The sequence below is a fragment of the Schistocerca gregaria genome, chromosome 1, assembly GCF_023897955.1.
Source record: "Schistocerca gregaria isolate iqSchGreg1 chromosome 1, iqSchGreg1.2, whole genome shotgun sequence".
In the NCBI taxonomy this organism is placed as follows: Eukaryota; Metazoa; Arthropoda; class Insecta; order Orthoptera; family Acrididae; genus Schistocerca; species Schistocerca gregaria.
In genome coordinates, this window is record NC_064920.1 from 785,943,975 (window position 1) to 786,232,332 (window position 288,358).

At 42.7% G+C, this 288,358-nt stretch overlaps 1 protein-coding gene across 1 annotated transcript; it reads left to right on the forward strand.

The window, feature by feature from the left end:
* Nucleotides 1–22,426: 22,426 nt before the first annotated feature.
* LOC126269368 (glutamate-gated chloride channel-like) lies at nucleotides 22,427–240,186 on the forward strand. Its single transcript, XM_049973989.1, has 11 exons — nucleotides 22,427–22,471; nucleotides 94,592–94,705; nucleotides 113,387–113,478; nucleotides 159,752–159,819; nucleotides 172,677–172,746; nucleotides 179,665–179,821; nucleotides 193,864–193,946; nucleotides 203,772–203,909; nucleotides 213,342–213,622; nucleotides 226,590–226,742; nucleotides 235,117–240,186. The coding sequence occupies exons 2-11, from the start codon at nucleotides 94,626–94,628 to the stop codon at nucleotides 235,333–235,335; spliced, it is 1,341 nt and encodes a 446-aa protein (XP_049829946.1). The 5' UTR covers nucleotides 22,427–22,471; nucleotides 94,592–94,625; the 3' UTR covers nucleotides 235,336–240,186.
* Nucleotides 240,187–288,358: the final 48,172 nt, after the last annotated feature.

Below are 288,358 nucleotides of genomic sequence, written 5' to 3' on the forward strand. Positions count from 1 at the left end.
AGGCAGAGATTATTAGAACATCCAGAATAGATTCAGGCCACACGTTTTAAGTGTACTTGACCACACACAGTTAAACACTTCAAGGTGAGAAACAACTTATTTCTGATTTGATGGGGATGCAATTAAAAAGAAAATCGCTTTGTAGAAGGGACACATACTGACAAACAAAGTCCATATCGCTAAGCTCACTGTCGTTAAAGAAAATGTGAGGTCTGAAAAATGCATTCTAGCCTTGAAAATATTACAAGGACAGTTTTCTAAACGTTTTGAGGTCACTGTCAATCATTTTTACATCTGTTTTTGAGCTGCTTCCGATACCGTTTGCCGTTTCAGCGGAAAGAGTCACTGCGCATGTATACATGTAACTTGCTGACCTGCAAGGTAATTCCTGTTTTAGATACAAATCCCTTAAACACTAAAACTGTCTAGTATGTTTATATTGTCTTTCTCGGGTAGCGTTTCCACGCCTCCATAATGAGGTGAAGTGCATCGCAGAGAATGGTTCCCACTACACCATTTATTACGGCTTATTCTCATTCCATTCAAGTATGTACAGCGGGAAGGATTCTCTTTTAAACGCCCCTGTGCGCGCAGTAATTATCTTTATCATGTGATAAGGAAGTCTTTCTCGATGGCATTGTTGTATAAAACATTCTCGGACTTCTTGTCGCGTCAGTTCAGGGTAATACCTCGAGCTTTCGATGATTACCTCCACTGTCTTCGTTGGGAGAAACTGATGTCAAATCTCCTGCTGTTGTGACCTCATGTAGCCTTTACTTTCCCACTTCCTGATCGGCCTATTGGAGTGCGATTTTATCGACAGTGATCACTTGTACCTAATGAAATTTTACAATGAGTAAGGCTATCGTTATCGAAGTAGGGGGAATGTGTTCAACAGACCCTTCTGAAGGAAGAATCTATTTGCAATGGGTGAAATTTAGTTCAATCGATCACGAACCACTCATGGGGAAAAAGGGTACCACGTAATATTTAACACAAAAAATACTGATTAGCAAAAGAAGGATAATTAAACGGTCGTCAGCCTTCTAGAGCAATGAATAGCAGAATCCTTAGAAAGGTAATGACAAAGAAAATGAAGTAAATAATCACTGGCTTGGCAACAGAAGGTTTTTCCACAACACAAGAGTTCACAGAAAAATAAATAAATCAGAAAACACTGAGCTTGCCGTTACTTAAATTGAAATACTATTTTTTGATAGTAAAGTTAAATGAAGTTGCTGGTTAAATAAATGACTGTAACAAAGTTTATTAAGTAATAAAATGACTTTCTGTAACCTCAGTATAACGTAATGCAAAATTTGGGAAAAGGCAAGCAAATTACTTTCAATTGCTCAAAGACTGAACTGAAATTACTTTAAGCGAATGAACAACTGATTTGCTTTTAACAGAAGAACAATGAGATACGTACCAAGTGTGGCGATACCTGTAAGACACCGCTAGCCCACGCCTCTCGCGGTGTGCGTTTAACCCCATTTAAATGACGCGCCAAACGCGCGCCCAGCGGCTGTACGATTAATTAAATAATCGGCGTGCTAATCACAGTTGAAATCTCTGGTCCAGAGGGACGTGAAGAGGCTGTGGTCCAGAGAGAGAGTAGAGTCAGTCGAGTCTTGTTCAGTCTTAAGAGTCAGTCGAGCTAGAAAGTGTCTTGTGAAACGATCATTCTGTGGATAATATTAGTGTGATGATTTCTTTTATATGTGTTGTGTTGTCTTCTTCGATGAGTAAAAAAAAAAATATAGGTAAAATAAATTTTTGTGATGTCCATCAATAAGTTGATTCCAGTAAAAATAGAACCACTTCCCTTCACCTTTATTCACCCTTTTTTCTTTCTTTCCTTTCAACAACAAAACAAAAAAACAAAAAATTACCACCCTCCCCCTTTTTTTTTTAATTCCAGACATCACACTGGCGACCGTTTACAGGACGCCAATCTTCGGATTTTACTGGAATGAACTTAACAAGGGCAAATTAAAGTAAAATCATACGTGTAGTAATATTTATTGTCTTGTACATTGGCTAAAAAACTGTAATTTTCTCTTTCATGCCCAATATGAAAACGAGAGCTAACGTTGTTTCAAGATTAACAAGATTTCTGCAAGCTTCAAAAGAGCGCGGTGAGTAGTGCAAAAGCATTTGTTCTGCTATGCCATTGTCCAGCGTGCGCCTCCCGCCTATGCTAACTTTTACTCCCATTTCCCATGCCTTTCCCTAAACAAGAATCATACCCTTTGTCAATGGAATTTCTATTATTGTAACATTGAAATTCAACAGTAAGATATGCAGAAGTCATTGTTATGAGTCAATCCTGTTTGTTACGTCATGTCACCACTTTCAGATTAGCTACGCGAATACGGTTACAACCACAATAATAATTCAGACATTTTTGGAAATTCTATCAAGTAATAGTTATTACCGTCTAACTATTTAAATTTTATTTATCTTTTGTACTTTGCAAGCCATCGCCATTCTGGGTGTACTATTTGTATATTTCACGTTTGTTAATTATTGGCAAAAATGGAACAACAGCAACAGCAAACTGATAACGGTGATGCTACTGTATCATCAGCATCCCCTTTCCTAGGCTTTTCCAGCCCAGAATCTATAGAATTTACTGCAGGTGTATCACATCAAATAATACTAAGTAACGAAAGTAATTCATCAGGTGACACACCCAATAAACGATAGTAGACGTGTCCAACTAGGGATTTCCCACTCCGATCCTAATTTGCACAACTCTAGTGAAAGGAACAATGATCCAAACATTGATCCGAATCAGTACGGAATTTTAATACAACTTCTTACGCGAAGTATGGATAGCATCCTTAATGAAAGGTCTGATAAACTAGACACTAGATTTGATAAACAGGAGCAGAGTACAAAAGAATTAAACAGCAAAATCGATCAATTGTCTTCTGAGGTAACATCTACTCTGGAAAAACAGGCTAACCAAATCTCAGAACTTAATTCAAAAACGACACAATTGACCGAAAGTTTCAACGAATTGTCATGTCGTGTAAACACTCACGAAAATTCCTTTGTTAAATATCAAACAGTGACAAATTCCGAAATGCAGTCATGTAAAACCAAGTTGGATCAGGTCACGAACGCTCAGGCTCAGGTCAATGATCTAGTTCAGAATTTCGTGCAAAATCAAACCACCTCACAAAATAAAATTTCGATGGATATCGAAGGTATTACTCAACAAGTTAGCGTAGTATGCTTACAACAATTAGAAATGAAAGAAAAAATTTCCCATTTGGAGGAAAAAACAGAATCGCTTTCTTTAGAGTGTAACGCAAACATTGCAGAAAAATTAGTGCACGAATGTGGTATTTGCAACAAGCTCATTGAGCAAAGGGTAGAAAGCGCTACAAAAGAGATTTTACACCAGGCCATGTCGCAGGTGCAAACCGAGACCAACACTTTAAAAAACCAAATTTCTCAGTTATTAACTCCCGATTCTAACGTAGTTACTGTTCCGCCTACAACCCCACTCACAACGAGTTCACCGCCTAATTTCACTGTGCAGTTTGTTCCACAGTCTAACAGCGAATCACTTGCGAGCGAAAAACATCAAACAGAGCCGCTCTCAGTGATCGCACAAAACAGTAATTCTCAACCACCCTTGTGCCATGAAGTTTCACCAGGGAACAATAGTTCAAGCCCTATAGTGCCTGCCGGTATTGTTGACGGTAACATGATTAAACATGCCTATTTTCCAACGTTCAGCTCCGATGATACCCAAGCGGTGCACCCGATTGTTTTTATTAGGTCTTTTGACGGAATGTTTCCGCACAACTGGTCAGATACGGAAAAGATTTTTTTTTGTAAGTAATCTGTTGAGGGGGCGAGCATCCAGATGGGGAGCTGAAATAAAAAGGCAAAATTTAACTTTCAAGCAATTTGAAGAGGCTTTTCTGCAGGAATTCTGGTCAGAACATGAGCAAAAACAACTTCGACGTGAAGTTCACAATCCCGAACCATACAACCCTCGTAAAGAAACTTTGCGTCAATATTTTGAAAGATACCTGGACAAAACACTTTATTGGTCAAAACCGGCCGATCTTGCCGATGTGATTAACACCTTAAAAAGTCATTTACCCCTGCATTACCGGACACAATTAATTGGTGTTCCGGAAACTAACATCAAGAAATTTCTAGATTATTTGAATGAAGTAGACCTTGTGTTTAGAGGAGATTCAGGGAACACTCCACATATTTATAATGCTAATTCCAACTCTCGCCAAAACAATTTCCATAATTTCAATCAAAATAACAACAGCGGTAACATGTGGAATGCAAACCCGCTTCCTCAAAATCAGGGGCAAAAATCACAACAGCCCAACTTCACACAATATTCGCAGCAATCTTGCGATCCCCGATTCCAAAATTCCAACAATTACAACAGTTTTGGTAATGGTCAATTTTACCGAAAAAGTAATAGTAATGGCAACAGACGCAATGGTAGTTTCAACAACAATCAGTACTCCAGAGGCAACAACAACCGTAACCGAAACAACAACAATCAAAACAGACGTCAGGATGGAAGATACAACCCTGGTTATTTTGAGAGAAATTCGCCATATCAGCAGAATAATTCAAATTGTCAAAATTCTAGAGTCAGTTATCCACCCCCGCAGTGGGGAAACCCGAACTATACACCACACAACTACAATTGTATGTTTCCGAATGCACGACACTTTGTACCAACAAACAATGCTAATAATCAGGACTGCGGTAATCAAACTCCACCGAATACCAAACATGTCCATGAACAAAGGATAAATATTATTGAGGTAAGTGATGACCAAAATGAGTCGCCTAATAACGCGGCGGAAATCATGAGCAGACCGGCGTAAGCGCCCAACCCCCAGTCGAGAACGTGAGCACGGGCGCAAATAATCTTGCAAATTGTTTTTTGAGATTCCAAGACGGACACGCTATGGAACATGACCTTCTTGCCGAGAATAATAAGTCTAGTAATAACGACAAAGTAAAGGTAACGGTTCAGGCAACTGCTGTTTTATCGTTAGAGAAATCCATTGTAGAAGTGTTATTCGACACTGGAGCGTCAGCAAGCGTGATTTCTAGTTCCCTGTACTTGGATCTAGATAAAGGTTCTAAACTTCCGACGTTTCCAGTGCAGAACTGCCGAATCATCGGTGCCACTGGAAACAAATCAAAAAATGTCAAATTACAAGCTCTTCTAACTTTTGTTGTTTCCAACGTGCATGTTCGTTATCATTTCCTTGTTGTGGATAATTTAACAGTTCCATGTCTTTTCGGCATCGATTTCTTAAATCAGTATTGAGCAGTGATTGACTTAGGGAATGGTATCTGTCAATTGACGGTTGAAAAGCAAAGAATTTTGATACCTTTATCTAAAACAATTAATAACAACAATTCTTATCGGGACGTACGTCACTTGAAAGTACAATCTGTGCCCATCACTAATTTTTCTATGACAAACAATTGCAATTCTTCTTACAATGCTGATAGTAAAACTCTGTGGGAAAAGTGTGCCGAAGCCTACCATCTAACTGATTTGCAAAAACAGAATCTGTTTCACCTTCTTCAACAATTTTCAGTAGTCTTTCAAGATAAACCTGGTATCATACGTGGGTATGTGTACAAGATGGATGTCAAACCCCACCTAACATTTTGTCGTACACACTACAATATACCGTGGTCTAAAAAACCAGCGGTTATGCAGGAAATTAACAGAATGCTACGTTGGAAAATCATAGAAAATTCGCACTCGCCGTATTGCAACCCTTTGTTGTCAGTTTCGAATCCCGATGGAAGCGTGCGTCTTGTTCTCGATGCACGCGAAATCAACAAAATTATTATACCGGTAAATACTCGCCCTGTAAATCTGGACGAACAACTCCTGAAATTTCACAACGCCAAATTTCTGACTAATATCGACCTACGATCGTCCTACTACCAGGTTCTTCTACATCCTGAATCACGTAAATATACCGCATTTTTGTGCGAAGGACGATCATACCAATTCCGTGTTTTGCCATTCGGGTTACGAATAAGTGCAGGAATCTTTATCGAGGCGCTTGACGACGTCCTCGGGCCAGATTTACTTTCACAAATCACTCCCTATGTGGATGATTTAGTTGTGGCGACTGCCACCTGGGAAGAACATGTCGATCTTCTAAGACAAATTTTGATTAAATTCGCCGATGCAGGCGTGACAATCAATTTGGAAAAATCAAGGTTCGCCCGACAACAGATTAAGTTCCTTGGCCACATCATCACGCCGGAAGGCATCAGGCCGGACTCTAAAAAGACTGAAGCAATTCGCAACTTTCCTGCACCCCGAACCAAAAAACAACTTAAAGCATTTTTGGGTCTTTCGTCATTTTTCAGAAAGTTCGTGACACAGCAAGCTCTTAACAGCCCACATCTTCTAAATCTTCAAAAGAAAAATTCCCTTTGGCGATGGACTACAGAATGTCAAGCCGATTTTGAAAAAATTAAACAATCATTAATCCACGCACCACTCCTCTGTCATCCGGACATGTCAAAAGACTTCTGCCTATCGACCGATGCGTCATCTTATGGACTTGGGGCCTTTTTGTTTCAACTGTCTGTTGAACATGATCGAACAATAGTAAAACCTATCAGTTTTGCCAGTCGCACCTTAACTGAATGCGAGAGATCGTATTCAGTTACGGAACGCGAGACCCTTTCAATTATTTGGTCTATGCGAAAATTTCAATATTTTCTCTGGGGAAAACATACACGCATCTATACAGACCACCAAGCTTTATCATTTTTACTGTCTTGCAAATTACTTCATTCCCGGCTCACTCGTTGGTGTTTGTCGTTACAAGAATACGATTTCGAAATTATTTACATCTCCGGCGAAACCAATATTGTTGCGGACGCTCTTTCTCGTCTTCCGCACGATGCGAAAAATCTTTCAGATTTGCATGAGCAAACTTCCGACTTTCAGGTCATGTTAATGTATGACGAATCCTACAACCGCTACTATCACCGAATCTGCAGGGATTTTGCACAGTTACAAGATTCCGATCCTAGGTGGTCTACAGTAAAAACAAAATTATGTCAGAATTCAAATTCTAATCTTCAAAATTACTACAAGATCAACAATGGTGTACTGTTTCATCGTTCCCATCTCGTGTCAGAGCGTTGGTTGGTATGTTTACCGGAAGCTTATGTTGACGACTTCATTTTGTTCACCCACAAAACCTGGGGACATTATGGCATTAATAAATGTGCCGCCAAGATCCTACGCTTCTGCTATTTTCCTAACATGCGACGTAGAGTCCTGCAGGTCATTCGCAAATGTATCATTTGCCAGAAGGCAAAATATTTGAACAAACATGCATCAATTGAATTGCATCCCATTCTTCCAAAGCAACCGCTTGATTTGATTTCCGTAGACATTGGCGGACCCTATCCACAATCCCGCGGTGGTGCTAAATACATTTTGGCTATATTGGACTTTTTACTAAGTATGTAAAATTGTACGCCTTGCGCACAGCCACTGTTGCGGCTATCATTCGACGCTTTTCGGCCGACTACCTAGCCCGCGTCGGAAAACCTGTCGCTGTCCTAACGGACAATGCATCGTACTTTACGAGTGCAAAGTGCAAATCATTTCTGCAAGATTCCGATATTAAACATGTTCTTACTTCCCGATTTCACCCACAGGGTAACCCCGTTGAGCGAATTTTTAAAGAATTTAATCAATTTATGCGCATTCATTCTTCTACAAAACATTCCAAATGGATAGAATACCTCGCTCCGTTCGAGTACATTGTGAACAATTTGCCACATAGTTCAACCGGATTCTCACCTGCCGAGTTATTATCAGACGAACCAGAAAAAAACTCATGGTCAAGTCCCCTGCCTAAGTTGTCTTCGAACGATATTTCTTTGCAGGAAAAGGTAAGGCAAGCTGCCATTACCCTGGCACACACTGCGGAGCTCCGGAAGAAAAAATTTGATAAACGGGTCAGACCGACACGTGTGTTCGAAATTGATGATTTGGTATTGCTCACAACCCATCCCAAATCTACGAGGCTAAAACGTTTGCTTAAGAAATGGCAATTAGTTTACTCAGGTCCATACCGGATCGTCGATATTCCTCACCCTGGATGTTATTTATTAGCATACCCTACAACACAGAAAGTTAAAGGACTTTACGCCCACCACCACTTAAAGCAGTATGTAAAGTAAGAGAAAGAGAAAGGATGTGCTAGTTACAGCTAAAATGTTAGTGTTAATTGTTAGTCAATGCAAAGAATCATAACGCATTAAACTATAGCAAATCTACGTTAAACATAACATGCAATCCAAGAACTATTTAATCTACGTTATATTTACTATGCTACGAATAATTTGACTACTAGCCAAGGACAACGAAGTTAGCGACCAAACTTACTCCTTAAACAGGCATTTTCTAGAACAGGAAACTATGTACAAGAAAAAGGATTTTATTATGTTAATAACTGTGATGAATTTGAGAGCCACCAGAATGCTATACTATACGCCAGCATGAGTGAATGATTGTGCTGAAATGAGTGTGAAAGAATGAATGTGAATTTTAGTTTATAAGGTAGTTTTTATGATGATGATGAGGATTTCGTTGTGTGTGAGCCAATGATGCCACCACGTAGTATTATTTGATGATTTGCGATTTATATTGAAGCTGTTCTATGAGAAGAAAGGTGAATATTAATTATATGAAGCTGTATGAATGAAAACGATACGTGTGTATGAATACTGATAGATGTTAATGAGAAATGATTCGCCGTGTAGGCAATAAAAAAGGAGAAAGAAAAACTTATTTGGTATGTGCCCTATTTAAAAAACCATTATCTCACGCTTGGCATAAAGAGTTTGTGTGCTCTCCATCGTGTTGTTGTTGTTGTGGTCTTCAGTCCTGAGACTGGTTTGATGCAGCTCTCCATGCTACTCTATCCTGTGCAAGCTTCTTCATCTCCCAGTACCTACTGCAACCTACATCCTTCTGAATCTGCTTAGTGTACTCATCTCTCGGTCTCCCTCTGCGATTTTTACCCTCCACACTGCCCTCCAATGCTAAATTTGTGATCCCTTGATGCCTCAAAACATGTCCTACCAACCGATCCCTTCTTCTAGTCAAGTTGTGCCACAAACTTCTCTTCTCCCCAATCCTATTCAATACCTCCTCATTAGTTACGTGATCTATCCACCTTATCTTCAGTATTCTTCTGTAGCACCACATTTCGAAAGCTTCTATTCTCTTCTTGTCCAAACTAGTTATCGTCCATGTTTCACTTCCATACATGGCTACAATCCAAACAAATATTTTCAGAAATGACTTCCTGACACTTAAATCTATATTCGATGTTAACAAATTTCTCTTCTTCAGAAACGCTTTCCTTGCCATTGCCAGTCTACATTTTATATCCTCTCTACTTCGACCATCATCAGTTATTTTACTTCCTAAATAGCAAAACTCCTTTACTACTTTAAGTGTCTCATTTCCTAATCTAATTCCCTCAGCATCACCCGATTTAATTGGACTACATTCCATTATCCTCGTTTTGCTTATGTTGATGTTCATCTTATATCCTCCTTTCAAGACACTGTCCATTCCGTTCAACTGCTCTTCCAAGTCCTTTGCCGTCTCTGACAGAATTACGATGTCATCGGCGAACCTCAAAGTTTTTACTTCGTCTCCATGAATTTTAATACCTACTCCAAATTTTTCTTTTGTTTCCTTTACTGCTTGCTCAATATACAGATTGAATAACATCGGGGAGAGGCTACAACCCTGTCTCACTCCTTTCCCAACCACTGCTTCCCTTTCATGCCCCTCGACTCTTATGACTGTCATCTGGTTTCTGTACAAATTGTAAATAGCCTTTCGCTCCCTGTATTTTACTCCCGCCACCTTTAGAATTTGAAAAAGAGTATTCCAGTCAACATTGTCAAAAGCTTTCTCTAAGTCTACAAATGCTAGAAACGTAGGTTTGCCTTTTCTTAATCTTTCTTCTAAGATAAGTCGTAAGGTCAGTATTGCCTCACGCGTTCCAACATTTCGACGGAATCCAAACTGATCCTCCCCGAGGTCCGCATCTACCAGTTTTTCCATTCGTCTGTAAAGAATTCGCGTTAGTATTTTGCAGCTGTGACTTATTAAACTGATAGTTCGGTAATTTTCACATCTGTCAGCACCTGCTTTCTTTGGGATTGGAATTATTATATTCTTCTTGAAGTCTGAGGGTATTTCGCCTGTCTCATACATCTTGCTCACCACCTGGTAGAGTTTTGTCATGACTGGCTCTCCCAAGGCCGTCAGTAGTTCTAATGGAATGTTGTCTACTCCGGGGGCCTTGTTTCGACTCAGGTCTTTCAGTGCTCTGTCAAACTCTTCACGCAGTATCGTATCACCCATTTCGTCTTCATCTACATCCTCTTCCATTTCCATAATATTGTCCTCAAGTACATCGCCCTTGTATAAACCTTCTATATACTCCTTCCACCTTTCTGCCTTCCCTTCTTTGCTTAGAACTGGGCTGCCATCTGAGCTCTTGATATTCATACACGTGGTTCTCTTCTCTCCAAAGGTCTCTTTAATTTTCCTGTAGGCAGTATCTATCTTACCCCTAGTGAGATAAGCTTCTACATCCTTACATTTGTCCTCTAGCCATCCCTGTTTAGCCATTTTGCACTTCCTGTCGATCTCATTTTTGAGACGTTTGTATTCCTTTTTGCCTGCTTCATTTACTGCATTTTTATATTTTCTCCTTTCATCAATTAAATTCAATATTTCTTCTGTTACCCAAGGACAAACGTAAATTTTGTACATAGGTCATTGTGGAGGAAAAATGTTTATCAGCCACAGCGAAATAAATAATCTGCTTACGTAGCGAATAAAAATTGCTGTCGTTATAGAATCTCATTCTTTACACAGGCTAATAGTGTAGTACCATGCATGCAGGCTGCCTTCGTAAGATTCGTATTCTACATTTACGAAGGTCGTGTTTAATGGTTACGAACTTATGAACTCACTAACATTAACACTATTTAAAAAAAAATGTTTTTATCCTGTGAAGTAATTTAGGTGAAATCTAGCACTCATTACTTGATACTGTGAGGACATGGACATATGTATTTGTGTAAGTGGGATAGTATATAAGTTATGCAATTTTATGTCGTTCTGTCTGGACCAGAGTTAAGAAAATGCGACTCTCATAAAACAATTGCTAGGATACGAAGTCTCCCGCTCTCTGCTCATGTTCTCGACCAGGAAACAAAAACTACACGACTACCGGTACGACGTACAATTCACGATTACAAGAAAACATACTTTAGTGTATGAGATTTTTCTTTCTCTTTCAGCAAAGTGGATAAGTTTTTGAAGATTTGTGTGTGAAGCAGTACGACGCAGCTGTCTTCGTGGACACAGCGATTTTCTTGTCTTTATGGAAACTAAAGCGCATTCATTTTCCTTTACCTACAGGAAATTCATATATTTATTTTACTACGTGATACTCACTAAAGTACACCTCTTATGGAAGGATCCTATAGTCATTTATTAGTACGTTTACTGACCGAATTTTTTTCAGGAATATAAACTACCGTGTCATTAAGCGCGTATTTACCTAAACATGACTGATTCAACGAGTGAATTAAACCATATACGGTACTCACATTGATTTTTACAAAAATCTTTGACTGATTTACAGGAAGTGATTGACAATGATCATTGAATTTCTTTTTGCTTAAACAGCAATTCGGATCAACTTTAAAGGATGAAACTGAATACAACATGAATTGGCTTAAAGTCAGTGACACTTGCGCAATGGCAAAGTTTATGATGCATACGTTACGCAAACAGATACACTATTCGTCGCACACATGTGTGAAAACACTACTGTATTGATGAAGATTTTGTAAATATGAATATAACCCAATCCTTCTATCTTGATCCTACTCCTACCTCCTTGCCCACTGCTGGACGATGGATAGTGGGTTAGTGAGGTATTTGCACTATTCTTTTGTATATTTTGTCCATTCATAATTTGCAGCACTTAGGGTCTCTCGTCGAGTTTTGCAGAATTCTTGATGGCAGATGCCATAGATTTCAATATTCTGTAAAGAAGGAGATAGTACTCCGTTAGTGCACATGCACAGCAAGAAATAGATGGCACAACCTGAATTTCGTGTACATAAATATGTCATATCATGTCTAATTGTAAAATTTTGTAAATGTAAACAACTAGCAATCTCAATATAAATCTGAATTTTGTAAAGTTTCACAGGACACGACTAGCAAAGCATGTCTAATTGTAAGTTTTTGAAGATGTAAACAACTAGTATTCTCTATATAAATATGAATTTTGGGAGAGTTTCACAGGTCACGACTAGCAAAGTATTTCAATGGCTATGTAGCAACTTAGCTACGAAGAAGTTCATTTGTATTATGTATATTGAATTTCATGTCTATAGTAGGTAATCATTTTATGTATATGTACATGTCCATTTTTTCTATGTAATTTTGAACTTGCCTATTCAAAACTTAAATGTCCTCTTGTGAAGGCTACACACAAAACAGTCTTACTATGTGCATCTAATATAAAAGGAGAAAAGATGCAAAGTGTAATTTTGCTCAAAAGTGAAGTGTCTGTGAAAATGTGTTCTCAGAAGGAATAGGACGTCGAACCTCCCTTCTGAACAGTGTAAAAAAAAAATCAAATAGTGTTGATAAAGAGAAATCAACCAGTCAAGAGTAAAAATATAATAGAAAAGTGTTTTCCGTACAAAGTGATAAGTTTAATCTCAAATTCTACGATAAAGTGCAATGATGCGTATCACAGTGATCCCTACCTTGGAAAGTGCTTGGAAGTCTCCGTTGTACGGTCTTCGGATGCGGCTACCAGTACTGTCGCGTCCGTCGTAAGGGGTGGCGCCGCCAGACGTGTCACCGCCTATTATACCTCAACAGCGGACCCAAGCGAGGCTGTACGCAGTGCCGCGGTGCGTGGTGGATGGACCACTTTATCAAAATTACTGCACTCGTGCACGCACAGCCACTCTTCAACACCAACAATACTGACATGAACTTTGTTGTCATCGACAACTTAAAACCAAATTGTATGACCTTTTGTATTCTTTTGTCGTAAGCAGATTCATTACCTATTGTCCTGATGTGCAAACTGTAAAGTAAACAAAGTTGTGGTGCTGTGACTATTACTGTGCTTCGCACGACGCACCACACTGAACTGAGGCAAAGCATAGTGCTCACTGGTCGACACAATAAGAACTGTGAATACAGGGTAGCAGCTATTGTTTTAATAACAGGACTGCCAACGGTGCAGGCATCTCTCTAAAAAAAAAATTAATCATCCATTGATCAATTTCAAAGTGGCTATTTTGTAATGTGCAACAATTTATGTATATTTACTTAAACTTTGTACTTTAGGCTATAATTCTTTATATATGTATGTACTTGTCATATGTTTGAAAATGTTGTATAATGCTGGTGCAAACACTGCACAACCTTGTTCGTCAACTCAAATCTGGTACTGCCGCGAAGTTTGAAAAACTTACGCACCAGTAGAGGGGGCCGTGTGGCGATACCTGTAAGACACCGCTAGCCCACGCCTCTCGCGGTGTGCGTTTAACCCCATTTAAATGACGCGCCAAACGCGCGCCCAGCGGCTGTACGATTAATTAAATAATCGGCGTGCTAATCACAGTTGAAATCTCTGGTCCAGAGGGACGTGAAGAGGCTGTGGTCCAGAGAGAGAGTAGAGTCAGTCGAGTCTTGTTCAGTCTTAAGAGTCAGTCGAGCTAGAAAGTGTCTTGTGAAACGATCATTCTGTGGATAATATTAGTGTGATGATTTCTTTTATATGTGTTGTGTTGTCTTCTTCGATGAGTAAAAAAAAATATAGGTAAAATAAATTTTTGAGATTTCCATCAATAAGTTCATTCCAGTAAAAATAGAACCACGTCCCTTCACCTTTATTCACCCTTTTTTCTTTCTTTCCTTTCAACAACAAAACAAAAAAACAAAAAATTACCACCCTCCCCTTTTTTTTTTAATTCCGGACATCACACAAGCCAGCAAAAGTCACTCGCTAAGCTAAATATACACTCCTGGAAATTGAAATAAGAACACCGTGAATTCATTGTCCCAGGAAGGGGAAACTTTATTGACACATTCCTGGGGTCAGATACATCACATGATCACACTGACAGAACCACAGGCACATAGACACAGGCAACAGAGCATGAACAATGTCGGCACTAGTACAGTGTATATCCACCTTTCGCAGCAATGCAGACTGCTATTCTCCCATGGAGACGATCGTAGAGATGCTGGATGTAGTCCTGTGGAACGGCTTGCCATGCCATTTCCACCTGGCACCTCAGTTGGACCAGCGTTCGTGCTGGAAGTGCAGACCGCGTGAGACGACGCTTCATCCAATCCCAAACATGCTCAATGGGGGCAGATCCGGAGATCTTGCTGGCCAGGGTAGTTGACTTACACCTTCTAGAGCACGTTGGGTCGCACGGGATACATGCGGACGTGCATTGTCCTGTTGGAACAGCAAGTTCCCTTGCCGGTCTAGGAATGGTAGAACGATGGGTTCGATGACGGTTTGGATGTACCGTACACTATTCAGTGTCCCCTCGACGATCACCAGAGGTGTACGGCCAGTGTAGGAGATCGCTCCCCACACCATGATGCCGGGTGTTGGCCCTGTGTGCCTCGGTCGTATGCAGTCCTGATTGTGGCGCTCACCTGCACGGCGCCAAACACGCATACGACCATCATTGGCACCAAGGCAGAAGCGACTCCCATCACTGAAGACGACACGTCCTCCATTCGTCCCTCCATTCACGCCTGTCGCGACACCACTGGAGGCGGGCTGCACGATGTTGGGGCGTGAGCGGAAGACGGCCTAACAGTGTGCGGGACCGTAGCCCAGCTTCATGGAGACGGTTGCGAATGGTCCTCGCCGATACCCCAGGAGCAACAGTGTCCCTAATTTGCTGGGAAGTGGCGGTGCGGTCCCCTACGGCACTGCGTAGGATCCTACGGTCTTGGCGTGCATCCGTGCGTCGCTGCGGTCCGGTCCCAGGTCGACGGGCACGTGCACCTTCCGCCGACCACTGGCGACAACATCGATGTACTGTGGAGACCTCACGCCCCACGTGTTGAGCAATTCGGCGGTACGTCCACCCGGCCTCCCGCATGCCCACTATACGCCCTCGCTCAAAGTCCGTCAACTGCACATACGGTTCACGTCCACGCTGTCGCGGCATGCTACCAGTGTTAAAGACTGCGATGGAGCTCCGTATGCCACGGCAAACTGGCTTACACTGACGGCGGCGGTGCACAAATGCTGCGCAGCTAGCGCCATTCGACGGCCAACACCGCGGTTCCTGGTGTGTCCGCTGTGCCGTGCGTGTGATCATTGCTTGTACAGTCCTCTCGCAGTGTCCGGAGCAAGTATGGTGGGTCTGACACACCGGTGTCAATGTGTTCTTTTTTCCATTTCCAGGAGTGTAGAATAACTAAAATTTTGAACCCTTAATTTGTGCTGTATCTTTAGTTATTAGTTTTACCAATCAACTCTTACGTTGCTTTAAGTGATTGAAGTTAATACCCAAAATTAAAAATTTGTTAAGCCTCTGTTACGTAATACAAGAATGAACGGTTACTGAGGCAGCAAAGTTTAGACTGAAGCTGGTCATTAACAAACAAACAAAACTGGCAGCAAATAACTAACCAATTTCCATATTTTTACGGCACTCAGTGATTGCAACGAAAGGAAAAGGGAGCCTACTTGGTAGTAATGTCTGAGGACAATGACAATACAGGTGCCCTACAATTTTTAACCATTGCAGGTTATTATTCAAGAAAAATATTAAGGTTTGTGAATAATGTTTGTACAATGTTAGTTACACTCTGCCAGTTAAGTCTTATGATGTAGACAGCGAAGAACGTAGACGACGACAATGCTGAGTTTGTGCTGCTGCTGCTGGAGGTTGAGAACCTCGAGTCGTCTCCAGAGCTACGGATAATTATGGGACAGGCAACAGTTAGAACTGCAGCTTCCCCTGTCTGTCCGCTTCTACCGTGTTCTCGATACTCACGAGTTAACGAAGTAGGTGCGTCTACACTGGCGCGATCATAGCAGCACACCGTGCCTGTGGAAGAGCCCAACCAACTTCGGCATTCTTTTATGACTCAGCTGCTCTGCTTCCTCTCTGCTCGCAGCGCGACAGGAGCTCTCCATACTAAAGATAATCAACAGCACAGTTACTGCCACTTCGTCTTTGCTATCGATACGTTTAAATATTTACCTTGGCGAATACCCTTTAAATAAAGTTCCCTTGACTATTATCCAGCAATATACAATATTTTAATTATAATTATAATCAATTATATACAGGCAGAAGTGAAAACACTGTTACATCCATTGCATATTAAATATATTTTCTGTAGTAAAGCTTGCAGAATTAGAATTAGCAATGCAGTGCAAATTATTAACGAATATTAAATGGTAACAATTTTGTATGGTGCAGAAGGTACTTTAGCCGTATTTTTGGTAGTAAAAGCCCATAGACGGCTTCTGATTGGTCGGTAATTACGTAATACTGTCGCAGATCGTGTCAACGTCTGCACTAGTGGTTCCACCGCTCCCGCCGTAACGTAAACGTTGGGATGAATATCTCTGACTCCTCTCTGCACTGAGGTATCGCTTCCAAGCACCACTAGGATTATATCCGCCCTCATGATTGGAGATCGTCTAACATATTTTTATTTCCTGCAGCCTCTTTAGTTATGGAATGCCATTACGCAGGGGCATTTCGTCAAGCGGTATTTTATGAGGCTGTGCACAGAAACCAAGGATTTCTCCAGTTCTCGATTTTTCTATACCGTTGATGTTCTGCATAGCGATCCTCTAAGCGAATGATACATAGGAGGCTGCAGTATACTCGTATCTCTAGATTCATCATATAAAGCAGTTTCTTGGAACTGTGTAAGTAGTTTTTTCCGGGATATCTTGCATCTGTCTTCAAGCACCCACCAGTTCAACTTCTTCAGCATCTACGTAACACTTTCCCACTAGTCAACGAAGTGTTCACCGTTCAGAATATGTTCTACGATTCCACAACAAATGGATGTCTAGGATACTGGACTGTACTTTTGTCGATCTATTCTCAAATCCTTCTTGTAGACGGATGCGATCTGTGTTTTCTTATAACTATTGAGCACATTTTTTATTCGAGGAATCAACGGTAGATTATGATCGAAAGAACCCTTGAAGTCGGTATAGAATATGACAGGGATTGGAAAGGATACTGGAGCTTTGTCCTACTTTAGTGATTTCAATTATTTACCAGCTGTACTGGCACTAATACCTTTATCCTTCATGTCTAGGTGGGTGAAAGAATTTTACCAGGACAATACAACTGGACTTTCCTTTGTTATGGAAAGTTTGAAACTGAGTTCACAATGTCTGCTTTAGCTTCTCTAGCCTCAGTTTCACTTTCTCTTTTCTCCATGTGTGTTTAGACATTGAAAAAGTGGTTCAAAGGGCTCTGAGCACCATGGGACTTAACAACTTAGGTCATCAGTCCCCTAGAACTTAAAACTACTTAAACCTAACTAACCTAAGGACAACACACATATCCATGCCCCAGGCAGGATTCGAACCTGCGACCGTAGCAGTCCCGCGGTTCCGGACACAAGCGCCTAGAACCGCTCGACCACCGCGGCCGGCTTTAGACATTGAATTTCGCACCCGAACAGCCTTTCCAAATGACCAGAATTTCTTTGGGTTTTGTGAGAAATATTTTAATAATATTCTGCTGCTTGAATGCCTTATGTATTGCACTCTTGACACTCAAACGCGCTTCATTCGGCATATATATATATATATATATATATATATATATATATATATATATATTCCTTTGTTTTTCACCTATTATGCTATAGTCCCTTCTTCTTTTAAAGTTTCCTTAGAGTGACTGTACACCATGGAAAGTCCCTCCCATCATTACTAGGTAAGATCTATCAAGTGGACGGCCAACTGCTCTTTTAAACGTGAGCTATAGCTCTTGTGCATGCTCCTCTCCATAGCTAAATGTTTATAAAATGCCAGAAGTAGTGCAACATCATCAAAGACATGTTCTTTTTATTGACTACTGAGGTGATAGGTAGTTCACCATTGCAGAAGTATATGATAACAAATTTAACCTAAATGAAACATACATGTCACAGTAAACGGTGCCCAAACAGTTGCATCAACACACAGTGCGCCCCTCTGACGCTAAATCCTGCAAACGATGGTAAAGCTGCCGAATGGGATCCTGCGATAGCCTCTGTTGCAGTTCGACTGTGGTTCCTCCAAATCCTGGAGAACGAGTACGTTACCGTTTCATCATGTCCCGTAGTGTTCAACTGGCGAAAGATCTGGTGATCTTGCTGTCCAAGACAGTGGTTACCACCTGCGTGTAGAAGAAATGGCAGTAGGCGGGTGTAACAGCCTGTGCAATGTAGCGGGTATGGATTTCTTTGCTCTGCAGAAACACCAGATGTGACCATTGAAGGTCATGGTCCCCACACCAAGAAGCCTTGGATGGAACCTACGGGCGAGTGCAATCTGGAGTAGATAGCTCACCACGTTTATGCCATATTTGTGTATGTCCACCACTTGCATACAGACAGATCCCATTCCCATCATTGAAGACAACGGGGAACCATTCCACTCTCAACAACCATTTCATGATACCAGAGTAGTCACGCCTAGCGGTGTCGTGCTGTCAGGGTAGCCTGACCAGACAGATACATGATCTTAATTCTGGTGCAAGCAGACGGTTCCCAATGATCTCCGAGAACACAGGACGTGCAAAACGTGCTCGGTTTTCGTCCCTGGATGAAGCTCGGTCTGCCACTGCCGCTCGCAAAAGGCTCCGATCTTTACGTGCGTTTGTACTACGTGCGTGTCCAGAACTTGACCTGCAATTGTAGGAATGTTGCACAGACCACTGTTGAAATCAGCGATACAGCAACGATGCATTGTGCCCAACATATGTAGCAATCCGTTGATACGTCCATGCAGTTTCCCGCAGGCCCATAATGGATGAGGCTGTTCAACAGGAGTACGTATTGGTCGCTGGGACATAATTATACATAAAATGAATGTTGCAAACAGTTTTCACCTCTAAATTCAGAGCAGTTACTACCAGCAGCGTCGAAACAGAAGGTACACAGACAAAGCTCCTTAGCTTCATGGCCGCGCGGAGTGGCCACGCGGTTTGAGGCGTCATGTCACGGACTGCGCGACTCCTCCCGCCGGAGGTTCGAGTTCTCCCTAGAGGATGGGTGTGTGTTTTGTTCTAGCATAAGTTAGTTTAAGTAGTGTGTAAGTCTTGGGACCTATGACCTCAGCAGTTTGGTCCCTTAGGAATTCACACGCATTTGAACATTTGAGCAGCATGTGAACGCCAATGACCGTTACAAATAAATCGCTAACACTACACTCCTCAGTGCGCACATATTGCACCCTGCTGCCAATGAACGCCGTCCTTGAGGGCGTAGCATTTTTGTTTGCATTAGTGTAGTTCCTTATTGAGGTACGAAAGTATTGCCTATTTATCGAGTTTGCTTCACAAATAAATCCTTCTGTTTGTTTTATTTGCGCTTTGGTTGTTATTGAACATGATTCCTTTCACAAGTTGGTTATCATTGTTGCTACAACTGTTTCATGGTCACTGATACCAGTTTCGGTATGAACATCCTCAAAGGGGTCAGGTCTAATTGTTGCGATTAGATCGAATATACAATATCTCCATCACGAGTGGTTTTCCGAAATGTTCTTGATAGGTTCTCAAAGAAAGCCTTTAGTAATGTGTCATAGGACATTTCTTCACGCCCACCACTTACAAAACGGTAATGTTCCCAATTGGCTGGTGGATGACTGAAGTCTCCAATAATGACAGTAGACTATGATTGGGGAACTTAACGTACTAGTGAACCGAGGTTTTCTCTTCGACCACTCATATTTCCACAACCCGACAGCCACCACCACACGACTTCTGTCGTGCACAAAGGGTGAACCAAGGTGGAACCAGACACAGAAGGGCGGTTCTGGAAGCACCATCACGAGTAGACACTTTAATTTTCATATTAGTATAAAAATCATAGACGTCTGTGGCACATTAAAAGCGGTGGTCACGGTAGCTTACACTGAGGTGACAAAAGTAGTGGCACAGCGATATGCAATATACAGATGGTGGTAGTATTGCTTACATTAGGTGCATTGACAGAGCTCCCATTGCGCTCAGGTGATTCGTCTGAAAACGTGTCCGACGTGATTGTGGCCGCACATCGTGAATTAACTCTTTGAACACTGAATGGTAACTGGATCCAGATGCGTGGGACATTCCATTTCGGAAATCGTTAGGGAATTCAATACCCCGAGATCCACAGATTCAAGAGTGTGCCAAGAATACCAGATTTCATGCATTACCAGACTACGCAGTGGCCGACGGCTTCCGCTTAACGACCGAGAGCAGTGGCGTTTTGCGTCGAGTTGTCACAGCTAATAGACAAGCAGATCTGCGTGAAACAACAGCAGAAATCAATATTGGACATACGACGAACGTATCTGTTAGGACAGTTTGGCGAAATATGGCATTAACGGGTCATGGCAGCAGAAGACCGAAGCGAGAGTCTTTGTTAACAACACGATATCACTTGCAGAGCCTCGTTTAGGATCGTGACCATAGCGGTTGGATCCTAGACTACTGGAAAAACGCAGCCTGGTCAGATGACTCCCGGTTTCAGCTCGTAAGAGCTGATGGTAGGGTTCGAGTGTGGCGCAAAGCCCACGAAGCCATAGAACCAAGTCGTCAGCAAGGCACTGTGCAAGCTGGGGGTGGTTCCATAATGGTGTAGGCTGTGTTTAGGTGGAGTGGTCTGAATCTCCTGGCTCAACTGAACCGATCTCGACTATCTACAGCCATTCGTGGACTTCATGTTCCCAAACAACAATGAACTTTTTATGGATGATAATGCGCCATGTCACCAGGCCACAATTGTTCGCGATTTGTTTGGAGAACATTTTGGACAATTTTAACGAATGATTTGGCCAACCAGATCGCCCAACATGAATCCCATGGAATATTTATGTGGCGTAATGGAGAGGTCAGTTCGTGCACAAAATCCTGCATCCGCAACCCTCGCGCACTTATGGGCGTCTACAGAGGTAACACGGATTGAAACTTCAGCAGGGTACTTCCAATGGCTTGTTGAATCCATGCCACGTCGAGTTGGATTTATGTCATGAAATTACAATTAAATCAATACCATTAGTTGTGGACAGCCCTTGATATACATCAACGAAGACAGTTCAAAATGTGTGCCCCGACTAGGACTCGAACCCAGGATGTCCTGCTTACATGTCAGACGCTCTATCCATCTGAGCCCCCGAGGGCACAGAGGATAGTGCTACTGCAGGGACGTATCACCGGTACGGTCCCCGTGAGACTCGCATTCTCAACTTGTGGTTCACACTACATGCCTAGTGCCCCTGCCATTACACCCATTACTCGCAGCAAACAATCCACCGAGTCCCGTAAGAGTTTAGGCAAATCGTGTGCATCCGCACTGAAGGAGGTCATCAGCCTGTTAGCCTTAACGATATGATCATGCCATCTTCATATTCGTATCTCATGACTTTAGTCACCTCAGTGTATTTTTGAGGTGAGGAGAGGGTAAATTGCGGAGGTGTAACAAGAGTCTAAAGAACTGCCATTAGGCGGCTACACCTACGCATTCTGGTCAACCTGCCACAAGTTGATGCCATCTGAAGAATGATCTCCTACAAAAGTGAACTCTATCTCAGCGCCAGTTTGGGGGTATGGCTAAAACTGCTTCCTTGAAATATCACGGCCGGAGATTAAAGAGAGACAGAAACACGTGCAGTAAGAGGACTGACCAAGAAAGGATTATTTACTGGAGCTGAAGAGGCTGAACGGAGTGGTATGTGATCATACAAGATCGGAATAAGTTTAAAATCTTCCCAACCATATGGCTATGAGAACAGCATTAAGATGATGCTAGCTTATGAGACGGCAGTCTCAATGGCAGTGGCCACTAGCACCCACGTAGGCCCTCGGCAGCGAGAGAGCAACGACTGGACGTGAGGGCCATCGTAAGCCCGTACGGAGGACAAGATCAGCGCAAAGTGGTTAATGGCGGCGGCAGATTGCAGCTGTATGGAGGAGAGTAGGAGTACAGCAGACGGCGGCGCGGGGCGTGGGACGTCGCCGGCCGCCATGATGGGCCGCATCCGGTGGTCAGCGCGGCGCCGGCAGCGGCCGCAGAAGCCGGCTGGGCTGCAGTGCGAGCTGCGCGCCGCCGCCACCACCCACAGCGGATACGGTACGTACTGGAAGCACGTGGCCCGACCAGCGTCTCAGCCTTCCACTTCTACGTTCACACGGGAATACAATTTATAACTTAAAGCTGTCATATAAACTGCTTTCTACCAGCTGTCCAGTAGCGTATCATTGGCTATGGTGTGCGGAGAACACATTTACGTCTCTCAGCGTTATGAATGTTCCATAGATCCACTAAATTTGTGCTCGCGCCTGTGTATGTGTGCGTATGTAAGTGTATGTTTTGTGTCTGTGGGTGGGAGAGAGAGAGAGAGAGAATGAGAATACGTACTTTCAACATTGCAGCACAGTCAGAAATCTTGATAATCTAAGAAACTATCAGCCTCGATTACGGTAATGAAACCAGCCTTTACCTAGGTTTCAGCCCAATTGCTTGAGCCTTCTTCAGAAGATATACCTGAATCTATAATTTGTCTAAGAGGCTGTGCGGCTGGTCCCGGCGGAGGTTCGAGTCCTCCCTCGTGCATGGGTGCGTGTGTTAGTCCTTAGGATAATTTAGATTAAGTTGTGTGTAAGCTTAGGGTCTGATGACCTTAGCGATTAAGTCCCATAAGGTTTCACAGACATTTTTTTGTCTAAGAGGGCATGGTCTAGAAATAAAACTACAACAGCCTGAATAGGCACAGTCACATTTTAAAAATGCGGTACATAAGTTCCAAATCAACACCAAGACTTAAGACCTGCCGTGCGCCTCGTCTCCTTGGATTTGCTGCGCGTTATCTAGTCCTGCTTACTTTCACGTGAGCTCCCGAGGACCACTGCACGGCGTCCATGGAGACGAGGCCCACGCCAGAGCTTAAGTCTTCATGTTGACTTAGTACTTGTGTACCGCATTTTTAAAATGTGTCTACGCCTCTTCAGGCTGTTGCAATTTCATTTCTAGACCACGCCCTCTTACACAAACGATAGATTCAGGTATATTTTCTGAAGAAGGCTCAATTAATAGGGGTGAAACATAGATACAGGGTGGTTTCATTAACGCAATCGAGGCTGGTAGTTTCGTATATAAATGAGAATGCGGTTTGGTGTAGCATTAAATAACGCTCGAATACACACTTGCGATAGCCACTTGATATACTCTTAGAAATAATGACTGTTTCTTGAAGTACCACACCTCTTAATTTCATTAATTGACGATGTGCAGCTCTCGCATCCTGATTAAAACATTTTGTTATAAAACGATCATATATAAATCACCTACAGTGCTCCTCATTAAAATTGCAACACTATGTACATGGCACGTAACAGTCGTCAACATCTATATCTACGTAAGTACTTTGCAATTTACACTTAAATGCTTCACCGAGGATTCATCGAAGCGCCGTTTCTTTGTCGTTCCACTCTCGAAATCGCACGGGTAAGCTAATACTTAAATCTTCCCGTGCGAGCTCTGGTTTCTATTATTTTATTAAACTGATAATGTCTCTCTATGTAAGTGGTTTTCAACAAAATAGTTTTCTCTTTCGGAGGAGAACGTTGGAGATTGAAATTTCAAGAATAGTTCTCGCCTCAACGAGGAACGCCTTTGTTTTAACAACTGCCATCTCCACTCGCGTATCACTCCGTCAGTTGCTTCCCTATTTCGCGATACCATAAAAGTGTTCCCCTTGTCTGAACTCTTTCGGTGTCCTCCACCAACCCTATCTGGTCAGAATCCCGTATCGCAAAGCAATGCTCTAGCAGAGGAAGGACAAGCGTAGTATAGGCAGCCTCTTTAGTGGGTCTGTTGCTTCTTCTCAGTGTTCTGTCAATGAAATGGACTCTTCGGTCCGCCTTACCCACAACATTACTCATGTCATCGTTCAATTTAAGCTGTCTGTAATTGTAATCCTTGGAATTCAGTTCTATTGACAGCTTTAGATCTGTGCGGTTAATTACGGAATGGAAATTCAACGGATTCCTATTAGTGTTGTTTGGAAGAATTCAAACTTCTCATTACCACTGGTAAATTGCCCCATTTCGCACCATAAAAATATCAAAATAATTTTACGATTGTTTTTGATATTCTGATGCCTGTATTATAGGTAAATGACAGCATCTGCCAACAATACAATCATTAATATAGGTTAGGAACAGTAGAGTACCTAGAACAGTTCCTTGGGGAAGGACAAAAAATGGTTCAAATGGCTCTGAGCACTATGGGACTTAGCATCTGAGGTCATCAGTCCCCTAGAACTTAGAACTACTTAAACTTAACTGACCTAAGGTCGTCACACACATCCGTGCCACTTTTTGCACCATAAAAACATCAAAATCATTTTGCGATTGCTTTTCATATTCTGATCCCTGTACTATATGTTAAACGACAGCATCAGTTGTGCTACACGGAAGTTATCTACTTCTAAGTTACTCATGTTGGTAGTACTTCTTGATTAGACTCGCATTCGGGAGGACGACGGTTGAACCCCGCGTCTGGCCACCCTGATTCAGGTTTTCCGTGATTTCCCTCAATCGTTTCAGCCAAATACCGGGATGGTTCCTTTGAAAGGGCGCGGCCGACTTCCTTCCCCATCCTTCCCTAATTCGATGAGACCGATGACCTCGCAGTTTGGTTTCCTCCCCCAAATCAACCCAACCCCAACATCTTGATTAGACATCTAGAATATTTATTTCGTCTTCTTTGGCGAAAGAATTACGAAAAACTGTGTCTAGTAACTCATTACGTGGAGTGTGCTACATGAAATGATTAGTATTTCGGCACAACCACACAAATTAGACGGTAATAACACCATCTACAGTCAGTAAGTAAGAGATAGTTACGCAGAGGGTTTTTCATCAGCTATCGCATTTGAGTGTTGAATGCTTTGTGGGAATATCGTGTTATGTATCGTTCGTGTAAGAGCAGCACACGTCTACCAGCACGTGGTCCAGCACACACTGGGATGACAGAAGTCATAGGATACCTCCTAACATCGTGTCTATGTGGCATGGACCCAACAAGTCGTTGCCCCCAGCAAACATTTTGAGCCATGCTGTCATTACAGCAGTCCACAACAGCGAAAGCGTTGCCGCTGCAGGGTTTCGTGCACGAGCTGACTTCTCGATTATGTCACATAAATGTTAGATGGGATTCATTTCGGGCGATCTGGGTGGCCCAGACATTCGCTAGAACTGTCCAGAATGTTCTTCAAACAAATCGCGAACAGTTGTGGCCCTGTGGCATGGCGTATTGACATCCATAATGATTTCATTGTGGTTTGGAAACATGAAGTCTATGAATGCCTGCAAATTTTCTCCAAGTAGCCGAAGAGAACTACTTCGTGAACGATCGGTTCAGTTTGATCAAGAGACCCAGCCCATTCCATGTAAATGCAGCCCACATTATTATGGAGTCACCACCAGTTTGCACAATGTCTTGTTACAACTTAGTTCCATGGCTTCATGGGGTCTGCACCACACTCTAACACTACCATTACCTCTCAGCAACTGAAATCGGGAGTCATCTGATCAGGTCACAGTTTTCCAGTCATGTAGGGTCGAATCTATGTGGTCACAAGCCCAGGAGATGTAATGCAGGCGATGTAGTGCTGTCAGCAAAAGCGCTGTCAGTCGACAGCTGCTGTAGGCTATTAACGGAAAATTTCGCCGCACTTTCCTAACGGATACGTTTGTCTTTCGTTCCGTATTGACTTCTGGAGTTATTTCATGCAGTGCTGCTTGTCTGTTAGCACTGACAACTCTACACAAACGCCGCTTCTCTTAGTCGGTAAGCGAAGGCCGCCGGCCACTGTGTTGCCCGTAGTGAGAGGTAATGCTTGAAATTCGGCATTGTCGGCACATTTCTGACGCCGTGGATATCGAAACATTGAATTCCCAAACGATTTCGGAGATGGAATGTTCCACGCATCTATGTGCAACTACTATTCAGTGTTCGAAGTCTGTTTTACCGTTTGCGGCTATAATCACACCGAAATTTTTTTCACGTGAATCACCTGACTACAAATGACATATACGCCAATGCACTGCTCTTTTATACCTCGTGTACGCGATACTGCCGTCATCTGTATATGCATTCCTCTTCATCGCTATCTCATGTCTTTTGTCACCCCAGCGTATATGGCAAAGGTAGCCTTTTCTGACAGCGCTTTATCGTTTCGCTATACTGCTGATGGCGTTGTTAGGAGTCTCACGGCTGTTACGCGAATAGGGAATCGAAGGGTTGCAGAGGGCCGCCATACTCAACGCCATGCAAGATCTCAACGAACCCAAGTGACTAGCGTCCCACAGATCAGACACATAGATCGCACAACAGTGTCACGTCAGAAGAGTGACTTGTCTGCGACAAAGTAAATATTCACACAAACAGTGAAACATAGTTTATCACAGGAACGACCATTGTGTGCTGTGCCATTGCGTGCGCAATACGATCGTCTCTGGTTATCATAGTCATTAATTTGGACAGAAGCCGTAAAGGTTTTGACGCGTATAGGACGATGTCTTTGCCCTATTTCGAAGCTCACTTCAACGCTTTGCCCGCTGCATTGAAAGCATTGTTACCGTCGGGGATGGAACAGTACAGTGTAACAAATTTCGTACCCGGTACTCTCCCAGAGCACCTAAAAAGTTACTACTTTACTGAATGTTCACAACTTCGTTCCCTGGTATCCTTACTGATGTTGCAGCCTTAATGACCAGCTGTGTATATTCGAGAAGTGTTCCCTCTTAAACTGCACAAGCGAATACCTCGCAATATAAGCCATATTCTAGTCGAATCGACAGCCGAATGCTGGAATGCTTGTTTCAACAAGATCACAGCAGATATCCTGCACAGTGATCGCCCAACTGAGACTGTGTTCTATATTTAACGACCTCGTTTGTTACGTGACGTTAACTCTTAACATTCTTCCTTATCCTCCCACTCAGTTCTCCAGATAAATAGCAGACGGTTAACTTAATTGTCCATTACAGAGTTTAGGTACTCTTTACATATTGTGACGTAAGTGATGTAACCCGTCTACAGCCGGTGGTGTACATTAGTTCGCCGGTAGACTGCTACATTGTCACTATTATACAGACCACATCTACGGTCTGCAGTAAACCCGTAGAGTGGTTACCCAAAGACATCACACACTTACAGATACTTGTAACTTTAAGATTCAGCCCACTATTCGCTGTTGAATGCCCTCAAACTATCTGTCAACTATACTGTTACGACGACGGCAAGGAGAAGCCGCAAAAACACATGACTCAAATAATTCATATTCTTCTACGTTAAAGTTCAGCACAATGCCGTTTCTTTCATTACATAAAATAAATTCCATTAAAATCTTGCTGACGAGGAGAACACGACAAGTCCCATAACCCTATTCCCCAGAAACTTTGCTGAGTGGATGAGGAGCCAAAATAAGCGCGCACTTGCCTCGGCTTATCCGTAGATACTCGACCGTTTCTGACAAAACCGTCAACGTTTTGAATGTAATGTGGATGTCTTTTCGCGTGCATTGTACTCAGCCTGACTGGTAGCACGTGGCTAGTGCCATGGAGTGTGTTTTTACGTCCCCTATTCAAAACCAGATTATGGCCTTTTCCAGTTATCCATCCACCTCACGAGTGTTCCTTATCAAGTTAGGGGATTCAAAGGCGTTATTTTAATTGCAAAATTACAGTGAGTTTTCACAGTAAGTGTCATATATTTAATACACGTATAATAAATATGCGAATGGTATTTTCAGTGGCTACAACCTTTTTAAATTTTCAGTTATTGTATTTCATTCTTCTTAATTCTTATATTTTATTTTTATGTTTATTCTTGAGGAAGATATTATGCATTTCGCTGTATGATACCGATTCCAAACACAGAAACTGTGAACACCACAAGCGTCACGCGAAGTCAGGATTATCATAGCGACATTTCTTCTTTCATGAATCTCACTCGGGAAAGAAACATCGTTGCCACTGCTGAAGGTTTCACACGCCGCCAATAATTTTGCGGCAAACACTGCATGACGGTTCACGTTTCCCAAAACCGATGCCTGCAACTGATTGTGAATCGAAATACATCACTGAAATTTCACGGAATACGATTTCAAATTATGTTTCCACTCGTTCACCTTTTTCTTTTAATTTATTCACCAAATACACAATCAGTATAAGGGCAACGTTATTTCAATATACACTGGAAAACATGCGTGTAGTATTCTTCTACGGACTTGTGTAGATAAATAAAAAATAAAGGTAAAAATAATACTCAGATTTCGAACGCGGGACACAAAATAGTGAAACTCCGACGCTAGTCGCAGTGCCACCGGTTCAGTGAGTTCCTTGCTAAAAACCACCACGTAACCTACATCAAAAACCTGTCCACCATTTTCTCAGAAACAGTCAAGTATCTACGGATAAGCTGAGACAAGTGTTTGCTTATTTTGACTCCTCTTCCTCCGAGCGAAGTTTGTGGGTAATCGGGTTATGGCACTTGTCTTGTTCTCCTCGCGGAGATCTGTTTATCAGACTTAGCATTGATCACCACGCCACGCCCTTCGTTTATGAAGAAATTTATAGCATGCATTACAGTGTTTCAGCGTAGTTGGGAACCTACGATGGAAGAAAGGATCACGTTAGAAGTTTCATAACGAGAGGCAAAAGTTCCGAACATGTGACCCGTGCAGTACATGCTTAGCTAATGAGCGGCAAAGTCTCACCCCTCATGTGTTAGTGGAAGACGTCACCCTGAATTACTATAAACTAACAATTCATGTTTTTATCGGTCGAGATGATACCTGAAAGTCAGTGAGAAATTTGTTTAGATCAACACCCAAAACCACTTATGATGAAAAGCGAGCTAGTGTCACGTCGTGCAGTAGTCGTCTCGGTGTCAAGGTCCTCAGGAGTGTAGGTTGCTGTGCTCAATCCTAATAGCGAGCGTGTGGTGTTATCAGAATGTACTGTATTGTCGTAGGATTACGTCAGCGGTTACTGGAGAGCAACTTTTCGCATGTGAAAAGCAGTAGTAGGAGGACTGAATAAAAAGAAGGCCCCTGTGTGCTTTATTTAGAATTCCTTACCTTTTTTCAACTTTAAATATCAGTCATATGAGAAACCTGTCTGACTGAATGTTTCCGTGTGGAGCTACTGATAGCGAAAACAGGGGAAACGAAACCGTCGTGGTAAATAAATAAATAAAATAACCACACAGACGTCTGAATCTATTTTCCTGACTTCTGATTATTTCACATAACTCATTGTATTTGTTCACAGCCGTAGTAAAACGTTTCCTTTGTATAAGGGCTCTATCGGTGATTCATTACTAACCTTCTGATAGTGGCAGTTATAAAGCAGCTGTTTTGTTTAAATTCTCTCGTCGCTGAACTTGGCACAGTTCTATGCTAAAACACCTTACGAGTCAAATTTGAAAGTAAGTCAGTGAAGTGTATACACATACCTCATGAGGGTCCCGCACGTCTGAGAGGTCAGTGACTTGAGGTAATGCGCCACGTATTTCACATACCTAGAAATTGATTTGATGACTTCATCGATACTCGCCCCACTCTGGTTAAGATGAGCTGATACAGGTGACTGTCAGACGACTGTAGATACACATAAAAAAAAGCCGGACAAGTGCGAGTAGGGCTTCAGCTCCAAGGGGTTTCGTACAAATTTAATTATGCATATAGATAGTTCATCTATAGGTTTTGATGAGTGAGTTTGCGAGTATCGTATTTTTGACGGTATTGACTTAGAATCTTACATTTTTACGCCCTCATTGGACTCTAGATCTTAATATTTGATATAAATTTCAACTTGATTCCTTTATATTTTTGTGAGAAAAGGTCTCGAGAGACAGACACCTCAGTGATCCTATAAGTACTCCGTTTTTACCGACTGAGATGCGGAATCTTAGAAAGGTGCCTAATATTAATTCCTAGGAGAGCTTGTAATTCTGCTTCCATTGGGGTGCAAGAAAAACATACACTCCTGGAAATTGAAATAAGAACACCGTGAATTCATTGTCCCAGGAAGGGGAAACTTATTTGACACATTCCTGGGGTCAGATACATCACATGATCACACTAACAGAACCACAGGCACATAGACACAGGCAACAGAGCATGCACAATGTCGGCACTAGTATAGTGTATATCCACCTTTCGCAGCAATGCAGGCTGCTATTCTCCCATGGAGACGATCGTAGAGATGCTGGATGTAGTCCTGTGGAACGGCTTGCCATGCCATTTCCACCTGGCGCCTCAGTTGGACCAGCGTTCGTGCTGGACGTGCAGACCGCGTGAGACGACGCTTCATCCAGTCCCAAACATGCTCAATGGGGGACAGATCCGGAGATCTTGCTGGCCAGGGTAGTTGACTTACACCTTCTAGAGCACGTTGGGTGGCACGGGATACATGCGGACGTGCATTGTCCTGTTGGAACAGCAAGTTCCCTTGCCGGTCTAGGAATGGTAGAACGATGGGTTCGATGACGGTTTGGATGTACCGTGCACTATTCAGTGTCCCCTCGACGATCACCAGAGGTGTACGGCCAGTGTAGGAGATCGCTCCCCACACCATGATGCCGGGTGTTGGCCCTGTGTGCCTCGGTCGTATGCAGTCCTGATTGTGGCGCTCACCTGCACGGCGCCAAACACGCATACGACCATCATTGGCACCAAGGCAGAAGCGACTCTCATCGCTCAAGACGACACGTCTCCATTCGTCCCTCCATTCACGCCTGTCGCGACACCACTGGAGGCGGACTGCACGATGTTGGGGCGTGAGCGGAAGACGGCCTAACGGTGTGCGGGACCGTAGCGCAGCTTCATGGAGACGGTTGCGAATGGTCCTCGCCGATACCTCAGGAGCAACAGTGTCCCTAATTTGCTGGGAAGTGGCGGTGCGGTCCCCTACGGCACTGCGTAAGATCCTACGGTCTTGGCGTGCATCTGTGCGTCGCTGCGGTCCGGTCCCAGGTCGACGGGCACGTGCACCTTCCGCCGACCACTGGCGACAACATCGATGTACTGTGGAGACCTCACGCCCCCCGTGTTGAGCAATTCGGCGGTACGTCCACCCGGCCTCCCGCATGCCCACTATACGCCCTCGCTCAAAGTCCGTCAACTGCACATACGGTTCACGTCCACGCTGTCGCGGCATGCTACCAGTGTTAAAGACTGCGATGGAACTGCGTATGCCACGGCAAACTGGCTGACACTGACGGCGGCGGTGCACAAATGCTGCGCAGCTAGCGCCATTCGACGGCCAACACCGCGGTTCCTGGTGTGTCCGCTGTGCCGTGCGTGTGATCATTGCTTGTACAGCCCTCTCGCAGTGTCCGGAGCAAGTATGGTGGGTCTGACACACCGGTGTCAATGTGTTCTTTTTTCCATTCCCAGGAGTGTATCTCTTTGCACATTTTGTAGGTCAGTAGTTAGTAAAAGTGATCAGTCAACAAATTTGCGCTATTAGTGTGGTATTTTGTACCTAATCAAAAGATTATCACTGTCAAACGGAAAAACTGGCTGCGTCATAACAGCTCTTCGCAACCTAAGATAATCATCCACGAGACGAACCCGGTATGGTCGGTCGCTGTTGTCTTGTAGGACTGTCATACCATATTGCACTGAAATAATGCCGCACATACGCAAAAACAAATTCTCAGGTTTGCTAAAAAAATCACACGAAAGAAATTTAACAAAGAAACATAAGTCAAAAGATATACGTGGAAATTAATTTTACGTAGTTGCCGGAAGTGTGTGTTATGTTACATCAGAACCAATGTTACAACGTAGAATGGTAGATTATAATGTTGAAAGTAGTCTCCATTGAAAGCAGGAATATATCGAGTGGTCGCAGTCGGTCTCGGAATTTTTAAAAGAGCGGTGAATTCAAACAGCGGCGTTCGCTCGCGCGGACGATTCCGTACCACGTGACGTCTCAAAGAAACACAAGCAGCTTTCGCACACAATATGGAGTTAATCGTGGTACTTGTTGAATGGTAAGCGACACCGAAGTGTGAAAAATGGTTCAAATGGCTCTGAGCACTATGGGACTTAACTTCTTAAGGTCATCAGTCCCTTAGAATTTAGAACTACTTAAACCTAACCAACCTAAGGACATCACACACACCCATGCCCGAGGTAGGATTCGAACCTGCGACCGTAGCGGTCGCGCGGTTCCGAAGTGTGAACACGCTTGTACTAACCTACCTATTTATTGCCACGTCATGGGTATCGAATCGTCAATCCCTTTTATTGGGTGAGTCAGGAGGACATGTACATGCTTTGATAGGTGATAGCATTAGTGATTCTGAAGAAAAATCGTCATATGAATGTGTGTCCTGTTCTTGACAGTTTCCGAGGAAACTAATGAAAGCAATTGGGAACAGGACAAATGTAGGTGATAGTAAACGAAACATTGTGGTCTAATGTTCTATTTACTTGTGTACATAACATCAAAAAATGTGTTCAAAAAGTCTACTATGAACTCTAATGCATTGCGCAGCTCTTGCAGACAACTGGTGTGTTGCTGATCTGAACTCATTCGTGCGGTCTTTTGCTTAAGCACACACGTGTCTTAGTGCTTTGTGTCTAATCTGCGCCGGTAGACTTCACTCTTAAGCCAATCACACAAACAGTAATCTAATGGTGTAAGATGGCGTGGCCAAGAAATGACTCCATGGCGACCGTTCCAACGCCCAGGATGTGTGTCCGTGAGACATTGTACGAAGTGCGCACTGAAATGATCAGTAAAGACAAAACTACGTAGTCTTATGTCACTTCGGTTCTATTCGCTCGCCAGTGCTGGTGCATCAATACTATCACCTCTCAAAGCATGTATCTTTCCTTCTGACTCGCACTGTATTTGTGCTGCCCAGTGGTCCGAAGTAGAGATCTGCAAATTGGGAGTTTCGTTCTATCGTACTCACTCGCTGCTCTCGGCGAAGGAGTGCGCGAGTATGAAAGCTCGGAGCGAGCAAGCTGTGGTCGAACGAGGCGCCCTGGTGCCCTGGGCGCCTTATTGCTATGAAGATTATAGTAGCTCTGTGTGTCTGTAGGGTGGTGTTACTCGCCTCAACTGGTGGTAATATCCTAAGATCAATTTAGTTACGCCTAGACGTATATTCCTGCATGTTAGCGCCTAATCGCGACATCATTATTACCCATTAGAGAGAGGAAAATTTGCTTTAGACAACAAAAATACTTGGAAACAGTTAAAAATTTCAAAGCAAAACTAAGAAACTACCAGCTTTTGTAATGTTGACCGCTCTTGAAGTGAAAAAAATACAGTGTGGTTTTTTTCTAACATCATCCGCTTTATTGGTTCAGATTTACATATGTGAATTTTATTACCTAAAAACTCAGAAATATAAAATAAAAGTATCTCCTAACTGCAATGAATTGTTAGAATATCGTCGACTCGTTACGGAAAAAGTCTGCTTCGTCCGTCTGAGATAAGGTTCATTGCAGCACTGGAATTTCTTTCAATACAATCCGCTCTACGGACAATGGCGCAGTCCGAGAAACAAACGGGACTTGCGTTGTTGCCGGTTCCAAGCGACAGTTGAGATACGAACTTAGTATAAGTTAGTTTAAGTTAGTGTAAGTAGTTCGTGAATCTTGGGACCGATGACCTCAGCAGTTTGGTTCCTTAGGATTTCATAAACATTGGAAAATTTGAATACGCTTACATCAAGCCCAAACACGAGTATACGTGTTTACTTGTATACCTGTTTTGCGCTTGATGTAAGCGTGTTCAAATGTTCAGATGTTTGTGAATTCCTAAGGCACCAAACTGCTGAGGTCATTGGTTCCAAAACTCACACACTACTTACACTAGGTTAAACTAACTTATGCTAAGAACAATGGACATACGCCTATGCCCGAGGGAGGACCCGAACCTCCGGCGGGAGGGGCCGCGCAATCCGTGACATAGCGCCTCAAACCACGGGGCTGTAAGCATGTATCCTGCAAATAATGTCTCTCACCTGCTTGTGTAGAATTTGTCGATTAGTACCACCATGACAGCTCGAAACAAATAGCATAAGAATCTACTAAATATCTCATTACGATCATGTTTAATGCTCGCACTGAGTACTGCATTCACAGCAGAGCGCTCAAAACACCAATTAACACTCATTTTGCTGTCGGAGAATACGTGACGTAGGTGCGCGAAACAGTTCTAAACTCGCCCGCCATTATTTTTGACTCGAAGTATAGCTGCATTTGAGGCAGGTACACAGAACACTCTTTTAGATGCAATAGAAAGACTGCTGTTACGTTTCCACCACTCAAGTAGATCGTCATCATCACCATACATTCGCGATAAATACTGGTAAATCTCATCAGTGGATTGAGCATTGGGTCGCCGACAGCCAAGCCACTCAAAAAGCATGAACTTTCTAGTGCACGACTTGTTACACAACGGTAAGGTAAGGCACGCTACCGAGTGGTGTGGTACTGACGTTGGAAAGCTGAACCGGTGCAGAAATGATTAGCGAACAGGTTAACAAGCAGAAGATATGCTTAACTTGTATTTCCTCAAGCTTACGAAAACATCACAAACACTGTAGCAGGAAATAGTGCAGCTATCACAATGTAAACAAGGAAAAATGTCGTTGTCCTAAGCACTAACGAAGGTGTCGTAGCGTAATGGCTCCACCCGCTAGGGGTGGGTTGCTGCCGCTGGCCATTCTACGGTGAAGAGTCAAAGAAACTGGTACACCTGCCTAATATTGTGTAGGGCCGCCGCCAGCAGGCAGAAGTGCCGCAGCACGTCGTGGCATTTACTCGACTAATGTCTGAAGTAGTGCTGGAAGTAATTGACATCATGAATTCTGCAGGGCTGTCCATAATTCCGTAAGATTACAAAGGGGTGGAGATCTCTTTTCCACAGCACGCTGCAAGGCATCCTGGATATTTTCAATAAAGTTCATGTCTGGGAAGTTTGGTGGCCAACGACAGTAATTAAACTCAGACGGGTGTTCCTGGAGCTTCTCTGCAGCCGTTCTGGACGTGTGGGATATCGCATTGTCCTGCTGGAAGTGCCTAAGTCGGTCAGAAGGCACAATGCACATGACTGGATGTAGGTAATTAGACATGATGCTTAAGTATGTGTCACCCGTCAGAGTCGTATCTAGAAGTATCAGGGATCCCATACAACTCCAACTGTTCACGCCCCACACCATTACAGAGCATCCACCAGCTCGAACAGTCCCCTGCTGACATGCAGGGTCCATGGATTCATGAGGTTGTCTCCATATCTTTAACGTCCATCCGCTGGATACTATTTGAACGAGACTCGTCCGAGTAGGGTGCATGTTTCCAGTCTTAGCACACTGGACTCGCATTCGGGAGGACGACGGTTCAATCCCGTCTCCAGCCATCCTGATTTAGGTTTTCCGTGATTTCCCTAAATTGTTTCAGGCAAATGCCGGGATGGTTCCTTTGAAAGGGCACGGCCGATTTCCTTCTCAATCCTTCCCTAACCCGAGCTTGCGCTCCGTCTCTAATGACCTCGTTGTCGACGGGACGTTAAACACTGACCACCACCACCACCACCACCATGTTTCCAGTCATCAACAGTCCAATGTCGGGCTAAGGAGAGGCTTAAAGCTTTGTGTCGTGCAATCAGCAAGTGTACATGAGTGTGTCTTCGGCTCCAAAACCCGTGTTGATGATGTTTCGTTGAATGGATCGCACAATGACACTTGTTGATGGCCCATCACTGAAATCTGCAGCAATTTGCGGAAGGAGTCCACTTCTGTCACATTGAACCATTCTCTTCAGTCGTCGTTGGTCCCGTTCTTACAGCGTCTTTTTCCGACCGCAGCGATGTCGGAGATATGATTTTTTCCAGATTCCTGGTATTCACGGTATACTCGTAAAATGATCTTACAGGAAAATCCCCATTTTATCGCTACCTTGGAAACCCTGTGTCCATCGCTCGTGTGGCGACTACAGCATAACACTACGTTGAAACTCACTTAAATTTTGATAACCTGCCATTGTGGTAGCAGTAACCGGTCTAACAACTGCGCCACACACTTGTTGTCTTATATAGGCATTGCCGACCGCAGCGCCGTGTTCTGCTTGTTTACATATCTCTGCATTTGAATACGTATTTCTATGCCAGTTTCTTTGGCGCTTCAGTGTATATTGTGACAGCAGATGGCGGACATACTACAGAGCTGCGGGAGGTGTGGCCAACAGACATGTTTCATTGGGTCCACCAGATTCGCACGGTGTCAGACGCAAACTTACCATCCAGTTACCAGCCTTGATAAGTTCTGGGATGGCGATATGTCACAGACTTCAATTTTACGGCTAGTGAGTGCAGCTGACATTTTCTAGTTGACTCTAAATGAATATATCGCCGGTATCACAAAAACAGATGGAGTAGGGCAATAATATCTTACAGTTGGGTCATGATGAATGAAAACACCGCTGACATCTAGTAAAATTTGGTTTTAATTAACCACATTACCGGTTTCAAAGCTTACAGCCACATCTTCATGTGCAACAAAAATTGTTGCATTAATCCTTCATAGGTGAACCCAACGTTCTTAGTCAAGGTATAACCATTCAGAAAATATTCCTGATTTACTGGTGGGCGTTTTAGGCATAGCCTACTCTTGCAATCTTCTCCCATGTAGCCTTCGTTCATCTAGTTTTATTTTTTTTATAAATACAATATTCTCTGAATAACTAGGAACTCTTCGTTCACCTATGATGGGTTAATGTAATAATTTTTATTGCACCTGAAGATGTGGCTATAAGCAGTGAAACCATTAGCGTGGCCAATTTAAACCAAGTTTTACCAGCGGATTTTTCATTCATCATGCCCTGCATTTAAAATTGTTTGTTACAGATGGATAAATGAAAGAATTGTAACAGGCAAATTTAAAAAAAGCTAGAGGATTTATAAGCTATGTAGAAGGTTGGGAAATTCCCGTTACAAACTTCTAGGACTTGTAGAGCGGAATGAGTACATAATGTTCTGAAGGGGGACCTATGAGCAGAACCGTCATCCAGTGACACTACGAAGTGGCATAGAATAGGCCCTGGCGGCTGCAAATGTATGTCCATATAAGGTGATTCCGTGAAAACGTTACATGCTTTCTAGGATGATAGAGAAGGAAATTTGGAAATTTGTGGTAAGGTCTTATGGGACCAAACTGCAGAGGTCATAGGTCCCTAAGCTTATACACTACTTAAGATAACGTAAACTAACTTACGCTAAGGGCAACACACACACCCATGCCCGAGGGAGGATTCAAACCTCCGACGGGGGGAACTGCGCCACAGACCGAGTAGCGATGGAGAAGGATAAATGTACCAGTCTGAGATAAAAGTCCCTGTACCGCAAACGAAAGAGTTGAAGGTTTTAAGCGAAAACCGTTCTGATACCCTTGACAGTGGTTCAAAAGGTTCAAATAGCTCTGAGCACTGCTGAGATCATCAGTCCCCTAGAACTTAGAACTACTTAAACCTAAATAACCTAAGGACATCACACACATCCATGCCTGAGGCAGGATTCGAACCTACGGTCGCGCGTTTCCAAACTGTAGCGCCTAGAACCGCTCGGCCACCCATGCCGGCCCTGACAGTGGACAACATGTACTGGTGCTGTTGCTGCTACGATTGTAGGAATGAAACTTTCAGAGGTGGTACTATGGACCAAAACAAGGGAAAATATCCAGTAAACATGCACTCTAAAATGCATACCTGAGGAGCTATGAGCATTTGTTAACCTTCGCTACTGTGAAAGACATCTCCTTATTGAACAAGTACTTATAGGTCTTAAGACATGTATTTTAGAGTCAATTTTTACAAGACTTTTTTTTTTGTTTTGGCCAATACTACCACCTCTGAAAGTTGTCTTACCTACAACCTTAGCAACATCAGTAGCAGGACATATTTTCACACAGGAATCAGAACGGTTTTCGCTTATAACTCCCAAATTGTTCCTTTCCGGTAGATGAATCCTCATCTCGAATTGATACATTTATCCTTCTTCATCATCCTAGGAAGCATGTAACATCATGACGGAATCATTCTGCATGTACGTACACTCGACAGCAAAAAAAGTTGATCACACCTGAATTCCAACGTGTAGCCTGCACCTGAATGTATGCAAACAACATAGCACATCTGTGTTGCACATCGTCGCAACCCTCCACAGTACAGTCGTTGTAAGATACACAATGGGTACCGCTAGAGACTACTAGAGAACACCGGTCTGTATGACAGTCCATCCAAATGTAAAGTAACACCACGATAGTACAGAAGAGATCACACAGTCCTTAACGTTTGTAAACTAAACTTAATTACACTAAGTGACATTTCAAACGTTATGGGACAACTAAATTTGTCACATAAATATTTCAGTAATCTTTAGGTACAATTAAATATTTGAGACAGTATATGAATTTATAAAGTTGTATGGCAATTGGGAACAAATTCTTTGCTGTCTAAAAGGTTTACCCAACACATGCTGAAAGTCATTCAGCGTTCAACAGGGAGCGGTTCCGCAACAACTTTATGTAATACTAAGCAGTTAAAAGAAAATGCGATTAACGGCAGCAAGCACTCTACGGAAATCCCAACATTAACAGCGAATCACAAGTAATATCATTGTTCACATTACTCATCAACAGTTACTTGTACACAAAGTTATACTTTAAATGACACGACCAACTTCTTCGTTCTGGATCCGAATGCAAACCCAGAACGTAAATCCACTGTTGACCAAGCAAAGCTTTGTGCCTTATCGAGACTCGATCACTAGGCAGAAAGAGACGTCAAATATTGACGTTTGGAACAGTATCAGTTACCAATTCTCAGCCTGAATGCAAATGACTATAATGTTTGTACGTAACCAGGAACCCTAACATGACAATTACCTTCTTGGTAATTAACCTCGAAAGGCGTTTTATATTGTTGCATTGTCAAGGAACAAAGATGCACATGTTTAAAATTTAAATGCAATCATGTAACGCTGGTGACAAGGATGCGAACCCAACACCTAATCGGATTGTTGAATAACTACGTAAAATCAGAATGTAGATATCACAGTTTGTCACCAGTAGTGATGTTGGAACTTTAAATGACGACTGAATTTGTATCGCCTGATCGGGATTCGAACCCGGCACCTACCGCTGTCGTTGTCTAACCAGGAACAGACGATAAATGTCCAATGTTAGTCCACCATTAGCGAGATGTGCGCACGTTTAACTAGAACTAGGGCGACGAAAACGTCTATGCTGACTGAGGGTCGAACGCCGCACACATGGCTATGAAGACACGTTAATAATCAAAATCTTATTTAGTAGAAGCTAGGAGTAGCATGTTTAGTTGCAAACCTTTAGGCCTTTCTCATCCCTAGTAACGTGTTGCCTAATATCTGCCATATCATGGTGTTAATTTACAAGTGGATTGACTGCCGTAAAGAGCAATGTTGTCTAGTAGTCGTGTATCAAAAATGTGTATGAAATCTTATGGGACTTAACTTCTAAGGTCATCAGTCCCTAAGCTTATACGATACTTAACCTAAAGTATCCTAGGACAAACACACACACCCATGCCCGTGGGAGGACTCGAACCTCCGCCAGGACGAGGCGCACAGTCCATGACTGCAGCACCTGAGACCGCTTTTTTTATTTTTTTATTTTCCATAAAGATCACTCTGTTAAAAGGAACATGTAGATCATTTCATGGCACAGTATGTGCATTACATATTGAGCGGTGAGAGAAGCGTGAGGTTCATTATCAGCTGTCAAATGTGCACACCGACTGCACCCGGTACATCCCAACTGCGTGGGAGGTCGTGGAAGACTGCCTGAAGATAGTTGGCAAAGGTTTCCCGATAGTGTGACCATCTATGAACCTCATTGTGGGATTGCTGCAAGAAATACCAAAAGTCAAGTCGCGACGTGGCAGCATCCCCATAGAGGTACGCGATCGTCCAACCTTTGACCCAGATGATCGACTGTGATTTAGTCGCCGGAAAGTTGTCACTCTCCGGATGTAAGAAGGCAGCAGGTGTAATATGTTGCGGGGTCACACGGAGGTTGCAAGCCACCATCTGTCGTCCTAGGAGCCATATGTCCTCCACCGCGATACAAGTTAAGCGGTGATGGTCGTCATCCACTTGGCGACATTTCGTGCATAGTGGAGTGTCCACTAGTCCAATTTCATGGATCCGTTGGTTGGTGTTGAACTTGCCACAGGCAACAGAGAACCACAGTGCCCGAACGAAAGTAGGAAGGAATTTTTTGTGCACATGTCTCCAAATCTTCGGCCAATGCAACTTGGGGTGTTTGAGTTCAATGACATTACGACTTATCCGTCGTAGCAGACAAACATAAAAATCCTTCGCGCATGGCGGTCTCGTGCGCGGAAGCTCGTCTCTGATATAACTAAGTTCCACGATAAATGTTGATACATGGGCAAAATGTGGCGTATTGTTGCCCACCGCCACTGGAGGTGTAAGGGACGCTGGAACTAGGAGATCCAGTAGGCGGGATGTAAGGGAATCACGCCCGCGGCGCCATTGCTTGTACATCGTGGCTAGAAGGAGCGCCGTCGCTCGGCGGTGAACATTCGTAAGTCCGAGTCCCCCCTTGTCCGTAGGGAGCGTGAGCGTTGCGTATCGCACCTTGAGGGGCGACCCAATCATCACAAACTAGCCTAGTGCTGATTGAAGTCGACGTCCGAGCGTGAGTGGTAGGGGCAGGATCTGCGAAATATGCACCATTCAAGAAACCACATAAGTGTTCAGATATTCGACTCGCTGCAAAGGCGCCTTAGGAGATGTTGTCGGACCATGGTACGTGTTGTCTGTAAAATACGTCGGTAGTTAACTGCCGAAGTATGTTTTACAGATGAGGTAAAGTCTATGCCGAGATAGCGGGATCGTTGCACATAAGGAAACGGACTGATTTCTTCCGGCGTAAGGCCCCTTCCAACCGGCATTGCTGCCGATTTGTTCATGTTCACTGCACTACCCGCCGTCACACTGTGGTCCAACAACAGTTCAAGGACCGTCTTCACCGCTTCCTCAGAACGAACGAGCAGCAAGAGGTCGTCCGCATAAGCACGACATTTGAAGGTGTAGCCCCGCAGTTCCATCCCAGAAAGAGAATTTGTTAGCCTCCCAATTAATGGTTCCAACGCTATCGCGAACAGCAGCATCGAAAGAGGGCAGCCCTGGCGAATGGATCGTCGAATTTGGATGGGCACTGCTAAACGCCCATTAATCTGTACCAAGGATTGTGCGCCCCCCATAAATCCTTCTAATGACACCAGTAAAACGGTCTGGAAATCCCATTTATTCCATTACAGTGTATAGATAGTTGTGGTGCACCTTATCAAAAGCACTGTCAAAATCAACCGCCACCATCGCCGCTTTAAGCCGGCACTCCTCCGCCAGCGCCATCACATCACGGCATTCGCCAGTAGCTGTTTGCACATTCACCGATCCACCCGGTGTCGTCTGTTCGGGAGAGAGAACGCTACGAATTAACATACGACATCGGGACGCTAGCAACCGTGCAAAGATCTTATAGTCGGCATTAAGCAGGGTGATGGGGCGATAATGTGTGACCGTAATTCCTGGCTTCGGTTTACGTACTGGCACCAAGAGGCCTTCCATAAAAGCCGGTGGAATAGGCGCATCGGAATTTAACATCTCGTTGTACATTTCCGTCCATCGCGGTGACATTTCGTTGCGAAATTCTCGATAAAATTCAGCAGGAACTCCATCAATGCCTGGGGACCGATTCAACGATCGCATCATGTACTTCCTCACAGCTAATGGCTTCCAGTAAGGTTCCCGCGGCTTCCACCGTCAGTGTACGGAAGATGTACGTGGCTATACGTTCGAGGTCATCGACAGGGGCTGTTTCTGCCCGATAGATGTGTTGGTAATGGTCGACGAATGCAGAGACAATGTCCGCTTCACGCGTCACTCTTCGGTCTTCGCGGGTAATTAATTCCCGTACCAAAGCGCGACGTCAGTGCTTTCGTTCATTCACGACGTGGTGCATGGAAGGAATCTCGTGCCTTATCGTATCGTGACATCTGACGCGCACCATGGTTACCTGAAGATGTTTACGAGCTAAAGCCACAAGTTTAGCTTTTATCCTTTTGCGTTCGATCCAGATGTCCTGTCCCGGCGAACCATCATCCAGGTCGCGCAGCGCTGCAAAATAAAAGTCGGTCGTACGGCGGCGCCATTCTGCCATCTCCCTGTTATATGAGATGAACGTGCGGCGAAGCGCCGGTTTAGCATAAGTCAGCCACCAATCAAGTTTCGTCGCATACCTTCCAACCCTTCGCTCGCACATCGTCCATGTCTCAATGATCCGTTGACGGCATTCAGGATCTTGTAGATGTTGAATGTTTAATTTGCACGGGGCCTTGCTGTTCCACACCTCTCTACGGGGAAGAAGCACCGTACAGATGTAAGCGCTGTGATCGGAAGATGCCAATGGCCAGCGTTCCGCGTCCTGGACATCATTTGCATGAGCCCGTGAGATATAAACGCGATCTAACCTGCTCGCCGAATGACTTGTCACATAGGTGTATCCCGGTGCATCTCCATGTCGTAATTCCCACGTGTCACTAAGTACAAGGTCGTTGACTACGATTCGCAACTCCTGGCTGATGTTTGCTTGCGGCCATTGTTCTTTCTGGCTGAGAACACAGTTGAAATCTCCACCAATTATTACACATTCATAACGTCCATGGAATAGTGGGGCAATGTTTTCTGCATAAAATCGCGCCGTTTCCCGCCGCCGATTGTTTCCCGACGGTGCATGAAGATTGGAGATGCGTGTTCCAAACGTCGTGAAAGCCATTCCCCTGGCCGACGGAAGGTAACACACGTTTTCCACGGGGTAGCCATCTCGCACGTAAACTGCTACCCCACTCCCATTGTGATCTCCATGTGACGAATAGGATTGGTAGCCTGTATGGGAGTGTATGGGAGTGCAGCTATGTGGACTTCCTGCAGCAAAGCAATATCCACATCAGATGCCCAAACGTTTCCTTCAGTAGGTGTATTTTGGCCGGTGAACGCACGTCATTTATATTTAATGTCGCAATACGGTTCGCATGGCGTTGAATTCCACTCTGTCGAGGCGCAACAACATCTCCCTGCATCGGCGCTGGGGGTTAAGTTAGAAGATGTTCTCTCGCACCTCTCCCTTCACCTTCAGCTATTATTAGGCCATCTTCGTGAGCGGCGGCTGCCTCTGTATGACGTCCGGCGCCTCGTCAATATCCTCATACCACATCTTTGCAGGTAGTGATACATTCGTGTCCATAGCCACAGCATCTGCGTCTGGAGAGCCAACTGGTTGAGTTTCCTCTTCAGCATCACCACGTCCCGGTACCGTCAATGTGACAGATCGCTGGGGGTCTGATCGAACAGATTATATTGCCTCATCCTGTTTCGTAGAGGCTGTTGTGTCGTCTTGGTCCACAGGCACATCGTCGTCGGGGCAAGGGGAGTCATCCCTAGGATATGTTGTGCGACGATGCCGTTTCCTCCTTTTCGGGGAACGTTGTTTGCGTGATTGTAGGGAATCACGGCTGTCCGACAGGAAAGCATCCGTAGGAACTGTAAGTGTTTCGAGTCCCATCGTTGTACCTGGCGGGAGTTCGGTCGAAACTGATGTTGTCGTCACAGAGAGCGTTCCAGACGGAACAGCATCCGTAGTCGCTGGAACTGCTTCGTGTACTATCGGTGTGCTTGGTGCTAGTTCGGTCTCATCTGATGTTGTCGCCCTAGATTGTATGCTATCATCCCGACGTCTGCTACAAGGTTTCGGAGAGTGCCATCTTGATCTTCCACCGGGGCTGTGTCCTTTCGGTCATCAGCGGACGCAGTGAGGGCTTTGGCATAGGTGATCGGTAGTACTGTCATCGCCGGCGACGGCTCCCGCACATCTGAAGGCAGTTGCGTAATCCGCCGTTGCATACAGTTCGACCTGAGGTGTCCCTCCTGGCCACATCCAGAACATGTACGTGGTTGACCATCCTAAATCACCACCACCCGACAACCACCAGTTGTCAGATAGGGCGGTACATGCTTCTGGAGATCAATAGTGATCTGTCGCACTCCGTTAAGAACGGAGTACGTGGCGAATTGCGTCCAGCGTTCTGCTGTGTGACCATGTACCGTGGCGTATGGCTTAAAAGCCTCGATAACTTCGTCAGCCGGGAGCTCAAATGGCAGCTCAAAAACACGTATTGTCCGTACACCCAGACCAGCATGTTCTACAGTTACCGTGCCGACATTCCCGTCACTATGGCAAAATCGGAGACCTGCTTTTGTCGCCTGTAGAATTCTCTCACACGCCGCGTCATTTACCATCTTAACATACACCGTGGGACTAACGATGGACAGGTGAATTCCGACAATATCGTTTGGCGATATCTTGACGTCCTCTCGAATGAATCGTTCCACAGCTAAAGACTTTGGTCGTTCGTAGTCTTTGCACAAATTGAATCGTAATGTAGTTTTCCTGTACTTGGTCGCCATGATCGTTGTTACTAGCCCGCGCGCAGACTAAGTCCACAAGTAAACAAACACTGGCACACGCCGCACAGGCGGAAGTATCGGACCTCCGCTTCGCACGACCGCTAGTGCCGAACTGTCCGCTCGGCTAATCCCACGCGGCAGTCGTGTATCATTGAGATGTAAATGAAGTGCCTCAGCAGAAAGTAATTTCTGTCGTGCAGCACGTATTGTTTCAGAGACACTGAGTACATGTTATAAGTGCACAAAACGTGTATTATATACTACGTATATACTATTATTTGGAGAAGCTGTCGTCAAATCTGTTCACTTATACATTCCGCTTAGTTGTTGTCGTTGAATACACGTTTTCTTAAGGCTACATATAATGCAGAGCGCTTACAAGAAAGAATAGTTTCCTGCGTCATGCTATTGCTAGCTAGGTGAAATATTTTGTTTTAGTTATGTTGAAAATGAATGTATTTTTGAACGTATTGTTCGTCAAATATTTGAATGAATCGTTAACTGAAGGTGTGCCTGCACATGTTATAGCATAATAGTTGTAGCTGCGTTAGTTTATACTACAGACTTGGGTACGTTAGGGGTAACTTTTGATCCTTCAAGGGGCGATCGTGGCCTTGCGGCCCGGGTCTGTACTAGCCGCGGCTCGCGAGCTATGGGCCAGCCAGCCTGGCTACGGCGAGACGGAAGTGAGTGAGCTGGCGGTGGCGTTGGTGGGCCAACAGCCCGGGACGAGCCAGCACTGCTGCTCCGCAAGCCTCTGCCTCTGCCGCTCCGTTTGACGTAAATATGTTTACCTCCTCTCCTGTCATCAGTAAAAGAGCGGCAAGCAGATGTACACATCAGGCTCAGTGGGAGAGGTCTATTCGAGATAGAGTCGTCGCTCTCATTGAATAAGAACGATGTTCCATCAGAGAAGCTGGCAGACGGTATGGCGTACCACATACCACTGCAACGACATGGTGGAGGATCTGCCTTGAAAGAGGCACCACCAACAGGGCTCCTGGCTCAGGCAGAAGACAGGGACCTAGTGTCTAGGAGCAGAGAAAATCCCTTTCTGAACGCGAAGCAGTTGCGGCGGGAGACCCACTTCCCCGACTCCAGTGACACGATTCGCCGAAGGCTGACGGACGCTGGACTGCATGCACGACGATCCGCTGTGAAACAGGGCTCAGCGAAGACATCGTTTTATACCGGCTAGCATTTGTGGAGCTCTATCTGAGGGCGTCGTGGGACAACGTCATTTTCACTGATGAAAAGGTGTTTTCCACCAGTAACGACGGTCCACGAATCGTTTACAGGCCGCAAGGGACTCTCCATCGACGCGAATATGTAACAACGACGAGAAGAAGTGGCCGGCTATCTGTTACGTGCTGGGATTTGATTTCTTGGAGAGGAGCGGGAACTCTTCATAGGATAGAAGGAACTCTGAACAGCGTGCAGTATGCCCACATTTTGGAAAATGTGATGCTTCCGTCAGTGCGAATGCTGTACGCAGAAGGGGACGTCACATTGCAAGAGGACCATTCTTCCATTCACATGTCTGCATTCGTTCATCAGCGGCTCTCCACGATTGGCGTCAACGTCATGGACTGGCCGCCACGGGTGGCTGATATGAACCCCCATGGAAAACATGCGGGCTTAGGTCGCCAGAACATTAACAGAGAACTGGCCAAGAAACCAACCAACTACTGCGGAAGCTCTTTGCGACTGCGTCGTGGGAGCCTGGGAGGAAGTTGCTTCTTCAGGCTGTTACGTCCGACGGCTTATACATTCTATGCCAAGACGCATGATAGTACAAAATAATGAAGGATTCTGGATAAAATATTAGAGTCCTTAAAATGTTTTGTTATGTCTTCTTTTTCGTCATTTTTCCTCATTGGGAGCTGGTGGAAGATCGCGTGGCAACAGAAAGGATACAATATGGGTTAGTTTTCTTTGAGTTGCCTTTTTAATTCAAGTGGGATTCTTTTGAATTATCTATTTTGATTTCATTTATACCCTGTCTAGATACTTACAAACTAATCAGTGTATATGGACTCTGTCACAGAAGTGTTTTTTATTTCAAATACATCTCTCTCTTCCCTTCCATCCATGAATACATCGTCCTCCACATAATACGCAAACGATTTCATATTATGTTTACTCGTTGTTAATATCTCCTCTATTCTCTCTCACACTCTCCGTCTCTGACACTATCTCCGCAAGTTCTCTTCTATTCCACTCCCCCAAAGCTTTATAAACAAATCTAGCGGTTTCCATTGACGCTACATTTTCTCTTTTAATTGCTGCTATCTTTACTCTCTATCATTCCTCTCAACACCTATGAAACCGTATTCTTTGATTTCCCATTCCCTATAACCCATCCTTCGTTCTGAAAACAGTCCTTCCTTATCTCTCGGTGCTAAGATAAAACGAAGTGTGGCACAAATCTAAGCAAGCAACACTTTGCAAGCATTTCACGCTTATATTTTGCACTTCTGCACTTTTATCCATTCCCAGATCCCACCTCCTACTTGTTACCCGTCCTTTGACATCTGCATCTACATCTAAATGAATACGCTGCAATTCATAATTATGTGACTGGCAGGGGGTTCTGTGGTCTGCCGGCGGCTGTGGTCTCGCGGTTCTAGGCGCGCAGTCCGTAACTTTGCGACTGCTACGGTCGCAGGTTCGAATCCTGCCTCGGGCATGGATGTGTGTGATGTCCTTAGGTTAGTTAGGTTTAAGTAGTTCTAAGTTATAGGGGACTAATGACCACAGCAGTTGAGTCCCATAGTGCTCAGAGCCATTTGAACCATTTCTGTGGTTCAAAAAATGGTTCAAATGGCTCTGAGCATGGCTCTATGGGACTCAATTGCTGTGGTCATCAGTCCCCTAGAACTTAGAACTACTTAAACCTAACTAACCTAAGGACAACACACACATCCATGCCCGAGGCAGGATTCGAACCTGCAACCGTAGCATTTCTGTGGTCTGGTGGGTTAATCTTGTATTGATGTGTAAGACGTGTAGGTTCACATCTCACACCAGGCGTAGATTTTTAACACACGCAAGTAACTTTCCTTCACCCCTAGTAACGCCAAGTGCAGAACGCCGGTAAGCTCCATAGTTCAATATCCGCAGAAAATATAACATCCCTTCACTGCCGACTGGGGCAGAGCGGCATTCGTTTGAGCTGTGACAGATGGAAAAACCTCGAAAGGCAGAGACTCTGTCACCAGCAAACCGTCGTAAACTAGAAAACGTATTTCATTTAATGAACCAATGGCCATGCAAGTTCATAAGGCTCTTACTTTATTTGAAATTGAGGCGTTGAAAATTGTGGTGGTGGACTGGGATTTCGATTTCACTGTGTTCCCCAAGATTGCAAACTCTTCGAGGCCTCCTAGAAAGGCACCTGTCTGCTTTAGAATCCTGATCAGCACAAAATATTCATAATTTAATTTCAAGCCCTAGCATTGCACTCCAAACTACCAGTGAAAAATTGTTGCATTTTCAACGTCTCTTCGTGCGTTGTCAGCTGTAACGTGTTCGTTTTAACTCACAGCCACGTGATGAACTTTTTATCACAACATTACAAGATTAAACGCTTCCTTACATCTTTTCAAGTTCAAACATTCCTCTCCATCTTACTGGCAAAAACGGATTTGGGTTTGACGTTGTGTTCGTTGTGATCACCAACAACGATATGTTGTGGATTCAACTTCTAGTCAGCAGAGTATTTTCCATCACATCATGAAAGTACAAACATGCCACTCCTAGCTATTATTGGAAAAGAATTAGATAGTTAGTATCTTCATGACCACGTGGGCGGCGTTTAAATTCCGTTCAGCACAGAACTTTTCGTCGCCTGATGTCTAGCTAAACATGGGCACCTCTCGCTACTGGTGACTCAACAATAGCTATTTATCGTCTGTTCCTGCCTAGAAAACGACGACGCTAGATGCTGGGTCCGAATCCCAGTCAGGCAAAAACAATTCTGTCGTCATTTAAGGTTCCAACATCTCGCTATTGGTGAAAACATTTGATATTTAACTTCTGATTTTACGTACTTGGTTAACAATCCGACTAGGTGCTGGGTTCGCATCCCTGTCACAAGCTTTAAATAACAGCATTTCAATTTTAAACATGTGCATACCTTGTTCCTTGTGACTAACACCATATTAAACGTCGTTGGGGGTAGTTCCCAGGAAGGTAACTGTTATGACAAGATTCCCAGTTCAGTACAAACATTTTCGTCATTTATTTTCAAGATCTGTATTGGTAACTGATCCTGGTGCAAACGTCTATACTTCACGTCTCTTGATGCCTAGTGATAGGATCTCAATAAGGCACAAACAAAGATTAGCTCAGTAGCAATGGCTATAGGTGCTGCGTTTGAATCCAGTTCCAGAACGACGACTTTGGTCATGTCATTTAAAGTTCAAATTTGTGTACACGTAGCTGTCGATGTTTTACAAGAACAATGATATTACTGGTGAGTCGCTGTTAATGTTGAGACTTCCGTGGTATGCTTGTTGCCGTTAGTCGTGTTTTTTATGGTTCGTCCAATATCCAGTTTCCAGAGCCACTCGCCGTTGAGCGACGTTCAGCACTTGGATGGAAAACCTTTTCGAGAGCGAAAAGTTTTTTCCAATTGCGGTATAGCTTTGTAAGTCCATATCTTGCCTCAAGTATTTAATTTTGAATAAATAATTGGTTTCCTCCGAACTTTTGGAATGTCATTTGTTGTAATTAAGGTTAGTTTACGAGTGTTATGTGGTGTCTCATCGCTAAGAACGTGTTTTCTAATATGTTTTGTATGACAATATTAGTTGACGCTTAGACTGCCTGCCCTAAAGACCTTTGGTCTGTAGTAGTCTCTTGCGGTACCCGGCGTGTGTAGTTCAAACGATTGTACCCCACAGGGTTTTGGTGTTTAGAGGACCTGCAACACAGCTACATTATGTTGGTTGTATTCGGCAGAGACCCACGTTTTTTGCTGTCAAGTGTACATTTACAGGCGCCGGCACCTGTAACTTTGGATGAAGTTTCCGAACATGGTTTCCTATTCAAAATATTATTTACTCATTTCCCTCTAAAAGACCTAGAAGTCTGTAAAGAGAATTTCCGAACGCCCTGTGTATGAGCATATCCCCTGGAAGAAGGGAGAAAGAGTATCTGCTAAGTTTTACGCAATCTTGTAAAGTGTCCTTGATTCCGTAAACGAGAAGGACTGTATTGTCATACGAGACATGAATTCTATAATAGAAAAACAGCCCAGTAAGGACAAAATGGAGAATCAGCAGTTAAGCAGAATGAATAATTGTTCCCAGACTTCGTGAACTGAAATTCATTGCGAATAGAAAACAAGTTTTTCAAGCACAGAAAGATTCACAAAGTTATCTCGTCTGGTGTAGATCAGTTATTTAATACTAAATAAAAAACTGTTGTGTAAAAGAAGATGAGAATGAGGAACTTGAAGAAATCGACTGATGTCACCCGGAAATATCTAAAACTGATTTGAAGAAAATTTAAGAGGCCTTACAGACAGCTGTAAGATCCGAAGAGCTCCTGGAAAGGACAATCTAGATATAGAAGTTTTAAATACCTATCAGAAGAAGCTAGATGGAGGCTTTAGATTTTGTATATCAACGCTGGCAGCAAAGAAAATTATCAATGGAATGGAAGAAAGCAATAGGAATACCCTTTTTCAAAAGAGGATCAATAACCAACTGTGTAAATTAGGAAGTATAAGTCCTCTAAATATACTATTCACAGTAAATGCAACGATTAGCAATAAAGAGAATATGAAACATTGTAGAAAGCATGTTACTCGAAGGAGAAACTACTTTTCAGAAAGGAAGACCCTGTTATGATAATGTTTTCTCGTCAAAATAAATATTACAAAAAAGAGAGATAATACCCCTTTGTACTGCATAGTCTTAACACACTATATGGAAACTTTTGCAGTGTACGCAGAGGAAGTCTGTGGAATATCATGCAAAAAGAGGTATTTCTGACAGAAGTTATCCGAAGTACTTATATACACAGACAGAAAAAAATCTCTGCGCTAAGAAGGAGTTGTTTGACATAAGCAAAGCTGGTAGGCTCGTTTCTACATCTGAAAGATTATGTCTATCAAAATTTCGCGCCAGAGACATAAAGCTGGCGCTAGTAGTGCCACTAAGAGGATGCAAATCAGGTTTGCCTTAAATACACGCTGTAACGGTCATGAGCATCAGGTACCTTTGAGATTGGACGTGGTGAGTTCGTATTAGTCAAGAATGTCTTTAAGGTGACAAAGACGTCATCATCAACAATTCATTGAGTTTTAATGAAGCCGTGCAACAGGGCTACGAGAAGCCTGTGTTCCTGTTTTGATATTGCAGAAAGACTTGGCAGGAGCGTAGCCACTGTACATGACTGCTGACAGCAGTCACGGGAGTGTACGGTCGCAAGAGTACAGAGCTCCGGGCACTACAGTGGAGGAAAACAGTGGTGTGACAGGCAGTGGTGTTCGGCGTATGGCTCTGTCGCATCGCACAGCAATTTGAGAAGCAGCTGGCACTACAGTGACACAGTGAACTGTTATAAATCTGTTACTTCAAGGACATATCCGAGACAGACGCCCTGTATCGTGCATTCCACTGACCCGAAACCACGACCATTTAGGACTTCAGTGATGGTTATGCCTGGTGCCAGTTCGTTAGAAGAAAGCCAGTTGTGGGCCTGCAACCAGTCTGTGTGCTAGATACACTTGGATCTATACCTGGAGTTAGGGTTTGAGGGCGATTTCGTATGACAACAGAAGCACTCTCGCGGTTATTCCTCGCACCCTTGCTGCAAAATTATACGTCAGTTTGTTGATCCGACTTGTTGTGCTGCCATACATCAATAGCATTCCATGGGGGTCTTTTCCAACAGGATAATGCGCGCCCACATACAGCTATTGAAACCCAACATGGTCTTAGCGTGCCGACATGTTGCCTTGGCTTCCTCGACCTCCAGATCTGTCTCCAATCGAGCACATAGAGGACATCATCGGAGGATAACTCCAGCGTCATCCACAGCATTAACCCTCCCTGTATTGACCGACGAAGCGCAATAGACATGAAACTCCATCACGCAAACTAACATCTGGTACCTGTGCGACAAAATGCATGCACATTAGCTTGCCTCCATCAACACTCTTACGGCTACCCCGGTTATTTATGTACAAGCATTTCACTTTTGCAGTAGCTTATCTGCGCTTTATTAACCTGTGCTCTCGCAGTGTTAATCACTTTAATATGTTACGTAGATAAATATATTTCCAAAATTTCATTAGTCTGCATTAATTACTTTTTGGTGTTGCGATTTTTTTCACCATTGTATATACAGGAATACAGATAAATTTAAAGCTAGAGCCTCGAAATACCGCCCAAGGAAATACTAATAAAGCGTCGGAACTATAGTGTATTCCACCGATACATTTTAATTTAAGTTTCTATGACGTTGTGGAGGAATGGAAATAGAGGATTATGAAACTCAATATAGAGAGCAGCTTCAAAGAAAGAAACTGTATGAAAACTTTTCGTGTTCGCCGACAACCAGATTGTAGTTTCCGATAACGAAGATAACCTACAGAGAGCGTTATACAAACTATACAAAATAGCAAAGCAATAAAACAGAAAGTAATAATTGAAGTAATTCGATAAATAAAATCAATCCAATGGCTTACCAAGGTACACAACCCCTAAAATATACAGCCGGGCCAAATATCTCACTAAATAAGTATCAAACGAAAAACCTACAAAGAACGAAACTTGTCTAGCTTGAAGGGGGAAACAAGATGACGCTATGGTTGGCCCACTAGATGGCGATGCCATAGGTCAAACGGATATCAGCTGCGTTTTTAAAAATAGGAAACCCCATTTTTATTACATATTCGCCCATTTTTATTACATATTCGTGTACTACGTAAAGAAATATGAATGTTTTAGTTGGAGCACTTTTTTCGCTTTGTGATAGATGACGCCATAATAGTTAAACATATGGCTCACAATTTTAGATAAACAGTTGGTAACAAGTAGGTTTTTTAAATTAAAATACAGAACGTAGGTATGTTTGAACATTTTATTTCGGTTGTTCCAATGTGATACATGTACCTTTGTAAACTTATCATTTCTGAGAACGCATGCTGTTACAGCGTGATTACCTGTAAATACCACATTAATGCAATAAATGCTCAAAATGATGTCCGTCAACCTCAATGCATTTGGCTATACGTGTAACGACATTCCTCTCGACAGCGAGTAGTTCGCCTTCCGTAATGTTCGCACATGCACTGACAATGCGTTGTGGTTGGATCACGGTAGCAAATATCCTTCAACTTTCCCCATAGAAACAAATGCGGGGACGTCAGATCCGGTGAACGTGCTTCGACGATCAATCCATCTGTAATGAAATAGGCTATTCAATACCGCTTCAACCGCACGCGAGCTATGTGCCGTACATCCATCTTGTTGGGAGTCAATCGCAATTCTGTCATGCAGTGCAACATCTTGTAGTAACATCGGTAGCACATTACGTAGGAAATCAACATACAGTGCACCATTTATATTGCCATCGATAAAATGGGGGACAATTATCCTTCCTCCCATAATGTCGCACCATACATTAACACGTCAAGGTCGCTGATGTTCCACTTGTCGCAGCCATCGTGGATTTTCCGTTGCCCAGTAGTGCATATTATGCCGGTTTACGTTACCGCTGTTGGTGAATGACGCTTCGTCGCTAAATAGAACGCGTGCAAAAAATCTGTCATCGTCCAGTAATTTCTCTTATGCCTAGTGGCAGAACTGTACACGACGTTCAAAGTCGTCGCCATGCAATTCCTGGTGCATAGAAATATGGTACGGGTGCAATCGATGTTAATGTAGCATTCTCAACACCGACGTTTTTGAGATTCCCGATTCTCGTGCAATTTGTCTGCTACTGATGAGTGGATTAGCCGCGACAGCAGCTAAAACACCTCCTTGGGCATCATCATTTGTTTCAGGTCGTGTTTGACGATTCACATGTGGCTGAACACTTCCTGTTTCCTTAAATAACGTAACTATCCGGCGAACAGTCCGGACACTTGGTTGATGTCGTCCAGGATACCCAGCAGCACACATAGCACACGCCCATTGGGCATTTTGATCACACTAGCCGTACGTCGACACGATATCGACCTTTTCCGCAATTGGTAAACGGTCCATTTTAACAAGGGTAATGTATCGAGAAGCAAATACCGTCCGCACTGGCGGAATGTTACGTGATACCACGTACTTATACGTTTGTGTTTATTACACCGCCATCTATCACAAAGCGTTAAAAGTGGTCGAACTAAGTCATTCATATTTCTTTACGTACTTCACGAATATGTAATAAAAAATGGGGGTTCTTATTTAAAAAACAAGAAACAGTTGATATCCGTTTGACCTATGGCACCGCCATCTAGCGGGCCAACCATTACGTCATCTGGTTTACACCTTCAAGCTAGACGAGTTTCGTTCTTTGTAGTTTTTTCGTTTGATGCTTATTTCGTGAGATAGTTGGATCGGTCACTATCAATGAACCACTCTGTATATTCATATTAGAAAACAAAACTACTGAATCATTTAACTCCTTCAGTTACTTGGGTTATGACATACCATATTTCAGCGAAGTGGATACTGAAAAAAGATTGAGAGATTCAGTATGATATGTGGCACCATCAAACGAATTCTCAGGAGAAAAGTACGAATCGACTTATGCTATAATTTTATAAAATTAGGACAGTTCCCTGTGGGCTATATGGAAGTGAAAAATGGACTATGTATTCTAGCACTCATAGTAGACTACAGGGACCCGAGGTGAGATTTTTGGGAACAGTCCAGGGCCTTACAATAAGCGATTGGTTAAAAAATGAGAATATGCGGAATAATGTAAGGAATTTGCAACTTTTACGAAAGTGTTAAGGAATTCAGAAAAACTGAAAGCACGCGAAGAAAGAAAAAACGATGGACGTATTTCAGAAGAAATGCTAATTACCTCCTTAATGGAAGAAGGAACATAGATATACCCAAGAGAAGGTGGGCTGATCAAGAAGTCGCAATTATCAACTGATGTCATGCTTGAAGGAGATGAAGAAGAAGAGAAAAACAGAATCGCATATTACTATCATGTTATAATTTTATTCTTGCTCATCTGGGACTGATATTTCGGCACAGATTTTATGCACATCACTTAATTGTCTCGTCTCTGTCAGCAATGTACGTTATTTCCAGAAGTCGGAAGGGTGGCCACAGAACTTTTGCTATGCTGTGCAGCGCCCAAATATCTACTTTCTCTTTCGTGAGACGGAGAAACCGCTCTTTCAGCGCACGTAGAACCTACAGTTAAATTAAAATGTGAAATCTGTAATGTATAGCCAAATATCAGAGACATTGAAACAGGTGTTTTGCAACTAAATACAGTTTTATTTGTTGGACACGCAGTGCATATTAAATAGTAAAGTGGAGTTACGGTAATTTAAAGAAACGTTCCTCTGTATCGTTGGCCCTTGCGTTGCAACGACTTTGCAGTTTATGAACCCATAATAAAACAAATTGAGCTATAGGATATTTCTCGCCTTCGAGCGTTCTGTTGCATCTTTGAACTGTCCCAAAAATGGCACGAGTTGTTTTGTAGGTTCGTATTTGTAAGCATTAAGTTTTTCAGGGACACCCTTCTCCACATGTACCTCCGAGACTTTGTCTCACTCCCTGACTACAGACTGTAGCATTTTACTTGTACATAAGCTGTTCCACCTCGTCTTCGTTTCTTGCTTGAAGCTTGTCTGTAATGAATTCATCTGTTTTTCTCCGTAAAACGGACAGTGTATATGGCGGCACAAATCATGAAATATGCCACTGCAATCTCATTTTTCAAAAAATCGCCATTGAGAACATCTGTTAGGACTGTATTCAAAACATAAGCAATACGTGGGTAATCCGGAAAGGATCACAGTGCCCTGTGTATTTTAGCGCCTTTCCTCAGTACCTCTTTACGGTTCTTAATAAATTCTCCAGATTTTTACTCTCAGAGAATACCATGTTTTTGAGTGTCCAATCTTGAAAAACAAAGTGTACAGCTACCGTTAGGCAACACCTTTTCCGATGTAGAACTGTCCACAAATCCACTGTACATGCACACGCATTCGCAGCTAAGGCCTGAACAATGCATGGCATCATGTTCGTCCGTATTTCATTGGCTTGTCTTTCAATATTTGATGCCACCGTCGTAGAATGAGCCAGAATGCTGGAAACATCCACCTGTCAAAGCACGGAACCGACATTTACAAGCTGCCGACATAAAGAGCGAAATCCTCCAACAGATATTAAACTAAGTGAACGAAGGTTCCTAACATACACACACACCTCTCTAATCGCTTTTCACTCATCCCCCCGTCCATATCAGCTGGGTGTGTACTGTCAGACGATACAATTTCCTGCCCTTCAGTCAAATGACAGTAAAATTTTAAAAACATAATGCGCTGAAGCGCTAAAGAAACTGACATACGGATGCGTATTCAAATACAAAGATATGTAAACAGGCGCTACGGTCGGCAACACCTACATAAGACAACAAGTGCCTGACGCAATTGTTAGCTCGATTACTGCTGCTACAACAGCAGGTTATCAAGATTTAAGTGGTGTTATAGTCGGCGCACGAGCATAGGACACAGCATCTCCGAGGTAGCGATGAAATGGAGATTTTCCGTACGACCATTTCACCAATGTACCGTGAATATCAGGAATCCGGTAAAATACCAAAATCTCCGACATCGCTGCGGCTGGAAAAATATCCTGCAAGAACGGGATCAACAACGAATGAAGAGAATCATTCAACGTGACAGAAGTGCGACCCTTCCGCAGATTGCTGCAGATTTCAATGCTGGGCCATTAACAAGTGTCAGCGTGCTGACCATTCAACGAAACATCATCGATATGGGTTTTCGGAGCCGAAGGTCCACTCGTGTACACTTGATGACTGCACGACATAAAACTTTCGCCCCACCTGGACTCGTCAACACTGGCATTGGGCTGTTGATGGCTGGGAAGATGTTGCCTGGTCGGACGAGTCTCGTTTCAAATTGTATCTAGTAGATGAACGTTTACGGGTATGGAGACAACCTCATCGAACCGCAGATCCTGCATTTCAGCAGGCTATTGTTCAAGCTGGTCGAGGCTCTGTAATGGTGTGGTGAATGTACAGTTGGATCGATATGGGATCCCTGATACGTTTAGATACGGCTGTGACAGGTAACACATAAATAAGTTTCCTGTCTGGATCCATTCATGTCCATTGTGCATTCCGACGGACTTGAGCAATTACAGCACAACAATGCAACACCCTACACGTCCAGAATTTCTACAGAGTGGCTCCAGGAACACTCTTCTGAATTTAAACACTTCTGCGATCTAAACACTCCACAGATATGAACATTTTTGAGCGTATCTGGGATGCCTTGAAACGTGATGTTCAGAAGAAATCTCCATCCGCTCGTACTCTTACGGATTTCTAGACAGCCCTGCAGGATTCATGGTGTCAGTTCCCTCCAACACTACCTCAGGCACTAATCGTGTCCATGCCGCGTCTGTTGCGGTACTTCTGAGTTCTCACATGAGGCATACACAATATTAGGCAGGTGTATCACTTTCTTTGGCTGTTCACTGTACAAAAGCTAGACATGGCCGCTGACAAAAACAAAAGTTTTTTACAATAAGAAGACGGATCATCAGTGGTATAACTTAAAATATAAAATGTTGATTTGGAAATTTATTAAAATATAGACACAGATGAATGGAAAATGACTGTCACATACGAATATATAAAAACAGATAGACAGATGCGTAAGTTAAAATATAAAGGCCGAAGTGTAGACAATAAAATAGATTCAGTGACGAGTGTAGCGGTGAGTGGATGTAGAGTGCCAGTAATAAGGGTACCATGGAATGCAGCATTTAAAGGTCATACATAGGTGAGGTTTGTGTAGTTGGATGTTTAGAAAAGGGATGGGGAATGAGTGGAGAGGGATGCGGTTACAAACCATGACTTAGGAAGTGGGTGGAGAGGGTTGGACGGGAAGGGAGCCCTGACATGCGGAGGGTCTTAGTGACCTCATAGATCTGATAGGATGGGTATATCTGCTGGCGAATTTCATGGTCGGGCAAGGGAAGGTAATTAAAGTTTCATTGGGAGAAGATGTGGAGAGTGTGAAGGTGTAGTGTTGGGGGAATGTGGTGGTAGAATGGCAGAAGCGTGCAAAGTGCCAAGATCAGTGAACAGTGGGGAAACTAGAGGAGTGGTTACCGTCGAGTTTATAGATAACAGGATATTTGGAGGTGTTGTAAAGGATGTGTGTGTGTGGGGGGGGGGGGGGGGGGGAGTAAGCGGATCCGAAAGACTAGGTGGAATCCATGGCGTTCGAAGGTCTGTAGCACAGGATAAAACGAGGGAGGAGAGGAAGTCCATATCACATTGGCATAGCAGAGGATGTGTATGATGAGGGCTTCATAGGTATGGAGGATGTGGAAGGGTGCAAATCCCCCTGTTCGGGTGGTTAATAGTTTTAGTAATTTTAGTCTACTGTGGACTTTCTTGTTCGGGTGGTTAATAGTTTTAGTAATTTTAGTCTACTGTGGACTTTCTGTTGAATGGTTAGTAGATGCGACTTCCATGTTAGTCAGCCATCAATTGTTAGTTCGCCGGCCGGTGTGGCCGAGCGGTACTAGGCGCTGCAGTCTGGAACAGCGCGACCGCTACGGTCACAGGTTCGAATCCTGCCTCGGGCATGGATGTGTATGGTGTCCTTAGGTTAGTTAGGTTTAAGTAGTTCTAGGTTCTAGGGGACTGATGATCTTAGAAGTTAAGTCCCATAGTGCTCAAAGCCATTTGAACCAATTGTTAGTTCAAGGTACTTTAGTATGGAAGCTTTAGGTGGTTCGGCTGTAATTATTGCCTGGGTTTTGCAGCGTTGATTTTGAGGAACCACTGGTTGCACCAGGGGGCGAACTAGTTGGGATGGAGCCGCGCGGGATTAGCCGAGCGGTTTGAGGCGCTGCAGTCATGGACTGTACGACTGGTCCCGGCGGATATTCGAATCCTCCCTTGGGCATGGGTGTGTGTGTTTGTCCTTAGGATAATTCAGGTTAAGTAGGGTGTAAGCTTAGGGACTGATGACCTTAGCAGTTAAGTCCCATAATATTTCACACACATTTGAATATTTTTGATTTGGGATGGAGCAGGAGGGATCGTTGGGCTTTCTGAAGGGCAGCGTAGAGGACGATAGCGTCACCGGTATAGCAGACGAAATGGACAGAAGGCGGGGTCTTTGACTTATCGACTGTCTAGAGGACATCAGGAAAGATGGCACACCTGCTGTGGGATTGAAGATACGGTAGTTGGTATTGTTGATGGTCTCATAAGATGGGTGTTTAGCGAGAACACGTAGCCATTTCCATCCTCATCAGTGACTAACGAAAATCTCTGCTAGACATTGCTACGACCGCTTACTATCGCACCCAAGCACTTCGAATTAAGCTTTCCTCTCATAGTCGCCTTCGTCTTACATTCACGCGACACGGTCCTGCACCGAAAGCCGCGCGGGGTAACCACTCAGTCTGAGGCTCCTTGTCACGGTCTACGCAGCTTCCCCCCACCCTCGGAGGTTCGAGTCCTCAATAGGGCATGGATGTGTGAATTGTCCTTAGCTTATGTAAGTTTAAGTTAGATTGAATAGTGCGTAAGCTTAGTGACCGATGACCTCAGCAGTTTGGCCCCATAAAACCTTAGCACAAATTACCAAATTTCCTGCAGCAAAGACTGAGTGGCGATCGGGTAAGAGTACACGGTCGAGACATTCGAAAGTGGCAAGCTCAAACGATCATGGAGGAATCTGAATGCAGTCGATCCCCGCATCGAAAGCAGCTACAGCTACAATGACATCTGCCGAACTTTCCTGTTACTACATGCACGGCGCAGCTCGAACGGGCACAAACGGCAGATGCAGACCTCTAATTCGGCCTGCGGTGAGAGGCGTCGACACAGTACGGCTGTGACGTCACTGCGAGGTTTGAGGCGGGGCGGGAGGGCTGCGCCATTCGGACACAGGCAGAGCCGCAGCCAGAACCACAGTCGGCCGAGGCTCTCGAATGGGCTTCCGGCCGCCCTCGTGCACGCAGCCCAAGGTAATCAATAACTCCGCTCCTCTGGCCGCTCCTGACGCAAGCTCCGGCATCTTCATTTGCAGCGCGTCTTTACACTCATCACGTTCCAACTCATTCAACATAAATCCCAAGTCTACGAATTCATAAAGCAATAGTAAAGCCTGTAAGGAAATACAATTTTCTTTTTGGTTCTAGATGAAAAAAAACTGTATTGCTTTCCAGCGAATTGTACAGGGTGTATCATTATTGATAGTGAGAACTGACATGGGTGAAAGTATACGGAAGCATACTGAGGTGACAAGAATTATGGGATAGCGATACGCACATATACAGATGGCGATAGTGTAGCGTACACAAGTTATAAAGGGGAGGTGCATTAGCGGAACTGTCTTTTGTACTCAGGCGGTTCATGTGAAAAGGTTCCCGAAGTAATTATGGCCGCACCACGGGAAATAGACTATGAGCGCAGAATGACTGATGCAGCTAGAAGCATGGAGAATTCCATTTCGGAAAACTCTGTGGAATTCAATATTCGGAGATCCACAGTGTCAAGAGTGAGCTGAGAATACCAAATTTCAGGCATTACCTTTCGGCATGGTCAGCTTAAAGACCGAGAGTATCAGCGTTTCCGTAGAGTTGTCAGTACTAACAGACAAGCAACACTGCGTCAATGATCGCAGAAATGAATGTAAGACGTACGATGAACGTATCCCTTCGAACAGTGCGGTGAAATTTCGTGTTAATGGGCTATAGCAGCAGTCGATCGACGAGACTGCCTTTACTAACATCACGACATCGATTGCAGTGCGTCTCCTGGGCTCGTCACCATATCGGTTGGACCCTAAACTAATAACTAAACTCCACCCGCACAGGCCATGAAGGCCCAAAGGTACCGACTTGCCGCCGTGTCATCCTCAGCCCACAGGTGTCACTGGATGCGGATACGTAGGGGCATATGGTCAGCACACCGCTCTCCCGGCCGTATGTCACTTTCTGAGACCGGAGCCGTTACTTCTCTATCAAGTATCTTCTCAGTTTGCCTCACAAAGGCTGAATGCACCCCGCTTGCCAACAGCGCTCGGCAGACCGGATGGTCACCCATCCAAGTGGTAGTCCAGCCCCACAGCGCTTAACTTCAGTGATCTGACGGGGACGGGTGTTACCACTGCGAGAAGACCGTTGGCGGGTTGGGCCCTAGGCTACTGGAAAACCGTGGCCTTGTCAGGTCAGTCGCGATTTCAGTTGGTAGCAGCTAATGTCAGGGTTCGAGTGTGGCACAGAACCCACGAAGCCATCGATCCAAGTTTTCAACAAGGCACTGTGCAAGCTGCTGGTAGCTACATAGTGATGTGGGCTGTGTTTACACAGAATCATCTGGATCTTTTGGCCCAGCTGAACCGATCATTGACTAAAAATGATTATGTTCGGCTTCTTGGAGGCCATTTGCAACAGTTCTTGAACTTTATGTTACCATAATACGATGCCCCATGTCACATGGGCACATCTGTTCGCAACTGGTTTGAAGAACGTCCTGGATAATTCCAGCGAATGGTTTGGCCACCGGAATCTGTATACACATACGGACAGATATTTACAAAAAAAAATTCTAATCATCATCCACAACAAAAAAGGGGTGTCATAAAAAGTCTTGTTGATCGAGCAAAACGGATATGTACACCTGAACATTTGGATGCTGAAGTGAAACATCTGAAGCAGGCTTTTGAGAAAAACGGCTACTCAAGAAAATAGATAAATAGAATTTTGCGTCCAACGAACAGAAGACCAAAAGATAAGAATGAACCACAACGACAGAAAAATACAGTAGTTCTCCCTTTTATTAAAAAAGTAACAGATCGGATCGGTAAGATTTTACGAAACATGACATAAAACCGGTCTTTAAACCAACAAAGAAAATAAGTCAAGTACTACGATCTGTGAAGGATAAACGCCCTCTCCTCTCGACATGTGGTGTGTATAAAATTCCATGTACCTGTGGTAAAGTTTATATTAGTACTACCAAAAGAAGCGTAAATACGCGACTGAAAGAGCATAAAACTCTTTGTCGACTTGGAAAAATAGAAAAATCAGCTGTAGCGGAACATGCTCTTCAACCAGGCAACCACCAAGTGAAGTTTTCGGATACCGAAGTTTTATCTACAACGTTAAATTACTATCCACGGCTATATAGAGAAGCTATTGAAATTTATAAACATCAAGATAATTTTAATAGGAAAGAGGGGGCTATGAAACTTAGCGATATATGGACAGTGGCTCTACGAAATTGCTAACAATTTTTATCTTTGACAAGGTGGTAATCGATGGTCAACCTTATCTTTGCTATGGATTATCACTGCTCATCACGTGTCACCTGAAGCACGCCCCCCTTTCTCACAATATATAAGTCGCTCTCAGACACCCGACCAGTCAGTCGGCAAGACTCAGCGGAGCAGCGCCTCTGAGGAAGTCCAGCGCAGTCCTGGACGAAACGTAAGGAGCAGAAAAGTTCTTGGACCACGACCTCACATCCCAGAAAGTATATCTACAGCCAATATTTTCGCAGTTATGGACGACTATAGAGGCGGCATGGTTCAATATTGCTGCAGGGGACTCCCAATGAGCCATGTTGAGTTACTGCACTATGCTGAGCAAAAGGAGGTTCGACACGATTTTAGGAGATATTCCACGAATTTTAAGCAAACACGTTCAAGTAAACACAAGTCCACAAAGGAGCCAGCAAGGCTACAGTATGAAGTCTTGTCTTAGTTAGTACAAATGTATTTGAAATGTAAACTTTTAAATTAAATGCACATCCACGCTACCTGATCAAACGTAAAGGCACACCGCTACGTTACGTCACCTGAGGAACAAACCGATCAGCGACGTTTCAGTTGTCCAAGTCGACTTTTGGTGATGAAAGGTCGAACAATCAATCACAGCTAAAGCAAGACGAGGCACATCTTACGTACTGACGGACAGGGAGCGTCAAGCATTACACAGAGTGGCTTTAAGGATTCGCGTGAAATCGGTGGGAGGGATCTCTCGTTTTTCCATAGTGCTACCAGCAGTCCGGCTCGCACAGTGACCGTGTATAGGAAGTTAAAAAAAATGGGATACATTGGCCGAGCAGCTCATGATAAGCCACGCATAACAGCTGTCGTTGCTGCACGGCACTTGAGGTGGTGTAAAGAGCGATGAGGATTCATAGAGGACGACTGGAAACGTGTGATTTGGAGTGATGAATCACGCGACACCTGCCACATGTGTACTGCTAAAAGAGGAGTACAGAGGAGGTATGGGGGTGTTTTGATGGGTATGAAAGTGGAGCCCTTATTGAGCTTAAGAAAACTCTTAAGTGCAGAAGGTGTGACCTCCCCTCTCCCCTTTTGTTGTCGCTGTTGGTGTTGAGCCGCTATTGCCACAGATCGGTCGGTTGAATGGAGACGCGACCCGCAGTGATGGTTGTCTCCGTCGGGTAACGTGGAACAGCACATGAATATCTCTAAAGAAAACTGTTCCTCGCGTTATGTATGAAAGACCGTTTGCGAGTCTGCACAGTCTTCTCAGCCGTGCGAACTGCTGATTTTAATTGTTTGTTATGGTTTTATGATGATTTGCTATGCCCGGTTATTTCTTTATCGCAGTATGCGTCGTTTCACACCACTGAAGCGAGGAAAAATTCTTTTGCGGTTCAGTATCATTCTTAGCAGTTAGTTTATAATCATCACACCACACTCCCACCGATGGATCAGAAGAATTACGATTCTTTTCAGTTCGGTGATCGTGACAATAACGACAACTTTTACAATTGACGTATTTGTATTATCTTCGTGTGGTCGTATTAATGTGTCCCACGCAAGGCTAATCAGGTATTGCAGTCTTCGATACTATGTCCATTCTTCGTTGTAACTGTTCACTTTGATGAAGGTTGAGTCCAACAATAATATCTCCAATACTTAAAGTTCATTAACTCGTCATACACTATCATAATATCACTTCACTTCAAGTCATAATAACTGAGAACAAAGTCTGCGCATCTCTATCACGCAATATTATTATTATTTTTTTTGTAATAGAAACAATGTCGTAGCATTCCGTTTGTAGTACTATAACAAACGGTGCTCTCTCACGACTTGACAGCAAGCAAGCTAGCAAGCGACTAACATTTCTATGATCGAGCATTGTAGACGCATTGAATTTCCTTTTCACCGCGTTTACAAATCTTTCACAATAAATGTTATCTCTGACAGACATATTATTTTGTACTTAACTTTCGTCGTACTGATTTGCAGTTATTACTAAGATTTTTGATAGCTAATTTAAAAAAAAAAACTTTCTTCCTTTCTACCTTCATATCATGGCATACTCAGTAATTATTGAAATTGGTGTTCATCAAAACTTTAAGGTGTTATATTATTGTCAAAGTTGTCGTATATGTAAGGTTAACACTGTTCCCTACTTTGAATTATCATGACATTCCTATTTGGGTTTTCGGGGTTTCTTGCAGTGTTACAAAGGACATCATAACCTTTTACAGCGCTGTGTACAACATACAGCAGAGGAACAGTTCGGATAGAGTGAAAGTTTGTATCAGCAAAACAATGCATCGTGTCATAAAGCAGCGCCTGTGAAGCGATATTTGTAGACAGTAAAAGTAGTAGCGCGAGGGGAGTTCTCACAAAAAACGTTAACTAGTTATCTATTAGCAATGTTTTATCTGTGGTGTCGTATGACAGCTGAGACAATTGTGCATATAATATTTCAATGTTGTCAACAACAGCGCTTCCTGGTCTCCAGGGCAGACTAGGAATCCTGAAATTCTTCCACGTGCCAAGGTCAAGGAGGGGTAGGCCTTCCCAGTAGGCGTCCCCACCCTAACTGCAGCTCTGCAAATTTTTCATGAAGCAACACCCACCCCAAGTGTCCCCTTGGCTCCCTGAATTTGTAAGAGCGAGACCCAGCTGCAGTTCAGAAGAATGTGATACTTTATTTATGTCAGGATCCCCTCCCCCTGCACTTCTGCTAATTTTGCACCTCCACCCCACGTCCAGGATCACGCCCATGATACCACATGCATCGCACCTCGTGCATTGTGCCTCGCGCCTCTGCTCCGCAGTTATATTGCATTACTGACTTACAAAAATGGCCTTAAGCACTGGATCAACAGTCCTCACTCTGATTGTTTTGAAGCTACATAATTCACCACAGAAAACTTCAAAGAGCAGGTATCACATTCTTCTATAATCAATTAAGAATCAACATTTGCACATAAAGTATAAATAACGAAATAGAAATTCTTGTTAATTGACAATCCGTTTCTTACCAAAACCACTTTTCCACTAGTTCTGAAAACTTCGATGAGGGCAAGTCCATTTTCGCATCCTACTTGCTCCTATCACTAGCAGATGACTGCATTCCTCTATAAATAATTAAAACCCAACATTTGCTTGTTGTTGTGGTCTCCAGTCCAAAGACAGGTCTGATGCAGCTCTCAATACTATTCTATCCTGCACAAGCCTCTTCATCTGCAGGCAACTACAGCAACCTACATCCTTCTGAATCTGCTTACTGTATTCATTTCTTGGTCTCCCTCCACTATTTTTACCCCTCACACTGCCCTCCAGTACTAAATTGGTGATCTCTTGATGCCTCAGAATGTGTCCTGCCAACCGATCCCTTCTTCTAGTCAGATTGTGACGCAAATTTACCTTCTCCCCAGTTCTATTCAGTACCTCCTCATTAGTATGTGATCTACCCATCTAATCTTCAGAATTCATCTATTGCTCCTCATTTTAAGACCTTGTATTCCCTTCTTGTCTAAATTGTTTTTTGTCCATGTTTCACTTCCATACGTGACTACACTCCATGCAAATACTTTGAGAAAGGATTTAATGACACTTAAATTTATTCTCTATGTTAAAAAATTTCTGATCTTCAGAAACGCTTTTCTTGTCATTGTCTACATTTTATATCCTCCCTACTTCAACCATCATCAGTTATTTTACTTCCCAGGTAGCAAAACTCATCTTCTACTTTCACTTTCTCATTTCCTAATCTAATACCGTCAGCATTACCTGATTTAATTCGACTGCATTCCATTATCCTCGTTTTGCTTTTTTTTATGTTCATCTCATGTCCTCATTTCAAGCTACTGTCCATTCCATTCCAGTGCTCTTCCAACTCCTTTGCTGTCTCTGGCAAAATTACAATGTCATTGGCAAACCTCAACGCTTTTATTTCTTCTCCCTGGACTTTAATTCCTACTCCAAACTTTTTCTTTGTTTCCTTTAGTACTTGCTCAATATACAGATTGAGTAAGATTTGGGACAGGCTACAACCCTATTTCACTCCCTTCTCAACCGCTGCTTCCCCTTTGTGCCCCTCGACTCTTATAACTGCCATCTCGTTTCAGTACAAATTGTAAATAACCTTTCGCTCCCTGTGTCTTAGACATGCCACCTTTAGAATTTCAAAGAGAGTATTCCAGTCAACGTTGTCAAAAACTTTCTCTAAGTCTACAAATGCTAGAAACGTAGGTTTGTCTTTCCCTAACTTACATTCTATGAGAAGTCGAAGGGTCGGTATTGGCTCCTGTGTTCCTACATTTCTCTGGAATACACACTGATCTTCCCTGAGATCGGCTTCTACCAGTTTTTCCATCCTTCTGTGAAGGATCTGTGTTATTATTTTGCAGCCGTGATTTATTAATCTGATAGTTCAGTAATTTTCTCCGCTGCCAGCACCTTCCTTCTTTATAAATCGGGTTATTATATTCGTCTTGAAGTCTGAGAGTATTTTCCCTGTATTTGCTCACTAGATGGAAGAGTTTTGTCATGGCTGGTTCTCCCAAGGCTATCAGCAACACTAATGGCACTTTGTCTACTCCTGAGGCCTTAGGCCTTGTTTCGAGTTAAGTCTTTCAGCGCTTTGTCAAATTCTTCACGCAGTATCACATCTCCCTTCTCATCGTCCTCTACGCCTTCTTCCATTTTCATAATATTGCCCTCATGTACATCTCCCTTGCGTTGACTCTTTATGTACTCCTTCCACCTGTCTGCTTTCCCTTCTTTACTCAGGAGGTTTTCGACCCGAGCTCTTGATATTCTCACAGATGGTTATCTTTTCTCAAAAAGTCTCTTTAATTTCCCTGCAGGCATTGTCTGTCTTTCTCCTAGTGACACATACTTCTACATCCTTAGATTTTTCCTCTATCCATTCCTGTTTAACCATTTTGCACTTCCTGTCGATCTCATTTTTTTGACATTTGTATTCCCTTTCGCCTGCATCACTTATTGTATTTTTATATTTCTTCCTCTCATCAATTAAATTCAACATCTCTTGTGTTACCCAAGGATTTATAGTAGCTCTCGCCTTTTTACCTACACGGTCCTCTGTTGCCTTCACTATTTCATCTCTCAAAGCTATCCATTCTTCTTATATCAATACGGTACCCCTGTTCTTGTTAGTAGTGCCTTGATGCTTGGCGAAATCCCTCTACAACCTCTAGTTCTTTCAGTTTATCCAGTTCCCATCTTAAATTTCTGCCTTTTTGCAATTTCTTCAATTTTCATCTCCAGTTCATAGCCACTAAATTGTGGTCAGAGTCCTCATCTGCCACTAAAAATGTCTTACAGTTTAAAATCTGGTACTGAAATCTCTGTCTGACCATTGATCGTTCAAGAGTCTCGACATCTCTTCCACATATACAACATACGCTCGTGACTCTTAAACCAAGTGTTAGTTAAGATTAACTTATGTTCTCTACAAAATTCTACCTGGTGGCTGCCTCTTTCAAACCTGTACCCATTCCATATTCACCTACTACTTTTCCTTCTCTTGCTTTTCCTGCTATTGAATTCCAGTCCCCCATGACTACTAATTTGCAGCTCCCTTAACAATCTGAATAATTTCTTTTATCTTTAAATGTATTTCTTCAATCTCCTCCTCACCTGCAGAACTAGTTGGCTTATAAACTTGTATTACTATGGTGGGTGTTGGCTTCGTGTCTATCTTGGTTGCAATAATGCTGTGCTGTACTGTTCATAGTAGTTTATCAGTGTTCCTATTTTTTATTCATTATTAAACCTACTCCTGCATTACCCCTATTTGGTTTTGTATTTACAACCCCGTATTCACCTCACTAGAAGTCCTGTTCCTCCTGCCACCGAACTTCACTTATTCCCACTGTACCTAAATTTAACCTATCCATTTCCCTTTTTAAAACTTGTAACCTACCTGTCCGATTAAGGGTTCACACATTCCAAGCTCCAATCCATAGAATGTCAGATTCGTTTCTCATGATAACGATATCCTCCTGAGCAGTTCCCGCCCAGAGATCCGAATGGGGGACCAATTTACCCATGAGGATGCCATCACCATTTAACCATACAGTAGAGCTGCATGCTGTCGCGAAAAATTAGGGCTGTAGTTTCCCTTTGCTTTCAACTGTTCGCTGTACCAGCACAGTAAGGCTGTTTTGGTTGATGTTACAAGGCCAGATCAGTCGAACATCCAGACTGTTGCCCGTGCAACTACTGAAAAGCCTGCTGTCCCTCTTCAGGAACGACACGATTGTCTGGCCTCTCAACAGATACCCCTCTATTATAGATGCACCTATGGTTGGCTACCTGTATCGCCGAGGCACACAAGCCTTCACACTAATGGCAAGGTCCATGGTTCATGGGGGAACATTTGCTTGGAAAATATAAGTGGATAAAGCATTAAAATTTGTTGAACATGAGTTTTACCTTAAATACCATCCCAAAAACTCATAAAACGCGAAATAATAACAAATCCCAGTTCTTTGTCACCAGCACATAGCTGCACTGTAAAATCGCGACCATAGTTCGATATTTGTATCATACCAATAGGTTCTCCAACAGCACTTTAAACAGCTAAAAATCGAAAAATTAATTAATTTCTGCAACTAAGATATTTAAAATATTCTAAAATGGCCACAAAATACAGCAGCTTACGATAAAGGGCAATGTTTAAGTTGCTAGTCGAGGTTAATACATGATAAACGTTGTTTTATGTCACAGTATTGAAAAAAAGGTCTGCAGTGCAAAAAGAAGCAGGAATTAATTTCCAGATACGCACATACTCGCGAAATTAGTGTCCAAAATTCTATATTACCGAATGGTAGATTTCAACAAATGATATTCTGGAAATTAGGTCTAAAAATCTATGTCATAAAACTAGCCTGAACAGGCCGATAACTGCAGAAAATAAATGCTAGCTAAGCAAGCAAACATAAAGACCAAAAGTAACTACTCATAACACACGCGAAAATAAAATTTTTCTGAGGCAATGATAAAGTACGATGTTTACATCGCTTGTTGAAGCTAATACATGAAAAACGCTTCTGATTTTACAGTGTTGCGAAAAAAGTCTGTAAAGAATGAGTTAATTTCCACATAGGCACTTATTTGCCAAATCAGTACCGAAAATAGCGAAGTACGTACCCCAGTGGTAGATTTCAACAGCTGACGTGTGAGAAGTAGGTCTAAAAATTCGATGTTCTAAAACTACACTGACCAGGGTTATAACAGCAGGAAAATTATTGTTAGCTAAGCAGACAAATAGACAGTCTAAATATGACTACATAGGCACAGCCTCAAATAACATATTTCTGAGGCAGCACATTGCCTGTTGAGGCAATATTTCAGCATTTTTAAATAGTTCTCAAGCACGAGTTTAGGAGGTACGAAGATGTGCATTCTGTTACTAGAAACTTTACAAAAGAAGCTATTCATCGTCAATTATTGCTATTATTATGAATAACTCGGGCCTACTACAGTTTGTAGTCAAAAGGCCTAGAAGCTATATAGTGACACTTAGGGTTATACTATACACACACTTCAAAAAAAGTTTTGAATCTCCTCGGTTCCGAGAGTTCCGGAACCTGTACAGAAAATTGAAATAGAGATCAACATAAACATCATTTCTGTCCTTTTTATTGCTCGTGAAACCACGCATTGCATGTTGTACCACCATACAGCGTGACCTTCAGAGATGGTGGTCTAGGTTGCTGTACACACCAGTACCTCTAATACCCAGTAGCACGTCCTCCGGCATTGATGCATGGCTGTATTCGTCGTTGCATACTATTCACAAGTTCATCAAGGCACTGTTGGTCCAGACTGTCCCATTCCTCAACGGCGATTCGGCGTAGACCTTTCAGAGTGGTTGGTGGGACACGTCGTCCATAAACAGCCTTTTTCAATCTATCCCAGGTGGGTTCAGTAGGGTTCATGTCTGGAAAAGATGCTGGTGATTCTAGTCGGGCGATGTCCTTATCCTGAAGGAAGTCATTCACAAGATGAGCACGATGGGAGCGCGAATCGTCGTCCAAGAAGACGAATGCATCGCCATTATGCTGGCGATATGGTTGCGCTATCGGTCGAAGGATGGCATTCACATACCGTACAGTTGTTACGGCGCCTTCCGTGACCACCAGTGGCGTACGTCGGCCGCACATAATGCCACTGCAAAACAGCAGGGAACCTCCACCTTGCTTCACTCGCTGGACAGTATGTCCAATGCGTTCAGCTTGACCGGGTTGCCTCCAAACACGTCTCCAACGATTGTCTGATTGAAGGCATATGCGACACTCATCGGTGAAGAGAACGTAATGCCAATCCCGAGCGGTCCATTTGGCACGTTTTTGAGCTCATCTGCGAGCTGCATGGTGTCATGGTTGCAAAGATGGACCTCGCCATGGACGTCGGGAGTGAAGGTGCGCATCATGCTGTTGCACACAGTTTGAGTCGTAACACGACGCCCTGTGGCTTCACGAAAAGCATTATTCAACATGGTGGCGTTGCTGTCAGGGTTCCTCCGAGCCATAATCCGTAGGTAGTGTTCATCCACTGCAGTAGTAGCATTTGGGCGGCCTGAGCGAGACATTTCATCGACAGTTCCTGTTTCTCTGTATCTACTCCATGTCTGAACAACATCGCTTTGGTTAACTCCGAGACGTCTGGACACTTCCCGTGTTGAGAGCTCTTCCTGGCACAAAGCAACAATGCGGACGAGATCTAAACAAGGTACTGACCGTGTAGGCATGGTTGAACTACAGACAACAGATGCTGTGAACCTTCATCCTGGTGGAATGAATGGAACTGACCGTCTGCCGGACCCCTCCGTCTAATAGGCGCTGGTTTGCTTACGTCTTTGAGCGGATTTAGTGACATCTCTTAACAGTCAGAGGAGACTGTGTTTTTGATACAATATCCACATTCAACGTCGATCTTCAGGAGTTTTGGGAACAGGGGTGGTGCAAAACTTTTTTGATGTGTGTAGTATAAACAATGTGATCAAAAGTATCCGGGCATCCCCAAAAACACACCTTTTTCATATTAGGTACATTATGCTGCCACCTACTGCCATGTACTCCAATCAGTGACCTCATTAGTCATAAGACATCGTGAGAGAGCAGAATGGGGCGCTCTGTAGAACTTACGGACTTCGAACGTGATCAGGTGATTGGGTGTCTCATGTATCATACGTCTGTAAGCGATATTTCCACACTCCTAAACATCCCTAGGTGCAATGTTTCCGAAGTGATAGTGAAGTAGAAACGTGAAGGGACACGTACGGAACAAAAGCGTACAGACCGACCCCGTCTGTTGACTGACAGAGACCACCGACAGTTGAAGAGGGTCGTAATGTATAATAGGCAGACATCTATTCCAAACTGCATCAGGATCCACTGCAACTACTACGACAGTTAGGCGGAAGTTGTGAAAGCTCGGATTTCATGGTCGATCGGCTGGTCATAAGTTACAAATCACGCAGGTAAATGCCAAACGACACCTCGCTTGGTGTAAGGAGCGTAAACATTGGACGACTGAACAGTGGGAAAACGTTGTGTAGAGTGACGAATCACGGTACCCAATGTGGCGATCCGAAAGCAGGGTGTGGGTATGGCGAATGTCTGGTGAACGCCATCTGCCAGCGTGTGAAGTAGCAACAGTAAAATTCCGAGGCGGTGGTGTCATGGTGTGATCGTGTTTTTCATGGAGGGGGCTTGTACTCCTTGTTGTTCTGCATGGCACTATCACAGCACAGGCCTACATCGATTTTTTAAGAACCTTGCTTCCCACTGCTGGAGAAAAATTCGGGGATGACGATTGCATCTTTCAACCTGTCCATAATCCAAGGCCTGTGGCAGATTGGTTACATGACAATAACATCCCTGTAATGGACTGGCCTGCAAAGAGTCCTCACCTGAATCCTATAGAACATCTTTGGGTTATTTTGGAACGCCGACTTCGTGCCAGGCCTCACCGAGTGACAACGATATCTCTCCTCAGTGCAGCACTTCGTGAAGAATGGCAGCCATTCCCCAAGAAACCCCAGCACCTAACGGAACGTTTGCCTGCGAGAGTGAAAGCTGTCATCAAGGCTAAGGGTGGCCCAACACCGTATTGCATTGCAATATTGCCGATGGATGGCGCCACGAACTTGTAAGTCAATTTCAGTCAGGTGCCCAGATACTTTTGATCGTATAATATACATGTGTCAGTTTCTTGCAGGGCTGTCAGCATCACGCATCAGGCACCAGGCGTCAGGAACCAGGCATCAGGTGTCACACATCAGATGCCTAGCATCAGATGTCGAATGAATGTTAGGTGCTTGCGTCAGGCAACCAGTACACCTGTTCATATCTGTGTCCAGTTAGCAGAGGATAGTAAGACAGCACTTCATTCTGACGTTAGCAACACAGGATAAGCAGTTGTCTTACCGAACAAAGATTTAAATGAGTGTGCCAGCTGCCAGATGTCTAACACATCATAACCAATGGTGGAACAACCTAGGTGTGGAACAACCCAGGTGTAAAGTGGACAGAGAAGATGGCATCTGATGTCACTCACAGGTAAGCAGAACCACTTAGGGAATTTGAAGTTAATGATCTCATGAGCAGTGCAGCAGTATACACATTGCAGTATGTGAGACTCGAGATACATATGTAGGCAACTATCTGAACATACGTTTATATCACAACAGCCATGAGGTCAGTAGCTTCCTTAATAAGTATGGAGGTGGTATGATTAAGGCATCATCAGAAGCAGTCGTGATGGTGGTGTTGGTGGCTGGTTTGGCAATGAGGGTGACGATGACTGGAACATAAGATCTAATACAGGAATTTACACCTTCTACCACACATCACACAAGAGTGTATCCACACTGAACATTATCCAGAAATTACTGTATAGACTGATCCACCTCAAGCATAATCCCAGGCTTGGCACAGGTGGATCTGCAACACAAAACATCCCTAGACGTACCATGTGCTGGATTCAATCTGAACGGTATTTCATGATGTACCATGTGATGGATCTGCCCAATCAAAATTCCTAGGAGTAGCACAGATGGATCCACACTTCAGATGATACCTTAGATCATACATTGGTGGATACATACAGAATATCATCCAAAAATTGTTTTATATATGGATTTATCTAACCATTATCCCAACCTTTGTGCTGGTGGACCTGCCCTAAACAATATTTCAGATGTGGTGAATGCAGGTTCCATCCCAGACAATATTCTCTGATGTGCTGACAGAATGCTAGAGCCAGTCTGAGCAATATTCCCAAACGTTGTGCTCGTGATACACCTATCAGATACAGCTCCAAATACGTCAAGAGATGTTGCAACCACCACCGTCCCCACTGCTGCCCTGGCCACTGCGGCCTCTGCTTCCCAAAACGCCTCCAGCATCAGTGAATGGAGTATCAAAGCGACAAGTACAAGCAAACTGAGAAGGAATAGCCGGCCGGAGTGGCCGAGCGGTTCTGGGCACTACAGTCTGGATCTGCCCGACCGCTACGGTCGCAGGTTCGAATCCTGCCTCGGGCATGGATGTGTGTGATGCCCTTAGGTTAGTTTTAAGTTCTAGGGGACTGATGACCTCAGCAGTTAAGTCCCATAGTGCTCAGAGCCATTTAAACCATTTTTTTGAGAAGGAATATCACGTGATCAGAAGTGCCCCCATCTTTGATTTATGAGTGTGAAAGGTGGCTTCCGTGATAGTGAAACGAAGTAACGTATCTTCCTCCAATGTGCTAAATATCCCTTGGCTATTAGGGAGGAAGAAGAGATCAATGTACGAACGCTAACACTTTAGTTTATGGTTTACTACTGGAGAATGTGGACGATCTTGTTACTGATATTATTATAAATTACGCCAGAGATGGTACACTTCTTAGCAGGAAGAATTTCTGTTTGCTTATAGCACTTACAGAATCATTTTGCGATAACAGTTTTCTTGTTAAAATATATGATAAAGTGAACTGTCAGATGCAGTTACATAAGGGGTAGTTTGTAATGTTAAAGAATATGTGTCAATCCTTTAAGTAATATCCACATAGCAAATGTAGGCGACCATTACATTTTGCTTTTGGGCATAACGCAAGATTTTGCTGGTATTTTTAACATCTCGGAGAGGTATGACTACAGTGAAACAGTTAAACAGACATCATGCTGTATAGCTGTTGCTGCTAAGTGGGAGACCTGACTGTTCTCTAGTTACACCTGCAGGCCGCAACAGGCACAAAGCCAGGTCATTGGTTCTCAGACTGTCAGCCTTGGCTGATACCAGGAAGAGCCTTGCAGACCTAACCTGTCTCTCAGGTTGCCCCAGCAGGTCGCAGCAGGCATGTGTCTCTCCGATTCCACTGCAGCTGCACATAGTGCAGCAGCGTGCATTGCATGACAGCTGCAGAACAATGGCTACCAGAGTCACAGTCGCAGGAGAGAGTGAAGGGGGAGAGGAAGGGCTATATGCATACATATAAACCCACCAGCTCTCCTAGTTCTTAGTGCACTGTTGCTGTGTACGAGAATATTTTATTTGGGCGACTGCAGTTAGCAACATGTAAGTATTGGCATCTCTCCTGACATTGGATTATGGCATGAGGTGTTTGAAATTGAGGACGTGGTACGTCGTAGGTAGGTACAGATCACGTGTATAAAGTGGTATCGCTTCTGCGATAGACTATTGTACATTGAGAGCCAATTGACCAACGAATTCAGGCCAGACAACGTTAACATCGATGCTAACGTCCTCTCCAGCAGTGAGCGTCTTAGCATCGCAGTAGCAAGTGTTTCCAGTGGCACTGCACTTAAGCTATTAGATTGTATGACAGCTTACCATGTATTATATAAAAAAATGTAATGTTGCAAACATCTGAGTGCCATATGAGGCGATATGTTTTGGTGCTGGCTGAATATATTCATCAAGTGATGATGTGAAAGATATGTTTGATGCTATTGTGCATGATATTATCCAACACTGCCTATGTTTGGTTATGAGTTGAGCGACTTCGTAGCAGCCTATGAGCAAGACAATTCACCTAGTGGGCTTAGAGTGCATAAAAGAGAACTGTTTGACAATTATTGCTGCTTGGTGTGTGGTTTTGACAGATAAGAAAAACGCCTACATACATGGAGAAAAATGTAATAAATTTTTACTTTCTTAAAGAATTATAACGTAAAAATTTAAAAAAAACTGTAAAATTTGCTGATAGGCACGGGGGAGGGAGGGGGGGGCAAAGGTTCAATCCATGTGTAAACATTAGTAAGTGTGTTAAACGTACACTCTCTGTTTTCTCACGTTTTACTTGTTGGGAGCCAATAGCATCTACAGCATTTATTGAATGTAGTTAAGACAGTGTCAGCAAATAGTTTAATTTGTTTGCGATTCCAACATGTTAAGCTCCTCAGGTCACAAATTTATATGTTTATGATCTCAAGCACAATAAGTGTCTTTTTTTTGTTAGCAAGTTCACACATCCAATTCATAACCCTATCCAAGAACTTTGTTATGTGTTTCATATATCTATTACAAAGTGCCATACTGAGTGCCTGAATCAAATAAACCAGCGTTCTGACTGTGAAGTAGAGAACGCATTTGGAAATTCGCACTAGCCTACAGTATTTACAGTGTCACCAGCGTATGCTACTACTGTGATATAAGCTGGTAGGCTTGCTAAAGTGCCATATATGTTAGCTTTGTGATGTTTAATACACAGAATCACACAGTTTGAGAGCACTGTGGCACCAGTGTCAGCTTGTTGTTGATCTCTAACACCGCTGCATCTCCACCTTCCTGCAGCAGTCAAATCGTTTACAGCACTTTGAGAGCTGGCTCATGATTTCTGCAGGCGGCTTCCAACAGCTTGTTGAATCCACGCCACGTTGAGTTGTGGCACCAATCCGGGTAAAAGGAGGTCCGACACGATATTAGGAGGTGTCCGATAACTTTTGTCACCTCATTGTATAATTACACGAAAGATGGTGTTGATGCTAAGGTCTAGATGATAAGTGTTACAAGAGTTCAACAGCACAACGTTCCCAGTGATGGCCAATCGCATTGTTTTCCCACATGACGGACATAAGGGGGATGAATATGTTAGTCCTTCACAACTCCTACAAAGACAGTACTCAAGTCAATCGCTTTAATTTTTTGAAGAGGCTTGCAAATTCGTTGGTGTCACGACGAATGGAGAAGCGAGTCAACAACTGTCACATACCCCCGTGAACTTAGTGCACCAATTCGCTCTTGTAGTGGTTAATAAAAAAGAAAAAGAGAAGAAAAGAAAAGGTTGAAATTGTGGGAAGAAATGGTGAATAAAAAAGGGGGTTTTAAAATCGTCAATGACCTTGAAAAAGGGAAAGAATGAAATGCAAATCGGACTTCCTATTACGGAAAAGCTTATCGGACTTCGTGATTCGGAAAAGCTATTGTTGGGGTGGTACTTGTGGCGTTTTTGAGCAAAATTTAAACCAATTTTCACTACAAAAAGTATTTGAAAAAAGACAGAGAATAACAAATGTAACTAACAGGGAGAAATGGCGTAGATAGGAGTTCATCCTTTACCAGGTCAACATGTCTTCTTTCGTGCGGCGTCCAGGTCTTCAAAAATCTCTTACTTCATTTCTGCGTGAAAAGTATGCTCCGAAATCTTACAATAAGTTTCATCGTCCAGGAATTTCTAATGTATACAAAACCGGCTTGATATTAAATGCAATTTATTTTACGTTGCTTCCCTCCTCCAAATGTCATAACAACTTCCACAATATGTCTACACATTAATAATTTTTTTCGTCTTCATCAGATCACGTCTGCATTAAGCTTCCGCTCTCGAGAGACAATAGACGGATAGAAAACAAAACAAAGAGTTACAATTTTAGTATTTTCTCTGCCGTCGAGCGCAAATACCGCTGCGACGGTATAATTTATATCTGAGGGGACGAGTGTAGCGCGGCGAAATTCAAAGTCCCGCTACATCGCCCCCTCGACTGTCACGCTAAAACATTTAGCGTGGCAGGCTAGCAAACAATATAATAGATATACCTAAATGTCAATATATACATACTCATAGGAAAGGCCACATGCATTCATAGGGGATATTCTTTGTCAATACTTACTTTCTAAACCTATATACTAAATACAATTGTTACAGTTTTGATCCCTTTTACAAAATTAATATACATATATTTACACAGAGTTTGTTAGAGCAAGCTGCTCGCCAGCGCAGTTCATGTTGTTTGCTTCCAGCGTTGGTTTCCCAATGCATATCTGGGAGCATGTAGTCTTTGCGCATGCGCAGTAGCATCACTGAATTTCGCGTGCGGCAGTTTCAAAATCGCTTTGTTATGACAGTCTTGAACAGTATTCACTTTCACATAGTCTTCATGACAAGTTGTTATTCCAGCATAAATGGCGTGTTAAGTCCGGAGAGACCATAAGATTGAGCGTGTGCGTGATCTGAAGCAATGTCCATGTCTTCTGTTACGACACAACACTCCAGGTCCTTGTACGTTTTCATGACTATTGTTCGCGGGGCATATTTGGTCGATGTAGTTTTTAGCCTCCACATCGCATACGACAGGTGCTGAGTTTATTGTCTCCAAAGTATCTGAAGGCCGGCCAGGAACAACGGCGTCGATGTTCGCAAAGGTAGGTGTTTCATCACTTTGTTTACGCTTTCCAACAAACGTTCATTTGCAGTGTGAAAATCCTCATTATCGTCGAAGTAAATTCCAGTTTATATCGGTCTACAAACAGTTATTTGGTTTATGCACCACAAGTTTCACAAATTTCGTCGTTTATAACGTATACAGTTTAACACAGCTTGCAACACTTGTTTGCCATATTTACATTTTAACAAAGTTTACTGTGTCCCAGCATGTTTACATAGTTAATTATGAAAGCTTACAGTTCGTGGTCACATTTCAAAATATGTTGACAATATGCAAAGTTTTAACACATATGCAAATACATATAAATTTACAAGAATATGCATGTGAAATATTTACACTAAAAATTGTACAAGTCCCATTGGCTTTCTTTTATTGGGGTATTAATTTTTTTTATTCAGAAGGGATATCAGACTTAATATTTAAAGCACGGTCTTTCCTTCATTTATAATTTCTTTCTTTCTTTTGATTCCATATCTTGGCTAGTGGTTGACCAGGCTCGTAATGCCATTAATATTCATGTCTTTTTATTCATACCTGAAAGTTCACTATCACACAATATAGTCTTACATTTGATAAACAAACAATACCCAGCTGCAGGAGGTGGTAGGATAATGGAGAAAGAAAAAAAGATAGAATGGAAGAAACTATTCACTACCTATAAACTACCAAATCCTACAGCTACTACATAAAAAGGGAACATAATACATTATAACATTTGCATCACCTTGAAGGGGTGTGAGAAAGGAGATGCTTACCATTTACCAAATCATGGCTAAATGTAAGTGTCCTTACGTCAAATCTCTGTAGTGCAACATCATAACAGATTGTCTGTTTGTGTTCTGACTGTTCATATGACTAAGTGTATTATACCTTAACAAATCCTTGCATGAGTAAATCACATAGCTGCTCAGTGCTTCCTCGATATCTCCACTTCTTGTGGATACCGTCTATACAAATGGAAAATATATCTCACAGAGATTGTCTCTCTCATAATGTGTATTATATAATAACTTACCATATTTCCTCTCAAGAGTTCAACCATGAATTTTCTTCTACTTTGGTGAAGGTTAAACATCATGTATGTGGTATATATATATATATATATATATATATATATATATATATATATATATATATATATATATATATATATAATTTCTTTCTATAAAACATAAATAAAGAACATAGTATTATAATTGACAGTAAAATGTCTCTTTCTCCGCATCCGTTGCTCGATGTTGGTTGCAAGGATGGTCACTGCTCCTTTGCACTTACCATGCATTACCTGAAAATTCAAATGTTGTCTTCAAAGTAGATGTAATTTTGTAATCTGTTCGCTAAAGTGTAGGTGTTGTACGAGTCGAAAAAACGGCTTTAATAACTCCCCTATATTTTGCTTCCTCAGGGTTTTCTGTCATGTGTAAGTATAATAAAGGCTAACATGGCACTAAATTTCACTTTCGTATACACAAATGTATTCACATGAGGGCTGTGTAAAAACTATATTTCAACTTAAGTTCCTTAAAATATCATTCTCCTGTCTGAACACGAACTATAAATGCTCTCTTCCACACAATGGCTTAAGAAAACTTAACGAAAGTTTACTAAGTTACACTTCTGAAATAAATTAAAGCTAATGTGTTTCCAAGTTACATTCTTATTACACTTCTTTCAACAGCTGTAATCATCATTATGTTCACTCTGCTTTTCTTGCATTCGTTCATTTTCAAGGGCACAGAAAATAGATTCACATTTAACGTCTTGTACTCACATGTTCTAACTCATCACAAATGTTTTCTTTCAAACTGAAATTCTTATGTAATCTTAAAGACGCAGACTGTTTACTCACTTCTCTATGTAGCACAATATTACCAAAACATTCTCACTCGTTCCTTACTCACATATTCATCATAATATATATATATCCTTATACATTAAACATATTCCTCATCAAACATTAATATATCACATATGTGGGGCCATTTACCACTTCCATTCTCATAAAACTCAAATAACATTTTCCTCAAACAATCGTCTCCATCAACTACTTCACAGTAATTTACCTTCTTATATTAACGTAAATATTAACTCATTCATACTGATCATTCATTCTTACATCCTCATTCATTCTGCTACATACCTATGTCATTATTGATCTCAATAGCTATTATCTCCTGTCATAAGAGTGCCTTGAAATAACTAACTAGTTGTTGATTCACCTTATAATTTACAATTAACAACAAATGTAATCTGTGTAGATCTCATTCCTATATGAATATCTTTTCTCATTCAGTAAGTGTACTCACCTGGGTTTACATTCTCCTCATAATTATGTGTACAAGTGTAACTGCAGTATATAATTTCCATAAATTAACGTTGTGTTCTTTGGCTGTGTAACTTAATGTTCGTGTATTCAATACAAATATTTACGATCTCGTCTACACAGTGACTTGCTCATGTTCAAATTAATTGTCACTATATTATGTTGTTTTAGTGCACAAAGGGTTTCAAATGTCTGTGGGGATGCAGCCCCCTCGGCTTGTGAGATAACGGGTATTCTAGGGAGTAACAACCTGGGTGAGGTATGCTTGCCATTCTGAAAGGACCTGAATAGAATAAATCCTACTCAATCTCCTGATAGTCTGAATCTTCAAGTGTTAAATTACATACACTAACTATGGTAGGATATACCAAGTGAAATTGAGTTACTTCGTAATGTTTTTGTCGTGGTTCAATCGTCTTGTTAAGTTCAACATTAATTAGTTGTTCTCCTACAGATAACTGACATATGCCATTACTTAAAACTATGATTGCTTTGTGTTCATTCAAGAAATCCATCCCTAGGATGCATTGTACGATGAGCTTGTCTACAATCAGAAAATTACCCTTGAACTGTGTATTGGAAAATGTGAAGTTAACAAGGGCTTGCATGCGTATGTTCTTAGATTTAGTACCTGTGGCACTAACCACGTAGCAATTCTGTACAGGTAATGTAGGCATGTTTATAATTTGTTTCAATTCATTATAGAATGCGGTTGACATCACACTTGCAGCAGCACCAGTATCGAATACAATTTGTACATCACAATCGTTAAACTTAACCCATGCCGTAGTATGTATGAATTCTTTAACACAACTGGGTGATTTAATGTTTTTCTCGTCGGTTAATTCCTGTTCTGCTGTCATTTTGTCATCGTACCTGAGGAAACAAACCGTCTCAGCCGTTGCGCTCTTACAACACCCCACGACCGAAGCACGAGCGTTTAGCTCGGTCGTCTACTGTTTTCGGTCGTCTACTGTTTTCGGTCGTCTGCTGTGTTTGGCCGGGTTCACTGACCAGCTCCACTATGTTTACATTCCGGCCGGTTGGCGCCCACGCGTCAGCTGATGGCGCGCCGCAATTGTTATTGCTACTTCGTGGCGGGGAGTGCGTAACTGTACTGGGGAACGGCGGCGGATTCCGTGGAGGGTTATGATTTGTCATGCGTGAATTTTGTGTGTTCCACATGTTCTGTCGGTAGATTATTATTGTTTTGGTGGTAATTATGTCTGTTATATGGCATGTTCCTGTCAAAGTAGCCCGGGTTGTACCGGATATTCTCACGTCTCCTATTGCTGTTGTTGTACTGTCTGTGATTTTCATTTTGCTTGTAGTTACCATTTTGATATTGGTGATAATTATTGTTGTTATTATTATTCCACGAATTTCTGCGGTTGTTCCTACCGTCACACACGTTTCCATTTGAATATGTTTCGCGCGCAGGCATCGTATTGTGTCGCGGCGCGGACGGATGGTTCCACCAACCACCGTCCCTGCAGTTCCTTTGGGGTGGGTGCTGATTTTGGTTATTAATATGAGTAAAATTTGAGTAGCGTGAATCGCCTCTGTAAACTACGTCCATTTGATCTAAGAAGTTTAAGAAAGTCTTAACGTCATTCTCCGGTACTCCTATTAATCTGTCTCGGTATGGAAAGGGTAAGTGGCTCTTTAAAGTGTCAATTATCGCTGGCAAGTCGGCTGGTTTGGACCAGTACGGTGTCTTGTCTAGGTACCTCTCAAAGTATTGTCTTAATGTTTCTTTTTTAGGGTCATAGGTCTCGGGGTTGCACACTTCTCTCCTTAGACTCTGTTGCTCATTCTCGTACCAGAATTCGTCCAAGAAGGCTTGTTCGAACTGTTCAAACGTAAGGCACCGCCGTTTCATAGCGGCACCCCACTTAGCCGCTCGTCCTCTCATGAAATTGGTGACGTATCTGATTTTACCGACTTCTGGCCAACTACGTGGAAAAACACCGTCAAATGATCTAATAAACATTCCTCACTGGAAAATGTCTGGAAATACCCATGCCTTACAAACGTGTCATACGCCATGCCGGTTGGTATAACTCTATTGACGTGGTTTGTGTCACATGGTGCTCTAGGTGTCGTGCCGTAATATTGCTCGTTTGGTGGAGAACAAAGCGGCACATTGTAATTTTGACTTGAAATAAGTGATTCGAGAATAGGTGTTCTGTCTGTGTCATTAGTCGTGCTTTTAGCTGTTTTGCCGTTCCCTGACGATGCGTTTGCACCAATCGCCAAACACGGGACAACATTGTCTCGTAATTGTGTCACTTCGTCTTCTATGTGTTTTGTCTCGTCTTTAACATGTGTCTTTGTTTTTGAAAGTATGTCCTGTGTAATTGTTTCAAGCTTTTTGTCCAGATAGTCGTCACAAAATTTACATTCACGTACAATTCTTTCGGCCATGTTGGTGTCTTTGTTTAGTGACGCGAGGTCCGCTCGATATTCTAATTTTTCTATCTTTTCTTTGAGGTGGGTTTGTTCAAGAACTACCATTGTGAGCTGTTGGGTAATATTTCCCACTTCTTCAGTCAGCTTTTCTTGGGTGGAGCTAGCTGAAGTGTGGGCCTGAGCTTAACTCTTCCACACGGGTGTCCACTTCCTGCTGCACTTTAACTATTTGAGTCAACTAATTCTCACATCGGGTGATATTGTTTTTTGTTTCATGTGTGAATGTAACCAAAGTTTCTTCCTGTTTAGTGACTCGGTCGGACAATGTCTCAAATCGCTGGCTGAGCTGTTGAGTGGTGTTATTTAATTCTGTCATCTGTTTTGTCGTTCGTTCAAAATTTTCGGTCATAGTGTGGTTTAATATGTCAATTTTCTGACTAACGTCTCGTTTCATGTCTGCAAATAACTCTAATACTCGGTCCAGTTTGTCAGTCTCCTGTGTCCGATTTGTGTCACATTGCTGAATTTGTCTCATATTCGGTTCTGACATTGATGTTAACAATGGCGCTGGCGGTCTAGTCTCGCGTCCATTCCACATTTCGTCATTTAAAGTCGCCATCTGTGTATTATCACAAATGTTGCGAGTTTGAGGCAAAATCATTGCATTGATATGTGAACTCGTCCATGGAGGGAAACACGGACTTTCTTGTTGGTTGAACGATGAATCTACTTCACTTATCGCATTCGGGAGGACGACGGTTCAATCCCGTCTCCGGCCATCCTGATTTAGGTTTTCCGTGATTTCCCTAAATCGCTTCAGGCAAATCCCGGGATGGTTCCTTTGAAAGGACACGGCCGATTTCCTTCCCAATCCTTCCCTAACCCGAGCTTGCGCTCCGTCTCTAATGACCTCGTTGTCGACGGGACGTTAAACACAAACCACCACCTCCACCACCACCACCACCACCACTACTTCACTTAACTCATCTGCCGAAACTATCTCTACCTTACCGCGTTCCATTGTAATAGGATGTATAATCGTAAGTCAAAAAGGGAGTAATACAAGTCTGATTAATAAAGATTTGACTCAAATTTAGGTTGAAATATTTTCTCGTCAGTGTAAATGATTGCTCTATTGCGAACAATGCTTGAGAAAGATGCAGCAGGGCGGACAAAATTTTTCGTAAGAAATGACTGTTTGGGGGGTCAAATTCATGATCTTCATATGCTACAACAATACTATAATTACCACAAACTACAATAGAGATAGATAATTTTGGAAAAATATAGAAGAAAACTAAAGGATGTGTGGAAAGGGAAAAATGGATTCTGCAGTAGGCTATTGAATGCTTGAATGAAACATAACTGTGTGACTCACCATTAAATTTTTTGTCCTACAACGGCTGGCCAATCACTTCTGCGTAAATCGTAATTCGTCAAAATATGGATTTTCTTAATACATCTCCATCGGATAATCACCAAAAGGTTCCAAAATAAAGTTTTGCATCAATATATGCCATGCAAAGAAAAACAGATTGAATTAGTTACAAAAATTCATTACAATATTTTTGTATAATCATTTGCGTAGGTACAATAAAGTTGGTCTTTTAGTTCCCATTTCAAATTCAGGATTTTTGGTTACTCTCTGTTGGAAAAAAATAGAAATTAAAGTTTTACATTTGCTCAAAAACGACACATCCGAAGATTGAATCCTGTTGCGGGAGCTAGTTGTAGTGGTTAATAAAAAAGAAGAAAAGAGAAGAAAAGAAAAGAAAAGAAAAGAAAAGAAAAGAAAAGAAAAGAAAAGAAAAGAAAAGAAAAGAAAAGAAAAGAAAAGAAAAGAAAAGAAAAGAAAAAAATTGAAAATGTGCGAAGAAATGGTGCATGAAAAAGCGGGTTTTTAAATCGTTAATGACCGTGAAAAAGGGAAAGAATTAAATGCAAATGGGACTTCGTATTACAGAAAAGCTTATCGGACTTCGTGATTCGGAAAAGCTATTGTTGGGGTGGTCCTTGTGACGTTTTTGAGCAAAAGTTAAACCAATTTCGACTACAAAAATTATTTGAAAAAAGACAGAGAATAATAAATGTAACTAACAGCGGGAAATGGCGTAGATAAGAGTTCATCCTTTACCAGGTTAACATGTCTTCTTTCGTGCGGCGTCCAGGTCTTCAAAAATCTCCTACTTCTTTTCTGCGTGAAAAGTATGCTCCGAAATCTTGCAATAAGTGTCATCGTCGAGGAATTTCTAATGTATACAAAACCGTCTTTGATATTAAATGCAATTTATTTTACGTTGCTTCCCTCCTCCAAATGTCATAACAACTTCCACAATATGTCTATACATTATTAATTTTTTTCGTCTTCATCAGATCACGTCTGCATTAAGCTTCCGCTCTCGAGAGACAATAGACGGATAGAAAACAAAAAAAAAAGTTACAATTTTAGTTTTTTCTCTGCCGTCGAGCGCTCATACCGCTGCGACGATATAATTTATATCTGAGGGGACGAGTGTAGCGCGGCGAAATTCAAAGTCCCGCTACACAGTGTTTTGAATGTAGCTGTACCAAGAGCAGGAGTCGTTGTAGAACAACTGGAGAAACGGAAAATATGCTTCACTTGTGACCCACAAAAGAAAAATAAGACGTCTAGTGTTTGCCATTTTGCAAGAAGCTGATCTCCTTGAATGCTAAGAAAACCTTTGCAGCGAGTGCAAGGCAAACTTCTAAGAAGCAAACTAATAACCTGAATAGGACTAGTGTAATTTTCATTCTTTTAATACTTTGTTTCAGTTTCTTGTGTTTTTATTATTGCATGCATAATGAAGAATAAAAATATAGCAAAAAGGGAAATTTAGAAAGCAATGTATTTTACATTTTACAGCGTTAACCCTATCACGTATTATTATGTTCATTTTTTGCAGCTTCTGTTTAACCGGGGTTTTTCATAAAAATGAAGTTTAAAATTAATTTTAATATATTTTTGGTGGTACTGATGAAACCTTTTACGTTAAAAACTGAATTGTTTCACTGAAATTAAAGAGTGAAATTTTTTGGCCATCTAAATACAGCTATTATTAGACCACATCTGGAATAGTGTGACAAAAAATGACATAGGAAGCTAAGGGTTAAGGTTTTCCTTAGCACAAAAAGGGGTACACAGCGTTGCAAAAAATTTTTTGATACTTTACCCAGAGATATAAAATACCTGATAGATAACAGAGTAAAATTTGTAAACAAACTAAAAAACTTTCTCCTTGACAACTCCTTCTATTCAATAGAAGAATTTCTATTATTTTAATGTGTAGAAGGTAGTGGGTAGTAATTACTAACTCACATCTTAAAAAACCTTTATAAATATTGAGCATTTAGCCATATTTAAGAATTAATTTGTGATGTGTATGTAAAATGATTGGCTCCACATCATTACGATTTATCGTGCAAATGATACATGGAGCATGAAACTAACTACCTAAACTAACACTCATTGCTCCACATCATTACGATTTATCGTGCAAATGATACATGGAGCATGAAACTAACTACCTAAACTAACACTCATTGTCCTTCGTTTAACGTGTTTCTTCCCTCAGCTTCGGTCTTATGATGCGCATCGAACTTCTTATTTGCTCATCGAATTTTTTATTTAGATCATCGAATTTCTGCAACAATAACACAAACATTATGTTAGCGAGGGACTCTCTGCAGCCACTGAAATAGCGCCAGGCGACATTATCTGTTCGAACTCCCCTTCCATGCTGACAAACGTCTCCATTTTTTTTCCTCGTTTGCTCATATCCCCTACTGTATCGAGTCTGGCTGGTGTCTTCGCTAGCGCCTTGATATGTGGTCCTGCCTTGGATTAAAGGTTCTTCTACTATGCTTGGGCCGGACGCTGTGGCCGAGCGGTTCTAGGCGCCTCAGTCTGGAACCGCGCGACCACTACAGTCGCAGGTTCGAATCCTACCTTGGGCATGGATGTGTGTGATGTCCTTATGTTAGTTAGGTTTAAGTAGTTCTAAGTTCTAGGGGACTGATGACCTCAGATGTTAAGTCCCATAGTGCTCAGAGCCATTATAACCATTTGAACTATGCTTGCCTTGCTCTATCTATGTTCGTCATATTGTCACCTTCGACCTCGCAGAACGAAAGGCATCCCTCGATCATTTCTTCATTTACAAAGTCCTATCCTTTGACCTCGTAGGAACGTACGTTTCCGCTATGCTCTAGTAGCAACTTTCCATCAGTTGTCAACCACAACAAGAGAGTGAAAAAAAAGACGATTACTATTAGCAATCAACATGAACATGCTATTTTCGGACATTAAATCTCCATCTCCCAGAAGGAAAATGTTAACAACGCTGTTCCACAACACCATGTTCTTGGACATAAGCATAACTGTGTCGAGTCCTGAAAGAGATCGGGTTTTATGCATTTGCATGTTGCATACGCATTTGCATATGTGGCTACTTTTCACCGCTTATTGCATATTTTAACTGAAACCAGTGACGATTCATATTTTCGCTCTATGTTTACAATAAATTAAAAATTTAGACAGGCGGCGTCTAGCTCGATTTAGTTTTGATGTCTCTCAGATTGATGGTTTCCTAGAACCGCATGCAATCGCTAACCGAGAGCTACTGCCTAGCGAAATTATTACAGAAGAGGAACGGCAACAGGCAGACAGAGTCAATGCTGCTGCTCCCGCGCCCCCGGTTTATCCGCTCCGCTGTCATGCCGTACGCGTCGGCAACAATAAAATTAGATTACACAAGCTTTTAGTCGCACGTCCACTGTTTGTTTAGCTTTCTGCTTACTTGTACACAGCTGAACGTGTTTACGACGAGTAGTGGGTAACGTGTTGTGTGCCATGTCGCCCGAAAAAAGAAACGTCGTTTCGTGGATAGCTGACCACCGTGGAACATTTACATATGACAGAATTGTTTTATATTGTCGAGTTTGCGAGAAAAACATTTCATGAAAAAAAGTTTCAAATAGACCAGCATGTCAAGACAAGTTTTTATATCGCAGGAATACAGAAGAAAGGACCATGGCAACAACTTCAGACAAAAGCAAGTTGCAGTAGCAGGCATTTGTCCAAAGGTAACCAAAGAAGTCGGTTTAACATGGACCTGTGTGAAGAATTCATTGCAAGCAATATTGCTCTTCACAAACTTACAAACCCTATCCTCAAAGGCTTACTGTGCAAATATTGCTTAAATCAAAATATACCAGATAAATCAATATTGCGTAAAAATTACATACCGACGATTTACGTAAATGTTCTGGAAGAAATACACAATGATCTCAAGGACAGAATTATCTAGATTTCAGTTCACGAAACTACAGACACTTGCGGCCGTTAGATTGCAAATTAAAGTTTTGGTTCTTCGAAAAAAGAGTCTTCTTCTTCCTATTTAGCGGCCGGCAAGGAACTTGAAAAAGTAAATCATTCTACTATCACCTGACTTGTGAATGACGGTATTAGAAAAATATTTACAGAATCTTCTGCAGATGAAAGGGTGTTTGTGTTCGTTCATTTCAGATGCTGCACCCCATAAACCCTCCGAGTATTTTATCTCAATTTGATTCATGTGACGTGCTTTGCTCATGGAGTACATCGCCTTGCTGAAGTAGTTTCCACGTTTTTGAATGTAAATAAACTGATTTCACCCACAAAGAAAGTCTTTTTGAAGGCTCATGCTCGCATCAGTATCTACAAAGTAAAAATACCAAATGTGCCTTTACCTCCTGAACCAATGGTAACTCGTTGGGGTACGTGAGTCGAAGCTGTGTTGTTTAACAATAAACATTTCGAGGCCATTAGAGGGGTAGAAAACGATTTCGATAGTGCAGAGACTTTGGCGTTTTGTCAGTGCAAGGAAGCTTTTAACGATTCCAGTATTGAAAAGGGCATTGTTGTGATTAGCATTCATTTTTCCCTATATACCTGCAGTATTAAAAACCTTGAAACTCAAGATTTGTCTTTGAATGAATCTATTCAGTTAATGAATAAAATTATTCCAGTAAACTCCTCATTGTCGGAGGTATTCCCAAGAAAACTGAAAGAAAAGTTTGAAAACATTGTAAACAATAACCAGGCTTTGAACCCTTGTGTCAAACTAATAGTTTCATTAACGGGACAGGTGAACCTTTCCAGAAACAATAAGTGCACAACATAGCACCCAAATTCAAATACCGGCCAGTTACCTCAGTTGATGTAGAACGGTCCTTTCTTGCTTATAAAATTTTTGTCAGTGAACGGGGATATAATCTTACTACCAAACATTTGGAACAGTACTTGATCATTTATGTTTACAATGGTAGAAAATCTCAAATAAATTGTAAATTATGCTTGGGTCCAAAGGTATTAATTAATGTAGTTAATGCTGTTCAAAAAAATTCCTAATTGGATGTTGTTTCTTAAATAAAATATTACGGAGTTTTTGAGCGTGCCCGCTGCGTGCGATATATCTCGAAGTTGGTCCTGTGCATATCGATTGTTCCGTTGCGACTCACTCGCATCGCAGTCACTTGTTACCGACAACAATAGCAAAGAAGGAACAATTCCTGAAACAAGGTATGTGCCCCATTTTGCAAATTTAAAAAAAAAAAATCCCAGAGAAACTCCCTTCCTAACCACTACCAGAACGTATTCAGAAAATGATAGCAGCGTTGTAAATGTTACGATTATTCACGTAGCCGGCGCTCTTCCTCGTAAGTGATATGCGCGGGTTCGACTTTGAGATATAATGCACGCAGCTACTACCATGCCTTTTCATTATTTGATCTTGCATGTTTCGACACTTTTCATGCATATCTGCGTGCATATATTAAGGTTTTTATGATGAATATAATCCGGTCTCTACCTACTAGTTATCCTAAAAACCCTCTTGCTTCACAGAAGATTCCCGCGAAACAGACATCCGGCTGGGATGACATGGAAGTCTGTTGCATATGTAAAATGTATATTCTCTTCAGACTGAAGTAAAATTTTTCTGTATGTCAAATATTTTTTGATAAGGATGTGGCAGATGGACGTCATAAATGAGCATTGTAATGGTAGTTTTTGTTACTGCTAATCCGGATTGAGATTTGCCTATGTTCAGCTGGTTGGAGACTGGGTCTCCATGTGACTATTCAGGATATAAGGCCATGGCATTGATAACACAAAATTGTATTTTTTAATATTTCAATTTTTTATTTAACATGTGGATACATTATTTACAGAGTATTACAAAAGTACAACCCAAGAAAAGCAGTTACGGTCATCAGTAATCCCGAAAAGGTTGTAGCACATCACAATCAGTTTTCTGTTGTGGAAGTCAAAGAAACATTTTCTCTCATTAGCGATACACGTAAATACTTCACTTTCAGAGTACATGAACTTGGTTTTAGCTTTGTAGTCCTTGTTTCGACGTTTCATCGATTTATTTTTGTCTGTAATTGGGCAGAGGCAAATGTCTACTCTCACTTTTCCTAACATCTCTGTTAGGAATTTTAAATACCTTTGTGCGCTTTCTAGGAGCTGCTTCATACGATTCAGATTCAGAGCCCGAAAAGTAATTTTCCAGTCGTGCTTCGGTTGTCCTGTCGTGCCCGAGTTCAGACTCAGGGATTCATCAATATAAATCTTAAAGTCTAATAGATCCATGATTGATTTCTTGTTAGCACATAATGCCAGCTGATCCTTTCTGTAATCAGTCCACGACTTCACAATCGCCATGCCAATTAAATGAAGGAAGTCTCTTATGGGCCACTTCTTTGTGCATGAGAATATTCGATAGTAAGAAATCATTGTGTCACATAAATCCACACCTTCCACTGATTTGTTGTAATCATAGGTACATTTGGACTGAGGTACTCCAATGAATTCTTTTGCTTTCCTGTCCCATCTTTTTACTATACTAGTGGGAGCAGCACCACAGAAACTAAATGCAACTGTAACGGAACGATTACCAATACACATGAAAACAAAAATGTTCCCATCTTCTCTGAACGAAGGAATCTGTACCTCTCTTCATCAATTCCCTGTATTCAGTTACCTTTGATCTGAGACGAGATGGAATATAGCTAGCTAAAATGGTCACTACTTCTTTATATTTGTCTTTCCAGCAAGTACTGTAGTAGTGGAATGGATGTGAAATATCGATCAAACTACACAACATGCTGACTGGCAACTTTGCGGTCTACCAACTTCTTCACCACAGAATCCCCCAAACTGAGCTCTGGCTCTGGTTCCCAGATGGCCAAACTTAATCTTTACCTACTGTCTAAGAGATGTTTTGCCATGGAAAGGAATCATTTGCTCATCTACTGAAAGATATGTGGAAGCTGGCAATTTTCTTCTAACGGTATCAAAGACTGGTTTCACTTTCCGTAACTTATTATTTACCTTGATTTCATCCAAAACACATTATCTACAAAGCGCAAGTAGTTCCTCAGTTTGAACATACGATTCCTCGGGATTACAGCAGGGGCGCTTAATCTTCTGCGAAAGTACGTTCTTAGTCGCGGTAGTTTGATACAATCTGTTATTGTGATACATTCTTCTCGGGTTGACAGCCGAGTCAATGCGTTGTTCTCCAGCAACGTTTCAGCAAGTTTCTTACTTGCCATCTTCAGGCGAAGTGTCGGGTTCACGTCTCGTCCGGGTCTTTATAGCCGCTGGAGCACGGGCATCTTTGCATCCTTGGCGCGGGTCGGGCCAATCAGGCGCGAGCGGAATCGGCGCGGCGGCGCGTGGTGGGGGGGAGTCGCGGGCGCCGGGTCCTGGCGTCTCGTCTCGGTGCGGCCTGTTTATTTCATACACCGCCACCGACCTACCTCCATCGGAGCGCTCTCGTCTCATTCTTGATAATGTTGTATTCCACGCGCTGCTGAGTTGGAAGCCACTGTGCCGATTGACCAGGTTGTCACTAACCCGTATCTCCACTGCCTCTTTAATAACTGAGTCCCAGAAACCTTTCGCTCTACACAGTCTCTTGGTTTCTTCAAACTGAAACGTGTGTTCTTCATTGAGGCTGTGCTCCGCTACCGCGGATTTTTCTTTTTGTCCGAGGCGGACGCTTCTCACATGTTCAGAGATGCGTTGCGTTATGCAACGCTGCGTCTGCCCAATATATTGTTTCCCACATTCACAGGAAATACTGTAGACACCCGGAGTTCTTAGACCCAAGTCGTCCTTCATTGAGCCCAGCATATTTCTGATTTTTGTTGGAGGATGGAAGATGGTTTTTATCTTGTTTTTCTCCAGTATCCTGGCAATCTTGACCGTGGGTGGTCCTCTGTACGGGAGGAACGCCAGACTTTTGTTGTTCTCATCTTCCTGAAGGTTCTTCTCCTTCTTCTTCTTGCTCATATGGAGAGCGCGTCTAATCTGCGTGTCGGAGTATCCATTCATCTGGAAGGTTTTCTTCAGGTGCTGAATCTCAGCAGATAAACTGTCCTTGTCGCATATGTCATGAGCTCTGCGGACCAGGGTAGTGAGCACGGATTTCCGTTGTGCTGGGTGATGGCAGCTGTTGGCGTTGAGGTACAGGTCTGTGTGCGTTTTCTTTTGGTAGACCGAGTGTCCCAGTGTGACGTCCGTTTTCTTCTTTATAAGGATATCGAGGAAGGGTAGGCACCCATTTTATTCCATTTCCATTGTGAACTTTGTTCTCGTGTACGCTGTTCAGATGGTTCAGAAATTCCGTTTGAGTGTCTTCGCCGTGCGGCCAGACCGCGAGAGTATCGTCCACGTACCGATAAAAGACCTTGGGTTTAAGGCGTGCTGTTTCCAAGGCGATATCCTCGAAGTATTCCATGTACAGATTAGCGATACATGGTGCCAGTGGGGATCCCATAGCGACTCCATCCACCTGTTGGTAAAACCTGCCGCCACACTGGAAATATGTGGTCGTGAGTGCATGGCGGAATAATTCCACTGTGTCTTCGTCGAAATGATTTTCCAGTAGTTTCAGGGAGTCCTCTAACGGTACCCTTGTGAAAAGGGATATAGCGTCAAAGCTGACCATAATGTCATTTTTGTCAAGACGCCACTCCTTGAGTGTCTCAACAAACTCCGTGGAATTCTTGATGTGGTGGGGACATTTACCCACGAGAGGCTTTAGTAGTAGCACCAGGTGTTTGGCTATACCATAGGTGGGAGAGTTTGGGTAAATGAAGTCCAAGAGTAGTGCCTGCAAAAGATCTGCAAGTAGTCGAAATAGTCATCACCAGTTAATGATTGGTTCAGATGACTAGAGGACAACTCCATGTAAATACAGTCCACACCATTATGGAGGCACGTGGAGGCACGTGGGATCTATGCCTCTCTCGAACACTACCATCAGCTCTTATCATCTGAAATCGGGATTTATCTGACCAAGCCACCGCTTTCCAGTCGTCTAGATTCCAACCGATGCGGTCACAAGCCCAGGAAAGGTGCTTCAGGCGATGACGTGCAGTTAGCAAACGCACTCGCGTCGCCCAACTGTTACAAAATGGTTCAAATGGCTCTGAGCACTATGGGACTTAACATCTGAGGTCATCAGTCCCCTATAATTTAGAACTACTTAAACCTAACTAACCTAAGGACGTCACACACATCCATCCCGAGGCAGGATATGAACCTGCGACCGTAGCGGTCGCGCGGTTCCAGACTGAAGCGCCTCGAACCGCTCGGCCACCGCGGCCAGCTCGACTGTTACCATAGCCTATTAACGCCTAATTTCGACGCACTGTCCGAACGAATGCGTTCGTCAAACGTCTCATATTGATTTATGAGATTACTTCACACAGTGTTGCTTGTCTGTTAGTACTGTAGCAAACACCGCTGCTCTCGGTCGTTAAGTGAAGGCCAACAATATCGCTTTCAAGCTAGACGACTGAGAAACAGTGGTCTGGTAGGATGAGTCCCGATTTCGGTTGGTAAATACTGATGGTAGGTTTCGAATGTGGCGCAGACACCACGAAGGTGCTGGTCCAAGTTGTCGACAAGGCACTCTACGAGCTGCTGATAACTCCACAATCGTGTAAGCTGTGAGTACATGGACTGGACTGGTCCATCGGCTAATTGAAGAACGTTTGCAGCCATTCGTGTATTTTATGTTCCGGATGGAATTTTTATGGATGAAATTACAACATATCACCGGCAACAACTGCTCGCAGTTGATTTGGAGATCGTTCTGGATAATTCGAGCGAATGATCTGGCCAACCAGACCGTCCGACAAACCTCCATTGGAACATTTATGGAACATAATCGAGAGGTCCGTTCGTTCACTCAGTCCTGCACCGGCAACATTTATACAATTATGGACGGCTTTAGTGGCAGCATTGCTCAGTATTTTTGCAACATTTTATTGAGACCATGGCACGTCGGATTGCTTCACTACAAAGAAGTCCGACATAATATTAAGAAATATCTCATGACTTTTCGTCAGCTCAGTGTATATCGATAGACGACAATATCTTTTCTTAGAACTACTGAAGCATCCCACATCATGGTGATATGAAGCAAACGTGGTCTATGACACGTGCGACTAACTAATTAAAACATCATAGTGTGTCGACCAGTAGAGATATAATCACTAGATGAAAGGTTAAGGTAAACTGCCACGCAGACTTTCGGCATGAGGCAGCTCAAACGCCGCCTGCTCAACCTCGCGGAGGTCCTTTGCCAGATCGGTGCTTCCTAATGCCGTCTCCTGTGTGCTGCAGGAGAGGGCGGGGACGATTGCTCGCAGACGTCATTATGGCTGCCGCTGAGTGTCCGGCGGCGGTGCGGATCGCCGGACTAGCGACGGTGCTGCTGCTGCTGCTGCCCGGCGTGAGGTGAGTACTAACGGCATCCTTGTTGCAAGTCAGACCAGTCGTCGGTCCAGCTCAAAGATTGTAAACCATTATCACGAGTATTTGTGAGTTACAATGCCTTTCTTATACAACTATTCTCACTGGTTATCTTCTCTTCGCTAATACTATCCTATAAAACAGCCTAGTGTTCCATCCAACGGAGAGATCACCATTAAAAGCCTCGTATTCTTTTGTATGACATTAAATTCCTGTGGAGACATGTGACCCTACTTCAGTCAGTAGTCAATGATAAAATGGACAACTTGATTGCAAACTTTTTATGGCTTATATGACACACTGAGGAAATCATAAGTTGATGAACGGAAACTGTAAACTCTAAATTGCTGACCAAAATTGGTGATGTATGGAAATAATTTGATTATAAGTCTGTTTTTAGGTGAAGTATTGCAGTAATTTGACTGCAAGTTTTTATTATTTATTTACTATCACGATTTCGGCTGCAAAGCTATTTTCGATACCAAGGTGAAAAAAGTCAGTAAATATCAGACATGTCTTAATGACATGACTTCGTAATATTATAAAACGTGTGTGAACATACACTCCTGGAAATTGAAATAAGAACACCGTGAATTCATTGTCCCAGGAAGGGGAAACTTTATTGACACATTCCTGGGGTCAGATACATCACATGATCACACTGACAGAACCACAGGCACATAGACACAGGCAACAGAGCATGCACAATGTCGGCACTAGTACAGTGTATATCCACCTTTCGCAGCAATGCAGGCTGCTATTCACCCATGGAGACGATCGTAGAGATGCTGGATGTAGTCCTGTGGAACGGCTTGCCATGCCATTTCCACCTGGCGCCTCAGTTGGACCAGCGTTCGTGCTGGACGTGCAGACCGCGTGAGACGACGCTTCATCCAGTCCCAAACATCCTCAATGGGGGACGGATCCGGAGATCTTGCTGGGCAGGGTAGTTGACTTACACCTTCTAGAGCACGTTGGGTGGCACGGGATACATGCGGACGTGCATTGTCCTGTTGGAAGAGCAAGTTCCCTTGCCGGTCTAGGAATGGTAGAACGATGGGTTCGATGACGGTTTGGATGTATCGTGCACTATTCAGTGTCCCCTCGACGATCACCAGAGGTGTACGGCCAGTGTAAGAGATCGCTCCCCACACCATGATGCCGGATGTTGTCCCTGTGAGCCTCGGTCGTATGCAGTCCTGATTGTGGCGCTCGCCTGCACGGCGCCAAACACGCATACGACCATCATTGGCACCAAGGCAGAAGCGACTCTCATCGCTGAAGACGACACGTCTCCATTCGTCCCTCCATTCACGCCTGTCGCGACACCACTGGAGGCGGGCTGCACGATGTTGGGGCGTGCGGGACCGTAGCCCAGCTTCATGGAGACGGTTGCGAATGGTCCTCGCCGATACCCCAGGAGCAACAGTGTCCCTAATTTGCTGGGAAGTGGCGGTGCGGTCCCCTACGGCACTGCGTAGGATCCTACGGTCTTTGCGTGCATCCTTGCGTCGCTGCGGTCCGGTCCCAGGTCGTCGGGCACGTGCACCTTCCGCCGACCACTGGCGACAACATCGATGTCTGTGGAGACCTCACGCCCCACGTGTTGAGCAATTCGGCGGTACGTCCACCCGGCCTCCCGCATGCCCACTACACGCCCTCGCTCAAAGTCCGTCAACTGCACATACGGTTCACGTCCACGCTGTCGCGGCATGCTACCAGTGTTAAAGACTGCGATGGAGCTCCGTATGCCACGGCAAATTGGCTGACACTGACTGCGGCGGTGCACAAATGCTGTGCCGTGCGTGTGATCATTGCTTGTACAGCCCTCTCGCAATGTCCGGAGCAAGTATGGTGGGTCTGACACACCGGTGTCAATGTGTTCTTTTTTCCATTTCCAGGAGTGTATATACCAGTGATTTGATTTGGAAAGAAAATTGTGACGGTGGTACCCAACGAAGGAAAAAATCATGAGTGTATTTAATAGCCCCTTGAAATATAGGTCACTCTTCTAGAGTTTATGAACGATTTATTTCAAAATACCTACGTTCATGAGCAACTAAGGCTATTCTGAATGACACTACTTCACAAAATAAAGATCACTCTTTCCAAACAGTGTCCTTAATCTCGTGTATCTGTAAGATCATGAGTAATATGCTGAAGGACAGATAAGAGTAGTATGTCTCTATAGTGTACATGGTTTCCGGAAAAATGGCAGCGCTAGGTACCTCTCTCATAGAAGTTCTGCTGAACTTCTCCAACAACAGGTATATGTTTCCTGCCTTTCTTGATACAATGGATCACAGCGTAATGTTGATATTTCCGCAACTGGAAGTCAATTTGACTGTTATTCGATCATCACTATTTAGAAAACATGAAAAGTTTTTCTGAGTCCATACCAGCCCCAAATTTGTTGTTGCTGACATATTTAAATTGTTTAAGAAAGAAACATGTTGCCAGGTGTGGAACTCATCTTCAGGCTATGATGCAATACAAAAAACATTTAGTAAAAGTAGCTATAGATACCACGGTTTTTCTTTAGTGTTGTCATGTGCTGTCGCCACCTCGGAAGAAACAGAACTGTTGCGACCCTTGTCATGGGCTTGCGCTGTGATCAAGATGCCCATTGTAGATCGGGGCTGAGTGATCCAGTGAACGCCCAGAGCCGTCAGTGATACTGTCGGATCAATAATAATGTTGAAACTTCCTGGCAGATTAAAACTGTGTGCTCGACCGAGACTCGAACTCGGGACCTTTGCCTTTCGCGAGCAAGTGCTCTACCAACTGAGCTACCGAAGCACGACTCACGCCCGGTACTCACAGCTTTACTTCTGCCAGTATCCGCCTCCTACCTTCCATTTATCGTGCAGACTTCACAAAGGTGTAAGTGTATTCGTAGCTCCAGTCGGTAGTCGGGTGTGAGCGCATATGCCGCGAAAGAGTACTGATGCCCCATCAGTGAGTCGTGACGCCGCTGCCGCAGATCCGTGCCACGACAGCGTCCTGTGCTGGCGATGGCGGCGGGGCGACGTGGCGGTGCCCATGCGGACGTTTCGTGATGAACCAATGCGGCTCGAAATTCGATCTTGAAGACAATGGTGTGCTGACTGAGATCCAGTATAATGGTTGTTATGAAGACGGCATCCTAGTCATCCTCCAGACACCAGACATCGATGAAGAATGAATCACATGCTCCCAAGTTGGCCGGGAGGCTGTGCGGACACGCCTCGCCTCGTCTCTGTGAAGACAGCAGCTGGCAGATTGTTCACAATGACACAATGGCGGAGGAGGGCTGGTTGCCCACCAGTCTTCTCATCCGCGATGACCGTGCACCCAGCAGCTGCAAAGTAGGGTTGTGGTGCGTATTGCGTTGGCTGTTTCTCAGTATTGCAGAGAACAAATAAGTAGCAGGCTGTCCATCATCGACCAGAATGTTCTGATTTCACCGAAACTCAGAAGACTGTCATTCTCTGGTTTTTGCTATGTGGACGGAATGATACCACGATAGAATGTATTCTTGAACTCCAGAAGCCTCTTTATTTAATAGACAAAATCTGCACCCATGACACGGTGGCTCTGAGTGTATGAGCGCAAAAAATGGTTCAAATGGCTCTAAGCACTATGGGACTTAACATCTGAGGTCATCTGTCCCCTAGACTTAGAACTACTTAAACCTAACTAACCTAAATACATCACACACATCCATGCCCGAGGCAGGATTCGAACCTGCGACCGTAGCAGCAGCGCGGTTCCGGACTGAAGCGCCTAGAACCGCTCGGTCACAGCGGCCGGCCATATGACCGCATTTGCCTTCGTTTATCGGACCCAGCCTATTTCTGGATCGACAAGCATGGTTCTTTTCTGTCTACGTTTGATTTTGTAGTGGTGTTCGGGCAGTGAACTTCCATAGTGTTACCTCACAGTGCCTTAAGGAGAACAGCACTGCTTGCCTATCCGCTTGTCCCATTCTGAGGTCTGTTGCATTGGCGGTATGCTATGTTGACATATTGAATTGGCACACCAGCCCAGAGCTAAGAAACGTTACTCCAAGCTCGCCTTGTAGAACTTTAATAAAATTTTAAGCCTGCACGGCCAAATCATTCTGTAGCATAATGGAAAGATAAACTAATGTAAGGGAATATTTAATTCTTTGGTAGTAATCTGTTCTTATACCACGCAACACACGTGAAGAGCAGACTCGTGCAAATGTCCGCTTATATTTATAAAATTTGGTTATGTAATATATTGTGTTTCATATTTTGTAATGAAGTCAGAGAGATGTCCCGTTTATATCGTGACGTGACATAACTGTATCCATTGATATGGGCTGAAGCCAGTTAAAAAAATAGACCACATGTTTGCTTGTGTGGTGTCCCAGGTCATTCTATCTCATCACGACCTAACACCTCTGGGTTTCCATGGATGGTCATGGACCCAGCTCCGAGCAATTATAGTAACTGGTGTGCAGTGGTTGACCGGTCATACATCGGAATGGCTCCTCAGACGACCTACAAATAACGCAGCACCTATCTGTCTACATACGTCATGGCATTCTAGAGGTAATCTCCCGCCAGGTTGCGCGTCGTCGGCCTTTATATTGCTCTACACGCTGGGCATCCCGCCACGTGAGTCTCCCTCCCACAAAGCATGGCATGGCTCGGCGACTGTGGTGTCTTGCGCACCGAGAGTATACCCAGGAACAGTGGAGAAGTGCCTCGTTCACTGATTAGTCGCGATGTCGCTTGGAGAGTCATTCTCGCCACAGGTTCACCCAGTGTGTTCCAGGAACTCGTTGACATTATTGTGGAAAGGAACCACACTTGTCCTCATCCGTGGCAGCATCATGCGAAGAACACGTGTATTACTGGCATCTTAGAGCTACTGTGGCGTCCAAAATCTACAGAAGTGTCCTGAAACTGTTTGTGCATCATCTCTGGAATGCCACTTTAGCTAAGCTAATTGTGATGGAATGTAATGGCAGACAGTACTAGGCTGGTCTGATGAATGGGCACCTGTAGAAGGAGAACGTCATGCGTCTAGAGCAGAGAACTGACTCCCCTCATCTCAATCTTCTTAAACACTCCTAGAACCCTCTAAGCTGGTGGATTGCAGCCACCGCAGATCTCACTTGGCCTCCAGATGGTGCTTTACTAGCACTGAGAGAAGTTCTCACAATCCACAACAAAAGATCTGGTCCACTTCCTGCCGTTGTCTATCCTGTAGTGCCGCTTGAAAATATCAGACGTTCTGTGTGCATCCGGTTGCGGAACACCGAACATGGTAAGCGCCATCCACCAGACGTACCTGTACAGGTCAAATGCGTCTCTATGTGTAACTCCGTGCACTGTTGCCACGTCGCACTTTAATGCCCACTTTGTCCTTGTGTTTCGTGTTGTTTCGTGACCTTTCGAAGATTCCTTAAGCTATGGAGGTGAGTGCGTCATTATCTCGAGAACCGTGTTCTCTGTCTCAGCTCCGCCAGTAAATGACCTTATTCACCGCCGCCTCCTCGCCAGCCGAAGTCTAGCCCGCACGCTGCTCCGCAGAAAACGTAGGTGCTCAGAATGCGAGAAGCGTGTCTGCTAGGTGCTGTAATTAGCCGTAATGCCGGTTTCCTGGAGGCGGCAGCGCTGGCCCGGACAATGTGGGTGTTTCCGTCGAGTGTGGGCGGTCCCAGTACTGTCAGAGGCGATGATACAGGGCCGTACACTCTGCCCCACACACAACAAGGCGCACAAGTATAACCGAAGTAGCGCTGTGGTTAAGACATGTGGAATAAGAACCAAACAGTCCTCCACGCTACTTAATCTAGGGCTTTCGTGGTTTTCTAAATCACTTGAAACAAATACCTTGACTGCTTCTTTATAAAACGCTAGCACTATTTTCTGACCCATCGTTGACACCGAGTTTGAGCCCCGTTATTATCTATCTCTGCTTTGATGGGACGTGAATGATACCTCAGTTTTTGTTGGCTTGTATTCAAAATGGTTCAAATGGCCCCTTAAGTACTATGGGACTTAACATCTGAGGCCATCAGTCCCCTAGACTTAGAACTACTTAAACCCAACTAACCTAAGGACATCACACACAGGCGGAGGTTCGAGTCCTCCCTCGGGGGTGGGTGTTTGTGTTTGTCCTTAGGATAATTCAGGTTAAGTAGTGTGTAAGCTTAGGGACTGGTGACCTTAGCAGTTAAGTCTCTAAAGATTTCACCCAGATTTGAACATTTTTGAACATCACACACATCCATGTCCGAGGCAGGATTCGAAACTGCGACCGTAGCAGCAGCGCGGTTTCGGACTGAAGCGCCTAGAACCGTTCGGCCGCAGCGGCCGGCGCGCTTGTAGTCACGATGTTGTAAACAGTGAATATCCAAAAGCAAAAACACAAATGAATTTTCAGAAGATAAATTGATCAAAGACAAACGAAAGATTTGGCCAAGACTGGATAGCATCTGATTATGGCAAAAACAACAGCTTTCTCCATCTTATCATCTCAACAGATTCACCGTGTGAGGTGGCGCAGTGGTTAGCACACTGAACTCGCATTCGGGAGGACGACGGTTCAAAACCGCGTCCGCCCATCCTGATTTAGGTTTTCTGTTGTTTCCCTAAATTGCTCCAGGAAAATGCCGGACGGTTTCTTTGAAAGGGCACGGCCGCCCTCCTTCTCCATCTTTCCCTAATACTATGGGACCGATGGCGTCGCTGTTTGGTCCCCTCACCCAGGTCAACCATCAACAGATTTGAGAACAGCGGAGTACTCTAATACGACTACAATAAAAATATGTTTCTCGCAACCAAAGCTTAGTGTTTTCACTGGACTCTGTTTTGCTAGTGGGATATAGTACCTTAATTAGCTAGCAAACGTTACTTGACATTGTTCGTTTCTGTAGTAACTTACGTTTCTTCGTTAAAATAAGAACGAGCGTTGTGAGGGATGTGCTGAACATTTAATGGAGAGAAAGCTCAGGCGCACAGAAATCGCAAAGGGCGGGGTTTGCGCCACGTTCCTCCCGTTTCCTAGTCAGTGCCTGAGCCATTTCGTTCGCCTCGTTTGCTTTTTTAACTCTGATGCGTGACTCCCCACACGTCGTCCTTTTCACTATCTCTGTAAATTTCAATCTAAATTCATAATTTGTTTCTATCAATTTTGCTGCATTTTCATTTACTGCTACCAGTACTATTTAACATTTTTGGCCCGCATCTCGTTGTCGTGCGGTAGCGTTCTCGCTTCCCACGCCCGGGTTCCCGGGTTCCATTCCCGGCGGGGTCAGGGATTTTCTCTGCCTCGTGATGGTTGGGTGTTGTGTGATGTCCTTAGGTTAGTTAGGTTTAAGTAGTTCTAAGTTCTAGGGGACTGATGACCTAAGATGTCAAGTCCCATAGTGCTCAGAGCCAATTTTTAACATTTTGGGGACCACTTAACACACTTTTCTTTATACAATTTTCGTACAGAATTATTTTTTGTGCTAAATAGGTGTTCTTTTCCTACTACAGAAAAAGAGCCAAGGATTTTCTCTTCTCCTAGATGCTCCAGTATTTAAATTTGTTAGTTTCTGATGTTGATATTATCACCACGATAACGACTTCAGTTACTTGCGCTGCTATTAAATCTACAATTACTATTATTAATACTGCTCGACCCTATTTGTGCTACCACCACCTTAATTTTACTACAACAGCTATTACTGCTCTGCACTGCGGTCTGTGGATGGCATATTCCCTTCAATGTTATAAGGCAGTTACTAGTTCCTCTGTGCGTGCTGCACAAGGCCAACCACGATGTACGATTCAGTAGTACTTTCCTGCTCACAGATGGGGACGAATCAGTCACTGAGTACGATGCCTTCAGTGAAATACATACGCCCACCCAGCACTTCCCTGCCATAACAGCTTCCCTCTCCTCCGGACCACTGTCACCACAAGAACCTAAACAACTGCCAGGATGAGCGGACGGATATTATTTTACGGATTTCTTTTCCTCTCATTTCAAATCAGTGAAGCGCATATGTGGAAGAGATTCAGGTCATTGAAACTTACCGAGAGAGCTGTGGAATATCTGAAGCTGTAGATGGAAATAATATATTGCTGTTAACGACAAGCAATACAATACCTAATCAAAAGTAGCCAGACACCTATTAGCGGTATTACCAATACTCAAGAAAGGAAATACGAGTAATACGCTGAATTACGGACATATCACTAATGTCGATTTGCAGTAGAATTTTGGATCACATATTGTTCTCCACTTTACCTCTGAAGCTGTCTCCCACAGTCGGAGAGGAAACGTTAGGAGAAAGTTTCATGTATCGGCTTATAGCTCGGAAGTTTTAAATGATGCCAGTACCAGTCGTGTTCGAACATTATGAATTATCCCGAATGTAACGGTCTATTGACACACAGTGTGCATGGATTCAGGAAATATCGTTCTTTTGAAACTCAACTAGCTCTTTATTCGCAAGAAATAACGAGTGACGTCGACAGGGGATCTCAAACGGATTCAATATTTAAAGATTTCGCGAAGGCTTTTGACACCATTCATCACAAGAGACTTCCATGGAAATTTCATATCTATGGAGTATCGATTTAGTCGTGAGACTGGATCCGTGATTTCCTCTCACAAAGGTCACAATACGCAGTAATCGATGGAGAATCATCAACTAAAACAGATGTGATATTCGGGCGTTTCCCAAGGAAGTATTGTAGGTCGTCTGCTGTTCCTAACGATTTACATTATTTGCAGATGATGCTGTCATTTACCGTCTAGTAAACAAGAACAAAATCAATTGCAAAGTTACTTAGACACGATAATGGAATAGTACCAGAAGTGGCAAGCGTCTCTCAATAAGGAAAAGTTTGAGTTCATCCAAATGAGTCCAAAAATGAGATACACTTTGTGTATCCTGACACCCCCAAAATCTTACTTTTTCATATAGGTGCGTTGTACTGCCACATATTGCCGGGTACTCCATATCAGTGAACTCAGTAGTCATTAGACATCTTGAGAGAGCAGAATGGAGCGCTCCGCGGGATTCACGGACTTCGAACGTGGTCAGTTGACTGGGTGTCGCTTGTGTCATACGACTGTAGGCGATATTTCCACACTCTTAAACATCCCTAGCTCCACTGTTTGCCTTGTGATAGTGAAGTGGAAACGTGAAGGGACACGTACAGCACAAAAGCGTACAGATCTACCGCGTCTGTTGCCTGGCAGAGACGGCAGACAATTGAAGAGCGTCGTACTGTGTAATAGGCACACATCTATCCAGGCCATGGCACAGGAAATCCAGAGTGCATCAGGCTCCACTGCAAGTACTATGACAGTTAGGCGGGAGGTGAGGAAGCTTGGATTTCTTGGTCGAGCGGCTGCTCATAAGCCACACATCACGCCGGTAAATTCCAAACGACGCCTCGCTTGGTGTAAGGAGCGTAAACACTGAACTATTGAACAGTGGAAGAACGTTGTGTGGAGTGACGAATCACGGTAAATGATGTGGCGATCCGATGACGGGGTGTGGGTATGACGAATGCCCAGTGAACGTCATCTGCCAGCTTGAGTAGTGCAAACAGTAAAAATCGGAGGCGGTGGTGTTATAGCGTGGTCGTGTTTTTCATGGAGGGGGCTTGCATTCCCTATTGTTTTGCGTGGCACTATCACAGCACAGGCCTACATTGATATTTTAAGGACCTTATTGCTTCCCAATGTTGAAGAGCAATTCGGGGATGGTGACTGCATCGTTCAACACGGTCGAGCACCTGTTCATAAACAATGGCCTGTGTCGGAGTTGTTACATGACAATAACATCCCTGTAATGGACTGGCCTGCACAGAGTCCTGATCTGAATTCTATAGAACACTTCTGGGATGTTTTGGAACGCCGAATTCGTGCCAGGCGTCACCGACCGACATCGATACCTCTCCTCAGAGCAGCGTTCCGTGAAGAATGGGCTGCCATTCCCCAAGAAACCTTTCAGCACCTGACTAAACGTATGCCTGTGAGAGTGGAAGCTGTCATCAAGGCTAAGTGTAGGCCATTACCATATTGAATTGCAGCATTATCTATAGAGGGCGTCACGAAATTGTAAGTCATTTTCAGCCAGGTGTCCGGATACTTTTGATCGCATAGTGTATGTTAAATTTCGACCTCACGTTAAATCACACAAATTTAAAGACTGACAGTTCGACTAAATACTTAGAAAATACCGTTAAGAACAACTTAAGTTGGAACGAAGACATAGCTAGGTAATGTTGTGGGCAGACAAATCAAAGACTGCGTTTGACACTTAGAAGATAGAACAGGTGAAGAGGTCTACTACTCGTAAAGAGACTGCCTCCACTATGGTTACTCGTCCTCTACTAGAGCGGTGTGAGCTCCGCATCAGGTAAGATTGACGGAAGACACCGAGAAATGTCGATGAAGTGTAGCTCGCTTTATATTATCCCGAAGTAGGGGGAAGAGCTTCGTGGATACGATAAACGAGTTGAGATGGCAATTTTTAAAACAAGGAAATTTTACGTTGTGGTGAGATCTTTTCACGAAATTTCAGTCACAAACCTCCTCCTCTGAAGGTGAAAATATTTTATTGTCGCCAGCCTACATAGGGAAAAGTGTCCAAAACAAAATAAGAGAAATGAGAGCTTATATGGAAATATTCAAGTGTTAATTCTTCCCACGTGCTGTTACTGAATGGTACTTTAGAAAATAGTGTGAAGGAGGTTCAAAAAACCCTCTGCCAGGCACGTCCTTGTGAATTGCAGAGTACTCATGTAGTTGTAAATGTAGATGAGATGACTTCCCAGTTGCAACAGTGGCTGTCTACACAAGCAGTGGGAGGTAGCAAGGAGTTTATATAAGGGGCGTTCAATAAGAAACGAGCCGGAGTCTGGAATGCCCAAACCGGTCACAGGAGGGTATCATCGTGGCGTGTGTAACGAGGTGTGGTTCCGACCAGAGCATGCTGCCACGGTAGCTCAGCGTGTTCGGTCAGTGACCTGGTGTGTCTCTGTTATAAAAAATCTGAGAGAAAAATCAACAACGAACTTCAACGGATGTCATGCGACGTCCGCTTCGACAAAATACAACGAACAAAATGGGAAAAAAAGAGCGTGGTAGGTCACCGGCCGTCGATAGAGGGCACGAGTGCACGTCACGTGACTATTCAGAGCTAGCAGTAGCATGCATTAATCGTCCAACGCTGCCAGTCGCATTGAAAACAGTGACATGGGGGCGTCAACAGGAGAGCAAAGAGGTGTTGTTCGTTTTCTGACAGCGGAAGAAGTAGGAGGAACGGACATTCATCGACGAAGTGTACGGCGATCACTGCATGTCCCTTGCAAGGGTCAAGGCGTGGCACAAGCGCTTCAGGGAAGGACGAGTGTCGTTAGCCGATGATGCAAGGTCTGGAGCACCACACTGCATTACCGCTGACATCGTCCAGCTGAAGGATGCACTCATTACCTAGGACCACCGTGATCGGACTGAGCGTCGGAAGTGTTCACACCTTCATGAAGGAACGACTGCACATGCGCAAAGTGTGTGTGCAATGGTTGCCCCACAGTCTTCAACCACACCTGTGGCCCACTGTCTTGCTCATGTGCAGTACTATGCTCGGGAAGGGAATGCGTTGCTGGCACGAATGGTGGCTGGAGATGAGTCATGGTGTCATCACATCGAACCAGAGTCAAAACGACGAAGTCTACAGTGGAAACATCCAGAGTCACCAGCACCAAAAGAAGCCAAGGCCATCCATACTAGTGCAGGAAAGGTTTTGCTGACGTTCTTCTTTGATCAAGGTGGCCCCCCTTCTGATTCACTTCCTGCAGTCCGGGACAGCAGTGAATGCCCAGCATTACTCGCAAACTTTAACCACCCTTCTCCGAGCAAATCAAAACGGCCAGGTAATCTCACCCATGGGGTCATTCTGCTCCACGACAATGCGAAGGTTCATACGGCAAACGCAGTCGCGGCATTCCTGCAGAAATTCAAATGGGAGGTTCTCGGCCACCCTCCATACAGTCCGTACCTCTCTACCTGTGATTACGCCATTTTTGGACCCCTTGAAAAGGTTCTGAGGGGCAAACGCCTCACCTCGGATGACGACGTCCAGCTGTTCATGCGGAACTGGTTAACATTGCAGCCCCAGGGATTTTATTAGACAGCCATTCAAATGGTTCAAATGGCTCTAAGCACTGTGGGACTTAACATCTGAGGTCATCAATCCGCTAGACTTAGAACTACTTAAACCTAACTAAGCTAAGGACATCACACACATCCATGCCCGAGGCAGGATTCGAACTTACCACCGCAGCAGCAGCGCGGTTCCGGACTGAAGAACATCTCGGCCACAGCGGCCGACGAGACAGCCATTCACCACCTTGTGTCACAGTGGGACACGTATCTGAACAGCCGTGGTCAATACTTCTAACATACAGGTACTGGTTTCTGTAATTATGCCTCTGGCTCGTTTCCTTTTGAACACTCCTTATAGAATGAAGGCTTTCCCGACCGGATGACATAGCTACTAGTAAACCTTTCGGTATGTGAGGTCGTGATCCAAGAAACTCTTCTGTTCCTCACGTTTCGTCCAGGACTGCGCTGTGATTACGCCATTTGGACCACGACCTCACATCCCGAATGGTTTACCAGCAAGAAGGACTTTGCCTGAATGGACGATGGGGGCTGAACGGACACACAGCCAGGGCTCGAACTGTAGACGTGCAGGGCAGGAGGCTGTCAGTAGGTGAAGTAGGCCCGCTGTTGGTCCGCCCGTCTGAGGCCCCCAGGTCCATCGGCATCGGCGCAACCAGCAGCCGAGTCCGGACATGGTACACTGGCTGACCCATGTAGACTGGCCTCTTGGGACTGGTGGATAGCAGTTGCGAAACCTTCAACCAAAAATGACGAGTTTCTGCAAGGACTTAGCGAGTCCGTGATTTGCTAGAGCACCGGTTTCTACTACATAAGCCATAACAAAACCATGGCTTGAATGTGAAGCAATCAAGTCACCAACGCTGTAGTGGCAGTGCCTTCCTGCTGCATCGCTGATATTTCAAGTCTGATCTCTCGGCCTTCCAGCAATGCGGTAATTGCCTGCTGCCGTAGCAGCGGTTCTAGTTGTATCAGCAGTCAGTCACTAATGTAATAAAGTCCGTTCTGCTCCGGTCTGACCTGCTTCCACAGTCCCTTGCGTCAGCCATGGCAAGCTTTCATTGGACATTAATAGCCTCCTAAATAATCTCTTGAACTCTACTGGGGACACTTTTAGTGAGGTGTCTCAATGTCTGTGGAGAAATGGCAGCCCATTATTCGTCAAAAGCTGAAACCAGAGAAAGTAGCGATGTTGAAGTCCTCGTTGTGGCTCATCCTGCAGATACTACATTAGGTTGAAAGTCTCGGCAGGCCAGTCTACTTCAGGAGTGCTATCATCCACAAACCAATCCCTTACAAATGTTGCTTTGCGACACTGTGTATTGTCATGCTGAAAGAAACAGTCACTGTCTCCAAACTGTTCATCTGCTGTGCGCAGCACACACTACAGTAAAATGTGTTCATATCTTCCCACAGTTAGCGTTTTCTTAAGTGCAATAAGTAGACCCTCGCTATGACCATGAAAAAGTCTCCATACTGTGACACCACCTTCTCTGTACTCCACCGTTGGCTCTGTATATGATGGCAGGTAAAGCGCTCCAGGTATCAGCTTAACCAAACCTTTCCATCGGATTGCCACATGCTATAAATCTCGCGGTTCCAGCCACTGTCCAGTGGCGTCGCCCTTTACCCACCTCAAGCGTCGATTAATACTTTGCCGGCCGGCGACACCACATTGGTGTCGTGCGCGAAATAGCGGTCAACGGCCGGCGACACCACAGTGGTGTCGTGTGTATAGTATTGCTCAGTGGCCGGCGACACACACAGTGGTGTCGTGACCGTAGTAATCGCGCAGTGGCCAGTGACAGAACTTTAGTATCTTTTTTGTTGTGTTGGTGGTTTTTTAGGCAACAATTAGTTACACACCTCAACAAATTTTGTGTTTTTATAAGTACTTGCACACTTTCATCATGGCAGTCGAAAGAGAAGATAAGATTATTTACGATGAATGCGCGGACGTCTTGTCTGACGTTCCGGACTACTTGGCCGATTGGGAAAAAGGCATTGGATATCAAAAATATGAAAGTGAAGCAGAATCGTCGGAAGATACTGAAATACGTCCAAGAAGAACGCTACGGTTGCCAACTGATTCGGATGAATCAGACGAAGAAGGGAGACTATGATTTACTAAGGACCAATAATAAATTTGAAGGATCTCCGGGTCCTCACATATTTCCCAAAGATACACAGAGCGTCGTCGATATCGTAGAATTATATATTGGGAACGATCTATCTGAATATGTTAGCAACGAAAGCAACAAGTACTACAGTCAAAATTGTAATAGAAGGAAACTGGATTTTAAAAAATGCCAAATTTGTCAACACTACAGGACCCGAACTTAGAAAATGGTTTGGGCTTGCTATCCTTATGGGAATTGTAATAACAGTAAGGATCGATGATTATTGGTCGACGAATCCGTTGATAGACACACTGATATTTCGCAAAACGGTGTCCCACAACCAATTCAGATAAACTCTTCAGGCTTTCCCGGCGATCTAATGACATCTTGGGTTGTCGGGTGTTCTACCGGATATCAGCGTCGTACTTGCACGATATTCCGGTCACGTAGATCGTAACCTTCATCAGGTGCGACCTGAGACTGGTCCTCGAGTGGACCTGGTCCAGTATTTATGCCTATGGCCTTCCCCCTCCACCAACGGCTGCAGGCGCTTCCTCTGTGGTCCGCGCCCATTCTCTGCGACCTGCTGGAGCGTTGCTGCTCCGTTTTCCGTCCGCTGAGGTTCTAGGTGTTCCCTCTGCGGTCCGCGACCACCAAACCCGCTTCTGGGGGTTTCATCTAGGGTCTGGGGTACCAAGCGTTCCGCCTGCGGTCCGCGCCCGCTCACCACGACCTGTTGGAGCGTTGCTGCTCCGTTTTTCGTCCGCTGCGGCTCTGGATGTTCCCTCTGCGGTCCGCGCCCACCAGTCTCACTTCTGGGTGTTCCATCTTCGGTCTGGTGCGCCTGGCAGTCCGATAGGGGCTCGTTTTCCATATCCATGTCTCTGGTTCTGTTGTTTGTGGAGTGTTGCAGCTGGCCCCGTTGCTCCTTTAACAATTCCAGAGCCAGATCCCCGGCTCTGCTTAGCTGGTACCCTGTGTCACGGTTCATAACATCGTCAGCCATTTTTATTTCTATTGCTACTATTTAGTAGCAACGCTCCAGCAGGTCGCAGGGAATGGACCACAGAGGAAGCGCCTGCAGCCGTTGGTGGAGGGGGAAGGCCATAGGCATAAATACCGGACCAGGTCCAATCGAGGAGCAGTCTTAGGTCGCACCTGATGAAGGTTACGAGCTACGTGACCGAAATATCGTGTAAGTACGACGCTGACATCCGGCAGAACACCCGACAACCCAAGATGTAATTCAGATAAATATTACCTTTTTCACATTTTTAAGACAACAACAATATTTTTGAAAAAGTATGTAACAATATGCCAACCGGTTGTATAGGTTTTCTATATACCTTGACCAGGTTTCGTCACCTCTAAGGGTGACTTCATCAGAAGGTAAGTTAATTACCTAAAATGAATGTTAGATTTAATATCTTATCTAATAAAAGTTTCCATTAATGTAAACGAGTGTAAAACAAATAGTACTTACATGAAGAACATATTGTCAAAGATGTACAGTGAATTAAGAGATGAGTTGCTCAAGTCATACATTAAAATATAAGACATAATGTTCTTCAAAAAGTCAAACAATAAAACATAAGTAACACCGGTGTGGTGTGAGGAGACTGTGTGGCAACTAGTCACGCTGCCAAGTAAACGTAATGTAGGACGCGCCACAAGCGGGCCACTAGTAATGTGAGCAAAACAATTTTATATATTACACATTTTCTGAAGTAAATCATACGTATAGCCAATATAGCTTTTAACAAAAATTAATTTTACAAATTACTGAGTAATATTTATAAATGAGCTTCAAACGGGATAAAATAGTACAAAGTTCGCTACGTTTTATGTAGCACAGGTAGAACCAGAGTTAAATACGACTGGAATTACAAACGTAATGAACAGCATCAGTTCATTATATGACACAAAATTAGAAAAGAAGGCTTGCATAACTAGGGCACAGAGGCCATCTGGTGTGTTAGTAATGGGCGTAACTTAACAGAGGTAAAATAATGTTTCTGAAATGGAGGAAAGAACCTGGACTATAAGTATCATAAAACTGAGAGCACTGGTTTAAAATCATTAAAGAAATTTCTATTTTTCAGCTGTTCTTGTTCATTCAACTTGTCATCTTTATTTGGTGTGTGCCTGAAAATTTCAAGTTCTTCCAAGACATCAAGTTTTCTCCCTTTCTTTCCTCTATGCGGAATTGTCATTTCGTTTAATTCTTTAGGGTTATGCCCTGTTATGAAAAGGTGTTCTGCAAATGTTGAATTGTGCACATTAGTGCCTTCTTTGCCTAAAAGATGTTCTTTGTATCTCACGTTGAAAGCTCTGCCGGTCTGTCCAATATGAAATCCTGGACATGTATTACAGGAAATTGTATATACCCCTGAGCCACGTAAAGGTTCGTTTGGAGCTTTTAGATCATGAATTAAGTTTTTTTGTAAATTATTATGTGTGGAGAAAGCAACCTTGCAGCCGTATTTTTTAGTTTACAGACGCTGAGTCCTATACGATATATTACCTAAAAAGGGTATTGAGATGCACTTTTTATCATTATTATTAGTTTTACCAGCATCTAAAGTGGTGACTCTTTAGTTTTTTTCTTTAAGGATGGTTTCCACTAGTGAGGGTTCATAGCAGTTATGAAATGTTATTGTCTTAATTACATCAATTTCTTTCTGCAGTTTTTCTGGTGATAAGGGAGTAATCATGGCACGGTGAATTGCTGAATGAAAGATAGCTTTCTTATGAGATTGACGGTGTGTCGAGTCTTCAGATACGGTATGATCAGTACTCGTGGGTTTTCGAAAGATGTCAAAAATTATTTTATTCTCTATTATCGCCAACTTCATATCTAGAAACTTTAATTCGCGGCGTTCATTTTGCAACTCACACATGAAACTAATTTCTTCACGAAGGTTATTGAACAAATTGAACAGTTGTTCTACTCCTTCGTTAGTGCCATTGTACATAATCAAAATGTCATCAGGATAAAATACCTAGGTCTGTGGAGTCCTACCTACTGAAGAATTTGTCTTCGAGCGAATTGATGAAAATGTCAGCTAAAATTCCCGCTGGCGGATCACCCATTGCTAGGCCGTCTAGTTGTTTATACAGTTTGCCATTAAAATCGAAGTTTTTACTACCAATGACAACAAACGTATGAGATCAGTAATCTGTTCGTCTGTTATATCGTTTTTATAGGTACGAACGTTATTCTCCACAATTTCTACTGTATACAGGACCGGTACATTAGTGTAAAGGTTAGTAATGTCGAACGATATTAATTTTGTCTCCTGATTATATTCCACATTATTTATTTTATTAGTCAGTGACTGGCTATTAGTTATTGAATAATTATTCTGAAATACGTATGATTTTTTAATCTTGTCATGAATGAACCTGGCTAAATCGTGATATCCGCTACTAAGACTGTGTACTATTGGACGGATAGGGTGGTTTATTTTATGTACTTTGAATTGAGAACGAAGTTTGGGAGTCTGGGGGTTCATAGATTAATCGAATAAATGTTGGTAACAATACCTCGAGAGTACGGTTTACATTAAACGGTTAATAAATTTCTTTCTTGCCTTTTAAAGCACTTTTCTAATTTTTAATTTAGTGTCTCAATCTTTAAACGATGTAAAGTTGAAAAATAACGCCAGCTGCTGTGGCCGAGCGGTTTAGGCGGTTCGGTCCTGAACCATGCTGCTGCTACGATCGCAGGCTCGAATCCTACCTCGAGCATCCGTGTGTGTGATCTCTTTAGGTTAGTTAGGTTAAAGTAGTTCTTAGTCTAGGGGACTGATGACCTCAGATGTTAAGTCCCATAGTGCTAGGAGCCATTTGAACCATTTTCATTTGAAAATTAACTTTTGGCCTTGATGATTATAGTAATGACGTTCTGGTTTCCTCAATACCATGCTAAACCTGGGATAAATAGATTCAAAGCACATACAATGTGAGAGTTGTTTTGGGATAAAGAGCTTCATACTTCAGGGTGCTTTTATATCACCACCGCACCTTACTTTCTCCAGAGACGCAGTCTTCGTTCACGACTGTATTCTCCCACACTGAGTTGTAGCAGCTCAATACTGCGCACTTGGATCTTTGTGATATCAGTGCATGTTTCTAAAAGAATTCATTTATAAGAGACACTTTATCCGTAATTGGATTACGCATTTAAAGTAACTTTCGCTAAATGATTTGGGCAGTGAAGTAATAGAGGAACGTTACGATTCTTGGAACATGACTTTCGTTTGTACAGAATAATGGGAAAGGGGAAAGAAATCTATTAGAGTTCATTTGAGACTTGGGTTGTGGCATTTTAGACTAGCACCACAAAATTAGGTCTGTTGTTCCAGACGAGTTATAATTTGTTTCGTGTTTCCAGAGCCATCACTGGAGAGTCTGAGATCCTGGAGCGTATACTGAACCCCACCAAGTACGACCGCAACGTCAGGCCGCCAGCAGAAAACGGCACAGGTAAGCAGACTACCCAGTGAGGCATGGCGCAGGCCAGCTTCCCAGCTTCTGTTGTTCATAACAGACTGAAAGGAACCATCATAGTGAGGTCGAGAGGCTTCCCAGCATCGCTAGCAATACAAATTACAACTTATTCTAGCCGTCCACTGTGGAAGTCTTTCACAAACTTACACTCCTGGAAATGGAAAAAAGAACACATTGACACCGGTGTGTCAGACCCACCATACTTGCTCCGGACACTGCGAGAGGGCTGTACAAGCAATGATCACACGCACGGCACAGCAGACACACCAGGAACCGCGGTGTTGGCCGTCGAATGGAGCTAGCTGCGCAGCATTTGTGCACCGTCGCCGTCAGTGTCAGCCAGTTTGCCGTGGCATACGGAGCTCCATCGCAGTCTCTAACACTGGTAGCATGCCGCGACAGCGTGGACGTGAACCGTATGTGCAGTTGACGGACTTTGAGCGAGGGCGTATAGTGGGCATGCGGGTGGCCGGGTGGACGTACCGCCGAATTGCTCAACACGTGGGGCGTGAGGTCTCCACAGTACATCGATGTTGTCGCCAGTGGTCGGCGGAAGGTGCACGTGCCCGTCGACCTGGGACCGGACCGCAGCGACGCACGGATGCACGCCAAGACCGTAGGATCCTACGCAGTGCCGTAGGGGACCGCACCTCCACTTCCCAGTAAATTAGGGACACTGTTGCTCCTGGGGTATCGGCGAGGACCATTCGCAACCGTCTCCATGAAGCTGCGCTACGGTCCCGCACACCGTTAGGCCGTCTTCCAACATCGTGCAGCCGCCTCCAGTGGTGTCGCGACAGGCGTGAATGGAGGGACGAATGGAGACGTGTCGTCTTCAGCGATGAGAGTCGCTTCTGCCTTGGTGCCAATGATGGTCGTATGCGTGTTTGGCGCCGTGCAGGTGAGCGCCACAATCAGGACTGCATACGACCGAGGCACACAGGGCCAACACCCGGCATCATGGTTTGGGGAGCGATCTCCTACACTGGCCGTACACCTCTGGTGATCGTCGAGGGGACACTGAATAGTGCACGGTACATCCAAACCATCATCGAACCCATCGTTCTACCATTCCTAGACCGGCAAGGGAACTTGCTGTTCCAACAGGACTATGCACGTCCGCATGTATCCCGTGCCGCCCAATGTGCTCTAGAAGGTGTAAGTCAACTACCCTGGCCAGCAAGATCTCCGGATCTCTCCCCCATTGAGCATGTTTGGGACTGGATGAAGCGTCGTCTCACGCGGTCTGCACGTCCAGCACGAACGCTGGTCCAACTGAGGCGCCAGGTGGGAATGGCATGGCAAGCCGTTCCACAGGACTACATCCAGCATCTCTACGATCATCTCCATGGGAGAATAGCAGCCTGCATTGGTGCGAAAGATAGATATACACTGTACTAGTGCCGACATTGGGCATGCTCTGTTGCCTGTGTCTATGTGCCTGTGGTTCTGTCAGTGTGATCATGTGATGTAACTGACCCCAGGAATGTGTCAATAAAGTTTCCCCTTCCTGGGACAATGAATTCACGGTGTTCTTATTTCAATTTCCAGGAGTGTATTTGGTACTTTACATCCTCGGAAACGATACTTTCATCTTAAGAATACCAAAAAGTTGCTTTATTTATTACGCTTTTTGTTAACTACTTGTTTCCTCAAGCAGTTTCCTTACATTCGACATAAACCTTTGGTAGAGCAATTTCTAATGTAAGAAGGTATGGGCGTAAAATACAAACACACTTAACAGATTTCGATCAAAGTTGGTACTGTGGCTCCCAGTTATGAATCTGGCATACTCGGGCCTCACATTCAAGTTAAGGCAGCGTTTACTGAGTTTAATACGTTCGATGTCTTTACGCAGCTCTAACTTGTTACGTTGATGTGAAAGTATGTGGAACGCAGACTGTAAGAAACCTGACGAAACGAGGTGGCCTTTCCAATAGTATCTTATTTATCCCACTATTAAGGAAATATACATTTTAGCTGCTTTTCTTTTTCAGTACTGGTATATTCTCACTTATTTTAGTTTGGTAGTGAGTTTTATAGTACTCGGCCGTTATTGTGTTACCCGTTACCAGGTAGCTGATTACAAAAACTTTTTCTTATCACAGAAAACACTGACCACAACCTTTCACGCAGATCAAATAAGCTTCGCTTCCTCTTTTCGGCGAATCACCGGTTTCCACCTACCACTTTACTTGTTTTTGCCGTTTTTGCTTCAAACTGTGGCCCTTAAAATAGGAATGATTCTTTGTAAAACCAATCAAACGTTACTTAGGATTCCATTTTCTCCTGTCGTTTTGTCCAGAATTTAATGTGGAATCTATTTTGAAAGAACGTCCTTATAGTTAATACTCATGTAAGAGCTTCTATTATGGCTATGGCGTGAGCAATTTCAGATACCTTTAACTGTCGATCTTCCAGCAATAGTCTGTAAACCTCTCCGAACTTTTGATCTTTGGGTGAAAGCATGAGATATCCTTGACATGCATCACCCTCTAGGAAAGTACGGCAGCGTTTGAATTCAGCCACCATCTTATTTACTGAAAATGAATGCGCCGTTTCTTTACAAACATTCACCATCAAGTTGTGAAGACTTATCATTAGCGACAAACCATCCCCACCGAACTATTTTATGTTGTCACAATATTTCAATTTACTACTTTGAACGAAACACGCCCAGCAGGATTACTTTAAAACGCGTATAAACGTAGTGTTCTACAGATCTGGCTGACTTTATTGCACGACAAAGCAGAAACAAAATTCACCGATTTCTGAGATATTTCTGTGCCATACTACGGTCTAATCACGCAGACGTGGTCTGTATCGGACGTATTAGTACAAGTTGTGCAATATATGTCCGTATGATTGCAGTTTTATTCTTCAATCATTGACCAACCCGCAATGCACGATAATCATTCTTTGTTACACTGTGATACTGATTCCCTATTGCTTCATAATTTATACACTTTTTCCGATTTTCTGCTGGGGATGTCAACATTTTTGTTCACTCCGCATCCATCTGTAATCAAAATTGTAAATATACCAACATCTAGTATCACTGAAAAGAATAGATATTGCCACTGTGATGTCTCCTGTCCCCATTGTAAACAAAACAATGTTCTTGGCTAGTAAGTGTAGCACTAAAAGTGAAAGAAGTAAATAAGTAACTGTCACTAATCCATCACCTTAGTGTTATTCTTTTCAGAACTCTTCATCTATGCCTGGAATTCACTCAACGTTAAAAAAAAAGAGATTCTTGTTAGCTTAGAACCACTTTAATAATACAAGTATCGATGGTGATTGTGTAGCCTAAAGAATGCTGAAATTGTGTGGTTTAATAGCAATGCTAAGGTGCTCACTGACTACTTAAAGCCGGCCGGGGTGGCCGAGTGGTTCTAGGCGCTACAGTCTGGAAACGCGCGGCCGCTACGGTCGCAGGTTCGAATACTGTCTCGGGCATGGATGTGTGTGATGTCCTTAGGTTAGTTAGGTTTAAGTAGTTCTAAGTTCTGCTCAGAGCCATTTTTTGACTACTTAAAACTCAAATAGAAATCATTTGTTAGTAACAGACACTGAAAAGAAACAAATATCCCTGCTTTCCACTGACTTATATCACAAGTCACATACAATTTTTCTGGTTAACAACACTCTACCACAGTCACTAAGACTGAAAACATACTTCAAAGTATGCAAAATCATCTGGACACGCAAACTTCTTAGCACAATTAATAACTGTGTAACAATCTATAGACTAAAATGAGTGTATATAGCATATCTGTTAACGAGCATCACTATTCCTAAACTTGGAGTCGACCAGAAATTTTCCACATGTCAGTTATCTACTGATATTTTCTACATCCTTCTTACAGCACACTATTCGCAGAATAACTGGAAATGAGTATCACAGCACCTATACTTGCGGCGAATCACATTCGACTCTCTCTTCTTTTATCTCTTTCGTTATCTCACCACAACTTTTCCTTCTTGTATAATGTTAAGATTATAACCAATTAACATAAGTAGTTAAGCTGAAGATACTTCCAGTTATCTATTGGCAGATAAGCTACCGAAATCTGATACTTCTACTTCTTGTACTTACAATTATTTATTTCTCTTGCGTTTGACTAGTACCAGAGAGAGAGAGAGAGAGAGAGGGAGGGAGGGAGTGAGAGAGGGGTCACAAATTGTTACAAATATAAATCGTAGCAAGAGAGAAACGTGCTCATTTGGCAACCCTGTACACTATAAATGACTCTAGTTTGCATGAATTAATGTACCAAAAATATCACTGTATCTCCAAAACAGCAAGCGATACTTAATCAGTTATTCGATTAAGTATAGGTATATTAATGGGTCTGCTTGGTCAGATTCTTCGTTTATCAAATTATGCTCATTTGTTTTCGACTGAGACAATGACATTAAAATACAATAAATACTTATCGATCCTTCACGACAATTGATAAATCCATTTTACATGTCATTTTCTGTCTCTCTTCCCTCTCTTTTTGATCGTTTACTCCATATAGAATCTCAAGTTTCTTTATAGATATTAATGTTATCAACATTCACTAGTAGAATCGTGCACTAGACACAGTTTCTATCTAGTTATGTAAATCTAAATTACACCAAACAAAACAGTATGCTCTCTCTCGATCCAAAAACAGTTTACAAAACACAACTACGACGTTAACATTTGTACAATCAGATTTACAATTTACTTTCGAAAACATGGTACAGCTACTTTTGCATGTAGTTACAAAAACGTCATCTCTGGATGACGATCATTTAATATAGTGGTAACGACTACTGGTAATTCCGCCTGGCGTGCGCTAGTGTTCTACAGAAACAATAGATAGCGCTGCCGCGTTCTCACAACTGCTCACCAATCATACGATAACTATAATGTTCTATTCTTCCAACTGCCCGCCCCTCTCCCTCACTCTGGACAATCCTTGAGCTATATCTTTAAGGAATAAAAAGTGCTCCCCATCGTTGTGGATGCAAGTTAAGAGTTCAAAGCCCATGTCAGACCCTCACTCATTGCTAAGATTAGAAGATGGAGCGAGAATCCCAAATAGTTTTGTCGGCAACGCCGTAGTGGAGCTCGTTTACCATTAACTTGTTTTCGATTTGTCCACAATACATGAATCTTCATAATGAAGATGGCCGCTCTGGGTGCTTGTGGAATGAAGTGATATGAATATGCTTCTGTTATTGCTAAGGAAAGAATGAAAGGTAGAGAAAACAAATGGTAGCAGGTGGCGTACGCCTCTAGAATAGTACGAAAGAGGCCGTCGAACTTAGTTTCTACATCTTATGGTGGAATCACGAGATCAGGTCGCCAGAAACTGTACGCCGCTAACTGTTCTCTCCTTTCCTGTCAAATTGTGGCTATTATAACAACAGCACACAGTATTGTTGTTACAGTTATTTTTTAGTCTTCTATTGCTTATATTTAAGTGTTTACACTGAAAAATTATATGTGCTTTCATCAGTGCGCACGTAATAATTGTCGGGTCATAAGTTACTTATTTTAACTAAGGTTTGTAATTGATAGTGTACTGCGGCATTTGTGTGATTTTAAGATTCCGATGAACACTGCTGAACAGCAAATTTACCTACAATTACGACGTAACACGAAGAATTTATACAGAAAGCCAAGCTTTCAGGAAACCGCTCAAAGTTTTTCTGAGGAAAAGCTATAGAAATGAAACATAAATCCGCTTTTACTAGTTCCGGAAATTCTGTTAGACATTCAGCCTGGAACAGAGTTACCTATTAGAATACACGGGGATCAAAAGAACGAAAAAGAAAAAATACTGAACTTTTTCTTCAGACGTTCCTTTTCAGAGCAAAATCGAGATATACTCAGCTGCAGTATCATCGCTAAGATCAATCTAAGAAGTGCGTTATTGGGATTTGAAAGCAAATGAAATCAATAAAATTAAACAAGGATCTTGCGCACGGTGGAATTTGTACCATGTAATTACACATATATTACAGCTGAATTAACTCTGCTCTTAATTATATTTGATCGCAAATCCTTTGAATAGGAAATTAATTACAATGACCAGAAAAGGGCACAGATCACAATGGTGAATAACAAGCAGCGCATCGGACAAAATCTGTCGCGCTATAATAAATCTTGAGGTCGTTAAGTGAATCGTGGATGCATTGAAATTTACGCATTAGCCCATTAACACGAAAATTTTACCGTTAAATTTATTTATCATAAAATTAAATGTCAGCTAATATTCGTATCTCACATAATTATCTTCGAGAAAGCAACGCTTTCAAGCTTTGACACTTAATTTGAAGATCACAAAATATTAGTTGACGATGATTACCGTTAAATGCAAATACAGACCGCGAAAAATGTGATTCTCCAACTGTAAACATATGTCGTCTTTGTTAACAATCTCCTGCTCCTGGTTTACAGGTATATAGTAATTTAAGATTTTCTGATGACATTACACTGTGCGCAGAATCACAAGTGGAAATCAAGGAACCACTGGGTAGAAGCAAGAGAGAAAGCAAGCAACTTGGATTGTCGATCAATAAGAACAAGACCAAGATCATGATAATAAACAGAGGTGAGTCACTGGCAGCTACTGACATATTATCTGAATATGAAGAAGTTGATCACTTTGTCTACCTGGACAGAGTGGTTCAGTAGAGAGTGGCTTGACACGGAAAGTACGATGTGCAATTGTTCTGGGTGGGGATGCTGAAATCGCTGGTGTTTCCAGTTTTCCTATACTGCGCTGAGACATGGACAATACCTGAAGGGGACCGCAAAAGAATTGATGCTTTTGAGACGTGGACGCACAGGAGGTCGCTGAGAATTTCATGTGGGTGGGCAAACGGACGAAGAAATCAGTCCTTTAAGAACTCAGGGTGGAGAAAAGGTTGCTCAGCGTTTGCTTCCAGCGAATCCCGCCACACATTTCGACGTGAGGAGGATAACTTGGAAAAGATGCAAGGAGAGGCACATAGTAATCAGACGCAATCCCATTAGCTTTTATTACTCTTGCATATCTAGCCTTAAAGAATAGGTATGATGGTAGTTTGTTTTATAGTCTTTCTGCAAAGAGCGTAACGCAGTTGAGGAGTTGGAGCTGCACCATAGGTTTATGTACGAAATTTTACGTCAGTCGAGGACGTTTGTATGTTTTATTAAATATACCTGGTCAAATGAGCCTGGTCATGTTGAGCCTCATTATTTTACTGTGATGTCAACAGTTCTTCATAAAAGTTGTTTATAAGGACTTTTATATTTCTTTTACATTAAACATCTAGTGGATCACTTAGCCACTACGCTAGGTTTTAGCTTTTGACGAATCTCAATTTTGTATTTTATCGAGACGATCTTCATCAAATCTTTTTAATGTTTTAATTTGTATTTCTAAAATGATGTAATAATTCGTATCAGATATTTTTATGAATCTATTAATGATTCTTTACGTAGGTTTTGAGGAATCGCTTCACCACTGAGATACGTGCAAGGACGTTTTAATTTTGCGTTTCTTAAATATTTCAAATGATATGTAAATATGCTTGCTGATTTTAGATACTTAGAAATAGCGTTTTTAAACTAATGTCTTGAAATGATACTATGTTACTTAATTCGAAATATAGGGAGCTTTACTTGCACTGCATGGCGTAAACTAAGGCTATGTTGTACTTGTTGTAAACAACCGCCTCACTTTCCATCTGTTCCTACACCAGTAAGATCGTGTGGTGACATTTTTTTAAATGTTGTAGAGAAAATAGGATCCAAATGTTCATTAGAAGAAGCAAGGCAGTTAATGGAAGAGCCCTTACCCACACCATTTGATACAACTGAAATTCCACCCACCTCTCCATCTGAAATTAGGAAGATAATAAACTCACTCAAGAATAAAAGCTCACATGAGATTGATGGCATTTCCAGCAGGATAATAAAAGCTTGTTCCCAAGAAATAAGTGGGATTCTTAGCCACCTACGTAATAGCTCTCTGTAGCAGGGTATTTTCCCAGATAGACTGAAGTATGCCATTGTTATACCACTGCATAAAAACGGGGATGCGTTTGATGTCATCAACTACCACCCAACCTCTCTTCTGACTACCTTATACAAATTTCTTGAAAAAGTAGTGTATTGTAGAGTAGCTTCACAGCTTCGTAAAAATAAAGTTTTTACAAAATGTCAGTTTGGTTTCCAGAAGGGTTTTTCAACGGAAATTGCTATACATACTTTCACTAATGAAATATTAAGTGCTCTGAGTAACCGGAAGTCACCTGTTGGGATTTTTTGTGATCTATCAAAGACTTTTGATTGTGTGAATCATGGAATACTTCTAGATAAGCTCAAGTATTGTGGTAGGAATGGGACAGTGCTCAAATGGTTTAAATCATTCCTAACTGGAAGACTGCAGAAAGTTGAAATAAGCAGTTCACATAATATGCAAAAAACTGGTGATTTCTCCAACTGGGGAATAATCAAGAATGGGGTGCCGCAAGGCTCGGTCTTGGGGCCTCTGCTGTTCTTAATATATATTAATGACTTGCAATTCTATATTCACGAAGATGCAAAGCTGGTACTTTCTGCCGATGATACAAGTATAGCTATTACATCCGATAGACAAGAATTAACTGGTGAAATTGTAAACGATGTTTTTCAGAAAATCATTAAGTGGTTCTCTGCAAATGGGCTCTCATTAAACTTTGACAAATCATACTATATACAGTTCCACACCGTAAATGGAATGACCCCATTAGTAAATATAAACTTCGATCAGAAATCGGCAGCTAAGGTAGAATATTCAAAAATTTCTAGGTGTATGCATTGATGAGGGGTTGAACTGGAAAAAACACACTGAGGATCAGCTGAAACGTTTGAGTTCAACTACTTATGCTATTAGGGTCATTGCAAATTTTGGCGATATACATCTCAGTAAATTAGCTTACCACGCCTATTTTCATTCTCTGCTTTCGTATGGCTTCATATTCTGGGTCATTGAGTAAAAGAGTGTTCATTGCACAAAAGCGTGTAATCAGAGAATTGCTGGAGCTCATCCAAGATCATCCTGCAGACACTTATTTAAAGAGCTAGAAATCTTCACTGTAGCCTCACAATATATATATTCACTTATGAAATTTGTTATTAACAATCGGAATGAATTCAAAAGTAATAGCAGTGTACATGGCTACAACACTAGGAGAAAGGATGATCTTCACTACTCAAGGTTAAATCTAACTTTGGCTCAGAAGGGAATACATTATGCTGCCACAAAAGTCTTTGGTCACTTACCTAATAGCATCAAAAGTCTGACAGATAGCCACATAGCATTTAAAAGGAAATTAAAAGAATTTCTTAATGGCAACTCCTTCTACTCATTAGATGAATTTTTGGATATAGTAAGTGGGTAATTTCCCAACCTCCACAAAAAAATAAAAAAATTATTGACAGTCATGTAATATTTTGTCTAATTTAATGTCTTCTATAGACACCTTTTATTAACCTGACACGTTCCACGTCATTACGAAGTGTCGTATTCATGATCTATGGAACAAGTACTAATCTAATCTAATCTACTGCCGCAAGTTTGTTGGATTGTAACTCAGACGTTATGTTAACCTGAATGTATAACGAAGTTATACTTATTGATTTATGTGAGGCAAATTAATTCTGATTCTCTGATTATCCTTGTACTGTATTTTAGAACTGAGGATGGCTATTTATAGGCTAAATACAGATATGCAAGAGTAATATTGACTAATGTGATTGCGACTGCTTGCTGTATGCCTCTCCTTCCTTATACATGGAATCAAAGTTGGTTGGAAAAGATTATCATCGAATACAAAATCGAACGGAAAAGATTGCAAGGAAGACAATCGAGATGATGGATAGACCAGATATAGGTGAAGACACATCAGACGTGGGGCCAGCTTCCCTGAGCTGCGGAAGGCCGGGAAAAATGAAGACAGACTGTTAATAAATTATCAATGAGATTCGCCAACAGCCGTGTAATTGAGATGTTACTTTATTTTATTTTGACTGCCAGTTTCGGCATTCCGCTATACCATCTACAGGCCCTTGGATAATAAATGAGTGTAAGTGTAATGTACATCAGGGCTTCCTCATCTATAAGAATTACACAGGAATTTGTATATATATATATATATATATATATATATATATATATTTTAAATTGACAAGCTTTCTACGGTGGAGCTCGTGATTGTATGTTGTCTAATTCTGATATTTGTAATATTTTTGGATGTTCTCTTGTAAAGCCGTGGATCTAAGGCGCTGCAGTCATGGACTGTGCAACTGGTCCCGGCGGAGGTTCGAGTCCTCCCTCGGGCATGGGTGTGTGTATGTGTTTGTCCTTAGGATAATTTAGATTGGATCCCCTAAGATTTCACACACATTTGAACTTTTTTTTTAAATCCGTGTTGTTAAATAGCTTTAGGAATGACAAACATGTACAAGTGTTTATTCTATTATGATGGATGTCACAGAGAATATTTATAACGTCACTGCTTTCATTTTGTAGCTTTAAGTGCTTTTACGAGTACCCGTCACTTTCTGTAAAGCTTGTTTTAGTACAGCGTGATACACATTACAAGCATACTCTCTTATTATGCAGAGGCCTGAAGATGGTATAGTGAAATGCTGAAACTGGCAATCGAAATGAAATGAAATCACATCTCAAATACACTGCTGTTGGCGACTTTCATTGATAATTATTGACCAGCCAAAACTTCCTGTCCACGATGGATCAACAGAAACAAACTCTTAAAGAGGACGGTCTGATGCTTCATCAACTTTCAGCTACGAAAGACTAAGTGTTGATGATGAAATACACTACTGGCCATTGAAATTGCTACACCACGAAGATGGCGTGCTACAGACGCGAAATTTAGCCGACAGGGAGCAGATGCTGTGATATGCAAATGACATTGCTGCTAGCTTTGGTGAAGATCGAATGACTGTTAGCAGAATATGGAATCGGTGGGTTCAGGAGGGTAATACGGAACGCCGTGCTGGATCCCAACGGCCTCGTATCACTAGCAGTCGAGATGACAGGCATCTTATCGGCATGGCTATAACAGATCGTGCAGCCACATCTCGATCCCTGAGTCAACAGATGGGGACATTTACAAAACAACAACCATCTGCACGTACAGTTTGATGACGTTTGCAGCAGCATGGACTATCAGCTCGGAGACCATGGCTGCGGTTACCCTTGACGCTGCATCATTGACATGAGCGCCTGCGTTGGTGTACTCAACGACGAACCTGGGTGCACGAATGGCAAAACGTCATTTTTTCGGATAAACCCAGGTTCTGTTTACAGCATCGTGATGCTCGCATCCGTGTTTGGCGACATCGTGGTGAACGCACATTGGAAGCGTGTATTCGTCATCGCCATACTGTCGTATCACCCGGCATGATGGTATGGGGTGCCATTGGTTACACGTCTCGGTCATCTCTTGTTCGCACTGACGGCACTTTGAACAGTGGACGTTACATTTCAGATGTGTTAGGACCCGTGACTCTGTCCTTCATTCGATCCCTACGAATCCCTACATTTCAGCAGGATAATGCACGACCGTATGTTGCAGGTCCTGTACGGGCCTTTCTGGATACAGAAAATGTTCGACTGCTGCCCTGGCCAGCACATTCTGCAAATCTCTCACCAGTTGAAAACGTCTGGTCAATGGTGGCCGAGCAACTGCTTCGTCACAACGGGCCAGTCACTACTCTTGATGAACTGTGGTATTGTGTGGAAGCTGCATGGGCAGCTGTACCTGTACACGCTATCCAAGCTCTGTTTGACTTAATGCCGTTATTACGGCCAGAGGTGGTTGTTCTGGGTACTGATTTATCAGGATCTATGCACCCAAATTGAGTGAAAATGTAACGGCATGTCAGTTCTAGAATAATATATTTGTCCAATGAATACCCATTTATCATCTGCATTTCTTCTTGGTGTAGCAATTTTAATGGCAAGTAGTGTACATGTAAGACAAATTGTGGTTGGACGACTACTCGTAATGTGACGAGCCCTAAAACAGGACTGTTAGCTTACACCATTGAGCAACACAGCCAAGTTACCATTTAAATTTGTCTATGTTTAAATCGCACGTCCGATACACATTCCCCCTTACTTTTTCTCTTCTGCTACATGGCAGCCTGTTTATGAACGTTACTGGAGAATGCAGTTCACCATTGAGTGCTTCCCCTGGTGGGGACTTCACCTGGAGACCTTGCGTTGGTCGCGGCTGCCACTTCGGCAGCGGGGGGCGGCCTGCATGTGGCGCCATTGATGTTATATTCGCAGCGACAAGGCCGGGCCGCCGCGCCGAGCGAGCGCCGCTAACACAATTTCCGGCCGCCCCCCTCCGCCCCCGTCCCGGCCTGTTCCGTGCCCACCCACCCCCAGACGTCAGCGCTCTGATGTGATGGAGGAGGCGGCCGCACCGCCGAGAGGAAGCTCTGCCAGCCCCCTTATGTGTGCCTGCCTAACTCAGGCTTCCTTATTATTGCGTCCCCGAAATTTCACCTCGTCAATTTTATTCTAAAATTAGGCATACACCTTAGCTCCTAAATCAGAACAAATGTATTTTTAAATCGATTACAAACTAACGAATCTGAAAAGGAAACATCAGCCCTGGACGCTCATTCATTTTCAGACAGTACTTCACTCTCTCGTATAAAGCCAAAATTGGAGAAAATTAAGGGTTTCAAATTCTCAGACAAGGCTCACAAAAAACTACTGATATCATGAACTGAGCAGCTGATTTGCGAAAGAGATACGTTACTTATTGCCATCAACTACGGACCATGGAACTTGAATCATGGACCTTGCCGTTGGTAGGAAGGCTTGCGTGCCTCATCGATACAGATAGCCGTACAGTAGGTGCAACCACAACGGAGGGGTATCTGTTGAGAGGCCGACAAACGTGTGGTTCCTGAAAAGGGGCAGCAGCCTTTTCAGTAATTGCAGGGACAACAGTCAGGGGGATTGACTGATCTGGCCTTGTAACATCAACCAAAACGGCCTTGGTGTTCTGGTACTGTGAACGGCTGAAAGCAAGGGGAAACTACAACCGTTATTTTTCCCGACGGCATGCAGCTTTACTGTATGGTTAAATGATGATGGCGTCCTCTTGGGTAAAATATTCCGGGAGTAAAATAGTCCCCCATTCGGATCTCCGGGCGGGGACTACTCAGGAGGATGTCGTCGTCAGGTGAAACAGAGCTAGAGTTCTGCGGATCGGAGCGTGGAATGTCAGATCCATGAATCGGGCAGGTAGGTTAGAAAATTTAAAAAGGGAACTGGGTGGGTTAAAGTTAGATGTAGTAGGAATTAGTGAATTTGGGTGACAGGAGGAACAAGATTTCTGGTCAGTTGAATACAGGCTTATAAATACAAAATCAAATGCAGAAGTGGGTTTAATAATTAATGAAAATAGGAACGCAGGTAAGCTACTACAAACAGCATAGTGAACGCATTATTGTAGCCAAGAGAGACACGAAGCCCACGCCTAGCACAGTAGTACAACTTTATATACCAACTAGCTCCGCAGATGATGAGATTTAGGAAACGTATGATGTCATAAAAAAATTATTCAGATAGTTAAGATAGACGAAAATTTAGTAGTCGTTTGGGACTGGAATGCAACTGCAGACAAAGATGGAGGAATAAAAGTAGTAGTTAAATATGGACAGGGGGTAAGGAATTTAAGAGGAAGCCGGCTGGTAGAATTTTACACAGAGCATAACTTAATCATAGCTAACACTTGGTTTAAGAATCATGAAAGAAGGTTGTATACATGGAAGAGGCCTGGAGACGCTTGAAGGTTTCAGACAGATTATATAGTAGTAAGGCAGAGGGCCTATACAAGGGCGATGTACTAGAGGGCAATATTATGAAAATGGAAGAGGACGTAGATGATGATGAAATGGGACATATAATCTCAAAGAAAACAAGTATTGACAGGTGTGAAAATTGGGGAACTATCAGTTTAATAAATCACGGTTGCAAAATACTAACACCAATTCTTTATGAAGGAAAGGTAAAACTAGTAGAAGCCGATCGCGCGGAAGATCAGTTTGGATTCCGTAGTAATGTTGGAACATGCGAGGCAATACTGACCCTACGACTTATCTTAGACGATAGATTAAGGAAAGGCAAACTATGTTTCTAGCATTTGTAGACTTAGAGAAAGCTTTTCACAGTGTTGATTGGAATACTCTCTTTCAGATTGTGAAGATGTCAGGAGTCAAATACAGGGAGTAAAAGGCTATTTACAATTTGTACAGATACCAGATGGCAGTCAGAGGAGTCTTTGAAAGTATTTGTATGGTTTGTAGCCATGTATGGAAGTGAAACATGGACGATGAACTGTTTAGACAAAAAAGAATAGAAGCTTTCGAATTGTGGTGCTACGGATGAATGCTCGATTAGAAGAAGGAGTAGGTTGGTAGGACACGTTCTGAGGCATGAAGGGATTACCAATTTAGTACTGTAGGGGAGCGTGGAAGGTAAAAATCGTAGAGGGAGACCAAGAGATGAGTACGATAAGCAGATTCAGAAGGATGTAAGGTGCAGTGGCTATTCAGAGTTGAAGAGGCTAGCATAGGATAGAGTAGCGTGGAGAGCTTCTTCAAACCAGTCTCTCGAATGAAGACTACCACCACCACAACAACAACAACAACAACAAGGAGCGATAAAGGACTTGTAACGGAAGCGAACAATTAAGTGCGCATGTGTTGTCACAGAAAAGCAAGTCCAGCACCACACTTTATTGCTAAATAAACAACGATCCTCCCCTGTGGCGATTTACGTTGTCGACTGCAGCGATGCGACGAGTATGCGTGGCCTCATATATTCTTATGCCACTGTCGCATCCGACTGCCAACAAATCTTGATAACGTAAGATTCAACCAGTCGGCCAAATGGAAACCCACCATGAAGTAAGTTTCAAACACTCTCAGGGTCTGATAACTCTGTCCCAAACAAGTACATCTGACGCTGTTCACGCCCCATATATCTGGGCTTGTAACAACACTAAACACAAACAATACTAATGGTATCTGTTGGCCGTTCTATCTGCCAGAGATGACTTTGTTTCTGATCACTTACGTACCCACCGACTGTCTGTACGTGTATGTGAGCGGTTTTCCCCATCTGAGGAACGTATCATCCAGAGAATGATTCCCGGTGCCCTGTGCTCCACTTATGCAGAATGGTCAGAAACAGTGTGAGAGTCGCTTGAAGGTGTTACACGGAGGCTGTACTGAGAAATAATTGTTAAGAAAAAATCTGGATGTTGCGTTTCCGCATTAATCAGCTTTGAAGTTAGCCAATTAAGTGGTTGCGCTCGCAAATTTAAGAGGCCCTCCAGGGACGGTGTAGCCTAACGTATTCTTCCTCTGGTTTCCTAAAACCGAACAAAAGAACGAGAGAAAAATTGAACATAGGATGGTTGTAAGAATAGAACTAGAGTCAAAGACTGAGCAGTCTTGTACGCTGTCATCTGCGCTATGAAATTAGCTGACACTAACTGTATCTGAGGGGCCACTTGAATTTGCGCGCAACGGCCTGATTGGCTAACTTCAGTGCTAATTAGCTCGGAAACGGCGTAACGTATCGTTTCTTTAACAGCTTTTCAGACGATTTTCGACCACCCTGCATAGTTTCCTTACCGCATCACATGTTCACAACCCTACCATGTGGCATTCAGTCTCGTAACGGACAGCAATCACAATGTTTTGACTCATTATTGCATCGAAAAAACTGACTAATAAACTACAGACCTTTACAAATTCTTCAGAATAATAGCAGGAATTTCGTGACCAAACATATTATCTACAATTAAACTTCGTTCCTGCTTTCTTGATGTACGGTCGGTCCAAATTGAACAATTCTTTGAGGAGGGTCGATATGGAGCTAGACCAGGTGCTTTGGGCGGCTACTTTGTCAGGCACAGGTTTGGTTTCTGTTGATGCTATTGATAGGTGGGACTTCACAAGGCATGGCTTGCATCTCAACGGGAAAGGGAAGCATAAATTGGCTGGGATAATAGCAAAATCCTTAGGAGGGGGGTGGGGGTTGGGAATAAAAACTCATGACAATAATTCTTTCTTAGGCTAAGATCAGTGTCCAATGACGCAACACTGAATGAAATTAATCTTAATGAAAAGTCCATGCAGGGCAGGTACTAGAGATGTTAAAATATCACAAGATTCTCATAAAAGTACAGTGATAAATAATGTTAGAATGTCACAAGATTTTCATAAAAGCGGAAGGAAAAATGTTAGTATAATGTATCACAATAACAGGGTTATTTAAAACAAAATACATGAGCATCTTATTTGTTTCGAAGACTTAGAAACTGAGGATGGAGTCGATATACAATGCCTGTCTGAACGTCATTTAGTCACAGATATGGGAAAGGTAAAGGTAGATGGATATTAGCTTTCATCACCTCTAAGTAGAGGCTCTATGGAGAGAGGAGTTGCCATATATACTGAAATTTATCGTAGAATGAAAAAATTAGAAACTAAAACAATTCGTGTAGAGCAACATACAGAGGCATGTGCCTTCGAACTTAAACTAAATAATGGTACTTTTATAATCGTAGCTGTGAGTAGGCCTCCATTAGAAAATTTTCAGCTTTTTTCAAAAACTTGAATTATTTGTTGTGCTGTCTGTCAGATGAAAGGAAAAGTTATTCCTTGTGCGAATTTCAGTGTAGATTTTCTCAAAGGGTCTGATAGAATTACCTTTTAGTATTACTCGTTTTTTTTCAGTTTGAAATCAGTTATTGATTTCCCTACTCAGGTAATGTTCGAAATCGGCACACTGATAGATAATGTTATTATAGACAAAGATAAAATTAATCAAACAAAAACTTTTCCTCTTAAGAATAGTTTGTTTGATAATGATAACAGCTAGACTACAGTATATGACATTTCTCCATACAGTAGCGCAAAAGTCCTCCAAAACAGTGCATTTAATTAACGGTGTAATAATTGCAAATTTAGGGAAAGCTTGTAACAGTTATAGTGGGATGAGGTGTACAGCGAACTTGATGCTAATTTAAAATTTAACCTTTTTCATGATACCTTTGTGAGTATATTTGAAAACAGTTTCCCTAAGAAAACAGTAAAACATAATTGTAAGAAACCATCTAAAAAACAATAGCTTACTAAAGGGATAAAAGTATGCTGTAAACAGAAAAGGAAACTGTATCTCATAGCCAGGAGTAACGATCCAGAAAGAGTCAAACATTATAAAAACTGTGACTTTTCATGCTTTCCCGACGGATCTGCTGCAAATACTCTTCTCGGGTTTGCCGCCGGATTGTATTGTGTAACTCGCACAATATTTCGTCGATGCAACTGCTCGATATCATCAGGTGGTGGTAGCTGCTGTTATCACTGCTGCAAGGTGCTACTGATGATAATCGCACGGTCATTGAATAATAAATAAGTTGAGGTAAGCACATGTTTAAATAATGCCACCATGTCTCTCTCAAACTGGTTGCTGATAAGCTCTAACGAATCCTGCAGAGGCACTTTCGTAAACAAAGATATAACGTCAAAACTAACTAAAATATCCGACGCTTGTAGCTTAAGTGTCTTCAGGCAGCACAGTCATTGCCCACAACGCACGCGCGGATGGCCTTTCTGCGGCCCCCAGCAGGGGGCACCAGGAGCGCCGCTTCCCTCCAACTACGAGCGTCTTCCCGCGCACGCGTATTGCCTGCTCCCGCATGATAAATTCCGTCGCCGCCGTGCGATTATCATCAGTAGCACCTTGCAGCAGAGATAACAGCAGCTACCGCCACCTGATGATGTCGAGCAGTTGCATCGACGAAATATTGTGTGAGTTACACAATACAATCCGGCGGCAAACCCGAGAAGAGTATTTGCATTATAAAAACTTCTGCACTGTATTAAAAAAAGTTATGTTATTAAAAAATCCGGAAGTATGCACATTATGTCTGAGATAAGCACCTCTGATAATAATATTAAAACAGTTTGGAATATTGTTAAAAGGGAAATATGGCAACTAAGAGCATGGGAAGACAGTATTGCTATCAAACTCAATAAAAAGTTTGTTAACAAAAAGTCAGAAGTAGAAAATATTTCTAATAAACATTTTTAAATGTTGTAGAGAAATTACGATCCAGCTATTCATTATAAAATGCAATGCTGTATATGGAAGACGCAATACCTATGCAATTTGATAAAACTTAAATTCAAACAAATTCTCCTTCTGAAATTAGGAAAATAATAAATTCACTCAAAAGTAAAAGCTCACATGGAATTGATGGCATTTCCAACTGAGTACTAAAAGCTTGTTCCCAATAGATAAGTAGGGTTCTCAGCCACATATGTAATAGCTCATTGAAACAGAGCATTTTCCCAGATAGACTGAAATATGCTATTGTTAAACGATTGCATAAAAAATGGGATAGGTCTGATGCTAATGACCACTACCCAGTCTCACTTCTGACAGCTCTACCCAAAATTCTTGAAAAACGAATGTATTCAAGAATAGCTTCACATGTTTGTAAAAATGAAGTACTAACAAAATGTCACTTTAGTTTTCAGAAAGCCTGTTCAACAGAAAACGCTATATATTCTTTCACTGATCAAATGCTCAATGCTCTGAATAACCGAACATCGCACATTGGGATTTTTGTGATGTTTCAAAGATTTATGACCGTGTGAATCACGAAATTCTTCTAGATAGGCTTAAGTATTGTGTTTGATTGCGTTGCCAACTTCCGCAGTAGCTGTTGAAATCTGTTACTATAGGCTATCCGTCTTGAGCTGACTTCAATCTAATTACAAAGAATTCGCTTTTATTTATAAAGCATCTTCCATGGTTACTGATGTTTCTTTATATATTCTGCTCCATCCCTCGTAACTAGCAGCGGTTGGTGACGAAAGGCTTCAGTTCACATTTGCACTTGGCAGTTTTTGCCATTATGGAGTATTTTGTGCACTGTATTACTTAAACTTCACTTTCTTAACTGTTTCTCATTCCATAGTGGCACAGTGTTTATGTCTGACATAAATAGTTTCATTCATATTTATCTGGAAGAGTGTAGAAGGTTGAAATTAACAGTACAGATACTTTGCAAAAATCAGCAGAGTCCACTAACTGTGGAAGTATCAAGAGTGGTGTCCCACAGGGTCTATTCTTCGGTCCCTTATGTTCTTAATATATAGTAAAGACTTCCCTCTCTATATTCACGAAGGTGCAAAGCTAGATGTTTTTTCTACTGATACAATTACAGTAATCACACCCAACAAGCAATAATTAGGAGAGGAAATTTGGAAATTATGTCTTTCAGAAAAGTTCAAGTGATTCTCTGCAAACAGACTCTCACTAAATATTGAAAAGACACAGCATATACAATTCTGTATAGTAAATGGCGTAATACCTTTGATAAATATAGATTTTGAAAAGTAGTCTGTTGCTAATGTATAGTATTGACAATGTCTGAGAGTGTGCATTGATGAAGAATGTAATTGGAACAAACACATTGATGATCTGCTGAAACAGTTAGATTCAGCAATTTATGCTATTAGGGTTATTGCAAATTTTAGATACAATCATCTCAGTAAATTAGCCTACTATGCTTATTTTCATTCACTGCTTTCCTGTAGCATCATATTTTGAGGTAATTCATCATTAAGAGAAAAAGTATCCATTGTACAAAAGCGTGTAGTCAGAAAAACTGCTGGAGCCCACCCAAGATCACCTTGCAGACATTTATTTAAGGAACTGAGGATATTCACCTTACCTTCGCAATACATATATTCACTTACGAAACTTGTTATAACTCATTCCAATTCAAAAATAATAGCTGAGTGTATAGTTACAACACTAGAAGGAAGGACGATGTTCACTATTTTGGGTTACATTTCATTTTGGTACAAAAACCATTGGTCATTTGCCAAACACTACTAACAGTCTAGCAGATAGCCAGCCAGCATTTAAAAACAGATTAAAAGATTTCTGAACGACAACTCTTTCTACTCAACAGATGAATTTTTAGATATGGAGTAGTAACCGTAAAAAGAAAAAAAGTGTGTAATGAAAACTTATACTTAGCTGACACTTTCCTCATCATTACGGAAGTCGTAATGATTTCTATGAAAAAGGATTAACGTAATTTAGTATGGTCGGTCAATCTAATGGAGGAGCGAATCAAGAAGAGAGGTGACGAAACAATGAGCTTGGAAGACACTGGCGCAAGGAGAAGTAACTGCAACAAAGCAGACGTTAACAGTAATAGACGACGGACTTGAGAAAATTTGGTTGTAATGTTAGTTCTGTTGGGTAAAAAAAAGGACAGGAAGAATACGTTTTCGAGGTATACCGGAAGGGAAATGAAGGAGGAAGCTAAAAGTAGCAGCATAAGCTTAGAGAATACGACATTGGATAGCCTTATATTAATCCACACACACAATGACTGCACACGAAATAAAAATGCAAGACAAACTATTTGATTACGATAGCACAAATGTTTTTCATTTTTATCATATAGAGACTTGCATATCTTTTTCACTAGAACGAGTGGATCATTCTTTTTTTTCTTTATTGTATTTCAATTCCCCATCGGGGCGTGGTGGCAGCAGCATATGCGCTGCTCTTCAGCCGAAAGACATAGAACAAACAATAGAAGACAGTTACAAATATACAAAGGAGAGAATATGGTGAGAATAGATATAAAAAAGGGGGAACATTATGCAAGGCATTAGTCAAAAAAATGGGGCGACTGTAAAATGGAGATAAAATCTGTAAAAGAGTAGTGCACACAAAAAACCACACATTGTGACAATTAAAAGAACACAAGGCACAGTTTGATCGGAGCATAAAAGTATCGACAAATGGCGTAGCACATAACAAACACTGACAGCAAACCTCAAGGCAGCACACAATTAAAATCACACCTCTTGATGCACAGGAGAAGCAGCACTAAACACAACACTGACATGGCACACTGACAATGATCAAAATGGAGGATCTACCAGGCGCAAGGAGATGAAGGGAGGGAGGGAGGGGAAGAGAGGGCGGGAGATGGGCTGGGGGGCGAGCGGAAGAGGGCCAGGTAGGGAGGGATGTGGGAATGTGGGAATGAGAGAGGCAAGGATGGGGTAAAAGGTCTGGGGGGGGGGGGGAAGGAGGAAAATCCGCTCTCAGAGAAGAAGGGGAGAGGAAAAAGGGGGCCCTGGGGAGGGGGCGAACAAGGCCAGGTTATAGCTGGAAGGAAGGGTAGATGTCACGATGAAGTTCATCATCTGGGAGGGGGAGGCGCTGGAAATTGTCCTGATGAAGGAGATGGAGGGTGTGGAAGTGAAGAGACGGAGGGATACAGCGACAGAAGAGTGGCAACTGGTCAGGGGAGGAGAGGAAGGAGGAAACCAGAGGGTGGGGGGGATCAAGCCTGCGGACAATGTAAAGGATACGGAGATGTTGGAGGAACAGGAGGAGATAGGGAAGGGGATCAGGTCATACAGGAGCCGTGTGGGGGAAGGAAGGCGGATACGGAAGGCAAGACAGAGTGCATGGCATTCAAGGAATTGGAGGGCCTTGTCAAACAAAAATGTGGGGGCGGAGATCCAGGCAACGCTGGCATAACAGAGGATAGGACAGATGAGGGATTTCTATGTGTGGAGGATGGTAGGAGGATGCAAGCCCCATGTCCGGCCAGACCGGAGTTTCAGAAGGCGGAGGCAGGAATGGACTTTCTGCTGGATGGTCTGGAGATGAGGGGTCCAGGGTGAGGCCAAGGTATCTCAGGGTTGGGGTGAGCTGGATGGAACAACCATAAAGGGTGAGGTAGAAATCATGGAGACGAAAGGAGGTGGTGCAGCCTATGATGATTGCCTGGGTTTTGGAGGGGTTGAGATTGAGGAACCACTAGTTACATCAAGTGGTGAACTGGTTAAGGTGGGTTTGGAAGGTACATTGGGACCATTGAAGGGTAGGATAGAGAGCCAGGAAGGCGGTGCCATCAGCATACTGGAGAAGGTGAACTGGTGGGGGTGGCTTGAGCATAGCAGCCGTACAAGAGATAAAGGAGAGGGGAGAGGACAGAGCCCTGGGGGACGCTAGCAGTGGGATAAAAGAGACAGGAGTTGGTGTTGTGGAGGGTGACATAGGAAGGACGGTGTGAGAGGAAGGAGGCGACCAGATTGACAAAATTGATAGGCAGGGCGTAGGTTTGGAGTTTAAAGAGGAGACTGGGATGCCATACACGGTCATAGGCATTTTGGAAGTCAAGGGAAACAAAAATGTTGGAGCGACAGGAGTTGAGCTGGAGGGACAGAAGGTGAACAAGGTTAAGGAGTTAGTCTTCAGCAGAGAAGGAGGGTTGGAAGCCACACAGGGTAAGGGGGAGGAGGTGGTGTTGAGTATGGTGCTGATGGACATGGTGGGAGAGGACGGATTTGAAGACCTTACTGAAGACAGAGGTGAGGCAGATGGGATGATAGGAAGAGGCGGCAGAAGGGCGTTTGTTGGGTTGGAGGAATAAGAGGTCACGAGAGGTCTTCCACAGGTTAGGGTAGAGGCCAGCAGAGAGATGGGCGAGGACAGTCAGGAAGGAATAGGGGCTTTCTCAAAGGAGGCAGTAGGTGAAACAGTCATGACCAGGAGCTGTGTTGCATTTGGACCAGAGGATAAGTTTAATGGCTTGTGCTGTGATGAGAGTGTTTATGTCAGAGGGGGGCAACTGCCTCAAGTACTGGAGACTAGGAGCGAAGGAAGCGACCGAGGTATAGGCACGTTCCATGACGGTGGGGAAAAGAGAATAGTCAAAGTGGGGATCATCTGGGATGGAGAAAACCTCACAAAGGTGGGAAGCTAAGTCGTTGGCCTTACTGAGGTTGTCAGCAAGGGGGTGATCGTTATGGAGAAGGGGGTAGTGGGGAGCAGAAAGGGAACCAGTAAGGCGATGGAAGGCAGACCAGTACTTAGAGGAGTTGATAGGGAGGGTGACGTTGAGTCATGTGCAGGTCTCGCGCCAGTCTCGGCGTTTCATTGCTGTAATAAGGTTCTGTACATGTGGCTGTATTTGCTGGTGGCGTTGGAGTGTATCCCTGTCACGAGTGTGCAGGAAGGAGCGATAGAGGTGGCGGGATTCACGGAGGAGGAGGACAGCATGCAGAGGGAGAGTGGGACGGTGGGGGGGGGGGGGGCGATGGTTTTAGTAGGAACATGGGCCTCCACAGAGTCAGTAATTACCTTCTGAAGGCAGGACGAGGCGTGGATGATATCGTCAGGATGGCGATAGGTAAGAGGGTGGCTTTCGACCTGTGTGGAGATGGAGCCCAGGTAGGCATCCCAGTTGGCATGGTGGTAGTCATGGACGACCTTGGGAGGGGTGTAGGGTGCGGAGCCAGAGGGGACGGTGAGCAGACGTTATGGTGAGAAGGATGAGGTGATAGTCGCTACCTGTGGGGTCAAGGACGGCGACGGCAATACACCCAAGGAGGTTGACGGAGGCAAGGACTGGGTCGGGTGTGCTGGGGAAGGGGAACAAGGTCACCTTGGATCGTGCACAGGAACTGATGCCATCGCCAAAGGGCGGCAGGAGTGTGGCTATGGATGTTGAGGTCGGTGGCAATCACATAGGTGGAGAAGGTGCAGTCAATGTGTGAGATGAAGTAATAAGAAAGAGGAGCAGTGGAGCAGATATAGATGGTGGCACAAGTAATGGTGAGGGAGGGGAAGAAGACGTTGAGGATAAGGTGTTCAGTGGGGTCATTGAGGAGAGGTTGTGGCCGGATGGGGATGTGCTTAAGGTAGCCAATCACGGCTCCACCCTGCGCACAAGGACCAGGAGTGTCAGTACAGTGGAGGATTTAGGGAGAGGTGCAGATAGAATGGTGGGGCTGGAGAAAGGTTTCGTTCAAGAGGAAGGTATCGACCTGGTGGTGGGAGAGGATGTGCATGAGTAGGTATTTGTTGGAGTGGAAGGAGCGAATGTTCTGGAAGAGGATGCGATACTCGTGCAGCGCCATGGCGGGAAGAGAGGGGGGGGGGGGAAGAGAGGGAAGGGAAGAGGCTTAAACTAGGGTGTCGAGTCAGGTGAAGGTGAAGTGGGCTTGTTTGTGGGAGTAATTGGCAAAGGCGTTCAGGTGGAAAACAGAGCAGGCAGCAAGGAAGATTTGTTGGAAGGTGTGGAGGCGCTGAAAAGGGTGAATGTTTTTCAGTACAACGGTAAGGAACTGTCCTCAGCCATGGGGGGTGGACAGAGGGAGTTGTTGGGACGATCAGGGACTGTATGCTCAGGGGTCGTTGGAGGGGGTTTGGCTGTACGCTTGTGGGAGTAGGTGGGATGGGGGCCATTGCAGGTGTTACAGTAAAGAGCAGCAGCGAGGTTGGGGCAGTTCTTAAGAAAGTGGGAGTCCTTGCAGTGGAGACAGGTGCGGGTTTTTGCAGTTGGGAGTCAGGTGGTCATTGTACACCAGGCACCACTGGCAACGATAGGCTTAGGGAGGGGATTTGGAGGATTCAACAGGGTGGCGACGGTGGTATATCAGGGCTCCCTGGGTGAGGAGATGATCAGTGGAGGTGCGGACTCAGAGAAGACCCGCATGAGGTAGGTGGGACCAGAGGCATTGTGGATACGGCTGGCCGAGTGGATTTCTAGGTCTGGGTGGTACTTTGGTTCCGCCAACACTTCATCCTCAGAAATTAAGTCCCATAGTGCTCAGATCCATTTCAACTATTTTTGAACCTACTCCTATTAAATCATTTTCTGCTGGTATTGACATTGCCCTGTACTTGTCTGACCAGAAATCCTTGTCTTCTATCCATCGAGATTGATCCTTCGCATGTCTCTTTTCTTGTTTTGTAACATCCCTAACCAAGTTCAAACTTGTAACATTCCACACCCCTATCCGTAGAACGTTACTCTTTCGTTGATTATTCAATCTTTTTCTAATGGTCATCCCCCCTTTGGCAGTCCTTTCCCTGAGATTCGAATCATTTGTCATTGGAGAAATCATCATGACACTTTTCACTTACAGACTGCAAGTCTTGTGGTTACATATTAAGTGTGTATAATGTAGTGGTTTACAGTGCCTTCTGCACGCTTGTGCCGTTGATCATTACCGATTCTTCAGCCCTCATAGCGGCAGTTTCCCACCCCAAGGCCAAGAGAGTCCCCTGAAGCTCTCTCCGCTCCTCCGACCTTTTTGACAAGGCCGTTGCTAAAACGAGGGTTACTTCTTAATGCTGGAAATTTCCAGCCAGCATTTTTATTCAAAAATGAAGCAGTGAAGAGGTGCGAACCCTGGACCCAGCACGTTCTTATTAGAAGTCGAAGACACTGACCCTCCCATGTTCTTTTTTTCTTATTTTTTCTTGAACGTGCTTCTTTGACTCTTTTTTACGCTTCTCCCTTTTCCCCCTAGACCACGGGTACTGTTTGAGTTTTCTGTTAGTCACTGAATCGAAGATTCAGGATTTCTCTTATACATTGAATTTTCGATAAATGGAAACTTTACTCAAATGAGAAATCGCTACCCACAGACATGTTGTACGGAACCTGCAGTGTTATCCCAAAACTGATTAATACGGGTCAGTATTTTCTTTGATAAAGCCTTTTGAAAGTACTTATAATTTCCAACCCAGATAAACTGAAACATAGTGTAATAAAGGACAGCTCACTATTGGTGGACAATAATTTGATAAACTATTTCGAAGATAACTGAATTTTGTTTATTTCTTATTTGTGTTGATGCATTTATTTTTATGTATTTAGATTAATGTTGTTATTTAGATTGCATAATTTACAGTCAACACAACGATATTGATAGTTAATAACACAATGTAATGAATTACCAAGTTTCGTAATTATTACGGATTTTACACAGGAGTTATGTTTTCAGAAAATTTGTATTCTTAATCTCACTCCAGTTAACAATAGTGGGATCTCAGAGTTAGCCAGACAGCTATCATTGACGAAAGGCGACAGCACTGTTGCACAAATTTCACGGTGATTGTGACGAGGATGAGAAAAAATAGGTGTTCTTAAATGCGAAATATTTTCCTAAGCCGTTCTGAGTGGCCGAGCGGTTCTAGGTGCTACTGTCTGGAACCGCGCGACCGCTACGGTCGCAGGTTCGAATCCTGCCTCGGGCATGAATGCGTGTGATGCCCTTAGGTTAGTTAGGTTTAAGTAGTTCTAAGCCTTGAATTCAGTGCAAATTATTCTGTCTTCCTTTAACATAAAATGCGGATATTTGCTGTGGTTCTGATACATTTAATTTATGCATGTTATATACAGCAGTCTCTCTTACGATTGAACACTTTTGTGTGTAGTTCCATGTACCGCGACCCGTAGCTAGCTTTCTCTTAGTATGATTCCTTTAATTCGAAAGTCAAATTGTTTTTCACTTGAAATTTTTTTTTGTGGAAACGACACTCTTGTTTAAAGTTACATGTTTGACCTTAACTTATACAAAACTCACCAACAGCAGTGACTAATACGTCATTTTCCCTGTTGGAAGTCTTAGAATCTGGCACCACTCCAGTCACTTCCATATCGACAACATTGCAGCTACTCCCCTGGTCATCTGACACTGAATTAAACTTCTGTTATAACATTACTATACTAAAAGGGTTACGTATGTTATCCCAGAAAAATTTGAAGTGAACTGTCTAGAAACCTTGCCACAGTAGCCAATGGCGACACCACAATCTTAAAGTAGTTAGTAAATTAAGTTAACATGAAGAAGTTTCTAGTGTCAAGCACTGTTTTACATGCTGTCTGCTGCAAGATTTTAATAGACATTAATATTGCAGGTGATGTGATAAACAAATCTACTGATGATTCTGTGACATATGTGAGTTCCGGTCACAATTGTCAAAGAAGATCAATAATCAGGTGCCTGTCTCTTATTAAATGGCAATTTCATCTTCTCCCAAGAGAAAAAGTTAGCTAGAGGAAGTTCACAAAACATCTCTGCGTATGCGTCAGCTGTATTTTTTCGAATAATGACACAATTCAGTTTCGATTTCTATCAAGCGAATAATATCATAGCAAAATTTAGAGAGATATGATTAAGATTATCGAAAATACTTGAAAATCAAATATTTGATGTACCCCAAAAACTCAGTAAAACTTCAAGCACTTATGAAAAGTAATTGACACTATAGTAGACACAAGAGTTCCATTTTCTTCGATGAGATTTCTAGAAAAAAGAATGACGTGTATATTAAAATTTTTATCCATGACTCTAGTTTGTATAACTGTCGTAGTAAATATGAAATCTTTGTATGAGAAAGCCTGTGTGAGAAATAGCTCAGGCTTGATATAGAGTTTAGGTTAAAGAATGCAGTTGGTTTCTTAAATTGTAACATATCCGCAAGATTAAATGAAAACTTCAAAATTAAGCTTAAGTATTAGTACAAATCTTTCTGTGGCACACCGAAATACATGAAGTTTTTAACCGTCCAAGGACTAGTAATTAAGGCAGATGATTTACGTATTTACCTGTAATTATATTGGTTACCCCTGAAAACTTTATAGGATACGTTGTCCCGAAGCACATGCACAATGAAATATCTATTTTCGTCACACGTACACTATCTGAACGGAAGTATCCGGATATGTCTACCACGTGTCAGGTATCACGAGAGATGGACGCGCAAGTGCAAGAGGAGGCGGAGATTGCTGGGTTGTTAGCAGAGAAACAGTAAAAGCAAAACGGGTCTGGCAGAAGATCTCAGTGACATCGAGTGTCATCGGATGTTATCTGAGTAACAAATCCATCAAGAAATTTCAGTCCTCCTGAAACTGCCAAAGTCAGTTCTTGACCGACTGTCATTGTGGAGTGGAAACATGAGAGAACGATCACAGCTACACCAAAACCAGGCAACTCTCATGCAGTGAAGGACGAGCATTGGAGAGGGCTGTTGTGAAAAAATTCATGAAATCACCAGTGGAAGGGATCATTCGTCTGTTCCAAAGAGTAACCAACCAGCAGTCCAGCTAGCACACTGACTGAGTGTGGTGAGTGAAAAAGAATGGGGTGAAGCGGTAGAGCAGCTCCTCGTAAGACGCACAGCTCTGTAGTCAGCACAAAGTGACGCTTGAGATGGTGTGGAGATGGACGACACTGGCCAGTGGGTGACTGGAAGCGAATGTTTCGATGTGATGAAACACGCTGTAACCTGTGGCAATCCGATGGAAGGGTTTAAGATTGGCGGATGCCTCATGAAAGTGTAGTGCCAACACTGAAGTACAGAGGTGATGGAGTCACCGTACCAGGGTGTTTTCGTGGTTAGTGTGTGGTCCCTTCTTTGTGCTTAATACAAGTCTAAATGCGGAAAGATGTAAATACATTTTTACCACATTGTGTACTGCATACACGAGAGGAGCAGTTCGGGGACGATGATTGTATAAAACAGCAACGCATCCTGTCAAAAAGCAGCATCTGTGGGGCAGTGATTTGTGGACAATAACATTTATGAAATGGACTGGTCTGCCCCGAGTCCCGTCCTGAACACAGTAGAAAAGAGGTTGGACGTCAACTTCGCTTACACCACAGTTTCCAACGTCAGTACGTTCTCTCGTTTCGGTTGTTAAGTAAGATAGGCTTCCATTACTAAACAGACATTCAGACACCTCATTTAAAATTTTCCCAGCAGATTTCAAGCTGTCATAAAGGCGCAAGGTGAACAGTGACCGTTAATAGGTGACCTGATTTTTTAATCAGATAATGTGCCTCACTCTTCAGAAGATCTCACTACGACTGGTAGTGGAGCTTAACATACAGTTATAGCTGCAATGATTAAAGGGCTACTAAAAGAAATAGGTTGATCTGCATGTTCGGTGAAACGGCCAGGCATATTATTTCGTGAGATGCCAGAAAGGAATCAGAAATATTCACCTGTAGTGAAGTATAAGAAGAGTATCTGTAGCTTCAGTCCAGATGAATTACCGATCAAGTTTTGAAGAAATATCTCCGTAATAGAACAGATAAAGAAGAAAAATACCCTTAGTTGTATACTAATAATACTGATGCAGCGCTAACGCACAGACCAAGGCAGAGCAAGGACTGAGATTCATATCCCTATTGACCATTTAACTCATCCTCCTAGAAACAGGAGATGACTTTTGATTACCTAAACAGGACAGAGTCCCATTTTAACGTATGATCCATATTTAGCATGCGTTTAGTGTTTTTCGTTCTAAGGTCCCGGAAAATATACAAACAAACAAGAAGTAAGATAGCGGGTGAATTCCTCTACCACTCTTGCGGAATTGGGCTAGAATTCCATCCCTAACTCTAAAAAGAAAGTCGTATACATTGAATCATCTTTTCTAGTGGACTGTACAATAAATTTATTTCTGAAAATCCGATAAAACTACCGAAAATCTCACAAAATGTGACCGTAATTAGGTTAAAACATGCAACATTGTGAAATAATATGGCATAATGAGTCAAAACAGAAGACCATTTTTTCTAAACGGGGCTGTTATCACAAATACAAGTATCCGAATGGATGCGTGAGGAGAGCGAGGAGTAATTTCGAAGAATAGTGTTCGCTGGATGAACTTTGCGGCGTCAACGAAAAGTCCCTATCACTTAGAAGTCACGAATCTTTTGGAGGTAACCACCGTGAAATATTTCGTACCAATTTGTATTTATGAGATCGACTCTAGCAGGACGTGACTGTGCGTGTCACTTCAGCTACAACACACAGACACAGACACACACGTATGCACACACACACACACACACACACACACACACACACACACACACCTCCACGCGGTAGCACGTGTTACCTAATACCGGGCGTACGGCGCGTTACTCTACATAGTAATTGATTCATTAACTTCCGTTGTCCGTTGCACGCTTCTACCCAAAGGGCGCCATTTTTTTAGTATCCGGCAGAAGTTGTCGGCTAACAAATTTATCCCACGACCGCTCACAGTCACCAGTCAATCTGTGGCTATAATAGTTAGAGAACTGGCTGTCACATTAGATCAGACAAGTGGAAACTTCCCATAAGCGGTTTCCTATTAGTCAAAAGCTTTGGCCATTCACCTATTAAGTAATGAATTTAGTACATTACATCCCCAATTTTACGGTAACCATATTTATACATGAGAATTTTGGACCCTAACACTGAAACATTTGAAATATATACAGTTACCAAGGAGTTCTCCACCTGTACATCCGATATTTTGGCAATAATTACATTTATAAAACACCATAAACAACTATTTACAAAATTTTAGTGCTAATAGACTTCAAAAGTGCGTTTAAAAAACTGAATCACCACAATAACTGGAGCTATAGCAATAATTAAGTAACATATTTTTTCAAGAAAGTATTGATTAATAAGACTAAGAGGCAAGACGTAAATGTAATATGGATCAACGCTTCTGTCGCAAGCCATCATGATGCTTTAGTGAAGGAGAATATTACAAACGTCTATTTTCTGGATATTGGTTTCCCTTGTGCCAACTTTGTTTGCCTCGTTAAGGAACGTGGGAGAGAGGAATGGTCCTCCATTTCGTCGAAAAAAGAGAACGGCAGAGGAAGATTTTGTGAGGGCATTAATCTATCATCTCATGGGGAACATGGCTATGTGAATCAAACTCATCATGCACCATTCTACATCAACTCTGTACATCTATTATTGGAGCCATTGTCATAGAATTCAAGGTATGGACGATCCGCGTAGACCCGATGGAGAATAAGACGTGATTCATCTGAAAAGATCACCTGTTGCCAGTTGCTGGACGTCGACATGTGATGCTGGCGTGCAAACTCCAGCCTTCTTCGTTGATGAGCAGTCACCGTGGGTGTATGAACCAGGTGCCTGCTGTGGAAGCTCATACACAGCAACTTTACCTGCACGGTCATTGAGGTAGCGCTGCTGGTAGTCCCTTGGTTCATTTGGGCGGTCTGTTTCTAAACAGTAGCACATGTATTCTCCCATTCACTTCTTCACAGCCATCGTTCACCTCTGTCATCTATGACCTGTGCTCCCTCAGCGACAGTTTTGGATAACGCCATTTTGTCGTACTTGATGTATTTTAACCAAGGCGATATATGAACAGTTTACAAGCCTTGCTGTTTCTAAAATGCTTCCACTCTTAGCCCGAAAGCCAATGATCATGCCCCCTTGGGCGTCAGATAAAGCACTCCGTTTCCACATTATGACAACTGTATTGTCTCCCGCATCCACCCCCCCCCCCAAAAAAAAAAAAAACTTTACTCGCAAACCTTCCATTGCTAGCGTCGCCACCTGATGTCTGTGAGTGATTATTGCACATTGACTTCGAACATGGGCGGTGGTTATATTAATGTCTCTGAATTGTGTAGTTCACCGATAGACAGGCATATGTCAGTGTCCAAGGAGTAAAATACTCCGACAAGCGACCATGTTACCATTCAGTGGTGCGTTGATGGAGGGACCGCTTGGTGGTCGGCGAGGCACTATCATTTCTTCCCACCCGCTCCTTCCAACCGGCCATTCTATTCGGCATCCACGCCCAGCGTCTCCTCCCCCACTCCCTCCCCCGCCATCACACTGCTCCATCCTAGCCGGCCGATGTGGCCGAGCGGTTTTAGGCTCTTCAGTCCGGAACCGCGCGACTGCTACGGTCGCAGGTTTGAGTCCTGCTTCGGGCATGGATGTGTGTGATGTCTATAGGTTAGTTAGGTTGCAACAATGGAAAATTGTACTGAAATGCAGGAGGATCTGCAGCGAATTGACGCATGGTGCACGGAATGGCAATTGAATCTCAATGTAGCGAAGTGTAATGTGATGCGAATACATAGAAAGATAGGTCCCTTATCATTTAGCTACAAAATAGCAGGTCAGCAACTGGAAGCAGTTAATTCCATAAATTATCTGGGAGTACGCATTAGGAGTGATTTAAAATGGAATGATCATATAAAGTTGATCGTCGGTAAAGCAGATGCCAGACTGAGATTCATTGGAAGAATCCTAAGGAAATGCAATCCGACAACAAAGGAAGTAGGTTACAGTACGCTTGTTCGCCCACTGCTTGAATACTGCTCAGCAATGTGGGATCCGCACCAGGTAGGGTTGATAGAAGAGATAGAGAAGATCCAACGGAGAGCAGCGCGCTTCGTTACAGGATCATTTAGTAATTGCGAAAGCGTTACGGAGATGATAGATAAACTCCAGTGGAAGACTCTGCAGGAGAGACGCTCAGTAGCTCGGTACGGGCTTTTGTTAAAGTTTCGAGAACATACCTTCACCGAAGAGTCAAGCAGTATATTGCTCCCTCCTACGTATATCTCGCGAAGAGACCATGAGGATAAAATCAGAGAGATTAGAGCCCACACAGAAGCATACCGACAATCCTTCTTTCCACGTACAATACGAGACTGGAATAGAAGGGAGAACCGATAGAGGTACTCAGGGTACCCTCCGCCACACACCGTCAGGTGGCTTGCGGAGTACGGATGTAGATGTAGATGTAGATGTAGTTCTAAGTTCTAGGGGACTGATGACCTCAGCAGTTAAGTCCCATAGTACTCACAGCCATTTGAACCATTTGTAAGGCGAAAACATTTCACCAGCTGCCGACAACGTGTATTTTTATATGGAACATTATCAAGAGGAATCCCTGGAATCAGTTAAACGGAAACCTACTTGTTCCTTCCGGCATGGGGACGATACCCTCGTCATATGGCCTCATGTAAGGGCCAAGATGATTGACTTCCTTGTACATCTCAGTTCCATTCACCAGAACAACTGTTTTATTATGAAAGTCCTGGTAAATAAAAGAGTAAACGGCACACTGGGACACAGCGTACGCCAGACGAAGATGCACAGTGACAGATGGTTACTTTGGACAGCTGCCACGACCTGGCGCAGAGAAATGGCGCACTCAAAACATTAGTACATAGGGCTCACACCCTCTCTGACAGTGGAAGCCTCAGCGAAAAACTTGAAGATCTGAGGACAGGATTCCAACACAGTGGCTACAAGTAGTAGCAGATATGAGGAGCCCCATATCCTACGCCCACCTTGACATTGGACCCGCATTCGGGAGGACGACGGTACAATCCCGCGTCTGGCCATCCTGATTTAGGTTTTCTGTGATTTCCCTAAATCGCTTCAGTCAAATGCCGGGATGGTTCCTTTGAAAGGGCCGACTTCCTTCTCCATCTTTCCCTAATCCGATGAGACCGATGACCTCGCTGTCTGGTCTCCTTCCCCAAAACAATAACAACTACGCCCACCTTACAACTGGCAGAAGAAGAAGAGGAACCTCAGGAGGATGAGGCCATTTATCCCCTTTTCTGGCGCATTATCCGGAAAGACAGGACGAATTCTCCACAAACACCAACTGAAGATGATCTTCCTCTCATAAGCTAAAACACAGGCACTGCTGGACACTATCAAAGACGACCTCAGATTATGAAAATCCGTGGTCTATCAGATACTCTGTCACTATGGCAAGACGTATACAATAAGTCATGCAGTTTGTACATTTAAACATCGTTGCCAAGAACATCAACAGCACACCAGATTGCAGCAACGTAACAAACAAGTTGGCAGTCGTGAAATATTGCCTGTCGGAATGTAATTGATTACGACAATAGTAAGGATCGGACACAGATGTCTAGCTTCCGGGACCGTGTCCTTAAAGAATCAATCGAGATTTTAGTAAAGGGACCACTAACGAATCGTGATAGCGGCTACATCCTGAATAAGGTCTGAGAACGTGGCATTAGTCTGACTGAGAAGAGGAAAGAGATACGGCAGAAATAAGTGACTTCAGGAGCAAGCAGAGGAACAGTAGTGGTGGCACCAGCATATGTACCTGAGCACGTACCTGTCACGTTACAGTGTGCTGGCGTGGGAAGTGGGAGAAGAGATGCTGGGCTCGGATGGCGGTTATAGTGACTGATCAGGAGATAGGGTGGGAGGAGTGGAGAGGAGAAGAGATGAAAAGCAGTTTAGTTCATCAACATGTGTGATGATGGGGTAACGTGGTCGCTTGCCAGAATACTGTGCCCGTTGAACATTGACATCCGGCCATCACCCACGAACAATTTCGTTTTTATACGTGGCGTCTGTGATAGAGAGAAAACTTAGTTCACGATGGACGGCGCGCATTTCTTGCGATACGTACTTTAAATTTGGGTGCTCAACGGAGTGTGTTGATATCCTGTCCAATCTTGCATGTCGTGTGGATCTAACTTGTGACTAATAATAAAATGAAAATACCTTTCAAAGCAATGACACATTTTCCCAAAGATAACGGATACAGGCAAGAGATAGTTCATAGGCATTGAGATAAGTTACTGATATGGAATTTTTGTTCTCTATAATAGTCACTTGAGGGAAATATTACGGAAATGCTGAAATGGTAGATATGATAATGCGTGAAGAATTTGACAGGGCACTCAAAGACCTAAGTCCAAACAAGGCCCCGGTAGTAGACAACATTCCATTACAATTACTTATAGGCATGGAACAGCCATGCCACACAAAACTCTACCAACTAGTGAGCAAGATTTATGAGACAGGCGAAATGCCCTCAACTTCAAGAAGAATATAATAATTCCAATCGCAAAGAAAACAAGCGCTGACAAGTGTGAAATTTATCGAACTATCACTTCAACAAGTCACGGCTGAAAAATACTACCACGAATTCTTTACAGTCGAATGCAGAAACTGGTGGAAGCCGATCTCAGGGTAGATCAATTTGGATACCGTAGAAATGTTGCAACACGTGAGGCAATGCTGAACCTATGACTTACCTTAGCAGATAGATTACGGAAAGGCAAACTTAGAGAAAGCTTTCGACAATGTTGACTAGAATACTCTCTTTCAAATACTGAAGGTTACAGTGGTCAAATACGGGAAACGAAAGGTTATTTACAATATGTACAGAAACCAGATGGCAGTTATAAGAGTCGAGGGACACGAAAGGGAAGCAGTGGTTGGGAAGGGAGTGAGACAAGGTTGTAGCCTATCCCCGATGTTATTCAATCTTTATGAGCAATCAGTAAATGAAACAAAAGAAAAATTCGGAGTAGGTATTAAAATCCATGGAGAAGAAATGTCGACGACATTGTAATTCTGTCAGAGACAGCAAAGGACCTGGAAGAGCAGTTGAACAGAATGGATAGTGTCTTGAGAGGAGGATATAAGATGAACATCAACAAAAGCAAAACGAGGATAATGGAATGTAGTCGAATTAAATCAGGTTACGCTGAGGGAATTAGATTAGGAAATGAGACATTTAAAGCAGTAGATGACTTTTGCTATTTGGGGAGCAAAATAACTGATGATGGGAGTTGGCACCACTTCTGCATACACAAATCACATAAGTCTCATACATTGCCAAGAGGGGGACGATGAACACTGATGCCTCATTCAATCACACCCAGATGTGTTCTATTTGGTTCAAATATAGCGAGTTATGGTGCCAGCACGTCAACTGGAACTCGTCACTGTGTTCCTCGAACCACTCCATCACACTTCTGGCCTTGTGACATGGCGCATTATCTTGATGAAAAATGCCACTGCCGTCGTGAAACATGATCGGCATGAAGGAGTGAACGTTTTCTGGAACCAATGTACTATATCGTTTGGTCCTCATGGTGCCTTACACGAGCTCCACTGGGCTCATGGATGCTCGTGTGGATGGTCCCCAGAGAATAATCGAGCCCCACCAGCTCCTCTCCGTCCCACAGTACAAGTGTCAAGGAGCTGTTCCACGGGAAGACGACGCATTCACACCCACCCATGTGCACGATGAAGGAGATACAGCGATTCATCAGACAATGCGACGCTATGCCACTGCACCAACTTCCAGTGCCCATTTAAGTCGTAGTTTCCGTTGTCATGGTGTTGCTATTGGCACTTGTATGGGTCGTCGACTCTAGAGGCCCATCGTCGAGAATGTTCAGTGCACTGTGTGTTCAGACACACTTGTACCCTGCCCAGCATTAAAGTCTGATGTTAGTTCCGCCACAGTTTGCCACGTGTCCTGTTTCACTAACCTGCCCAGCCTACGATGTCCGACATCTGTGAAGCAGAATGGCCGTCCTACCCCATGACCTCTGGATGTGGTTTCACCTTGGTTTCGCCATGTGTTGAAGACCTCACCACAGCATTCCTCGAACACCCGACAAGTCGTGTAGTTTCCGAAATGCTAATGCCGAGCCTCCGGGCCATCACAATCTGCCCTCAGTCAACCTCAGATATATCATACGCCTTCCTCTCTCTACACACGGACAGCACGCTGACCGATACTGTATGTCGCGCGTGTGTCTGACTAGCAGTCATTCCTCGCCTGGCGGCGCTGTTATCGCCTGGTCGCTTTTATATCGACAGCAGGTCGGTTGTCATAATGTTTTGTCTGATAAGTGTATGCTCCATTTTTCTCGCATTGTACTGGATTAATTACGGAATATCACACAGGATCTTATCGTATCCAGTCGTTATAAAGTTGTCTCACTCAGTTGAGTATTAACTTTATATCATTACGAATTACGAAAGTGGTAAGAGAGAGAAGGATCTAGAGGGTTGGATACCCTCCTTCGAAAACATCAGATTGCAAAGCCTGGGCTACTCTCAGGGTGGATCTCCGTCTTCGAAGATTGTTGCTGTTGCTGTTGCTGTCTGTCTGTCTGTCTATCTGCCCGCCTCTCGCTGCTGTAGCTGTTCGTCCGTCCCCCTACCTACTCGCCGTCCATTGTCGTCGCCGCTGCCTGCCGTCCGTCCGTCCGTCCGTTCGTCGCTGTCCATAGCCGCCGCCGCCTGCTGTCTGCCTGTCATAAGTACTCCCACCTCCACTGTTATCTACACCTACCCCTCCCCCTCTTCCACAGTCACTTCCTGGAGTGCCGCTCCTGGTCTTCCTCCTTACACCTCATCTCCCCTTCCCCCACTTACCCATCCCCCTATCTCGTCCCCTGCTGTATACCCCCAACTCCACACCCTTCCTTCAGCCTCAACAGCTTCCACTACTACGCCTCTGTTGCCGCCTATGCTGCCACCCCTCAGGTGGTCGGCTTCCTCTCTCCCACCCATCCTGTCACTTCGTCATCTGCATCTCCTGCACAAATCACGTCGCGCATAGCCACAATCGCCACCGCTGAACCGTCTGCTTCACCTGGCACCTCCACTACGCCACAGGGATCTGCCACCCACAACCTCCCTCTCCTCCCCGTCCCTCTCCCCTCCTCCCAGCCTCCAGTCTCTAAAAAACCCCAAAAGCGCGTCTTACCGACTATGCTCGCGCCACTTCACACAAAAAGTCAACACCACCTCCCCTTCCTCCTGTCATCTCCATGGACACTACCCCTCTTCCAGCCACCCATAGCCCAGCCACCACCCTCCACATCTCTGTCCTGTCAACTCCCGATCCTAACTTCCTCAATGCTCGTACCCTCATAATGGAGATACGAAAGTATTTACCTGGTGCTCCCTCCTCCCAACTCATTCCTCCCAGGGACTCAGTCTTTATCGAGTCCCCATCCTCCTTATTTCACACTGACCTCCTCTGTAAACTCCCACAACTTATGTTTGGCCCCTGTGTATCTCTGACACCCTTCCTTTCCTCTTCTACTCCTCATCAGTCCCAGCCTCCCCATGTGATCACTGAGCTCAGCCCGGTGATCACTGAGGATGAAGTGTTGGCGGAACCAAACTCCCACCCAGACCTGGAAATCCACTCGGCCAGCCGTATCCACAATAACTCTAGTCCCACCTACCTCATGCAGGTCTTCTCTGAGTCCGCCCCTCCACTGACCATCTCCTCACCCAGGGTGCCCTGATATACCACCGTCGCCACCCTGTTGAATCCTCCAAATCCCCTCCCCAAGCCTGTCGTTGCCAGTGGTGCCTGGTGTACAATGACCACCTGACTCCCAACTGCAAAAACCCGCACCTGTCTCCATTGCAAGGACTCCCACTTTTTTAAGAACTTCCTCAACCTCGCTGCTGCTCCTTCCTGTAACACCTGCAATGGCCCCCATCCCACCTACTCCCACAAGCGTACAGCCAAACCCCCTCCAGCCAGCCCTGAGCTTACAGTCCCTATTCGTCCCGTTGATCCCCCTGTCCATCCCAACAACTCCCTCTGTCCACCCCCCACGGCTGAGGACAGTTCCTTACCGTTGTACTGAAAAACATTCACCCTTTTCAGCGCCCCCACACCTTCCAACAAATCTCCCTTGCCGCCTTCTCTGTTTTCCACCTGAACACCTTTGCCAATTACTCCCACAACCAAGCCCACTTCACCTTCACCCGACTCGACACCCTAGTTTAAGCCTCTTCCCTTCCCTCTCTCCCCCCTCTCTCCCCCCTCTCTTCCCACCATGGCGCGGCACGAGTATCTCACCCTCTTCCAGAACATTCGCTCCTTCCACTCCAACAAATACCTACTCATGCACATCCTCTCCCACCACCAGGTTCATACCTTCCTCTTGAACGAAACCTTTCTCCAGCCCCACCATTCTATCTGCACCTCTCCCTAAATCCTCCACTGCACTGACACTCCTGGTCCTTGAGCGCAGGGTGGAGCCGCAATTGGCTACCTTAGGCACATCCCCATCCGGCCACAACCTCTCCTTAATGACCTCATTGAACACCTTATCCTCAGCGTCTTCTTCCCCTCCCTCACCATTACTTGTGCCACCATCTATATCTGCTCCACTGCTCCTCTTTCTTATGACTTCATCTCACACATTGACCGCACCTTCTCCACCTATGTGATTGCCACCGACGTCAACATCCATAGCCACACTCCTGCTGCCCTTCGGCGATGGCATCAGTTCCTGTGCACGATCCAAGGTGACCTTGTTCCCCTTCCCCAGCACACCCGACCCAGTCCTTGCCTCCGTCAACCTCCTTGGGTGTATTGCCATCGCCGTCCTTGACCCCACAGGTAGCGGTTACCACCCCATCCTTCTCACCATAACGTCTGCTCACCGCACCCCTCTGGCTCCGCACCCTGAACCCCCTCCCAAGATCGTCCATGACTACCACTGTGCCAACTGGGATGCCTACCTGTGCTCCATCTCCACCCAGGTCGAAAGCCACCCTCTTACCTATCGCCATCCTGACGATATCATCCACGCCTCGTCCTGCCTTCAGAAGGTAATTACTGACTCTGTGGAGGCCCATGTTCCTACTAAAACCATCGCCCCCCCCCCCACCGTCCCACTCTCCCTCTGCATGCTGTCCTCCTCCTCCGTGAATCCCGCCACCTCTATCGCTCCTTCCTGCACACTCGTGACAGGGATACACTCCAACGCCACCAGCAAATACAGCCACATGTACAGAACCTTATTACAGCAATGAAACGCCGAGACTGGCGCGAGACCTGCACATGACTCAACGTCACCCTCCCTATCAACTCCTCTAAGTACTGGTCTGCCTTCCATCGCCTTACTGGTTCCCTTTCTGCTCCCCACTACCCCCTTCTCCATAACGATCACCCCCTTGCTGACAACCTCAGTAAGGCCAACGACTTAGCTTCCCACCTTTGTGAGGTTTTCTCCATCCCAGATGATCCCCACTTTGACTATTCTCTTTTCCCCACCGTCATGGAACGTGCCTATACCTCGGTCGCTTCCTTCGCTCCTAGTCTCCAGTACTTGAGGCAGTTGCCCCCCTCTGACATAAACACTCTCATCACAGCACAAGCCATTAAACTTATCCTCTGGTCCAAATGCAACACAGCTCCTGGTCATGACTGTTTCACCTACTGCCTCCTTTGAGAAAGCCCCTATTCCTTCCTGACTGTCCTCGCCCATCTCTCTGCTGGCTTCTACCCTAACCTGTGGAAGACCTCTCGTGACCTATCATTCCTCCAACCCAACAAATCCCCTTCCGCCGCCTCTTCCTATCATCCCATCTGCCTCACCTCTGTCTTCAATAAGGTCTTCAAATCCATCCTCTCCCACCATGTCCATCAGCACTATACTCAACACCACCACCTTCCCCTTACCCTGTGTGGCTTCCGACCCTCCTTCTCTGCTGAAGACTAACTCCTTAACCTTGTTCACCTTCTATCCCTCCAGCTCAACTCCTGTCGCTCCAAAATTTTTGTTTCCCTTGACCTCCAAAATGTCTATGACCGTGTATGGCATCCCAGTCTCCTCTTTAAACTCCAAACCTACGCCCTGCCTATCAATTTTGTCAATCTGGTCGCCTCCTTCCTCTCACACCGTCCTTCCTATGTCACCCTCCACAACACCAACTCCTGTCTCTTTTATCCCACTGCTAGCGTCCCCCAGGGCTCTGTCCTCTCCCCTCTCCTTTATCTCTTGTATGGCTGCTATGCTCAAGCCACCCCCACCAGTTCACCTTCTCCAGTATGCTGATGGCACCGCCTTCCTGGCTCTCTATCCTACCCTTCAATGGTCCCAATGTACCTTCCAAACCCACCTTAACCAGTTCACCACTTGATGTAACTAGTGGTTCCTCAATCTCAACCCCTCCAAAACCCAGGCAATCATCATAGACCGCACCACCTCCTTTTGTCTCCATGATTTCTACCTCACCCTTTATGGTTGTCCCATCCAACTCACCCCAACCCTGAGATACCTTGGCCTCACCCTGGACCCCTCATCTCCAGACCATCCAGCAGAAAGTCCATTCCTGCCTCCGCCTTCTGAAACTCCTGTCTGGCTGGACATGGGGCTTGCATCGTCCTACCATCCTCCACACATACCAATCCCTCATCTGTCCTATCCTCTGTTATGCCAGTGTTGCCTGGATCTCCGCCCCCACATTTTTGTTTGACAAGGCCCTCCAATTCCTTGAATGCCATGCACTCTGTCTTGCCTTCCATATCCGCCTTCCTTCCCCCACACAGCTCCTGTATGACCTGATCCCCTTCCCCACCTCCTCCTGTTCCTCCAACATCTCCGTATCCTTTACATTGTCCACAGGCTTGATCCCCCCCACCCACTGGTTTCCTCCTTCCTCTCCTCCCCTGACCCGTTGCCACTCTTCTGTCGCTGTATCCCTCCCTCTCTTCACTTCCACACCCTCCATCTCCTTCATCAGGACAATTTCCAGCGCCTCCCCCTCCCAGATGATGAACTTCATCGTGACATCTACCCTTCCTTCCAGCTATAACCTGGCCTTGTTCCCCCCCTACCCAGGGCCCCCTTTTTCCTCTCCCCTTCTTCTCCGAGAGCGGATTTTCCTCCTTCCCCCGCGCCACTCAGACCCTGCACCCCATCCTTGCCTCTCTCATTCCCACATTCCCACATCCCTGCCTACCTGGCCCTCTTCTGCTCGCCCCCCGGTCCATCTCCCGCCCTCTCTTCCCCTCCCTCCCTCCCTTCATCTCCTTGCACCTGGCAGATCCTCCGCTTTGATCATTGTCAGTGTGCCATGTCAGTGTTATGTTTAGTGCTGTTTCTCCTGTGTGTCAAGAGGTGTGATTTTAATTGTGTGCTGCCTTGAGGTTTGCTGTCAGTGTTTGTTATGTGCTACGCCATTTGTCGATACTTTTATGCTTCGATTATACTGTGCCTTGTGTTCTTTTAATTGTCACAATGTGTGGTTTTTTGTGTGCACTACTCTTTTACAGTTATCATCTCCATTTTACAGTCGCCCCTTTTTTTGTCTATTGCCTTCCATAATGTTCCCCCTTTTTTATATCTGTGTTCACCATATTCTCTCCTTTGTATATTTGTAACTGTCTTCTATTGTTTGTTCTATGTCTTTTGGCTGAAGAGCAGCGCATATGCTGCTGCCACCACGCCCCGATGGGGAATTGAATAAAGAAAAAAAAGAATGATCCACTCGTTCTAGTGAAAAAGATATGCAAGTCTCTATATGATAAAAATGAAAAACATTTGTGCTATCGTAATCAAATAGTTTGTCTTGCATTTTTATTTCGTGTGCAGTCACTCACAGCACATCGTTACCTGTTAAACTGTTCATTCCACAGATCATAGTTTACCAGAGACTACATTTTATATTCATTTAGTCTATGTGTGGATTAATATAAGGCTATCTAATGTCGTATTCTCTAAACTTATGCTGCTACTTTTAGCTTCCTCCTTCATTTCCCTTCTGGTATACCTCCAAAACGTATTCTTCCTGTCCTTTTTTTTACCCAACAGAACTAACATTACAACCAAAAGACACGTGAAGTAGAAATCGACTGGCAACTTCATTAATCAAGAATCTACTAAATTTGATTTTCACATTATGACTTTAGGAAAATAAAAATGGTTCAGATGACTTAACTGCTGAGGTCATCAGTCCCCTAGAACTTAGAACTACTTAAACCTAACTAACCTAAGGGCATCACACGCATTCATGCCCGAGGCAGGATTCGAACCTGCGACCGTAGCGGTCGCGCAGTTCCAGACAGTAGCGCCTAGAACCGCTCGGCATGGGAGGGTCAGTGTCTTCGTCTTCTAATAAGAACGTGCTGGGTCCAGGGTTCGCACCTCTTCACTGCTTCATTTTTGAATAAAAATGCTGGCTGGAAATTTCCAGCATTAAGAAGTAACCCTCGTTTTAGAAACGGCCTTGTCAAAGAGGTCGGAGGAGCGGAGAGAGCTTCAGGGGACTCTCTTGGCCTTGGGGTGGGAAACTGCCGCTATGAACGCTGAAGAATCGGTAATGATCAACGGCACATGCGTGCAGAAGGCACTGTAAACCACTACATTATACACACTTAATGTGTAACCACAAGACTTGCAGTCTGTAAGTGAAAAGTATCATGATGATTTCTCCAATGACAAATGATTCGAATCTCAGGGAAAGGACTGCCAAAGGGGGGATGACCATTAGAAAAAGATTGAATAATCAACGAAAGAGTAACGTTCTACGGATAGGGGTGTGGAATGTCACAAGTTTGAACTTGGTTGGGGATGTTACAAAACATGAAAAGAGACATGCGAAGGATTAATCTCGATAGATAGAAGACAAGGATTTCTGGTCAGACAAGAATAGCGCAATATCAACACCGACAGAAAATGATTTAATAGGAGTAGGTTCAAAAATGGTTGAAATGGCTATGAGCAATGTCGGACTTAACTTCTGAGGTCATCAGTCCCCTAGAACTTAGAACTACTTAAACCTAACTAACCTAAGGACAGCACACACATCCATGCCCGAGGCAGGATTCGAACCTGCGACCGTTGTGGTCGCTCGGTTCCAGACTGTAGCGCCTAGAACCGTTCGGCCACACAGGCCGGCAGTCGGAGTAGGATTTGACAGGAGTAGATAGGGATGAGATAGGGCATCCGGTATTTGAGTGAGAATATAAACGAACTTTGGGTGACTTAGCATCAAGTAGACAGAAGGTACTGATAACATTCCGTCATAATTTCTAAAATCATTGTGGGAAGCGGCAGCGAAACTACTACTTAAGAATGTGGCCTACGTAGCAACGGCCGGCAAGTGCGAGAGTTATCGCATCCGCTCCTACACGCAAGTTGCTGACAAGGATTGTATGCAGAAGAATGGAAAAGAAAATTAAGGCTCTCTTAGATGATCAGTTGGCCTTCAGGAAAGGTAAAGGCACCACAGGGGCAGTTCTGACGTTACGTCTGACAATGGAAGCAAGACTGAAGAAAAAACAAGACACGTTCATAGGATTTATCGACTGAAAAAGCATTCGACTGTGTAAAATGGGGCAATATGTTTGAAATCCACAGAAAAATGGGAGTAAGCTGTACGAAAAGACAGGTTATACACAATATACACAAGACCCAAAAGAGAACAATAAGACGGGTAGACAAAGAACGAAGTGTTCGGATTGGAAAGGGTCTAAGACAGACTCTTTCCCCCCTACGTTCAATTTATACATCGAAGAAACAATGACAGAAATGAAACAAAGGTTCAACACTGGGATTAAAATACGAGGTGAAACGATATCAATGATAAGATTTACTGATGATATAGCTGTCAGCAGTGAAAGCAAAGAAGAATTACAGGATCTGTCGAATGGGATGAACAGCCTAATGAGTGCAGAATATGGACTGAAAGGAAGTCGAAAAAAGAAGAAAGCAATAAGAAGTAGCATAAATGAGAACAGTGAGAAACTTAACATCACAATTGGGGATTGCGAAGTAAACCAAATTAAGGAATTCTGATACTTAGGCAGCAAAATAATCCATAATGGATGGACTTAGGAGGATATAAAAATCAGACTAGCACTGGCGGAAAGGATATTCGTTGCCAAGAGAAGTCTACCAGTATCGAACAAGGGTCTTAATTTGAGAAAGAGATTTCTGAGAATGTGCGTTTGGAGCACCGCATCGTATGGTAGTGAAACATGGACTCCAGCAAAACCTAAAGAGAAAAGAATCGAAACATTTAGAAGTAATACTACAGGAGAATGTTGAAAATTAGGTGGATTGGAAAAGAGATTTCTGAAAAAGTGCGTTAGGAGCACAGAATTGTATGGTAGTGAAACATGGATTCTATCAAAACTTGAAGAGAAAAGAACAGAAGCATTTAGATATGATGTTGCAGGAGAATGTTGAAAATTAGGTGGACTGGAAAGGTAAGAAATGAGGATGTTCTCCGCAGAATTGAAGAGGAAAGCAATATGTGGAAAACACAGACAAGAATGAGGGACGAGATGATAGGTCAGCTGTTAAGACATCACGGTATAACTTCTATGATACTAAAGGAAGGTGTAGAGGGTAAAAAGACAGATCCAGCAAATAACTGAGGTCGTAGACTGCATGTGCTACTCTGAGATAAAAAAATTGACACAAGAGAGGATTTGACTGAAATACTCTTTCAAATTCTGAAGGTGGCAGGGGTAAAATATAGGGAGAGAAAGGCTATTTACAATTTGTATAGAAACCAAATGGCAGTTATAAGAGTTGAGGGACATGAAAGGGAAGCAGTGGTTGGGAAGGGAGTGAGGCAGGGTTGTAGCCTCTACCCGATGTTATTCAATCTGTATATTGAGCAAGCAGTAAAGGAAACAAAAGAAAACTTCAGTGTAGGTATTAAAATCCATGGAGAAGAAATAAAAACTTTGAGGTTCGCCGATGACATTGTAATTCTGTCAGAGACAGCAAAGGACTTGGAAGAGCAGTTGAACGGAATGGATAGTGTCTTGAAGGGAGGATGTAAGATTAACATCAACAAAAGCAAAACGAGGATAATGGCACGTAGTCGAATTAAGTCGGGTGATGCTGAGATAATTACATTAGGAAATGAGACACTTAAAGTAGTAAAGGAGTTTTGCTATTTGGGGAGCAAAATCACTGATGATGGTCGAAGTAGAGAGGATATAAAATGTAGACTCGCAATGGGAAGGGAAGCGTTTCTGAAGAAGAGAAATTTGTTAACATCGAGTATAGATTTAAGTGTTAGGAAGTAGTTTCTGAAAGTAATTATATGGAGTGTAGCCATGTATGGAAGTGAAACATGGACGATAAATAGTTTAGACAAGAAGAGAATAGAAGCTTTCGAAATGTGGTGCTACAGAAGAATGCTTAAGATTAAATGGGTAGATCACATAACTAATGAGGAAGTGTTGAATAGAATTGGGGAGAAGAGAAGTTTGTGGCACAACTTGACTAGAAGAAGGGATCGGTTGGTAGGACATGTTCTGAGGCATCAAGGGATCATCAATTTAGTATTGGAGGGCAGCGTGGAAGGTAAAAATCGTAGAGGGAGACCAAGAGATGAATACACCAAGCAGATTCAGAAGGATGTAGGTTGCAGTAGGTACTGGGAGATGAAGAAGCTTGCACAGGATAGAGTAGCATGGAGAGCTGCATCAAACCAGTCTCAGGACTGAAGATCGCAACAACAACAACTGCAGGAGAGGAATTGGTGGCGGGCCGCATAAAACCAGTCAGAAGACTGATGACACAAAAAAAAAACGAAAGAGAAAACTATGGCCAAGCAGCGGAGCAGCACAGGCAAAGTTAGTCATGAAAACGCACCCAAGACTCCCAAGATTGTGAAGTCTGTAAATATCGCTCGGTTTACATGTTAAAAACTGAAACCGATTGGCAATACCAAACTTATATAGCTCATGCAGTAATGTTTAAATTCATGTAATTATTCTTGGTTAATTGGCGCGTTTTCATTCATCCGTTATCGTGTCTACATATAATTTTGTAGTTATCTCTCCGCAACTTACTTTGAGTCGTCTGCAAGCTTGAAGGCACCACGTTGTTGCCGCAAATTCCAGCTAGCAGGCACCGCACGGAAAGAACTCACTCATTATGTTGCTTCCTTTTCAGGAGGACCAGTCGATGTCAAAATAGATCTCCTCCTCCGCAGGCTGTTGGCAGTCAGCGAAGCTAATATGGTAAGTCTGAGACATCATGCAAGCAAGATAAGAATTAACTACAGTGACATAGATGGTGATGATACCTACAGTTGCTTAAACACGTACATATAGTCATAGCTGTTTGTGGAAACATTGTGTAAGCACACTGAGTGGTCTCGCGTCTATTTTCCCGCCGTTAAGTGCGGCAGCACTGATCGGTCTCATACAACAAGCAGTTTCTTAACGGGAAACCCCAGCAATCAGTTATTATACAGGGTGGTCCATTGATCGTGACGGGGCCAAACATCACACGAAATAAGATTCAAACAAAAAACTAAAAAAACGAAACTTGTCTAGCTTGAAGGGGGAAACCAGATGGCACTATGGTTGACCCGCTAGATGGCGCTGCCACAGGTCAAACGGAACGGATATCAACTGCGTTTTTTAAATAGGAACCCCCATTTTTGTTACATATTCGTGTAGCAAGTAAAAAAATACGAATGTTTTAGTTGGACCACTTTTTTCTCTTTGTGATAGATGGCGCTGTAATAGTCACAAACATATGGCTCACAATTTAATACGAACAGTTGGTAATAGGCAGGTTTTTTAAATTGAAATACAGAACGTAGGTACGTTTGAACATTTTATTTCGGTTGTTCCAATGTGATACATGTACCTTTGTGAACTTATCATTTCTGAGAACGCATATTGTTACAGCGTGATTACCTGTAAATATCACATTAATGCAATAAATGCTCAAATTGATGTCCGTCAATTTCAATGCATTTCGCAATACGTGTAAAGACATTCGTCTCAATAGCGAGTAGTTCGCCTTCCGTATTGTTCGGACATGCATTGACAATGCGCTGACGTATATTGTCAGGCGTTGTCGGTGGATCACGATAGCAAGTGTCCTTCAACTTTCCCCACAGAAAGAAATCCGGGGACGTCAGATCCGATTAACGTACGGGCAATGGTATGTTGCTTCAACGACAAATCCACCTGTCATGAAATATGCTATTCAATATCGCTTCAACCGCACTCGAGCTATGTGACGGACATCCATCACGTTGGAAGTACATCGCCATTCTGTCATGCAGTGAAACATCTTGTAATAACATCGGTAGGAAATCAGCATACATTGAACCATTTGGATTGCCATCGCTAAAATGGGGACCAATTATCCTTCCTCCCATAATGCCGCACCATACATTAACCCGCCAAGGTCGCTGATGTTCCACTTCTCACAGCCATCGTGGATTTTCCATTGCCCAATAGTGCATATTATGCCAGTTTACGTTATCGCTGTCGGTGAATGACGCTTCGTCGCTAAATAGAACGAGTGCAAAAAATCTGTCATCGTCCCGTAATTTCTCTTGTGCCCAGTGGTAGAACTGTACACGACGTTCAAAGTCGTCGCCATGCAATTCTTGGTGCATAGAAATATGGTACGGGTGCAATCGATGTTGATGTAGCATTCTCGACACCGACGTGTTTTAGACTCCCGATTCTCGCACAATTTGTCTGCCACTCAAGTGAGGATTAGCGCCGAGAGCAGCTAAAACACCTACTTGGGCATCATCATTTTCTTGCAGGTCGTGGTTGACGTTTCACATGTAGCTGAACACTTCCTGGTTGCTTAAATAACATAACTATCCGGCGAACGGTACGGACACTTGGATGATGTCGTCCAGGATACCGAGCAGCATACATAGCATACGCCCGTTGGGCATTTTGATCACAATAGCCATACATCAACTCGATATCGACCTTTTCCGAAATTGGTAAACGGTCCATTTTAACACGGGTAATGTGTCACGAAGCAGATACCGTCCGCACTGGCGGAATGTTACGTGATACCACGTACTTATACGTTTGTGACTATTACAGCGGCATCTAACACAAAGCGAAAAAAGTGGTCCAACTAAAACATTCATATTTCTTTACGTACTAGACGAATATGTAATAAAAAATGGGAGTTCCTATTTAAAAAAACACAGTTGATATCCGTTTGACCTATGGCAGCGCCATCTAGCGGGCCAACCATCGAATCATAGTGCCATCTGGTTTCCCCCTTCAACCTAAACGAGTTTCGTACTTTGTAGTTTTTTCGCTTGACGCTTATTTCGTGGCCCGGTCACTATCAATGGACCACCCTGTTTACACAATCTCTGAGCGTTGAGGCAACCTCGTCTTGATAATGTCAAAATGTTGAACGTGGCGCTAACATACTAATTCACGTATATACACTACATCTCCGACCTGCACCAACAACGCTATAAAAATGTCACATGTCACTTTCTTCCAGGCTTTAAAAATTTATCACTTGGATTAGCTCTGTCCGTGATTAGACAATCCCAGTTCTTTAGCAACATTTTGCAATCCTAGTTCTGAATTAGCGAAGTTAATTCACGAGTCGTGATTTACGAAACAGCGGTCTGTTAATCATTACCAAAGTCTTTTTAGCTCGTCGTGACCCACGAGAGAATTCAGTCACGGACGTTCTCAAAAGAGACTCGTAGGACATTTGTAAACTGGTGTCATAGAGCCTTTGGCTAAAATAGTGGCGCATCAGATTCTTTGACTGGCTTACTCTATTTACATTTTTTTTCAATAGAGCTTTCATTCCCCTGTTACATTTCAGCATGATAATGCCCGTCCACATATGACAAGAGCTTCTACTGCTTGTCTTCCTGCTGGCCAAACCCTACCTCGAGCAGCAAGGTCGTCAGCTGTCTCCCCAGTTGAGAACGTTTGGAACATCATGGGAACGGCCCTCCAACCAGCTTGGAAGTTTGTCGATTTTACGCGCCAACTGGACAGAATTTGGCACAATATCCAACGTCTCTATCAATCAGTGCCCGTCAGAATAACGCTTGCATAAAGGCCAGACGTCTACTAAAGCATTATTGACATGCTGAATTTGTAAAGCTGTTTCTTTTGCATAAATAATCCTTTTTTTTTAATTTTAATGGTTTCCGGAATGAGATTTTCACTCTGCAGCTGAGTGTACGCTGGTTGGAAACTTCCTGACAGATTAAAACTGTGTGCCGTACCGAGACTCGAACTCGGGACCCTTGCCTTTCACGGGCAATTACTCTACCAACTGAGCTACTCAAGCACGACTAACGACCTCTCCTAACAACTTCAATTATGCCAGTTCCGAGTTCGAGGTTCGGTCCGGCACACAGTTTTAATCTGTCAGGAAGTTTTGTCATTTTTTTGCTTAGAGGGTATCATTAACCGTAAATTATGCGTCCCATATACTATGGCACATGCTAACAGTGGCCGTACATGTATGTGGTACGACTCAGTACCAAATTTCATGATTTCTTATACAGTAATTAATGCTTCCTTTTTTGAGAGTGATGATGACAGTCTGCCGAAATGCGTTGTTTTAAGATGTTGTTAATCGTATACGTGCATCATGATCGCTGACATCTTTCATGACTTTCTATGTTTAATAGTCTTAGGTCGTACTTCCTGTACTTCGGCCTATGAGCTTCCCTGACGTGGGTCCCTTGAGCCTTCTGTCTATGGTCGATTGATGAGCTCAAGTGTCTGATAACACACAGACATGGACACTTTCAGGCAGTATCACAAAACACAACTTGCCTCACAGCTACGAAGTAAAATTGGTGATCGTCGTGAATTTTATCAAGACTTAAATAAAGTTGAGAAGGAAAACATAGGTACAATGAAGGTAGCTGCGAAAAAACCATGGGTAACAGAAGAAATACTTCAGTTGATTGATGAAAGGAGGAAATACAAACATGTTCCGGGAAAATCAGAATACAGAAATTCAAGTCGCTGACGAATGAAATAAAAAGGAAGTGCAGGGAAGCTAAGACGAAATGGCCGCAGGAAAAATGTGAAGACATCGAAAAAGATATGACTGTCGGAAGGACAGACTCAGCATACAGGAAAGTCAAAACAACCTTTGGTGACATGAAAAGCAACGGTGGTAACATTAAGAGTGCAACGGGAATTCCACTGTTAAATGCAGAGGAGAGCAGATAGGTGGAAAGAATACATTGAAAGCCTCTATGAGGGTGAAGATTTGTCTGATGTGATAGAAGAAGAAACAGGAGTCGATTTAGAAGAGATAGGGGATCCAGTATTAGAATCGGAATTTAAAAGAGCTTTGGAGGACTTACGGTCAAATAAGGCAGAAGGGATAGATAACATTCCATCAGAATTTCTAAAATCATTAGGGAAGTGGCAACAAAACGACTATTCACGTTGGTGTGTAGAATATGAGTCTGGCGACATACCATCTGACTTTCGGAAAAGCATCACCCACACAATTCCGAAGACGGCAAGAGCTGACAAGTGCGAGAATTATCGCACAATCAGCTTGACAGCTCATGCATCGAAGCTGCTTACAAGAATAATATACAGAAGAATGGTAAAGAAAATTGAGAATGCGCTAGGTGACGATCAGTTTGGCTTTAGGAAAAGTAAAGGGACGAGAGAGGCAATTCTGACGTTACGGCTAATAATGGAAGCAAGGCTAAAGAAACATCAAGACACGTTCATAGGATTTGTCGACCTGGAAAAAGCGTTCGACAATATAAAATGGTGCAAGCTGTTAAAGGTTCTGAAAAAAGTAGGGATAAACTATAGGGAGAGACGGGTCATATACAATATGTACAACAACCAAGAGGGATAATAAGAGCGGAGTGCTCGTATTAAGAAGGGAGTAAGACAAGGCTGTAGCCTTTCGCTCCTACTCTTCAATCTGTACATCGAGGAAGCAATGATGGAAATAAAAGAAAGGTTCAGGAGTGGAATTAAAATACAAGGTGGAAGGACATCAATGATACGATTCGCTGATGACATTGCTATCCTGAGTGAAAGTGAAAAAGAATTAAATGATCTGCTGAACGGAATGAACAGTCTAATGAGTACACAGTACGGTTTAAGAGTAAATCGGAGAAAGACGAAGGTAATGAGAAGTAGTATAAATGAGAACAGCGAGAAACTTAACATCAGGATTGATGGTCACGAAGTCAATGAAGTTAAGGAATTATGCTACCTAGGCATGAGGGACGGAGCAAGGAGGACATCAAAAGCAGACTCGCTATGGCAAAAAAGGCATTTCTGGCCAACAGTAGCCTACTAATATCAAATACCGGTCTTAATTTTAGGAAGAAATTTCTGAGGATGTACGTCTGGAGTACAGCATTGTATGGTAGTGAAACATGGTCTGTGGGAAAACCGGAACAGAAGAGAATCGAAGCATTTGAGATGTGGTGCTATAGACGAATGTTGAAAATTAGGTGGACTGATAAGGTAAGGAATGAGGAGGTTCTACGCAGAATCGGAGAGGAAAGGAATATGTGGAAAACACTGATAAGGAGAAGGGACAGGATGATAGGACATCTGCTAAGACATGAGGGAATGACTTCCATGGTACTAGAAGGAGCTATAGAGGAAGACAGAGATTGGAATACGTCAAGCAAATAATTGAGTACGTAGGTTGCAAGTGCTACTCTGAGATGAAGAGGTTAGCACAGGAAAGGAACTCGTGACGGGCCGCATCAAACCAGTCAGTAGACTGATGACCAAAAAAAATAATAATAAAATAAATCTTATAGTGTTTTTGCTTCCAATTTTCTTTATGTTTTTGAGAGAGATTAATTATCAATGAAAGCATTACTAGGACTTAATCCGCTTAATATCTGGAGCTCGCTTGAACAAACGCCTTATCTACAAGAAACACATAACTGGCGTAGTGAATAAATCAAACAGTTTATTAGCTGCCCTATATTCCTTAATACACAGAATGACGTCTCGAAATAGGAAAAACAGTCACTTACTTTATAAGTCGATAACAGAGCTAATCATTCTGTATGACCGCCCCACATGGGGATAGCTACGTGTATACATGTTCGCAAACTTCAGATTATGCAAAATAAGACACTGCAAATAATATTAAACGCTCTGTGGTTCATCATAATATCAAGAATCCACCATTATGTAAAAATTAAAACTGTTTTAGAAAAGATCCGTTCCATGTCTGAAAGCTTTTACACCAAACTTCCTTACTCAGTCAACACAGTAATTCGTCAGTTATCACTATTTACATCCACGATCAGCCCAAACATCCAATACCAAGTCAGTACTGCAAAATAAGGCTGACATACAAGACCATAAACACTGCAATCACGTGTATGTTACAGGTCAAACATTAATGTAAATAATATTTTGTTCTTTTTTACAATAATAATGCATGGTGCTCAATACTTACGTCTAGCCGGCCAGGGTGGCTGAGCGGATCTACGCGCTACAATCTGGAACCGCGCGACCACTACGATCGCAGGTTCGAATCCTACCTCGGGCATGGGTGTGTGTGATGTCCTTAGGTTAGTTGGGTTTAGGTTCTAGGGGAATGATGACCTCAGAAGTTAAGGGTCCCATAGTGCTCAGAGCCATTTGAGCCATTTTTGAACTTACGTCTAACAATCTTTGTAAACATGTCATTGTCTAAAATTTAATTGTTAACTAGTTGCTGTAACACAAAGATTAGATCTAGGTGTATGATTCACCTGTATCATGGCATGCTGTGTAGTTTTTATTATCTCCATTGTAAATAATTTTCACCAGTGTTATGATGTTATACCGAGCGATGTGGCGCAGTGGTTAGCACACTGTACTCGCACTCGGGAGGTCGACGGTTCAATCCCGTCTCCAGCCATCCTGATTTAGGTTTTCCGTGATTTCCCTAAATCGTTTCAGGCAAATGCTGGGATGGTTCCTTTGAAAGGGCACGGCCGATTTCCTTCCCAATCCTTCCCTAACCCGACCTTGCGCTCCGTCTCTAATGACCTCGTTGTTGACGGGACGTTAAACACTAACAACCACCACCTATGATGTTATGTCAGTTATACTCATTGTTTGCGTAGTTGGGTGTAAGGAGTGCGACTGTACATGTTGTATGAGATAGTGCATGCGGTGTGGATAACGAATGGAATACAATGTATCTCATCATCTCACCGAAAATCAAAGTTCCAAACGGTTCACAAATTCTCTGTCAGCTCGGAGCCCCCACTTGCTATTGCACGGAAAGATTTACCCGCACATTACACACATAATTATTTCATGCTTTTATTCATCACTAACGGACTTCGTGTGCCAACCCACATTGTCTTCAGAACAATTTATCTACCAGTGTCTTTTGGTGCTAGCAGTACACATCCTAGTATCTGTACTTGTAACCTCAAGTGGTCAAGTGTACCTCATGTGTATTTAGTTATAAATGAACAATTGTCTGCGCCCAGCCACGCTGGCGGCAACTTAACATTAACCGGCTCAGCATGGCCACCGTCAAGTGCAACTACGCAGCAATGGCCGCTACATGGACAGTTCACGCTGCCTAGTGACATTGTGAACGACAACCCAGTCAAGGACGTTGTGGTTTACCCATCGGCTACACAGTCTCCTTCGGTTTGGTTTGATGTGCCAATGAAGTTCCAGAACTGTGATTCGAATATTCCAGCGCATGGGGTTTCACGTTTTTATATACCTAATGTCGCAACACCCCCATTCCTGCAGGCTATTTCGGCAACGCCAGTAGCCTCAACCGCGCCGGTTTCCGTTACTGTCACAACATGGTTACACCACGATCGCCTTCCGCCTGCTTTCGTAATGGCACTGACCCAGCTTGCGGGACGACTGCCGCACTTGGACCAATGCATGTGTCCCATGCCAACATAGTAAAGTCGGCAGAAATGTGCACCCTCCACTAGGCAAGTTCGATATTCCAAGGGGTCACCTTCGGTATGTCCACATTGACGTGGTTGGGCCTCTCCCGCCTTCCGAGGGGTACAAATACATATTATCTATGATCGACCACATAACTTGTTGGGTCAAGGCAGTCCCTCTCGTCGACATAACAGCAGAGACCACCTTCACTCTTTCATATCTGCGTGGGTAGTCAGGTTCGGCTGCCCTCTTTCCCTCACTACTGATCAAGGATGACTGTTCGAATCCACCCTTTTTGGTCAACTGTGCGAGCTGTGTGGTGTAGCCAAATTCAACTCCATGGCCTATCACCTGCAGGCGAACGGCCTGGTCGAAAGACGGCACCGAACTCTCAAAGCCGCGCTCATGTGACGTGGTGGGTTATGGTCCGAGACCCTTCCTTGGGTCTTACTCAGCATCCGCTCCTCCCATAAAGAAGACCTGAAAGCATCGCTGGTGGAGATTCTATACGGAGAGCTCCTTTTCCTTCCAGCAGAGTTCGCGGAGGATGCAACGCCGGCTCCCACCAACGATCTTCCGGCCCTTATGGAACGGGTATGTGAGCACGTCGCTCCCCTGCGCACCACCCTGCCTCGCCCTCATTCCACATCTCCGTGCGAGCTGCCTTCCAACCACCTTTTTTGGGCCCGTACCGCGTCTTATGTCGTGGAGTGAATAGCTTCGTAATTCATCTAAATGGACGACCTCAGTTTCCATTAATCGCTTATAACCGGCGTGGTCCCTTCGACACGCTTTCCGACGCTTCTGATCCACCTGCCGTCGCTGCACCTCCCGAAGCCGCAAACGCTTCGAGCGACGTTCCGTCGCCTACGCAGCTGTCCGACACACGAGACTGGCAGCGCGGTTTCCGACGAGCCCACTAAATCTAAAATAGCGGTTAGACATGTAACCGAATTACATTTATAACCATTTAACGAAGATTGTACGTGTTCTTTATCGCATTCTGTCGTGAAAGAATAATAAAAGTCGTCTCTCTGATAGGCGACATTGTTGTCTGGTACTGGAACGTCAGCAGAAAAAGAATCTCGAGATCCAGAAGTTGTGCTCATGAAATTACAGCTGTTTCAAGACCCCATCTTGTTGCTTACCTGGACCACATTGGAAGAAGACGAGTATTTGGGGCATGCACATAAGAAACCTAACACTACCAATAACTACAGAGTAAAAGGGGGTTGAGAAAGAGACAACGAGATTGACCGATACGGTCGGCCGGGGTGGCAGAGGAGTTCTAGGCGCTGCAGTCTGGAAGCGCGACCGCTGCAGTCGCAGGTTCGAATCCTGCCTCTGGCATGGATGTGTGTGATGTCCTTAGGTTAGTTAGGTTTAAGTACCTCTAAGTTCTGCGGGACTGATGACCTCAGAAGTTAAGTCCCATAGTGCTCAGAGCCATTTTGACCGATAAGAGAATAACACCTTGTGGCGGGTATTTCAAATTGAAAATATTCAACTTATCATAAGATTATATCAACGGAAATTTATGGATTTTTTTTTCCGGATCGTGTGACTGGGTCGCACTAACACTTGCCTTGCGGGCCGCGGCTTGGACACCCCTGGTCTAGAGTGTCAGCACATTACAGCTACATATTTTGCTATATGACAAAAATTGTTTTACAAACAATGCGCGATGTCCTGCATGTGACTCCCTCTAAGCTGCTTGTTCTGACGACCATATGCGACGATCACAAGAAAATCTGTAAACTTTCTGGTAGTAAATTAATAAAGGTACAATGCGTTTGAATGTTCTTCTCAAATGATGTGGGCCTTCAAGCTCAAGTTTGTGACCACGCTAGGTTAATCATGTGATCTGAAACGCACAGCTGTGGTGTTAATAAAAAAAAGGCATTAGGAAGATGACGACTGTGTCGTGCAAAACTGGAACAGCATAATTAAACTGCATTGGAATCGAGACACGAGTGTAAGACTTCATGCAGGTGAAATGAATGCTACGTGAATTGCCATAGCAGTGAGCATTTTCAGTGATGCACACTGATGTTCCACAACATTATGGTCACTGCCCCTTCCACACTCCCACGAGACTGAATGCCGCCTGGTTGGTGTTGGGGTCACCTAACATGATAAGCTGGCGAAGACCATAAAGACCAACGAACCCTCTGTGAGGAAACGTTAGCGCGTTACGAGGATGATCGAGATAATTTTTTGTCGAAGTCGTCACAGGCGACGAAACATGACCTCATTACTTCGAATCCATGGAGTGGAGATACACTACCATTCCTCCGAAGAAAACGTTCAAAACTGGAACCTCTGCCGTTTAAGTCATAGAGACGGTATTTTGTGACTCTGAAGGGCATCTTTTGTTTAATATCCTTCCTCATGGTGCAACTATCACTTCTGAAGAGTGTTGTGGTACCCTCAGGAAATTGAAGAAATCACTTTAGCGCCTTCGTCGCCACAAAAATGCAAACGAACTTCTCCTTCTTCATGACAACGCAAAGCCTCACACAAGTTTCCGCACCCGATAATAGCTCACAAAACTTCGTTAGACTGTTCTTTCTCATACGCCCTACAGCCCAGATCGCGATTATTCCGACTTCCATCTGTTTGGCCCAATAAAGGATGTAATACGCGGGAAACAGTGCGTGGGTGATAGCGAGGTTATTGATGCAGGAAGACGTTGACTTCGACATCTACGGGTAGTGGTACAATGCGGGAATGTAGGCCCTAACAGGAAGGTGGTATTAAGGCCATGGCATTGAACGGAATCCGTGTTGAAAAACAGGATTTTGTAGCCGAAAGAGCTACGAGTAATAAGTTTTCTTGGAATCCTGAATAAAAATCTGCATTCAGAAAAAAATGTCCTGCATTGCTTATTGAACGCCCCTCGTGTATAAGCGGAGGAGTCGCAATTGAGGAATTCTAGTGACGATATGGGCTGTAAACGGAGTAAATTGCGGTCATAAGCCGGCCGGGGTGACCGAGCGGTTCTAGGCGCTACACTCTGGAACCGCGTGACCGCTACGGTCGCAGGTTCGAATCCTGCCTCGGGCATGGATGTGTGTGATGTCCTTAGGTTAGTTAGGTTTAAGTAGTTCTTAGTTCTAGGGGGCTGGTGACCACAGATGTTAAGTCCCATAGTGCTCAGAGCCATTTGAACCATTTTTTGAACTGCTGGACGGATATCCATGCCCCATCACGGGAAGTAGAGTTCGAAGGACTGCCCGCTTTGCAAATCAGGACAGGCGACGATCTTTGGCAGGTCTGATGACAGTGTGCGGTGCTGGTATGAACTGAAGTGTTTGGACACAACATTAAGTGCTTATTGTTGAACATGTGGCTACACTGCAGACGACCAGTCCGTGTTCCCATGCTGATCCAACGAAACTGCCATTGATGACTGAGAGAGATCTTCGAGACTGGATATTGGATCATTGAAGAGGTGGCGCCTAGTCGGATGATTCACGATTGTTATACCAGGTCGGTGGTCTCGTACAGATACGCCGGCACCCTGGCGAACAGCTACTTTAAACATGCACCGTGACCCAGAAAAAGGCTGTTGGGGGCAGTATTGAGCTATGGGCGAGGTTCATCTCCTCTTCCATGGGACTTGTGGTAGTAATCGACGGCTCCATGAGTTCCGCGCATCGCGTGAACATTATTGCTGACAACCTGCATCCTTTCATGCTCCGTATCCTCCCCGACAGCGATGGGATGTTGCAACAGGTCAATTGTCCATGTCACAAGGCCACAATCGTGCTACGGTGGTTGGAGCAGTATGACACAAATATCTGGGACGCAATCGGGTGCGAGCTCCACGCCCACAAACCAGCGGCTTGTAATTCACGGAAGTTGGGTGACATTTACATAGACATCTGGTGACACGTATCTCCAGAAATTTAACAAGGTCATTTCGCATATATGTACTCAGAATCGCTTCTATGTTGCGTTACGGAGCTGGACAAACACGCTTTCCAGCGGATGGCGAAATACCTTGGCTCGTCATTGTGCACTGGGTAGCAAATTTGTGGACGGTTTCTCTCTTCACACTGATGAATTCGGGTTAATTTAATAGATGTGTTGATCTTTATCAAAAACTAGGTGATTTATCACACTTCAATATCCCGAGGAGGCAGCATCCGTGTGTAGGGCACGACATTCAAATGCTTATGTAGATTTTTCTGCCGGTTCAGATGGTCATGAGTTCATTCTAAAGAACGAGTTCCCTTGTTGAAACATATCTTCGCATCGTGCATTTAAAGAACGGCGAGATTTGTAGCCTTCACTCGAAGGCAGAGGTAGATTGCTACATAACTAACGAAATGCATGTGCCCTGAGGGGCTGCGGGGATCAAATGCCTTCCCGTCAATTCTGATTTAGCGAATGATAGAATGTTTTCTTCCAAAAGGCACGGTGTTGGCTGCCAGTTAGAGGAAATCTAAAGCAGCAGTTAGCATGATAACTAGGAGTCTGCGTCGTTGATGGCAGCGATGGAAACACTGTAAGCTTGGCCTGGAGAGAGTGAGTAGTTACGTAATAATTTATAGAACATTGTAGAGAAAAATTTGTAATTAAATAGCCACTGTGTAATTCATTAGTTACAGTTCAAGTAACGCAATGTGCGTTCCATCCTTGTTGCTACGTCATGTGCCATAACTAGATAATAAATGTAAGAAATGTATCCTACTTCTCTTTCTTCAGAAGTCGTGTAAACAATGCAGCCCTGTCGCATATAGATGCTTAAATTATATGGCTGCTATCTTTTCCACAACGTGATGTACCTTGAAACAACCATTGAGGTCAAGGTCGAGTAGAAGCTGTCCAATAACAGGGAATTGCCCTGGAGGCCTAACATTGGCGGCTGTGAACGTTGGTCCAAAACCCTATGATCTCTTTAGTGCAGATGCACACCAGGCTCGAACTATTACGGGAATCGGCGAAATGCCGCGAGTAGATAGGCTAATGGGCAAGAAGCATTACATTATTAGTGTGTGTATAAGTTGAGAATTTTAGTCTTGCGCCCAGATGGCGCAGTAGTCAGCTCATCCGCTTGGTAAGCAAGAGACCCGGGTTCGAATACCGGTCTGGCACCAATTTTCAACCTTCCCCATTGATTTAAATCAGTGCCCACTATTAGCCAATGTCTGTAATTCTTCTGTGTCTTTTTTATGTTGCAGGACTTCACTGCGCAGCTGTCGGTGGTTCTGACGTGGCACGACCCACGTCTCAGGTACGACGACATGGACAGTAAGTGTACTCTCTGGTTTCGTCCCCAGTTCCTCCAAATGCGCTCCCCCGTAAATAATACAAAGATAGGCGTGTCTATGAACTACTAAGGTTCCTTAGTATTGCTATTGTTTACTATTCGTGGACAGCAGATTCTTAAGCTTCCTTAGTTTAACTTCATCTTTTCTGATAAATGACAGCTGGCAGAGGATCTCTTAAATGTCTGCCTTTCGCTTGTACACTGGAAAAGGTACTGGAGTAACTTTATGGAATGAATAATAAGTACTGAACAAATAAATGGATGAATTATTGTCGCTGCTCGAGATGAACTTGACACAGCTCTTAAGTGGCATAGGCATTATTGAAGAAGATTCCCACGATAACATAGGTTGTAGTAAGATCTGAAATGGGACCTAATAATACCTGCCACGGACGCGAGTGCGATCAAAGGCGACGTAATCTACCACGCAGGTCGAGAACATTTTCTTCGTGGTGAAACTATTCCCATTCGTTACTCGCTACCCCATTTTTTTAGATCCAAAACTGCTTTTTATTTGTCATTAGTTCTTTTGGTTCCTCTTTCTTCATTAATAGCTAACCTTACTGATGTCACTAAAATTCTCGTTTTCGCTGTTTCAGTTTGCAATGCTTGTGGAAATAAAAGTTCAGTGGTAATTTTTAAGTACTGACCCATCGTTGTTTGCTGAGAAATAAAAAGAATACTTTCCTGGTAATGTATGGCGCTTCTCCTGTTTTTATCATTTTCTCTGAAGTTAGCTTGCAAAGAAATTTTTCATAAAGTACTGAGAGCACTCGGTTTATTTTGGAACACTGCAACTACGTAATACCATTCCAATACCTATGCTTTCATATTTTCTTTTGTTATTATAATGTAGTTTAACGTGTGAGTGTGAATTCCTACAAAATCTATAAGAACACTGATATTTACATATTTCTTGCGATATGTGAATGATAGATGCTTGCACAGACGTGACGACAACCGAACATGTGAGTTTATTTGATTAGCATTCCATTAATAAGATTTCGTCTACACATATCTGAGTAGTTTATTGTAAGGCAAGTAGATATAACTTCATTCGGTATCATAGAAAGAAATGTTTTCACTGTTTATCATTTCTAATACTGAACAGGAACTTGTTAAAAGGGACAATCCTTATCATTGCTTAAAACCCTGCGAAAACTCCCACAACCATTTTCATTGCATGTTCTTATGACTGCATCACATCTATGAAATGTTTAAGTTACAGCAGTATGTTTAAGTGTGATACAGAAAACTGATAATACACTTAGAAGCTTCTTTCAATTGAAATAATGAAGTATACAGCCCTATTAGAAAAACAAACAAAGTCGGTGTGCAATCTGGTGGCTAAAAACGATGAAACTTAATTACGAACGTCGGGATATTCACGATATCGTCCGCTATAACTTGGCGAAACCACACCTCTATACATTTATTCGTTCTCGATTTACAATCAGGTGACAAAAGTCACGGCATAACGACATGTACACATACACTATGTGTACACATACTAGTAGCTGTAGTATTGCGTACACGGTTTCCGACGTGATTTGGGCCGCATCTACATCTACCTGATTACTCTGCTATTCACAATAAAGTTCCTGGCAGAGAGTTCAATTAACCATCTTCAAGCTGTCTCTCTACCGTTCCACTCTCTAACAGCGTGCGGTAAAAACGAGCACTTAAATTTTTCTGTGCGATCCCTGATTTCTCTTATTTTATCGTGATGATTATTTCTCCCTATGTAAGTGGGTGCCAACGGAGTGTTTTCGCAATCGGAGGAGAAAACTGGTGATTGAAATTTCCTGAGAAGATCCCGTGGCAACGCAAAACGCCTTTGTTTTAATGATTGACACTCCAATTCACGTATCCTGTCTGTGGCACTATCTCCCCTACTTCGCGATAATACAAGACGAGCTGCCCTTCTTTGTACTTTTCCGATGTTCTCCGTCAGTCCCATCTGATGCGGATCCCACATCGCACAGCAATACCCAAGAATAGGGCGGACAAGCGTGGTGTAAGCAGTCTCTTTAGTAGACCTGTTTCACCTACTAAGTGTTCTGCCAATGAATCGCAGCCTTTGGTTTGCTCTACCCACAACATTATCTATGTGATCGTTCCAATTTAGGTAATTTGTAATTCTAATCCCTAAGAATTTAGTTTAATTTACAGCCCTCAGATTTGTGTGACTTATCGCGCAATCTAAATTTAGTGGATTTCTTTTAGTACTCATGTGAATAACTTCACACTTTTCTTTATTTAGGGTCAATTGCCACTTTTTGCACCATACAGATATCTTACCTAAATCATTTTGCAATTCGTTATGGTCATCTGATGACTCTACAATGACAGTATCATCTGCAAACAATCTAAGACAGCTACTGAGATTGTCTCCTATGTCGTTAACATAGATCACAAACAACAGAGGGCCTATAACACTTCCTTGGGGAAAGCCGGATATTATTTCTGTTTTACTCGATGACTTTCCGTCTCTTACTACGAACTGTGACCTTTATGACAGGAAATCACGAATCCAGTCGCATAACTGATGCTATATACCATAGGCACGCAGTTTGGTTAGAAGACGCTTGTGAGGAACGGTGTCGAAATCTAAAAATTTGCAATCAAATGGTTCAAATGGCTCTGAGTCTATGGGATTTAATATCTGAGGTCATCAGTCCCCTAGAACTTAGAACTACTTCAGCCTAACTAATCTAAGGACGTCACACACATCTATGCCCGAGACAGGATTCGAACCTGCGACCGTAGCGGTCGCGTGGTTCCAAACTGAAGTGCCTAGAACCGAAATATACAGGTACAATCGATTTGACATCCCCTGCCGATAGCACTCATTACGTCATGAGTATAAAGAGCTAGTTGTGTTTCGCAAGAACGATATCTGCTGAATCCATGCTGACTACGTGTCAATAAATCGTTCTCTTCGAGGTAACAGACTTTGAAAGCGGGATAATGGTTGGAGCTACAAGCACAGGACATTCCGTTACGGAAATCGTTAGGGAATTCAGTACTCCTCGATTCGCAGTATGAAGAGTATGTCGAGAATATCAAATTCCAGGCATTATGTCTGATTACAAATAACGCAACGGCCGACGGCTTTCAGTTAACGCTCGATAGCAACGGTGTTTGCATAGAGTTGCCAGTGCGAATAGAGAAGCAACACTGAGTGAAAAAACCGCATAAATCAATGTCGGACGTACGACGAAGGCATCCATTAGGACAGTGAGCCCGAAATTTGATGTTAATGGGCTATGACAGCAGAGGACCGACGCCAGCGCCTTTTGTAACAAAAAGACATCGCCTGCGGCACCTCTCCTGAGCTCGTTGCAATATCGGTTGGACCCTGTTGTTGTTGTGGTCTTCAGTCCTGAGACTGGTTTGATGCAGCTGTCCATGCTACTCTATCCTGTACAAGCTTCTTCATCTCCCAGTACCTACTGCAGCCTACATCCTTCTGAATCTGCTTAGTGTATTCATCTCTTGGTCTCCCTCTACGATTTTTACCCTCCACGCTGCCCTCCAATACTAAATTGGTGATCCCTTGATGCCTCAGAACATGTCCTACCAACCGATTGCTTATTCTAGTCAAGTCGTGGCACAACCCTAGGCGACTCGAAGTCATGACCTGCTCAGATGAGTCGCAGTATCAGTTCCTAAGAGCTGATGGTAAGAGTGTGTTACTGACCCCATGAAGCCATGCACCCAAGTTGTCAACAAGGCAATGTGCATGCTGGTCGTGGTGCCGTAATGGTGGGGACTCCGTTTACATGGAATGGATTGGGCCCTCCGGTTCAATTGAACCGATCATTGACTGGCAGTGGTTAGGTTCGACTGCTTGCAGACCCTTTGCTGCCCTTGATGGACTTAATATTCGCAAACAGCGTTGGAATTTTTATGGGTGACAAAGCGCCATGTCACAGCGCCACAATTGTTCGCGATTGGTTCGAAGAACATTCAGACCAGCTGGAGCGAATGATTTGGCCACCGAGGTCTCCTGACAGAAATCCCGGAGAAAATTTATGTGACATAATCGTGATGTCAGTTAGTGCACAAAAACCTGCACCGGCAACACTTTCGCAGTCATGAATGGCTATAGAAGGAGTATGGGACAATATTTCTTCAGGAGACAAACAACCTGTTGAGTCCATGCCCCATGCCATGTCGCGTTGCTACACTACACCGGGCAAGAGGAGGTCCGCCATGATATTAGGGAGTATCAAATGACGTTTGTCACATCAGTAAATATATAAGGAACTGGTGTAGGCATGCGTACTCAAACACACCGATTTGTAAACAGGCAGAACACTGCGTTGCGGTCGGCAACGGCTATATAAGACAAGTGTCTGATGCAGTTTTTAGATCGGTTACTTTGCTTCAATGGCAGACTATCAAGACTTAAGCGAGCGTGAACATAATTTTATAGTCGGCGCACGAGCGATGGGACACAGCATCTCCGAAGTAGCGATGAAATGGGAAATTACCGTACGACCATTTCACGAGTGTACCGCGAATATCAGGAATCCGATAAAACATCAAATCTGCGACATCGCTGCAGCCGGAAAAAGATCCTGCAAGAATGGCACCAACGACGACTGAAGAGAATCGTTCAACGTGACAGAAGCGCAACCCTTCCGCAAATTGGTGCACATTTAAATGCTGGGACACCAAATGTGTCAGCGTGCGAAACGTTCATCGAACATCAGCGGTATTGGCATTCGGAACCGAAGGCCCACTCGTGTACCCTTGAGGACTGCTTGATACAAAGCTTTACGCCTCGCCCGTCAACACCGACTCTGAAAAGTTGATGATCGGAAACATGTTGCCGGGTCGTACTGGTTTCATTTCAAATTGTATCGAGTTGGACCACATTTTTCGCTTTGTGACAGATGGCGCTGTAATAGTCACAAGCATATGGCTCACAATTTTAGACGAACAGTTGGTAACAGGTAGGTTTTTTAAATTAAAATACAGAACGTAGGTACGTTTGAACATTTTATTTCGGTTCTTACAATGTCATACATGTACCTTTCTGAACTTACCATTTCTGAGAACGCATGCTTTTTCAGTGTGATTACCTGTAAATAGGACATTATGCAATAAACGCTCAAAATGATGTCCGTCAACCTCAATGCATTTGGCAATACGTGTAACGACATTACTCTCAACAGCGAGTAGTTCACCTTCGTTAATGTTCGCACATGCATTGACAATGCGCTGACGCATTATGTCTGGCGTTGTCGGTGGATCACGATAGCAAATATCCTTCAACTTTCCCCACAGAAAGAAATCCGGGGACGTCAAATTCGGTGAACGTGCGGGCCATGGTATGGTGCTTCGACGATCAATCCACCTGTCATGAAATATGCTATTCAATAAGCTTCAACCGCACGCGAGGTATGTGCCGGACATCCATCATGTTGGAACTACATCGCCATTCGGCAGTGCAGTGAAATATCTTATAGTAACATCGGTAGAACATTACGTAGGAAACCAGCATACATTGCACCATTTAGATTGAAATCGATAAAATGGGGGCCAATTATAGTTCTCCCATAATGCTGCACCATACATTAACCCGCCAAGGTCGCCCATGTTCCACTTATGGCAGCCTTCGCGGATTTACCGTTACGAAATAGTGCATATTATGCCGGTATGCGTTACCACTGTTGGTGAATGACGCTTCGACGCTAAATAGAACGCGTGCAAAAAATCTGTCATGGTCCCGTAATTTCTCTTGTGCCCAATGGCAGAACAGTACACGACTTTCAAAGTCGTCGCCATGCAATTCCTGGTGCATAGAAATATGGTACGGGTGCAATCGATGTTGATATAGCATTCTCAACACCTACGTTTTTGAGATTCCCGGTTCTCGCGCAATTTGTCTGCTACTTATGTGCGGATTAGCCGCGACAGCAGCTAAAACATCTACTTTGGTATCATCATTTGTTGCAGATCGTGTTTGACGTTTCACATGTTGCTGAACGCTTGCTGTTCCCTTAAATAACGTAACTATCCGGCGAACGGCCCGGACACTTGGATGATGTCCAAGATACCAAGGAGCATACATAGCACACTCCCGTTGGCATTTTGATCACAATAGCCATACACCAGCACGATATCGACCTTTTCGCAATTGGTAAACGAAACGGTTCATTATAACACGGGTAATGTATCACGGAGCAAATACCGTCCGCACTGGCGGAATGTTACGTGATACCACGTTTTTATACGTTTGTGACTATTACAGCGCCATCTGTCACAAAGCGAAAAAAGTAGTCCAACTAAAATATTCATATTTCTTTACGTGCTACACGAATATGTAATAAAATTGGGGGTTGCTATTTAAGAAAACGCAGTTGATATCCGTTTGACCTATGGCAGCGCCATCTAGCAGGCCAGCCATCGAACCATAGCGCCATCTGGTTTCCCCCTTCAAGCTAGACCAGTTTCGCTCTCTGTCGTTTTTACGTTTGATACTTATTTCGTGAGATATTTGGCCTGATTAGTGTCAATGGAGAAAAGCCAGTCTCAGAGAAGTGGCAGTGTGGTTTGAGTTATCTGAGACTGCAGACGTGTGTGTAATTTGCGTTTACGTGTGTGTGTCTGTGTGTGTGGGTTTGTGCATGTGTGTCTACTGCTGACAATGGCCTTAATGGCCGAAAGCTATAATTGTGTGAATCGTTTTGTTGTACCTATCACGACTCAGCATCTCCGCTATAAGGTGAGTAGCAACTTTCCTAATTTGTGTGTGTGTGTGTGTGTGTGTGTGTGTGTGTGTGTGTGTGTTCAACTGACACGTTCCACATAATAACGTTTATGGTGAATATGATGCACAGAACATGGGTAACTTAGTACCTAATAATCCGTGCGCTGTGCCGCAGCGGGACGCAGGCGGTTCGTGACGCTGACGGAGGTGAGCCGTGCGTGGCAGCCAGACGTGTTCTTCAGCGAGGAGAAGCAGGGCCACGTGCACGACATCGTCACGCCCAACGTCTACATGCGCATCTCACCCGACGGCCTGGTGCGCTTCAGTGTCAGGTCAGCGCTCACTGTGTTCTCATATCTTGTGCAATCTGTAGAAGCAACTAATGCAAGTAAAACAATTTCCTGCACTTCTTAGTTTAGCCACTACGCATTTTGATGGTTCACACTATCATCTTCAGGTGACGATGGAAATATAATGTACTGTGAAGAACACATGAAACAGGTAGCAATATGCACACTTTTTACGATTCTTCTGCTCGTCATGAGTCGCAACTTAACTTTCACTGCCCTTGGTCTGGTATTGTGTGAAATCTTGTGGGACTTAACTGCTAACACCATCAGTCCCTAAGCTTACACACTACTTAACCTAAATTATCCTGAGGACAAACACACACACCCATGCCCGAGAGAGGACTCGAACCTCCGCCGGGACCAGTCGCACAGTCCATGACTGCAGCGCCTTAGACCGCGCGGCTGGTTTCGTATTGTGAAAAGAGGTCTGCACTCTTCTCCAAAAATGTAAATAAACAATTCTCCGCCTGACGATAATGGTGTGAACCATCGAAACCCGTAGTTGCAAAATAAACAAATGACTGATGTAGAAGATTGTTTTATTTGTAATCATCAGCAGAACAACCTCCATAATTCCATCTTTTACAGACGAAATTTTCACTAGCAACGAAAGGGTGAGTAAATAAAGCTCAGCAATAAAGCTAGATGTACGAGGGAAAGTCATAAAATTTTAATTATCACCTCCAAAACATCAGGCTGCGACAGTGTCATTTGGTGTTGGTGTTGTTCCTTCTCTCTACGTTCCCGCTTCAATGCAATACATTTTTCGCAACGATTGATGAACTGACGGAGACTTTCGTTGTGTCGGTGTGCGTTTTCGCTGTTCACGAAACGTATCGCCTCGGAAGTCACCTTTTTATCATTTTGGAAATGCCTGCTACGCAGTGGTTTCTTCATCCCAGGAAAGAGGAAGAAGTCACTGTGTGCCATGTCAGGAGAATGAAGAGGATGAGATAAAATTTGATAGCCCAAAATAGCACATATCTTACTGTGGCATGTGCAGACTGAGCTAGGGGTTTGTCGTGGAGCAAACACTGCCCCTCAGTCCGTCCTCCCATGGGCGTGAAAACTCACATGGACGAATAGTTGAAGTCACAGCATGGACGCCTACGATCAATTACATTGCACGAAATAAAGAATATGGCATGTGTGTTTTTGTCTCTTGGAAAGGAGTGTGACCAGTGAGATGCGACGTCGTTTCGCGCCACAAACAGAACATAGGGGCCGCTATATTGTATGGCGTTAAACATCGTATTTGGTGCTTCATTGGTTCATTGGGCGTCGCGTCGGTTAATGTCGTGAAAGCTGTACAATATTTCAGCTGAACAGTTGCTCGTCGTCTACAGGTGTGTATGACGTGTTGCGGTGGTGGCTCTTCAGACTGTCCAGTACGCCCGCATCTCGTGGTCGTGCGGTAGCGTTCTCGCTTCCCACGCCCGGGTTCCCGGGTTCGATTCCCGGCGGCGTCAGGGACTTTCTCTGGCTCGTGATGGCTGGGTGTTGTGTGCTGTCCTAAGGTTAGTTAGGTTTAAGTAGTTCTAAGTTCTAGGGGACTGATGACCATAGATGTTAAGTCCCATAGTGCTCAGAGCCATTTCAACCAATCTGTCCAGTAGGACGTTCGAGCCCACCTCCTCCATTTCGTTCACAAGATGTGGTGAGTTTTCTTTTGAGTATTGGACGTTTTCTTGCCTGTTGGTGGTTTTGAGTATGACTCATTGCAGGCCATTTTAGATGTTTTGCGTTGGCAAATTATTTTATTTTATTTGTTTATTTATTTATTTATTTATTGTCAGAATAAGTTTACTGTATTTGGAGCAGTAAGATTTATTACTTTTTTATGATGTTACCGAGTATGATGATACTGAGGTGTATGGAGTCGGGTTATCCTCGTACTTAAATTTTTTGTCTCGGGTCTAACTGGGAACGAAAGCAACACAATGGCAGTCAGGGACACAAGGTGTGTCGGAACCAGAAGCGGTACGGATTTTGTTGGAAAAAGTAGCACAATTGACAGCAGACAATACGCAGTTGTGAAATTAATTAACATCTAGAAGCGAGCGGGAAACTGCATCTGATCAGTCGTTGTTGCCTAGGGAGCAGGAGATTGATCCAGCCACCACAAGTCTGATTATTCCATTTTCTGGCAAGGCATCTGAGGATGTGCGTTCGTCTGTGGAGGACTTGGAGACTTCAGCGGTGATGAATGGTTGGTCTGATGAGCAGTTGTTACATATAGCCAAGGTTAGATTAACGGGTGGAGCGAAAAAATATGTAAGGTGTTCTGAGGCCTTAAGGAAGTCAGGACAAAATGGTTCAAATGGCTCTGAGCATTATGCGACTTAACTTCTGAGGTCATCAGTCGCCTAGAACTTAGAACGAATTAAACCTAACTAACCTAAGGACATCACTAACATCCATGCCCGAGGCAGGATTCGAACCTGCGACCGGAGCGGTCACGCGGTTCCAGACTGAAGCGCCAGAACTGCACTGCCACACGAAGGCAGTACAGTTTAAGCAGTTAAAGGAAGGGCTTTTACAAAGGTACAAAAAACAGAATAGCGCTCGGTACTTTAGAGAAGGGTTAAGTACAATGACAAAGAGACGGAGACGATGGAGAAATTTGCGGACAGGATAAGGAGAATTAAGGAGTACAATTACGAGTTGGATCAGAGCGATGAAGCGAATAGTGTTCTGTTGCAGGAGGCCGAGCAAAGGGCACTTGATGTATTTTTGAGAGGGTTACCGGCGCATATGTCATAGAAAGTGCGTGAAGGGGACTCCGAAAGATTTATATTCGGCCATTCAGCTGGCAATTCAATGTGAGGAAACAGACGTGGCAACAGGGGTACACGAGAGGCAAACAGTGTTTAAAGTGGGTGTGAAATGTTTTAAGTGTGGTTGTACGGGCAATGTGCAGAGGGCAAGGGAATGCTGAAGGAAGATTCAGGGGAGTATAAGAAATTGCATGAAGCTAATAAGAAGCTACGGAAGCAGGTAGGACGGATGGAGGAAGCGGTGCCATGGGTAAGATAGAAACTAGGATGGGTGAATGCAGGGGGAAAATTTAAAAGACAGGTTTTGGAACCGCAGACGAAAGCGATGTAAAAGAACTGACCAACACGGTGGAAGCGGTGAGGCAACTCGCAGAGAAGAGTAGAGCAACGGAAGCTTGGCATGCAACTTAAATAGGTACATTGGATGGGGAAGGTCTGAATAACACAGTTGCTCCGCACATTAACAGGGCTGGTAGTGGAATACGTTAAGGCGTCGTAAGACATAATGGGAACCCTACAGGAGCATCTAGAAGTACTAGATAGCAGGGTGGTGTTAACAAGACTTTTTCAAGGAGTAGCTGACAGTGTGTGGGATGTGCAGGGAGTAATAAGGAATCTGCAATAAGCGCTGTATCACGCATTGCAAGGCTAGATAAGTACCGATTTGTTACTGCTGGACCAGTATTTACGCAGGTTTCTCAGGCCGCAGAAGGAACTACCGTCAGGGTTATATTTAATAATGGAGCCCAGCAAGCAAAATTTGCCGTTTCTCTGCCATGTTGCAACTGTAAGGGTAACAACCGACCGCGTACTAGTGTGTATTTTGATCCAATTCCCTGACATGGGGAAGAACGCGAGGTTTCCCCAGGGAAGCGTCCTGGGACCTCTACTGTTCCTGATCTATATAAATGACCTGGGTGACAATCTGAGCAGTTCTCTTAGATTGTTCGCAGATGATGCTGTAATTTACCGTCTAGTAAGGTCATCCGAAGACCAGTATCAGTTGCAAAGCGATTTAGAAAAGATTGCTGTATGGTGTGTCAGGTGGCAGTTGACGCTAAATAACGAAAAGTGTGAGATGATCCACATGAGTTCCAAAAGAAATCCGTTGGAATTCGATTACTCAATAAATAGTACAATTCTCAAGGCTGTCAATTCAACTAAGTACCTGGGTGTTAAAATTACGAACAACTTCAGTTGGAAGGACCACATAGATAATATTGTCGGGAAGGCGAGCCAAAGGTTGCGTTTCATTGGCAGGACACTTAGAAGATGCAACAAGTCCACTAAAGAGACAGCTTACACTACACTCGTTCGTCCTCTGTTAGAATATTGCTGCGCGGTGTGGGATTCTTACCAGGTGGGATTGACGGAGGACATCGAAAGGGTGCAAAAAAGGGCAGCTCGTTTTGTATTATCACGTTATAGGGGAGAGAGTGTGGCAGATATGATACACGAGTTGGGATGGAAGTCATTACAGCATAGACGTTTTTCGTCGCGGCGAGACCTTTTTACGTAATTTCAGTCACCAACTTTGTCTTCCGAATGCGAAAATATTTTGTTGAGCCCAACCTACATAGGTAGGAATGATCATCAAAATAAAATAAGAGAAATCAGAGCTCGAACAAAAAGGTTTAGGTGTTCGTTTTTCCCGCTCGCTGTTCGGGAGTGGAATAGTAGAGAGATAGTATGATTGTGGTTCGATGAACCCTCTGCCAAGCACTTAAATGTGAATTGCAGAGTAGTCATGTAGATGTCATGTAGATGTAGACCCGCATTCAGTGAAGTGGGGAGCGTTGAGCAAGTTTGTGGAAGTGAAAGCTATAGAGGTATTTCTGATCTCGGCAACTAGAAACCGGTACGACGGGATGGCGCGGGAGGAATTACGAAGCTGCCATAGAGGGAAGGTAACGGTATGTCCAGCCAGGGTGGTAAGTACCAATCCGGAGAAATGCATGGTGCAGTTATTTTTAGCCAGGGCGAAAAGAGTAGACTGTGCAAGGGACATTGGGGAGCCAAAATTGTGCTTGCAATGGATCAGGATGCATTGGATATTCTCCACCTATGAGAATTTGGTAGTTGCAGCAAGTTGTTTTGAGCAGGGAGTATTTGCAGAAGCGAAACGTATAGTGATCGAGGGGAGCGGAATTTCAATCAATGGAACTAATTGTATCATAATAGGACCAACCTTTCAGCTGCCTGCGTCAATTTGAGGAGTCACACAATTGAATGTTACGCAGCCACAGCTGTACTGACCAGAAGCCACACACCGTCAGGTGGCTTGCGGAGTACGGATGTAGATGTAGATGTAGAAGCCAATTTGGAGTTTTTGTCAAGACAGAATCTGTCCTTGTTAAATCAAACTCTGGAGCCAGGTCTGTTGAGATCCGTGAATCAGTTCATTTTAGAGTAAGAGGGGCGCATATCAGCCAAACAGCTTGTGCAACATGGCGCTTAGTATAGGGAAAGCAACGGCAAATAAGGATCATTTTGAGCACCTCTGTGCCAAGTGTCATCACAGCCTTAACTTTGTTATGTGTTGTTTTGTTTCTGATCTGGTGGAGAACTAATTCGAAGAGGGAACCAAGGGTAGTCCAAGTACCAGTGGATTGAATATAGGGCTTGAGACGAGTAGGTAAGTGGTTGATCGAGCTGTGGTCGTCTAGTAAGGAATTTTTACGTTTTGTTTCGTGTCATGGTTTAAGGGTCACTAGACCACCATTAATTTTTCTAATAGTAACGAAATATGCCATAGGTCCGACCCAAACAAGATAAGAGCTACTTAGGGGTCGAGCCAGGAACCGGGTCTTTCCGAAGAGGGAAATGTAGAGGCACCACCGTTTCGGATAGGGAAAGTTAGTTTTGTGCAATATTCTGAGCAAAGTTGCAGCCAGGTGCGGGCCAGATTGCAGTGAGTTACGCATACCAACAGCTGCCCACTGGCCAACCTGTCATGTTATGAGTTCATGACACGAAGTGGCATGTATTGCAAAACAGAGGCGCATAGCCACGTATAAATAGGTGCGGGTTTCTAACGAGATTCAGTTCAAGTGTGGCAGCTCTCCTGGATGACGGGGCGTGTCACACCAGCAGCTACACGAAGCAGCAGATGGGGCACCAGCATTCCAGTCCATGGTGGGTCGCTGGTTCAAACCCTCTGAGGCCAATGTGGGGTCCGTAGCCAGCCAGCGGTGGGACAGTCCATGGCTCGCTACCACTGTCAGTCGTCCTGGCTTCCAACACACGACGGAGGCATCCCGAAGCGATGGCCGTTGATTTGGACGCTGGATCGCAGGCGCTTGTTGCCGCCGCGATCTCAGCCACACCGACGAGAAGCACGCAGCTGGGCTGCCTGCGGTTCGCGCTGAACGGCGTTGAATCGGCATGGATGCAGACCTCTGAGTCGACTGCCGGCATCCTGACGACGACGCAACTCCGCTGGCGTGCAAGGCCGGCGCACAGCAGGGCGTGCACCGCTCGTTGAGGCAGCCGTTCCACACCAGCAGACAGTGGTGTCCTCAGCACTGCAGGACCCAATGACACAAACTGAGAAGAATAGGGGCACTGTAACTGGAAACAATAAACCACTTGGAAAGCTCGAACGTGTCTTAATATGGTGCCTTCTACCTCTTCCCGCTTTATTTGGTCATCCTGATACATTCAGTGGCAGAAGTTCTCAATACAATAGCGAATACTCGTTTGGGCTTGTTTAAATACTTCCATTTGCCTTTCGGCAGTGCTTCCGCACCTGCCAGTTTCCAGTGGTATTTGGAACAGCTAACTGCTCAAGTTCCAAACTGTACACCACAGAATCTAGCTATAATAATTTGTTTGTGTGGCAGTTAACAAAATTGCAAAGAAATATGTTAACTTGTAATCTTATTAGAAACAGAAACTGTTCTGTAGAGCAGTCTGATTAGTCTCTAGTTTACAAGAGATGGGCCGACATCAAATCAGGTTAATCCATTCATGCATTTATGATCCCCCCAGGGCAGTAGCTTGCTATGTTCCCGTGTCTCTAGTATACAAAGTCTAAATTAAAACAGAATCTTGGAAGGTGTTTCAAGAGCCAAACGACATCCTCCTGCTTGTATACAATAGAATGGATGATATCCAAGCAGAGAAATCCGTTCACTTCTCGCCGCTAATTTTGAGTCTCATTTTCTTTTAATTTGAATATTACTATGATTCTTCGATGTAGCAGTCACAGTTCCAGGATTGACTTTAGCTTGTCTAGTCCTACTTCACCTATCATTTCATAACTAAATACTAACTTAATACGTAGTGCGCTCCTGATTCGCTGCTGAATTTGGCGCTCACGTGTTGACGGACAGAACTGGTCACTGACGTTAGCAACGCTTGTCCTTCATTGAAGGGCCGAGTTCTCTGAGGATTCGCTATAGCGTGGGGCTTCCAGCCACAGAAAGACGGCTGCCAGCTCGCTTTGTACGAGTATGTTGCCCAGCAAAAGCTGGGCACAACTGTTCTTTACGATGGTCTACGAAACTTAAATATACATATAAAGGACAGTCAAATAAAAGTAAGACTGATGGAAAAAAAAAATTGGCAAGACGCGAGTACGACTAGCACACAGGCTAAATTATGTATATAGACATGTATATAGACATTTAATCGATTTATGGAATCGAGAAGCTCGACTACTTTTACTTATTATGGGCATTGATATTGGCAAGATATCGGTCCCAGGAATTCCAAGACCTTCGACGATGTTTTAATTTCATGTCTGAAGTCAGATAACAAATAACGAAAGAAATATTTATTCCATGTGATACGATTAAAAGTTAACATATTTCCGATTTTTTTCTTTACTTGAGCTGTGAAACCTTTCTTCTTGCCAAATTTAATGCTACTACGTCAAGAGGGAGGGGGGGGGGGGGGGGTACACTATACGTTTTGATGAGTGACTTTGCGACTATCAAAATATGTGGCAGTGACATAAATGCCCGTATCTTTACATAGAATTGACTTAGAATCTTAATAGTTTTACACCAACGAAGGACTATAGGAATCAGAATGTGACATATATTTCTACTTGATAGGTTTACCTGGTCCTGAGAGAACAGGGGCTTTATAAACACAAATTCATAATTTTAGGATACTGATGAGTGAATTTGCAAGTACCAAAATATATGACATAAATGGTCGTATGTTTTGATTGCATTGAGTGTTACAGGCTAACGTTTAATACACCGCCAATGGACCATACACTTTAATATGACATATATTCCAACTTGATACGTCCAGCCAAGCCTGAGAAAAAGGGGTCTTAACAGACGGACGGGTTGAGAGACAACCTGCTAACAAATGATAATTTTTTGTTTGGTGTAATTACAAAGTAAACAGTGTTCGTATTTGTTCCTTTGGTTCTAGGAGGATACTTTGATTCTTATCAACTGTCATGATTCTGGATCAACGAGAGGAACCCTGTAGGTTTTGATGAGTGAGTTTGCGAATGTCAAAATATGCGCATCTTATTATTGCACAGACTTGGATGCTTCACTTTCTTACATCGCCAAAGGACCATAGACATTAACACGTGACACACATTTCAACTTGATGCATCTACCCGTCCCTCAGAAAAAGGATTTTGGACTGTCGGACAGACAGACAGTGAGACAGACAGACGGACAAAGAATTGATCTTATAAGTGTTCCTTTTCTACTGACTGAGGCTCGAAACCCTAAAACGTAAGTAAACTGTTTATTATTTGTAAAGTAATCGCCGTAATTTTTAATACATTTATCTCACTGTGAGACAAGACGACCAATACATTCATGTGGAAATGTCTGTGGTTACCTACGGAACCATGATTTTGCCCTGGCGTGCACCTCTTCGTCCGAGGCAAATCATCCGCCACGAATGTATTTCTTCAGGGTTCCAAGATATGGAAATCGTGTGGGGGAGAGATCTTGATTTTATGGAAGATGTGTAAGTGCTTGCCGTGGAGCTTATGCAGCGTACTCGAAACAACCTTGACAATAACGGGCGGCCTCACATGTTGCCAAATTTGTTTCGAGTACGCTGCGTAAGCTCCCCAGGAAGCCCTTACACATCCTTACACACTTATGGAGATTAATTTTAAAATAATAAACCGTTTACTTACTTTTTAGTGTTCCACACTTCAGTCAGTAAGAACGGAGCAATCACAGGATCACTTTGTTGTCCGTGTGTCTGTCTGTCTATCTATCCGACTGTTAAAAACTCTTTTTCTCAGGCAAGGCTGGACGTATCAAGTTGAAACTTACGTCACTTACTAAGGTGTACGGTCGCTTAGCGCTGTAACAGATTGAAGCGTCTAAGTCAATGCAATCAAAAGAGACGGTCTTTTGTCATATATTTTGATACTCGCAGTTTCACTCAACAAAACCTATAGCATACTTGCTGTTGGTTGAGTACCACGGAATCTCTCAAGAAGCAAAGTTTCACTGTACATGTACAGAAAAAAATCAGAAAATTATTAATTTGTAATTATATCACACGAAAATAATTTTTTTATCATTTGTTCTCCGACTTCAAACTTGAAATTAAAATATTCTCGAAAGTCTTGAAAGCCCTGTGATTGATATCTTGCGATTATCAGTGCTGAAAACGCAGATATCGTCGAGATTCTCGCCTCCTGGACTGTATGATCTATGTCTATACGTAATTAAGTGTGTACGAAGCCCTCGGCGGCCGAGTCCTACTCCCTCCTAGCCAGTTTCTTCTTCATCAGCTTCATTTCTACATGAGGGCGTCTTATAACTCTGCTTTCGCCTCTTAATGCGCCCACGCTACAGCCAAATAAAGCTCACCTCTCCTTGTTCTCTTGCAGAGGGTTTGGTAGAAAAGAGGAGGGGATAGGGGGGGGGGGGGATAAGCAAGTGATCGGGAAACGATGGATAATCAGCTTGTGGCAACATAAAGTAAACCAAACAGAACTTGCAAACAAATTATCTTTATTGTCCTTCATCGGACACAATGTACCTTTGGTTCATCTTAAACTATCACTGAAGGTTCCGTTTAGAATCGAAGGAGGTACTGATTTTACACTTTCGGATGTGTGGTAAATCGGCTAGATACCTGGTTTTCAGGGATACTTAGATGAAAAGCCGCGAAGTACATGGATGTTCGTGAACAAAGATAGCAAATATTATAATGCTAGGCTGTGGATAAATATTCTTTTCTTTTATTTCGGATCGTCAGTATTCTGAGTGGTGTCTTGAGCTCCACTACGAATTTCTCTCTTATGCAAGTCTCCTCATCTCGAAGTATCACCTGCACACAATACCGCCAGTCATTTGTTATATATATTGACCCTCTGCCTTTCCCTACGATTTCTGTCCTATGTGGCTCTCTCTAGTACCATGGAAGGCATTTTTCCTTCGTCTACTGGTTTTTATACACTCCTGGAAATTGAAATAAGAACACCGTGAATTCATTGTCCCAGGAAGTGGAAACTTTATTGACACATTCCTGGGGTCAGATACATCACATGATCACACTGACCGAACACCAGGCGCATAGACACAGGCAACAGAGCATGCACAATGTCGGCACTAGTACAGTGTATATCCACCTTTCGCAGCAATGCAGGCTGCTATTCTCCCATGGAGACGATCGTAGAGATGCTGGATGTAGTCCTGTGGAACGGCTTGCCATGCCATTTCCACCTGGCGCCTCAGTTGGACCAGCGTTCGTGCTGGACGTGCAGACCGCGTGAGACGACGCTTCATCCAGTCACAAACATGCTCAATGGGGGACAGATCCGGAGATCTTGCTGGCCAGGGTAGTTGACTTACACCTTCTAGAGCACGTTGGGTGGCACGGGATACATGCGGACGTGCATTGTCCTGTTGGAACAACAAGTTCCCTTGCCGGTCTAGGAATGGTAGAACGATGGGTTCGATGACGGTTTGGATGTACCGTGCACTATTCAGTGTCCCCTCGACGATCACCAGAGGTGTACGGCCAGTGTAGGAGATCGCTCCCCACACCATGATGCCGGGTGTTGGCCCTGTGTGCCTCGGTCGTATGCAGTCCTGATTGTGGCGCTCACCTGCACGGCGCCAAACACGCATACGACCATCATTGGCACCAAGGCAGAAGCGACTCTCATCGCTCAAGACGACACGTCTGCATTCGTCCCTCCATTCACGCCTGTCGCGACACCACTGGAGGCGGGCTGCACGATGTTGGGGCGTGAGCGCAAGATGGCCTAACGTTGTGCGGGACCGTAGCCCAGCTTCATGGAGACGGTTGCGAATGGTCCTCGCCGATACCCCAGGAGCAACAGTGTCCCTAATTTGCTGGGAAGTGGCGGTGCGGTCCCCTACGGCACTGCGTACGATCCTACGGTCTTGGCGTGCATCCGTGCGTCGCTGCGGTCCAGTCCCAGGTCGACGGGCACGTGCACCTTCCGCCGACCACTGGCGACAACAACGATGTACTGTGGAGACCTCACGCCCCACGTGTTGAGCAATTCGGCGGTACGTCCACCCGGCCTCCCGCATGCCCACTATACGCCCTCGTTCAAAGTCCGTCAACTGCACAAACGGTTCACGTCCACGCTGTCGCGGCATGCTACCAGTGTTAAAGACTGCGATGGAGCTCCGTATGCCACGGCAAACTGGCTGACACTGACGGCGGCGGTGCACAAATGCTGCGCAGCTAGCGCCATTCGACGGCCAACACCGCGGTTCCTCGTGTGTCCGCTGTGCCATGCGTGTGATCGTTGCTTGTACAGCCCTCTCGCAGTGTCCGGAGCAAGTATGGTGGGTCTGACACACCGGTGTCAATGTGTTCTTTTTTCCATTTCCAGGAGTGTATATTCCGTTCGTGGCTGATCCTGTTGTGAACTTCGTAATTTCTCCTCTTTTAATCAATTCAAATCGTTTTCAGAAACTTTCTTTAGCGCCATGTCTCAAACTCTTCTATTCTCTTCATTTACGGTGTTCATTTCCATAGATGTCTGTACCCCATAAGTACAATCTGAGTGATTTCTTTCTTCAGTTAAAGCTTATGTTTGACACTATTACACTTCTTTTGTGAGCAATGCTCTCTTTGCCAGTGCCACAAACAGTGTAAAAAGATCCAGTACACGACTAGAAAACAGGCTCCCATCCCGAAACAGAAGAAATCTACGAAAACAGGCACGGTATCGCGATATTTCTGATACGCTCTGCGACAAAGAAAACTACGCACCACGAATGAGTTACTCAAATTAGTCACAAACTGATGTTCACTCAAGTATCGATGGAATATACAAAACTGCAAACTTCTACTAAACTGTCTTCGTGCTTGCCAAATACCATCTTAGCTAGCAAGATCACCGGATCCCTCCTCAGTCGAGAATGTTTGGAGCATTGAGCGTCCTCCAATCGTTTCGGATTTTGACAATATAATGCGCCAATTAGACGGAATTAGGCACGCATTTCTTCAGGAGGATATCTAACAAATCTGTCATCACTGCTAAACCGAATATTTGTTTGCATAACGGCCAGAGATGGACCAACGCGTTATTGACTTTTTCAATTTGTCAAGTTCTTTATTTTGAATAAATCATCCAATTTTTCTGAAACTGTAATCATTTGTTTGTCCTCACATATACATCCCATCCATCATCAGGTCTAGCGATTTCGGGTGATTCCTTCGTGGTGCGTAGGTCTTTTTATGTATTACACATAACATCGCGTAAACACTCACTGGAAGCTTGCGATGAAACAATTTGCTTGAAATACTGATACTATGATCGACGTAACAGCGATTATGCTGGTAAAGTTGTAGGTGACTAGAAACTTTACGCTTCTGATAAGGAACGTGCGTTATAGTATATCACTAAAGCGTATAATGTTTTCAGTTTGTTGTAACCTTCCCGTATCAATAAAAAATATAAAATAATGATGTGTAACCTTCCCGAACAGAAAATAAAAAATAAAAATAATTATATTTGGATGATTAAATTCTGACGTATGACAACTGATAAATCTTAACTCATGAAAAACTGATAAACTTTGACGTAAGCAGCGCTATGCCATGGCCCTGTGAAATCAGTCTGAATCTGTCCGTGAGAAATAAACTGAAAAATTCTTACCTCCTGATGGTGTCGCTAGATAACGCTGTCTATATATCTACACGTAAATGGCACAGCTTAGTGCAATGCTGGCCTATCTGCTAATACTGAATAACATTTGTCTGAGATCTGAATTAAGAGAAAAACTGAATTTACTTAGTGACACAGCTGCACAGCTGGTCGTCTGATTACTAAAGAGCACATGACTGATTTGACGAAAATTCTGGAATATTTTAATTTAGATAAATGACTGGATCGGGACTGGCAATGACTTAAGGTGAAATTATGCTTCTGTAGTTGACTGGAAAAACAATTATATTCTGAAAATTTTGTAATGGATTGTAAATCTTTATCAATAAGATAAAGATTTACAATCCATTACACGGGAAAATTGAATATATTACAGATCTGGGTCAACTGGTACTGACGAATCACAAAAGAAAAGATTGAAACAAATTCACATTAACATCTCAGACAAGTGACTTAACTACGCGCATGTCAATAAAAATAATAAAATTTATCTTACAATAGATGGTTGACTTAATTATGTTGTTGATTTTTCATTGTATTAACAATTATACATTTGTTCATCATAGTCTCATTCCGTGGTATCATTTTGCTCTGCAGCTGATCACAATTATTATTCAGTTCCATACAATAAAATTTTACAATTTGTTCTGAACTGTGACTTCAACAACTACTAACTGTAAACTGCGCTGTACCAGCAACAGACTACAACTACACTGTAGCTGCGAGCGACTACAACTGTGGCAGAGTCTGCTCTGGCCTGCGACTCTATTACAGCTCTCTTTTGACAGGGGAAAAGTATTTTATGTCTCGGGCAGCGCCTGTGAATCGTCGTTCTAGCAAGTGAGCAATACATCGAGATTACATTTGCTCTAGCAGGATGGTGAACCCCTTACATTGTTTCTACAGAGACTTGATTTAAAGGAAACTGGAGCGCTTATTGTTTGCCGTTATTGGTACCTGGCTTTTCGGTTGGAGATTCACTGGAGAAATCGCCGCAATAAAGGACCTCGCTCTATATATTAGTGGGGACCATTAGCCATGTTAATAATCACTCGACTCAAAATACGAGCACAACCAGAGACAACTCAATTATTTTTATATGCTGAAAAGCAAGGATAAATAACACCTACCATCCTATGCTGTTTCAGGACATCGATGGCGTTCGCCTGTGACATGGATTTCCGCCGGTATCCGATGGACACACAGACCTGCACTATCTCTATGCAGAGCTGTAAGTATGTAATGGGAAACAACACCGGGGTATGTGTGGACGTGAGTTAATTGGTGTGTATAGGTGCCACAGTGACCTGCGAATAGCGTGGAACAGTTACACAGGGTAGTCCACCTGACTAAAAATAGTTCAGAAGTACCTGCGTCCGAAAACCATTCGTTATGGAGTTACAGGGGTTTATTGCTGATGTTGCATGCAATACGTTTAACAACGTACATTTAAAAAACTGCTCGAAATGGCCCCTTTCCGCTTCGTCTCCTGCTCTGAGTCTGCGTTCCAAGCCTTGCAGTACGCCGTCGAAAACTCTTGGAGTGCGTCATACTTGATCAAATCCATCTGCGTACGCTCCCTCACAACGTCGACGTTAGGTACTGGAGATGAATGCATCAACAGTTACAAATTTCCCGAAAGGTAAAAATTTATTGGATTCAAATATGGAGATCGGGTGGGCCACCCTTCAACCAACTCATCGATTTGACAACTGATTATTGAGATACTGGCGAACGTTTAGACTAAATTGAGGTGGATAGCTATAGCACTTAAAACACATCCGTTGGATGAGGTCTAGATGTACAGTGATGTACCTCATCTATAAGCGTCTTTGGTTTGTTTACCCAGCAAGAAATTTTGTGAGGAAACAGGGACTATTAAGATGAGCTAGAATGATTCCGCATCACGTGTTGCTGTTGAACAGAAGACAACCAGTCGAATTAAAAACAAACGCCAAAAGCAAACGTGAAGAAGAATATAAGTAAAAATGGTTGTCTGAAGTGGGTTGCGTATTCACAGGTCAGTTCAAGCAATACCTTTCGTAACTCGCTAACGAAGGATTTTTAAACCTGTGTCCATATTACATTAATTCTTTTGGTGTCGGGAATACATTGCTACATCTATGTATATCAATTAATAAACATTCTGTAGATAATATTTCCTCGTCATTAACTATATCCGCCGGCCGTTGTGGCCGAGCGGTTCTAGGCGCTTCAGTCCGGAACCGCGTTGCTGCTACGGTCGCAGGTTCGAATCCTGCCTCGGGCATGGATGTGTGTGCTGTCCTTAAGTTAGTTAGGTTTAAGTAGTTCTAAGTCTAGGGGACTGATGATCTCAGATGTTAAGTCCCATAGTGCTCAGAGCCATTTGAACCATTAACTATATCCTTTTGATCAAAATGCCCCTGTATGTGTGTGTGCGTGTGTGTGTGTGTGTGCGTGTGTGTGTGCGTGTGTGTGTGTGTGGGGGTGGGTGGGTGGGTGGGTGGGTGTGTGTGGGTGTGTGTGTGTGTCTAATTCTTTAAATTTAATGGGTAATTACCCTGTAGCAGTAATACCACATTTGTTATAACAACTAAACCATATCTAAAAATGATATGACTACATAGGACTAAAGTAGACACAACATGGGTTAAAAAATATTGTAAATTCCCAAGTCGGTCTTTAAAGCTGCGCTGAACTTCTACAATGACTAAGACTCCTACAACCAAAAGCAAATGGTAAATAAGTAATTACTGGTCGAGCTTGTTTGCTCTGGGACTGACTTCTACCATGGTTTCAGCACGATAGATTCCTAATAATGCCAGTCATTTCTCACCATTAATTTATATGTCATCAGTCTTCTATAGGTCCACTATGACCTCCTCCATTTTGTCGCCTCTTCATCTTAGAGTGCCACTTGACAACCAACGTCCACACTTATTTGTTGGATATATTACAGTCTTTGTCTTTTCTTACTGCGTTTGCACTCTACGGAATCCTATAGTTCAGTGATCGTCAAACTAAACCAGGCGGACCGCATACGGCCGGAATCAGGTGGTGGTGCATCCGGGGGTTCTGTATTTTTCTTGTTCAGTAACAAACAAAAATATTTACAGAGACAGTAATATTTTAAGGTGTGCTTAATTTTAAATGATGTTGGTGAATTCGGCCGTGAGCTTATGTGAGGAGCTGAGTGGTACACATTGTGATCAAAAGTATCCCAACCCTAAAAAAAATACGCTTTTCACATTAGGTGCATTGTGCTGCCACCTACTGCCAGGTATTCCACATCAGCGACCTCAGCAGCCATTTGACATCGTTAGAGAGCAGAATGGGCCGCTCCGCGAAACTCACTGACTTCGAACGTGGTCAGTTGATTGGGCGTCACTTGTGTCATAGGTCTGTAGGCGAGATTTCCACACTCCTAAGATGACTAGGTCCACTGCTTCCGATGTGATAGTGAAGTGGAAACGTGAAGGGACACGTACAGCACAAAGGCGTACAGGCCGACCTCGTCTGTTGACTCACAGAGACCGTCGACATTTGAAGAGGGTCGTAATGTGCAATAGGCAGACATCTACTCAGACCATGACACAACAATTCCAAACTGCATCATAATCCACTGCAAGTACTGTGACTGTTAGGCGTGAGGTGAGAAAACTTGGATTTCACAGTCAAGCGGCTGCTCTTAAGCTACACATCTTGCCGGTAAATGCCAAACGAATCCTCGCTTGGTGTAAGGAGCATAAACATTGGACGATTGAACAGTGGAAAAACGTTGTGTGGAGTGACGAATCACAGTAAGCAATGTGGCGATCTGATGGCAGAGTGTGGGTATGGCGAATGCCCGGTGAACGTCATCTGCCAGCGTGTGTGGTGCCAACAGTAAAATTCGGAGGCGGTGATGTTATGGTGTGGTCGTGTTTTTCATGGAGGCGGCTTGCACCCCTTGTTGTTTTCCGTGGCACTATCACAGCACAGGCCCACATTGTTGTTTTAAGCACCTTCTTGCTTCCCACTATTGAAGAGCAATTCGGGGATGGCGATTGCATCTTTCAACACGGTCGAGAACCTGTTCAATACACGGCCTGTGGCGGAGTACTTACACGACAATAACATCCTTGTAATGGACTGGTCTGCCCAGAGTCCTGACCTGAATTCTATAGAACATCTTTGGGATGTTTTGGAACACCGACTTCGTGCCAGGCCTCACCGACCGACATCGATACCTCTGCTCAGCGCCGTTCCCGTGAAGAATGGGCTGCCATTCCCCAAGAAACCTTCCAGTACCTGATTGAACGTATGTCTGTTGGAGTGGAAGCTGTCATATAGGCTAAGGATGGGCCAACACCATACTGAATTCCAGCATTGCCGATGGAAGGCGCCAAGAACTTGTAAGTCCTTTTCAGCCAGGTATCCGCATACTTTTGATCATATAGTGTATGTAGCGCGGTCACAGCAGGGTTAACAGAAATGAGACGGGGAATACCTCATTATTGGTCTTCCAATGCTGACAATTCCCGAGCGCGTGCAAGTATCACCGCTCAACTGATCAGCTGTTGCGGGATAAATGGCAAACGGTAGTAACATGGATTCGTGAATGCGCATTATATACACGGTCATATTGAAATGTGGTAACGTTTAGTAAACATTTGTAATCATGTCTCATATTTCAACTAGTGTTATTAATATACCTTATTAATTTTTGTATATTGACAACTAATAGTAAGATTGATAGTGGAAGGTGTGTTAAAGTGACCAGGGCGAGAAAAGTGTTCATCGCATATCTTTTGATCTGAACAGCGCTGCTGGTTGCCGAGAAGTGATCAGATCTCACTGTTGTCAGTGAGATTGACAGAGGAGGCTTGTTCCGTTACATTTAGTAAAATATTTTTCTTGAGTCATCTGTCGTAAGATAAGTCATTTAGATTATTCTTGTTACCTCACTTGTTGTCGTCGTCGTCGTCGTTGCTGTTGTTGTTGTTGTCTTCAATCCAAAGGCTGGTTTGGTGCATCTCTCCACGCGTCTCACTTGTACAGAAATACATAAGTTTTTTTTTACTTTTTTTACAATAGCAATGTTTGGATAGCATCTATTGGCCTAAAATGCAGTTACTTGTTATTTATTTCAGTGTGATAGTTTCTTCTATGGATTACTAATTCCGACATAGCGTCCGATCTTGAAAAGTGGCCACAGCACTTATCGGGGAAAGTGGTCAAGCTGCTCACTTCAGTTAAAATATTGCAGATCAGAATGACTTATACATTCTTTTATGAACGCAAAACTATCATCCGCCATTCTGTCCCATTGTGACAATTTTGAATTAATAAAGTTACACTATTTACAACAGACTTTGTTCTGTTATGTTTGACATAGTACAAAAGCCGGATCTAAAGTGGTGTGCTGCAGTAGCTTGATTTTCTCTGAGACAATAGGTCCTGAAGATGCCCAGAAAACGTGACCGGTAATCAGAACAACAAACTTGGAATCCTGCTGTGATGGTATTGCCCACATTCCCCGCTTAGGTACGGAAAATTGATCACTCTTCGAGCCTTCAGAAGAATACATGTGATTCCAATATATTACACACTTTTCACTTAAAATATTTGGGGTTATGCCTTACATATTTAGATTCAAATGTTTAAGTGATAATCTTCTGTGAGTAACTATGGTTTAAGTAAACTGACATACCCTTTGAGTGGCCACTACACATACACATGCACCCACCCACCTTCCGATGAGGCCAGAGGTGTCGTCATCCTACAGTGTCAATAATGACTCTAAAGCAGAGAAGTTTGATAATCACTGCTGGTGTCTAATGTCTACACACATATACTGACTTCGTGTCACTTCTGATTGTCCATTCCTTGCCGATTCTGCGGGGAACTACTTCGTTTCTTATTAGTCTATTAAATTTTCAGCATTCTTCTATAACATCACATCTCAGACGCTTCGATTCTCTTCTTCTCCGGCTTTCCCCCACTCCATGACTCTCTTCCATACAGTGACGTGCTCCAAACGTATATTCTCACACTCTTCTTCCCAAATTAAAGCATATTTTTGATTCCAGCGAGGGATGGTTTCTTCAGCTGTGCTAGATCTACATCGTTCGTCATGTGTTATTTTGCAACCAAACCAGCAGATTCTTTCATATGACCTACTACGTGATTCTCAATTTTTATGTCAAGTTTATCGCTAATCTTATTTCTGCTACTCCTCAGTACTTTCCTCTTTCTTTGGTTTGATCTGAACCCATATTCTATGCTCACTGGAGCGTTCCTTCCATTCAGTAGGTTCAGTGTCACTGAGCACAGGAATGACATCAGCGTATCTTACCATTGATATCTTTTGAACCTAAATTTGCCAATCCTGAACCTTCCTTCTATTTCCGTTATTGGTTCTTCGGTGCACAGGTTTAGTAACAATTTTTAACCCGAGCACTTTTTCTTTGGTCTTCTGTTCTTACTATTCTCTCTTGCTTGTCATACATGTCATATATTATCCGTCTTTCGCTATAACTATTTTTCTGAGAACTGCAAACATCTTTTTATAGGTCCACTAATTCTATGAAAGTTTATTGATTTTTCTATTTCCTTGCTTTCATTACTAAGTGTAATGTCAGAGTTGCCTCTGGATACTTGACCTTACCTAAGCCAAATTAATTGTCATCTGAAAGGAATTCGTTCTTTTGTGTATAATTCTTATCAGCAACTTTGGTGCACTGATTGTGTGATTGTTCTCTCATTTGCCTTACTTTGCTATCTTTGACATTGTATGAATTACGATCTTCCGAAAATTCGATGCTATATCTTCATTCTCATGGATTCAACACATTAACTTGAATAACATTGTGATTACTACTTGCTCTAGCTAGTTTACAAATCCCGAAGGACTTTTATCTGTTTATTCTACCTTGTTTGATAGCATGTCTTCCGAAGTTGTGTCGAACGCTGACTGTAATACGTGCACTCTATTTGATTTTAACACTTTGACCACACAATGAGTGTTTCTACTTTAGTAGTTTCGCTAACGTATTTTAATATGTCATGTACCCTGGCACAAATAAAAACATGTATATGTGTTGCACTTTTTCGTGTGGACTTACTACGGACGCCAACACATGTTACGTATCCCTCAATCTGACGTGTTAAACATAACAATTTGGAAGCATAACAATTTTATTGGATGTAACTTGTGCCGAAGAGGTCGACATTTAATAATTTCCGAGTAATGATTTCTTTTTAATTCCAAAATAAAAAAAAACAATACAGAAAAATGAGTTCCTTTAACATATTTGCAACAACTGTGGACCTATACATAAAACAAGACTTTTAATGCCGAATCGCTCATAAGTTCCACATCAATACACACTTCTTCTTGTAGCACGTCGCAGAGGTCCCCAATATAGTTTTTCACCTATCCGCTCTCTGCTGTCGCTAATAAGATATTAATTAGTGTCGTAGCACGATCCACTTAACTTTCTTATGGTCGAAATAATTTATTCCGTTTTAGTTATTAACCAGTTCCCAAAAAAAAATTAAATAACCTCAGAATTCATAATAAACACAGGGTAAAAAACACACTATTTATCCAATGATTCAAACAAAATTTAGCTAGCATTAAACTTGTTATTTTAATGATACGTTATTAGAGGGACCTCATTAAATAATTCATAATAGGATGGCCCTTACCTGCTATAGCATATTATGCTCGGCGCTCGTATCGCCATGTAGTAGTTTTCCGCCATACAGTGACTTTAAACAGCACCTTTATTTAGCAGTTCTTGTTGCTATGCGTCATTTATTTATGCTTAAAGTTGTAAATACATTTCAAATTATCCGATGAACAGTGTTCTTGATTTATTGTTCCATTTTAAAGCAATGTGGTACTGCACTTATTGTAATATTACAGGAACGAATATTATATTTCTTTTACTCTCCGTGATTATCTCTACATATTCCGCAACAATTGGCTTATTTCCTAAACGGTTTCAAATACAACAGTTGTGCTGTTACCTCATTAGAATTATTTATTTTTTGATCCAAGGCCACAACGACGTAGGAGTTTCATGGTAATACAACTGAAAGTCAATAGTATAGCATTTCACCCTTTCGGGGCACCATCAAATTGTGTAAAAGTAGCTGTATACGTAACCTGTCAGACATATAAAGTGGAAAATGGACAAAACAGTAAGTATTATGTAATCCGTCCGTCATAAAAACATATAAAACTCGAAATGGACCAAGAATACGCCAGTTAACTCCGCCATAGCAGTACAAAATAGGAATACGCTTACAAAAGTAAACGCATTATGAGCCACACACAGCACAATGTCCGTTTTCAATTTTGTACTGCTATAGCAGAGTCAGATGGTGTGCTCAAAGTTCAGTTGGCATTTTTTGTGTTTTAATGATGGGTGGATTACACATTCGGCTACTGTTGCGTCCATTCTCCATTTTATATGGCTTTTTGAGGGACGGGTCATATACCAAGCGCCTTTTATATAGTCTGATGATGCCCCAAAATGGTAAAACACGTCACTGATATTACGTAACTTCGCAATCAAGACTGTTTTTATTCTGAAGTAATTCGGAACTGGTTGCTATAGCACCTTGTCAGAATGGAATGGAAAAATCACGAAAATCAGTCGATAAAAATCTAAATACATACAAAATATATAGGATGTTTCACTAAATGTGTTTGCCTCTGTAAGTTACGAACTAATAGGCAACGGAAATATTAATTGGTGTCGGTCATCACAGAAACGTTACACTGTCTGCGGAGCTATTAACATAGTTTATTGTATTATTGTCCAAAGAGTTAAGCAAAAACATACAATTTTTTAAATGGAACAATAGTTGTTTCTATCATGCACTGGAATCAGTAACAGGAACTGTGTATACATCAATTTAAATAACATTCCTATCACTTTTAGCTTGGGAGCTACAACCCTTCAACGTTTCAGGGGCAGATACCAAACACGCTACGCATAACGCAATGCGCCTTCTAAATGTGGTGCGGCCGAGTTGTAACGTCGCCGATGTCACGGAGCGAGAAGCTTTCTCGATGCGCTGTTAGACTGCCGACTGTCGCCGCACACGGCCGTATACCCGACAGTTCGAGCCACACAAACAAACGGGGCTCAATACACCACAGTTACTGACATCGGATGAAGATAGCATATACGAACAACGAGTACGTTGACATGTTGCTGATGCTCAGCGAGTGTGAGATGTCCTTGGCGAAGACCTCCGGCAGCCATTACGTTCTTGCGTGCCGAACAACGACTTCGGGAAACAGGCAGCTTGGTAATGCGCCGCAGTAACAGACGAAGAATTGCAAGAAGTGAGCAGACGGTGGTGTTTGTTTTAGCTACAGTACACCACGATCCTCATGTCAGCTTACGAGCCGTTGCTGCACTCGCTGGTGTCAGTCTCACATCTGTGTGGCATATAGTACACGGCCACAGGTTTCACCTATACCGCCTGTCACTGACCCAGGAGCTGAATGGGAACGATTTCCGTGCGAGAGTTACATCCTGCGGTTGGGCCATGCGTGATTTCAGTCTGGAGACTTCACAAGGTGTTATGTTATCTGATGAGTCCACGCTCACAAATTATCGTGCAGTGAATCGCCATAACGTGCACTACTAGGCCGCAGACAATCCTCGGTGGGTTACCTGTCAACCGTCAGCGTAGGTGGTCTATTGATGTACGGTGTGGAATCCTTGGGGATGAAATCATCAGTCCACATTACTTCCCAGGTACATTGACAGGTGAGTTACATCGCGCGTTTATAGTCCACAGTTTGGGTGGTCTCCTTGAACGTGTGTGTCTACACACGAGAGTCCATATGTGGATGCAGCATGATGGTCACCCAGCCCATTCTGCGCGTGCTGCTGTGGAAGAACTAAAAACACGTTTGCAGGAAGGTGGTTGGAGTGCCATGCTCCTCATTCATGGCCCGCAAGGTCGCCCGATTTAACACAATTAGACTTCTTTTTGTGGGGATATCCAAACGATCGTGTTTATCTCACTGAGACCACATTCCCAGATGATCTGAAACGGCGCATCGAGAACGCATGTTGCTCCGTGACACCGGCGATGTTACATCTCGTCCGCAGACCCTTTAGAAGGCGCATGGCATTGTGCATTCAGGAACATGGACACGCACTTGAACATCTCATTTAAATCAACTTCCCACTGCCGGAACATCCATCACCCACCTCACAGCCATGTATTATGTACAGCGTGTGGTGTGTGCCCCTGGAACTTTGAAGGGTTGTAGCTCCCAAACTAAAAGTGATGGGAATGTAATTCAAATTGATGTATACACAACTGGTGTTACTGATTCCAGTGCATGGTAGAAACAAGTATTGTTCCATTTAAAAATTGTATCTTTTTGCTGTAACTCTTGGGATAATAACACAATAAACTATGTTCAAAGCTCCGCAGACAGTGTAACGTTTCTTATGGTGACCTTCTGCAATTTGTATTTTCGTCACCTATTACTTCGTAACTTACAGGGGCAAACACATTTAGTGAAACACCCTGTATAAGTATGCTTTATGGGAATAGGAGAGATGGTTCACAAATTTGTCTTACAATTATCTTGAGTTACACGGTATTAGTGAGCAATATTGGTATAGCAGTTCATAGTGAAGCAGTATCTTTGTTCCCTTAAGCATTCATTTATATAAAACATCATCAACTTCCTGAACATATGATAGAACAATAAAAACCCAATTTTTCTATATATCTTAATCAAGGCTGAAGCGAGAAAGACTTTTCTAATTCACTTCCTGAAAAAGACAGAATGTAAGAACAATATAAAGTGTTAAATTTTCTAAAATAATAGGAAAAAAAACAACAACAACGTCTGCTAAGTATTAGGTACGTTCGAAATAGATGAGATACTTCTCAAGTGGTCAAGTTGGCTGCGATAGGCCAGTCAGAATGCCGTGTCAGTTAGGGAATTTGTGAAACGTGAGTTGTAAATGCTAGTGTTGGATGTATTTGGTGCAGAGAAACCAGTGTGGCTGCGCTGTGATGTGATGTTGTGACTTGCTGCCAGATGGGTACACGGAGGAGGACCTGCGGCTGTCGTGGGGCGACCGTGACGAGGTGCACCTCGTGAAGCAGCACAGCTCCGCCGGGCTGTTCTCCATCGCCAGCCTGCAGGCTGCCGACTGCACCGCCAGGGCGCGCGGAGGTGAGTCAACGCCCACTCCACTGCTCTGCTCTGTCGTGGCCGTCGTCTGCAGCATCACCTGACTTACATCCCATTTTTAACCAGCCAGAATGTGCATAGGGATTATTAACGGCTACAACTGTCTAATGCAAAGAAATACATCGGTAAGAGTTCCAGACAATGTGAAGGAAGTTGGGATTTCCTAATGTACTTTATAATTGGTAACATGGACAACATCGAAGTGATAATCTATTTGACGCCGCACGTGCTGAAGTACACTATGTGATCTAAAGTATCCAAATACCACCACGCAGTGCGAAATTGACAACTGCATTCATGCTCAAAAATTAAAGATAATGCTGATACCTGGTGAAACAACGCTGTGGTGGGTGGTTTACGGGTTTAAATCACCTCGGGGTATGACCATGCCGTGCATTTGACCTGCGGTCGTCGCACGGTGGCGCTGGCAGCAGTCCACATACGCAGAGGTGTGTTGGTGCATGTTAGAGTACGGTGCAGCAAGTAGGTGTGAAGATGATTTCAGACGTGATAATGGTGACTGTGTGTTTAAAATGTCTCAAAGAACACATATTGATAACGTTATGAGGGGTAGAATGCTACGGCGACTGGAGGCTGGTCAAACACAGCAGGTCGTAGCACGGGCCCTCCGTGCGCCACAAAGTGTGATCTCAAGATTATGGCAACGATTCCAGCAGACAGGAAATGTTTGCACGCGCTACAGTACGGGACGTCCTCACTGTACAACACCACAAGAAGACTGATATCTTACCATCAGTGCCCGCAGATAGCCACGGAGTACTGCAGGTAGCCTTGCTCGGGACCTTATCGCAGCCACTGGAACAACTGTCTCGAGACACAAAGTCTACAGACGACTGAACAGACATGGTTTATTCGCCTGAAGACCTGCAAAGTGCATTCCACTGATCCTTGGTCACAGAAGAGCCCGTAAAGCATGGTGACAAAAACACATTACATGGTCATTGGAATACTGGTCCCAGCTTATTTCACGGACGAGTCCAGGTATAGTCTGAACAGTGATTCGCGACAGGTTTTCATCTAGCGTGAACCAGGAACCAGATACCAACCCCTTAATGTCCTTGAAAGGGACCTGTATGGAGGTCGTGGTTTGATGGTGTTGGGTGTAATTATGATTGGTGCACGTACACCCCTGCATGTCTTTGGCAGTGGGACTGTAACAGTCAGGTGTTTGGGTGCCTCATTTTGCACCAGTATGTCCGCCTTTTCAGGGGGGCAGTGGGTTCCACCTTCCTCCTGATGGATAATAACGCATGGCCCCACCGAGCTGCCATCGTGGAGGAGCACTTTGAAACAGAACAAATCAGGCGAATGGAGTGGCCTGCCTGTTCTCCAGAACACCATCGAGCACGTCTGGTATGCTCTTGGTCGACGTATCGCTGCACGTCTTCAAACCCCTACGACACTTCAGGAGCTCCGGCAGACACTGGTGCAAGGATGGAAGGCTATACCCCAGCAGCTGCTAGACCACCTGATGCAGAGTATGCCAACCCGTTGTGCGCCTGTGTACGTGTGCATGGCGATCAAATCCCATATTGATGTCGGGGTACATGCGCAGGAAACAGTGGCGTTTTGTAGCACATGTGTTTTGGGGCGGTTTTGTCAACTTATCACCGATACCGATGACTTACAGATCTGTATCCTGTGTGTTCCCTATGTGCCTATGCTATTAGCGCCAGTTTTGTGTAGTGCCACATTGTGTGGTACCACATTCTACAATTATCCTCAGTTTTTGAGCATGAGTGTAGATGTCACGAGATGCGAACCCGCAAAGGATGCGGGTAGTATTGTTCTCAGTGGAAAAGTAGTGGCAGCAGAATAGATCGCTCAGGACAGTTCAGTGACTTCGAACGTGGACTAGTCATTGGAAGTCACTTGAGTAAGATATCACTGGAGTAATAAATCCGTTAGGGACTTTTAACTCTTCTAAAAATGACCTAGTCGACCGTTTGTGATTTGATTATGAAATGGAAACGCAAGGGAACAACCACAGACAAAACAAGACCGGGCAGACTTCATGTACTGATGGGGACGCAGAGAGAGGTTGTAAAACATAGCGTGATAACGGCGGAAGCAGTTAATCGTGAGTTCCAAAGCGCTAACAGCAGTCCAGACACCACAGTGACTGTTCAATGGGCGAGCAGTTCCTCACAGTCCACATATCTCTCTCTACTCGGTGCTAAGCGAGGGGCGACGCTTGAAGCGCCGTAAAGAGCAACGCTACTGGACAGTGTGAGGTAATAGGCGAATTGTGACGCCCTGACAATATTCTGAGTTCGGAGTTGGCGTGGCCGCACGGATTGCTCGTCCAGCCGGGGCCCGGCAGCAAACACGTGGTGGCGAACGGTAGCTGGACGAGAGGGGTGGCCCCAGCGCATGGTCCAGCCGCGTGGCTGGGAAATCCATTCTGACGCTGTATTGATGAAGGAGACACGCTGGGAGTGCCAAAGGTGGTGGACTTTGTGAAACTTAAATGGCAGATATTTCATATTCGTATAGAAATTAATAGTAGCCATATGAATCGTGATACCTCAGAAATAAACATGTACATTACCATTATTTGCACGACGATTCTGATGGTGTAATCAGATTTTCAATATATTTACTAGTTTTAAGTTTAGTATCAGACAGTAAATTATACAAGTAACACCCAGCAGCTAATCTCCAAAATCTAAACCCTAAACTGTTCATCCGGTTTCGTCTATCTGCGTGTCTTTAGAAAGCTGTTAGTGTAAACCTAAATTGGTATGAAGTACAGGCATGTAACTTAAACAGTACTTGAGTTATTGCAGGTCAAAATGGCCGATTACTCTCGATCGTATCAGGCTACAAGTACTCCACAATTACACGAAGAAACGATAGCAGCATGCTTATAAATATATTTATTCATCTATGTCTTTGTTTATATCTGATATATATTATTCATGAAGAAATTGATTAAATATTTGAGTTTTAGACAGCAGAGACACATTAGGCTACTGGGCTACCTTTTGTTGCTATTCCTTCGATATATGTTTATTTAATTTGTTTATGTACTTAATAATGTGTGTTAGAGCGTGTTTATGGTCCAGCCATAGGAATATTTATTTACTTTCAAGTTATTTAAATGTAAATCCAGTATTTCGTATGTGTTTCACGTTTGTGAGTGCACGTTGGCTTGGAGACATGGAGGGAGCGCTCTAGCCAATCATAGCGCTCGTTGCTAAGAGAGACGTATGGAGGTTGTGGAGGAGCATCGTTTCCGGAGATGACATGGGGGAGTTCTGGAGGGTACGGCACAGGACACGGGAGGCGCTGGACGTGATGGCACGACGGACGACTTAAACAGTGGAGCAGTTTGCACATGGTCGCGGAGGATAGAAATATTTCTGAGTGCCGGCCTGTACTCTTGTGTGATTTCCGTGGCTTCTGCAGTGAAGACGTAGTATGTGTACAGAAGTGAATATCTCGCGAGCTATTTTGTTGTTCATAGCTAATTACGTGAAGTAGGGATCCATTGTTTCCCCGTTATTCAACTTATATTTTATTTAATTTTTGGACCATCAACACCAATAAGTGTTTTGCAGAAATTTGCCGCATACTGAAAAGTACTTCTGCTATCGTACTCATCATTTAAAGCCGTTAAGATAGTACCTGCAGATTTTATTTAATTGCAATATTTCATTTATAAATTTATGCGTTACATTCATAATTCGCAACTGCCGAATGACAGAAACCTTCTACCAATCGATTCATCTGTGGATTCTTATCGTATACTGTAGACTCAGCAGTATTTGGCCTGTAATGCGGCAACTACGTATCCCAGCCCCTAGACAACGAAACCAGCCAATACTTTTAATATGTATGGGGTATGTAGTTGAGGCCCACCACACCATTTCATTTCAACATTTTTATTTTTTTTAATGTCCACAACAGTGAATGCCTGGAAAGAGTGATTTGCACTGATAGCTTACTCTGACCCTCTGACAATCCGATGGAAGAGTTTAGGTTTGACAATTGCCTGGATAATGTTGCCTGCCCCACGTGTAGTGCTAACAATTAAGGACGCAGGAGGTGACGTTCGGTAAGAGGGTGCTTCCGTCGGGTAGGCTGAGGTGCCCTTATTTCACTTAGGAAATCGCTTTTTGCGGAAGGATACGAACGCAGTTTACAACACTGTGTATTGCTTACAGTAGGGGAACAGTCCTCACGCGATAATCATGACAATGCAGCCGGTCGTAAAGCAGCATCCGTGACGAAATGGTCTGTAGACAATAACAGTGCTGAAATGTTCTGGTCTGCCACGAGTGCCAACCCGAACCCAATGGAACACCTATGGGAAGAGGAAGTCGACTTCGCTCCCTGACGTAGTGTCCAACATCATTGCCTTCTCTTGTTTCTGCTCTTGAGTAAGAATGGACCGCCATTGTCCACAGAGATTCAGACACCTCTCTTAAAGTGTCCACAGCAGAGTTTAAGGCGTCATAAAGATGAAGGTTGGACATGCTCCATATTAATGTCAACTAATGGACTTCCGGATAAGATATTGTATACGTGGAGCCACCCACACGAACATATTAAGCTCCCTTTTCACGATCACGTTTGTCCGCAATAATGTTGTCAATATTACTTCAAAGTAACAGCAATATACGGCAATATTTCGGTATTTCTCGTCACTATTGCTGCTGGAGAAATGTGTTGCCGGTAATTGCTAAGGTATAGCCGAGGAGTGGGCGCTGTTGTACACCAAGGACGGAGATATATTTCGTGTGGCCGTGCCATATTTATCTGTGTCCTTGTCTGTATATGCTTCCCCTCTCACTCTTATCATCGTGTCCAGTTTCTAAGTGGTGAAACAACATTATTTCGACACTGCAGTGCCTTGTTGCTCACAAGTACGATGCACTGCGGCAATTACAGCCGTTATGAAATACATGGAATGTATTCGCAGTTCCGAATATGGACAACCATCAGCTGTATAATGGGATGACGACTTGAAACTATGCGCTGGACCGGGCTTCCAACCCGGATTTCCCGCTTATCGCGAGCGGTAGTGTTACCATTAGGCTATCCGAACGCGCTTCACGAGCAGGCCCAAACTCATATGTCGTCAGCTATGTGCTACAACGGGCACTCATACATCTTTTATGTATATTCCCATACAGGGGAAACACATTAGTTGAAAGTGCCCGGTGTCGAGGGATAAGTTTGTAGTTGGAAGTTAGGGCGTGGCTATGAAACGTTAACAACTGCGAATACATTTCCTACATAACATTATTTCTTGCCAACGACCTTGCCGCAGTGGTATCACCGGTTCCCGTCAGATCACTGTCGTTAAGCGCTGTCGGGCTGAGCTAGCACTTGGATGGGTGACCATCCGGTCTGTCCAGCGGTGTTGGGGTTGGCAAGCGGGGTGCACTCAGCCCTTGTGGGGCAAACTGAGGAGCTACTTGACTGAGAAGTAGCGCCTCCGGTCACGAAAACTGGCAACGGCCGGGAGAGCGGTGTGCTGACCACATGCCCCTCCGTATCCGCATCCAGTGACGCCTGTAGGCTGAGGATGAAACGGCGACCGGTCGGTATCGTTGGGCCTTCATGGCCTGTTCGGACGGAGTTAAGTTATATAATTTTTTTTTCCCTTCATCTCGAAATTTAGCTTACATAGAGGCCATCTGTTTGTTCGATGTCTATGAAAATCCAGAACTCACCAAGCGTCAGAAACATGAAATTCATTAATATGATTTGCACATCTGTGGCAAGAGCTACAGAACGTCGAAGGTAATGCATGCAAAGACCGTAATATCAAAAAGGACATCCTCGCTGCTACCGTCGTAGCAGAGAATCTGCAACGGTGAGCCGTAATTGTATTCTACATAGTTTCTTAAGACTTCTAAACATTCTTAAGTCCTATCACTTGTGCTTTCGTGGTTCTTGCGCTTCAACTCGTCAGCTGTCCTTTTGTTGATTTCGATCTTTGTGTACATTACTTTTCTCGTCCCATAACACTGGTTGTAGATGAATTGCATTTACAAAAATCATTCTCTTTCTGTACGGGTGAATCACAACAAAATATTGACATAACATTTTGATTTTTATAGAAAATTACTTTAATTAATTCCTTCAACCCTTCCTCTAACGCGAAATTTGTGTTACTTGCCAACAGCTACTATACCAAAAAGCTTTTAACTTTTAACAGGTTTTCCATCACATTTCCTATTAATCTGATTTCACGTACCGATAATTTCTGTGTAGCAAAGCAACAACGCAACTCATAGATTATCAGCTACAGTACTGAGCAGGTTTTCCAGATTGCAACACTTTTAAATTTGAAGAGAACATTTGTACCGAGATACGCGACCATGTTGTACATTGGAACGGTGCTTCACATACAAACACGTGGAAAAACGTTACTTTTCCCGGGTAATTTCTGTGAGTTCGCAAAAAGGTTGCAGGTCAAAAATATCATTTCGAAATGGAATAAAAATATATATAAAACTTGTATTACATTGCTGGCTAGAGGCAAAAGTCTGATAAGTGTTCCTAGGTACAACACTTTCGCCTACATCAAACTTCTGTGAGAATCAGCGGTAGCCAAAACCGTCAGGATTTCCGTCAGCCTGATTGTGAGCTGTTATAAATTCTTGCTTATTGGTATTGTTCTTATGAGTTCTTGGGTCAATTCTTTTTACGGTCTACTCTTAACTGTATTTCGGCATTCCACAAGGGTATGTATTCAGCATCAGTTCTCGAGTTGAAGATTCGGAAGGAGTTCATGTTCTTAAACAAGAACGCACCCACAATGCCGAGTTCTCCTTTTCTTGCTAAGTTTTCAACTAGCGAAACACAAAAGCAGGAGAGCCGCATTCACTTCTAGTTGTTCGCTTTCGCGGCCCGCGTAGATACTTCTGCGCGGAAAGGTAATGCCGCAAACATTCCTGGGCTATTATAAGCGGCAATTTTACCGAACATATGGCTGCAATTCGCCTAGGCGGGATTGTTGCCCGGCAATAGTGACAGCCTATATTCTGGAGAACGAGCAAATTCTTTGATCCTTGTAAACGTACCATCCCAAATATCCATTTGAAACCCTCGCATTGTTTTGGACAGATACGAAAGGTCTTTCATATGTCTCCACAAAAAAAGAAATATTATGGGTATCAGATTCGGAGATCTCGGTGACAAAGAGTGGATCGGAATGTCGTCATGTCATGTACGTCCGATATAACCATTTGAAAGGTGTTAATTTACTTGCGACAGCTGTGAGTCACGGTGCTTACGCAGCGATCGTACTTTTAAATCTTCTTTTAGATTCTCTGTAATTCTTATCGATGTGTCGCTAAGTATCAAACTCTTATAGGAATTTGAATTTCTTACATTCATTCTAAACTGACCTTCGTAACGTAGCAACCTCGAATAAAAGATTTTGTCCAGCGGTTGTAAGAAAGCACAACTCACACCCGCCTGCAATAAGGACAGCAGAAAAGAGCCACAGAACCAAAGTCAATCAGTTTTACAATCCTAGGGTACATTTTGACTGAAATTAAATAGGACAGATTGCGAGGTGCCGGGGCTAGCAGTGTATTCAACACTAAATTCTTCTAAATCTTCATATGGAAATGGTGCTCTAAGCCCCACCTTTTCTAACTCCGACTTTTGCTGTTGCACACGGATTAAGAAGAAACGCGAACTGACTCTAATCGACCCTGCAAGTGGAGTAGAAAGGAGTTTGGCACCTGCAATAATTTAATTTGATAGAAATTAATTTGATAAATAAGTTTCCTGAACTTGGTGAGAAGTGAAAGAGTTGCTCTATCGATCTACAGAATGAAAGTTCTGTCCAAAATAACAGTTTGATTTAATATGACTAAACACAAAATAATAAACACAACACATTAACATTTACAATACGTCAAATCGGATACTCGAATAAATACTGTGAAGGTGAAGTTGTCCGTAAACTAGCTTGTGACGTTTATGACCAAGCGGTATGTGGAGCCAATTCCTTGCAACTCAAGTCTTAAGAGAAACACCCAGCAAACCCAACATTAATTGCTGTTACCATAGTGAAAACTCAGACAATGAACACCCAAGACAGAAACACGTAAGAAAAGATGGAAACAGTCGCGCTCTGCTGAGTTATGATTATCACAGAGCAAAATTCCCTAATCTGCCGGTGCTGCGGACGTACATTACCAAGCTGTCTTCTTAATTGCAAGGACACGATCTGCCGTACCGGAAGCGATGGCTGGTTGCTTCGACGTCCAGTCGTGGTGATGATAATGCCGCGAGTGTAGCCCGAAACAAATTATCCTGGTCTGGTTGTTCCAGACTAAAGACTTCCTATCAATACAAATGCGAGTCTGAGGGAGACGAGGAGGCACGCCACACAATCACTGACGGTACAGTGATTGATTTCAACAAGCGAAGTCACACAGTAACTCCGATACAGTCAACTTTAGCCAAAACTGTTCATAAAGTTACGTTGAAGTCGAAACTTCAACAACTTAGTCAAACAGTTATAAGTAAATGAAAGTATATTAGACAGCCAACGGGAGGCACCGAGAGCTCAGTCTTGGAACCTACTCCAACCGAAAGGCGAAAGCCGACCGTCTCAAGAGCACTCATACAAGCCGAACACAGAACATTCCCGCCCCCACGACAGTGGTCGTGGTTAAACGTTCCAATCAGAAACTCAAAAACTGGCGGAAAATTCCACTCTATTGCTGACGCACTACTATTCCACCAATGGAGATACTTGCCACCAATTTCTGCACCGATTTTGCTACGTCACGGAGCTATCCCCTGAGCAAGCCAATCACAGTCATGATTTTGCAGAAAACGCGGGAATTTGCCCGCCAAGACTGCCTGGGAACACAAGTCATTCCCATGACTCGCTGGTAGCCCGCCAGAAGGCGTTTTACTAAGTTTCTGCGAAGTAACGGAACCTCTAGCCCAGCCGCTCCGTCAGGCCCCTGTGGGCGTGTCGCCCCCACTCTTATGACAATGTCGGAGTCTGGAAAGTATCCACTCGACTCCCTCACACCCGTCGGCTTAACCCTTCCAAGATCAGCAGAACGCGCCCGTCACCAGACCACTCGGGTGACGCGAGACACTGCGTGGAAAGTCCGCATGTGAAGGAATAGCGACTTTTAACCGCATGAAATTAGAGAGGAAAATCTAATTACTCAGAGTATGATAGAAATATGAGAGGGGGCTCATGCCACCTCTCAGGATAAAAAAATTGCGGTTTGCATGAAACGACAATGGTAAGCTGAATCACCCAGTAACCAAGCGAATTCAAAGGCCTCCTGTTTCTGCAAAGTGATAGCTGCGCGTAAGAGAGTACTCAGTCATGTAAATGCAGTATTTTGAGGTTTAGACTGGAGAGCGGAGCGCCGAGTGTGTCTGTGTGCGCAGCGGCGACGAGCTGCCTGCGGGCGGTGGTGCGGCTGTGGCGGGACCCGCGGCCAGCGCTGCTGCGCGCCTACTTGCCGAGCGCGCTGCTGGTGGCTGCGTCGTGGGCCGCCTTCTGGATGCGCCGCCGCTGGGGCCGCGTGGCCGCCGCCGCCCTCGCCGCCGCCGGCGTCGCCTACGTGACGACGCCGCCGCTGGCCGCGCTGCCGCCGCTGCCCTACTCGCCCGCGCTGCGGCTCTGGCGCGACGCCTGCCTCGGCTTCCTCGCCTGCGCCGTCCTCCAGGTGCGCAGCGGGCGCCTCCCTGCAGTCGCAGGCGTGGTCTTGTGCCTCCCCACGGTGCTGCTTGTGCCGTGCTTGTTCTAAGTCCTCTCACAACCACGGTCCGTGCAGTGGGGCAACATACGCACAGGGCTGGCAATAGTCACGGGTACCTCCCAATATTGTGTCACACCTTCTATAGCCCGACGTAGTCCAGTAACTCGACGTGGCATGCACTCGACAAGTCATTCGAAGTCACCTGGAGAAATATTGAGCCACGTTGTCTCTATAGCCGTCCACAATTGCGAAACTATAGCCAGTGCAGGATTTTGTGCACAAAATGACCCCTCGAATATATCCCACAGATGCTCGATGGGATTCATGTCGGTCGACCTGGGTGGCCAAGGTGCCTATTCTGTCTCTTTCCGCCATTGCGCCGATCGTTTCGGTACTCAAGAACACCGAACGGTCTAGTACTCGAATTAGAGCCCCTCCATTATTCATTTCGACCCGCCAGGGTAGCCGAGAGCGCTAACGCGCTGCTTCCTGGATTCGGGTAGGCGCGCCGGCCCCGGATCGAATCCGCCCGGCCTGGATGTGGTTTTTAGGCGGTTTTCCACATCCTACTAGGTGAATACCGATCTGGTCCCCACGTCCCACCTGAGTTACACGACTCGCATACATTTGAAACACATTCACACTATTTCACGATTTACACTAGACGCGGACAGCTGGGGTACACTACTTCCATCCAGGGGGTATGGGGTGGCGGCGGGAGCAGCATCCGGCCACCCCTTAAAATTGACCACGCCAATTCCGTACTTAACCCTGCCGACCATGTGCACAATGCGGGATACAGGCGGTAGCAGAAGAAAGAAAGAAGGATTATTCCCTATGCATTTCGGTAGCGATACCGTTCGGGTCTAGAGAACCGAAGCGCTGTTGTTGGTTCGCGTCGCGGAAACCAATCATTAGCAAGCGGTCGCAGATCCGCGTATGCGCACTGCAGCGCGCACAGCGCTACGAACACAAAGCAGCTTGCAGACGACACAGGCCCGCTATCCTTCCAAGTACCGAAAATTGCGTTTTCGTTGCCATAACGCATGACGCCCGATTCCATCGAGATCGAGCTGACGTGCCCGCCTTCATCGCCCTTGCCTCCTCCTTAACAGTATCAGTCGCAATAAATCCATTTCCATGATTCTCAGCTGAAATGGTTAGAAATTTTTACAGTTTCCCTGACCGCATGTTTCCATGCATGCATAATAACGACAGCGTATTTGACTATATTCTGCAGATTGTTGTAAATGCCGCATTATGTCATGTTATTCTCATTCACACTGATATCATATTTTGGATTTTACGTTACGGAAATGAGTTAGGAATGGTGTGTAGTACCACAGTGTACTGATACATCTATAAAACATGCGAAAAATTGATTCTGAGAGTTTCAAAGAATAAGAAGATAAACAGAATGTGGTTATAGCTCGGTCCTTGAGATCCAAATGATTAAGTAGCCCACTTCGCTATATGATACGTCAACGATTTGGGTCTTAAAAACAAAATTGAAAAAACGCATTTTCGAGAGCTCCTGCAGTTCGTCGAAGTACATGCATCTCATGAATGAAAATGTTTCGGATATGGTCCTACAGTCTAAAAATATTATGGCAGAGATCTTGCATCTCTGTCTACTATTGTTGAGGATTCGATCGCACATAAACAGTTGTGATATGCAAGATTATGAAGATGACCGCTGCTACTTACATTCCCAATAATTTAAGTTGTGCTCTTAGATTCCTGTCTAACCGCAACTCGGAAATCGCTACATACTCGGAAAAAATGGTGAATTATTTCTGACAAGAAAAAATATAAAGGTCACTGTCGGTTGTTTCACTCACAGCAATTTCATATTTCGTTTTTTAAACACACAGAAATCACGAAATCATTACTGAAGAATGCTCTTTTAATATAAGTAATAACTAATATTGCAGAAAAATCTTAACTTACACAGATAACAATGTCTCAGAACGTGACGCATACATGAAAAGGAAAAAAAAATTTTTTTCGCCCATCGATGCGCGAATCCATGACCTTCCCTGAGGCATTCCCGCGCGCTAGCCACTTTTTTATGTAATCATTCACAGTGACAACCTAACTTAACCATACTTCTAACAAAGGAAAATAGTCTATTATGAACTCACTTTGCAACCAGATGCGTCATCTGATGATTTTTTAGTAACACAATCACTAAATCCAAAGCTAAAACCGAAAATTATAGGTGCATTTAAACGACAGCTCACTGATCAACAGGGCTACACCGAAATCCAAAACCTCTCGGTACAATTGTCGTAAAATCCGTAGGAGGACCGTTCGGTAACAGGTCTTAGAAGTTTACTGAATAGGATATTTCGATAAAGAACCGAAAATGACGTCACTACCGAGACAAACATACTAAACCGATCGGTATGATCGATACAGAATAGGGCCCCAAACCATTCGTCAGGATTGTCCAGAATGTTCCTCAAACTGCTCGATGACAATTGTGATCCGATGACATCCTCGTTTGAGAACATGAAATCCATGAATGCAAATCCTCTCCAAGTGGCCGAACATAATCATCTCCAGCCATAACCACCTCCGGTTCAGTTGGAAAAGAGGACCGAGACCAATCCATGTAAACGCAGCTCACGCCATTATGGAGCCACTAGCATCTTACACTGCCTTGTTGGCAACTTGGGTCCTTACCTTTGTGCGGTCTGCTCCACAGCTGAGCCCTACCATCAGCTCTTACCAACTGAAATCGAGACTCATCTGACGAGGTTGGGTTTTCCAGTCGCCTGGGGTGCAACCGATACGGTGACGACCTCAGGAGAGGCGCTGCAGGCGATGTGGCGTTACCAAAGGCACTCACGCTGGCCGATTGCTGCCATAAAGACCATTAAGACCAAATTTTGCCTCACCGTCCTAACGAAAACCTTCGTCGCAAGTCCCTCGTTGATTTCTGCGGTTATTTCAAGCATTAATGCTTGTCTGTTAACAATGTCAACTGTATGCAAACGCCGCTGATCTCGGTCGTTAAGCGAAGGCCATTGGACACTGCGCCGTCAGTAGGGAGAGGTAATACCAGAACTTTGATACTCTCGGAACAACCTTGACACTATGAATCTCGGAATATTGAATTTCACGACGATTTCCGAAAAGGTATGTACCGTTCGTCTAGCTCCAGCTACCATTCCGCGTTCAAAGTTAGTTAATTCCCGTCTTGTGGCCATAATCACGTCAGAAACCTTTTCAAAAGAATCACCTGCGCACAAACGACAGCTGCGCCAGTGCACTGCTTTTTATACATTGTATACGGGATACTAGCGCTATCTGTATATGTGTATGTCACTATCCCATGCCTTTTGCCACCTCAGTACAAGTAACACCGGGGAGGAATTGCGGAAGTTTGAATAGCATTGAAACCGAGGCTGGACATTTCCAGAAATTAGAAAACCAGTAGGAAAAGTGACAAGGTAATCTGCAAATACGTTGGTGCAGTACAATTAAGGGTTCGTAGAGAATGAGTGGCAGTCAGTAGTAATGAGTTAACAGCCATCGCAGCACAGACGCAGTCGCACACTGAAGGAATTCCATGTTTCCTCCTAAACCACTGGACCGATTTCAGCCAAACATCGTACACATATCCTTTGCTGTCAGGTAATAATCGCTCTCTGGGTAAGAACCACCTACCTCTCATAGTTCGGAAGAGGTGAAGTCATAAACAATGAGATGCGTGAAAAACTACATATGCATGTCATTTACATTCATTACTTCTGCTCTACTAGCAACTTTATTTGCGCTAAACGCATTTACAAAATTATATCATGGCACAGTGACACAGTCTACGAGATATGACGCCATAAACACTGACATGCGTGAAAAACTCCCGCATTGTGGACGATGTTTAAATTTATTACTTCTTTGCAACTAATTCGACTCGCAACATACTTCGCAGACCGTATCCACATAAGCCGCTGAATGTACCGACACAAATATACCATTGTACGACACACAGAGATATGACGGCATAAACAGTGAGATGCCTGAAAAACGCCGCATTTTGCATGATGTTTTCATACATTTATTATTTACTACTGAGACACTCCTACAGACAAGTCATTTTACGGAAAGCCCTGTCACAGGGCAGCGTTCTATGACAGCTTTGTACTGCGAAGCACAAACGGCGGGATTACTGGAGAATAGGATACAAACCATCGGCTTTGACCAATGACGTCAGAAGTTACCAAAGATAATGTATTGCACAGATCTAATAGCAAAGATGAATGTTGAGAAACAAAGGAATGTAGGACATAGAAAACAGATCGTAGACAATATATCACGTAATTCATATTTAGAACATAATGTTAAGATGTAGCTTGTTTGAGTCCTAGTATCTTATTCTTCAGTTGACCTATATAGCTCAACTGAAGAGTGAGAGACTGATACAAAGAAGAAAGAAAACAAAGGGGGGGGAAGAAGTAACGTTAGTATGCAATACCTCAGTTGTAACATATATGCGTTTATCCAGAACTTCAGTTGATGTGTGTAGGTTAACTGCAATACGAGACACAAATTTAGCGTATGTCCCTTTTAGCCTTTGCTAACAGCAGTATCCTATTCTTCAGTTGGCCTATATAGGTCAGCTGAAATACGGGATACAAACTTTACAGGTGTTGATTTTTACGCCTCCGCTACTACTAACATCCTGTTCTTCATTTGATACTAGTACTAGGTTAACTGATATATGGAATACAATTCTTTTTCGCCTCCGACACTAATAGTGTCGACTGAAAATAACATAGTAGTACTACCGACAACGTAAAAACCTCCACCAGTAAAATTTATATTCTGTACTTAAGGTGACATTCATAGGTCAACTGAAGAATTAGATACTAGTGTCAGCGAAAGCGAAAAACACGACATACATAAAATTTGTATCCTGTACTTCAGTTGACCTATATAAGTCAACTGAAGAACAGGAGACTACCTTCGTAGATCAACTGAGGTACAGGATGCCAATGTTACGTACGCCGCTTTCTTCGTCTTTGGTAGCACCAGTATCCTATTCCTCAGCTGATCTATATAGGTCCTTTTCCGTATATCGGTCTTGTCACATTCGATAGTACTACTATCGACTCAAAAATATCATACTTATACTAGTGCCAGCGAAGGCGAAAAAAAGCGACAACTGTAAAATTTTTATTCCGTACTGCAAACTTCATTGAAACAGCAACTAATATACGATCAGAAAGTATAACTTTAGATCAAACACCTTTATTTGTTAGTTGACGAACCATACTTCAAGTCTTCCGTATTCAGAAGAATAGATAAATCCATAGTTACAAACGAAAATCAAAAAGTAAAATTTGTAGAGAATGAAAAACATTTCTTCCAAAATATCTCAAACCCATGCAAATAGGATGGGCAGTCGCCGGCATAGAACGCCGCAGGGTGCAAATGACAGCCCAGTCAGACTTATGGTGGAGGAGGGAAGCGAGCATCCTGTCCTCCCATTGTTCGGACCTCCAGTCGGCGAGCCGGTGACAGAATTCGCGCTAGAGGCGTCTCATTTGGCTTTTGTTCCGAGGATCCTGAAACTGCTTCCGCCGCAGGCGGTAGCGGTTGTTTTGCACCTTCAGCTCCCGTAACAGGGGAGGCAAATCGTCCAGGGGGATTAAATCCCAAGGTGCAGTGGAGGTGGAGAGTTTCACTGCTTTCTGTATATTGGCGGTGAGGTAATCCACGGCACGGACTATCCTGGCCAGTGTTGTCAAGTCGAGATCGTGCCAAGTGGTGTTTTTAAGTAGTCTGGCAAACTTGTCCCAATTGGTGAGGATCACAGCGTAATGAAGATCAAATGAAAGGGCAGCATCGATGAGATGCAGGAGTACTGGGTCATGGTCGGAGGCTAGGTTGTGGGGAACTTCCAGTGAAAACTGAGCGGTGATGTTTTTGGAGATGGCCATATCTACAACGGACTGGGATATGGATAGGTTCGTGGGGGCCATAGACTGATAGCACTAAAGTATGCTCCAGGTCAAGAAGGAGCCAGCCTTTGTGCTTAGAGACCTGAGAACGCCAAGCTGGGTGCTTGGCATTGAAATCCGCCCCAACCATGAGCCTCTCGAAGGACGTCAATGTGCAGAGGTCTGCTTCTAGCAGTGGCTTGTTTAGACTCAAATACGCTGCTGCAAATGTAAAGGCACCAAGACGTGTGGAGATGGTAACTGCTGTGAACTCTATGTGTTCCATTGGCTGGAGAGTCTCTTGGGTACATTGTTGAGGAACACTGTCATGCCTTCACCATGGTGGTCAAGACGGTCAGAGAGGTAACACATTATGTTGCAAAGGCGGAAATCATCCGCCGGTTTGAGGTGTATTTCTCTGACCAGTAAAACATCCACACGATGGTCGTGGAAGATGGCATTCAGCTCTGTCTTCATCTGTTTTATGCCATTGGCATTAAAAATGTAGGTGACGACATCCAGAGGGGGCTGGTGGTGGTGTGGTGGTCGATCCGCCGTTACAGCAATAGTTGACTAAGCCCTTCCATTGGGGCGATGACCTAGGAGAACCCATCCTCCGACTGACGGATTTAGTGTGAAGTTTCACGAATAACAGACCAGATGTGGGGTTTTATGAAAAAGATGATGACCTGGAGCATTTTTGCACATCAGCCTTCACCACTGGGGGAGGGTCCCAGGTGGGCTGCTTGCCGCTGTGGCAGGCAGGGGATGGTGTAGTAGCAGGAAGAGTGAGGGTAGGGGTAGAGGGCTGGGATCTGGCCACAGGTGGACTGGAGGGGGCTGCAACTGGCTCCTGTAGTTGTTGAGTAGTGGAAGCCGTCATGGAAGATGTACAATAAGGAGGAGACAGGGCTGCAGCAGCAAAGGATGTCGCAGGGGTCTGGGCAGAAAGGGGCACATTAGCAACAGAACCACCCACTGTCTGAGTGGCTGGTACCATAGCGGCTGCTGAGGGCAGTACACCAAACTGGCACCTCAAAACAGGACAGTTGGTAGTGTCCCGTAGTGGTGGGAGAGGTCGATTTGTTCCTGGTTTCTTTTTGGGAGAACGAGAAGACTTCCCGGCCTTTCGTGTACAGAAGGTACCAGATTTGGTAAATCCGCGCTATGTCCTCCCTCTGGGAAAGGGAGATGGCGTTGGTAGGACAGGGGATCAATGCCTGGGTCTCAGGATCCCTCTTGCTGTACTGGTGGACCAAAGGATCTTCGAAATGGAGCTGAAGCAATTCCTCCTTGACCACCTCTGTCGTAACCTGTAGTGGCAAGTCCTTGATGAGGATTTTTGTTCGACGATTACCCGACGTCTGGTGGGTAAAGTAAGGCATCGCCTTTGATTTGACAAAGTCGAGAATGGTGAGATAGTCGTCCCTATTGTCAAGCAGGTATTGCACATGATCTTTTTGGTAAACATCTCACAATAGACCGAAAATGAGCCACTGGAGCGCAATGTTCAGTTTTGTATAATTACAATGTGGGAGGGAGGGGGGGGGGGGGATCTTCTCCTTCTTCAGAGGGCTTGATGGAGTCTCTTGAGAAGGAGGGTCAGGTGCATGAGCCATTTCCTCATCCACAGGACCATCCGGTTGGGCGTACCCCAGGAGGGAGGTATCAGAGCACGATCCGCTGTCACTGCAGCCCGCGTAGGTGGAGAAGCGTCTGGAGTCACGGCCAGAGGACTTTCCGACTGGATCAGGGTATCCAGAAGACTTGCCACGGTGGCGGGACTGCGTAGGAAGAAGTGCACCCATAGGTACAGCCGGGTAGTGCTCAGACACAGCCGAGGCGTTCGCCGCCTCACTACGAGAAACATCAATTACTAAGCGGTCAGGTGAGTCGTCGGACGACGACGACACGGAAGAACAGATCCTGACACGGTACGATGGACAGTCGTCACGTAGTGATCGGGTTCAGTGCCGGTGGTATCCACCGGCAATTTGTGGCGGTTGGTGCGATTCAAACGATCCTTCGCCCGCTGCGAGATGCGTAGAACATCAGGTACGACGGGAAGCCGGGATGAGCGGCGTTTCCGACGCGATTCACCCCGAGGGACGGCGGTGAGAGAGTCGGGGAGCCGCGAAGGCTGCTCCGCGGACTCCTCCATGGTAGACATGGGCCCGCCTGACGTAGCCAGGGGCCCGGCACGAGAAGACTGCACACACCAAAACTTCCCAGCTAATCTGAGGCAAAAACTACGAAAATACCAATGTCGAAAAGGCAGATACTCAACGCTGATATGCGGTGAAAACTACAACGATACGACACGGAACGATACTCGTACGAGAAAACATCTTCAGGGGTCCAATCGTACTTGCGGTTTACAGCGCAGGCGTTAGGAGGTCACATGCGAGAGGCAGCGAAGTTGTCTGTGAAGTAAGAACAATCTAATCGCTGAGTATCGACTGAGCATGTCGATTCCGTTGTGACCGCATAATTGTAATAATTGGATTTCAATTTTTATCCAGCTAAAAGCCGTTATCATGGTTCTTTAAATCATCAGCAAGACTTATTTCCACTGATTCTTTAATTACAGAGTCCCAGAAGCTGGACCCGTTGCTAAAATTTTGGTATTATTGTATTCCACTGAATGTCCCATGAAAATGCAATGTTCTGCTACTGCTGATTTTAAAGGTTTCCGCAGACGGACGTATTCTTTCGTGTTCTACGCACTGCTCCTGGACCATTCGTGTCGTCTAACCTATATATGCAGAGCTGCACTCACAGGGAATTTTATGAACACCCGCCTTCCTCAATTGTAAATGGTCTTCAACGGATCCGACTAAGGCCCTGCTCTTTACTGGTAGAGGGAAGATGACATTAATATTATTCTTCTTAAGCAATCTGCCTGGTTTGAAAGACATGTTCCCGCCATAAGGAAGGAACACAGTTGATTTATAGTCGTGATCAGTCTCCTTAGAGCGTTGCTTCCTGTTATTAAAATTGTGCATGGCCCTGCGTGTTTGACGCGAAGTATAGCCATTCTCTTTAAAAACCTTCTCCAGATGCACTAATTCTTGGCGAAGGCTATCAGCATCCGATATTACATGCGCCCGATGAATTAAAGAACTAAGAACACCGGCGGTTTGTGCGGGTTGATGGCAGCTGGACGCCTGAAGATACAGGTCTGTATGTGTGGGTTTCCTATACACCGAATGTCCCAAAGACCCATCATTCTCACGGCGTACTAACACATCTAGAAAGGGTAAAGTCTCATCTTTCTCAGTCTCCGTAGTAAACTTGATGTTCTCATGTAAAGTGTTGAAACGACAAAGGAATTTTTCCAATTCTTGTCTGCCATGAGGCCATACAATGAAAGTATCAGCTACATAACGCCAGAAAACCGTAGGCCGACTCAAGAGCTTTCTCCTCAAAGTCTTCCCTAAAAAGATTGGCCACCACAAGGGACAAGGGACTTCCCAAGGCGACACCGTCAGTTTGTTCAAAAAATTCGTTATTAATTAAAAAATAAGTCGAGGAGAGAGTATGTGCAAACAAAGTTGTCAAATCATCGCTGAACAAGTTACCAATAAGATGTAGCGAGTGAAATAAAGGCACTGAGGTAAAAAGTGAGACCACATCGAAGCTAACTAGTGAATCCGAGCTGCTCGGCTTAATAATCTTCAAACGATTGATAAAATCCTTGGAATTACGTATATGGTGGCAGCACTTACACACATACGGCTTGAGTAAGGAGGCCAGACGTTTGGCAGTCGAATAAGTAGAAGCACCAATGTTACTCACTATCAATCGTGGTGGGACGCCATCATTGTGAATCTTGGACAGCTCATACAGTCTTAGTGGAACAGCATTGTGTGGTCTCAGCCTTCTGATAATCTTGTCAGGTAAAGAACTGTCTTTCAAAAGAGTAGCAGTTTTTCTAGATATACGACTCTTTGGGTTCTTATCGATTTTGTGGTACATAGAATCGTTTAGTTGACAGTATATCTTCTCGTTGTAGGCTTCCCTCGTCAAAATGACCGTAGCATTACCCTTATCAGCAGGGAGAACTACCGTACCAATATGTTTCACTTCCACGTAAAGCTACAGTCCGCACAGATACTTCCAAGAAAGGCTTTCTTACACACAATATACAGTGTTACCGTTTACTGAAAAACTGTTTTTGTTGTTCATAGTCTGCATTTTATCTCGTCTTTGCTACCGTTATTTATTTTACTGTCCAAATATCAGAACTCTTCTACTATCATACAATGTAAGCTTTCACGGCCGGTATTGTCTTCACTTAAAACTTCCGGGCTGATAGGGCGTGGTCGAAGTATAAAACTCTCTCCTGACGCTTCGTCTCCGACTGCGGGAGACATCCTCGGAGGTAAAGCGGCGAACTGCGAAGAGAACTCGAGGAAGCGCTGATTACATAGGCAGTACAGAGGGCGCCACTGTCGATCACGTGGCGTCGGCTATGAGATTGTCTCTGGTAACGCCAACATTCTCGATTGAAAGTAATCGATCGTCACTCTTGCGGTGCAACGCTGACATCCAAATTTTATCCAGTTTAACACCTTCGTCTTTCCTGTTAAAATTATTACGATGTTTATCAATCTCCCTTATGGCCCAACGTTCCGTCCCGTCGTTTAATCACAGACATATCCAGAAGTTCAATTGCCCATTCCTTTCCGTCTCCGTAGTGAATTGGACTTTCGGATTAATGCTGTTTAAATGTGTCAAGAAGGCATCCAACTCCTCTGCTCCGTGTGTCCATACTACGAACGTATCATCGACATAGCGATACCATCTGGCTGGTCTCTTACTGGCAGTCTGCAACGCCCGTTGTTCAAAAGTCTCCATAAATAAGTTAGCCACAGCAGGACTGAGAGGACTGCCCATATCCACCCCGTCAATCTGTTCATAAAAGTTATTATTGTATTGAAAGTAGGTTGTGGTGAGGCAGTGTCGGAATAATGCCACAATATCGGTAAGAAACCGATATTGTGGTATTATAACATAAGAGGAATTGCCGCCTGGGTCACACGGATAAATCGGCCGTAGCGGAACACGTTTACCAGGAAGGTGATCATGAAATAAAATTCAGCGAGACGAGCGTCATATTAAAAACCTCGCATTATTATGCACGTTTATATAGAGAGGCTATCGAGATTGGTAAACATCGTAATAATTTTAACAGGAAAGACGAAGGTGTTAAACTGGATAAAATTTGGATGTCAGCGTTGCACCGCAAGAGTGACGATCGATTACTTTCAATCGAGAATGTTGGCATTACCAGAGACAATCTCATAGCCCACGCCACGTGATCAACAGTGACGCCCTCTGTACTGCCTATGTAATCAGCGCTTCCTCGAGTTCTCTTCGCAGTTCGCCGCTTTACCTCCGAGGATGTCTCCCGCAATCGGAGACGAAACGTCAGGAGAGAGTTTTATACTTCGACCACGGCCTATCAGCCCGTAAGTTTTAAGTGAAGACTCTTCTACTATTTTCAGTGTCTCTTAGTCTAATTCCTTCAGAGTGACCTAGGAGGGATGTACAGTAAGTAATGCAACAGGTCCTTTCCGCGCACAATTCCAGTTGAAAAAATACGGAATTTGTTGTGGAAAATCGTGGAATATTCCCGCTGTTTTCGAAGCTGAGAGCTGTCACTGGTTTCTTTTGGAGGAAAACCAGAGCATTGCAAATATTCGTAGGCGTTTGCAGAATGTTTAGGAGACCTGGTAGTCACAAAAGCACAAAGAGTCGTTGGGCAAGACGTCAGTCATCATCGCAACAAGGTGGAGCAACCCTGTACAATCTCCCGCGTGCCAGTCGGGCACACACGGTTGTGACTCCTGTAATGTTGCAACGTGTGGACACTCTCATTCAGGGTGATCGACGGATCACAAACACCTTACTGCTCAACTGCCGATAGTGTTGAAACACTCGTCCACCAGCTGGAGTGCCCCATGGGTACCTCGCCGCCAAGCAGAAGGCCATAAAGACCAACCAGGGACCATCCGTACTGAATTCCTTGTGCGTTACGGGGCTGATTGTGACACTTTTTTGTCGGACATCGTCACAAACGATGAAACGTAGGTGACCGCTTCGAACCGGAAACAAAACGGCAATTCATGGAGTGGCGAAGCCACGCCCTAGGCCAGTAAGATCATGGCGACGGTCTTCTGGGACCCTGGTGGGCGAAGTGGGGGAGATTATTCTATTTGATGTCCTCCCTCATGTTACAACGATAAATTCTGAAGTGCATTGTGCTACTCCCAAGAAATTGAAGGAACAACTTCAGCTTATTTGTCGCCACAAAGATCCAAACGAGCTCCTCCTTCTCCATGACAACTCAAAACCTCACACAAGCCTGCGCATCCGACAGGAGCTAACAGAACATCATTGGATTGTTCTTCCTCATCCACTCTGCAATCTGTCCCTCGTACCTTCTGACTTCCATCTATTTGGCCCAATCAAGGCTGCACTCAGCGGGAAGCAATAAGTGGATGACGGGTAAGTTACTGACGCAGCACAACGTTGTCCCCGGTGTCGACCAGCTGGATGGTACCATGACGGCCTACAGGATCTCCCACTTAAGTGACCTATGGCAGTCGCATTGAATGGAGGCTCTGTTCAAAAATAGTATTTTGTAGCCAAAAGAGTAGGGATTAACTTGATGTATTGCAATCTCGAATAAAACCAACCTGCTTTCGGAAAAAAATGCGCTAAATTACTTATTGAACGCCCCTCGTAGACACAACAATCGTTGACTAACTTCAAATGTGAGGTTTAAATGACTACAGAACTATGCAAATGGCTCCCAAAGTAGGGCTCAACACAACCATCACTATGGAAATGGCGTTCAAAGTGGGACGTGACAAATCAGTCGCAAGATGAGTGGAGGTAGTATTGATGTTTTCTAATTATTCCTAAGTTTTTTTTACGCAAACTGACGAGCGCAGCCTGACGTGTGTGGCACGCAGGTGCTGGTGGTGGCGTACCTCGCGTACGACCAGCGGTGCCGGCGGAGGGCGCGGCTGGCGGACCCGGAGGCGGCGAGGCAGCAGCAGCAGCAGCAGCAGCAGCAGGAGGCGGCGCCCAGCCAGGCGGCCGACACCAACTCCTCCTTCGGCATGGTTTGTGTTACTAACTTGCTTCTACTGTTATACACTGACGGGACAGCGAGTCATGCGACCCCTCTGATCGCTGTTCTAAGTTTAGGAACTCAACACCTCAACCCATCAAAAGCTGAACGGAGTGCAACACCCCGGTCGGCTTCTTTATCTAAATAACTATCTCAGTACAGGCGTCGCCCAAGTGTGTATCTCAGTCCATCTCCTTCTGCCAATCTTGTCTCCTCTTCACTCTCTTTATCTTCTCCTTCACCATCTATCTCTCCCATTTCCTTCCCCCTCTCTCTGCCCACCCCAGTCGGCTTCTTTATCTAAATAACTAGCTCATTACAGGCGTCGCCCAGGTGTGTATTTGAGTCCATCTCCTTCTACCAATCTCGTCTCCTCTTCACTCTCTTTTTCTTCTCCTCCTCCATCTATTTCTGTCCATTTCCTTCCCCCTCTCTCTGTCCATATCCTTCACACTTCTCTCTGTCCATCTCCTCCTCCCCTCTTTCTCTCTTCATCTTGTCTTCCCTTTCTCTGTTTGTTTTCTCCTTCCCACCTCTCTACCCATCACTTCTTCCACCCTTTTCAATCCATTTACTCCTCCCCATGTCTTCCTCTAATGCCCCTTCTTTCCTTCCACTCTCCATCTGCTCCTCCTTGCTCTCTCTGTCCATCTCCTTCTCTTCCCTTTTTCTGTCCATTTATCCCTCCCCACATTGTGTTCATTTCTTCCTCCCCCATATCCATGACCATGTTCTCCTCCCCCTCTGTGCTTGTACATTTCTTTCTCCGCCCTTATGTTTCTCTGTTCAAAATTGGCTCTGAGCACTACGGCTCTTAACATCTAAGGTCATCAGTCCCCTAGAACTTAGAACTACTTAACCTAACTAAGCTAAGGACATCGCACACATCCAAGCCCGAGGCAGGATTCGAAACTGCGACTGTAGGGGTCGCTCGGTTCCAGACTGAAGCGCCTAGAACCGCTCGGCCATCATCGCCCGGCTTGTTTCTCTGTTATCACTCCCACCCCAATAAGAGGTTACTTGTTCTTACGCCCACATAATTTCTTTCCAGACAGTAATATATGTGCGACGTTTAGCAGATATCGATCCAGGGGTTTAGGAGCAGCTTTTTAGCCGCTGATCTGCCAGAGTACACACACGCCTCATATATTTCACATATTTCAAACATATTTGTACACGTATTCGACGTGTAGCTGTAATGAATTTTGTCCTGCAGTTTCGATTTCACACAGTTAAACTTCTATGACGTCATATCTCCTGAACAATGTTTCTTACAATAATATAATTTTGCAGCTACGTTCTGTGATGTATGTGACTACTGTCTGAAAAATGTGTCAAGAATACAGTTAGTAGTAAAGAAGTAATAAATTAAAACGTCATGCCTGATACTGCAGTTTTACTGTATGAAGAGTTAAAATGTAAAAAGCAATAAACTTTTTGCATTTTATCATTTTAGGGGAAGGGGCGGCGGTCGGGGTGTCAGTAAGAAAGTGTTTCGTAAATGTTTCAAATAATGCGTAAAGTGTGTTGGAAGTCACTAAGTGCTCTCATTCTCAAATATCGGATGAATAAAGTGCGAATTCGTGCGTTGTGACCGACGCTACTTTCTCACCCCCACCATCGCTCCTTTCATAGGTATAGTGGTTTTACCTACGTCCCGTCCGCCACCCCCCCGCCCCCCCACCCCCCCCCCCCCCTCCCGGCTCCTCACAGCGATTCACGCCCTCCAGACAATAAATGATATGTGTACCTTGACTGGTTGAAATCGGTTTAGTGGTTTAGGAGGAGTTGTTTTTTATACTATGTACGGATTTTATCCAGTTCTTCAGAGATTGGGTCGAGATTTTATGCCTTCCACAACGTTGCGTGCTCAGTGCCAATTAATTCAATTAATTTGCGATGACACACCAAAAATGTTAACTTGCAAACTTATTATTTTTTTAAAATGTAAACTGTATGACAAAGAAGTGGGACATCCAGAAGATATATAGCCGGATTTCGATGAAATTTTGTAAAGAGATGCACCAGTGGTGAGTATACGAGCGATTTGAATGTTAACTCTCTGTAACATGTACAATGGCCACCAGAGTGGATTAGTGCGGCTATGGAGACAACCTCATGAATCCATTGACCCTGCATGTCTGCAGGGGACTGTTCAAGCTGATGGAGGCTCTGTAATGGTATGGGGCACGTACAGTTGGAGTGATATGGGACCCCTGATACGTCTAGATACGACTCTGTTTTCATTCTGCATTCCGACGGACTTGGGCAATTCCAGCAGGACAATACGACACGCCACACGTCCAGAATTGCTGTTTAAACACTTCCGCTGGCCACCAAACTCCCCAGACCAGAACATTATTGAGCAACTCCGGGATGCCTTTCAACGTACTGTTCAGAAGAGATCTCCATTCTCTCGTAGTGTTACGGATTTATGCACAGCCCTGCAGGATTCATTGTGTCAGTTCCCTCTAGCACTACTTCAGACGTTAGTCGAGTCCATGACACGTCGTGTTGCGGCACTTCTGCGTGCTCGCGGTGGCCCTACACGATATTAGGAAGGTGTACCAGTTTCTTTGGCTCTACAGTGTATATCCAATACCCATACTTTTGTAAAGGTATGCATTCTCTTTCCTTTCTTTGCCATGTAACCGGACTGAGTCACAGCAACGTGTGGCTGGGAGTAGCTAGTAGTTTTATATAACCCTTTAGTGAGCAAATTATTTCCAGGAGTTGTAGACTTTTTATGAATGCTTTATTGGGCTAAGAAACCATTCATAAAATCATAGTTTAAATCTTGAAAGTGAGAGTTTAGCCTACGAGTACAAAAAAATTAGTGGGAATTATAGTTCCCAACGAACTCCGGAGCAACTTCACTTTCTAATTTAAAAAAAAATGTATATCCTTTATCTTTATGTACAAAGAACGTGTTAAACATTACATCTATATTTGTATTCGTTCATATTGTCCTTTGAGTTCATGAAGGTGATGTACTATGGAACTTAGAGAAGCATGGTGCTACACAAAAAGGTACACAACAGTTGCTACACATTACTTTTGTTCTCTTTTCTTTGTTCTTGGTGCTACATTGGCGGCATCTTCTGTTTGTTGTACCTTTTGTAGGCAAATGAGTTCCAACTTTCTCCAGACAAACTTCATCTGGTACTCCCGACACACCTCTTTTTGGTGCTTGAAAAGGAACGGGCCTTCCTCTTCGCTTACGACTTGAGAAGTCATAGAGATAAGCCGCTTTGTCAAGTGCAATCTAAATGTTAGCTGGTCTGCTTCTGTCTTCTGTAGCTTCAACATAACGTAGGAATTGACAACTGCCAAATCTACAAGAAAGAAAAACAGTCTGTGCCACCACTTCCATGAACAATGGCCTACAGCATACTGTTCATGCAGCTGATCAAATTTATCCACTCCTCCCATTATTTTATTATACTCTGCCACAGCCAGTGGGCAGAATACTTGACTCCTGCTTCCATCTTTGTTTCTTCTCAAAACAGTTGTAATGTGTTTGGGATTGTGGTAATTTGATAGAATACAAACAGGTATACTATCCTGCCACTTCACTGCTGCAACACATGACCTGACAGAAAATTCGAATTCTCCCCTGCTAAATCTAGAATTTTTTTCCAACATATCAGGCAAATCCTTCCTGTCTGAACGAACAGTTCCAATGCCATAAAGTCCACGAGACTGTAACTCTTCCATTATTCGTACTGTTGTAAAATAATTGTCAAATGCTACCAGCCTTTTGCTGCCAGCCATTGCCTTTGTTAGAATAAGCACAACTTCTTCACACAAAGTAAATTCAGACGCATCATTTGTATCTCTTTTTCCAGTGTAGATGTCAAAATTTATGATGAACCCAGTACTAGCATCAGCTACGCTCCACACTTTATATACACGCTTCACTGGTTTCATTCGCATATTATTGTTTGAGTGTTGACCGTCCGTTGAAGGCCACCATACATTCGTCAACTTCTAAAACAGAAGATGGTTTGTACAATTTACAAAGCTTATTTGATATTGGACTGATGACAGGTCGAATTTTGTATAACTTGTCATAACCGGATTTTCCTTTTTTGACACACTTGCTGTTGTCTTTGGAACGCAGGTTCTCAACAATTTCTTTGTATCAAAGCTTTGTCATGACTTGTGAGATAGCAGTTACTCCAAGAATAGGTTCACTGCTCCAATCAATTCCGAGTTGTGGAAGCTGGTGAACACCCATCAAAATAACCATTCCCAAAACAGCTTTTACCTCAGGAACAGTAATGTCCTGCCAGTCGGAAGATACCTTAGTTGTTTTCTTCCCCGACTTCACAACACACCTCTCCTGCCTTGTATGTAAGTTCGTCTGATTGCAAATATGAAGCAACAGCTCTTCTGTAAATATAGACTAGAAATAATTTTATTTCTTTATCAGACTTTGAGAAATTTTGCAATATTTTCTGCGCTTTCTTCTAATTTTAGTGGATGATTTTCAGAATAAGAAATATTCTCATTCCACATTTTATCACTAGGAGAAAATGTTGCAGCAGCTGTTTCTGGGGTTGAATCAGATACAAGGAGACATGTTCCCAATTTCACTAGTGTCTATTGTCAAATTGAAACAGTTGTCTTCATTTGAAACAATAAGTTATCACTATTTTCGTTCATAATCTGTGAAGTATTTCGTGACCCAAAATCATCGTCAGAGTCAGCATCAAAATCTGAATCTTCTACATCTTCTGGTAACGCGTACAAAATTCTGAAAACCTCTTCTGGCGTCAGTCCAGGCACTCTAAACAATAAGGAACAAACAATAACTACGATGCCGATTTCACAGCCATATGCATTGCACTTCACACAAGTTCACTGGGAAGAATAGTTCCCACTAAGTTACCTTACAATATTTCCGTAATTTTCAGACAAATCCAGGAAATATACACGAATACTATCTCCCTCGTAAATATAAAAGTAGATATATACAACACTTCAAATACAAATACAAATAAGTCACTCCACACGCAAAAGGGAAGCACACTATACAAAAAAACGCTGTAGCGGTCGAAACAGTGGCTCGTTTTCAAGCGGGAACTGCGCTTCTCCATTGATTGACTGACAAGATAGGAATACAACCGCTTTTGCGCACCCATTGACAATCTACATGTAGTTAGCAGACTCTAACAGAGATGGCAGCGAAATTAGAAGTGGGAACACGGATTACCACTCAACTTACAGCGGAAACAAATAAGTGGGAACTTTAGTTCCCACTGGTCACTAGAGGGATAAATCAGCTTGTATCTGGAGCTAGTTTGTTTCTATCAGGTTTAGGAGTTCCATTGATATGTCATCTGGTCCGTGTGATATCCTCGTTTTTGCACATTTTAGTGGGTATTCCATTTTTCCTTTTCGTAATGAGTCGACCAATTATATAAAAATATAATTTAGGTGTAAAAAATAATTTTTGAAAAAGAGTTACCACACTACAGGCCATTAAAATTGCTACACCATGAAGATGACGTGCTACAGACGCGAAATTTAACCGACAGGAAGAAGATGCTGTGATATGCAAATGATTAGCTTTTCAGAGCATTCACATAAGGTTGGCGCCAGTGGTGACACCTACAAGGTGCTGACATGAGTAACGTTTCCAACCGATTTCTCATACACAAACAGCAGCTGACCGGCGTTGCCTGGTGAAACGTTGTTGTGATGCCTCGTGTAAGGAGGAGAAATACGTACCATCACGTTTCCGACTTTGGTAAAGGTCGGATTGTAGCCTATCGCGATTGCAGTTTATCGTATCGCGTTGGTCTAGATGCGATGATGTGATATGGAATCGACGGGTTCAGGAGGATAATACGGAACGAAGTGCTAGATCCCAACGGCCTCGTATCACTAGCAGTCGAGATGACAGGCATCTTATCCGCATGGCTGTAACGGATCGTGTAGCCACGTCTCGATCCTTGAGTCAACAAATGGGAACGTTTGCAAGAACACAACCATCTGCACGAACAGTTCGACGACGTTTGCAGCAGCATGGACTATCAGCTCGGAGACCATGGCTGCGGTTACCCTTGACACTGCATCACAGACAGGAGCGCCTGTGATGGTGTACCTGGGTGCACGAATGGCAAAACGTCATATTTTCGGATGAACCAGGTTCTGTTTACAGCATCATGATGGTCGCATCCGTGTTTGGCGTCATCGCGGTGAAAGCACATTTTTTTTATTTTTTATTTGGCCTTTGAGTGTACTCAATTTAGGCATCAGCAATACATAGTGACAATGTACACATAATTGAATAAACAAATACAGAAATGCATATTTACAAGAATAAAAAGCTTAACTGTTACAGGTTTCTACATAATGTTTTAAAAATTGAGTTGAATTGAATTGGCAAATAATTAAAAGTGTCTTGGCTTACAATTCACACCAATTCTGAAATATCTTCATCAGCAAGACATATTTATAATTTATGTACACCATTAAAACCTACAGATTGTGACCAGTACTCTTGATGAAGTTAACTATCACTTTATATAGACGAACGTCTTTAGTACACAAAAGAGAAGAAGCTGATTGAGGAAGATGGTAGCCCATACCCAGCAATGTCTTCAGAAAGAGCAACCGTTCACGGTCAAATTTGGGGCACATAAATAACATGTGGTTGACATCAGCTTCTGACTCAGGATCACACTCATGAAGTGTAAACGTTGATCCGATGTAGATGTTGTGGGAAAGAGGCATGATTGAAGCGGAGTCTTATGATGGTAGAAATCGTGGATCGGTCCAGATGTGTCGTCATGAAGCACGGCTGTGAAGGATTCCGAGGTTGTAGCACTGCGTAATAACCGTCTTCTGTCTGTTGAGAAACGTTCCACATTTCCTGCCATTGTTGTCTTGCGTGATCCTTGACTTCACGTAAGTAGTCTGTATAAGGAAGGTGCAGATCCAGGACGGTGCCTAAGGTTGCCGCTTGTTTGGCTAATGCATCAACTTCATCATTATAGAGGATACCAGAGTTGGAAGGTACCCACAACAAATGGATCGTCCGGCCCGTGCGTGTGCTGCGAATATATTCACATATCACATCCAAGATATAACTGTTGGTTGTTTTGTTCCATCGACTGAACTGAATGTTTTTAAGAACGCTTTGCGAGTCAGATACTATCAATATCCTGGGGAAGTAAGTGCTAGAGACAAACTTAAGTGCTTCCAAAAGTGCCACTGTCTCCGCCGTAAAAACAGAAGTGCTCGTAGGCAGTTTGAAGGTTTTGCGGATCTGGATCTTAGGGCAGAAAAAAGCGCATCCTGTACACTCTTCTTGCGGAATTTTGGAGCCGTCGGTATATACACAGAGAAAACCCGGCCATTGTGCTTGAACGAGACGATTGAAGCCAACGTTGACGTTAGTACTGTCCAGCCAGGTCGTACTTAAATAATGAACTGGGATCTGGGAACAGAACGTTTAAAGATCATATTCAAAAACAGGTAGATGAGCTGAACGTCGTATAGAATATATGACAGGTGACCAAGTGTCAAAGCTGGCACTTGATTCCTTCTGTGGGATGCAATCCACAGTGGATAAATGCAGTCTCTAGTGTGACAGACGGAACTGTCCATAATGGCCATGCCTTGAATGCAGAATTTGTCCGATAACATTTGGCGCCTAATGCTCAAGGGCATCTCCCCTGCTTCTATTAAAAGGCCGTTGGTGAGCGTCGAGAACGCACATTGGAAGCGTGTATTCGTCATCGCCATACTGGCGTATCACACGGCCTGATGGTATGGGGTGCCATTGGTTACACGTCTCGGTCACCTCTTGTTCGCATTGACGGCACTTCGGTCCCCACGAAACTCTACATTTCAGCAGGATAATGCACGACCGCATGTTGCAGGTCCTGTACGGGCCTTTATGGAAACAGAAAATGTTCGACTGCTGCCCTGGCCAGCACATTCTCCAGATCTCTCACCAATGGTAAACGTCTGGTCAACGGTGACAGAGGAACTGGCTCGTCACAATACGCCAGTCACCACTCTTGATGAACTGTGGCATCGTGTTGAAGCTGCATGGGCAGCTGTACCTGTACACGCCATCCAAGCTCTGTTTGACTCACTGCCCAAGCGTATCAAGGCCGTTATTAAGGCCAGAGGAGGTTGTTCTGGGTACTGATTTCTCAGGATCTATGCACTCAAATTGCGTGAAAATGTAATCATATGTCAGTTGTAGTATAATATATTTGTCCAATGAATACCCGTTTATCATCTGCATTTGTTCTTAGTGAAGCAATCTTAATGGCCTGTAGTGTGGTTGAAGTTTGAGCTGCGCTGGTCCGCTACGTGTGTGGTGGTTCGGCGACTGCCCGCAGAAGCTGGTGTCGCCGGCGGCGGGTGCGGCGCGCGCCCCCTCGGCGGACGAGGCGGAGGCGGAGGCCGAGGGCGAGGAGAGCCGGTCGGAGGGCGGCTGGCTGCGCGCCTGGCTGGGCTCCCCGGCGGTCGGCGGCCGCCTCGACATCGTCTGCCGCGCCGGCTTCCCCGCCGCCTTCGCGCTCTTCAACCTCACCTACTGGGCCGCCGTGCTCAACTAGCCATGCCGCGCTCCACCCCGCGGTGATCCTACCTACCACGCACATCTCTCACCGTACAGGGCGAATCCCAACTCTACCAGAGATTGTCCAGGGCTGTTTTCTGAGTATTTTGGTGCAAGTGACCCGTAGCCTGCGCCTAATCGTTACAGAGTACTTATTCGCTTTCTTATTCCGATTATCTTTCTTTCTGTGAAAACATCTTCCCAAAAGCGAAACGTACGTCTCACGTAAACCATCTTTCATTCTAACATGCAAATATGCGGTTTCTCTTACGCGCCCACGTACAGATTGTGTTTTCCGTCACTGAGGTGACAGCTCAGTGAGCGCCGTCATGCTACTCTTCCACCACATTCAGCGAACGCATACACGAGATGGATATTCCGAAACTCTTCAACAATATATCGACCCATACTGTTGTACATCAAAGTTGGCATACAACTAACACAGCCGGAAGAGCAAATCCTGCAACACAACGAAGCTGTACTGAAAGCAAGCTTGAGCGTCAAAGTGAAATGGGCATTACTGTTGTCAATAGCAAGTACCGAGAGTCAATGGAACAAGTACGTCTCCAAACGAGAAAAGTACTCTTAGTATCGACATTTGTACTGTTGCGCAGATTCTTTCAGCGCACCAAAGATACAGAGATAAAAACGACCAAGAAATCAAACGAAATAGAATTACTTGAGAGCACGCACCTTTTATAATTTTAATTAATATTGTGTTTATACTCGTTGCTGATGAGGAGGAAAATTAGTTATTAGTATTTTATTAATGATCTCATTCATAAGCAGCCATATCACAGTCGCTCAAGAAAATTATAATGAAGTTTTACTTGTTTCATCAGAATCGGATGATGACTCTCCTCGTCCGCAGCCTCGATCATTCGAAGCGATCGGCAATCCCGTATAAATAAAATGTCTTGGTTTTCTTGCTTTGCGTAGTCAGTCGAAAAACCTTAGATCAAACGGAAGGTTTGCTTTGACAATTCATCGGAAGTTCCCTTCTGATTACCAACGAAACGACACCTGCGTGCAAATTTCCAATTAGAGAATACATCTATAATGAAATTCCTTACACACTTTTGATGTAAATGCTCAGTATATATTTGCTTGAGAAGCATACAATATATTTTCAATCTCTTTCTTCCAGTTATTTTGATAGCAAAATTACAATTATTCAATGTGGCTATTCGGCACGGAGAAAATCCTAGAAGACCTCCCAACACCCCAGAGAGAATATTGGAAAGAGTAATTATGCGCTCATGGAATAGTAATAGTTCTGTACTACTTTGCGCATCAATTCTGCGAGTATATAGATGGTCAAGTAGGAAACGTAATTCACTCATAAAATTGTGTAGGGATAATTAGTAGAATATAACGAGATATTACACCTTATACCAAAATACTCAAAAAATGTTCCTAAACAACCTCTGAAATTTTATCGATGGTGTACAAGTTCAATCTTAGAACCTCTATAACTAAGCTCATAGGGTGAACAATTAGTCATCCGTCGGTTTGAAGCAGATAGTAATTTCATGAATCTAAGGTACGCGCAGCGGAATATACCTGCTTGCAGTGTGCAGATCAATGTTCAGTTTAGAGAAGACATGATAAAATTTACGATGAAATATTTTTAAAAGACATACAGGTAGAAAAGGATTATGTAATGTTATATACACTGCTGTTTGGAAAAAGTGAAACACGAAGGCCGAGAAATGTGATTACAATGAACTTTATTTCACAGACTAGCGACATGATACAACACAAATTATTATCATTAACCCTTCAATGCTTAGTGTAGCTCATCAGCTACAGACATCATTTCTTCGATGTATCCCGTACTGAGCAACATTTTGTAAGAAATTCGTTATGGAGTTAAGTGTATACACGCTATTGCAGCTGCTAAACTGCTAGTCGTTCTTCATAGCGATCGTAAATGGCAGGATGAACTGAACTAGTTCGACAATCAGCTGTGGGGATGCACTGTCGCGTGTGTGTTTCGGCGGAAGGTAGAGACGTTTTATTGGTGTTTGTGCACTGATTTGTGGGTTTCAAAATTATTTTTTTATTTTGAAAACGTAAGTAGATATTATGTAGACATTTAATTTGAGTGTCTTTACGATAGATTTGAAATTAGGTGTGTTTTTGTTTTTGTAGCGATTGTCAACAACAATGGTTTGTTAATTTAATTAAAACATTTTTTCAATATTTTTTTCGTAATGTAGGCACTATAAACTAAACGTCGCAATTTTTACAGCTTGAAATAAAAAATCATGCATTTAAGGGTTAAGGACCCGTACATGCACTGTGACTGTAGAAATTCAGTACCGAGTAGCACCACAATGTGAAGCAATCAGAGAAGCTAGACATTGTGCCATGGAATCAAAGAGTGCCTGAATATGCTGCTCGGGAATACTCTGCCACACAGTTTGTAGCCACAGCCACAAAGCATCAACTGTGGCTGCAGGAGCACCTGGAGGAACAAGCTGTCGACATGTTCTGTGGGTGACATGTTATGTGAAAGGGCAGGCCAGGGAAGTAGTGGCACGTGTCCTTCTCCAAAGAAGGCTTACACATCGCTCGCCACATACGGCCCGGCGTTGTCCTGCTGAAATATGGCATATGAGACATCCTGCACGAGAAGCAATGCTTGAGGCTGTAAAAGTTCCTGATGTAGTGGTAGCTGTTCAAATTGCGCTCAAGACGTAGGAATTGCGATCGCGTCACCGCCGCCACAAACCATCACACTTGGCGTTTGTCTGCTATGCATCTCAAGAATGCAGTCCGCCCGATTACGTACACCATGGCGGCATCGAACGCATATGTGGCCATCACTATAGGACAAGTTGAAGCGGGAGTCGTCCAGAAAACGCTAAATTTTTCAACTCAGCATTTCACTGTTCGTTCACATTCCAATTGCACTGTGTTGCTGGTGGATTCTGGTCAATGCAAGCCGACGCAACGGCATGTGTGCCACTTGTCCAACTTGCAGAAGATAGCATCGAACTGCCACCCCAGACATGTCCACCTTCGTTGCAGCTCTCCATCATAGTGCCGAACAGTGTCGTCAAAGCTGTTCTGTCAATTACAGCCACGTGGACAAGATGGCAGCCATCTCGCACTCTGATCACACTGTGTCCGTCAGTTCCCTGTCGGTGCTGCATATGGCGTTCTTGTTTCCAATGCTTCTACACAGGACCGGCGCAAGGCACGTGCGAAACGTGCGGCCGCACGGGGCGGCACTTTCCGAGGCAAATCTGCCGTCCCCCCTTTTTTTCCCAACTCAACATTCATGCTCAAGGGGGGATTCGAAACCAAACCTCGGAGGGAGCGGCTTCGGGAACTGTGGCATGGTGCCTCGACTACCTGCCGGCCACCCCTGTTGAACAAGGGTAGTGAGGAGGACTAATTTCTTCCTCGCCACTGTGGCAGCACCGTAGTGTTTACGCCGGAGGAACAGAGAGTGGGAAGCAGTCTGGCGTGCGTGCCAGTATTCTTATGAGTGGAGCGCTGTCAGCCTGTTACACGCCGTGCGTTCACTCACAACTAATTTTGCAGAAGACGAAATCTAATTTGGAAATTCGAATGCAATGTTCGATACTACGGTTACATGTTAAGCCTGAAGCAATTTTGCTAAGCCCTTCAATGGCAGTTTCCGAGTGTTTTATTCTTCCCACATTATGGAAAAAAATTGTTAAACGTTACTACAGTCAAACATGTCCAACACCTACAATGGCTAGAAGTATACCGAATGGGGAAATACGCTGCGAGTAATTACAAAGGATAAAGACATCGCTAATAAGCCTGGCATAAGTTGGGTTTCGACGTATTTTTGAAAATTGTTGCTATCCATTTCTGAGTGACAGTCGGACGTTTTGGTTTTTGAGCCATAAAACACCTGTCTCCGCCTGCCCAAACAACAATTAAACTCTGACCGTCACTTTTGTTTGACAATACTACTTGACCCACTAGATGTAAGCACACATTAAAAGCTTTGAGAATGGGCACTCAGTGGCCGAAACCTAGGTAGATCTGAAAAGTTAAAACAAAAATTGAGATTGATTGCTGACATTTCCTACAGATTTGTTTCAATAAAATTCCATAAAAGGTTTGTAAAAAAAATTTAAAAAACGGGGGGGACGACGACAATTTAGCACCTCGCACGGGGCTGCACTTGTGCTTGCGCCGGCCCTGGTTCTACATATGCCTCGCTGTTGAAGTAGCGTACCCCGAAAAGACGACAATGTCACGGAACAACAGACCTGCCTCCCAGAGACCAATCATTCAGCCCATTCGATCGTACTCACATGCCGATATTCCACCCTGTGATGTCAGCAAGGCATAGTGGCACGTCTTTACTGGTTTAAACTTTGTATGACGCCTCCATACAAACTGAACTTTGCCTAACACTGACCTCCTCAGACACACGAAAATGGCCGCTGTTTGGCCTACATGCACACCACTGGAATGCCACTTAAATCACCTATTATGCATGCTTCCGCTGTTCTACGTGTCCTCTTAAAGTGGAGTGTTGCACTTCTGAGTATTTCACTTTTTACAAACAGCAGTGTACGTATTCCTCTGATTCAGCTACACAGTACGCACTGTATTTCTCAAGATACAAAAATCTGTGAAATTGTCCGCCATAAATTGTTTAATAGAAAACATCACTTTTTCCTCTTGAAGAATTAAGTGAAACCTTTCTAGTGAACCAAGCTTCATTGCAAATACATTACTGCATTTTAGTTCAGTGTAAATTTCTGGTGTTTGAGCATTGAGTTTTAAACAGTGTGTCAAAACATTAAAATTCACTCCGCACAATGTGCTGTGTTGTGCTGCAATTGGAAATTTACAAATATGTTTCTCTTTGTGTGTGTGTGTGTGTGTGTGTGTGTGTGTGTGTGTGTGTGTGTCGCCGCTCACTGTCCCACGAGCTCACCAACAGCAACACACGTCATCTTCTGCAAGGACTTTACCGCAAAATTGCTACTGTATGAATTATGTGCTGCTTCATATTCACTGTAGAGCTACGGTCATATGTCGCTGTGTATGAAATTTAGCTAACATACTGAATTTTTCTTTAGACTAGGGTGGAGATTTCTATGTGTCATCAGTCTCGAGAAAATTGATCTGCAGCATACTAATTTGCGAGCGCGCTGCACCAGCGATAAAGCCAAAGTGAAATACCCATAACATTACTTGTAGTTCATAAATGATTTGAGATATCGAAATGAAATGTTGGTAACTGATAGTATGCAAAAAGGAGCGTATTTTTCTGTATGGTTATTATGCAGAACGTCATTATCTATCGTGTAATTCCACAAACTACAGACTTTTTCGATGCAAGCAAGTAATTTTTAAGGGCCATCAATAGGTGGTTAAACGAGAAACGCTTTGGGTTTTGATGCAACACAAGTGAAGACATCACACTTCTATTTTTGTACTGAGGATAGGCTTTTCATAAGCTGTGGAGCTTACTTTTTCTCATTTCTTCATTTAATAAACTTAAAAAAAAAACACTGTTTCAGAACTCTCTCACAACTGCATCTGCACAACGTGTTAGTGTGGTCATATTATGTAAACGTTTTGGTAAAAGAAGCAAATTTTCATTGGCAACAAGAGAAATGTGTAGGTTTTACTCAAAATTCAAACCTCATGATGCTTCTCTGAAAGTTACAAATGGTCAAAGGACAGGCGAAAATAAATGGCTGCATTTTCAGTGGAATTCTTTTTAGATACTAACCAAAGCAAAGGTGACAGCTCTTTTTAAATGGTCACCATTGAAGTGTGGGCGTGGAGGGGCTCCACTTAATATTTACAAAGAATGTGAGCATAAGTTTCAGATTAGAACGGTACTTCCCCTCCAGCCCTCGACATTTCCCCTACAGCGCCTGCCCATAACTCCCACCACTACCGCTCTCCCCATGCACGCCTGCATACCAACGAACCACGTTATTCTAAACCGACTTCTTTCTACTACTCTGATCGTTCTAGAACTCTGGCTCTGTTCGACCAGAACATGTTTAGATATTTTATTAGTACTAAGTAAAGAAATTGAAAGCGCACCTTAATACCTGCCCTAACCACATACATTGCGCACTGTTAAAAGTTGACAAGAAAAACTGATGTACAAGTAACAGACTTCGCTCTACCTAACTGCTGCGTGGCAAATATTCTGACGAAAATGCCTGCCCCACCTGTGTGTGACAGTTGATACAACATATTTCCCTTCCATGGTGGAAACAGCTTACAATACTGCCAAAGTAAGAATTTCCTACATGCCATTACTCTTAAGAAATTACAGACTAGATGCAGTAAGTGTATAAATAACTGCCTTGTAATTAGAATCGTCCCATTGTTTGCAGGATACTACAACTAAAACACACACCATCTGAGGTCTTACAGGTGCGCTATTGACATTAAGTTGTTGTGGACGTGCTGGCCTCGCAAAAAGTCAGTGCTCTTTACAACTTGTTAAGCACAGTGTGAAATCGATCGTTATATTGCTGCAGAATGCCATCTGTAAAAAAGTCGAGATGGTCACAAATCAAGCAACAGAATGTCGCATCTATATCAATTTTCATTTACAAACTGTCTGCGTGACGCTAGATAAGATCTAGGTATCTGTATAGTTGTACTGGTAACTAAGAACTGTCCACACCACAAACTCATCCTTAGGAACAGTATGTCCTTATACTATAATGACAGATCTGTTGTAATGGGCAGTTGGACGCCATGTTCTGGTGTGCCCATTATAGTTGCCTAGTGCGAACACATAACTAACCTGAGAAGACAATGCAATGCAACCCATATCTTGTACATGATGCTATTTGTCCCTTGGAAGATGAGCTTCATGATGAATTGGGTTCTTAAGCAATCTGTGTCAGTGACGCTGCCCATTCAAACTGTTAACCTGGATAATGATGATCGCTGTCATAACTCAAAATCTGTGAGTGCTGCGGCCAATTATTACGTACACATGATGTGCTGCAGCTATCGCCACTATATTGTACCGAAGTGAGGCGACTTTGTACAGAACTAATACAGTCACAATGTATTCACTCAGCATTCAGTAAACTGTGCTGTATACGATGTTGGTGCAGAAGTAAATGCGATACCTATTGAACGCTTCCAAATACATCTGCAGCTTTTCAGTTACATGGCATTCTATGACTTCATATGTACACGATAACTACATTCAAGTGATCGGAAATTCTCCTGCAAATTACCTCATCTTTCTTTACAAATAGCCGTCTCTATATGACTTCGTTGGGCTGTCACGTGAGCGTTTGCTATGGTATTGAGATGATATTACACATCTTTGATACAATGGACAAAACAAAGTTGTTTTGCTATTACCCTACTGAGTTGTTTTGTGATCTTTTCTTGTGATGATCGTGATATCACATAAAAAGCACTTTTGTCTCATGAGCTATCTGAAATTTCCACTGCGAAGCTCCCCACCTGCTTGAAAAACCACTAGAGAGTTCACACTGCTGGCAAGCCTCTCTCAATAGTGTGGCGTAAGGTAAGCTCTGCTCTTGAAATCTCCTGGTGCTGCCACCCTGAATCTCACACTCCCAAACCAAACAGAGACAGGTCAGTTTCCTAAACTGACGTCTAGTATTGACTTAAATATGTTCGTCACAGTATACTGTGTACACTGTGGCAGCTATCTGGTCACATCTTCCTGTATGCAATACGGGCTCTGTCATCTAGACGCATAAACTCCAAACACTCCTTAATTTGGAGAGTGATGACGTTTCATTTGAGTGTACAACAAAATTTACTGTCACAAAGATATTGGGCTGACTGACTACTGATGGGCCATAAGGCTAACACATTACAAAACACTAAATCTATTTATTTTTATTTTATTTAGTTATTTTCGAGTTCCGTGGATCCTTGAAGAGAATCTGTCGCTATGATGTAAAACGTATCAGGTTATTACACTAACAGCCATATGTAGATGATCATGAGGCAACCAATTTAACATATATAAACAGATACATGAAAAAGGACATCCATATGTCAAATAAATACACACAAAAATTCAGATAACAACACAGATAATAGTACAGTAATGAAATAGATGACTGCATAAATAATAGTGCAGTAATGACATAGATGATTACATAAACAAATTTAAAGTAATTCATCTAAAAATATTCTGCCAACAAGTGATATGATAATCTACATAATCAGTTCTATTAGAAATGCATGAAATCAAACACAAATTCAAGAAGTATTACACATTATCAAAGAATTCCTGTAAAGAATAGATAGAATTATCCAAAAGATAAAGTTTTAGCTCTGTTTTGAATTTAGTAAGATCCCCAATGACTAATTCAATATGGACAGGTAGTTTATTGAACACTTTTATACATGAGTAATGAACTCCTTTCTGTACCATGCTGAGATTTTTTAAATCTTTATGAAGATCAAATTTTCTTCTTGTATTGTGATCATGGTATGCATTACTCATTTTGTAAACTGCATAATTTTTGTTCGCGAAGCACATTAGTGACAAGATGTATTGACAAGGCATGGTGAGGATCCCTAGCTGTTTGAATAAATTTCTGCAAGAAGTTCTAGGATGCACTCTACTCATAATTCTGATAACTCTCTTCCATGCAACAATGACTTTATTTGCTTGTGGTTGATTTCCCCAGAATATGATGGCATATGTCATTAAGTGAATGGAAATAATCAACATATGCAGTTTTGATTGTTTCCATGTCACAAACAGATGCAACTGAGTGAATGGCAAAAGCTGCTGAATTCAGTCTTTTACATAGGTCAGTGATGTGGACAGACCAGTTTAGTTTGCTATCAATATGTAAACCCAGAAATTTAGAAGATACAACTTTCACTATTTCTTTCTCTCCACATTTTATTTCAACGTTTTCCAATTTTTTGTTTACTGTTTGAAACTGAATGAAATGAGTCTTATTAACATTCAGGAACAGACCATTTGCAGTGAACCAGTCTATAACTTCTTGGAATATAGTGATCGGAGTGCTCTCTAGACTGCAGTTTGGTATCTTGTCAATCATAATGGCTGTGTCATGTGCAAATAGGATGAAGTGTGCATCTTGGGTCACACACCATGGAAGGTCATTTACAAAGATTAAGGAAAGTAAGGGACCAAGCACCGAGCCCTTCGGCACTCCAGATTTTAATGTACCCCATTCAGAGTTGGTAGGCGCCTTTGCACAATTGTTTAATACTACCTTCTGATTTCTGTCATCTAGATCAAAGAGTAAAAGTGTAGATCAAAGAGTAAAAGTCGTTTACCATACCACAACCGAACTAGATCTAATTAATAAACCAACACCATACTTAAGAGTTATAGTTCACTACATATTTTGATTGTGTAGCACCAAATTCCAAGATGAGAACATATGCAATGTCAAGCTTATGTTTTCATAAGAAAAACAAAAATTTAAGATCAAGCCTTAGACATGGTTTCAAAGAAACTCCATGTAGCCATGACTATGAATATAGTAACAGAGTATATGGCTATACACACATCATCCTCTTGGTAGCTGGGTTAAGTCTTGTACTCAGCTGCAAGTCACTGATTATATTCAGATTGTTATCAAAGATTTAGATCTTTATAACTTCTTTTGTTATGGTTTCCCAAAAATCAATAATCCTTGTCATGCCCTGTGGGTGTAGTAGACATAGGATTACCAGTGAAAGACCAAGCACCAGAGACATCACAGCCAGTATCACGGCAGTATAATGATGAAGCCAGCACCCATGGCAAAGAGCTATTATTTGGCAGTGGCTGAAGAACAGTCACCCTAGATCTTACTGACGTATAGCCATGCACCTGGAAGCTTGGCAAGATTACATTCATGACATATAATAACTTCAAAGAAGATTCTTGCAGTGACACTTGCAGAATTAGCAATAAGGTGATGTCTTCCATAAAAAAAGTGACATCCACTTTTTTCTGCACAGAGTCTCAGTATTATATTGTTTGATATAGGATAACAAGAAATTACTCTAAATTGGATATGTTATCTGTGACCATTTGTTGTTGGATAATTTTGTTTAAAAATTGAATGATTCATTTGCATAACTATTTTGGATAATTTTGTACTCATTTGTTGGCAGTGTAAGTGAACAACATTAATTTGTTACATATTATATTGAGTTAAGTGAGAAACATGAGCAGAATCTTATGCACAGCTAACAGTCAAAGTGGATATTTTTGTAGTGATGATAACGATAAGTGTTTATGGATCAAAGACTGGCATAGCCATTCTGTCCTTGGTTCTTTAGTGACATTCTACAGGGACAACATGACTAGCATTATGACTCCAAGCATCAGAATGAACTTTATTGCCTGAATATGGACATATGGATACAAATAGGCCCTATGTGTTTTCTCGGTAGCTATTAACACCCATATTTGAGTGTAGCTATACAGTTTCTGTTGGTGTGCTGCATCTCCATTATGTGATCCTGAGTATTGTATGTTATTATTAATTTGTAAGTTTGAAGTGTCTTACCTATAGATTACATCCAAAACATTTACTGATAATTTTTTATTTTTATATTATTTCATTCATTTGGTCCATTTTGATTCATTACATACTTAGATAGTAAAATGAATATAGGACAAGTCAAATTTGAGAAGGAGACAGAGAGAGAGAGAGAGAGAGAGAGAGAACAAGTCAAAATTTAGTTTACAAGTTACAATCATAAATTATAAGCAACCAAAAGAACACAATTTGAATTTAACCATAATTACATATTCAGTTTACAAGGTTGTCTTTTAGAATTTAAAAATTCTTTTACTGAGGAAAAATGTGGTCCCATCAGAAATGACTTAAAGCTATATATAAACAAATTTTTATGTCACTGCAGTTTTAACTCACTAGAGAGGCTGTTAAATTATTCAACTGTTAATTGTAAAACATTTTTAAAAACAATTCTGTTCTGCATTGAGACATGTGGATATTACTAATGTTCCTTGGGTTGTGGCTATGAATATGCGTATTTTGCATAAATGTCCAGTACTGTTTGAAAGATACTCTTTTGCCAGCAGGATACACTCCTATATGGACAGGCTTGGCAGGCTCATTATCTTCTGCTATATGAAATGTGGTCTACAGGTTTCCAGTTTGTTTAGGTTGCAGATCGCTCTGACTGCTCTTTTCTGCATCCAAGAGATTTTTATGCTGGTGGCTGAGTTTCCTCATAAGATTAGCTCATGCCAGAGTACTGAATGGAAGTATGTGTAATGTGCTTGAATGACTGCTGAACTGTTTGCACTTTGTCTTAACACACAAAGTACATAATAAGCTCTTGAAAGCTGTTTTTCTAGTTCTTTCACATGACAATCCTACTTTAAATTGTCTTATAACTGCATCCTTAGAACTTAAGTTTCAGTACCTGATTTCAGTAATGTATTGTCAAGATATGGTATTGCATCAAATTCTTCTAAAAGTGGGGACAGTTTTTTTCTTTATTTATTTTTTTGGAACCATCTAGTAACTAGGGACATTGAAGTATGTATTGGTACTTTCATAGAGATTTTGTCAGGAGCTGTTATTGAAAAGCTGGTGACATCAGCAAATAAGATTTTTTACATTAATAAAGTAAAGCAGGAACAACAGAAGTCCTAGGACACTGTATTATGGCATTTTCTACTTTATTGGTGATTTATTGGACAGATGTGTTGTTGTAATGACATTTCCTTTAATGTTATCATGCCTTAAAAGCACCACTTACTACTTGTCTTATTCACTGGTTTGGTACCCATCTGACACCTTTTTGTGCTAATTTGCGAACAAGAACGTTACGGTCAATTATATCAAATGTTTTTGAGAGATCTAGAAAACATTAGCAGTTTGTTCTTTGTCATCCTGTTCTTTGGAAAGAGCTTCTAAATACTCATACATAGCTATTAATGTAGGCTTGGATATTCTGAATCCATGCTGATTTGATGAGAGTAATGATTTTTTTGTAATATAGCTTTGAGGCCCATTGTGGAAAATTCTTTCAAATATGTTGGAGGAAACACTGATTTGGACAATAGTTGTTTAAATTTTCAGTGTCCCCTGTTACTTTATCAGTTTTTAAGTTATTGTGAAAGGTTCCAGTTGATAATGTACATTAGTGTTTTTATAACTTTATTGGAAGTCATTTCTTAATACATAATATGTTGCACCATTCAGCCCACATGTATATTTATTTTTGATTGACCTTTTTATTTGGTCTGTTTTCATACTGATCGAGGATTAACTGATTTGCTGTATTAGTAAAATACATATAAAATGTATTACCTACCTCTTTTGGATCTAAGGATCTGTTACTTTCAATTTGCAGAGAGTTATTCCTTGATAATGACCATTCTATGTCAGTTTCTACTCTAATAACCTTCCACACAGCTTTTGTTTTATTTTTTGCACTTCAGATGTAGTTATCATTATTTCATCATTTGGCTTCTTTTGTTACCTTGTTGAATATTTGATTGTACTTTTTCACATAATTTCTAAATTCTGGAATATGGTTATTTTACTTGATAAAAGAGTGGAGATTTTTTTTCTTTCTATTGGAATTTATAATACTTCTTGTTATCCAACATTTGCTTTTAACTGTCTTACTCCTCTTCATTTTTCATTGGAAATGATACTAGAAAATAATACTGATACACATTGGGGAAACAGTCAATTTTGCTACTTACTTAAATTTTACTAAAGTCATCCTTCAATGTTTCCCTTGACAGTATAATATTACACACTCTGACATTATAATAACTGAACTCTCTCTGTTCAATTGTTTTTGTCTTAGGTCCCCATTTACTTACTGTGTTTATTTGAATAGACTGGAGCTGAGCTTTATGATCACTGTAATCTTTATTTATAACAATGGTGTTGTAGCTAATGTCACATTAGCTTGTAAAAATTTGTTCAACAGTAGTTTTACTTTTGGCTGTAATTGTAATTGGGGAGTTTACAGTTTGTATAAGACCAAAACTAATGGCTATATTTAACATCCCATTTCTGTGATTTGAATCTTGTAAAAGTCTACATTTAAATCTCCACAGATAACCACTTTCTTTCTATCACATTTTATACTGTTTGGCAATCTTACGAAATTTTTAATGAAAATTTTTCAATCCCCAGATCAATAATGTGTTACAATTAAGATAGTAACATCTGTCAAATCAACTATACATAGTTCAAAGTCTTTGTGTCCTGCCAAGCTTTAATACTTTTATACTGCCGTAAATTTTAAATAATCTTTTAGAAAAATAGCTGTTTCACTGCATTTACTATTGCTTCTTTGATACGAATTGGCGAGTTTGTATGCAGGAATAACAGTTAACATAATCTTGCCTTTGTGTAACCAGCATTCAGTTATACACATAATATCAATATTTAGTTCAAGATTCACCAATAAAAATTGTAGTAACTTATTTTCTAGAAACTGAACATAGTGGTGCAGTAGTTTTAATACATTGGAAAACTTATTTGCAGATGAAACTTTATATTAATTCAACTTTTTTCTGGTGAAACACTTACTATAAAAAAGTCTTCTTATATTTATTTTGATCAACAAAGTCATCAAAAGATTTGGTGGTAGATGATATAGCATTTTTTGTCACTTGTTCTGCATTTGACGTATAACAACAGCATGTCATTGTTTTGACCACCATACTTTTTGCATTATTAACCTTTTACAGGGCCATTCAAATGAAGGCCATGTGAGGTATGAAACCTTCAACAATTACTACTGGTATCCTGAATGTTAACATTTCAAAATTGTTTGCATATATTCAAAAGCTGTGTTGGTTACTTGTTGGAAGATTATGACCAGCTATCCCAAAAACACCAAAAATTACATTAACAGCAGTAAGGAAACAATTTTCCTGAAAAATACTTTCCTAGTTGGCTCACATCAGGAATCCATTGTAAATACCTTGTAATTCCTTGCTTCAAATCTAAGTTCAAGTTTTTTATCCTCCGCTGGAAAGTAACAGACACTGTGCCCTAGGAGTACTGTCTTCAACTACAAATAAAAGCGTCATGGATTCCATGTTCAATCCTATCCACCACTTAGATTTAGCATAAAAATAATGCCCATAGAGTTCTGGTACAAGGGGCCACTCAGATAAGCAGACTTAGGTTCAGGCCACCCTCTTACCCTTGGCCTGGGGAACTGCTGTTCTAAAGGCAGCTACATATTAATACAAGTGATAAATGCTGATTATTCTGTATATGTATTCACAGGAAAAGTTACCTGTGATGGAAAAAGTGACATGAAGAACTCTCCTCGAACAAAGGATTCCTTCGTTCATGTATGTAAGAAGGACTGCTGAGACAGAGCTGACATGAGAGTAAGACTGGAAAACTGTTCTACAGGTTGGAGCATGGACAATCTGAAAATAAAAATGCAGAGAGACACTCTACATATAATTGGTGTCGGTGAAATGTAATTAATAAAGGGAAGTCTTTATGTTCAGCCAACTATACCAGTATGATAATATCAACAGTATTACATCATGTTGCAACAGTGATAGGATGCTTTACAAATAGGAACTTAGCGGGAAAGAGTGGGTTACTGTGAAAAGTTAAGTGATAGGATTATTCTCATCAGAATCAACAGAAGACCAATATTAATACCAATAGTTCAGGCCTACACTCTGATGTCACAAGCAGAAGATGGAGACACAGAGAGAGAATCTGAAGTCACTGACCAAATAACTCAGTATGTGAAGTGACATGTAAATGTAATAATCATGGGGGATTGGAATGCTACAGTACTGGAGCAAAATCAAAACATAGAGGGTGACACAAGACCAATATAAGAAATAGACTAGCACATGAGAAGAGAACATTCCACAACAAAAAGAAGTCTACTAGTATCAAATATAGGCCTTTATTTTAGGATGAAATTTCTAAGAATGTTAGTTTAAAGCACAGCATTGTGTATAAGTGAATCATGGATTGCAGGAAACCTGGAAAAGAAGTGAATCAAAGTGTCTGAGATTGTTGTATATTGTGGATTAATGCACAAGACACCATGTGCATTTTCTTACAGCTTTAATATAATTTCTATGGTCGAAGATATTGCAATACAGAAACAGCATTGATTGTCTGTTCTGTCAGTTCTTGATACAATTCTTACAAGGTATAAATGAAACATACACAACACTGACTTTTGACTTTATGCAATCATCTGGTACAAAGATAAGTTTGTGATGAACTGAAATTTTGTTGGGTCAAAGATTTTAAACTAGCGCATGTACATAGTATATCCACTTCAAGACATGAAAAATGTTAATGTTAGAATTAGGATTAAAATGAGAAGGATTATTTCAGCATAAATGTGATGTAAGATTATTTTAATAAGTTAAAATATGTGACATGTTGGCTAATGAATGATACACAAATTACAACATTTGTACATAGAAGAAAATAACTGAGCACTAAACTTTGGTGAGATTTTCCAAAGATGTGGCTGAACAAACGAATCTTATCCTTAATAGGTCCTAAACTACAAACAAATAAGTCATAACAATGATATTAACCAGGTGAGTGAAGCAGGTGTTTTTATAAAGCAATTTTTTTTAAACAGCAAGAGAAATCATGGTAACTGAAATAATGGATATGGGGCCTGTCAGCAAGAGTGGTAAGTTATAATATGACCTGGATAGAATTATGAGTAGTATCTGCAGTTAGAAGTGGTGAGTAAGGGAGCTGTGTCTAGTCATTCAGTACTAAGCCTGTGTTGAAGAACAAGTGTTTATTAATTTCCATTTCTTCAAGATAGTTCATCTTGCTTTCTTCATAGATGTGATGTAATACTTCATGTTTCACATTGTAATAACGACCTTCTTTAAGCAGGCAGTCTTCAAAAGGAGGGTTTTCTTTTCTAAGTTTCTAACTTCTGTGGTGTTCCTTCAAGCAGGTACATATTGCCCTGCCAGACTAACCTATAAAGAATTTGCCACAGTTACAAGTAATTTTATACATTTCATTCTTTTCCAAAAATGGAGTGCTGTCTTCACTATTGAGCAAAATATTACACCAGTGTTGTGAGTGCTTCATTCATAATTACATAAGTAAATAAGAAGCAATAAGAAGCAAAGTACTTATTTAAAATCTTTGACATTCTCTCTACACTGCTCCATCTCAAGTGGAATGACCAGTTACATTGGCCATTCAGTATTTCTTCTGTCAAGTATTTGAAGTATTCTAGTATGCACTATTCTGTCTCTTCTTGTTCTTCTTTCAATGCCACACTTTCTCTGCCACATGTGCCTTGGTTGTGTATCCTGCTAAAACAGGATATCATCTGCCACTCACCATTTGAGAGGTTTTAAGGTGTCAGACTTCATTATATGAACTCAAATAGATATCCTTTCTTACATCTCGCCATGATGTCATTTTTCTTCTTTTGCCTTTCTTGCACCTCTCCTCAAAGATACTTCAGTGTGTTGAGTTACGTACCAGTGGATAATGTATTCAGCTATTCACTAGTTCAGAGATGGCTTGTTGTAACTATTTCAGAGTCAAATTGTGTGATTGGCAATGAATTGAAGGTGGCTTCCATTTCCATCAATAACATTATAAGTTTTTCCTCATCATCTACAGAACTTCCCCGCAGTCTTTCTCAGACAGCATTTCATTGTTCCTACCATACATTCCCATCAGTCATCACACCAAGGTGCCTGTAATGTAATGAAATTCCATGAAACACTGTGGTGGATTAAGTGTTGCTGATCTTCATGTCCTCAAATAAATGAGAGTAGTCCTTTAGTTCCATGTTCGTGGTTTGTTAAATGATTGCAACGCCAGAATAAAGAGTATTTGGCAATCCTCCCATCATCATAAATCTTATGAATGCTATCAAAAATCTTATCTATGCTTGTATTTTATAAAAGTCTGAGATGAAGAGCACACAAGAAGGGTAAGATGTAACATTTAAATAGTACATTCCTGAGTTTGGCAAAACTTAGCTTGGTTAAATTTATGCCTATACAACAAACAGCTTGATGAACTGAATATGAACAATTGGTAGAGGAACTTCTGTTTCCAACCCACAGACATTCCTGTCTATTTTCTGTTTTGTGGAATACACACTTGTATGACTCTTTTAATTGTAATCCTTTAAAGATCTGAAGCTCATTATGTAATCCAGACAATACCACAGCAGTTCCTAGATGCTGTAGATATATTTGTGTCTGTCAACTGAACATTCTTCTGAATGGATGTGAACACTTGGAGAGCAGCAAATGCCTCTCTTGTACATTCAACTCTGTGAAGAGCAGCTGTTCAGGTCGCAAGTTCATACTAATTGAACAGGTTGTAATGTGGAACTTTAGGTTTCATTGGAAGGTCAGTTTTGTTCCTAAGCACATGGCATTTGGTTGGCAAGTTTTCTTGTTGGGCCATCTGTATCTGAATGTGTTTGCTGATTGTAATTTATGGACAGTGAATTTGTCATTGACTTTTTCTGAGGATGAAACACAGAATCCATGCCATTATGTATAATATTTTCCCAAAAGAAATATATTTTGACACATCATTAGGACACATCTACATATTAACAGTCAAACCTTGCTGGTAAATATGTCATGTTTCTGGGAAGAAGCATTAAAGATTTGCTTTTAAGACCCAGTGCCAGGCAGTTTAATTAGCTAGGAAAACCCATGCCATCATGAAGTGGAAAGTTGTAATTTCTCCCCAGATATCCCATGTGATACAAAATATACTGTATTAGTTATTGTGGGTGGTGTTGCAACTGAGACAGTGTCAAGCTCTCTTGACTTTCAGTAACTCACTTACAAATAAATGTATTCCAGCAACATGTGTCACTTCAAATCCAGACCAGAGCCACCATGCAATTGGCCCAAATTTTTGTGTTTGTGATGTCAAATCCAAATGATTGGCAGAAATACCTAATACTGACTCATTTTTCACAACACAACTTATCAACTGCCTCTTAGTTAATGGATTAATTTTTGTTTGGCACATTTGACCACATTATGTACAGACTGTGTACTTGTAACATAGGGAAAGTCAGCTTAATTGAATGTCTTAAAATATTTAGCCTACATATTACAGTGTAAAACAAAAGAATGGTAAATACATTGAAGAGCCAAAGAAAGTGATACACCTGTCTAACATTCTCTTAGGCCCCCACGAGCACGCAGAAGTGCCGCAACACAACATGGCATGGACTTGACTAATGTCTGAAGTAGTGCTGGAGGAAATTGATGCCATGAATCCTGCAGGGCTGTCCATAAATCCATAAGAGTGTGATAGTGTGGAGATCTCTTCTGAACAGCATGTTGCAAGATGGCCCAGTTATGCTCAGTAATGTTTATGTCTGGGGAGTTTAGTGGGCAGTGGAAATGTTTAAACTCAGAAAAGCATTCCTGGAGTCATTCTGTAGAAATTCTGGATGTGTAGTGTGTTGCATTGCCCTGCTGTAATTGCCCAAGTCCATCAAAATGCACAATTGACATTAATGGATGCAGGTGACCAGACAAGTGCTTACGTATGTGTCATCTATCAGTCATATCTTGATGTATCAGATATCCCACATCACTCAAAATGCTAATGCCACAAACCATTACAGAGCCTCCACCAGCTTGAACAGTCCTGTACTGACATGCACTGTCTAGGATTCATGAGGGTGTCTCCATACCCATACACGTCTATCCACTCAATACAATTTGAAGTGAGACTTGTCCAACCAGGCAATATATTTCCAGTCATCAGCAGTCCAATGTCAGTGTTGATGGGCCCAGGCGAGGCATAAAGCTTTGTGTCATGCAGCCATCAAGGATACACAAGTGGTCCTTCAGCTTCAAATGTCCATATCAATGATGTTTCATTGAATGGCTCACATGCTGATGCTTGTTGATGGCCCAGCATTGAAATCTGCAGCAAGTTGCAGAAAGGTTGCACTTCTGTCATGTTGAATGATTCTCTTCAGTCATCATTGGTCCCATTCTTGCACGATCTTTTACTGGCCACCGTAATGTTGGAGATTTGATGTTTTACCGAATTCCTGACATTCACAGTACTCTCATGAAATGGTCATAAAGAAAAATCCTCACTTCATTGCTAACTCCGAAGTGCTGAGAACCATCACTCATGTGCTGACTATAATACCACATTCTGGATTACTTAAGTCTTTATAAGCTACCATTGTAGCAGCAGTAATTGATCTAACAACTATGCCAGATGCTTCTTGTCTTATATAGGTCTTGTTGACAACAGCACTGTTCTGCCTGTTTACATATCTCTGTATTTGGATATGCATGCCTATGCCAGTTTCTTTGGTGCTTCAGTGTACATTTACCTCTATATTTTTATTTAGAGATTGAAGTTATTTAAATATTGTTTAAATGAGATGACTGCAGTACAGACTCACAAAAACATAATGGGCTTACCACAATAATTGACTTTTATCTCTAGTTTTATAGTCAAGTAAAAATATTATTTTTGTATACTCTTTCATGTAGGCAACTACCATAAATTTATAATGATAGCTAAGCATTACAAATTACTTACCTTCACACTCCTCTATACTGAAAAATTCTTTCAGTATTAAATAATCCATAAAAAGTTTCTGGAGCACCCTGTTACTCATGCTGCCTGCAGACTTATAGGTTGCGCTTCTAAGTATTAGGACCGTTTTTGAAACTCTCTGTGTGGTACACTTTCCAGGCAGTCTTTGATTCCTGTGACATCTGAATGGACTTCTTCATTGTTCCCTTGTAACATGTTGTGTTTTATTAATGAAACTGATGTTCTGCATATCTACATAGATGGAAAAGTCAATATTTATAGATTCTGCAAGGAAGTTCTGCATGGGTCAACTTATTTTTATTCAGAATGGCCTTAATGGGCTTTTTTTTTGCAATACAAAAATTATTTTTGTGCTATTGCTGCTCAAGATAACTCCACGCAGTAGTTACACTCTTAAGTACTGTTCAGAAGACCATGTTACATTGTACAGTGAATTTATTAATTGGGGTAATGTGCAAGTTGTTCAATAATAAACATTACAGTACTTAATTTAGAGTAGATATTATCAATATGTTGTCCCCATTGGATCTTACTGTCTAATGCATTTTCAGGAACTTTTACAAAACTAACTTCAAGTTTTGTTTCATCCATAAATATGTCTGTTTGCTCTTTCTTTTCTTCATTAATGAACAGGATGAATATTGTTATTTTTAAATTTATAATTACATCATCTGTAAGCCACTACACTGTGTTATTTGTTGAAATAAGTGCATTTCTTTCAAGTGTTTCTAGATTTTTTTTCTAAATTTACTAACATCAAGATGTCAGCATGCAGCATACATTGACTACAGTATAGTGGACAAGGTGCAGATTTCTGAACTACACCATGCTTAATGGGCCTTGATTACAGATCTGTTATTAGGTATTGCTTTTTGTTCCCAACATATAATTTTGTACATTGTACTGTTTGTCCTCATACACCACATTGTTCAAGGTTTATAATCAGAGCTGCATTGGTACCTTCATCAAAATCTTTACATAAATCTGGAAACATAGCAGGCACAGTGCTTCTTTCGTCTAAGAATTTTGTAGTGATGGACAAGTATAAATGACAAGTAGATGACAAAGCAGGAGATGATCACTGGTTGCAGCATGGAACTGTTATTATGGATGGAACTTTGTCCTTCTTATTTTCTAATTTACCTTTGTTGAGTTTTGTGTTAATAAAGTACAAATATATTCCTCACCTGTTACTTTCTATCTCTACTATTATCCGTGGGAAAATGGTGACCCTGACTTGAAAGACAAGAAGAATTGTAGACAACATATCTTTTTTTGTGATGTGATGGCAGAGCAAGACAAGCAAGAGACAGAAACTGACATAAAGAAAGAGCTGCCGATGTCCTCAATGTCACCATATCCAACCACTATGGAGATGATTAAAGTATAATGACATCCATTAAATAATATGGTTTGTATCAAGTTGCCACACTTTTGGCCAAGCCAACCACTAACATAGTTTATACGTGTTGAATGTATTTTCAATAGCATGACATGGGCACAGATGAAAGTAAATGTATCATCACTGTGGCACATCTAGATGGAGTGGTTATAGAAGAAGTAGAAGACATATTAGGACAGGGATGCTACACAACTCTAAAGGAAGCACTGATATGTCAATATACTTTGTCACCAGAACTTCAGCCTCAGAAAGCTTTTCAAAGAAGAACCAATGGGTGATAGACCAGCAGTACAACTGATGGAAGCCCTGTGCACTTTAGCAGGACCTCAACTTGTACCAGAGCTGTCTCTAATGGTCTTATGGCTATGAAAATTACCAGCAAATATTTGTGCAGGAGATGCCACCCATCAAAGACCTAATGCTACATGAAGTGTTGCATAATGCAGGCAAGGAGGATAACAGTATGGCAGGAATTTCAGTTTGCACAGTGTCAGAGGCCACAAAGAGCACAAAGGTGGCTCATGAGGTATATTATGGCAACAAGAAACAAACAAACAGGACCAAAGCATAGAACAGGTGGAACAATGATTAGCAAGGATGAATTTAGCATTGTTGTAATAATGTAAGAGATACCAATAAAGAGAGGAGTCCATTCCAATAAGTAGGGATTTGTCCTGAGAAGAAAATGGAGAACAATGCTGTTGATATCACCAAAGATTTGAAGCAAGCACATAATAATGTATGCAACCTTGGCACTACCCAAATGGTACGAGCAACCGTTAAAGAGCACCAATGTCCAACTACAATTATGGGTGTGTTAAAAAAGAATGAAAGAAAAGTACATGCTAATGTAAACTTCCTGGCAGATTAAAACTTTGTGCTGGACTGAGACTTAAACTTGGGAACTTTGCCTTTCGTGGTCAAGTGGTCTACCATCTGAGCTACCCTAACAAGACTTGCAACCCATCCTCACAGCTTCAATTCTGCCAGTACCTTGTCTCCTACCTTCCAAACTTCACAGAAGCTCTTTTGCGAACCTTACAGAACTAGCAATCCTTTCTTTCAGGAGAGCTGGTTCTGTAAGGTTTGCAGAAAAGCTCAGGGCATAGAATATAGTGGCAGGTTTTCTACTGTGAAACCGTGTCCCATTAAGAACAATTATGTGGGAATATATAGCAGAAAGATGATAAGAGAGCTGCAAGGCCTGAAAAAAAAGAAAAGAAAAAAAATCAAAGAGTGTTGCGGCTGCAGTGCTTATTGAGGACTCACAGTGATATCAGAATTTCATGTGGTATGTCAAGGAGTCTACACATTTATTCTGATAGTTTAGATGGAATATTTTTCAGAACTTGTTTGGATTGACCCAGTCAAGTATTAGAGTAACTGCAAAGCTAGTGGTAAACAAAGTCATGTGGCCAGGCATACAAAAAAGATTGCAGTCCTGATTGCTGGATATTAAAGGCCATACTAGTGTCCTTCAAGATGTCATGGACCAAGGCATTACAACTCATATTATTAGGCTTATTAGGCTTATTAGGCTTACAGGCAGATGCTTAGAACGACAATGTAGCAAAATCAACTGACATGCTCTTCCTCCAATTTCACAGTTTCCAACACCACCTAGAAGATTTGCTCACATTCATCTGGATTTAGTAGGGCCACTACCCTCTTTTAATGCACAACTGAACATAGTGATGATCATGGATCATTTTACAAAATGGCCAAAAGCAGACATCACAGCAGAAACTGTCGTGACTATTTTAGTAGGTGAGTGGTTCACACGTTTCAGAATTCCATCCTCAGTCGTGATATATAGAGATCATCAATTTGGATCATGATTGTTAATAGAAGCAAGGAATATCAGCAGCTGCAATGGGACAGTAGAAAGGTTTCACTGGACAATAAAGGCCATGATAGTGTCCTTCACGATGTTATGGACCGAGGCATTGCCACTCATATTATTAGGCTTGCAAACAGCAGTGAAGGAAGATATACTAAGTTCACCAGCACAATTGGTATTTAGAGAAGGGTTGTGAGATCCTGAAGAACTCATAATGCCAACGAGACCCTTAGGCTGTGCAAGACCAGAGAATGGAATTTGTTAGGTATCTTAGCAATCACATGAGACAATTACAAGCAGTGCCACCCATCAGACATGGTGATAGAAGACTTTTTCGAAATAAGGGCTTACAACACTTTATCTGGCTGCATGATGACACTAAAAGCCCTTGATATGGGTCCTTATACAGTTTTGACAGAAAGAAACAGTACCTTTGCAACAGGCATAAATGAGAAGCAAGAAAGAGTAACAAGTGAACAGTTGAAACTGTGTTACCATCACAAGGAAGGAACAGTACATCATGAACAGTTAGACACATCTACCAGCAATGACTCCTCAACAGCATCGAGTGGAAGAGACAGTCACTCAGCAGAGAAAACCTCAGAACAGAAAGAAGACATCCCAGCACAACAACTGCAGGCTTTTGTCACCAGGGCTGTCTGTTGTAACAAGCACCAGTACCCCAACAAACCTGGGGCTCCAGGTTTTTTTTTTTTTTTTTTAAAAAGACAACAGGGTGCAGGTGTAGCAACAGATGAATACAAATGACAAGTATATGCTGCAGTAGATTATGATCATTGGCAACAGCATGGAACTATAATTATGGATGAAACTTTGTCCTCATTATTCTGTGATGTACCTTTTTTGATTTTTTGTGTTTAGCTACGTTAATAAAGTACAAAAAGTTTCCTTACCTATTTCTTTCATTCTCTACTATCACTGATGCAAAAAATGGAAAACATGTTCTGTTAGACTTGAGCTTGCTATTCCTGTAGATTCCCTTTTTTGGAAAGAATATTGTGTTGGAAACAGAACATTGTGGTTTCCTGTTAATGTAATCAATCTATTATGTGTAAGTGTCCCTAACATTTTTGAGAAATAAGATACTAATATACTGATCTGTATTTATTTGGGTCATCTTTGTCACCTGTCTTGTTTATTGATATTACTTTGATTATTTTTAATTTTTCTTGGAACCCTCCTTATCTGCGTGAGTAGTTTGCTATATCCAAAAGTGTTAATTATTTCTTCATTCACATGATTTATTAGATGATTTGATATTTCATTATCTCCTGAAGTCTACTAGAATTTTAGTCTCTGAATGTTTTTTTACGAGTTCCTTTTCATCTCTGGGTCCAAGAACATTGCATGGCATGGTTGCCCTATTGTTTTGCGATGCCCTGGTCCCCTATGATTTATTTCACACTTTTATTTTGTGGAGTATCTATGAAATTGTTTGAGTATAGGGGCACTTTTACTCAGTCTGTTACTATGGTAGGCACTTTTTTCATTAATTTAATGATATTTCTATTGTTTGCTCAATTTTTACTATATTTTACAGTGTTACTTATCTCCTGTGACCTTTTTCATCTGTTTTGCATTTGTTATGGCTCTGTTTATAGAAACTGGCCTTTGTGTCTAGTAATAATTGCCTGTACTTCTTCCAGCATTATTCACATGTCTCCAAATTCAATGCCTATCTGAGACCCTCCATTTTAGTCTACAATTTAATCATTTCCTTCACAATCCATTACCTGTTGTGACCGTACATTTTCTAATAAATCATTTTGGAGAAGACTACATGACAATGGTGCATTATTATGTAAATACACTACCCACAACAAGAACATGTTTGGTAACAGCAAAATACTACAATTTATTATTGCTCACTTGCAGATACATGAAACATGAGACAATAAAGAGAATCAACATCGTGCCAAAAAAACATAGGGTGTGGAGACAGAGATAACAAAACAAAAGCTATTCCACTCTTTAGTTCTTCAGTGATTGTTTCTAATGTTCAATTTACTGAGACACCACACAGCCCCCTCCCCCACCCCATCCCCCCTCACTACTTTTGTACTTTGTAAGCTGAACTCCTGGAATTAAAGGTAGATTTGTAGCATTGTAGCACACAACTCTGCTACTTCTAGTACAGGTTGATGCTTGCATAAAGGTGGTGGTTGGACATCTGAGTGCAGTGGATCCTGGTCGCTGGATAGTGCATTTTGACCTTATCTTCATTATGCAAAGATTGGAAACCTGGTCCAAAACATTGCCCTTTTGAAGTAGGCAGACAGGTCTAACTCACTCAAAGGACATCACTGTGGGTTTATCACTCGTTAATATCTTCAAAATGTGTTCATCCAGTGGTAATATGGGATAAGCATTCATGTATGATGTCTCTAATGGTACTTTGATTCTGTAGGTATCATGACATGAGGACACATCCATAGATCCTTGTTTCCAATGACAGCTGAGTCCATACACAGAGATGCCACTGACAGGCAAAATTTGCAGATGGAACATCTAACTTGCTGCAGTAGGAATGAATGCTTTCATGGAGGGTGGTCACACTGATGCTCAAAATGTTCTGAAGACTGCCTGAGGAGTTCACCACACACAAATTCTGCTCCAGAAACTCTGATGTCATGTTGAAGGCTGGGGTAGTCCCTGTAACACCAACAGCAGGGCAGATAACCTCAAAGATCTGTGATGCATTAGGGAAGATTTTAAAGTACAATGCCTTTGTTCCACCACTCCTTTACTGGCTGGGTACTTGAAACCACACAGGTTTGCCAGTTCGTGGAACCTTGGAACCAACTTGATTCAGATTGACATCCTTGATCAGTAGTACTGTTGGTGGGATATCTGAAATGGGAGATCCATGTAATTGTAAAAGTCTGTGACACTATTTCTGCTCAAATATCTGCCATACACATTGCTTTATGTGCACTCAACAGTGAGGTTATCAGTGTCCTTATGCTAATTAAAACAAATTAATGTGGCTAAAACCTCGTAAACTGTTCCACATTCATGCACTTGTATCAACCACAAAATCACTATCTCACATCAGCTAAAATAATGGAGAAAAGGTAAAAGTAGCTATATATGAGATTAAAAACACAAGTAAAATGAGAAAGAAGCTAAAAGAAAGGCATATGTGAATGTCACTGGCTGACTACTTAGAAGAAATATGGTTGAGCCAGTCACCCTCGTAACACATTAAAACCATCTCCCTAAAATCATGGGAAAAATATTGGACAATTCACAAAATTGTAAACTTGAACCACATTTGTCTGACATTGCTTAAAATAGAGGGCAGATCTGTTGGTAAATCTACTGTGACCCGCTGGTCAGGAAATAAAACACAGACCAGTGAAATGTGGTGCAAAGTGATCAGCACTCCACAAGCACCAAACATTGAAGGTGCTCTCATTGGAGTAAGAATCCCTGCATCATGGAGGCCTATGCAAATATGAGAAAAAAGAACCTTGTCCCATTGATGTGGCTGGAAGGAGATATGCCATGGCTGAGTTGTGGACGTTACTACACAAGAGCAAGGTGATAGCATACAGGGGGATGGCACACTGAAATAACTGAGGATCACAACATGCCTCCTTAGCTGCTAGATCCACCCCTTTGTTCTCCATAATACTCATGTGCCCCAATACACAGTGGAAGGACATCTCCTTCCCCAATCACTGTAATTGGAGGAGGGCATCCAGGATATTCTGGATTACTTTATCTGTTGGGTACAAAAGTTGGAGAGAGTGAAGGGAACTCAGAGAATGGAAGCAGACATTAAATTTAGCACTGGAAGAACATGTCCAGAAGATCACATATAATTCTATGTTGAGGACAATAAATCCTTGAGGGAGCTGGACCTTGAGAACATGATCCAGGAAAAGACAGAGCAACCAACACAGTCCCCCTGCTTGGACCCATCCATAAAGACAGTGACACAGCTGCAGTGCTCATATAAAATACCAGGAAATATCACTTCAGAATCAGAAGCAAGAGTGCATTCTCTCCCATATTGCACTAAATTTAAAATAATGCTGCACCTTGCAGTAACCAGGGCAGCAGACAACTAAAGCCCTGGATTTATGGTTGTACTTGTTCCACACCAAGTGATTCCAGCACATGTTACATGTGGATCCCAAACAGCATTCTGGCTCATAGACAGTTGCAGAAAAGTCATTCCGGAGGTGGATGAGCACAAGTATGGTGCATGTGTGAAGTTGGAGTAGAGAGGAAGTTAAAAGCCTGCTGCACCACGAGGAGCTGCCTCCAGATGGTGAGTGGCAGTTCCCCAGCCTCAACACAGGGACTGGGTAAGGGACTGGACCTATAAGCACACATGCCCAGCTGAATCCTCTCATGGTGGACACAGTCAATGATCCTCAAAAATGAAAGTCTTGATAATCCATGCACTGCTCACCTATAGTCCAGCCATAAATGCATGAATGCCCTATAAAACTGGAGCAAATGTGCTCTCTTCACCCCAAGACCTGTGGCTAAGGTACTTGATGTTGTTCAGTGCCTTGATGGTTCTCACTTTCATGTCCTCCATGTGTGGCAATCATGACAATTTGGAGTCGAAAAAGATGCCAGAAAACTCACTGAGTTTCTGAAATGTTTGATGATCTTCTAATATGCAAGTAAGGTAAATTAAAAATTTGATGAGAACAATTAAAATGAATGCACACACATTTACCTGCAAAAACTGAAAATCTGCCTTTGCAGCCCACTCCTCTAACCTTCACAATATAGCTTGCAAGTGATGGATTGGTGTTACAACATTAGAGGAGGAACAGAAAACAGCAAAATCATCCACAAATAAGGAACACTATACAGGATTCCTTATCAAAGATGTGATCCCGTTTATGGCCATGGCAAAGAGGGTAATATCTAAAACAATGCCCTGAGGGACACCATTCTCCTTCTCAAAATGATCTGACAGTGAGTCACCAACTTAGGTCCTAAAAAACTGCTGAGACAAGAAAGACTATGAAGATGGGGAGGTGGCCACAAAAATTGATGCAGCTGTGCAAGAATATAGTGTCTCCAAGTAGTATCACACACCTTACTGGTATCAAAGAATGTGTCAATACAGTGATGTTTAAGTAGGAAAGCCAACTGCATAGGCACCTCTTGTAGGGTCTGGTTGTTGACAGTGGATCAAAATCTCTAGACTCCATGCTGACAGTGGCTAAGGTGTTGCCTGGCCTCTAACAACCATACTAGACAACAGTTAACCGTTCAGTCCAGGGTCTTTCCTACAAAGCTTGTTAAGGCGATACTCCTGTAGCTACTGGAATGTATTTGTTCTTTTCCTCATTTGAGGAGAGGTATCAAAGTTGCCTCATTCCACTAGTTGTAAAGTTTCTATCTGCCGTATAAGATTAAAACATTCAAGGAGGATTTCCTGTGACGCGTCTGGCAAATGTCGAAGAATGCAACAGCAGATTTGGCCTGACCAGATACAATACCACAAGTCTCAGACAGTACTAATTCCAGCTCCCACATAGAGAACAAGGTGTGTAGGACCCATAACTCTTGAATCTGAAGTCCAACTTGACGCTCTCTACAGTTGCATGGTAGTGAGAAAATGCTGGATCCTGGCTTTCATTGGCAGTAGTTTTTTGCAAAATGCTCTGCCAGCTTCTGAGCAATATATTCAGGTATTGTTTGGAGACATGGCTATTTCAGTACTAATGCTATTGGCAAATGCCAGTTTTTATAATAAATCCTCTAAATGGCTTCCCATGCCTTTGTAGAACAATGGTCCACCCATTCATGAATGTTGTTGCGATAATCAAACACAGCAGCTAGCTGAACAGCATCCAGTTGGCCTGCTGCTCAACCATTCTGGAGGGTTCTGTTGAATCAGTCCTCCATCCAGTAGGTTAATGTGGAGTGGGAAGTGGTCACTGTAATGAAGGTTATCAATGACTTGCCACTGAACAGGATTTGCAAGAACTGGAGAGAAGACAGAGAAGTTGATGACTGAGAATGATCCAGTAGCATCACAGAAATGAGTGGGAGTACCGCGGCTAAGGATGAACAACCCTTGGGATGTTATGAGGCCCTCCAAAACCTGATCCTGAGGGCCAAGTGGGGGTGGAGCCCCACAAGACATAATGAGCATTGAAGTCTCCCAAGAGAAGAAATGGTGGGGAAATTTTTCATAAGATCTGTGAGAGCCTCAGAGTCTATCAGATCAGACAGAGGTAAATGCAGTGAGCAAACTGCAGCAACACCTCCCTTGGCCCTTCCCACAGCCAGGTCATCCTTGTGATAGACTGTATAGCCCCATAGCACAGAGGCATCTGACACTTTAAAATGCATCTCCAGCATACAGATGCACACTGGGCGTTCCTGTGCTAGCAGCTTCACTTCCTCCACATATGTCATGAACCCATTAACATTTCACTGGAGGATGGGAGCCATTTAACATGTGGGTTGCACTATCACCCCGTCTTTCCACCTGGTAGGAGGGCTTACTGTATGAGGAAGCTCAGCTTTGGGCGAGATGATTGCTGACATCAAGTTCCATTAGCTTTGATGAAGAATCAAAAGATACATCAGAGGGGATGAAATGGAATCTGTTGGACAATTGACTTCTGGGCTCGGTCAGTGGTTCATGCTTTTTCTTGGATTTTTTGCCCTGAGTGGACTTTCGGACCACAACCGTGATTATGGTAGTAGCAGCACTGGATAGTGAACCACCCTCGACCTTTGGAGGGGCAGGGAGTTCCACAATAGTAACAACCACAGCCTTGTCTGAAGTCCTGATGGAGGTATGGGCTTCAAACTACCGGCAGCAGAACAAGTGCATTGGCAGATGCATGTACAAGTGCTGACACTGGAACTGTCTGCTTAAGAAGAGATGCAAAGGACGTAGCAAACATCAGGGGCTGCATGACCTTATAGATTTTTTGGCCTCTCCAAATGAGATACATTTAGTTGTTTTTAATTTCCTGTATCTTCCTTTCTTCAAGAAAGACACTGTAGTCTCTGCTCCAGGTGGGGTGGTCTCCAGAGCAGTTCACACATTTCACAGAAGATGAACAACCAGCTCCTTCCTAGGCAGCCTTCCCACATTTGTCACAAGTGGCTTTTTTTCACATCTGACGGTAGTGTGTCCAAATCACTGGCACTTAAATCTGTGCATTGGGTTTGGGAAATTAGGCAGCATGCTGAGACAAAGGAAACCTGGCTTGTTATACTCTGGAAGTTTTCTGCTGTTGAAAGTAAGTAAAAAGAGTCTAACCTGACCTGATTCCATTAACACTTTTCATTATATTTTGTACACCAACAATAACTTCTTGGACCCACTCATTTTTCAATTCTTCTCTGGGAATGTTGACAACATCCCTAACAGTCACAACACCTTTACTATAGTTCAAGATGTTGTGCAGTTCTGTCTGTGTTGCATACTTCCCAAGACATCTAGCTTTTTCATTAACAACTTTCTGGGAATTATAAATTTCAACTAGCAAAGTTCCATTTTGCAAGCACTTAAAGGACTTTAAAGAAGCACAGATTCCCTCCAAGCCATTTTGAATACAGAAGGGTGAAACCTTTTCAAAACTACCATCTTTCCACTAGACAATGAAAAACGCATTCTTGGCAATAACCTGCATTCTGTTTCTATAAACGCCACCAGTCTGAATACGTACAGACTCAGGAGGACTGGCTACAAGAGCTCCTTTGATTAATTGGGTGTTGGTACCTACTAGTGGCCCACCTTTTCTGCTGAAAGGAGCAAGAGAAAACTTCGAAGAATCCATCTCAGTCCCACAAGCAGCTAGGGAATTAAAAGTCACCTAGACAAAGCCTCGCCTGCCTAGGTAAGCCTAATACAAATAAAGTGTGGCCATTTCTCTAGAGGTTGCCCACTAAGGACTGTTCAACCACAACAGCCATGCTTCTCATTGGCACACAGCACACCTCGAAGTTGAGTGATTTTTTATAGATGTATTTATCATCCTCCTGATCCAAGCAGCCAAGACAAGATCCTCATTCCCTGTGACACAAAATGTTCCACAGCTGTGCTGCATGGTGGTCACTGAAGCATGCCCAGAGCTTACGATGACAGTGGACTTGTGGCGCTTACCATTTCCCAGCCCAGGAACTCTGGGGTCATCAAGACTGCACTCAGCAAATGAATGCTGAGCCCCTGAGGGTGAGCTTTCTGCAGTTCCATTGAAAGAACCTATAACCTTGCAGACACGGTGTTCCACTTTAGCCTTTTGGTATGCTAAGCAAGATCTTACCCATGATCAGCAGTCATGTTTGATGCATCACTATACATATCTATCAGTTACCATACATATTGTGCAATTAGCCATAAAATATGTGAGTATGTTAGCATCAAAAACTTGTTTTCTGGAAGATCGTGGAACAAAGGGATGAGGCCAGTTTTTTGGAAATATTGCACCATCATAAGGCATTACATCCATACATTGGAAGCTGTTTCAGATTCAGACCAGTATTTTGGCTTCTGATAAGTTACCCTAATTCCACATCAATTGCCTCTTCTGTCACCAACCGTCTGTAGTTAGTGTTAATAGAGACAGTACTAATTCAAGAAATATAGTCATCTACTACATCATCAGCCCCCTCTCACACGGCAAATGTCAGTTGTAAATTGACATAAATTCCAGTTGGTGGAATTGATTTGGTGAATTGGTTTATGATCAGTGAACAAAGCGAAAGGGCATGGCTCTACATGTGGGCTAAAGTGCCTAATGGCTTCATATACAAATACCACCTCTCACTACAAGCACTCCACTCTGTCTGAAAAGAAACCAAGCAGTTGAGACATGGGAAGTGTGACCCTTACCAGCATTTGGTTAGCATCCACTACAATGGCAAGGGATGTAGTATGGATGGCGTGTGTTACGAGGCTGGCATCATGTAAACTGGTTTTTACCTTCTTAAATGCCTGTAACATTTCAGTGGTCCAAGTGAGGGTGCCATATGAGTTAAATGGCACCTAGACGTTTATCATACATAGGAAACACTGTAGCTGTTGGAAAGTACTTGGGCACAGTACTGACTGAATTGCATCACCCTTATAGTGTAAAGGAATAATTCCAGAAGGGGAAACCAAGTGCCCTAACAATTCTGCTTTCTTCTGCTAAAGAGTGCATTTGTTTTCATTAGTCAGCAATCAGTACTTTGGATGTCTATCAAAAATCATTTGTAAAAGTTTACCGTGTTCTGAAGATTACTTTGAGCACACCAAGATCTTTTCCAAATACACAAAACAGAAAAACAGTCTGCGCAGCATCTCATCACCAAAGTAGTGCCATGTTTTGGCATCATTCTTGAGACCAAATGGCGTGTGTAAGTAATCAAATAGTGCAGAAGGCATTGTATCAGCAGTTTTTGGTATGTCCATGGCTGCCACTGGAATTTGGCAGTAAATATTCTTGAAATAATTCATTTTGAATATCTGCTCACCTGTCAATTTACCAACAATGTGCTGTATGTTAGGCACTGGGTATCAGTGTGACATTTATAAAACCCTCATGTCGTTTGGTAGTTGATAATCAGAAAAAAATATTAGCATGCCATCATAGTGAATCAACATGAATGCTGCATTGTAGTTAAAAATCCACTGTTAAGAGTGTTGTAAAACATTAGCGTACTTAAAATCCACTGCAAGAATGTTGTAAAACATGAGAGTGGATTACTTTTCTTTAACTGGTGAAAGTCATCTTTGGGCATAAATGAACCATAATAGCTTTCTATTACCCAAGTCTGAGTTTTGCTGTAAGACTGCAACACAGTTGTTACTCTTGATTTTTTTGATTTTTTGCAATGCCTTTCATTCCACAGCAATGTAGTCATACCAGATGATTCACAAATAAGAAAGTGCACAACAATTGCACTTTGTTCTCAAACTTCCAACAGCTGCAATAATGAGCATATAACTTTGAAATCAAGTAGTTTTCTACATGACTGTCCCTCTATCATTGCCACTGCCATTTATTTTCCTTTTTTGGCATGTTTTCAAACCAAAGACTTTAATACAGTAAAGACACTTTTCCTAATATTTACAAAGTTACAAATATTTACTGTGGTATCATCAGTATAAAATAAAACTAAAACTTGTGTAATAAAGTGCGAGTCAGAATTTTATGTGTCAATTTATTACCTTATTTATTTTCATTAAATTAAACATGAAAACACCTAGATGACTGATTTTCTGAAGTTTTCATATTTTTGCATTCTGAGCATACAAAATGACCTCATTAGTCTATAAAAGAAATATGTTTCACATCACAAATTTTTTGAAAACAATTAGGTTTTTTTCGTTTGAAATGTGACAAAAACAACTGTATTAACTAGACAAAATATAACAAACTGACCAATAATTTTCTTGAGGAAATGGAAACATATTAATTTTATAGAAAATAGTTGATAATATTTTCATTTGTTAAGTGCATCACAAAATACAAGCACAATGCAGACTGATATGTCATACATAACTTTCCGAATTTAAAAATTTTAAGTACAGAATGTTGTTTCTGCTACGTAAGTGTTCATGGGACAAAAATGTCTGGGCCACAAAAAGAAAATATTTTCAGATCATGAAAAATACTATAGATATTAAGTTGCCTACACAAACTCATTACATAACATAAATACTCCCTTTCTTTAGCAAATAGAGATCTGAAACCAGTCCCACAATTTGGTTTAATTAAGACAGGAAATCAGAGAAGAGAAATTACTAAAAACTTACAGTGAAACTTAAGAAATTATGGTATTAAACATTAGAGCAATATACAAGAAGTAAATAAACATAGTAAAATAGTAAGTTACATATCTGTATCTGTGTAAATGGTGGAAGGTAAGAATGAACAACTGCAAGCACATGATAACTTAACTTGCAGAACAAAATGATATATATGTAATAGGACTCAAAATGAGGTAATTTTTATAATTATTTACTGATCATTGTTTTATATGCAGTGTGATAACTTCTGACTGGAAGTTTATTTTTTGTTGAGAGTTCTTATCTGATTATTAATATAAGTTTCTATCCAAACAATTTTTTACTCATATTTAAATTCATGTCTCCTCATCAATGAAATCCTAGTCCGTTTACTCAGGCACACTCATGCTCAAATGTAGCTTCAAAACACCATCTGGATTGCAATAGTTCTTACCCCAGATATACATCCACAGTCATCTCAGTAGTTCAGCACTTGGTTACATAAATGCCTTTGGGTGGTAGTACAGTACTGACAAGAATAATATGCCGAGTGTCATAACGTGTTTTTCCAGGAACTTCTCTCAATGAAAGAAGAGTCAAAATAAGCGAACACACCTCTTGGCTTACCCACAGATATTTGACTGTTTCTGAAAAAAAGACAGTCAAAGTTTTCAAGATATGCTCTTTGCCTCATGAGTGAACAAATCATTCACAAAAAATGATGGCTCAGTGGATAGCATAATGGCTTCACACTTTTGTGCCCCATGTTTGAAACTCGATTATTACTTATATATTTATTTTTGGTTTCCCAAGTCTGCAGAAGATTACTATCCAAATATTTTCCATTGTTTATCAAAATAGCATTGTCCATCCGTGTCTACTAATTGTACACCCAGTGAGTGATTTTTTTTTTTTTTTTAAAGTTTGAATGGAAACATAATTTGAAATTGTTTTTTGGTTAAATTCCTGTAGTGTATCTTGATTAAAAATTAATTGCAAGTGCCAGTTTTCTGAAAAGTGATCAGTTCTGCATGTTTTTCAGCAAAAATATTGTCAACATGTGAAATCTCCAGCATTATGTTAATGATATTACTTTCCCAAGTTAGAGTTGTACAAAGAAATGTTATAGTGGTAGACCTGCATTCACTCAATGCCCATAGTATTCAGAATTTCTATGTTTTGGATGTTTCTGCAATGTGAATAATCCATGGGAATACATCAAATCTTAATGAAGGATAAATATAAGAATAAAATATAAGAACTAGCAACTGACATAAGAATGAAATGTAAGAACATGAGAATTGAAACACTGAAAATATCATACACAAATATATTCTATATTAATTTTAAGTCACCTATTGTGAAACTCATTTGTAATTTTACAATTAATGTAATGCTGCTGTATCTCCTAACTTAATAAGAAACATCCATGCAGTAACTTTCTGTAAATATGAGTAGATAAGCAAAAAAATAAAATAAACAAAAACAATAATATGGTTTCTAACACAGGAGTAAAAAATGAGAGGCAAACTAGCCTCTACACCTTTAGTAGAGCTGAGCAACTTTTGCACTAAAAGGTGTCTATATTATGTCAAAAACTTTGATAGTCATTTCCTTGGAAATGGTCAAGTGTCCACAGATAATCTGAGACAGGTTTCACTTATTTGGTTCCTCTTCCACAGAATGATTTTTCTGGGAAATTGGGTTATGACACTTGCCACAGTCTCCTTGTGAGCTCCAGATTCATTATATTTATATATAGGAAAATGAATTTATGTCTTCTAATGCAATTATATTTAAACATTGTGTAGTAAAACTTATCTACACAAAAACACTATTCATAAATTAACATACTACAAACAACCAAATAATACACTAAGCAGAGAGACCAGAAGAAAAAGTTATGTTGAAACTTTCAGGAAAAACACTTAGAGGAAGAAAATACATGGCATGGATCAAGAAGTGCTTTATTTTCATGTCAGAGGTCAGTTCCTATAACTCCAAAACACCTTAATCATTGAAACCACTCAGGAGAAGAATGTATCAATGCAGTATGAAACACTTTTCTAAATGAAATGTTCCTTCGAAGCAAGGATACATGAATCAAGCCACTATCGCATGGAACCCTGATATACTAAGTGTTTTAAGTCCGGAGAACATGGCGATCACAGAATTGGTCCACCTCTATCAATCTGCTGTGGACCCTGTTATTTAGAAGCATACAAATATTAACACTGAAATGAAGAGTAGCTATATCATACATGAAGTGTATGTTTTGTTATACTTGTAAAGACACATCTTCTAGCAGAAGAGAAAGCAAGTTAACCTTCTCCATTGAGCCTGAGTGGAAGAATGTGAGGCCCTAATAAATATTTGTAAAAAATGCCAGCCCAAACACTGTTAGGAAATATTAATGATTTTGCTGGTGTGATCACACAATTTTGTAAGGTTTCATGTCAGCCCATATGTGCTGATTGTGTAAATTTATGATCTGATTACACTGAAATGAAGTCTCATCTGAGAACAGCACACTTCCACTGATGTGAGAGTCAACAGATCTGTTGAATGGACCATTTGCAGTAGTGTACCCATGCATGAAAATCAGCCACCATTAGTGTCTGCATATGCTATCCATGGTATGGTTACAGCAGGTTCTCATGTAGCACTCTCCAGACAGTCATGTAGACAAAATTACTTGTTGCAACTAATTATGCTATGCTGATACTAGAGTCATCATCAACTGTAGGAAGAAGTTTCTCCACCAGCTAACATGTCCTTATCCTTCTAGGACTCTCCCAGTCACGAGTAGTAGGCTTAAAAATCATGCACAACATTGACACAATGAATATAAAATGTTGCAGTTCAGAAATCAAGAAATCCCTAACCTGTCATCAACACTATCATTATCATTATCATCATCATCATCATCTCCATAAGAATCATTATTACAAGCCATTACTTCAAAACCCATTATACATATCAATATAAATCACATAATATATCCACAGTACTTCAACAAAACCCTGTAAGATTCAGCCTAATAACTTAATTAAAAAACTGTTCTGACCACAGTTCCCAAATCACTTACATTCCCCACAGCACATATTTCAAAGTGACCTCATTCATCCTTACCATTTAATCTTTCCAACATTCGCTACAGTTGTGGTCTGACAGTCACATTGTTTACTCTAATGATCTATAGCATTGTTACCTAGTCTTAACTGAAACTTGAAAGAATTTGCGAGAATCCACCATAGAGCATTACATTAGCTACCAGTGGCCAGTAAACCCAATATAGTGATACATAGATTTTAGCAACATGTACACAAAAGGACTGCAATACAGTCTATTCATTCTCTGTGAAACCTGCACCATGCAGTGGTAATAGCTAAAGTGGGCAGGGTGACATCACCACACTAGGATTAGAACCATGTTATCTGCTACATGATTGAGTGCTGGGCAATAGTCCAACAAATGCACCCTGGAGCAGTATGATTAACTGTGAATTTTGAGACAGATTCATTTGGAGAGCAGCAGTACTACCATTCTGCCAAGGCTGGACCAGATGATGAGATAACTGGGCACCACTAGCTGCACTCATGGGTTCGAGACGGGGTAAGGATAGCTGCCTCCTGCAGTAAGACCTCTGGCTCATAGTGCCACAGTACAGCAGGCCTGCTGTCTGCCCCTGCTGATGCCAGTCTTCTGCCAGGAGGTGGCAGGTTATAGCCCTCATCACTGTGGAAGGCATGAGCCATGCCAAGTCATACCACTAAATTTCTCATTCAACATATGAGTACAAAATATGTAAGTAGTTATCATGTCTTACTGTTAGATCTCATTTTTTAACACTAACCATTCTTAAAATCTATCAAAAATGAACTTTATCCTGTGCATAGAAGAGAGTTTGACAGTGGCAGATTACATGTAAAATTGAATAGATAACTAGAAGAAAACAGGCAGTAGGGAAGGATGAAAGTTTTGGGAGTAATACCCTGTCTTTGTCATGTTCATATCGTGAACATATTTCCATGACCCCCTGGGGACACAGACTTCCATGTCTCTGCTCCTCATCAGTTTTTCCTACAACACCTACTCCAACAATTGTAACTTTCTGCCTACAAAAGATTTTTAACTCTATGATGCAAAAAAATTCTTGTAAGATACACAAAAAAATTTCCCCTTAATAAGTTGCCTTGTAATATTCCACAGAAATATGTTACTTGCAACTTTGTCTTTACACACATCTTTCCATGTATAGTCCGAAACCTTTTCAGATCTTTGTAAAAACAGAAATTCCCAGACACAGTTAAGTTACATTCCAACCTGTTGTTGCAGACCTAGCCTACATCATGGAACTGTCATTACTTCTACCACAATGCTTTTATTATGTAATTCTACAAAAAAGTTTCATCTTTGAACACAAGCAAATCATTAGCTTCCACATTATTGTCTTCTCCCTCTGCTGAAATGTCCATTTTAATGTTTTGGGATGGTTCACAGTTTTCTGCTATGTAAGACTGAATGCGTCCAGTGTTTTAATTTTAACTGTTCACAATTTTCCTCTAGTTTCTTCTGTATTTGTTCATTGATTACTTACATCTGTATGAGAATTGCTTTGAATGTTTCTGTGTCATTGAAGACTTATCCTGAGATAATTTACTTACATTTTCGTTTCCAGTTGCATTCAAGTTTAGCATAAAATACTTGTCATGAATTAATTCTTCTGGTGTTCTCTTTAAATTCATTTCATATTATCAACTTTAAAGTTTGTTGCAAAACTATTTAAAATAGCATGATAAATAAAAATTGCATATTTCATTTGTCTTAATAATTCTTCTTAAGTCTAGTCTTGAAATTATTTTCATCTGAAATATGGTGTCATCACATGTTTGCCATATATCATCCCCTCTTTTCATTTACTTTGTTACTTTGAGTCTCATTTGTTTTATGTACTCTGTCAAAATTAGTATTTCAGTCTATGATTTTCAGATTTCAGCTAGCACACTCAAATATAACATCCTTCCATGGTGCAATGGTTAATAATCATAAAGAATATTAGCATGCTATCATAGTGAATTGACACAATTGTTTGACTTGAATTAAAAATCCACTGTAAGAGTTTTATAAAACACTGTTGTGGATTACTTACATTTCACTAGCAGCAGTCATCTAGGGGCATAAACAAATCATACAAGCTTTCCATTACTCCACTCCAAGTTTTACTATAAGACTGAAACACAATTTTTGCGCATGTCTTTTCAATTTATTGGAATGTTTTTCACTCCATGGCAATGTAGTCATATCAACTGATTCAGAAATAAGAAACTCTTCTTCATTTCAAAACTTCTAAGAGTTGCATCACCCAGTATACAGCTTTAAAATTGAGTGTTTACAGCATGACTCTTTCTCTCTCTCTAGCATTGTTACTGTCATTATTTCTTTTTATTTTTTTTATTCCAAGTATCCACAAAGGAATGAAAGGTATGAAAGGCGTTCAGTAAGTAGTTCAATGCATTTTTTCCTCTGTCAAAATTGGTTGAGAAAATATAGAATTTGTTGTGGGACATCATGTAATATTCCTACTTCAGCCCCTATAGTTTGATGAAGTTCCAATAGGTAGTAATGCTTTATGTAACCTTCAAAATGGCATCTGTATCAGAGTTGTGTCCCAAGCAGAGAACTGTTTTTGAGTTTCCTTTGGTGGAAAACCAGAGCATCACAGGTACTCATAGGCACTTGTGGAATGTCTATGGAGATCTGACAGTGAACAAAAGCTTGGTGAGCCATTGGGTGAGACATCTGTCATCATTGCAACTATTTCCACACAAACTTTACTCAATCTCTTGCATTCTGGGCGACTGCACACAGCAGTGACTCCTGCAGTGTGTTCATTGCCATAAAAAATGAAACTGAACTTCTCCTTCCCCATGACAACATTATCCCTCACATAAGTCTGCAAAACCTGAGAGGGGCTCATAAATCTTCATTGGACTGTTCTTTCTCATCCACCCTACAGCTCAGATATCAGATATCACACCTTTCAACTTCCATCTGTTTAGTCCAAAGAAGGGTGCATTCCACGGTAAGCAGTACCTGGATGATTGGTAGGTTATTGATGCAGCAAGATGTTGGCTTCAACATTGACCAGGAGAGTGGCACTTACAGGACCTCCAAATAAGGTGGCATGAAAGTATAGCATTGAATGGAGATTATATTGAAAAATAGGGTTTTGTAGCCAGTAAATTATGCAGTAATATAGCGAACTGGAATCCTGAAAAACCTAGGCTGCATTCAGAAAAAGATGTGTTGCATCAATTATTGAATATCATTCGCATAAATATTTATTGTGTTATTCATTGCATACAATAAAAATAAAGTTAATGTATAAATGCATCATGGAGAATTTTATTTCTCTCAAAATTTACGATTTTATTTACTTTTATTTAAATTACATGTAAAAGCATCAGGATGGCTAATTGTCTGAGTTTTTCATATTCTTGCATTCTGGCCATGCAAAATGTCCTCAGTGATCTCAATAAGATAAACGAAAATACAACAACAGAAAGTATGTTAAAAAACCAAGCTCCCTTCTCTCAACAAATAATCACACAAAATATGCCCAAAAGTGGCATTGGGATATTAATATGAAATGATGGTATCAAAATATTCCACTTACATAAGAAAGTATCAACCAAAGATACTTCGTATGAACATTTAATGCATGATTGTATCTGAATGGTGGGTAACCCTGCAGTTAAAAAATCATCGAACTCTTTCTTTGCTGCAGCGTATTTCTCTGGTAGTAACCTGTGAGCCTTGATGGCAGCAAGGGATCTCATAGTAGTTTTAATGTGATGTCTGGTGTTGTGGGTAACAATGGGGATAGTTTAGGTTACTGTTTAGTACACCTCAAGGTTGTAGGAATGCACTGGGATGGAAGAAAATGTTTACTTAACTTACATATTTCTGCTTGGACCTCTTCCAGGCCCTTAGCCCTGTTTCTGTTGCACTGCCCCTGTTTTTGTAGATGTGACACATTAAGCTTTCATAATCAGAGATTACTATTGCAGAAATTTTGCTTCAGAGTTACTATTTGTGATGATTCCCTGGCTTTGACTGGTCAATCACATAGGTATGTAACTGTTGTTATTACACTGCCAAAAAGGCTTCTTTTAATTCTTGTTTTAGTTTTGATTCTTTAGCCACATTTAAGTTGCAGTCTCCATATATTACAATATTTTTCATTTTCAGCTTTAGTAATAACTCTGAATCTTTTCCAGAAATGTTACAACATTACCACTCAATGACCTCCATTGCTTGAACATTCTTTTAAAACCTTCAATAAAAATCAAAGTTCACTGCCAAGAGCTCATAATACATATTTCTTTATTATCCTGATTTAAGTTTTCTATGGCTTCCCTAAATCACTTTAGTCAGTCTGTCACCTTAGCTGAGTGGTCAACATGCCTGACTGCCATGCAGTGAGCCCAGTTTCCATTCCCATCCAGGCTAGAGACCTTCTCCAGTTGGGGACTGGGTGTTGTGTTGTCCTCATCATAATTTCATACTCATCAACATGCAAATCACACAGTTTGCCCTCACCTGAGAAGACTTGCACTCCAGGGCTGAACTTCACCAGTCAAGGACTTTGGCCATCAGTGCCACACTATCATTTCATCTCTCTTCAGGCAAAAGCTTTTTGACTTTGATATATTTGACTATTTGATATTTTTTGTGGTACTCTCTCTCTCTCTCTCACTCTCTCTCTCTCTCTCTCTCTCTCTCTCTCTCTCTCTCTCTCTCTCTCTCTCTCTCTGTGTGTGTGTGTGTGTGTGTGTGTGTGTGTGTGTGTGTGTGTGTGTGTGTGTGTAAGAGAGAGAGAGAGAAAGAGAGAGAGAGAGAGATTTAATGCTGTACCAGTTGGTTCTGCTATTGAATCTAAGTGATCTTCCGGTTTTTGGATTTTGGAGGAGATTTACTTTGCACTGTTCACTGTGGTTTTCACTTTACATTTTGCATCACTATGGCTTACATTTTGATTGTTAATGTGTAATGTAGTTAGTTCTGTGCAAAGTTTCTTTCTATCTTTATTATTTATATTCTACTCTTTCCATATGAAGTCATGTGTACTTAGTCTGTTTTCATTAACTACTATGACATAGTTGGATTGTTCACCTATCTTGACAGCATATTTTTGCATACATTATTTGGCTGTACCATGGAAATGTATGTATTGTATTTGATGAAGTCATTTACAGCATTTATGAAAAAGTATATCTTTTACTTATTACCAGTGTCATTTGCTCAACAAGCAATATTAGTACATCAACTACTGAAAAAGGTTCGCCATACAGAAAGCCATATACAATATCAGAAATGAAGTCCTAGCACAGAAATGAAATGAACATTATCCTGTTGGTACATTCTGTGAGCTTTCCTGTACTTTCAACTGTACGGACTACAAAATTCAACTTATGATTCAAAAACACTTTGAAAGGTTACACTTCCTTCCACAAAATGTAAATCAATACAATACAGTTTCTAAATTTCTACCAAGCATGTTGGTAAGTAACCAAAGAAATAGTTCTCTTATAGGTTAAAGGCATATTATTAAATGGTAATGTGACAGCTGAACTACATTACAAAACCATGTAAAATGAGAATTAATATACAAAAAGAAAGTACACAATGAAAGCAAGAAAAACGTGTATATTTAATTATATAAAAGCCACTGAACTGTTTACTTACAGCCTTTTAGCAAAGATGAACAGACAAATAATTTATTATTATCTTAACAGTTTTTGCTGTCTTATAATAAAATTAAATCTTCAGTTATATGCATACAGCATAAGACCAAACCTGTATTGATGTGAATATGAACTAATAGTTCCTAGGTAACAAATTGAAAATGCCTTTGACTTAGTGGTGGTTTGTACTATGCAACAGAGCAATGAACCCCCTTACAAATATTCACATTTCAGAAAATTTCACATTATGTAAACCCATTCTCCTGCCTCTGTTACAGATGATGGTTGTAACATAAATGAGTATCAACACTTTTGCTCACAGTCATGTTCAAAGCCGATAGTCATGCTTGGCTCAATCTGTGCACAAAATTCACTTCTGTACCCCCTAAGATCTCATTACACCACCAAGCTCACTGGTGAGGAGTGGAGAAGGGGACAGGGGCCTGAGTGTCCCCTGAACATTGAAAATGCTGCAACATGTATCCACTGGAATCCGCTTTACCTCTTGCTGTTGAGCCCTGCCAAAGCAAGGTTCCTCTTCCTCCCCAGTTGTTCCAACAACATGACACATGAATAGCATATTTTGAATTCAATTTATATTACAGTATTCTATAACTTATATGTTGCACCATTGATCCCTGCAAGCAGTGATATCTATGAAACTGTCATATCAATGTCACTTAGTTAGCAACAAAACAAAGGAGTTATATCTTATTTGATGCAGTCAAGTTACCAGTACTGTCACCAGCTATTATTGTTTGTCATGCAGGAGGATTCAATTTGTAGTTGTGTGTTTGAAGGTGTGAATCTCAGTATCTACAGTGTTAAGTCAATACCTATGATAATTCAGTGCACAGGCTTTGGGAAACTAATTTATCTTCTGTGTCTCTTTATGATAAGCTCCAGAGGGAGACTGGTGTTGGATATCAAGTTAGTCAAGAAAACTGAAAATAAAAGCAAAGAAGCTGTAAGACATTTCAAGCCAGGAATTTACAGTAAAATAGATTGGATATGTTGTTGTGATATCACAAATTTCACAATTTTCAGTTTTTGTTACTTGTAAAAGATAATTCATGGTGCAAAATGATGTGGACACTAAGAAGCATTGACCAGCTTGGACATTTATCACAGAAGATAAAAAAACAGGAACACTCTAAATTGAATATGACAGCACAGATGGAGCATAAATTTTTAGAGGAACACAATATTAGGTGACAACTGGATAATACTTACAGGCAGTCAATTGGAAGATACAATGATCATATTCACAAAAATAATTAAGCACTCTCTAAAATTGTGAATTCTACTAACTTGTGTGGTGCTTTTGGGCTCACACTTTGTAGGCATGATGAACATAGTGGTTCAACAAACTCCGGAATTTTCTGTGGTCTTATAAACTTCATTGATGAACTTGATACTGAACTTAGCAAACAACTTTTGAAAGTTGCTGTTTTCATAGATACATCTAAACACATTCAGAATTGTTTATTTTCTTGTTTGATGGAGGTTTGTAAAGGCTGAGTACGAAAGGAAACTGCTGCCATTGATTTTCTGTCAGCTGCTGCTCATGAAACAACTGATATTGCAGGAGCTTCAGATCATCATGTTCCCCCCATTTATGTTTTATCTGTGGGTAAACCTGTAGAAAGGTTTGGAATTCCCTTATTCCTCATGAAAATGACGCAAAAACATTAGCAGAATCACTTAAAGAAACTTTGCTGCATGTTGTGGACAATTCAGATAAAGTTTTATCTTGGAGCTGTGATGGTGCAGTTATTATGAGTGATCATCATTGTGGTGTATAAGCTCTTCTCAAATAGCACTTAAATCATCCCTATTTTGTAAACTGTTATGCCCATAAACTCTATATAACGTCTTCTAAAAGAGAACTTCAATCATCCATACTGGCTTTGTGAGCCAGAGACTGTGGTCACACATGTGTGAGTTGCATTTGCATGAGTGTGTGTGTGTATGTTTTCTATTGTCGATGAAGGGATGTTGGCCAAAAGCTTACTTTCTGGCAGTCTTTTTTTTTTCTCTATCTGTGTCTTAGAATCTCTGCTATATGGTGAGTAGCAGTTATCTTTTACATATAAATGTTATATATTCCTACCTTTTATGCAGTAAGATGAAAATGGAGCTTCAGATGCAACACATGGCGAATGAGTTTAGAATGCTCACAGATGCTATTCCACTTACGTAACTACTTCTCGAAAATAATTTACAGGACACTTTTAGTGAAACATTGAAACTCCTGAAAGTTATTGTTACCATACCAATGACAATGTCTGAGATGTAGCAGTTTGTCTCTAGACTGAAGAAAGTAAAAACATCTTTGTGAAGTAGGTCTACTATGAGTCAAGAGTGGCTAATAGTGCCAGCAGTGCTCCACATTGAGAAGGACAACATCTGCACCATTATAGACTTCAACAAATGCATCACTGATAGATTATCTGCTCTTAAGGAGAGGAAAATGGTTTTTTCATACAAACATTCATCATAAGGTAAGTGTATTTTTGTATAGCAATTACTTTATTATTCTTTCTTAGCCTTTTTATATGGGTTATTTGAAACTTTGTTGTCCATATTAAAATGTACCTATCTTTTGTAGTTACCAAGAATAGATACTTGCTTTTTCTTGCAGTTCTAACAACTGCAGTGCATATCTTTTCATTGCAATTACCCCCACTGGTAAAAATGTCTTAGGCTCTCCATGGTGTCATGATTGATTCATCTTGGTTAGTAAATTATACTAAATGATGAGACTAAAATGGAAATTTACTTAATAACTTGTTTATTCACACCACAAACATGACATAACATTGACACAAAGAAATGAAATCTGAGACAGTACTAGCCATGCCACAGCTGCTGCCACTGGTCCTTATGTACCTTACAATAATCTAAATACACTCATGGAAATTGAAATAAGAACACCGTGAATTCATTGTCCCAGGAAGGGGAAACTTTATTGACACATTTCTGGGGTCAGATACATCACATGATCACACTGACAGAACCACAGGCACATAGACGTAGAGATGCTGGATGTAGTCCTGTGGAACGGCTTGCCATGCCATTTCCACCTGGCGCCTCAGTTGGACCAGCGTTCGTGCTGGACGTGCAGACCGCGTGAGACGACGCTTCATCCAGTCCCAAACATGCTCAATGGGGGACAGATCCGGAGATCTTTCTGGCCAGGGTAGTTGACTTACACCTTCTAGAGCACGTTGTGTGGCATGGGATACATGCGGACGTGCATTGTCCTGTTGGAACAGCAAGTTCCCTTGCCGGTCTAGGAATGGTAGAGCGATGGGTTTGATGACGGTTTGGATGTACCGTGCACTATTCAGTGTCCCCTCGACGATCACCAGAGGTGTACGGCCAGTGTAGGAGATCGCTCCCCACACCATGATGCCGGGTGTTGGCCCTGTGTGCCTCGGTCGTATGCAGTCCTGATTGTGGCGCTCACCTGCATGGCGCCAAACACGCATACGACCATCATTGGCACCAAGGCAGAAGCGACTCTCATCGCTGAAGACGACACGTCTCTATTCATCCCTCCATTCACACCTGTCACGACACCACTGGAGGCGGGCTGCACGATGTTGGGGCATGAGCAGAAGACGGCCTAACGGTTTGCGGGACCGTAGCCCAGCTTCATGGAGATGGTTGCGAATGGTCCTCGCCGATACCCCAGGAGCAACAGTGTCCCTCATTTGCTGGGAAGTGGCGGTGCGGTCCCCTACGGCACTGCGTAGGATCCTACGGTCTTGGCGTGCATCTGTGCATCGCTGCGGTCCGGTCCCAGGTCGACGGGCACGTGCACCTTCCGCCGACCACTGGCGACAACATCGATGTACTGTGGAGACCTCACGCCCCACGTGTTGAGCAATTCGGCGGTACGTCCACCCGGCCTCCCGCATGCCCACTATACGCCCTCGCTCAAAGTCCGTCAACTGCACATACGGTTCACGTCCACGCTGTCGCGGCATGCTACCAGTGTTAAAGACAGCGATGGAGCTCCGTATGCCACGGCAAACTGGCTGACACTGACGGCAGAAGTGCACAAATGCTGCGCAGCTAGCGCCATTCGACGGCCAACACCGCGGTTCCTGGTGTGTCCACTGTGCCGTGCGTGTGATCATTGCTTGTACAGCCCTCTAGCAGTGTCCGGAGCAAGTATGGTGGGTCTGACACACCGGTGTCAATGTGTTCTTTTTTCCATTTCCAGGAGTGTATGAGTACATCCACTGTTTAAACAGTAATTTTGAAATATACAATTAAAGGTTGAATAGTTTTCAAAAAACTTAAAAAAATTGAATTTACTTTTTGTTTTGATCTTTTCATAATAAATAACATACTGTAATGATTCAGTAATTATTCCCAAACTACATGAAGTAGTTTATGCAATAATATTTCATTTAGATATGAAGTGTAATTAAAATGAGATTTATGAGTACAAATTTTGCAAATATAAGTTTTACCAATTGTTACATATATTTTAAAGTAGAAACTACATTTCATAATAATTTTTCTGTATTTCATTATTATTCAGATCATGGTACCTTAATTTAATTAATTCAGTCAACTAATATTGTTATTACATGTGCCCATTAAGTTACCTAAGTTCACATATACATTGAGAGTTAGTATCCATTATTATGATATGATCTGTATTGCACTCATCATTATTTGCAGTCTTAGTTTGTTACTTTACAACACCCCCAAAGTAATGCATGTAAGAATTATGGGAGTGACATTGCCATAGTATGTATGCTATAGAACAGGAGTATGTTAAACAATAATTTTGATGTCTGCATATGTTTGTGTTGCAAACTGGTAGTGAGTATTATCCCTCAGCATGACACAATGTCTTTCCATGAATCACTAAATGTTACATAAAAAGTGTTTTCTCCATATTCTTTTTCTTCCCCATTGAATGACTAGTACAATGGGAATTCATAAGCAACACATCACCAGTAGGCATCTAATTTCTCCTTCAATATTTGAAGAACACTTTTTTTTCTGAAGCAGCAAACTGATTCTGCCACCAATAGCTCAGCTCTAATCCAATAGGACCAATGACCTCATTGTTTGGCCCCCTCCCCCAAAATCAGCCAATCAGAAAACAAGAACACATGCTTTACTGAGTTTCATGATTTCATAGAAGCATATAAATCTCTGTGCTCAATCCATGTGTAACTTGTGTAGGTGTATGATCATAAGCATCAAAGCATTCAAAGTACTGCGAATTTCTTACAAAATGTATTTACAAGTACTAAAAACCTTAGTTGAACAGGTCTTTACTTAATCTTTGAAGTCTTCTCATGTATACACTGCATGAGGATAGTGTGTATGTCTAATGTATTTCAATATAAATGATATATTCCACATGTGTGTTTAACAGATATTTCAAAGTGTACCTATTCAGCATCACAGGCAGCTCATTTAGGATTGACTAGGATGGATCTATGTCTATAGTTTGCATTGTAGACATCTGATTTTTCATTGACATTAGACATCCTGATCTCAACAACTATTCTTTCAAAACTAATTGCATAGACATTTTTATAATAAAATCATTCCTTGTTAAGTTTCACTTGAAAGGCAACTTCATCACATATACAGAATGACCCCAGTCTTATAAGTTTTAGATTTATATATAAAAGCCAACTCAGGAATTTTCCCATTGGTGAGACTATGTGTACAAGATTGTGTGATGATTTAAAGTTGTAGGATTGATATATTTCACTGTTTGCATTGCCTCTTCATAATCTTTCATTGATTGTACCAATACCCATATGTATTGTGATACTTTATGGAATTTCGAACATTGGCAAGTGCCACGATAAAATAGTACTGTTATAGTCAATTGTGCTCTTGTAAATTCTTTAAGAACAGAAGGCCTATCCTTATTCAAAACAACTGTGCTCTAATTTTATTATACAATTACACGTGAAATGGGTTAGTCTGAGAATTATATTTTTGTAATTTACTGGTACGAGTGTTTTGGGTGTGTCATTCATTTCACAGTAAATCAGCATTTGTGATTCGCATTTCAGCCAAAGAATAGTGGTACATCACCCCTGAATTTCATTGTATCTCAACACAAATAAAGAACATTTTTGAGAATTTTCGGAAGCTATCATGTCCTTTACTTAATCTGCAAGCAATTTGTAGCAAATCAGCATTTGTGATTTAGTTACTGTAGCAGTAACATATTATACTACATCTGGTTTTCCATTAAAGGGAAGTAACCTTACATATTATCTGCATTAACTGTAAATTAACTCTATTTTCAAGTTTGCTAACAACTATAATTAACATCAAAATGTTTTAGGGAACTAGTAATTTTTACTACAGGTTTTTATGTTGCCACAATAGAAATCCTGTTTTGTCTATTTGCTTCAATTCATATAGGGAATTAGCAACTTTTTAGCCCAAGAGATTAAAAGTAATCAGCGGGCTTAATTTAAAGTTATTTGTTCACTGCCTTGTAATGCTTTGCACCAGCCAAAATGCAGCCACTCTGTGAATGCTGAACTCAAACACGGGATGAGTTGGTTGACATTCGTAAGCAGCAGGAAATTGCCCCAACTATTGTCAAATGATTGGCAGCTGCTGCAAGTCAGTTTGCTGAGAGGGCTCCCAAGAGTTGTATATCTTTTATACCTGTACCAGAGGTACCTCATGTATTATCCTCTCCTATGGTTCCTGTCTCCTCTGCAGAAATTGCAGGATCTGTCATTACCTATCCACTTGACTGTGAGTGGTGCATCAGTGGTGGATCTAGGCATCATGTGCAGGGTTGAAAGGGCCAGGTAGAACTCAGGGTATTGTAACAATCCCCCTAACCAACAAGTACGGGGTGTTGTCTTTCACTGAAACTGAAATTGAGCCTCTCCTCACCAGTTTTGGGAAAATCTGTTTTGTCCAGTGTTAGAAGGAGGCAAATTCAAAAGGGTTGGAGTCCATTAATTGGTGGCAGAGCAAATTTACAGAGAATGACGGTATCCCATAGGGAAATGGCAGCAAGGGACAGTAAAGGACACCAGGTGCACTCAGTGTGTATGCCTGGGGGCCTCATTCAACATGTTGAAGAGGTTATTCTGGAAGCTGTTGGAGGAACAGGGTGCAACCAACTGGAGACTATAGTGCCTGTTGTCTGGGCTCTGAGGTCATTCTTGGACCACTGCAGAAACTGACAAAGAAGACTGAGAGGACCAGACTTTTTTCAATGAAGCTCACAAGTTTCAGCATTATCCCCAGGACTAATCATGGTCCTTTGGTTCTGAGTTGAGTGGAAGGGCGGAACCAGAGACTTTGAAGGTTCTGTGACAAGCTAGGGTACAACTTCCTGGACTTGTGCCATAGGGTTGAGAACTGTAGGGTCTCCCTAATGAAAAGCAGTGAAGCACACATAATACTAGGTACAGGAAACAGATTGTAACATGAAATTGATAGCAGGGAGATTTTTAGGGAAAATTAATTCTATATCATAAAGACAGGTAAATGGGAATGGAGGTGTTGTATTTGTCACAGTAGACAAGAATCTTAATTCCCACAGACAGAAATTGAAGCAGCATGTGAGATTCTTTGGGCAAGACTCAGTATCAGGGGTGAGCATAAAATGATGATTGTATCCTTCTATCACCCATGAGACTCTTCTTCTGACATAACTAAAACCTTTAGAGAAAACCTCAGTTCACTTGTATGTTAGTTCCACCATCATACTGTAATCATCAGTGGAGACATTAATCATCCAATAGATAATTGTGAAAATTACAGTTTTGCTACTGGTGGGTGTGATAAGATATTCTGTAAAACTCTGCTACATAGCTTTTCTGAAAACTACTGAGAACAGATAATTAGGAACCCCACTCATGATGGAAATTTATAGGATCTCTAATGGCAACAAATAGACCTCCCCACTGAAACTGATATCAGTCACCATGACACAGTTGTGGCAACAATGATTACCAAAGTAAAAAGAACAAGTAAAACAAGCATAAAGATATACAATTCCAGTATAAAAAATCAGTAGTGTCATATCTCAATAAGGAACTAGAAACTTTCAGCACAGGCCAGGAGCATGTAGAGGAACTCCAGCTCAAGTTTAAAAGAATAGTTGACCATGCATTGGATAAATATGTACCCAATAGAATAGTTCATAATGGGAGGTAACCTTTATGGTATACAGTCACTGTAAAGAAACTTGTAAAGAAACAGATAGCTAAATAACAGCTTTAAAACAAAGTGTAGGTCTATAGAGAGAGAGAGAGAGAGAGAGAGAGAGAGAGAGAGAGAGAGAGAGAGAGAGAGAGAGAGAGACTGAATAAAATGTGTTGGCTGTCAAGAGAGCAATTCAAGATGCTTTCAGTGACTACTGTAGCAGAATATTGCCAAGTGATCTTTCCCAGATGCAAAAGAAATTCTGGTCATATGTAAAGACTGTTACTGGTACCAAAGTTAGTGTCCAGCCCCTAGAAAATGAGACAGGAACTGAAATTGAGGGTAGCAAAGCAAAATCTGAGATGCTTAACTTTATTTTCAAATATCTCTTTCCAAAGAAAAAACCAGGAGAATCTATGCAGTTTAATCCTCATACCACTGAAAAGATGAATGAAATAAGTATTAATATCAGCAGTGTTAAGAAACAGCTGAAATCATTAAAATGGAACAAAGCTCGAGGTCCCAATGGGATCCCTGTCAGATTCTACACTGAATTTGTAGCTGAGTTAGCCCCTCTTCTAACTATAATCTATCACAGATTCTTTGAACAAAAATCTGTACCAAGTTCTTGGTAAAAGCACAGGTCACAACTGTCTACAAGAAGGGTAGTAGAAGTGACCTACAAAACTACCATCCAATATCCCTGACATCAATTTGTTGTGGTATTCTACTACGCAATATCTTTGTCCATCCCAACACAACCCTTCCTCCTAATAACTTGCCTCAAGGCTCATTCCATTGCTGAGCGCACTGTCCAACAGGAGGTTCTTCATTTCAATGAATGCTTCACAGCCTGTGCCATCTGGATCCTTCCCAACAACACCAGCTTTTTCATATTGCACAGGTGCTCTCCCTGTAATACACCTAATGTCCTTGTAACCCTCCTGTCCTCGATCTTTGTTAGCCATTGTCCCTTCCCATCTAGCCCCTTCCCCATTTCCATTCCAGCACTACACAGCCACTGAAGTTGTGGCTGACTTAGCCCCTCTTCTAACTATAATCTTTCATGGATACTCTGAACAAAAATCTGTACCAAGTTCTTGTAAAAAAGGCGCAGGTTAAACTTGTCTACAAGAAGGGTAGTATAAATGATCTAAAAAACTACCATCCAATATCCTTGACCTCCCAACTACACCTAGCTGCCCTACCATCTCTCCACCTCACCTCTGTACTCTCCCACAAGCAGCACTTTACTATCCCCCACCCATATCTTGATATCCCTCTCCCTCTCCACTCCAATCTCCTCCTTACCCCCCCCCCCCCCCCTTTCACCACAGCAGCACCACCACCCAGCTGCCTCTCCCATAATATGCCGCTGCTCGCAGTCTAGCCTCAGCAGCCAGTGCTTTTCTAACAGTCTTTTTTCTGTGCCATCTGTGACTCAGCATCTCCACTGGTGAGCAGCAACCATCCTTTTCATAATATAATTACTAGTGACAGTTACATCTTCATCACTAATCTCATCACAATCATCTGAGACATACACCTCATACTCCTTACTACTAATATCTGAAATAATTTCTTCTCCACTATGTACTTAATTGGCAGGTTCAACAACATCGATGTTAAATAAATTCTCTACCTACATCCAGTAAATTTTCAGCCATTAATTTATGTAAACCAAATTCATCACAATTATTATAATTTTTCTCCTCTCCCATTGAATTTCAGTACTTCATCAAGTGGAAAAATTTGCAAGAGAATCTGCAACTGGTTCTGTTTACTCACTATGAGTAATTGTTACTGATCTTCTTCTCACATATCTCTATTCATGGCTTTCAAAACTCTGTCAAAAAGTATTCCATTCATATTTTTCTTCTGTTGCTAACATGTTCCAAAATTTTCTCTCCTCTCAAACTTCCTATCAATGCAAATGTTATAATAGTTAACCTGATTTCTTCTATTTCTCCTCAGCCCAAACTGACAGGTTGTCTCTCTTACTAACAAAGAGATAGAGGGGCTGGCCAGTACTTACCTCAGCTCAGTACAGCCGATAGAAACACAAAAAACAACAACCGAAAATTTAAGTTCCTAGCTTTTGGAATAAATATTCCTTCATCAGGGAGGAGAGAGGGGAAAGAAAGGGAAGAAGGGAAAGTGGATTTAGTTACTCACAAACCAGGTTATGAAGCAACAGGGAAAGGAAAACAGGGAAGGTAGCAAGGATGGATGCCACATATCACCAACCCCAATTCAGTTCTAAACCTCTCATCCAGATCCCTCTCCCTCCAGAGACATCTGTTCTATCAAAAGGCTTAACCTTTAGCCCCACACCTAAATTCAACCACACTGCCCTGGTTAAAGATCTCCTCTCATTCACCCGGAACCTCAACTGGAAATATCACTTCACTACCCAAACACAGCCCCCAAATACTAGACCCAGTGTTGAACCTTGTCTAGAACAGTTCCGACCGCCTTCTCAAAGGGATCCTCCTCCCCTCTCCTAAAACCATCCCTTTCAGACATTTCAGGAATTCCTCACATCCAGTGTTGC

What these genes read in the sequence shown, in the direction of transcription:
- LOC126269368 (XM_049973989.1), top strand. Translation starts at nt 94,626, where the DNA reads ATGGCTGCCGCTGAGTGTCCGGCGGCGGTGCGGATCGCCGGACTAGCG. An exon ending in CAGGTACGACGACATGGACA is followed by an intron (nt 172,747 to 179,664) that starts GTAAGTGTACTC and finishes GCTGTGCCGCAG; the next exon opens with CGGGACGCAGGCGGTTCGTG. An exon ending in CTGGTGCGCTTCAGTGTCAG is followed by an intron (nt 179,822 to 193,863) that starts GTCAGCGCTCAC and finishes ATGCTGTTTCAG; the next exon opens with GACATCGATGGCGTTCGCCT.